General features: G+C 34.9%; 1 protein-coding gene and 1 pseudogene across 5 annotated transcripts; one reads left to right on the forward strand and one right to left on the reverse strand.

The window, feature by feature from the left end:
* Nucleotides 1-4,782: 4,782 nt before the first annotated feature.
* Nucleotides 4,783-231,114, reverse strand: SPATS2L (spermatogenesis associated serine rich 2 like). Of its 5 annotated transcripts, none has more exons than XM_031960224.1 (12): nucleotides 105,812-105,978; nucleotides 104,671-104,732; nucleotides 75,504-75,612; nucleotides 70,634-70,683; nucleotides 65,538-65,778; nucleotides 47,239-47,442; nucleotides 46,015-46,150; nucleotides 19,283-19,341; nucleotides 12,773-12,882; nucleotides 11,125-11,227; nucleotides 7,265-7,482; nucleotides 4,783-5,690 (listed from the first exon to the last, which is right to left on the reverse strand). In XM_031960224.1, exons 2-12 carry the CDS (start codon nucleotides 104,707-104,709, stop codon nucleotides 5,295-5,297), a joined length of 1,665 nt encoding a protein of 554 aa, XP_031816084.1. In that variant the 5' UTR covers nucleotides 104,710-104,732; nucleotides 105,812-105,978; the 3' UTR covers nucleotides 4,783-5,294. The 5 variants fall into 5 exon arrangements, with proteins under 5 accessions (XP_031816084.1, XP_031816087.1, XP_031816085.1 ...); XM_031960227.1 differs by lacking the exon at nucleotides 105,812-105,978 and adding an exon at nucleotides 230,801-231,114 and having other exon boundaries at nucleotides 5,295-5,690; XM_031960225.1 differs by lacking the exon at nucleotides 105,812-105,978 and adding an exon at nucleotides 204,465-204,776 and having other exon boundaries at nucleotides 5,295-5,690.
* Nucleotides 201,567-202,454, forward strand: LOC111719778 (annotated as a pseudogene).
* Nucleotides 231,115-288,358: the final 57,244 nt, after the last annotated feature.

Consider the following 288,358-nt stretch of genomic DNA (forward strand, 5'->3'; position numbering starts at 1 on the left):
CTCTTTGAGAAGTTTTGGCCTTTGTATTCCTCTAACACCCCAGATGGTGACTTGAATGTAAATGCTTAACCTAAGTTGTTGAATTCAAATGTTCAGGACTGTCGTGATGTAGTTTAGTAGCACTAGCAGACTTTGGTACCTGCCTTTCCTTTGACCCATACAACTTACATGACCTTGGGCTAGGCCCTCAACCTCTCTTAGCTTCCATCATCATATATTTCATCATATATAAGATTAAGAAGACTGGACTACTCAGCTTCTAAGAACCCTTCCTGTTATAAATCTGACATGTGGCCTTTTTCAATAGGTCAACAGGTTATGATTGAAAAATAACAAAGCAGAATTAGATTGTCATCTTGGTTACCTGTCCTGTTTGCTTGCCATTGTTCCCAGAGGCTGTTTCTGTTCCTGAAGGTTCTTATCCCTTTGTCCATCTCCTAGATTGTTCCCAATCAAATGTCCAAGGCTTGTTGGATAAAATTTTCTTAAGTAAAGCGATCTTAGTACCTTCCTCTCTCAACCACTGCTTCCTCTGGTTCAGTAAGTGAATGAGAGGGAAGAGACCTTATGGTTTCAGGTAAGGTTGGTATTTTAAAGATGAAAGTAGGAAAGAGTCATGTAAAAAGGGAGAGAAGGGAGTCTTGGAGCTTCAATATTGTTTGAGGCTGAACTTAACATTTCTGCCTTCACTAACACATTAGATATTATTTCATGAATATCTGTGGCACAGATGCTACACAGATGTGCTCTTCATCTGTATCACTTCATAAGTATGAGCTAGATAAGATTTAAAGTAATCTTTCTTCCTCTTCTTTCTCCCCTTGCCTTTTTAAAAGGCAGGTCCTATCAAAAACCTCTCCTCAACTTTCTCCTAGCGTTATGTTCTTTATCACAATCATACCTCATAGTTTTTTCTATATGTCATAATTTACTCAGATTGGGAAGGAACCGTTATCAAACTTCATTTTGAATCCCTGATTCATGGCACTCTTCATTAAACACAGAAGATGCTTAATATCTGTTGGATTGGATCAATGTAGGTGTCTCATCTCTGGAGTTTAACTTTGTACAAGTCTTCAAAGTCTTTCATAAAGGTTTTTTGAAAAGCCAGAATTTGAAAGTGGGCTAATTGAGTTCTTCCATTTGTGATTTTTGGCAAGAATTTTAAAATGTCAGAAATCCAAGAAAAAAGCCTTGTCTCATTGAGGCTTGCAAAACATTAATGTATACTCTGTTACCAAAAAGTGATTTTTGTGTTCTAATTTTCTGTAGAAAGTGATTTTGTTTAGTGTAGTAATCATCTACAATGAAATAAAATTTATTGCAGAAATGTATGTACTTGCTCTGTCAAACTAATTTATTTCAGTTCACTTAATTATTCCCAAGAGGTTGGTCTAGGCCATATACCCTTTCCAGTGATTATATGATTGGCCAGTTTCAAAATGGTGGCATTTTCTCTTTTGAAATTCACTTGATATTATTAAAATTTACTTCCTTTGGAATACTATTTTATCACATAAAAGGAAAATTCCTATGTTTTAATAAGGATTAGTGCTTACAATCCAAATTACAAAGCATGAATTGCTCATGAAAATGAATTTTTCAAAAAAATATGAAAATATGTTGTGAAAGAACTAATTTAAAAAATAAGTTGTTGTAATAAAATTTACGTGAAGGGTTTTCTCAGGAAAAAAAAATTCCAGGAGTCCTCTCAAAAGAGCCATTATCTGGAGTGTGGCTTCAGTAGAATGATCTAAGACCATAACTAAGATCTGTGAGTTCCTCATATTAAAGTAAAAAATAGAGAACTTCTTTAGTGTGTCAGTGAGATTAGTAGCTTGGTGAAGAAGATGGGGAAATGTCCTTATACTATATATATTATATTATGAAGAATGTTAAAATGTGAGTAATTTCAACCTATTGGTAAAGCAACAAGTGAGGGTTAATAGTTTACGAATTTAAGTCTTCATTTATTTAGATTGTAGTTAAGAGTGGAAGTTCCATCAGAACAGGGATTTTGTCTTATTCATATGTCTTATATCACATTTTATTCCTCTTTCCCCAGCACTTAGTAAGAGTATTACACATAGGAAGAGGTGTTTACTGTTTGTGAAACTGTATTTTCCCTTGTAGAAAATTTTAATTTTGGTTTACCTCTATTTAACACAATTTTCCTAACTTTTATGTTTGCTATCATAGTTCTTAGGTATATGCTTTTAGTACCAAAATTAAGCAATGAGATATAAAATCTGCTACTCTTGAGCCACATATGCCTTTTAAAAGCTCCATGTTGCTTTAGAAACAAGTGTAAAAGTAAAAAAAAAATATCTTCACAAATCATACTAACAATTTAACATTCTAGCATCAGAGGCATACAAATGGGACTCTAACTAGCATTCTATTCAGTAGAATTATTAAATTAATTATTAAAGTTTTAAAATTTTCATTTTTACAACATTTTATTGATGAATCCTAGCTGTTACCCTTGATAATCCATGATCTAGCTAAAAAAGCTGCCCAGGTGCCCACTTTCGACTTCTCATGATTTTACCTAGATTAAGATCAACTTTTGTATGGTCAAAAATCACGCAAATGACATCCTGGTCAAGATGTTTGATTACTTTTATTCTCTTATTTGGTAGCTTTGACTTAATCTCATTGGATCTTATTTACAGGCACCTCATGGACAAATGATTTTTTTCTGTTGGTATTAGTAGGGGTAATACTGACATGTAAATAATCTTTTACATATATTTTTGGATATATTTGCATTTTCTTCTCTACGCTATTGTCTTCTAAGGGCAATCAATCAGTGAATTTTGGATTAGTTTGTTGAAACTTAGTGTATTGAGGTGTTCAGGCTTTGGTTTACTAGGAACATGAGTGAAATTTTTGAGTCTCTAATTCATTGTAATTCCACTTTAAAAGGTAACTTGAAGTTCAAAAGACCCCTAAATTTCACAGGTGTAGCTTGGATTAAAAAAAAATCTGTTAAATTGCAGATGAATTATAATAAATATTTTGAAGGTTTCAGTTTGTTTTTCCTGTTCCTCTGTTCCAGATCTCAAACTACACTTTGTTTTATAACTCTCACATGCACTTATTATATAATATTGCATGTTTTAGCAATTAGTATTGGTTATTTAATTCTTCTAGACCATAAGTTCCATGAAAAATCTAGGCAACTGATTAGCTTAGTGCTAGTCCTGGAATCAGGATGAACTGGATATTAATCCTGCCTCATATACAAGGCATCTGATCCTAGGCAAGTCATTTAATGTGTCTGCCTCAGTTTCCATATGTAAAATGAAGGTAATAAAGCACTTAACATTTCCGACTTGTTATAAGGCTAAAGGTTATATAACACAAATTATGCAAAATTTAAAATGTCATTGTAATAATAATAGCTTAAAAGTTTGCAAAGCATTTGGCAAGTATTTGATCTTCACAACAATTCTTTGTTATCATTATCACCATTTTATTATTATCACCATTTTATGTCTGAGGAAATAATTGAGACAAAGGTGTTAAATGATTTGCCTCTGTGGTCATATGGCTACTAAAAGTGAGTCAGGATTTGGACTTAGAAGTCTTCCCAACTTTTTAAAGTCCAGCATTCTAGCTGATTATTATTTTCAAATGCCTAAGGTAGTATTCAGCTTACAAAAGGTATTTAATATGTATTTTTTTATCTTCATAGGTATTTTTGGAAGGACTTTTTAACCCTTAGTGAACTAGGAAAAAATTAAAATGTAAACAATCCTTAAACTGGTTGTTGTGGATGAAAGTTTCTAACAAACACAATGCAGAGGCTCCCGGAGTCATATTAATTATTTTTACTAGCTGATGTCATTTAATGACATTTTAATTAAGTAACTTTTGCATTAAATTATTGAAATTGATGTAAACAAATTAGCAAATATTTACAAGCTATCGATTAAGAAATCATATCTTAGAATAAATGTAATAAATTTTGCTACTTTTCAATATCTATATATGTGTATGCATAACCTATATACACATTTGTATGTGTATATCTGTGTATTTTATTACTGTTAGATTATAAGGAACAGTGGGCACTTGAGGTGTTGGCAGAGAACACTGATATACATTGCAACCTGTAAACATGAGTCTGGAAGTTAATATGGGAAAACACCAATTGAGGAGCTAGTTGTTTATTCTTCATTCCTTGAGTGTGTTCTGACATTCTGAATTTCTTTTAATTGCATGGGTGTCCCAGAGACTTCTCAAAACTTACTAGAGAGAACAAACATCTTGTGCTTAGCAAAGCAAGGGTACTGATGCTGTACTCAATGCAGGATGATTCTGCGAAGAGAAGAGCTGGTGAACTTGGAGTGCTAAAACACTTGTAGAACACCAGGAACTGAAAGCTAGCAATTGTGCAAGGGAGCTTCTGGTACATTGAAGCCTAACTGAAGCAGTATCACAAACAGCAGTCAGAGTTGGGGAATAATGAGAGGAAGGTCTAATTAAATGAACTTAATTAGGTTTGTTAAGACTACAGAAATCAATAAATCATTGAGCTTAGATCAGCTTCCCCTCTTCATACCTGATAGGGTGGCCAAGATAATACGCATAGATGATGTATTTCTATGTGTGAAGTTATCCTGGTATACTGAAAGAGGAGTTTATTTTGCAGAAACTAAGTGTACTTTCCCCAAACAATATCATATGTAACTGTGTGCTGTCTCAAATGATTAATAAGTTGCCAACAAAGCACAATGTATAGTGTATTCAATAAAAATTAAGCTCGAACTAAGAATATCCACATAAGACCCAAGCAAATGTCAAATGTAGCAATTTTAATAAAGCAATATATGTATATAATTTTTCAGAAAACACCAGATGTTCAATTCTACAAAAGCGCATATCATAGATCACTTTTGCCTGATCTTCAGGATTTGTTTTGCAACATTAACTTCTCTAAAAACAACCAACAGACTGATACAACTGCTACGACATAATAAAGTTGCTACTGGGCATTTGATCTTTAGTTTACATCTTGATTCGTCTAATGAATGAGTAAATACTGCTTGGCTAAAATGCAATGTCTTGATGAAAAGAAGCTTCAACGCATCAAGCAAAGCCATGAAAGGTATGAAGCAAGCTATAGCTGATTATTAGAATGGGTACAAATTATCAAGAGAAGATGTCTTGACGATATAGGATTTGCATACTCTGATCAACTCTCTTGGCAGCAATTAGATCAGCACCTTGGGCAGGGAACCAAAACTGGGTGAAAGCTGCTTTTCTCTTTTTTTAGGAATGATAGTTTAGGCCACCAAAGTCACAGCTGGCACAGAGAGAACTGCAGCATCTGCTGATACTTCAATTCTTGTGGGACAGAGATTACACTGAGTAACCCTAGCAACACTCCCACGGAAAGGCCTGGCCTCAGGGGTGTCTACTGTATGCTGCTTTCGCCTGGGCTTTTCTGAATGAGCCTGGTTTTCAGGGGCCTTGGTTGCCATGGGTGACTCTTGGTTTTTGGTGATGCCCTTATTTTTTGGCCGGAAGTTATTGTGCTGTTGTCTTCTATGATCATGTCTTGGATTGCCCTTTATGGGATAATCTGCTTCATTAATGTTGCCTTGTGACTTGGCAGCCCCATTCAGCCTGTTGTTATGATACTGTGGATTAAATCTTCGTCTCTGGTTTGAAGGGCCATTCTACCAAGAAGGAAAACAATTAGCTGTTAGACAGTTTTGACTTTGTATTAGCTTTAAGACTGCAGGGAAAAACCCAAACCAGAAATATTATTAGTCATTATGTCTCTTAAGTCAACACATGTTTCTCTCCCACCCCCAGAAGAATATGACAGCTTACAAAATTTTGGATCTCAAAGAATAAAACTTTTAGCTGTATTTAAAGCACAAATCAGACATTCAAATAAAGATTTGCATCAATTGAAATTAATAAATGAAATGTTCCAGGTCAATATGCTGGTTTAAAACTTGTAAAAGGATTTAAGAAAAAAAGGAACTGTTTTCAGTGTTAATAAGAATTCTGTAATTCTAGGTGCACTAAAAAGTCAATTTAGCAGAAGTAAGAGAGATACAGTGTTATGCAGCTATAAGAAGGCTTCTTTTGACTGAACTTGATTAACATCAATATTAAACTACATTTAATATTCTGTGAAAATAAGAGACACATCTTTTAAGGATGCATTAGAGGAACAGTAGGAAAGTTAAGAAAACAGCCCCTTGGAACCAGTATTTAAGGATTCTATGTTGTGTTGGAAAGGTATAGGAAGGGGGTGACCATTTGCTTATATATTGAAAAAGTAATCATAAGAACAGCTCATGCTGTTTTAATATGTGATCCTCCTTGAAAATTCATATCCAAGAAAAGGAAAAATGGATATGGCTTAGCTATAAACCAGACATAAATGATACAGTAAAATAAAATAAGGTGCATGTAGTCCTAGTTTCAATTCCATTCTGTATTTGCACAAGCCACTTTCATCTATGAAAAAGTTATTGGAAATAAAATTATGGTGGTAGGTGGCATAGTAGATAGAGCACCAGCCCTAAAGTCAGAAGGACCGGAGTTCAAATTTGCCCTCAGACACTTAACACTTCCTAGTTGTGTGACCCTGGGCAAGTCACTTAACCTCAATCGCCTCAGCAAAAACAACAACAAAAAAAGTGGTAACGGGGAATTAATTAAAATAGATTTGAATGGATTCTTTGCTAATAGTTTTTTTTCCAACTCTAAGCAGATTTTCTCTGCTCACCATCACTCTTTGTTAAAACACATGTAAAGTTAGAACTTTTGAATATAGGAAATCCCAGAAAATTCTCATGATGGTAACCAAAAGCATGAAACTTCAAGGAGACGGGAATAATGGGAATTGGTCATATTACTTAAAGGGTGAGTTAAAGAGGCAGGGAGAGATAGAATTTAGTGTTTTAACAGTCTCTTCTCCCCCTACAACTAGAAAAAAATGAGCTAGTCCCCTGGATATTAGGTAAATGACTAGATGATACTAGACTTGCAGTCCCTCATGACCTTGATAGAGCAATAGTAGAGTGCTAGACCTAATGTTTGGAAGAGCCGAGTTCAAATCTGACCTCAGATACATTCTGGCCATGTGACTCTCAGTCACTTAACCTTGTGTGCCTCAGTTTCCTTCTCTGTGAAGTGAGCTGGAGAAGGAGATGGCAAACCATTCCAGGATCTTTGCCAAGAAGAGCCAGACATGACTGAGCACCGCCCCTGACCTTGACTAGATTTGCCTTACCTGTTTAGTAGCTGGTATGACTTGGGGAGAGGTTTCATTGGTATTTGGAAGATTACTTGGCATTTTAGTGATAGCTGCTTTGTTGTCAGAGGTCTTATGATTTGGTGGTTTTCGGTTATAGGTGTTCTGTTTTCCAGATGTGGTGGTGTGTGAAGTCACCACAGGCAGGAGAGAGCTACAGGGTGTTCTTGAGGAATAATTGTTTTTTGGATGTGAAACTGAAAAACGACAACAACAACAACAACACATAACATTGTGTTAGAGGGTATGAAATTAACATTGGTACCTCAATAAATCACCACTCGATTATTTATTTTCTTTGCTTATTTTGTAGATGAGGAAACTTGTCAGTTGATGGGCTCATTTTCAACCTTCAATACCCCTTCCCTTTCTAGATGCTAAGGTTCAGACTGATCAGTATTTCTGAAATGTTTTATATTTATTAATGCTGGGTTATCTGGCACTTTATTAAAGAGAATCCCTTTTTTATGTACTTCTCACAATAAAGCTTCTGACCAGTAACCACAGGTGATTCCAAAGGTCACTTAAGTAGAAGAGAAACTAAGCTGGTACACTCTTTGGAGTTAAGTTGCTAGACAACTAATACTTGTAGTTCCTGTTGTTTTTCCAAAATGTAACTTTTCTGACAAATGATGACTTTTATTATAGGTCCTGGAAAAGAGAGCAAGAAAAGCAGGACTTGGCAGCTAGGTGGCACAGTGGATAGAGCACCAGCCCTAACGTCAGGAGGGCCTGAGTTCAAATCTGTTCTGATACCACTTAGCACATCCTAGCTGTGTGATCCTGGGCAACTCACTTAAATCCAATTGCCTCAAGGGAAAAAAAAAGAAAAAGAAAAGAAAAGCAGGACTTTACAATTCAGAATTCACTCGAGTTTTATTAACTATGCTGGATATTTTCTACTAGACCCTAAGACACCAGCTTTCTCTTTCATTCTTAGAAGAGAGCTCTTCTCTTGACTTCAATGAGGAATGGCAATGACTTAGGACTTTCCCATGGGATTGATAATCACCAGTTTGGATTGAATCCTGGTCATGGGCTGCGCTAATTATTCCATTCCATGTTGGTTACTTTTCTTTGCTTCCTTCTAAAACTGGCATTTCTTAGCGGTCCGTGTCATGTGCAACGTAAGAGCTTTACAATCCCACTGTTAGTCTGCTATTGCTGGGCTTTTTCTCATTAGTTCTGAGGAAAGAAAGGAACAATCCACTGAGGGCTGCTTCTTTCTTGTCTTGACTACTTGGCAAAGGTATGTATCTCCCCGCTAGATGGCACTGGAATGAAGACCATCCCTCAGGCAGAGCTGTGAATCATCTCAGGAGATTCAGAAGGCTGAAGACACAGTCACTGAGCATTCACTTTGTTTTTGTCCAGAAAGCCCAGGCAGAAACTATGACAAGGCAGTCAGGCTTTCTATTAGACATTATACTCTTTGCTCTCTCTTTCAAGAAAAAAAAAGCCAGGAAGAGAATGGAGAGGGCTGGGCAGATTTCTTCCGAAAGAAATTGAGAACGTAAAGAAAAGATAACCTCTTGAAGGTGCGATCAATTCTGTTATCCAAGTTTAAATCTACTTGTTTGTAGATCTTCCAGGCCACTGGCTTTCCCTTTTCCCTCCTTCTGCTCTTTGATCTATTGTATTGTTCATTCCCCACTTCCAACTGGAGAGTGGCTTGAAATTGGGAAAGTAGTGTATGAAGTTTGACTGTTAGGTTAAGTTAAAGATTTAATGAGGGATAAAATAGGCTAATTATCTGAAATGAAGTCTTTGGGCTATTTTTTATTAAGTCTTTATTTACAACCATGAAGTTGTACTTTGGCTTTGACCAAAGAAAAGAGTAGACTCTAAGCTCAAGGACACACTGAACAGATAGCAGCTGGAACACTTTAAAACACAAGTGACTATTATAAGATTTATTAGGAAGGCTAATGTAGAATCACAGCTGTTTTAACTCAGAAGAATAGTTTAGCTATTATCTACCATTGTGCCCTTCTAAAGCAGGTATCATGAACCCTTTTGGCAATCTGGCTTCAGAAACCTCAGAACTCTTGCTTAGAATAATCGAAATGTAGAAAATAAAATACATAAGATTTAAAGGATAGATTTAAATAAGTTATCAAAATACATGGATGTGTTTTTATATATTGTTTATACATATATATGTTTATAAATGTATATATGTATGTATATATATATATGATAGTATATATGTATTATACATATATGCACATATACATACATATGAAGCAGGTTCACAGACCCCAGGTCAAGATCCCCTGCTATGTAGGTAGTTCTTCCTTACTCCTGCTATATTACAGGATCAGCTTTTCTTGATTATACATTTTAAAAATCTTTTATATCATTTCTAGCACACAAATCATTGTTGGTAACATGGTAACTCTATATAAACTGACCATGTTTTTTTCTCTATTGTCTATTGGATCAGCTGCAGTTCAGTTCTGGACACTGTGGTAATCCATTTTTGGTAGCCATTTAGTATCACCAGGTTAAGTGTTTGTGCTTAAAAGACTGTGTGTGAGTATGTGTGTGTGTACACATGCGCAGCTAAAATCCTCAAAGTGATAATTTCCAAAATGCAGTCCAGCTAGCTTTCTTCATGTTATTCAATTATGGGCCTAACTCATCTATCTTCAGTAATTTACAGATATTTCCAGATGGAGTAACTCCTCGAACTACTTATCTAACTGCATGATGTGATTTGGGCAACACATATTTTTCTTCCACTTAATTTCTCCTATGTGCTTTATCAGGCTGATTCCTTCTGAGTATTTGTAGAAAGTCCCAATAAGTATTCTGGGGCTTAAAACAGTCAGCACATTATAAGTTAATAATAGGAGCATCTAAAGGACCTTACCAATTATAGAGTATCTTCTTTTCTATTTGGTGTTTGTGCAGGATATTCTCTTTGACAGCTACACAAGTTTTTGACCTATTTTATGCCTCACTTGATATTCAGAAACAGAGGCCTGTTGAACAGTTATGTGTGTTGTTATATCTATCAAGACATATTGTAGGTGTGTAATATATGCACGGGAGACACCTTGTGAAAGAAAGGATTAGTTGTATACTCTAGTGAACAGATATAAAAATCTACAAACAATAAATCCATTCAGATCTTGTATTATATTATATATATGTATGTATGTAAGTATATATGTATATGTCAATCCAGTGACTGAAGATGTAGCATGCAATGGGAAACCAAAACCTTCTCTTTTCCCTTTTCATATAGTCATCAACATGTATGTAGAACATTCTTATACAGATTGAATTCACAAGGGTGAGAAAATAGACACAACACTTAGTAGTTGCTAACGTCTTTTCAGTCACCTTTTTGGGGGCAACAGTCCATGATTTTTCCTCCCTTTTGTGGGAATTTAAAAAACTGATCCCTTCAGGAATGATTTCTTCTGTAAGTACATGATCAACCTGATGGTCCAGCAGCTGCTCCTCCTGACTTCATCTTCTTCTATGTAATTTTTACTTTATCATTTAATACCATGTATGTTAGGGATGTTTGAGACCAAATGTGATTGTGGGTTTCATTTACCTTAAGAGACTCCTATAGAAATACTCTTAAATCTATTCTACTTTGCATTTAGAGGATGGTCTGAATTAAATGAGTACTTAGAATGTAAGTTTCTTTATACATAGATAATCAAATGCAAATATTCCCTACCACCAACTACAATTTGATAAAAGGATGATTAAAATACTGATCTATGTTTTAGAGTTGGTACAAAGAGGACTGTGCATATTATAGATAACTGAAAATCCCAAAGTGTGTTCACAGAACTCATAAAGTGTGCAAGACTCACTTTCTCCACAGAGCATGATTTGGGTCTTTAGCTGTTCGATGTCACAGGAGAACCTGGCAGATCTTCCTAGTTCTTCATCATATTTGCGTTCACTGACAAAGTGCTTAACAGAAGGACAATTAGACATTAAGGTAAAAAAAAAAAAAAAAAAGTTAGTGGAAATATTCTTCAGTGTCTCTAAATACAGGAATAGTCAAGTCATCAATGATTAATCAGCTCTAACTCATTTGTAATAAAATGCCACAGAAACATTAGTTTTGAATTTCCTTGAGCTTGGTCCGGGTTCCCTGTCCCATGCCCCAACTTTATTCCTAATGCTTTCAGTTCCTTCTTGACTCCTGGTCCCTAACTAGCATTTTATGATGTTCTATCCACAGCTGAGATCAGCTGATCCTATGGGATTACTACCCATTCTAGGAGAACCTGCATTTTAATTAGGAACTTTGGAAGTTCTGAAAGCTTTCTGCACTCTGTGGGATGACTCTAACAGAAGACTTTCAAGAATTTTTACAGGCTCTAGGTGATATGTTTTTGGTGATGTTCTCTGCCTGATGCTCCCCCCAAATGACCTTATGTCAATAGGTCCTGACTCTCCTATTCATAAGGCCATACCCACCCAAAGAAGGAGGAAGAAAACTGTTACCTTCTTATTCCTCTCAGAGTCTCCTCTCAAACTAGGATTATGATAAACTAAGCAGAGATGAGCTCTTCTGAAGATGGCAACTCATCTGCCTTGCTTGAGCTTATTCCAATCCTGTACTCCTTCAGTCACTCTAGAAGACTACTCTGGAGATTTTTTGCATGGAGAGGGGGGAAGCATAAGCAGAGGTAAGGTAGAGAGGAGGATCATAGATTTAGGACTATATGGGACCTCAGTTCATTTGATTCCGTCATTTTAAAGATGACAACATTAAGATGTACACAAATTAGATTATTTGGTCAAAGTTGCCGAGTCAGAGCTGGGATTTAAACTTGAATCTGAGATTTGAACAACATTGACTCCAGGATGTTTAGACTATTTTCCTATTTTAAGAAAATATTCTGGACATGGGGCTGGGTAATGTATTAATAATTTATTTATAGGATAAACATGAATATACTAGAATTGCACATGTTTAGCACACAATGGACTGCTTGCTTTCTAGGGGATGGGTTGGGGAAAGAGAAGAAATCTGGAACACAAAGTTTTGCAAGGATGAATGTTTTGCGTATATTTTGAAAATAAAAAGCTATTAAAAAAAAAAAAAAACCCAAACCCTTCTACACCAATCCTTGCTCTGTTTAAACATCTGAATTTAAAATTCTCAGTCATAAAAAGTTCTGTTTCTGTTTCTGTCAGAATCTCTTTTGCCACAATAACACACACAGAGACACACACATACCCCTCTACTAGCCCACTTCCTCTGGTCATGTTCTCAGTAAATATAACAAAAAGTTTATTCCTTCTCCTTTATGATAATAAATCCTTCCAGACTTTCTTATACTTAAATACTGTTATTTAGTGACTTTTACCCCTCTCTAGTCTTCCATTTCAACCTAGCATATTATGTCAGATCCTTAGAAGAAAAACACTATATGAGTACAAAACAAAAATAATGGTGATCTTATCTCAGGCTCAGCATTCAGGCTTTGACATTTCACAACTTACCTTAATTTCTGCCCGGAGTTCAGCCAGCTGCGCCTCAGCCATCTGACTGGATAGATCAGTAAGTCTCTTTAATTCTTCAGCTTTTTTCTGACGAGCAGTCAGAATTTCCACTGCCAAAGAAGGAAAAATAATATATTAAGGATAGAAATTTAAACATCAAAGGACACATTTTAAAATCAATTTTCCTTTTTTATATTGACTTTTGAATACATAGTCATACTGTTTTCTGATCTGGTCACTGAAGCTGGTTCCCTATGCAAACTATTATTGATTACTATCTAAACTTCCCTATGTTTTAATCTCACAAACTATTCCTCCTCCTCCTCTTCTTCCTAATTAACAATTTCCCTCCCTACCTTTTTACCTTCTCCATTTTCTATCAAAAATTCAAAAAGGCATTTCACCTAATCTTTTCTGAAGATCTCAAATTTCAAATGAGAAAACAAACATTTTAAAAAAGAGAAACAAATATCTTAAAATAGAGATTGTGAAAAATTGCAAACTGTTTAAAAGCAACTTTAAATTCCATGTAAATCTAGATCACTGTGTGATGCATAGGAATTCATTGTGAAGAAGAAAATATTGTGTTCTATATTCTGAAAAATACCTAGAAAATATCTGGTATTCATGCTACTTATTAAATAAATGAAACATCAAATAATAAAATAGAATTGATTGATGGGTATATTCTATATTTCATCAATCCAGATTCACTTAGGACAATTAACTGCTATTTGAGTCACACACCCATATTTGACGTGATACCAAGTACTTTGAGGGAGCTAAAAGATTCCCAGATGCCTCTGCTGATGATATGCTTCCATTCCACAAAAGGAGTCAAGTTCCAAATCTAAGCATTTCATGTCTGTATTGTAAATGTCCCAGAAGGCACATTTGCTAGAGTAAGTCAATGCCAACTTGAACTGGAATGGTCCAAGAAGAGTATTCTTCAGCATCTGCACATGTGGAGAAGACACTAGGGAGTTCTTAGCCTTTATATTTTCATGCATCTGTCAGCTAAATTCCAGATCCAAATAGACTTAGTAGCCCACAGGCATTTCATATGAATTGTGACAGTTCCTAAAATATATTAGAGCCCATAAAACAGTGAATAAAAACACATACTGTAAGACTGCATTTTCAATATTATCTTTTAACAAACTCTTATATCTCATTTAAGTTCTACAATCACTGGGCCCCTTTCAATTAGACAAACACTATCATAAGAAAATATATAAATGAGAATGTATGTACAGTCAATCATTTTAAATTCTTAGGTTCACCCCTAGGACTACAGGATCAAATAACATAATATCTGATTGTAAGAGTGCTTAAAATAGAAACTATCAAAAAGAGGTATTTAAATGCTTGCATGAAACAAAGAAAAGAATGAATAAGGAGTTAAAATGCCTTATAAACCCATATGCCATATCATTAAGCTGTGACAGACATATCTTTTCATAAAACTTAACAGTGATAGTGATGTTGTGATATTAATAAAATAATCAAACCATAAATCATGTAGCCCAATTGAATGTCGTCGGGCTGCTAAATTCCTTTTTGATTACTTACCCTCCCTCCCCTGATTTACCAAAGCATATATCCAAGGAGGGATTGATCTGTGCTGTACAGCCTCTCAGAATATGTAGAAACCTGCTAAAATATTCAATTTTTTTTGGTACTTTTCCCTTTGTTTATGGGGATGATAAGAGTGGGGGTGATGGTAGTGGTAAACATTTATATGAAAGATGTGAGAAAGGATGATGTTTTGGGTGATTGGGTTATTACCAGGATGGAATTAGAGGAAAGTGATAGTTATTTTTGGGTGGGGTATTTTGTTGTTTTTAACCAAAGTGATCACTTGAAAGTTCTTGAGATTAGTGACTCTAGAAAACAATTTGGAATTAGGCTAAAAAAGATCTTTTTTCTAAAATGCCCCAATTCCTTTTACTCAGAGGTCAAAGCAATGATTATACATGTATCTCAAAAAGAACTTAAATGGAAAGAAAGGTTTACATGTGTATATATCTATGTGCACATATGCATATGTATTCATAGCAGTACTTTTTTCTTTTTTTTTTGCTGAGGCAATTGGGTTAAGTGACTTGCCCAAGGGTTACACAGCCAGGAAATGTTAAGTGTCTAAGACCAAATTTGAACTCGGGTCCTCTTTCAAAAAAGAAGCCAGAAGAATGCTCAATATAGAGAATCATTGTGGTACAGTGGATAGATAGGCACCTACTGATAAAAATCATTAACCACTCAGTCATTGACCTCCCTGCACCCTCTAACATTTCTGCCTGATGAAATTTTGGATTTGGGAGTCTGTCTAGTTATCCAAATCCTAACAGGCCTATTTCTCGCCATACACTTCAGGGCTGGTGCTCAATAGCAGCACTTTTATGGTGGAAAAGAACTAGGGACAAAATAGATGCCCATAAATTGATACATAAATGTCATGGGGTATTACTGAGTCATGAGAGAAGAGGGATTTGAAGTACAGTATTCAGAGAAACATGGAGGAGGGCAGGCGGGAGGTAATATGAACTGATTGATACAGGAAGGGTAAACAATTATTTACATCAACTACAACTATTTAAGTGGAGTGAAGAGCATTAAGTCAAAGGACTTGGGTTCAAATCCTGATGATAACATTTACTAGGTCTGTCATCTTTGACAAATTTCATTTTCTTATGCCAGTTTCCTAAGGTCTATGAAATGAGAGGATCAGAGAGGTAATATGAACTGATTGATACAGGAAGGGTAAACAATTATTTACATCAACTACAACTATTTAAGTGGAGTGAAGAGCATTAAGTCAAAGGACTTGGGTTCAAATCCTGATGATAACATTTACTAGGTCTGTCATCTTTGACAAATTTCATTTTCTTATGCCAGTTTCCTAAGGTCTATGAAATGAGAGGATCAGATAGGTGGCCTCTAATTTCTCTTCAGCTCTAAACCTACAATCCTATGGACAAATGAATGCCATGTATTTATAAAAATCAGACTTGGTTGACGAAAACATTGAGAAAATCCAGCTCCCTTTTTCTTTTGTAGAGGTGAAGGACTAAGGAAGACTTTGTGAAAGACAGAAAATTACATACATTTTAAGAATTTTGCTGAACTACTTCTCCCCTCCCCCTATCTTTCTCTTCTTTGTTACAAGGAATAATTCACTATGCAGTGACTGGAAATAAAAATAAATATAAAAACAAAAGCTATCAATACAAATTTTAAATTTTAAAAAGAAAAGTGTCTGGGATCCAAAATTTTCTTGCCAATTCAACTTGAAAAATGTAGGATTGGAAGTCCAGAGATCCAGAAGGCATATTGTCAAATAATAGTCGTTGAAGCAATTTTTTGCGAAATAAAAAGAATATTAAGATTAACTGAGGGGTTCTTTTTTTCAGAACCACAGAAGAGGAAAGAGATGGTCCTGAATATTCAAGATGAAACGAGGTATACTGCTAGAATAATAAAAACATAAAGTATTATCTGTAAAGCACATCAGAGTGTCTAGTCCACCCTCCTCACTTTCCAGATGAGGAAACTGAGACCTAGAGAAATTAAAACAGCTCATTCAGGGTCATGAAGCTTGATTTACAAGTGAAACATTCTTAATCCAAGCATTGTCAGTTCCCAAAGAGAACTAGTAATGCCTTCTGACTTTTTTTTAAATATGTGATTTTAGGGTAACTGACAATTAGATATCATTGCTCTTTTTTTTGAGGCAGTTTAGCATTCACAACAATGACAGTCAAAAACCAAAGACTCCATACAAAAGCACGTGAATGGGCCCCAAAATAAGATTGCAGGTGCAGAGTTTCCAGCCAATTCCTTCCACTCTCAAGTTAATGTAAATGTGCATGTAAATGAAGACATGAAGACATGCATCAGCAAGTCTTTGGAAGCATTTTACATATATTCTACATTAACATTTCAAAGATAGTCATTATGAAAAAGCCTTAAAACTTCAGATCTAAAGCAGTACTTCTTTTGGAGCCAGTATTATCACCTCAAAGACATCAGTCAAAGATTCAGGACTGAATCTGAGTTTCATTTGATCATGTCAGTATAAATAGAATTATAAGGAAGTTTTGAAACTATCATTTTCTCCCCAGAAATATGAAAGAGAAGAACTATTGAATGAGAAACCTTATATATCACTGTATTTAAGACCTGATATATTAATATTACATTATTATCTATATTTTTTAAAAGTATCTAGAATGCTGAAATGTATTTTCTCTGTTGGATAAAGTCCTTTAGAATTTTAGGAATACATTGGAATACAAGAATCATAGACTTCAAGAGATGAAAATTCATTTAGAAATCATTGAGTTCAACTTCCTTATGTTATAGATGAGAAAATAGGTCCAGAAAAGTTAAATTATTGTCCATAGTCATATAACTAGTCAATTTCAGAATTGGGACATGAATTGAGTATTTCCTTTTCTCAGTACTGTATTTGTTCCAATATACCACCTTCACTTCCACCTCTTAAAATCCCTAGTTAATTTTAAAACAATTCAAATACCACCTTTTATATGAAGCCTTTTCTTATCTCCCAAAGTGCTTGTATATCCCCCAATTCTGTGCCTGAAATTTACTTTGTTTATATTTATGTGGCGCTCTTGTTTTCTTTGATAGTGTACACTTTTTTTAGATCAAAGGCTTTTCTGTTTTTTTTTTTCTTTTTATGATTAGTGTCTAGTATTGTATGATGTGTATTAAAAGGCAGTTAATGCTTGTTGTTTATAAAATGAACCACACATTGAGTCAGGATTTCTTATAAAGATAAATTATTTTAAATCTCTTTTAGGGAAGTTAATTACCAGAAATACTAGAGAAACTTCGTTATGATATTTCGTGAGTTGAGATTTTCTCTTTTTTCTACCTACATTCAATATATTGAGAATGACTCCCCTTTAAAGGGTATTTTGCTTCTTCTTCTTCTTCTTCTTTTTTTTTTTTTGCAGGCATTTCTTCATTTATTTATTTGTATCAATGCCTTGGCACATGGTAGGTTTTATTATTTGTTGGTTGAGTGGATGATACTGATAAAAGTTTTAGGGAAAGGAAGAGGGGAAGAAAGATTTTGGAATCAGGAACCTAGTTAAGTTAGCAGAAGCTAAAGACTCACACTATTTTTATGATCAAAAACAAGTCACTTAAGCTCTCTATGCCCCAGGCAACTTTCTAAGGCAATAAATTGCTTATCTGCATGAGCAGAAAGTTTCCATGGGATAAAACTTTTGACTTCAAAAAAGAAGCCAGAAGAATGCTCAATATATAGAATCAGTGTGGTACAGTGGATAAAGAATTTAGCCTGAAGTCAGTAAAATGTGGGTTCAGCTCTTACATCTGGTAATCTGGTATTTATTTACTATGTGACTCTGAGCAAAATCCCTTCTCTATGTGTCCCAGACAACTTCCTAAAAATGGCAAAATGGTGTAATGGAAAGCATATTAGGTCACATTTCACTTCTGACAATTACTACCTAAGCAATCTTAAGCTAGTGACTTAATTTCTTTGGACCTCAGTTTCATCATCTGAAAAATGAGGGGATGGACTCTAAGGTTCCTTCCACCTCTGATTCTCAGATCCTATGATTAAGGATTTTATAGAAGAATCATGATGGAATTTCCACACCAGTATTTGTTTTCTCTTCTCTGCATATAGGCTCAACACTATGCTAGGTACTGTGTGGGAAGATACAATCTTTTTCCTGAAGAAGCAGAGGAAACAAGATGCACAAAACAACTGGAGAACAATTTGAAGATAATATCCAGGCGATTTCAAGATATTGTCTATTCACTCCATATGCAGGAGTGAAGCAGGAATTCGGAAAAAGGGAAAGATCAATTTGATGTTCTGTTACATGCATGGAGGATGGATTCAGTTGATATAACTGCTTCAATTATGTGAGAATGGACTGTGTTCACAGTCCCAAACTATTCTAGGAGAGAAATACTCTTCAGAAATCCTTCAAACATCAATACTTTTTGGCTTCTGGTATGATTGCATGGGGAAGAAAAGAAAGTCAGAATAGAACCCGAGGGCTTTTTTTTTTTCCCCTGTGAGAAAATGATGTGATATTGCCCTAGCATTGTGATGAGAAAGCATTGCCAGAGACTATATACAGTGAAATCCACTGTTACCACTCTTTCTGAAAGGTTATGAAAGTGACGAGGAAAACAAGCCAAGGTTGAGAAATGCAAAAAACTGTGCTCATCCACTTTTACTGAAGAAAGATGATGTTCCATGAAAATGCAACCATGTCATAACTACAGAGGCAGTGAAACCATGCTAACACGCCTCTACACTTGCTGGGGTGTGTCATCAGAACTGATGAAGAAAAAACATTTACAATTCTATTGGCACTTTCTCATGATCTGCCACACTGCTTTGTTTGGAGTAAGAAGGACCACTGTAATTCAATCTAGAAATTCCCCATCTGCCTTCCTAACCCAAAAGTCTACATTAGGCACTCATCCATTACTTACTTGCTTCTTCTTTAACTTTATCCATTTCTGCCATTAATGAAACTTCTTTGTCAATGATGCTGAAAGAAAAAGACAAATCAGTAATGAAAGACTGACCAAACGTTTTTCATCAGCTACTGTTGTCAGGCATTGTACTTGGTCCTGGGATCAAAAAGGGAAAATTCCATGCCCTCAAGAAGCTTATGTTACTCTGAGGGAAAGAAACAATTTGATGAACAATGAGTGAAAGAGAAATATGTTTTTAAAGAAAATTAAGGATTAACAAAAAAACTACTACAAATGCTTGTGTTAGGTTATCACGCTATTTATTTTACTTGCTCCAATGAAAGAAGGTAAGCTCTAAATGATATTTTATCAATACCACCAGAACTTAATTCAATAGGAATCACATACTATATACATAAGGCATTGTGTGTTAAGGGTTGAAGATACAAAGATGAATAATTGCACCCATTGAAAATCTGGTTTTTATTAAAAATACAACTGACACCTTGGTATCTGGCTTCCAGATCATCTAAGTCAGTTAGGGAATCCTCAACTTTCTTCAAGTTGCAGCCTTCTACGGTCTGATTAGGTGATATTTCATTTTTCTGAGACAAGTGCTACATGACCTATTTACTTTTGAAAATTAAAGTCAATTGAAATTAATTTTCTCTTGAGAATTTTGCAGAGCTCATTGCAGTAATTGATGCCTCTGTGGGATATCACAAAATCATGGCTGGGAATCATTGAGAATGATAACTGATTGATAGGGAAAACTAAACATGAACCACCTGGAGAATGAAGACATCTGTAGGGGCTTTGCAGCAAGTGACTTGGAAATGGTGTTTTGGAAGCTATTTCCACTTAAGAGTCCTAGAATTAATATGAATTGTGATGAATTCTCCTGGAAAGCTGTTAAAAGCTAGTCAGATACCTTGCATGACAACTATAGGATGTTATCAGAAATATAGCACAGCTTAATGTAAAAACATGATGGACTAGATACAATCATTGCTGTGACTGAAAGAATATGGAGAACAATGTTAACATTAACATGTTAATACTATGCTTATCTATCTCACAAGAAAACACTGACTCTATCCATTTTAGATATACATGATTGCCGTGAGATAGTCATATCTAAGATTGCCTAGTTATTAATAATATTTATTCATTTGATGATGATGATGATGAAAATGACAAAAGTACAGTGGCAAGAGATCTGGTTTTGCATTACATCTGAGCTCTGCCACTTACTTTCTGATGGTTTGGGGAATATATTAAACTTCTCTGATTCTGTTTCCTCATCTGTAAAATGAAGAGATTGGACTGGATGCTTTCTAAGTTCCATTCTAGCTTTAGAACTATTGTCCTAAGATCCTAGTAACAATATTTATATATCATTTTAAAGTCTGTAATGCATTTTGGATATACTTTCTACTGGAGTATCATACCTAACCTGTGAAGTAGTTACAAAAGGTATTATTATTTTTACTTTACATATGAGGGACCTGAGGCTGAGAGAATTAGCCATGCTAAGAATTAGCAGCTAAGAAGTGTCAGAGGTATGATTTAAATTTGGATCTTCACAAATATAATGTGAACCCTCTGAAGGCAGGATACTTTCATTTTTTTTTTTTTTATTTCCAATACCAGGGCAATTCCTGATGCACAGAGCTTAATAAACTCTTGTACATTGATACTTGACTCCAAAATGGGCAATCTACTTCCTACCCGCACAGAGTCTCTTGATAGTATTGCAAATCATGTTATAGTTGATGATGTGATATGTGACCCACTGCCTGTCATCAATAGAGTACAAGATGGCATTAGTTAGGGAAGTGTTGATATGTTTTATGCACACTTGAGGAAGCAAATGAAGTCATGGAACTTGGTGTTAAATTACACTTTTCCAGTCCTCTGGAAAATTCAACAGACCTTGAACAGTTTTAAAAGTTTTTGCAATCCAAGAGCTGTACATAGAGATAACTCTGTTTTCAAAGCTCTTGGGTAAGAAGGTATGATTTTGCTGAGTCAGTGGAGAGCTAGGAACTGATAAGCCCTAAAAAGATGAGCCTATAGCAAAGAAACCTTATAGCATCAGACTGAAGAGTTTCATTAGCAATATAGAACTGAAAGCTGTCACTGAATTTCACTATCTAAGCAGAATACTATCCAATTATAGGCCTGTACTCATTCTCCTCCCCCCCCCCCCCACACTCCTACTGGGTTTCCTCCCTACCCACTTTTCTTAATTCTTTTCAATCTTGGCTCCTGACTCCATCACCTGACTAAAAATCTCTCCAAGGTTACCAGTGATTCATTATTGTTCTGATCCTCTAAGTTCATAACCTCGCCATTATCTTTGACTCCTTAAACTTTCTCACCTCATTTATTCAATCAACTGCCAAATCTTGCTAATTCTACCTTCCTGATATTGCTCTCACCTGATCCCTTCTTTCTACTCCGAAAGCTAGTGTCTGACACCTCTTGCTTATGTGTGTAATAGCTTTCAGTTTGTCTCCTGGTCCCAAGTCTTTTCCTACTCCAGCTTACCCTCCATACTGCAACAAAGTGATTTTCATTAAACCTAGAGTGCCAGGCACTGTGCTAAGTGCCTCACAAACATCTCACTTTATCTTCACTACAACCTTGGGTTGTGTTATTTTTATTTGCATTTTATAGATGAAGAAACTGAGGAAAATGGATTAAGTGACTTGTCCAAGATCACACAGCTAGTAAATTTCTGAAACCAAAGTTGAATTCAGGTTTTCTTGACTATTTAATGAGTTTTATACAGCTTCATGAATCTGAAAGCCTGTCTCCTCTGTCTCAGGTTTCACAGCTACCTCTCATGTTTTCTTACCACCAAAATATAGGCTGGTTTTCTCTACAAGGTACATGAATTCCATCATCTAATTCTTTTAAATCCTTTAGCCAGAAATATTATTGCAGCTGTTTCTCAAAGCTTTGGGACTATTGGTCACATCTTCCATGGATGATATGAAAGCTATTCCTATTTCTTTATGCTTCCTGCTAACTGTAGGGTTTTATCCTCAACCACATGGCAATGAAAGAAGATGAGGAATTTATTTTTCTATGGATATAGAAATGATCATATAATTTGAAGCATTAACTTAACATTAAAAGATCTTCGAAGTTCAATAATGTTAAATATTCACCAACTATAGCACAAGGGTTCAAGATCAAAATACAAAGTTGATGATTTTGAGGGATATCCAATAACACATATTTTAATAAACAAAGCCTGTAGGGCTGATATATTGACTTTACTTTTCTGATGACTGCCCTTTTTACTTCCCAAACATAATCTTTAAAGTTTTATTTTGGTGCTGTAAAAAAAAAAGTGTTTATTACCAAAACAATAAGGCCTAAGGAAAAAAGGAATGCCATGCCATCTCTTCTGGGTCTTATATAGTTAAAACACTAGGAAAAGATCATTTTATAAAAATGGTTCTTTTTTTCTGGATAAGGATTTTTAAAAATCAATTGGGAGCTAGAAGAGAGCCCATCTAATCCTATGTCACATAAGATAATAGATCTGAAGTAGAAGGTGCTTTAGAATCATATAGTCCAACTTCCTCAAAGATGTGAAAATTGTGATCCAAGGAAATCAAATAATTTGCTTGGAATAACATAAGTTGTAAGTCATTTGAATCCAAGTCCTCTGCCTCCAGATCAGTGTTCTTTCCACTATACGATGCAGTCTGACTACTAAAGAGACACTTTGATGGAAAAAAAACAAACTCCCTCTGATGAAAGCCTTTAGCTACAACCTGAACATAATGGATACATATAATAAAACTGTGATGCACTAATAAGAATTGGTAATAGGTACTGGGTGGGCCCCCTGAAATCTGCTCTCCCAAAATATAAATGAGGATTGATTCCTTGAGACAGATGGACAATAAAGGTTACCAGTCTGAAGGACACATTACATTTATGGATTTGGGGTAGAGAAAGAGGAATTTAAAGGGGTGTTTAAAATAAAGAAGCACATCAACTACTATCTCCCTGTTAGAGCTAAACCAGGGCCACATTCTCTCCCAGATAGGTTTTTCTCAGGAAGTAGGTTTGTAGTGAGCGAAATTGTCTGAGATCATTCTGTCCCAAGCAATTTCATCAGTACCTTCCAGCGGAGAAAGTGACTTTTGTGTCAGCCTCCCTTAACTCATCACCTATCAAGTGGAAACAGAATGGGGAGATAATATCAGAAATCAGAAGGAAAACAGAAAGAAGGGGTGAGAATTGGCAGGGAGAAGAATCCAGGAAATGAAAGCACATCTCCTTCCCTGCAGTCACTGTACAGAATAAGAAAACGGGGAAGATAATAAGGGGGTGGGACTTCATGGGGAGAATGAATCCAAATGAATATAAATGCGGTTTTTGAGTCCTTCTGGCTCCCTCAAGTGGTATAAATCATTTAAATGAGTGAGAAGCTGCATAGTTAGGGTTCCCGGCATAAATAATTTCCATTTCCATCAGTGAAGACAACAGAGGTAATGAAAAAGCATTTTCCTTCACCTTGGGTCTTGCTCCTTATTATCACATTGAGATTAGGAGCTGTGCAAACACAGAGGAATGATGGTTTGATTTCTGACAGCTTTTGGTAAATGTATTTGTTCCTGTAAATGCATAAAAGTGAACCAGTGTGTGGCTATATAGTTTCCCTACTAGGGACCTACCTTGGATGAAGGCTGAGAGAGGATCCCCTCCTTAATTCCTGACATTGTCCCTACACCCTCCTTTTATCTTGACAGCTATCACTGGGAGACAGGAATGCAGCATGGCACATTAGTCAGTCTTGTGCAGACCTATGACATTGAATGTCTGACTCTGACCTGTAATTTCAGGGTGGACATCAAATATTAGTATGTATGACCAAGGGCTTTTTGATCCTCTTTTGCAGTATGATCAGTATGTCTACAATGCCAGGAATACTGAGGTTACTGTTCCAGTGGCTGTTCCTGTCCTTTACCCATTCGATTCCTTTTCTAAGACTGAAGATAGTAAAGAGCCCCTTTAAGAAGGCTATAAAAGTAATACAATTGGGAAGGAGCATCCCATTTCTCATATAGTCCAGGAAAATATCATGGTAGATATATTATTACTATTCTTCATTAGGAAGCTTAATTTAATTTCCCTGTTCTTCACTATTATCTCAAAGTTGCTGCCTCTTCCTATGGAGCCTGGTTCTTTTCCCACACAAGTTTTACCTTCCCTTTGATCTATTCTACACACAAAAAAATACTTAACCATTCTTTTGGGTAAAAGTTTTTACCCTGTCTTATTATACAACTAGGAATTACACAAGGGTCAAAAATAGAAAGAAAAGATAAACCTGTTTCCACCCTAGATGGAACACTTTTGTTGTACTGGTTTGATGGGAGGTATTGCTCCCAATTGGCTGAGAGAATGCTGACCATCATATTGCCTGCTTGTTTAACTAGTTTTAGAGATTCTCAGAAGAGACTTATTAAAGAAGGTTTTCCTAGGAGATGGGAGAGAAAGACACAAAGGCAGATTATAGTAGTCTGAGATGTGGAAATACATGGGAGCAACTCTGACATTTAAGAGTTTGAGAGACATAGTGTCTGGATAATTAATCATATATATTAATAAAGCTGACATTTTATTAATAAAAGAGGTCAGTGGCATTTTTGAATGCTAAAGACCCACAAGGAAGCTCACTCTTCAAAAAGTGGGTGTTCCAGAGGGCAGCAATTAATTCTGACTGGTTAACAAGTAATGGAAGAATGAATATTACAATGAAAAGTGTATACCCAGACCACTTCCAAATCCAAACAAAGGATCTACCTCCATGAAAACTTGCTTGAGTGAAACACAAAGTACATCTCCACCTTAGATTAAATTCCACGTAAGGTTGCAAAGAATCTGACCACAATTGAGGAGAAAATTAATTCAATCTTCAGAGATTGAGTTTAGAAAAAGTGAGAAGAACCATGGATCTCTCCAAATCATATATATATATATATATATATATATATATATATATATATATATATATATATATGTATATATTTCCCCCCCCCAAGACAATTGGGGCTAAGTGACTTGCCCAGTGTCATACAACTAGAAAGTATTAAGGGTCTGTGGCCAGATTTGAACTCAGGTCCTCCTGACTTCAAGGCTGGTGCTCTATCCACTACACCAACTACCTGCCCCCAAATCATTAGTTGTTAATAATTTCTCTTGCAGTCCTTTGCTTGAGTGGAAGTTACACTTATAGACAAGTGGGCCTTGTACCCTTCTTGTTCTTCCTCTTTGTTGGACTGATCGATCCTCTTGCTACCTTCTGCCAGCTCCCTCTCCATCCTGCAATTTCCTATTTTTTCTTCTAGGTTTTATTGTTAAGAGTCAATTGGTCTGATTCTGTCTAGGTTGGATATCACACAAAGTTTTAGGTTTTTAGTTAGTAAAGATGGTTTCTGAAAACTGTCGATATCTTAATCCTGTTAGGATATGCACTGATAATAACTCCGGCCATGGTCATTTTAGGCTTGCGATAGTCACTTTTTTTTTAACCCCACTTCCCTCAGATGAGACTCATCTTATCCTAGATTTCCTGTACATGGATCAGTGTGGGGAAGTGGGGAAGAGAAGCCTGTTCTAACTCTCTGGCTCCTTGGATAAGAATAATCCTTCCTAATATGTCCTTAAGATTTTTCCTCATTGTTGCACCAGGTTAATTAACAGTGGTAATTCCCAACTCTACCTTCCTACAGGTTTCAGAGTTCTGACAGTTCATCAGAATGGCTAGTTCTTATTGGTGAAACAGCATTTCTAAGTGACTGCCTTAGATGGGTAACTAGAGGCTGTTTTATATTATGGAATTTAGGCCAACAATGCCTCTTTCCTTGAGCTTCAAAGACTTGGGCTGCTTCATGTTTAAAACTCTCTTTATTCAGATATTCAAACCCACATGCTTTCTATTAATTCCTTTTTTTAAAACTCATTGACAGAAATGAGATTACAGACACATTCTGATGTCAGTCAACAATGGATGCTTTTTACTGGCTCTTCTGCTTGTTCTCCTTCACACACCACCCCTACTTTGTTCTCAAATCACTGAATTCCTGAGCTTCTTTTGAGGAGTTCCATTCTAGATCTCGGGGGAGGGGGAGTGTATTTGGGACATAGAATAAACAACATCAAACAACTCTTCCCACTAATAAGGGTAGGGCCTGGCATCATAAGGGAGGTAGCAATTACCTAAATTACTTCAAATGTAGGACTGAGATAGTGTGGTAGTTTGTAAGTAGAAAAGTGGGTTCCAAGTGTAGGCTGCCTTAGAGACAAGTCCTGGAAGTAATAACAGGATAAAAGAACAAAGATGGCATTGACCGGGTTTACCTGAGAAGCCCAATGGTGAGTTGTACAGTGATATCTTTTTGTTGTTGTTGTTCCAAAAACAATTCACAAAACACTAGAAGGAAGATGAGTGAGCTGTGCTAGGAAATAGTTGAGTGGACTAGTGAGCATAGATAAGGAGGTACAAAGGGGAAAATAAAAAGATCTGTATTCATGAAAAAGATGGGAGAGAAACTCAGAAAGTTTGGTTTAACATTTCATGTTTTAGAATTTCATTAACTTTAGAAAGGAAGTTCATCTGTTGCTAGTATAGAAAATGCACTCTGTCTTTCTTTGGCAGGTAAATCATCCAACCAAAAATATGTCAAGGAGCTTAACTTTTGCAAGCACATTGGAAGACCCTGTGTGATCAAGTTCTTTTGGATTCATTCCAAAATATTCATCACCTTCAGGAACACTCTGGTGATATCAAAGCCATATTCAGTACAACCAGATACAATAAAAGCTTATAAACTGACCAAAAAGTCATTTTCGCAGGGACTCAATCTGTTGAATAGCATTTTTTCAGATCAAATAATGACACCAGAGAAGCATGTGTTAGTAATACTGCATGACTCAGCCACACAGATTAAAAGCTTCAGCTTCTTTCTCTTCCAAATACAAACCCTCACAGAAATGAAACACTTGGTGTACTATATAAGTGGGTTATAGCTATAAAAGGAATCAACTTGATTTTAGAGACTTGTCAGAAATAAAAAGCCAGAATTTAGAGTTCATAATTAAAGGGACTTGTGTCTGTATGCATATATATATATACACACACATATATATACATTGAAAGAGAAGAAGGAAAAACTAGGAAACTAATTACAATGTTAAGACAAAGGCAGAGAAAATGGGCTAGATGACATTACCTATCAGAGGCAGCTAAATGACATAGTGGGTAGAATATAGGATCCAGAGTTAGAAAGACTGAAATTTAAATGCAGCTTTAGACTTTTTTTTTTTCCTGAGAAAATTAGGGTTAAGCGATTTGGGATAAATGTCTGAGGCCAGATTTGAACAAATGTCTGAGGTCCTGTTGACTTCAGGGCTGGTGCTCTATCCAGTGTACTACCTAGCTGTTCCTAGCTTTAGACTCTTACTAGCTATGTGACTCTGGACAAGTCATTCTATCTCAGTTGACCCTGATTTCTTCATCTGTGAAATAGGGATAATAATAGTAACTACCTCTGATGGTCTCTGAAGTACTATATAAATGATAGCTGTTTTAAGTTGTAAAATTATGTGGGTTTAAAACTGATTCTTTTTTTTTTTTCAGTAAATACCTGCAAAGTTGCAGATAAAAACTAATTAGTTTCCTGAGCTCCAGGATATTCTAGGGGAGGGGGGAATTAGGAGAAATATGTACACATTAAAGTAAATGAAAAATTATAATAAGTAGACATAATTTCCAGTGAGGATGGCATTAGTAGTGGGGATAATCAGGACTTATGTATGAGTTGGCACTCGAGATGAGCATAAGAGGGAGCCAGAAACTCTGTGAGGCAGAGAGATGAGCACAACTGAATGTTATTAACCAAGTAATTTGTTAGTGTTGACCTGGAATGTGGAAGGAGATCTCCATTGTGGAAGCTCTTTGGGGGCAGGAAGGAGTTTTTACTTTTTTGAGTTCTTATATCCTCTGCACATCTCTCAATTCTTTGCACAGAGTAGGCACTTAGGTGTTTGTTGAATTGGTTGCCTTAGTAGTGATTTGTGCTTGATCCTAGACTGTTCAAAATTTTAAAAATTAAAGATTTGGATGAATACATAGATCAAATATGACATCCTGGATATGTTTCTTACAAAGATGAAGATAGAAAGCTGAGAAAATATGAACATGTGGGTAAATAGAATCAAGGTCTCATTTTATCTTAGAATGATGAAATAAATCTCCTAAGATATAATAGGAACAGATACCAATTCCTCCACTGGAGTATATTTTTAAAAAGTCAATCCTCACAGGTACAGTCTGAAGGAGGCTTGACCACAGGGCAATTTCTACTACAAAATTGGGGGGTTTCACTGAACCTCAAACTTAATATGAACAGTCAGACAAAGAAGCCTGAAAAGCAAGTAAAGCTTTGTTGTTGAGTTGTTTCAGTCATATCTTCATGATTCTGTTTGGGGGGGTTTCTTGTCAGAGACATTGGACTGATTTGCCATTTCCTTCTCCAGCTCATTTTACAGATGAGGAAACTGAGGCAAACAGGATTAAGTGACTTGCCCGGTGTTCTACAGCTGATAAGTGTCTAAAGTCAGATTTGAACTTGGGAAGATGTCTTATTGACTCCAGGCATTCTATCCACTGTGCTTCCTCACTCTTTGGACAAGCTGAGGCTGCATTAACTGAAGCCTGGTGTTCAGAATGAGGGAGAGTCCTTCTGAACCCTGCCCTGCAGGTCCCTTCACAGCTAAGCTCTACTGTGTTCAGCTCTGGGTGGCTCAGTTTAGAAAGGACCTTGATCACTGGAGCAGAGGAGACTGGGAAAATAGGGGGGGTTTCTGTTTAGATTAGATGGCCTTTGAGACCTCTTTCATTTCTGATATTCTTGAAAACAGTTAAAGTGTGAGTAAAACTATATTTCTTTATGACTATAAGTTGTTAAACTGGTGTTCATCTTCATTGACAGATGTCCTCTCCAGGACTTCCCTACACTTAATGAACTCACAAGTCCAGATGGGAAAATAAAATCTGACTCCTTTATCGAGTGAATTAAGAGTATTTGGCAGGGAGGCATTTTCTGTTTAAACACATACTTTTTTCTGCATTGTGAGTTTCTTTTGAGGAAACTGAGCCCAGAAAAGTCAGATTACTGTTACAAAAGTTATATATTCTCATTCCAGATCATTGTCCATTACTACCTCTGTGCTCATGATGAGTCATTTCTGTCACTCAAGCAAATCACCTCCCAAGTGAGCATGTAGTGCACTCTGCCCTTCTTTGCCCAAGTGCCTCTGGGCAAGCTATTGCTTCCTCCCTTTAGCTGGAGGAATATCAACTATATTCTAGCACTTAACATTCTTCTGACTCTTAGGGAAACTAATCTCTATACAGCTCATGGCCTTTCATGCAAGGGAATAGTGTGAGTTGTTCAACATTTCATTTTTTTTCTCCCCAAACTAAAATCCCTTTCTCCTGGATAGGCTTGTTCCTCTATCCATCTCCCCTTGAAAGTCACAGTAGGCATTTATCCATATGATAAGGAGGCAAAGCTTTTTTTACTTTTAAATTATGTTGTTGTTCAGTTGTTTCAATTATGTCCAACTCTTAGTGACCCCATTTGGGGTTTTCTTGGCAATGATATTAGATGGGTTTTTTTTTTTTTTTTGGCTATTTATTTATCCAATTCATTTTGTAGCTAAGGAAACTGAGACAAATGGGATTAACTAACTTACTCAGGATCACACAGGTAGTATGTGTCTGAGGCCAAATTTGGGAAGATGAGTCCTTTTGATTCCAGGGCCAGTACTTTATCTATTTTGCACTTGCCACTTAGCTGTCCCCTATCTAATTAAACATGCAGTTAATTTAAGCACCAATTCCCTGCTAAAATGAAAATAGAGACTCAAAGAACTTAAAGAGTTGTAAAAGATCTTTAGGGGTAAATATGGTATGACTCTCTCTACCAATCCCTGACCACTTGGGTTCCTGGATTCTACTTAAGTATTTCCAGTGACACATATTCAGTCTTTATTTATGTTTCATTTTTAGAAGCTCTAATTGTTCATAGTGACAACAATAGCATTTTAAAAGGTGCTCTTTGGTAATAAAGTGCTTTCATATACTCAATCTCATTTGTTGTTCATAATAACCTTCTGAAGTGTTAATATTATGATGACCATTTTACAGATAAGAAAATTGAACCTTAGAGAAAAGAAATGTTCTAAGGGTCTTAGTTTTAATCTTTGAAGCCTCACAGAATCAAATCTCTTTTTAAAAATATTTGCTATTTCCCGTATACTCTTATCCAGGTTCAGTATTACAATTTCCTTTTATTTTTCCTTATTTGGAATGATTTCAAATTCCTTCACCATCCTGATTATGTCCATGTGCCTATTAATAAGACTGCTAAGTGGCCCAGTAGATAAATCCTTAAATCTAGAATTAAGAAATCCTGAGTTTAATCCGAATTAAGAAGATCTGAATTCAATCTGAATTCAATGTGGCTCTGGATAAATTACTTAATCTCATCTCAGTTTCAGTTGTCTTAATTACAAAATGGGTATATTAATTGCCCCAATCTCCTAAAATTGGTGAGAATTAAATAAAATATTTGTAAACTACTTTGCAAACTTTAAGGAGCTATATAAATGCTAGCTATTTGAACTCTTATATGCAATATTTCATTTGAGCATATGGACAATGGACAGACACTACAGATGTTATTATTTCCATTTTATAGATGAATGAATAAATGAGTGAAAACACATTATTAAGTACTTACTCTGTTTAAATACTGTACAAAATGATGGGGATACAAATACAAAAAGTAAGACAATCCCTTCTCTTAAGGAACTTATGTTCTAGTAAGACAATATGTATTAGGAAGGAGTACTTAGGTTGGGGAAATCACAGGGATAGTCAGTGGAGACATTAGAAAATTGATTAAAATGTCTTCTTCCAAATGGTGTTATATTGATTTGGTTGCTGTTCTAAGAGCTAGAGGTGGAAGGGGAGTGGAGCACAGACAGATTAAAAAACTGAAGCTCTGAGACTTACCCAGAGACATAATTAATATGTGTCAGAGGGAGAATCTGAATTCTGGTCTTCCTTACTCTAAATTGAGTATGCAACACACTGTAACAACCCCTCTGCCCCCCTTTTATATGACTATAGGTGCTTTGATTTCTTTTTTAATGTATTTTATTTTCTCCCAATACATGTAAAGATAGTTTTCAACATTAAATTTTGTAAAACTTTTGTGTTCCAAATTTTTCTCCCACTCTCCCCAAGACAATAAACAATGTGATAGAAGTTAAATATGTAGAATAGTTTAAAACATATTTCTATTTTTGTCATGTGCAAAAAAAAATAGATTGAGGGAAAAAAACATGAGAAAAAACCCCAAGCAAACCAACAACAACAAGTGAAAACAGTATTGGAATTGCCTTGAATTATCACTTTTTTGGGGAGGAAAAAAAAAACAAGTCTATCACAGTTTATCATCACATAATCTTGTTGTTACTGTGTACAATGTTCTCTTGGTTTTGTTCACTTTACAACTCGGCATCAGTTCACATAAATCTTTCCAAACTTCTCTGAAATCAGCCTCATGCCTCTCTTAATATATGATTCTCAGAGCTGAATGATATGTTTTTAGAACTTTAGCTGGCTATAATAAGGTCAGCAAAGAATACAGTGAAGTTGATACTATCTTTATGAAAGCCATTGTGGTTCGTTGTTAGACACAGAGTCATGAAGACTCAAATTTGAATCCTCTATCTTATGTTTATGAGTTATGCAACTTTGGGTAAGTTGTTCACTTTTTCTCAGCCTTAGTCTCCTAATCTGTAAAATGGAAATAATAACTATAGTACCAATATTGCAAGCTTTTGTGTGGCTTAAATGAGACAGTAAATGAAAAGTGTTTTGGAAACTTTAAAGCATTATAATAAATATTATATAAAATATAAATTATATAAATATATTCTGGATGCTGTATTTTTATAATATAACCTCAGATCACCCTAGCTTCTATGGTATCTCATGTTGGATTTGTGCTCAAATAAACCATTTTATTTGAACATTTATCTATTTATGCATTTTTATACATACACACACACACACACATTCATTCCTACAAATGGAATGAGGGGACAATGCATATGTAAACCCCATCAACTCCAGATGGAGTATGAGAGAGTTATCACTCTCTGCAGGCCATGGGGCATGAGTGGACATTTGCTAACTGATTGCTTGGAAAGTGGTTTTGGTTACACAGACAGAATTGCCAATGTCTTTGGCTATCTGTTTGTCTTACTTGTGTCTAGGGAGGGAGATCGGGGGAGACCATGTGATGAAGACAGCAGTCTCTAACCACATTAATTGGAGTCAGAATCCAGGCTGAGTTTTACAGCTAGTGAAGCTCCAACAAACAAGAAGCAGTCTTTAAGGCTGACTTCTAGGATTCCAGTCCACAGAAGTAGCCATCTGGTGGCACTCATTCAACATCTGGACATGAACTTGGGAGGATAAAATACTATGCAGGAAATGAGATAAATTTTCAGCCTATTATTCTAGGGACCAAGGTAGTATAAAGGAGAGTACCCTTGAGAACTATTGGGGAAAAATGCATGTATGTTTGTTCTTGCTACACCTTAGAAGCAAATATCTTTTTGTAAAAACTAAATAATGTTGAATAGTTAAATGAAAGTGCAGTATTAGTCACCAGCCCCTAACAAATAGAGAAACATGGCCAACAAGTGCTTGAGCAGATAGCAGGAAAAAGAGATATCCCACAAGCTTCTTTGGGTATTCTGTAGCCCTGAAGGGAAATGTAGTTTTCTTAGTTCTGAAACAGTTACAGCAATATACATGAGATAGGAAATTCAATAGACTCTTTCCAATTCCGTATTGTGTAAATGATTAAAAAACCAAAAACAAATGAAGGACTACACATAATTAAATATTAGTTTGGTTCATTTTTCCCCTAATTTCTACTGATTTTTTGAATCTTAATTTTGACAGCCAATGTCTTAGATATCACTGCCTGATTTATATCATCTGTTACTTGGATAATCCTGACATCTTTACCTTCATCTAAATTATTTATACAAATATTGAATGGGACAAGACTTTGGATCACCACAGGAGACTGCCTTTTAAATTAACATTGACCTATAATCAATACTCTGAGTATGTTTCAATCCACTATTGGCTCTATTCAACTGTACTACCATCTAGTCCTTATTTTGTTATTTTCTCTGGAAAAACATTATGAGAAACAACCCCCTAAAACTAAAAAGTACAATCCACAAGCTCCCTTCACAAGTGCTGATGATGTATATGGCCCAAATATATAAGGATTAAGTTTTTTTTAATGTATATGAGCCACATTTTTCTGATTCCTTGGATATTATGAAATATCCATTATCTAAAGGTTTAGATAGGAAACAATTAGCTTAAAACATATGAACTAAGAAAATGAAAAGCACTGTAAATAAATTTCAAATAGTCTCCTTTAAAGGACAGAAAAATAGGATATCCTTATCCTCACTAAGATTATAAATTCCTTGAGGACAAGGATTATCTTTCTTTTTTATCTCTAGCACTAAGCACAGTGACTGGCACATAGTAGGCCTTTAATAAATTTTTACTGACTATCCATACTGATAATTTGATTCTATTTGTTGTGTTACATATCCTTCAGGAAAAAATATTAAGAGTTAATAGTCAACAAGCATTTAAGTGTCACAACCTCTACAAAGGCCAAAAGAAAATAATTTGCTATACATGGCTAAGTTCTCCAGATGATCTTATTTGGAGATGATCCATCAATTTGCATTAGACATTACAGAGCCTACTAAAAATGAGATCCATGGCCACTCAAAAGAGACCAACAGTGTCATTCACAGAAGAATAGTTGAGTGGATGAAGAATGCACATTGTTCAGATGATCACACAGATTCAGATAAACAGTCCAAAGATTAAATCCATCAGTGAATATACCTCGAATGGGCCATAAAATTAAAAAAGTGAGCAGGTAGGATAAGCTGCAAGGGGAAATTGCATAGCTTCCTACCAGAAAACACCATACTTAGATTTTTTGTTTTGTTTTGTTTGTTTTAACACCAGTATTCTAAATGAATGTATGGGAAGACAAAATAGGCAGATATGGTGTAGTAATTACACTGTTGCAAGGAATATTCCCAATGATAAAAATTACTCAAGAATCAGGGATCATATATGGTTTTGAATCATAATCAGGTTGTCAGAAGACTCAAAATTGTAGGTAACCCAAATAACAGAAAGACCTATGGTGGATGCAAATAGACTTGTAAGCTTTTATCAAAGATAAAAGACACAATCTAATACATGTGACTGGAAAGAGTTGGGTCAGTTATGCTAAGAAGAGTGGACAACACCTGAACACCCTAGAGGACTGCTAGATGTTTCAGACCAGTTGATCTATGATTTTCAAGGACTTGTAGAAAGAAAGTCCTCAACTGGCACAAATGAAAACCTATCATATCTTAGTAGATAGACTCTGAATTGCTGAGAGCCTCTGGAATGGCTCATAATTATTTAGAACTAGAGATTTGGGATTTCCCTCTAGAAATATGATCATCTCTCTTCCCTTCACTCCTCCTTACCTTAAGCCTAAACATCTCTCTTTCTCTCCCCCTTTCCCTCTCTCTCTTCTGTGTGTCTGTCTCTGTCTCTCTCTTTCTTCTCTCTTTCTCCTGTCTCTAACTCTTTCTTTCTCTCTGTTTTTCTCTTTCTCTTTCTCTCTGCCCCTTCCTCCCCCAGATAGAAATTATTTTTTTCTGTTTTATCACTGAGACACAGTTGTTGTACTTGTCTAAATTTCATACAGTGAAAAAAGCTGGGAAACATAGAATCCTCAGAGTTACTGCCTTGATGTCTTTTATAATCATGATCATAGTAAATATAAATAACTTATTTTGGTAGAGCATTCCACAGTTACAAAATTATATATGTATATGTATATCTTACACATATACATAGATATCTTACTGTCGAGAGGCAGAATTTACTTAATGCTTTTCTGGTGCCATGAAGGGGTTAACAAACCCTTGAAAGCAGCTGTGTTTCCATTAGGATAAGGCTCAATTGGAGCAAAGTGGTTTACTGCCTTTGGAAGAAATGCAGCATAAATACAAGACACTTCTCTTATAATGACTTGCAGTGCTGTTCTGCCCTCTTATAGCTAAATTAGGATGACAGGCATCATCTTTTACTTTTTAGTATTGCCATCTATTTTGCATTTATATAAACATATGTAGGAGCAAATTTATCTCCCCCTCCTCCCAGTTTCCCACTAAAACTTTGGATAAGATAGACAAGAAAAATGATAGTACTTTCCTATGGGAGAATGAAAAAGAAAAACTGTAAAGTTATATTCTTTTATTCCCAAGATTCTTTTTCCTATCTTGAAAATTTCCAGTGCCCCCTCTAAAAACCCTGGTGTTAGGTGGGCTGTCTGGGAGCCTTCATTTACTAGTGAGATCTGGAAGACTCCAAGGTCCAGAGCTTATCAAAATCCACTCCCGATCCTATATCCATTATTGTTCTCCTAATATTCCCCAAAGCTTCTCAGTGAGGAAAAAGAAAAAGCTGACTTGCAATAGTAAGTGTGCTACTGACACAATGTGAGTTAATCCATGAATGTAGTTCAGGAAGGCTCTTAATACAAGGTGCTATTTATGATGGTTTCCTGGGAACTGTATCAACATGGAGGGGAGGAGAAGGGTATTTTTGTATTTTTGGTATTTATCAACCACTTCTTCCTTCATGTCAACTGATTTGTTGAGTCTTTACTATGCCCCCAGGGAAATGTTTGAAGTATTGAAAACCTCTGGGAGGAAAGGAAATAGCAAATGAGAAGTTCTCAACTCCAAAGAGCAAGCTGCTTCTAGCTTCAGAATGACACATTTTCACAAGTGAGACACTGTGTGGAGGCGGGATTTAAAATACACTATACCACAGGGAGCTGCCTTAGTCTCAAAGTCGTGGAAACCTTGAGCATCTCCATCTTTGTGGTATTTGCCTTTTTGCAATTCCAGAATGAATCTTGGAATTTACTTCTGTTTATTGGTCTGGTGGGAATGAGGCACTCTCAAAGCATCAATATTTATCAGTCCTTCTTTTGCTGGGGCATTATTCTGATGGCATTCTTTGCAACTGTGCATTGATAAGTATAGTTTCTTCTAGTGTACAACTAAGGAGAAAGTCAATTTTAGGGAGACAGAGATCTAGTTTGCTTAATGTGTTTTGTATAATGTTTACCACAAAATAATAAATAAATAGGCCCTTCATAAAACCAAGAATTGATAAGAAGAAATAGGATTAATTGGGAAAGGCTTATTTATACAGATTGTGTCTGCTGGAGAAAGAATGATAGGCTGTTAGAAATGAAGATTTTCTAGTTCAACAACCTAATTTTATACTTGAGAAATAGAAACCCAGAGCAGTTAAAGGACTTGCCTAAGGTCATAGAATGGCAGAGCTAGTCAAGACTTTTGTCTTTTCTGTAATTCTACCTTGTAGAACTGGCACAGTTCCTGAGCTGACTGGGATTGAGACTTCTTATTATATGTTTATTTTACATGGATTTTGTGTTTAATACCCATTTAATCCAAAGACCTAGTCTGATTTGGAAATAACTGAATGCAATCTTTTGATCTTAATGGATAATTTAATGTTTTACAACATCAGTCAGAAAAAAGAATACTTGTATGTGGACTACACTTATGCTAAATCCATTATAATTGCCCTTATGCTAAAGATGTTGAATTGTTCAGAGAAAAGCATTGTTTTATTTTTATTCCAACTCTATTGTTCCAAATATTCTGGCTCTTAATTTGTGTAAGATGCCAGCTGAGACACTCAGCTGTATATAGTAGTTACTATTCTGGGTTTTGAATGGAACCTTCCTAACTGGCCTGTTAACCTCTGTTATTAGAGATCAAATGCCATGCTTCTTGTTTCAGAATGGAACAATCTTTATAGCCATGAGACTGAACATTGACTGAATGCCATGCTTCCTGTCCAAGAATAGAATAACCTAGTATACATTTCTCATAGCAAATTTTTTTGAACACCTTTAATCAAAGTGCTGATAGGCACCTCAATTCCAATGGCTCTCTTTATGCATTGAAAAATGAGAATTTTTAAAAAAGAGAACGTAAAATCAGAAGGGCTAATTGTGAACAATAAGAGTTAGCAAAAAGTGGATTATGTCTCTGGTTTTTTATTTTTCCTTTTGGTTTTACAGCAGAATTGAGCTATAAAAATTGAAAAAATTCTCCATTTTTTCCTCATCAATAAAAATGTTTTTCTCTCAAGATAACCAGAATATAATTTGACCTTTAATATTTACAGATGGACCACTTAACATTTCATCTAATGGCAAAGTAGTTAATTTTGTGTAGTATTGACATAAAAAGACAAAGCATTTTCATATATCCCTTTTCATCACTCTAGTCAATGGCAAGGAATTCCCATTCTCCATTTTTCATCTCTGAGACTTAACACCAGAGGGAAATAGTCAGGAATACTACACTGAGGGTCCCTGCTGCTTCTCTGAGGTGTTCCAGTTGGGACAAAACAAGTCAGAGGGCATGGTTGTTGGTTTCGCTGTTTCTTCATATTAAGTTTGAAGTTCATGGAAACCCCAAAAATCTTTTTTTTAAACAGGAATTACACTATAGTCAAGCAGAAGAAGGAAATGACAAACCATTCCAATATCTGTGCTCAAGAAAACTTCAAGTCAAATGAATTCACATTGAGTTGGACACAACTGAAAATAACTCAACAATGTGACATAAGCTCTGCTATCTTGGCAAATTGTTTAACCTCTCTGGGCCAGCCTCAGGTCCTCTAGAGTTCCTTTTACCTCTAAAGCTCTCATTCTATGACTCTGATTTTCCTAGGGAGTCCAGATGACATTTAAGGCTTTTTTTTTTAATAGTTCTAAATCTAGGATCTTAATTCCCCCAAGTAATCTTAGATTTAGGACAACAGCTGGGTGGTGCAGTGGATAGAGTGCTACTCCTGAAGTCAGAAAAGTCCATATTCCTGAGTTCAAATCTGGCCTCAGAAATTGTGAGACGCTGGGCAAATCATTTAACTGTGTTTTCTTGTAAAATGAGAAGAAAACGGTCTTTTCCTGTAAAATGAGAAGAAAATGGTGCAATATTTTTGCTAAGAAAACCCCAAATGGGGTCATAAAGAGTTGGAATGACTGAAAAACAACTGAATCTTAAACCACCATGAACACGAAGATTTCTTAACAAGAAGGATGTTGGGGAGAGGAGGCAAGAGTTTATTTTTCGGCACCTAGCACAGACAAACTTTGAATGAGGGAAAAGAAGAACAGGAAAGGTCCAAAAGATGGTGACCCACTAGAAGAGAACACAAAAACTACAATATAGTTTGCAGCTGCAAAATGAAAAATGTGAGGCAAAATTACAAACCTCTATCTATAAAACAAACATCCTTCTCAACCCCAAATTATGAATAATTAAATCTGATGAAAAAAGGAAAATAATCTAATTTGAATCAAAACTAAAGTGATGATAGTTGCAAAAAAATTCATATACTACTTGAATTTCTGACTTATTTCAGCCATTACAGAATATTGCATGGGTTCTGAAGTCAATATCTCACTGACTAGTTCTCATTTGGGTTCCCTTAGAAGGAGGAATCAAAGGAGGTCAGTGTTTACTTTTGACTCACCCTTTGGTTTTTAACACTGTGTCTCCTTCCTTTCACAGCCCCCCGGTGCATATGAAGATTTCTTACCAAGAAAGATATTGGGGAGCCAGAGTTTATTTTCAAACAGCATAGACAAACTTTAGATGAGAGGAAAGAAGAAAAGGAGAGGTTCAAAAGATGGGGACACATCTTAATGGGCAACACAGAGAAAGGTTTGGGTTGCAGCAAGGAGTACATCAGGGAGAGGGGGCCATTAAAAAGACAAAGTTAGAACTATAGCAATGGCAGAGCTGGAAGGCTCCCTGCCTGTCAACTAATCTAAACCCTTCATTTTACAAATTTAAAAAAGGGAGGCCTGGTGCAGGTTCATAGTTCATAGAGCTCATTTTACTTATGAATAAACTGGTCTTAAAAAGATAAGATGGCCTATCCAAAATAACATAGCTAGTTATGGGAGAAAAATCTTACCTATTTATAATTTTTTGGGGGGGGCATTGGCCCTGACAGTGTTTTAATGAGAAGAAGGTACATAAATATTTCTAACATTTTAGACAGGAAATATTCTTTCAAGCCAATCTTCCTTTTCTCTCTGTAAGCAAAAGAGACTAAAAATGTGACATTACCAAATCTTACATACACAGGTTTATTATACCCTTACATCTCCTCCAAGACTGCTTTTAATTAGAAACCAAATTGACAATGGTACCAAACATAATCTTTCCATCTCTATATTGGAATACCTTTTCTCCCTCAGGATATGGCAGCGTTATCAAATATGTCCTTTCTTTACATTTTTTCAAATATAATGAATTTTTTTTTTGTTCATGTTAAGCCATTAGAATCAACTTGGACAAACCAAAAAATGTGGGATTGATTCAGCCAAGAAACATTTAAATCTGACAGTAATTATTTTCAAGGGATCATAGATTTAGAGCTTGGGGCATGTGGGCTGGAGGAAACAGTGGGGCAGTGGATAGAGCATCAGTCCTGGAGTCAAGAAGATTTGAGTTAAAAATCCTGCCTCACACATTTACTGCCTGTGTGCCTTTGGGCAAGTCCCTTAGGCTCTATTTGCTTCTGTTTCTTCATCTGCAAAATGGGAATAGCAACATCTTTCTCCCAGGATTGTTGTGAGGTTCCAATGATAAAATTGTGCTTGGTATACAGTAATCACTATATAAATGCTACCTATAATTATCTAATCGGATACTCTGATTTTACAGTTGATATAATTAAGGTCTAGAGAATTTCAGTATTGGAGTCAAAATTTGAACCCAACTCCTCCAGATCCAGAACTCTAAAAATAGCTAACATTTATCTAGTGCTTTAAGGTTTGCAAAATGCTTCACAAATAACAATAGTTAACATTTATATAAGTGCTTACTATGTGGCAGGCACTGTACTAAGCACTTTATAAATATTAGCCCAGCTGAGTCTTATAATAACTCTAGTCGGGGTGAAGGGGAAAGGTATTATCAATCCCATTTTACAGATGAAGAAACTGAAGCACACAAGAGTAAAGTGAAATACCCAATATCAACCAGTCAGTAAACATCTGAACCTAGATTTGAATTTAGGAATCCCTGACTCCGGGCTTAATACTCTATCCACTGTGCCACCAGCTGACTCTACTTATACCAAAGAACCAACTATTTCACTTTATTCATTCCTTTGTGACTTTTCACACAGATGCTCAAATTGTAAAATTTATTTTATAAATTAAAGAGATGTTAGAACATTATGCATTCTTTTGACTATCCAACCATCATGTCTCAATAACTTCCTGTTTCTTCCAGGAAAAATGAGAATATTCTATAGAAAGCTCTAATTGTCAGAACTATACCAAATTCCAGACTGGTTTTTTTTTTTATTCCAACTCCTTAAAATAATTCTGTTTATTTAATGATATATTCCTCATATGATTAATAGGTAAGAATGAAGAATAGATTCACTGCAAGCTGATGTAAGCATATTTCATTAGTATAAAAACACAACATGTTCCCCTCTCCCCACTAGATAAATTCTTAATTTCCATGGATTTAAGCTATATTATTTTAGAAAAACTGGACCAACAATAATCTTACCTTATTCCCACAACTAAAGAAACAATGAATTTCAGAATCTTGTAAGCAAAGTTTTCATTTATCTTTGAACAGGTTCCAAGTCTAGAGAGTGCTATGAGATCACAAAATTAATATGTCTTTATAAAAGGACTTGGGCAAATATTGCCCAAGGAGTTGATAACAGTATAAGAAAAGAAGATTGATTTAAACACCTACATATGTAACCAAGGTTGGAAAAGATCACAAACTGCAGGTATTCAATGGAAGAAAGAAAGAACAAGCATTTATTACAAAAATTACTATTTTCCAGGCACTGTGCTAAGTGATTTACAAATATTATTTCATTTACTCTTAAAAATAACCCTGCAGGGTAGGTGCTATTATTATTTTCATTTAACAGATAAGGAAACTGTGTCAGGCATAAGTGAAGTCGCTTATTCAGGGTCACATAAAAACTAAGTATCTGAGGCTAAATTTGAAATCCAATCATCCTGACAGTCTATCCACTGCACCACTTAGTTGCCCTTAAAAGAGGTTTATTAATGGGTATATAAAGAGCCAATGGAAATCTTTGCATTGTTTTTTTTCTGACGCACTTAGTTGGCAAATAGATTCCTCAGCATTTTCTCTCATTTTACCTTACTTGGTTTCTTTCTCATGAACTTAACACATATGATTTTGTATTATAACTATGTGAAGTCTAAAAGTTTCATGAAGGCAGAAAATATATTTCAAACTAAGCTTTTATTCCCCCAGGAACAAAGTATAATGCTTTATACCTAGTAGGTACACAACAAATGTTTATTGATTTGAGGTCCTGAAAGATAACACAGGCATTCAGGGATGGAAGAGGGCTAAGAAATTATCTAAGTCAAGCCTCTTAATTTACAAATGAGGAAACTGAGTCCCACAGAAATAGAGAAACATTTCTAGGGTCATACAGCGAATTAATTAGTGGCAGATATAGGACAAGGAGCCATAGTTGCTAACTTCTAATTGAATCCCATTTCTACTCTACTCCATGTGGAAAAATAGTACACAGATATTGAATAAAGATAGAAAGTCAACTACCGGAGGCCAGGGAGTATCATTTTTGTCTTTATACCCCCAGTGTCTAGCACAGTATCTTGCTTGTATTAGGCACTTAATAATAGAATTGAAATGAATTGCTGCAACCGCATGTATCCTGGCAGTTATAAATGTATTGCATTTAAGAAAGAATTATTTTTGGATGAGGTTGGTTAAAAGTTAAATCGGAAAAAAAAAAGTACTGTGCTTATTTCATAATTAACAGCATATAGTATATATCTGATCTTATCCCCACCTGATGAAGACTAAGTATCCCTTTGCCAAGTCCATGACTTTTTTGTCACTGTGTTAACAGCAGGGCTGCTGTGCAGAGCTCATTTAGAAGTTACACTTCTCTTCCATTAAAAATATTTTGTGATTTACAGCGAAAGCTCTCTTGAGCCACAGCTTCCTCGGATAACGGCCTTTTCTGGCTCTGTGCTTTCAGCTGCTAAGGACTGAAGAAAGATTCAAAGAATATGCTGTAAATCCCAAGGTATCTCATGACATATATGGTGTCTGTGTCATGTCCTGCAAAGGAAGAAAGGTACTCCCATGATCTAGGAGAAACTGAGGGGACTTGAGGTCATGGCTGAACTGCTTCATGAGTAGGGCATTGAGGAGGGAAAACAGAACAGGATCTTGTTTGGTACAAGGACTTCAAATTGACATCTCAAAAGCCTCCACTTTACCAAAGGCAGATCTGGAAGAGTGGAGAATTGAGCTATTCATTAGGCAAACTTGGTTTTAATCCTAGATCTCAACCACTAAACTATGAAACCTTGAGGGAGATCCTTCTTCTGGGTCTTGACCTTACAATAGACTCACAAGAGGAAGGATAAGGTCTCAGCAATGTCATTTAATACCTGTGTGACCTTGAACTTGGGTTAAATTGATTAACTTTCTGAGTTGTTTCCTCACCTAAAAATGAGAAGATGATACTTATTTTATAATACCTACCTCTCAGGTCTATTGGGGGACAAATGGGAATGTAATGTATTTAAAAAGCTTTATAAGTAGTAAGTACCCTGTAAATGTGAGATATTGTTATGCTAATCATAATGAAATGAAAACACTGAACTTTCATTGATTTAGAATCCAATCCCTTTTAGGACTAAAATTCTTTAATTTCCTCTCTAATACTTGCTCTAAGTAGTTGAATAATTCTAGCAGAAAACAGGGCTAAAAATTGTAAGGTTTTATTATTCAGCCACTCTCCATCAGTCTAGAGAGATCATACTGATGATAATAGCAATAATGAAACCACATTTCTAATGCTTCAGATTATTCAAAATTGCTAATCACATGCTGTCCAATGCATTCTTAAAATGTAAGGGTGTCTTCTTCATCTGATACTAATGGCACAACACAGGGGAAAATGTACTGCCTCTGAAGTCAGGAGAACTAAGTTTTTCCTACCTGTGGGAACTTGGATGAGTCACAGGCTTAAGTTCCTTGAGCCTCAGGAAAGTATTATTTTAATCTATACAATAAATGAGTTGAACTAGATATTCTCTGATACCAGTAACCACCATCAGTGGACAATTCTTCAGAGAAGACTATAGACAACAGAAAGGGTAATCTAGCTTGAAAAAGTTTGGAAGGAGGTTTGAGAGTGGTGCAAGAGCTCCTTATTTTTAAGGGATTGTTCTGCACTGAATCTTTCCTAATTCAATATGTTGTGTTCTCTTCTGCTTCTTAATTTAGCCTTTCTGTGAAATGAAATAATTGCTAGGTTCTAGAAGCCATCAGTCAGTGTTAGATTAATCCCAAATGGCATGTACCATTATTGTGGCTGAATAAAGTTGAACAAACATTTACTAAGCATCAACTATGTATAAAACATTAAGTTAGTTTGGGGCTACAAAGATGAAAATGACAACAATTTCTGTATTTAAGGCACTCACATTTTACTTCTTCCATAAGAATAGCAGTGTTATGTGTAAAATATATTGGATTATTTAAACCATCTCAGGGAAGGAGGAAAGGAGGTATAGAATTTGGAACTTAAAAAAGTTTAAGAATTATTTAAACATGTAATTGGGGAAAAAAATTTTTAAATATAAAAAAGAGTTGTGTTGAATTAGGAACTGAGTAGAGTTCAAGTTAGTTGTTCACATTCCAGAAGCAGATATAGAGATGACCCTGGGTATTAGCTGATATATAGGGAACATGAATTTTACTTTAGAATTGGAAAAGAATATAGAAATCATATCTTCCACTTTTCCTTATATTAAAAATGAGGAAACAAGCACCTCGAGAGTGACTATCGGTGATTTTTATTTATCACTTTAATTGATTTTATGAGTCACACAGCCACCTACATAGCAGAACCAGGGTGTGAAGAAACCACCTCCTTTGCGTTTGCCAAATCTCTTTCTGCTCTGCAGCTAGGAGGTGCAGTAAATAAAGTACAAGGCCACGAGTCTGTAAGACCAGTTTAAATTCTGTCTCAGATACTTATTAGCTGTGTAACTCAGGCTAAGTCACTTAACTTTTGCATCTGTAAAATGAGGATAATAATAATAGCACTTACCTTCTAGTGTTGTGAGAATCGAATGAGATCATAACTGTAAGGCCCCTAGCAGTGTGCCTGGCACATTTTAAGTGCTATATAATATTATTATTATTAATTACTTAACCTCTTACAGGGTCAGTTTTCTTATCTATAAATTGGGAATTATAAAAGAACCTGTTTCACAGGGTTGATATGAAGATCAAATGAGGTAACTACCAAATGCAAAGTAGTTTATAAACCATAAAATACTATATAAATGGTAGCTGTTGCTATTACAGTTGTTCTTTTTATACCACATTGCTCTTGGAGAAGTCTAAATAATAGTCAACAAACATGGTGAATGAGGTAGATAAAACTTAGTGGTTGAACCAAATGTTCAAATTACAAAACAAATATACAAATTACAGAAACATAATAGAGAAATGTTTCACAAAATAAATGAATATGATACAACATAGAAATTGTTAATTTGTGTTTTTCTAAGTTTATAAGTAAATACATGGACAATTAATTGATCATTTAATTAAAAAATAAAAATAATAGCTACCTCACAGAGTTGTATTGAGAATTAAAGGATATAATGCTTGGAAAATCACTTAGCACAGTATCTGGCATATAGTAGGTACAATATAAATGTTTATTTCCTTCCTGAACAGAAGCAGCATCAGATTATCTCTCTTACCAAAGTAGTATCTTGTTATCAATTGTACTTTGACCTTTACTAATAATAGACTTTTCAATCCAGATTTTGGCATTCATGGATTCAGAGGGGCTTAAGGAAAGTCCAGCTATTGTTAAATTCATTCCCTTTAAAAAGACTAACTTAAATCACCTAAAGCTAGCATTTGCTGATTTTGTTTTTAAAGGCTGCCAAAGAAAGGCATTTCAAGACCTTACTTAAATTCGTTACAAGAGGTTATTTCCTTATCTCAGATTGATATGGCTAGAAAAAAAAATTCTTTCTGATAGAATTCATGCTATTAAGCTTCTATGGATTGGTCAAAAATATCTCATCTATTTGTAATGTGTTTTGTTCCATCTTATTTGTATTCTTTTGTGCCAGCTTTCCAAACTTCAAAGAATTATGTGTTATCAGGTTTCCTTTCATTGAAATGTACTCTATTCCTTTTTTTCCCCAGATCTACTCTTCAACTTTGCTTAAAAGGTTGACTGGCAACTTTTTTTTTTTTTGTGATTTTTATGGAAAAAATAACAGAAATTTCCTCTCTGATGCTGGCACCTGCAGGAGTGTCCTATCTGCCATAAGTAACTTTCTAGTTCCTAAGTCAAATGAATGACTTACCAGCTGTGTAACTCAGCAAATGCAGCTTTGATCTTCTTCACCGAATTATCCACTTCCTCCTTGATCATTACTCGATATCTGGTCAGAGACACAGTGCAGCGCTGCAAGTCCTTCACTGATTTCTCAATATTAGGACCTAAAATTAATTGTCAAACAAAAGAAAAAAATGGTCAAAAGGTGACCAGGTAGCTAAAGGCCTTTTTTCATCTGTAAAAACAACATTCCTAAATAGAGTTTTGAGTCTTATTTTATAGCACAAAAAGAAAGCCAAGGCCCTGCCTTTCTTGGATGTTGGAAGCACACAACAAACTTCTCATTAAAGGACTTAAGCTAGGCAAGGAAGATGATTCCATAGGCTTCTTGGGGGCTCCCAGTAGAAAAGGATGGGAATGTCTCCAGTCTGTTACTAGCAAGCTTCTCTGCCAGGGTCATTTTGGCCTATTCAACTTCTGTGCCCTGTTATATGACATAATCTTTTATTTTTTTTTTTGGGTGGGGAGAAACTAAAACTAGAAGAATCAGAAAAAAAGGTTATATAGGAATTTATTTATACTTTATCTGCACATTGAATGAAAGGCAGAGGTGAAGGGACAGTTCATTCAAGTCAAGGGATGCTCTCTAAAATCCTGTGAACCTCTGAGATTCTGTGATTTTTATAGTCTCTTCTTTTTTGTATAATCATACATATACAGAAAAATAGCATAACATGGTTTAATATTAAAATATTATTATAGAGTGTGTTACCTACAATTCCTACTCATGAGTTATTTTTAAGTGGCATCTTAGAATTAAACATAAATGGATTAAAATGTTTTCTGATGTACACATAGCAGCATATCTAAAGTAGGGATTAGTTTCATTTCACATTTTTCAAATTTACTGCTTGAAAACCTATGATTTATAAGCTATTTGGATAAAGAAAATCTTAGTAAAGCACTATGTAAAATTGGACATTTAAGTTTAGGAAAATAATGGCCATATTGTTGGTGGGTTACTTAGGAAGAAGACTTGATCTACTCAAATGTAAAAAACTGTCAGAAGAAAGAACACTTAATATTTATGAACATTTATTGCAGAAAGAAATACAACTGCATCTTCTCTTTTCATTAAAAGATATTAGGTCACTTCTAGATAAACATTAATGCTGATGCCAAGGCCTGTAATCTAACTTCTTTAGTGGACACATAAAACATTGAATTGCTTGCAGGAAAGAAATCACTTTACCTCTCTTTTTCAGCAAATCATCTGCTGTTACTTCAGGATGAGTTGCAGGGGCACATGACTTGACAATAGGTGTTTTTGACTTGGGTCTGCTTGTGTTACAGTACTGCTGGGCTGAAGCTTGCAGGCCATCTGACCTCTCTGTTCCGGGCACAGGTTTTGGATTCACATCAGGAGATAGCCTCTGTCGCTGCAGCCTGCTGCCTTCTGTAAGAAAACACCAAGTGCTAATTGTAAAATGATAAGCTAAAAACATTGCCAATATTGCAATGAAGATGCAAGATTGTTTTGTTTAAATGTGGGCAATGATACCTGTCACTGCAAAAAAGAAAAGGAATAGTATCTCCCCAAATAACTAGCAAATGATTGTCATTAATGGACTAGTTGAGCATAGCCTCCTTTTCCCCAAATCAGTAAAAGCCTAAGAAGTTTTAAGCAGGATTTCTTCAAGATAAAGCTTTCAAAAATATCACTGACTTTTCAAAGCATCAAGTTCGTGATCATCATTCATCATCACTAACATATCCAAAACTGAATCCTTCATCTTTTTCTTAGTTTTCCAAACTACTCTTCCCTCTGAAGTGTCTATTTCTGTTTTTCAAAAAATAAAATATATTCCTTTTCAACAACAAAAAACCATTACTGTTTCTCCCTCCTACTTTTTCCTATTCCCCTCTGGAAAAAAATAAAACAAAACAAAACCTTTTTTTTTTTAACAAATTTATATAGTCAAGCAAAACAAATTGCCACAAATGACAATATCCAAAAAAAAATTATCTCAGTCTCTACCTTGAGTCAATCGTGTCTGTCAGGAGGTACATAGCATATAGATAGCATATGTATCCTCTGGAATTATATCTGGTCATTACACTGATCAGAGTTATTAAGTAATTTTAATTTATTTGTTTTTACATTGTTGTTATATAAATTATTTGACAGGCCTGACTTCATACAAATTTCTCCATATTTCTCTAAATCTCTATTTCTCTTGCTATTCTCTATATCATCTTAATCACCTATGCTGGAAACCTCACAATCATCTTTCATTTTTTCCTCCTTCACCCCTTTTTATCCATTCTGTCACTATATCCAACTGATTGCTCCATAGATGCATAAAGCTTTTGAATCTCCTTTTGTCATCTGGATTCATGCTACTACCTTCCTGATTGAGGCCATCACCAGTTATCTCCTGCCAGGATTATTATAAAACCCTCCTAAATGGCCGCTAGTCCCCTTCCCCCACCCTGTCAAAGCCATTTTCCTAAAGATGATCATGTTACATGCCGATCTAAGAACTTTTAAAAGACTTACCATTAACTGTAGAAAAAAATAACAGCAATTTAGCCTCGCATTCAATCCATCAAAAAGCATTGATTAAGATCTCATTATGTACCAGTCACTTAGGGAGATGTAAAATAAAAAACAAAAAGTCCTTGCTCTCCAGGAGCTTACATTCTATTGAAAGAAACAATGTATAAATATTGAGATTTTTTTGGATCAAACCTGAGAATTCATTGGGATAGAGAACTGTTCTTGAGGAAATTCTTGATATCACATTAGCTCATCCGGCAATTTATATTCTTTGGGTGAAACAGAGGTAAATTGACTTTCAAGTATCATACTAATCAGAACATGTTAAAAAAGACTTGAACCCTAGGTCTCCTGACTCCAACTTATGAACTCCTATGCTGTTTCTCATTTTCATATCAGTAAATTTAAAAGGAAACATAAAATACAATGGAATCACAATGAAATGGGGAACAAACAACACAACAAAGACAAGGGATGGTGGATACAGTGCTATTGTGAGCAAGTAAGCCCCATTTAGTTCAGGGGGACTAATAAATGTCTTGAAAGATAGGTTGGAGCCGAATTATGAAAGTCTTTAAAGGCCATAAAAAGGAGTTTATACTTTATTTGAAAGCCTCGGCAACTCTTTGAACACTCAAGTGCATCTGAGATGATTAGATGGCTGCAACCTACCTGGATAGCCTTACTTTATACAACTTCCCTTTCTGCACTCCCTGTTCCACTCTCCTAGCCTATTAGTTACTCATCTTTTAGTTACTAATCTTGTCTTGCCTTCACATAGCTCACATTGCAGATGTGGAATAGACTTCTTTCCCATCTCTACACTTGTTGCTATTGTTCAGTTTTCCAGTCACATCTATGTTGAAGATGGTGGAGTAGTTTTCTATTTCCTTTTCTAGCTCATTTTTCAGATGAGGAAACTGAGAAAAACAGATTTAAGTCACTTGCCTAGTATCAAACAGTATCCAAAGCCAGATTTGTACTGGTAGAGTAGTCATTCTGCTTCTAAGCCCAGTGTCCCATCCACTGTGTCACCTAGCTGTCTAGATGATTCTACTAGCTAGAAATAACCTCATCCATTCCAAATGTTTCATGCTTCTTTGGCCTCATCAATCAATCAAAAACTAACATTTTATTATTATGTGTGTGGCCCTACCACTACAAAGACAAAAAAAGGAAATAGTTTCTAACCTCTGGGAGTTTATTTTCTTAATCATTTACCTTATTATGACTTGTACTATAACTTTCCTGCCTCTGATAGTTACGAGACCTTAAGCAAGGTACTGATAGTCTCTGAGTAAATTGTTGAGATGAAATAATACATATCTCCATATATACACATATATATGTGTATATATACATGTATATAGTACATATATTATTATTATTATTATTATTATTTGGATATATGCTTCATACTCCATGTAAATTTCATGTGGAAAAAAAACTCAAAAAAATTTGATCATCTTTTTACCCCTAGAACTCAGCAAAATGCTTTGAATAAAGTACAAAACTAATATAAGTTAATAAAATTTTAATTTTAATTTTTTTTTCTTAAATAAAAAAGCATAAAGGGGGAAAGAAAAAAAACTAGTCAAACATAAGTTTTTTTCATTGGCATTAATAAGGGCCTAAATCTTGTGACTTAATCATTCTCTACAGTTTTCCTGTGATTTGCGCATTTTTGATTCATTAGAAGCCTGGAGACTTCAAACAAACCTTGCCACAGACATTTATTAGCTGTGTGATCCCAGGCAAATCACTTAACCTTTGTCTGCCTCAGTTACCTCATGTACAAAATACTGACAATAAAAACTTAACACCTACCTCCCAGGGCTGTTGAGAGGAATAAATGAAGGAATATTTGTAAAGTGATTTATAAACCATAAAGTACTATAAATATTAGAATTGCCAGGAATAGATTATCTTTAAAGCTTTGGGTTCTGGGGGTCTTTTTATATTAACAATTACATCTTTTAGATAGGCTTATTGGAATGAATGCTCCTTAAAGACAAGACTAAATCTTTTCCCATCTTTGAACATTGTACAATATTGGACGTATGATATCATTATACAGTATTGGACGTATGGTATCATGTTTACCAAATGCTTGTTGAGATTGAATTATATTGATACTGGGGTATATTAAATGAGTATCTTAGAGACCTGGATTATTATCTCTCACTAAACCTCTTACAGGCCCAGCATATTTTTTGGTCAGTAAAGTAGATATAAGTTGTGAAACTGGTTTTTAATGAGAGGCAGAACTACCTGGAGCCAGTATTATTCTGGAGCCCTCCCACTTTCATTTCTTCCTTATAACTGGTGTAATCCTCTCTCAACTGGCACTGACAAAGGAAGGTCTGTTATACTCAGAAAAAAAATTTAAAAAGAAAACTCCAAGCAATTCAAATCTGTACTTAAGTTATAATTAAGCACATCCTAAAAATAATCTGGTAATAAAGTATCAATAGTGAAATTGATGTATTTTCATAAAGGCAAGAGATGGACATCTTATATCCCTTAATTTTGAACAAGAGGAAACAAAAGGAAGGGGTACATAGTTCCTGACATCTAAGTCTTGGGCTGTAGTTCCAGTTAAATCACTGAATCTCAGTGTGACCTTCAGCAGATTCCTTGACCTCTCTGAGCCTGTTGTCCTCCTTTTTTTTTCCCCCTATTTTCAAGAATTAAAAGGAGTTTATTACAAGAAAATCAAGATAGCAACACACTGATGGGGCTCATCACTGAAGATCAGCCTGGGCCTGTTTGTTTTTTTTTTTATATGTCAAATAGATTTATAATACTTGTTCTGCCAAACTAACAGACTGGTTTTAAACATGAAATGTTCAATGAATCTAAAATGGAATTTCAGAGCAATACATTTACTCAGGAACTATTCCCCAAACTAATTTGTCCATGGGACATTCTTGATCTTGAAGTATATTAAAACACCCCACATGTGCTGATTTGATTAACTTTTTTGGAGGGGATGGCATGTCCCTAGGATTTAGGGAAATTTGGGACCACAAAAGAAATAATAAATGGTGGCTAGGTGGTCCAGCAACTAGAGTACTGGACTTAGAATCAGGGAGACCTGAGTTCATATCAAAACTCTGATACCTGCTAGCTGCGTGGCTCTGGGCAAGTCATTTAACCTCAAGGTGCCTCAATTTCTGTGTGCCCAGTTGTGAACAAGAAAGAAATCATAAAGTATTTAGAACAATCCTGGCATATAGTAGTCATGTATATAAATGCTAGTTGTTATTATTATTATACTTTCATGTAAATGATATATGTAATATTTTGATACATAATTTTATGTTAATTTAGAAGAGAAGCTACTATCAATGTTTTCTCCAAGAACTTCTAATTGTATTACATGAAACACTTGGATCATGCAATATTGTTTGAGAAATACTGATTTCGTCTAAGACCTTAACTTTATGGATGAACAGGTTCAGTCATATGCTAAATTAATAATACTAAAACCCATAATGCAATAGATAGACATTCTTTTTCTCTTCTTCCTTTCTATTAATAGTGTAGCAAGTGTTTTTCTTCTTCCTTTCTGTTAATAGTGTAGCAAGTATAAGAAACTCAGGAAAAAATATTTGTCTAATTGTACATGTTGAAAGACAGTGTATTTTGAGCAAAGTGTATTTTCTACTAATATTTTACTAAAAGCCAGATTTAGCTGAAGGGCTACAAATGGATTTATTCACTTAATTTCTATATTGCTAATAATAATAACTATTCCAATATTGTTGTTGCTATCATAACATGTCAAGTTATTCATTTTTTAGTACCATTTTCTTCAATTAATCTTCAACTAACATTTATGAGAAGTAAGGTATTGTAGTAAAAGGAGTCAGAAGCCTCAGTTTCCTTATTTATAAAACTGGGATAACACTTTCACTTTTTATATTACAGGTTTGTTGTCAGGAAAAAACATTTCAAACTACAATGTGTCCTATAATCTTGAGCTATTATGTGAATTACTCTTCCCTTTGCATGTACCATGGTCAAGGTACCATTTTCTTTTTTCTTACTGCTAAATGGACCCTGAACTTAAGTACCAGAAGTTCTGAGTTTTAAAGCTGTCCACCTCTGGCACTGACTCAGTTTTAAGTACAATGACAACCATACCACCTCAAGTTTATTGGTCTACAAAATGAGAGACAACAGAAAATTATCCTTTGGAAGATGTGAAAGGTTTAGAGTAATGGATATACAAACTCCTTTCATAACAAAATCACATAATAGGTTTTGTTAAAACACCTATCCTGAGCTTTCAAGTAGTTCAGGCCATTTATTCAGCGCATGTTCGTTAAAACATTCATTCTGAACTCCTAAGTAGTGTAGGTCATTTATTCTACACCTATTCTGCACATACTTTGGATATCTGTGTAAATTTCACAAGTATCTATGCTGAGTTTAAAAAAAAGGAAAGAAAGGTGAAAAATTAAGTAGGCTTTTAAACAAACTTTTAAATTAAAGCTGGGAAAAATTAAGGATAATTTTGACATTTACATCATTAAGAGATACTCTGTTTTAAATAGTATACTAATTCTGGATAACTAGTCAAAGGGGGCAACTAAGTATATGCCTGGAGACAGGAAAGTCATCTCTTTGGGTTTAAATCTGGCCTCAAACACTTATTAGCTATGTGATCCTGGGCAAGTCACTTACCCCTGTTTGTCTGAGTTTCCTTATCTGTAAAATGACCTGGAGAAGGAAACAGCAAATCACTCTAGTATCTTTGACAAGAAAACCCCAAATGGAATCCTGAAGAGTTGTGAATAAAATGACTGAACAATAAGTCAAAGGACCCAGATTCAAATCTTGCCTCTGGTACTCTGTGATTTTGACAAAAGCACTTAACCATCCTTGGCTCATTTTTCTCTTCTCTGTCTGAGAGCTTTAAAGTAGATTATCTCAGAGGACCCTTCCAGTTCTAAATATGATTCTATGACCTGTGAATTCTAAGCCCAGCCTGCTGAAAATACATGGCCCATCCTTTTTCATTATGGTCCACTTGAAATGTCTGCACACATAAAAACAGACAGATGAAAATGTCCTTTGCTTCAGCCTTACACTGCCATATACAGTAATGATCACAATATTCATGAAAGTAGTTTGGATAGGAAAATCTTACTGACTGTCTGACCTAACACTTACTTCATCAGTAAGGCCCCTCTTGGAGGTATCTAAATTTGATTCAAGCTAAATCCATCATTAAATTGCCTGAACATCAAAGAAAGTACAGTTTAGCTTGAACTTCTTATTGTGTACCCTTTAAAATTTAATTAAGAGAAAATTATAGCACACAATGAAATATTTGGTCAAGGGGTGTGAATAATGTAAATAAGCACTCTAAGCGTGTATATGTGGTGACTGATCAAAGCAGTGACCCCATAGTTTCAGTAAAGGGCAGATGCTACAATTACGGTTAAAATGTTCCCATTTAAATTTGCCATTCAGTGGTACAGGTTCTCCTGGACTTTTTCTTGTTCTATTCTCTCTCTTCAGATAAGCAGATGAGATTCTTTTTTTTTTAAATGAGAGGCATTGTTAAAATCAAAACTGTAAAGAAAACTTGTTTCTTTTGAGCTTCAAAGAACAGTCATTTTATTTTTGGAAAATAGAGGCTTAAAATTACAACCTAATACACTAGCTAACAGCTGTGGAATAAGAAAAGAATTACTTGGGCTTCAAAAACTGCTTAAATGTAACATAATGCTAATTAGCATGGGGGAGAGGGCGGGTGTTATCAGAGAATTAGGATGTGAACAAGCAGAAATATGTATAGATTCCCTGGCAGTTTTGTTTTTTTTCAGGTTTCTGACGTTTACCAATAGTTGCCTCATTGTGAGTAAAAACTTTTGAGGGTTAGGAAATTTGAATTCTAGAATGTTACTATATACTTAACAAATCTAATATTTTAGGAATCTTAGATGACTAGCTTTGGACTGACTTAAATTATAACATGCAATAAAATCCTGAAGTGTTATGTGGACTTCTTTTCCTTTAATGCTGACTACTGTCATGCTACTATTTCCTTTTCTGCTATATTGATCCTAGAATTAAATGGCAGAAAGATTGTAAGGATGTTCGCCTCAGGCACCATAGGGATAACTACCCAGTTCTTCTATCCCAGAATCACAAGAGAAAGAACTACTTGGTTACCATAAAATGGGAGGAAAGTCTTAACAGTCACTTCACTCATACTAAAAAAAAAAAAAAAAAAAAAAAAAAAAAAAAGCATCTTAGGAATTCTTGCTGTTCAGTTTTCTGCCTCCAACCTCAGTTAGAGGGATCCTCTGGAAGCTTCAAGAAGACGGGTCCTGCTTGTGGAGAAGAATTATTGGACGTATATTACAAGAGGCTACATCGACATTGCACGATTTGGGGGATACTTCCCCAGCAAGGGATGTCTGGGTCCTCCTTCTTCTTTCCTTTTCCAAAAAGATGTGGCTAGGAAGATTTTGAAAAGTAAGGGGAAGATCTAGTAGTTTCTAAAATTTCTCTGATATATCTGATGTAGTAGATAATATAATTCATTTTCAGGCTGCTGCCAACAACTTTTTTGTTGTTGTTGAATCAGGAGAGGGAAGAAGAAGAAGGAAGGAAGATGTAACTTCTATCACTTGTTAGCTGAGGCACAATATATCCCTCATTGATCCACCAGTTGGAAGAATGGGACAGAATTAATATCACCTTGAGACTCTGACTGTCTCTGTTTTTTCCAATTAAATGTAGCCAGAGTGTAGTATGGTTCACTTGCAGATGTGATTGTATCTTCTTTTAATATACAACAAATACTTAAGCAAAAGTGGTGACCTCATACATTCTCCCCATCCTTCCCAACCTCTCTAGCTTTGTGTCATGTGAATATTTGATAAGAATATCATCTAACTCTTCATATCCATGATAAAAACATTAAACAGTACCTATTCAAGTATAGATCTCAGGGATAATCTCTTGGAGACCATGTTCTAAATTGACTGGAAACTATTTAGTGACTATTCCTTGAGTCCAGGCAGTCACCTCATTTGAAATCAATCTAATTAAAAATATTTGATATACATCTCTGTTTTTCCTCCACAAAAAATGGCTTGTGATACTTGTGCTCTTTGATGATTCTGGTTAAGATTCTTCTACATATCCTACAAGTACCACAATGAATTCTGCCACCATTGACTTAAATGTCTCCAATTTTAAATGCCATGAGAAGGATTATGGCAGAAGCTTAACAATGTTCATGCTCTTTCATCCAAGTTTGATCCTTGAAGCAGTGACTTCAGAGAAACACATAGAATACATCCAATGCTTTTTTATTCACTTTTTCTCACACTGAATAATTATAGAGGTTGGTTTTTTTCTTAAACACATCTCATGAAAACAATTTTTTCTTGGAAGAACCATAAACGTACCTCTTGAGTTTGTATTTAAAAGAAAACAAACGTGTTTTCAAATCATGAACATTTGAAAATTTCCAAATGCCTTTTCCTTTTCTGCTCCTAATTTCCATCCCCCTCAAGTTTTGCATATTTACATGTATTTGAGGTTTACTGAAAGAAATTTTTTATGTCTACAAATAAGTTATTCAAACCTAACTTGAAGAGATTATACCAACTACATAGCAGTCCTGAAACTAATTCTTAGGTATTTATATGCTCACTTAAGATGGTGCCAATGACTACTTTTATGGATGTAATTTCAGAAAAGCACATCTGAGCAAAACATAGTATTATAAAGGTGCTCTATGTTAAATAAATAAATAAGTGCATTTCTAAATGGAACACTGATAAAGAGAACAGAAGTTTGCATGGCACTGCCTAGCAAAATTACTTACTGGGTTTAAATGTGTCTGCTTCTGAAATTCCTAATTTTCATATTGCTCAAAGCATACTTTAGTTATTCACTTAGAAGTAGATAAAAATGCATGAGATTCTAACCACTCCATGATACCTTTTAACTAATATAGCTACCAATCTTAAGCAACTGATCTCAAGATTACCAAACATTATATATTATGTTTTCTGTAGCAAATAAAGGCTTGACCACTTCAAATCAATATAACTCAGTTAATAAGTTCTTCCTTCTCTACCACTCTTAAATACTATAAATGATTATATCTCATATAACTTAGTTTAGGATATAGGAAAACAATTACAAAATGGCAGTTTACAACAGCCTGTCAAAAAAGCAGACATAACCAAAAATTCTTTATAATAATTTAAGATAATAATATTACACATTGGATCCAAAAGAATCAACATGTGTGATTCTTTCTGAAGATGTGGTCTATACATTATGGATCTCAGTAGACTATATATGGGGACAGCTAGGTAGTGCAAATGGATAGAGTGACAGTATGGAGTCAAAAAGACTCTTCCTGATTTTAAATCTGGCCTCAGATACTTCCTAGATGTCGGACCCTGGGTAAATCATTTAACCCTGTTTGCCTCAGTTTCCTCATCTGCAAAAGGCAATGACAAACCTCTCTAGTATCTTTGCCAAGAAAACACCAAATGAGGTCACAGGAGTCAAACACAATTGAAAAACTACTGAGCAGCAACAAAGAAGATATAAATTGAATACAAAGGACATGAAGAAACCATTAAAAACAAGTACATGGATCAGAAAGCATAGAAAGAATGCCATAGTGATTTGGAATACTTTACTGCCTGCATGACAGTTTTATTATCTCTAAGTCTCAATTTCCTCATCTTTAAAATGGAGGAGTTGGATTATTGCTAAAGTTCCTTCCAGCTATAAAGGTATAGTCATATACTAGACCTTCAAAGTTAAATTATCTTTATCTTTAAGAAAATGGACAGAGAAAGTCACACACACTCCAAAGTGACCATGGGTTTTTTTTTTAATTTTTAATTTTTCCCTGAGGCAGTTGGGGTTAAATGACTTGCCCAGGGTCACACAGCTAGGAAATGTTAAGTGTCTGGGGGCAGATTTGAAATCAGGTCCTCCTGATTTCTGGGCTACTGCTCTATCCACTGTACCCCATGGCCATGGAGCCATGTTTGCTTGAAGAACATGTTTCCTGAAGGCAGGGACAGTGTCATTCAATTCTATATCCCCATCACTGCTTAGCAGGTACCTTCTTGCATAAAGCAGGGGCTCCACATATTTGCTGAATTCTAGTAAAATTTGATTCACTCTCAGTTGGAGAATGTGATTATTGTTCTATGACAATGCACTGCTTTAAACATAAAATATACACTTCATAGGAAAAATAGCAATCTTTATGCTCTTTTAGACACAGATTAAATCGAAGAAAAGCTTGTAAAATGGAATCATGCATATATTAGCAAGCAGATTATGGCAGCTACTGATTGGAACAAATAATCCACCCTCCTCCCCGCAAAAAAAAAAATCAAACACCAAATCTGGATTTCTTTGGGTGCTTTGAGAAAAATAAATCTGTAGAAGACTTATCTCTGAGCTAACAGAGAGAAGCAGACATTGGGGTCCTACAATGGAGGGGATTTACTAGTCAGTTTGATTTAGATCCAGGAAAAGAGAGGAAAGGGAAAGAATTTGTTTTTTCTATTGGCCATATCTGATTCTCTCTCTTTGCCTCTCTCTCTGTCTCTCTCTAAGAAACATAATGCTTCTTGGCTTAGGTAATTGCTTTAGCTTGAGCTAATATATATTCTGTAATATACACACATACATGTATGTGTGTATATTGAGCTGGAATTGAGCTGGAAAAGAAAATGGCAAACTATTTTATCATTTTTGTATAGTGCCACAATGAGTCTGAAATGATTGAAAAACATCAACAACAAATATATACACATACATATACATACATTTATAACATATACATATGTGTGTATTTACATATCTATATACATATATACACAATACATGAATACAAAATACATACAAAGTAATTTCAAGATAAAGAGAGTTCAAATAGGAAAGTTGCTCTGAGCTGCACTTTCTGGGGAGCCACTAAGTCTGAGTACATTTCAGACATGGGGACCTTGGAAGCAGGCAGATGGAAAACTGGGTTCAGGAAAGAGCTGCTGAGCCAATTTGACTGAAGAGAAAGTGAGTGAAAGGGGATTAAAATGAAATAAGACTGGAGAGGTAGGTGGGAACCAGATTGTAAAGGGATTTAAATGTTCAGCTGAGGATTTTCAATTTTATCTGAGAAGTAATAGTAAGACACTGAAGATTTTTTTGAGTGAGTGACATGAACTTGTATTTTAGGAATGTCAATTTGGCAGCTTTGTGGAGTTTTCATTGTAATGCTCAATGACCACATAGGTATTTCTGAACTTAAATGACAGAGGATTAAAACAATAACCACCAAAATCAAAAACCAAACCCTTTAATTCTGGCCTCTGCTTTCTGTAGGTATTTTTCATTTAGCAAGTCACACTAACACCCCTGAACCACCTGCGCATCTCTTAAAGCTAGCTTAACTGGTTAAGGCTTTAGAAAAAAGGGAGATTCTGAATGTCAACGTGTTATAAAAAGAGAAAACATATGATTCACAGTCTGTTGCCCAAATGGGCTATCCAGAGCATGTTTCCTTGAGCCTGTTTCATTACTAGTAAGTTTGATAAATGAACATCCGTGAACAGATTGAAGATTGCCTTTTAGTCATGTTGAAAATCCCCCCATCTGCTTGGAATTTCACAAAGCTATTATGTTTTGTTTCTTAAGTTATTATTGGTAATTGCTAGTTATTATTAGTCATGTAATTTATTTTTTATGTTTTCAGGAGCTAAGATGCCCCTCTTTTTTTCCTGCAACTGATCTTTAGCAATAAAAACATATAAAAACACTTGAAACAAGACGGGGGCGGGGGGGTGGAGAGAGGACAGGCACACTGAAGTAGGAATCAGGTGAGACCTCAAGTCTAATCCTGTGTAACTTTAGACAAGTCACTTGACAAGTCAAGCTCTATGAAGTGGATATCTCTAACATCTACTAGTCAATGATTCCCTAAGTGCAATAATTTAGCTAGGGTGAAAAACTTTCTTGTGCATTGTTTTTCCAGGGAATATGCTGATTCATTTGCATCATGAAACCTAGTGAAAATTATAATCATGAAACAGTGAAAATTATATTAGCTTTCTTGTCAATTGTCTTGTCTCTAGAAATCTAGAGAGGGTGGGGAAAGAATAACACCTGTAAACCTGTTATTAGCTAAGACCAAATTTTTTTTACACTTATAATAGCATGATAGTAATGCAAAATGGGTATTTTTTCTGCTCTACAAAAACCCGTACATACAGCAGCTCCATGTTCATGTCTTGTTGTGAAGGCCTCAGTAAATGATAGATATTCTGAATGAACCACTGGCAAAAAGAAATAGCAGGAGTAAAAGGAAAAATGAAGACAGGAGCTACCAAAAGAGATAACTAGCAGAAATGCTGATTTATAGAATGATCGGCCTATAATAGGAGGGTGCTTAATCATTGTTTATGGGATTATAGAACGGTTTCTTTAAATTGGCAATTCCTCCAATACATTTCTTGAACATAACTGAATTTGTAAAATACATGTGAACACAAAATTTTTTTGGAAGGAATTATTTGAATGATTTCATCAGTGCAAGGGAATTCACAATGTGGAAGCTTCTTCCTTCAATCTAGTGTTGGGTTAATTTTTTTTTGTTTGTTTTTCCTTTTAAAAACTTATTTAAAAACAAATACAAAATAGAAAAAATTTGCCATATACACAGCAGAACATAAAAGATAATTCAAAATATAAAAAAATTTCTATTTCAAGAAAGCCTATATAATAAATACTACACATTGTATTCAGAGTTCTCCATCTTTGCTTTCTTGTAGGCTTTCTTTTGTTCCCTGCTATGTACTTTTTACTTTATTCTTTTTTCCTTCTTCCCCCCCTCACCTTCCCCAAGAACAATTAAGTGCAGATGCACATACACACACACATGCATACAAACACATACATAAAGATATCCTTAATTGTACATATATACTTTCATATACATCTATATAAGGTTCTATTATGCTTGTTTGTCTTGTTTTTCTAAAAATGGATAATATCATCTTTCATAAGCCTAAGTCTATATTTTTCTAAATTTATCAACTCATCATTTTCTATATCACAACATTATTTAATTTTCTATAGTTATTTTAAATAGTTGAAAACAATGCTGATTATTATGGCTGACATATACTTTCCCTAATTTTCTCTTTTGATTAATTCTATTTTAGCTTAAACTTTGTATGCTTGGTTTTCTTTCCTTAAAAATTATGCTTCTGATCATTATTGTTATTTTTGTGTGTATCATTTATTTCCTATCCCTGTTGACTCCCCTGCTTTACTTCTACCAAATACCTTGCCTTTCTTAACTTAGCCTACCTCTCTCTCCTCCAAGGATTCCTTCCTTATTTTCTCCCTTCATTCTTTCCCTCCCTTATTATCTCATTCTATTTAATCTACATACTTTATTCTACCCTTCTTCCACCCTTTTATTCTTCCCTCTTACCACAACTATTCCCTCCACTTCTTATTTCTTTATAAATTTAGAAGACTTTTATGCCCTTCTAGATATATTTGTATTTTCTCTCTCTAATCCATTCCCATGAGAGTAGGGGTCCAGCACTGAGTTTTCCTTCTCCATCTAATTTTTCTGTGTCAGTTCTTCCTCTCATTCATCATTTGTATAACATAATTACTTTTTATCTTTTCCTACAAGGTATACTTTTTAGAATCATATCATACTAAGGCCTACCCCATTCTTTCTTTCAAACTACCCAGTTATTAAAGGCAATCTTAAACATATGGATTATATTTCCATGTATACAAAATAAATTTGTCCTTATTTAGTCCCTTGTAATTAATCTTTGACGTTTACTTTATATTTCTCTTGGATCTTATATGTCAAATTTTCTATAAGTCCAAGTCTTTTTGCAACAAAATCCTCAATATCTGGCAATTCATTGAATGTTCATTTTGTTTTTCATTCAGGATTATGCTTAATTTTATTCAGTATGATATTTTTGACCACAATCCCAATTCTTTTGTGTCTTTACATATTTGCATATTATGTTCCGAGAACTATAATCTTTTAATGTAGCTGCTGCTAGATGCTATGCTATTCTGTGATTCTAACACATTTCAATTTTTTCCTTGTTGCTTGTAACATTTTTTCCCTATCATAGGGATTTCAGAATTTGACTACTATGTTCCTAGGTTTTCCTTATAGGATCTCTTTCAGGTGGTGATTGTTAGATCTTTTCTATTTCTACTTTCCCCTCTTCTTCTCACATTTCATGACAATTTTCTTTAATTATTTCTTGTATTACTGGATCAAGATTCTTTTTTCTAATCATAATTTTAAGGTAGTCTGTTTACTCTTGAGTTTTCTTTTCTTGATCTGTTCACCAGATCAGCTATTTTTCTTATAAGATATTTCATATTCTCTTCTATTTTTTTTTCATTTTTCTTATGAGATATTTCATATTCTCTTATATTTTTTCATTATTTATATTTTATTATTTTTGGTCTCATAACTTCACTGGCTTCCCCTTGCTCAATTCTAGTTTTCAAGGACTCATTTTTTCCCTTAAGATTCTGGATCTCCTTTTTTAGTTGGTTGACTTTCTTTCCATAATCTTTTTATTTTTCCACAATTTCTCTCATTTAATTTTAAAAATCTTTTTTGAATTTTTTTTGAGCACGTGACCATATGACATTACTCTTTAGGATAAGATATGAGAGGCCTTTTTGCTTTTCTATTCTCCTTTGAAGATGAATACCATCTTCTCTATTCTCATAATCACTTTCTGTGGTTGGATTCTGTCTCTTTTGATCATTAAAAAAATTATAGTAGATTATTAATGTAATCGCCTCTTATCCTGAGGTATGGAGGGATTGTGCCTCTGGCCTTGAGTAATACTTCAATTCTTCCCTCTGGAATGGAACCTGAGACCCAAAACCCTACCCTCCTGTAAGTGTTCAAAGCCAGCAATGTCCCTAGTGCAGAGACTGGATCCACTGTCAGTCAACCATTTATTCAGCATATTCAGCACTTATTCAGAATATTCCCTGTAAGGTCAAGTACTGAAGCTGAGGCTTAAATTCTTTAGGCATCTAATGAGAAAATGGGACTCACTGGAAAAGACCCTTGACATTGGGAAAGCTTGAAGGCAAAAGGAAAAGAAAATGGCAGAGGATATGGGTAGATATGAGATGGATAGATAGTATCATGGAAACAATGAACATGAACTTGGACTGATTTCAAGAGATAGTGGAGGACAGAAGGGCCTTTAATGATATGGTCCACAGGGTGATGAAAAATTAGACGTGGCTGACTGACTGAACAATAACAAAAATGTTCCAGGCACTGTGTTAATTGCCTAAGGAGTCTCTAATTAGACTTATGGAGATCAGTGAACTAGAATTTGAAGAAAATTAAAGCTTTATTTTCATTAACTTCTAACTGAAATTTATCTTTTCCTTTAATTATCAATATAAGCAACAAACTACAATGTTATTAACAGTACATGTGACTTTGTAATTAAAAGAAATCACAATTTCTTTTCTTATGTTAAGAGTTGTTAAAGATACTTTAAAATACCCTTTATTTTCATTATTCAAACTCACTATAGTTCATAGGTCTACCACAAGATATTTTACTATATTGTTTTTTGAATATTTTGATATTTGTTTTTCAAAATTAGGTTTCTTTTGAATCCAATATATTTTATTTAAGCATTTAAAAATATTCTTTTGAGAAAGGGTCCAAAAACTTTAAAAGACTGCCAAAGGGCTCCATGACACAGACCCTGCAAATGTCTCCCCGCAAATCACTTTGCATTATTCTGCATATGTTTTCAATACTTTTTTATAACCAGCCATTCCTGGAGACCTATGTCATGCTTCTTTACATGTGTACATGTTATTTAACCTCTAGGAATATGAGCTGCTTGAAAGCATTTTCCTTTTGCATTCCTGAAATATGGCAAAATAGACAGAAGATGCCAATTAATGTTCATTTGCTTTTCTTGATCCTCCAGTAACTTTTGTAACTTATGACATTGGAAGGTTTCCTGGAAGACTGAGGGGGTAAATGACTGGCCCAGGGTCAAATAGTATGGGTTAGAGTTAGAACTCAGCTCAGGTCTTCCTGACTCAGACCAGCCTTCTATTTACCTTGCCAAAAGGACTCCCACAGAGAACAATCAGTACACCTGGAATGCATTTCCTCTAATGTGTTATACTGATGGGCCTTTGGTTTGTGATTAATGTCAAAATGATAACTTGAGCAATTAGATTTTGAAAGTGATTCAAATGAAAATAATACCAAGGCAAGTTGGGATTCTGCCACTCCTAATTATTTAATTTCCTTCTTTTCAAGCTTAATAAATCAAAGCTGTGTAAAACTTATAGCATAATAAAACACTAAAGAAAAAGCAAACCAATTCCAGACTGATACTGGACAATGGTGATTTCTTTTGTAAAGTAGTCATTTTATGATAAAAGTTATATGTATAGTTCTTGATTCTGTCACAAAATTTTTATGTCAGAAAATTGGTGTTTTGAGCTCATATTTAGACTATAAAAACACTATGGGACAATAATGATAAATTTTAGCAATTTAATATAAATTCACCAATCACCACATTTTGTGAATTTTCTGCTTCTCTGCCTTTGTTTTTGTTATATTAAACGACGGTCATTCCTCTACCTTTGAAATGCTTCCTTTTTTTTTCAAGATGTAATCATAATCCTACCTTCTCCTTGACAGTTTCCTTGTCCACTCCAGTTTGATGTGATCTCTTCTTTCCTTTTGCTAATCTTTTTGTGTGTGTGTGTGTGTGTGTGTGTGTGTGTGTGTGTGTGTGATATTTCTACAATTTAATTTAGTCTTTGTGGTGTCATATGTCTTTGCATCCCCTGAGATAAAACCTTGTCAAATTAAATTAGACCCAATGAAGCCCAAGAGTTCAAAGGGCCCTTGATTATCTAATCCAACTTATTAATTTTACTTAAAAAGAAAAGGAGATCAACATAAAGGAAATAATTAGCTCAAAGACTTGTGAATAAGAAGAACTAAGACCACAAGGCAAAGAACACCAGAGTCAAAGAACCTGGGTTCAAAACCTAGTTTTTTCAAGTGCTACACTGTATGATCTTAGAGATAGGACACTTGACTGCTCTCAGCCTCAATTTCCTCACCTATATAATGGCATCTAGGTCCTTTCTGATTTCAAATCTGTGATCTCATCATCCAAATCCAATCTCCATATTTTACAGAGGATTTTTCCAAATAACATAGCAAGGTAGTATAGTTATTTGTTGAAATGATGACTACATTATTTAGGCATTTAGAAATTCGGTTAATTTGTGTGATTATGTTTATGATAAAGACTGTGCTTTGCCAGAAAATAAATTATGTCCAGAAGTTAAAAAAAAAAAACTATGCACATTATAGAGACATAAATTGTCTAATATGTCACGTTATATTCAAAGGAATATTTTCTTATAAAATAAGTATACTTCATTTTACAGAACTGGTAGGTTTTAGCAAAATACACCATAAAAATAATTTCTATAAACCAACAATCCTATTTCTTTTGACAATTTCCATGATTTACTCAGAAATCCATCTCTAAAATCTTCTATTGGATTTTTTTATGAGTTAAAAACTTTTACTGAGCAAGGGGTTAATATGACAGCTTGCCTCAAGGTATCCTAGTCACTTTGCCACAGCTACAATGCCACACCAGCTGCTGTTACAAGTCAGCAGCTAAGTGCATGTTCTATTTCTTGATAAATGGCCACTAGCACTTTCCTAACTTCCTTCAGAATTTCTGCTACAGGTTGGATATTCATTCTTTCTCTCAGGATGTCCACAGAAAGGTTTCCCTAATATTCAATTGGATCCCTCTCAGACACATGGCAAATCTTTTGTTTGTAACAGTCGTACTTGCTCTGGCTTGTATGTGGTCCTAGGGATGGACACTGACCTGTGACTTCTGCTTGCACTTGAAGTGGTTCCTCGGTAGCTGAGGGTTTCTTTTCCCGAGGGAGTCTTTCTGTTTTCTCCTGGGCAGACTCAGTGGAGGAACTGTCCTTGTCGCAGCCATTCACTTGGCAGTTGTACATTCCTGGTGGCACTAGGGAGGCTGCTTCTGTCTTGTCCACCTTATCCTTAGCATCTTTATTGCCTTGGTGCTGCTTGGACTTGCTCCGTTTTCTTTTATTGTTCTGGAAAAAGAAATAATGGAGAAAGAAACATTATTCCATGGAAACCCTTGAAATAAAAGAGAACAATTATATAATCTGAATGAAATGCGTTTTCACATTCATTTTCCAACTGTTCAAACAGAACCTGGGGGAGGTAGAGCTGCATTATTTAACAATTACCTGCCACAGCTAATTCACTGCCTATTAAAATTTTTGAGTAATAAGTGCATGTGTGTTAAAATGTTAGACCAAAAATATCCCCAACCCAACACCAAAAAATGAATGGTAGGTGATGCATCTGAGAAATCAATGGAGAAATATGTAGCATATAATTCAATGTTTATAAATAATGCTCCTGAAATGTTCAGAGGGACAAAAATATCATACTTCCAAATACAATATATGAAATGCAGTTTTAAAAAATATAATAAGCACCTACTGCATGCAAAGTGTCAGAGCAAGTAGTGAAAATTAAAAGGAAAAAAAATTAAATGATTTCTGTCCTTATAGAGCTTATATTTTACTAGGGACAGACAGGGTAGTAGTGGAGAGTTAATATGATGTGGATGATAGATAAGTGTTATATAAGGTAAGGAGTGTGGGGAGCAAAGGAAAGATCAAGCAAAGTATCATAAAACATTTGAGGAGGGAAAGAGAGGAGTTCAAAGAAAGTTAGGTAGAATAGGTATGACTGGTACCTTGAAGAAAAATAAGATATAAAAGTTGGAGGTGAGGAGAGTGCATTCTGGGTATGGGGAAATAGTCCATTGTAGAATATAGGGTTGAAAAAGTTACAGTGGAGACAGATTGCAGAAGGCTTTCTAAACCCGAGTTAGAATTTTATCCTTATAGACCCAAAGGATCCATGAATAGTTATTGTTCTGATCAAAGACAAAGTCATACTTGTGCAATAAGAAGATCATCTTAGTAGTTCAAACCATGGATTAGAGATGGGGGAACACTGAAAGCAATTGCACTAGCACAGGCAAAAGATGATCTATCTGACCCAAATGTATATGTATGTGAGGGAGTAGGAGAAGGCTGCCAGGAATGCTATGGAAGTCAAATTGATAAGAATCAGCAATTGATGAATTATGGGAATGAAGGAAATGAAAGAATCAAGTAAATTCCAAGAATCTGAAGCTAGAAGCTTGGAATGACTTTGTTGCCCTCAACAGAAATGAGGGGTTTTGAAGGAGAAGAGAAGGATTTAGAGGGGAAGAGGATGAATTCAGCTTTTGAATATGTTCAATTAGAGGTGATCTCAAGTGGGATATTAGATGGACTATTTACTAAGTGGTTGTAAATGTGGACAGGAATTAAGTAAAGGGCAGGAAATATAAATTAGGGAAACATTTGGATAGAAATAATAACTAAATTCATAGGAACTAAAGAAATCATCAAATAAGTGTAGAGAGAATTCCTAAAAAAAAATGTTGGAAAATAGATAACAAGCATGATATGAAGCCATGATGTAGGAGTGATGAATATTTTCAATTATTCAGATATTTGCTGAAGCTCTCAGACAAAAATGAAAAACTAGTAATTTCTTAATTTGTCATTTATAATTCCATCTTTTAAAAGCTAACGCAACCAAAGAAGGGAGGTGATTTGATCCTTGATCTTATTCTCACCAACACAGAGAGAGTAGAAATTATAGAAATCATGACAAAGTTCTAATAAAGAAGGAAAGGAAAACCAGGCATACATAGGCTAATATGAGCCTTATATTCTTTTATAAAAAATTCTGATGGATGAATTTTATTTTTCACCCGTTATTGCCAACATACTTCCATATAAAATATATCACAGACTTCAAATAAATAAGTAGCCCAACTGTGGACTAAAATAATATAGATGCAATCAGTCCTAGAGAAGAAAAGAGAATTCAGATGGGAAGAAAAAAGGACAGCAAAAAGAGATTATTTAAACAAAGGCAGGTAGAGGAGTGAACATGGAGTCAGTAAGATCCAATTTCAAATCCTACTAAGACATTTAGCAGCTTTATGACAGTGGAAAATTCACTTCTATCAACCTCAGTTCCTGAAATATAAAATGAGAATAATAATAGCATTTCTCCCAGGGTTGTTGTGAGGATCAAATAAGAACACACACACACATGTGCTATATATGTCACATACACACACGCGCACACACACACACACACATATATATATATATATATATTCAACATTTTGTAAACCTTAAAGCATTATGGAAATACTAGTTATTATTATTATTATTATTACTAAAAAGACTAATGTTCAGAGAAATTGTCAACTGAGTTAAATTTTTAAAAGACATGTACAAAAGATGTAGGCAAGAACAGGTAACAAAGAGTGAATTCAAAAGCCTTTCATGGTCCTTTAAGAATATTGTCAAGAGTGTTAATGTTCAGAATGAGCTAGACTGGCAAGTTAAATTTAGAACAACAGAAAGGGTTTTCATAAGGAAAAGAGAAAAATCAAAGGTGCTATCAGTCTTTGCTTAGGGTAGATGAGAGGATAAAAACCAACATTTAAAAAAGCTTTGCTGCTTGATTCGAATTTTGTTTTCTCTCTCAAGGAGAATGATCTTTGGCCTGGAAAGAACTGGAAAAAATAGCTAATAAAAATTGATACCCAAGATAAATAAGAAAATAGTAATAGAGTAACTAGTTGGCTTTGATAAGTTCAAGTTTCCAGACCCAGATGAACTACATCTTAGAGTAATGAAAGAACTGGCAACTGTTTGTGCTGATCACTATCAGTGATATTTGGAAGACTGTGGGACTAGGAAAGGGGTAAATGTTATCCTGTTGTTCAAATTATAGTCCAGGTAAGTCTATATTTGATTCCTGGAAAAATTCCAGAAAATATTAATAAAGGAATAGAAAATGAATATATATATATATATAAAAAGAAACAATGATCCTTAAGAACTAGCATGACTTTATCAAGAACAGTTCATACTAGATTAACCCAAGTGTTTCATTTCTTCCTCCTCCCCTCCCCCCATATAGAAGCAGCACAAAAGCCCTTTCTGTTGTCCTAAATTTTCTTTGCTAGACTCAGCTCATTTTGAACATTAACACTCCTGACACTATTCTTAAAGGACCATGCAAGGCTTTTTGTATTTCCAATTTGTTACCAATCTTTGCTTTCATCTTCTGTACATGTCCTTTAAAAATTTTACTCTGTCAATGATTTCTTTGAACATTAGTTTCTTTAATAATAATAATAATAGCTAGCATTTACATAGCATTTTAAAGTTTGCAATCAATGGCCTCTGAAGTACTTTTCAAGTCTCAATCTATGATCTTGTCATTTCAATTCCTTTTTTGATAGTGGTACCACACTAGAAGGAGGTAATAGTGCTGAAGATAGGATTTATTTAGATTTTTAGCAATGCATATGACAAAGTCTTTCATGCATTTCTCTGGAAAGTCGTTTAACCACTCCAAGTCAAATAAAAAGACTGACTAATGGCTTCTGCCTCAAAAACTTTAATCCTTTGAATTCTGTGATCATACACATTTCTCTGGATGTGGAGAGAATGGGAAATAAATTCTTTGTACATGGGCCTATAGTCTTGAAACAGGTCACCGTCTTTATTATAGAGTATACTCAACAGGGAAGGGCCCTCTGGATAGGCATGTGTGAGCAGATTAGAGAGATAAGGTACTTGTGTGAGGAATGACTTTCAATAAATTCAGTATATAATAGGAGGGTGCAGCTAGGTAGCACAGTGGATAGAGCACCAGCCCTTATCTGGTCTCAGACACTTAACACTTCCTAAGCTGTGTGACCCTGGGCAAGTCACTTAACTCCAATTGCCTCAGCAAATACACACACACACATATATATAAAGTAGGACAATTTCTTTGCCTTTCTGTTTTGTTTTGTTTTTTTTTGCTGAGGTAAGTGTGCGTATGTGTACATATATACATACATATACATTACATAATGTACAGGCATATGAGTATATAGATTGTATATAGATATACCTATATGTACATATACATAATGAACACAGTACATAATGAACACAGAACATATAGTACTGTATGCCATTAATGTACTTGTGCACATAGGCACATATACACATATTTTATATTATATGTATGTATTTAATGCATGTGTGTAGATATATGTTTCTATAAGATATCATTTATACATACATATGCATATACACACATATGTATACACCTAGATACATGTAACACACATGGTCTTACACAGTAATATACAATACACACGTGCATATAGATGTACACATAGATTGAAAAATAACATGTGTTCAATGTATTAATATAATATTCCTACAAATAGATACATTCATGTATATGATATAATATAAATGCAAGTATGTATATATGCATATATACATATATTATATATATATATGTAAATATATATACTTATACAAGTTGCACTCCCACATACTCACATATATTACAAGAATAGTTTCATAAAGCAACTCAGACCTAGTGCAGATTTCTTGTATTTGAGGAAGCTTGTGAAAGTTTCTTTAAAAATTTCTGGTCTATCTGAGTTGCTATATGATGCTTCTCATCTTTCTTACTCTAAATAATTTGAGATATATTTGGCCTGGAATCCTTTAAATTTCTGGATTAACTTGTCTTTACAATGTTTTTTTTTTAACTAGAAAGTTGTAAGGATACCTGAGGATAGACGATGTTTCCCTAAACTTAAGATCGTCAATGCACAAACAGTATAAGAGGCTAATAATGGGAAATACTCACTTTTTTTGATAAGTTTTGTGAATACAGATATAGATATGAATAAAATCAGCACAAAACATTATGCTAAAGCAGAAAAACAAAAGAATCTGGCTGAAGTTGCAACTGTTTTGAGATCAACATTGAATACTTTACCTTCTTCTTCCCCGTCATATTCCACTCTTTCAGTACCTGAATTGCACTGCCTAGACAAAGAAAAAGATCAGTCAACATACTGAGAAAATAAAACAACAATCAAAAAGATATCATCATTATACTATCTTAGGAGAAATTTTAAACTGCTTTAACAACTGAAATCTTTTCCCCCCCAACAAATCCAACATCTATTTTCTTGTAGTTCCTAAAATTCCATCTTCATGTCACTTATGATGGGACTTTTGCCTTGCTGAAATATTAATTCCTACTACTTTTCTATCACTATATTCTCTATATTTCTTTACTAAATTATCTCAGAGACAATGACTTATTTCTTCATAAATATGCTGTCAAAGGTAATATTAATAAACTTGTCACACTTGATGAATGGAAAAGTATATCTATAACCTCAGTGAAAAAAACCCAACAAACAAAATCATTCCAAATTTTGATAACTACAGAGGCCATATCATGCAACAGAAGATATAATCTTGATTTTTAGAATACAATGGTGTAATTGTTTATGAGACTGTCACTTTGAAGTAATGTAAATTTTAATTTCAGATATTATCACATTTCATTTACATACAGACAAATATATAATAACTCTCCTCCAACTCATGCTAATTGGGGAAAGGCTAACTTGAATGAATGGAAAGCCCTAGATTATGGAATACTTTTAAAGTACATTAAAATATTTTCCAGTATATAAATCTTCTGAATAAATCTAATAAAGTTAATCTATTCATTACTTTAAAGAGGCTGTTTTAATGACTGGACTAAATTGTAATTGGTCTAGCAATTGTTTACGAACTTAAAAATTGGGTCCCATTAGGTCAAAATTTTCAAGAGGATAAAATTGTCAGTACTCTGATTGTTTGGCTAGAAATGAAAATGGTGACCATAAGATAATCACTGTTCATATTTGGTTGTGGAAGACTTTGTTCATCAGGTCAAGTAGCTACGGATTGAATAAGTGGTTAATAATTGCTAATAGAAAACTGTTTTGTGTAAATTGTTGTTTTTCAATTGTTTCAGTCATGTTCAAGTGTTCATCGCACTTTTCAGGGTTTTCTTGGCCGAAATACTGGAGTGATTTGTCATTTCCTTCTGCAGCTCATTTTACAGATGAAGAAACAGAGGCAAACAGGTTGAAGTGACTTGCCCAAGATCACACACCTAGTATGTATCTGAAGCCAGGTTTGAACTAGGGGAGATGAATCTTCCTGACTGCAGGTTGGCACTCTGTGCACTATGGTGGCACCTAGCTGCCTTTTGTGTAAATTAATATTCTCCAAATCTTCCAGGCTACTTGAAAATTTTGTTATATTGCCTGCTTTCGATAATAACAACAATAATAACAATAGTAGTAGTGGTAGGATTAATAAAAACCTAGCACTTATACTTTAAAGTTTGCGAAGACTTTTACAAAATATTATGTCATTTTATTCTCACAGCATATTGAGGCCAAAAAATATTAAATGACTTGTCCAGTATCACACCACTACCAAGTATGTGAAGCTATATTTAAACTTGGTCTAGCACCCCGATGCCCAATATAATCTATATATTCCCAATATAATCTTTTTCCAGTAAAACTTTGTAATAGTTTGGCAGAAAAAGAACTATGTTTGAGTTCTGCCAACAGCTAACTGTAACCTTGGATGTGTCCTTTAAATTTTTTGGGCTTCAGTTTCCTCATCTATAAAGTGAGTCAACCTCAATGATTTTTTATAAGTCATTGCTTCCACTTGTAAATTCTAGAATTCTTATGAAGAAGAAATTTTGAAAACCAGAAAACTGTGTTTAAGGTAAATGAGTAGAATTCTAATTGCTCAGATGTCACTCTTTTTGTATTATAATATCATTAATATCATTGTCATTACTGCTTTGACTAGTGAGTTGACATACTAATTGTGCAATCCTTCTATTCATTAAGGCGGGGACTCTTATCAGTCAATATGTTGGCCTCAAATAAATTACTTAAGGACTTGACATAAAGAAATCTTATTTTAAAAAATATTCTGTAATTCAGACTTTATATGAACTTAGGCTACTTTTTCTTGAAACTTCCCAAAATTATTAAGATTGTCATGGTTAATCATTTTGAAGACCTCTGAAGAAGAAATTATGTCTTTTTTGGTAAACTCCTCAGAATGTTTTACAATCCTCCAAGAAGTTCTTAGAGCAAATCTGTAGTTCTCTTGAAATAATTTAAACCAATTTCCCTAATTTTGTATTTGCCATCTGCAAGAAAAGATCCTATTTTCTGCTTAGTTGTGCAACATTAAATTTTCTCCCAAACATTCAGATTTGGGTAGCTTTATGAGAATTAGAAGAAGGACTTGTGCTTGTTAAGAGAATACTGAGAGTGGGAATGATCAAGGTCTTCAAATATTTTTGTATATTTGTCATAAGGAAGAATTCAATGTGTTCTGCTTGATTCTAAACAGCATAAGGTTAAACATTAGCGCCATTTGCCCTAGTAACCAGAATTGTTCTATAATGGAAGAGGCCTTTGGAAAAGGGTAAATGAGCTCCCTGTCCCTGAAAAATCTTCAAGTGGAGTTTGGATGACCATTTTTTTGGTTTCATTTTACTGGGGATTCTTGTTCAGACACCTATTAAGCTAGGTGGTCTATGAGGCCTCTTGCAACTTGGTAGTTCTATGATTTTGTGGTCAAATAACAGTAATCTGGACAATGAATTTTAAAAGAGGAATTCCAAAGAAGAAAAAGAACTAATATCATAAATGAATGAAAAATGGATGAAATACCATTTGTTAAATGCTTATTTTGTGTCAAGTACCATGTCCCAAAACTCTTATAATTCAATTTAAACTCTACTCAGAATGTTTAAAGCTACTCGGACCACCCATAAATAACTTGTGCATGAATTCAAAAATGCTTGAAGCCTATTAAACTTCTACAAATTGAGTGCCTCTTAAAGGACTTGTACAAATGATCTTGGTTTTTTGTGGTTTTTAAGGGGATTTCTATTGGCCTACCAACCAGTGAATAGTGGTTTCTTAGCGATCAGAAGGCTTTATTAATGAGGTAACAACATTGGCAAGGTGAAATTTTCATGGGAGACAAATTTTCATGGAAGACTATTTAAATACAAATTGATTTGGTGACAGTCTATCAATTACTATGCTTTTCAGAAGGACCATTTTGTATTCAAAACATTTCCTGTAGGGAGCGTGGGAGTCCAATTGGTGAGGAACCACATCAATCCAAGGTATGGAAAGTGTTTTAACAGATCCTATTTGAAGCATCAATTTCTCTTGCAAAGAATACAGAAATGTAAAGCTAGATAAAAGTCACCAGAGTTAAAGATAAAGGGGAGGTGGGGTCAAGTTTGACCTAAAGTATAAAGAGGAACTTAAATAACAGCAATGATTTGAGTAGTATCAGATAGTACTCAAGACACACACTGTGCCTGTTCCACTGTGCCTGCCATCTGACTTGCATGTAATTGGTTACATCTATGCAACTATGAAAACTCAGGAATTTTCCTACTTCTGCTTCCAACTGGTGCTTCCTGGAATCATGCAAATTTTTTACTGTCTAAATATAAGTATAACGCACTACACGTTCAGTTGCCCCAGGTCACTTGGACCTTGCCTGGGAGACTGGTCCTGGTCATCTCATTCCAGGTCTGGACAATCGGGATCTAGAGGGATAAGAAACAGAACAAAGGTACCCTTTGTTCCTAAGAGCAATTTGTGAGGCTTTAAGGTGGCACAGTAGTTAAGACAGCTGGACTTGGAGTCTCAAAGAGCTTGGTTCAAATGTTTCCTTAGATACTAGTGGATGATGATGGACAAGTTACTTAACCTTTCTGGGTCTGAGTTTCCTCATCTGTAAATGTAAATCTGTAAAAAGCACATAATAATAGCATCCACTTTATAGGGTTGTTGAGAGGCATAAATGAGATAATATACATTAAGTGCTTTGCAAACCTTAAGACTACATAAATGTAAGCTTTTTTTTTTCAATGAAAAAGCCAAACTTACCAAAATTTTAAAATTTATAATCTTTCAAAGGTTTTCTATTCATTGCAGTAAAGTTAAAACTTGTTATTTTTGATTTGTTACCATTGGGGGAAAAAAGGCCTAGAGATATGAGTAGGGAACAGAGGTAGATATAAATAAGAGAAATTTTGCTTGAGTGGGGATAACAGGGTCATACTTCATGAATAAGAGAAATCAGAGACAAGCTTATGGAGTCCTTTAAATCCCAAGTGCAAGGGCTCTATTCATAAGGACAAATACAGATATGCTGGTTTGCTTTGGCTTTAAATTCCAAATGTGGTAAATGACCTTCATAGTCCAGAAAGAAGCATATGTCCCTCCCACAAAAAAAGCAAACCAATAAATTATTTAATGTCATTCATTTAATGTAATTAATTAAATCATTGTCATTCTCAACAGGACATCATGATCAATCAGTAAAGAATGGATTTGATTGTCAAAATATTAGTCAGGTCTGAATTTCAGGAAAGATGAATTGCCCATGATTAGTAGGATTATAATTTACTTTTTACTGTAAATATCTAAAGGTTTTTCCAGCAGAAAAAAGCAATTTTTAGCACTTCTCTTAATTTTTTTTAAGTGAGCCATGGACCCAAGGGAATTCATGAAAAATTTAGGCAACATTTGGTCTGCTTAGCATTTGTTAGAAGAAAAATTAAGAGAGTGAAAAACATTGAATATTCAACTTTCAATCATTCAACAAGCATTTATTAGGCAAGCATCCACTCTCTGGAAGGTTCAGTGATAGGTCTGCGGGAAGATATGGCATTGTCTTTCTGAAAAAGATAAAGGCTGTTTTTGATCTTTCTGGCTCAATGAAAAATTCAGGCTTACCATCCATGAAGGCTTGAACTGCTCTGTCTACATTATTATCAAATTGTTGTAGCACCAGCACTATTTCATTATTGCTTTTGTTGGGGACAACTGATCGAACTGCATAAATCTGAAGGGAAACAAAGAAGAAAACATTTATAATTTTTCCTCAATCTTAAAAAAATAAAAACACATTGAAAAGAAATGTAAAGAAGTCTTGAAGTATACATGGTAAATGTTTGCTAAATTGAATTAAACCATATATTGTAAATTATGTCTACATATGTATGTATATATACATATAATACCATATAGATATATATATATAATCACATACAAAGTAACATACACAGTAAATGTTTAATATGTTTGCTAAATTGAATTAAATTATGCTGTAAATTGTGTATATATGTATCTACATACATATATGTACAAAAAGTATATTTAATACACACACATATACACATAGTATATCGCATACACATACCCATTAAAGCACACATTAAAGGTTTAATATATCTTTTCTAAATTAAGTTAAATTGTAAATCAAAAGGGCAGAATTTTTTAAAAATTTTGAGTTTTATACATGTTCACTACCTGGATCTTACCCTAAAGACATTCTTATAATTGTCAAGAGATGTTTTCATATGATGCAAATGGCAGGAGAAACATAAACAAGTCTCATGAAATCAATGTAAGCCTTAACCACTGTGGAACCAATCTGTTATTATAATAAAGAAGGGGAGGGGACAGGAGAGAAGCAGCTGCTACCGATATCTCTGAAGACGAGCCAGCCTGCCCCCATTCTGGGGATGCTTGCAACTGGCATATAAAAGCAAGTGACATGTATTCAAAAGCTAACCACATCATACCATTGTTGTTAAAAGGAGGAAAAAGATAAAAAGGACGTGGTCAAACCGAAGCAAGGGAAGCATAGGGTGGCTGGAGGGCTTATTCTTTGTAGCTACATTCATGTTTCCTATTGTTGCCTATATTCCAGGAGAAGGGAGATTTGCTCCCAAATTGCTTAAGGTCTTGGGTGCAGAGATTATTGCCATAGGGTAATGTGGCGGTGAGTAATCGGTACCAGAGGGTCAGCTTCCTTGCTATCTCTTAGGTCATTTTTTCTTCCTTAGGGTAGTACAAAGTTGGAAGTCGTAAGATCCCAAAACAAGCAGCAAAGTGACAAGACAGAGAGCACATATCTAGTTGGACTAGCTTCCTACAGAGCAGTTCAATTGTGACTGCTTTCACTCACCACTTTTCTCTCACTCAACCAATTAATGTTAATAGTGGTAGAAGCTGGTGGAAGGAGAAAAAGAATTGAAGGGATTAGGACAGCCAGTGGTTAACTGTGGGAATTGGGTAAAACATACTGATTCCATCTTATGACAATTCTGGAGTTAGTTCAGTTCCCTTTCTATTCAATTATGTGCCTAGTCCAACTTTCATCTTGTGAGAAAACTATTAAATTGTGAGGATTTTTTCATTGTTTGAACCTAAGCTCTGCATGGCTAGGAAGCTGGATCAGTCCTGCTACTTGGAGTTCCTTAACTGAGGACCATGGTTATGCTGATCAGAAATTCAGTCAGATTCAAAGATGAATGCAAAGAGTTTTCTCACAGTTGTACACTTCAAGCTATCCATATGTATTATCTGAAAATTGACCCTATACTGATCAATCATTTATCATTTCCATGGTACTTTGTTTTTAGAAAATTTGGGGAAGTGGGGCATTCTTTTTTTCTTCAGGGATTGTCTGTTTACCAAATCTCCCAATTTGTAATATCTTTAATCTTATGTCTAAATAGAAATCATATTACCTAATGTTGTAATGTTTCCTTTAATGAATCGATCTTGCTTAATTTTTTTTTTTTTTGCTGAGGCAACTGGGGTTAAGTGACTTGCCCACAGTCACACAGTCAAGACGTATTAAGTGTCTGAGGTCAAATTTGAACTCAGTCCCTCCTCACTTCAAGGTGGCTGCTCTATCCACTGTGGCACTGCCCCCTTGTTTAATTACTTTTTAAAAATGTATATGCATCTGTCTCTTCCTATATTTGGGGTCCAAGCCTAAGTTAAGAAGGCCTGGTCCTGATTTGCCAGGCAATTGTCATGCATTGCTTAATAAACTGATATGCTCAAAAGATCAAACCTTTGTTTCCTTAGTCATTTAATTTTTCACTTGCCAGAGAAGGGATAAGAAAGAATAATTTCCATATGACAGCTATACTTGTAATAGATACAAGATTCATTCAGTCTTCATGAACCTGGCAACTATGATTACAGGTATACCTCAGAAATAGTGTGGAATCTGTTCCAGACCATCACAATAAAGGGAATATTACAATAAAATGAAACTATATAAGAGGGAAGGATGGTGATAGGGTGCAGAAAGCAATTAGTTGGAATTAAGACCAGTAAGTGGTTATAAGAAGTTAAATCTCACTTAGCAAAACAGAGAAATTTTCTAACAATTAGTATTGGCCCAAAGTGAAATAATTTGGTTTGGGAAATTGTGAGCTGTCCATCACTGTTGCTATTCAAATGGAGGCTTAAGCAAGTTGCTTAAATCCTTTGGCCTCAATTTTTCCATCTGTTAAAATAAAGGTGTTGATTTAGATAATTTCCAAGTTGCTTTACAGATCAGGAATTCTGTACTACTCCATCATATTCTTTCTGACTTGTCAGAAATGTTGTAGAAGGATTTGTGCTTCAAGTTATACTAAATTACCTCTGAGGTCCCTTCCAATTCTGAAATTCTGAGAACCAAACAAAAAAATCATTAGCTGAGTATGTTTCAAAATAACATTCATCTACTAGCTAATTACCAGCATTTTGAAGTTAATTTACACTTAGTAATAATAAGAGTTACAATTACACTTAGTAATAATAATAGACTTCTTTGTTAAAACTGATTCTGGTGTTTCAAGTCACTACCCTTTCGTTTGTATTATCTAAAGTTTTTAATAATTATCAACATTATGACCACATCTCTTCAGAATATCCCAGATGCTTTAAAATGCCATTGTTTTGGTTAATTTATTTGATTAATGTTAGTTTTCTTTTTAAAGTCTAGCCTATCCTCCTTTTTTCCACATCAGCAGTCAGATTTGCATATAGAACACATTTTTTCCACCCCTTTTGCTGTCTATTTCCTCATTGCTGTATTAGATACCTCCTTCTTTCAGAATTTGAGGTTATTAACTGAGTTTTGCTAGTCACACCTAACTGAGCATACTACACTCAATTCCCAGAGGAAGATATTTAATTAAAAGAGAAATTCCAAGCTCTAAAGAAACAAAACTAAACCTAGATGCTATATAACTTTGGATAATCCACAGAAGCTTTGAACTCTAATGAATTTCTCTGGAAAGATTTATTTCTATTTTAATCACCCAGGCTTGGCTGGAGTGAGAGAAGTAATACACTTTGTCAATCTTGATATTTAAAACTATGTATTTTTACTGTGAATATATAAAGGAAGAGTTCTTAACCTTTTTGATGGACTACTTTGGCAATTTGGTGAAGCCTAGGAACCCTTTCTGTGAATAAAATTTTTCATTGCATTGTATAAGGTAAAATACATAGAATTACAAAGAAAATTAGAGCAACTATGTGGCCTAGTGGATGCAGAGCTCAGGCCAGAACCAGGAACACATCTACTGAATTCAAAATCTGGCCTCAGACTGTGTGACTTTGGGAAAGTCATTTATTTAATCCCATTTACCTCAGTTTCTTCATCTATAAAAAGAATCAGAGAAGGAAATGGCAAACCATACCAGTATCTTTGCTAAGAAAACTTCAAATAGGGTCGCAAAGAGCCAGACATGACTGAAATGATAGATAACATTATACAAGTTAATATATATATACACAGTATATATACTAGTATTATACTTCTATATTCTTGTTGAATTTATCAATTTCCCAACTTGAACTTCAGTCTTCTTAATTCCAAAACAAGGAGTGTGGACAAAATGATAACCAGTTCTGCTCTTCTTTGTGGCAATCTTTACCTTTATGCATACACATACACACAGGAGTCTCACCACCTCACTATCTTCACTTAAGAGCAGAATTTCTGATAAAAAGGTTTAATTATTTAAGTCTTAAAGTGGTTTACTCACAAGGTGATTTTAGCTACCAAGGACAATGTTAGGGTGCGGCTGCAGGAAAAAGTCGTCTAGGATACTGCTGCTCAGACTAACTGCTTCATTCCGTCTCCCATTTCTCTCTCTGCCTCAGGACACACTTCCCCTTCCCACCTGTAACTTTTAGAATCCTTAGTTTCACTCACATTTCATCACAGGCTGCCATCTTTTACATAAGATCTTTCCTAGTCCTCTAAGCTGTTAATGTCCCCTGAAATTATCTCATATTTATTTTGTATTTATTTTTATATGCACATATTGTACCAATCGAATGTAAACTCCTTGACAGCAGGGATCGTTTTGTTTTCATTTCTGTAGTGTCAGTGATTAACTCAGTGCCCAGCACAAAGTAGGTAAATAAGAAATGTTTGTTGAATGAGTAGAAAGAAGGAAGGAAACAAGTTTTTAACAAGCTTCTACCATGTGCCAGGTATTGTGCTAAATGTTTTACAAGTATTATCTTATTTGATTTTTATGTCAACTCTGAGAGATAAGTGCCATTATTATTCTCATTTTACAATTGAGAAAACTGAGGAGGAGTTAAACTGACTTGCCCAGGTGATACTCTAAAAAAGTCATCAACAAGAAAAAAGTTCGTATATCCTCCAAAATATTCATAGCAATACTTTTGAGGAGAGTTAAAAACTGGAAACAGAGTAGATAGCCATCCGTTAGAGAATGGCTATAAGAATTGTAGATAGGGCACAGATATGATGTAATATTACTATGTTATAAGAAATAATATAAGTGATGAATACAGAGAAGCATGGGAAACTAGCTCTCCATGAACCTAATGCAGAGTGAAGTAAGCAGAGCCAAGAAAACAATACATACAGTAACTATGACAATGTAAATGAAAAGAATGTCACCAAAACATCAAAATCAAAATGTAACAGTGAAATTGAATAAAAAAGTACAAGAAGAAACTCCAACCTACTCTTTTGTGGAGGTGGGAAGTCCACAGGTATTAAACATTGGCTATGCTGTCAGACTTTTTCAATGTATTATTTAATTGTGCTAACTTTTTTTTCTTCTCTAAAAAAATATACTACCTGTCAAACAGAATGGCTTTTGGGGAGGGTGATATAAGGATCTATGATGATGTAAGAAAGAGAAAATATTAATAAAAACTAATTTTTTAAAAAGTGACTTGCTCACATTTACAAAGCTGGGAAATATCTCAAGTTGGATGCAATCTTAGGTCCTCCAGATGTCCAATGCTCTACCCATTATACCACTTAGCTGGCTATATAGCTTGAAAGTTTTAAAAAAGCTCCATGAATGAGAAATTGATAGACCTGAAATTTTTTTGGTGTGAAGAACTCCCAGTGAACAATTTTTTTCTACTAGTTCCACTTGTCAGCTTATGTGTGATTTATAATCTTAGAGAGTTGTCCACAGTTACTAGAAGGTTGTGACTCACTGGATCACAAAGACAATATATGCCAGGAGGATTTGACTTCTTATTTTTATGACTCTAAGACTAGCCTTTCAGACACTATAACACATAATAATGTGTAATAGTGTACATGTGTATAACATATAATAAAGCTTTTGAACTCATTGCTGTTCATTAAGCTTATTCCTGTTTTTGGCTCTGCCTCAAGTTTATATTGTAGTATAAGCCTTTAATCAAAAAGAATTATTCCATTCTTATTTGGTATATGTCAGACTGGTTTCATAATTATTTTATGTCAGGTTATTGGGAGCTGACTTTCAGCATGTTCCTAAAGAACTTGGGGGGTCGGAGAAAATCCAACTATAGATAAGCCCAAACAGATTAGGATCTTACTACTTCATTTATAATTTGTTTTTTCCTCCCAACTTAAATTTTTACCTTAAATTTCAGATTCCAAATGTTGATTTGTCTACTTTAAATTTTCACTTGCTCAATTTGGTCTGCTTTTTAAATAATTGCTTTTGAACCTGACATTGTCTAGACTTTATCTTTTGGTGTTTTAATCTCCAATTCCTTTCTACTTTTCTCCTGTTTTATTTATCATTATGTTCTTCCTATTGGTATTTATCCTATCTTGAACAATGAGATTTTTTGAGCTTTTTGGTAGTTCAATATCCTGAATGCATATCTGTATTTTGTACTTACCAATGTTATCTAGACCACTTATTTCACATCAACACTTGATTCACCAGCACATTCTAATCTACCTGAGGGCAGATTTTTTTATTTTTCTATCTACAGTACTTAAGTCACTTAACAAATATTGAATTGAAAGGAATCCTATTGTTAGGATGACTCACCTAAAAGCAATTCTTAGATTCCTTAAGATATTTTTTCCCCAACCATAATAGTTTTGTGGCATTTCTTTTAATAACTTTCAGTAGCTAATGAATTTTTAGTTTAATGATGCTTAAGTTTGAAATTCTAAAAGTCCAAGAACTGACCATGGCTTCTGTTCCATTGATTTTTTCAACCCATTTCTAATCTACTGGCTAATTGGCTGTGGTAGAGAAACGTGGAATGTTCAGCTGTCCTATTTTGTAGACCAACGATGTTGATTATTTTGAATCAAAGTATTTAGGAGTTTGTAGAACCTTTCCAACAACATGTATCTACAAATTGAAATGGTAACTACAATCCAACCTAAAAATTATAAACATTTTTTTTTTACTCTTTGCAATTCAATAGTAGGGTTTGAGGAATTTTTGCAAAATGTTAGATTTATTATTTTCACGGCCAAAAAATCTACTCATGGATTTTTATGGGATATTAAAATGGGCACATGAGAGGAAAGAGCATAATGAATAGAGAGCAGGTCTTAAGCCAGAAGATATGGGTTCAAATTCTGTTTCTGATAGTGAATTTGTGATCTCAGGAAAATGATTTATCTTAGTGTTGTAAAAGCAACTCTGTAAGACTGTAAGTTTCAGAGAAGGTGCTTACCTACATGAGTGGAGGGATTCCATATTTTTTTAAGACAAGGAAGACAAGTTGGAATCTAGCCTCAGATATTTATTAGCTTTTTGACTCTGGGCCACTTGATTAACCTGTGTCCAACCTAAAAATTATAAACATTTTTTTTTTACTCTTTGCAATTCAATAGTAGGGTTTGAGGAATTCTTGTGAAATGTTAGATTTATTATTTTCATTGCCAAAAAATCTACTCATGGATTTTTATGGGATATTAAAATGGGCACATGAGAGGAAAGAGCATAATGAATAGAGAGCAGGTCTTAAGCCAGAAGATATGGGTTCAAAATTCTGTTTCTGATAGTGAATTTGTGATCTCAGGAAAATGATTTATCTTAGTGTTGTAAAAGCAACTCTGTAAGACTGTAAGTTTCAGAGAAGGTGCTTACCTACATGAGTGGAGGGATTCCATATTTTTTTAAGACAAGGAAGACAAGTTGGAATCTAGCCTCAGATATTTATTAGCTTTTTGACTCTGGGCCACTTGATTAACCTGTGTCCAACCTAAAAATTATAAACATTTTTTTTTTACTCTTTGCAATTCAATAGTAGGGTTTGAGGAATTTTTGCAAAATGTTAGATTTATTATTTTCACGGCCAAAAAATCTACTCATGGATTTTTATGGGATATTAAAATGGGCACATGAGAGGAAAGAGCATAATGAATAGAGAGCAGGTCTTAAGCCAGAAGATATGGGTTCAAATTCTGTTTCTGATAGTGAATTTGTGATCTCAGGAAAATGATTTATCTTAGTGTTGTAAAAGCAACTCTGTAAGACTGTAAGTTTCAGAGAAGGTGCTTACCTACATGAGTGGAGGGATTCCATATTTTTTTAAGACAAGGAAGACAAGTTGAAATCTAGCCTCAGATATTTATTAGCTTTTTGACTCTGAGCCACTTGATTAACCTGTGTGCCTCCTCAACTATAAAATGGGAATAATAGTACTTACTGCACAGGGCTGTTGTGATGATCAAATGAGACTATATTTGTGAAAGTACTTAGCACAGTGCCAGACACATAGTAGGTGCTTTGTCTCTTCTCTTTCCCTTCTCGTATACAAATGAAATCTCAGATCTGGTTTCTATGCCTATAAAAATGGATGTCACTGTCTAACTCCCTTGGGTAGCCACTGAGCATATCTCTATCACTAAGTATACTCTATATTTCACATTATTAAATAGCTCCATCTTCAACAGTATCATCTAGAATAAGGAAAACAATTCACCATCCAGCAAGCCTACTTTTTCCACATCAATGAGAAATGTATCAAGTTATTTCTAGGGTTCCACTCTTTCTACCATTTTGAAAGGTAATTCGTAATCACCTTGGTTAGTTCAGCATTTCTAAAATGCTGAGCTATTTACGGATTCCTTAAAAGCAGCTCATCTGTGTATGTTTTGCTTCAGTTGCTCTTCCTCTAATATTATCTACACATTAATGAAGGCAGTCCTCCTCTGAATCTTTTTGGGGAAGAAAATGCTCTTTGCACTCCAATACTCTTGCACCAAGGATAATACTACAATTTAATTGCCTTTTCTGGGATCTACTCTCCACCAGCAAGCAGATGTGCATGAGGTGCTGTCATGTTCTACTTGGCTTGCATTTTTGGACTAAATTAAAACCGAGATGACAAACTAAACTTAACCTTTTCATTGCAGGAACTCAGATTTGCTAGGAAGAATGTACTGTGTGCTTGGACAAAGTAATGAAAAAGTAGTTTTCAGAGAATTGCCAAATGACATAGACATAATATAACTCAGTTTCAGTAATTGGCAAATTCTGTCAAGATATTCTTATGAATAAAACAGAAATATGGGGGCTAGAATATATCACTAAATAGATTTAGAACTGCATGTATGGAAAGTCATTAATGACTCAAAGTCATCCTGAAGGAAGAACCTCAGGATAAGGTACCCTGGAGAGTTTTCTTTGTCCTTTTCTTTTGTAGGTGTTGCTGTATTTTGTTTTATTTTAAAATTGATGGCCTTGATGATTTTTTTAGACATCATCCTTATGAAGTTTGCATAGCATGAACTTGGGTAAAGTAACTAATATATTAGATGAAAGACTTGGGATCTCGCAAAATCATTAAATTAGAATGATAAGCTGAATTTAATATGATGAATATCGATTCTGTAACAATGAGAGAAGTGTAGCTATGGTTTATACGAAAAAGACCTAGGTAATATAGTGGATTGTGAGCTTAATAGTAATCAGTGCTATGATAAGATCATCAAAGAAGGCTTCATTAATAGCAGCACAACATGAGGAATGAGAAACAAATCAACTAGCACTTTTAAAGTACCTATGTTAGGCACTAGGGATACAAAGACAAAAGCAAGATTATCCTCACCTTCAAAGAGATTACATTTTTCTTTTGGTGGTTTGGGGAAGTTTATGAAGGAGAAAGTTAGGATAAATACAATATGCACACAGAAAGGTAAATATTATTTGTGTGTAAATTTATAGAAACGCATGGATGTACATAATATGTATATGTGTGTATATGTACACACATATACATATATTTACATATATGTATATATATTATATCCTACTATCTACATGCATACAACATAAATACAAAGTTATATTTTTATGGGGCACTAAGAATTAGCAGAATCAAGAATTGGCTCTTGAAGAAGATGGCACTTGAGTTAATTCCTGAAGGGATCTAAGAAATAGAAGAGAAAAGGGAGAACATTCCAGGCATTTCAAATAGTCTGTACAGTTATGGGGAAATTAATGTCAGGTATAAGGAATGGGAAATAAGTCAATTTTGCTAGAATATAGATATGTGAAGGGGACTAATGTGTAATCTACCTAGAAAAATAGGCTGGATCCAGATATTGAATGATTCTCAATGACAAACAGGATTGCAATTGAAGCTTCTTGCGCAAGATAGTAACATGGTCCAAATATTTAAGAATATCATTTTGGGAGCTGTATGAATGATGTATTGAAAGGAGGAGCAGCTGGATACATGAACATTAATTAGGAAGTTATTTCAATAGTGCCCAAAAGATGATGAAGACCTGAATTAGGATGCATGCCATTATGGGAATGGAGAGAGGGTATAGAAACACGATGTATTATTGCAAGATGGAATTGACAAAATTTGAAAATTGATGTAGGGAGGTGAGAGGAAGGAAGTGTTGAGGATGATTCCCTAGCTGTGAATCTTGATGACTGAAAGAACTTTGTTGTCCTTGTCAGAATTAGGGAAGTTAGGAAGAGAAACAGATTTAAGGAGAAATAATGATGAGTACACTTTTGTATTTTGGGGGCTTGAGATGCTTATTAGACTTCCAGGTGGGCATGTCTAATAGGCAGTTGAAAAAGGAAAACATAGATCAGGAGTGTGGTGAAAGCTGGGAATATAAGTTTAAGAGTATTGTGCATAGAGATGACATTTGAAACATGGGAGCTGAGCTTACTAAAAGGAAGTATAGTAGGAGAACAAAACAATTCCCATGGTTGAACTGTGGGGTAGGAAGATATGGGTATCACACAAAGGCAGGTGATAATCTTACTGTAGTCTTCCCTAGCCAATTTAATTCAATAAACATTTTAAAGTGGTTCCTATATGCTAGATATAACTCTGATGGGTACTGACCAGATTAAATCCTGACAACTGTGTTCAAATCTGCTTGCCACGTTTTAGGAAAACCATCAACAAACTGGAGCTTTTCCAGAGAAAATCAAGTAGGTGATCAGGGTGGGGAAAGGACTGAAACCAAAGCCATATAAGGATTGGTTAAAGGAAATGTCACAGTGTTGTTTAGTTTGGAGAAGAAAAAGGTTGGAAGTTGGGAATCAGAGAGTTAGGACTGAATGATTCAAGTGTCTGAGGGTTTGTCATGGGGAAAAAAGGATTACATTTATTTTGTTTGGCTGAAAAGAACAAAAGTGGATGCAGTAGTAGAGGTTGTAGGGTGGCAGATCTGAACTCAACATAAGGAAAATTTTTCCTAATTATTGGAGTGGTCTAAAAGTGGAAATAAAGTTGCTTTAGTAAAAAGCTTGCTTACTACCACTGAAGATTTTTGTGAGGGGGAGAGGCAGAGATATTGTCTTTTCAGTTACCAGTTACCAAAAAAACTGGGCTAGATTAACTCTGAGATTCCTTCAAATGCTGAGATCCTGTGATTCTAAAACATTTCAGACCTAAATATGGATCTTAGGGAGAGGGAATCTAGTTTAACTTCCCACCCAATTCAGGACCTACTTCTAAAACATCTCTGAAAACTGGTCATACAAGTTTTGCTTGAACACTTTAGTGACAGAATTATCACAAAGTAATTCAATTTTACTGTTTTATTAAGACTATTGAATCTGCCTACTTGCAATAAGATCCATTAATTTAACAAATGTTTATTCTGTGTCTACACTATTAAAAAAAAGTACTCAGGTTGAGTGCAAGAATACAAAGCTTACTTGAATATAGAGTATAAAAATTAAAAAGACATATCTTTGGGCTATTTCATTAAATGTTTCTGAGCAGAGGCTGACATGATAAAAGCTTTGCTTCAGGAAAAATCATGTCATACTGGGATATGGAATAGATTACAGTGGAGAAAAGACTAGAGGCTGGGTGATGACCAGTAATTCAGACTAGAAATAATGAGGGCCTGTGTGGAGTACAAGAAACACTGGAGAGGTATAATTTACACGAGCTGAGAAGTGACTAGAATGAGACACAAAGGAATCAAAAATGGGTCCAAGGTTTGGAACCTAGGTGTCTGGGATAATACTAATGCCACCGATAGAGATAAAGAAATATTGAACACAATTTCAGGGTCGATGAGAACAAGTCTTAGAAACTATCTCCCAAAGCATATACTTTATCCATAAATCTATAAAATTTTGGTATGGTTGTCCAAATAGATATGAATCAATGTAGTTGGACCAAAGTCTGCAAATATGGTAGAACAAACATTAGACTAGAAGTGAAAAAACTGGGTTTAACTCCCAGCTTTATTACTACACATATGACTCCATATTATTATTGTAATTATTCAGTTATTTCAATCGTGGCTAACCCTTTGCGATCCATTTTGGGGTTTTCTTGGCAAAGATTCTGAAGTGATTTACCATTTCCTTTTCCAGGTCATTTTTAGATAAGGAAACTGAGGCAAACAGTGTTAAGTGACTTGTTCTAGCTATTAAGTATCTGAGGCCAAATTTTAACTCAGGAAAAGTGACTTCAATCCTCATACTTTATCCACTATGGCCACTTGATTGCCCCATATAACTTCACTGAAATTAGAATTGATCTTGTTTCATTTTCCTATTGATATTTATAGTTAATTGATTTTGTCCTATTATTGCCTAAATCATGGTTCTCTACCTCTGAACTTATTATAATCCAGCTGGCCTGCAATGGGTTAAGTTTAGAAATCCAGTTCTCTTGTTAATTATATTCTTGCCTCAAGAAATTCTGATAATCTTGGAGGATTCAGCAGAATTGAGCCTGCTATCATTACATCTCCAAGCCATTCTTCAAGGATGTCTGGTTTGCTACTCAAAGAAATCTGGACCACTAAATTACAGGTGGACTTAAAACAATGAACACTTCTTAATAACAGGAGGGAAGGAAGGGAATTATTGCTAGCACCCATTCCCAATTTTAATCATTTGTATTATTCCCCATGCTTCAGCTACGTAACCAGTTATGCTATCCTCAACCTTACAATGTCACTTACCTGTAGTGTTCTTTACTATGTACTCCTCAAAATCTATAAGAGAGGAGCTATTCTTTTGCTTGTGTCTTTGGCTAGAATCTGAGGCAGTCATCAGCCCATATTTTTTTTATTATAGCTTTTTATTTACAAGATATATGCATGGGTCATTTTTCAGCATTGACAATTGCAAAATCTTTTGTTCCAAGTCTTCCCCTCCTTCCCCCCAGCCCTTCCCCCAGATGGTAGGTTGACTAACACATGTTAAATATGTTAAAGTATAAGTTAAATACAATATATGTATACATGTCCATACAGTTATTTTGGTATACAAAAAGAATAGGACTTTGAAATAGTGTACAATTAGCCTGTGAAGGAAATAAAAAATGCAGGTGGACAAAAATAGAGGGATTGGGAATTCTATGTAGTGGTTCAGTCATCTCCCAGAGTTCTTTTGCTGGGTGTAGCTGGTTCGATTAATTACTGCTCTATTGGAACTGATTTGGTTCATCTCATTGCTGGAGATGGTCATGTTTATCAGAATTGATCATCTTAAAGTATTGTTGTTGAAGTATATAATGATCTCCTGGTCCTGCTCATTTCGCTCAGAATTAGTTCATGTAAGTCTCTCCAGGCCTTTCTGAAATCATCCTGCTGGTCATTTCTTACAGAACAATAATATTCCATAATGTTCATATTCTACAATTTATTCAGCTATTCTCCAATTGATGGGCATCCACTCAGTTTCCAGTTTCTAGCCACTACAAACAGGGCGGTCATAAACATTCTTGCATATATAGGTCCCTTTCCTTTTAAAATTTCTTTGGGGTATAAGCTCAGTAGAAACACTGCTGGATCAAAGGGTATGCACAGTTTGATAACTTTTTGAGCATAGTTCCAAATTGCTCTCCAGAATGGCTGGATGTATTCACAACTCCACCAACAATGTATTAGTGTCCCTGTTTTCCCACATCCCTTCCAACATTCCGCATTATCTTTCCCTGTCATTCTAGCCAATCTGCCAGGTGTGTAGTGGTATCTCAGAGTTGTCTTAATTTGCATTTCTCTGATTAATAATGACTTGAAGCATCTTTTCATATGGCTAGAAAGAGTTTCAATTTCTTCGTCTGAGAATTGTTTGTTCATATCCTTTGACCATTTATCAACTGGAGAAGGGCTTGATTTCTTATAAAGTCAATTCTCTATATATTTTGGAAGTGAGGCCTTTATCAGAACCTCTGACTATAAAAATGTTTTCCCAGTTTATTGCTTCCCTTCTAATCTTGTCTTTTGTTTCAATTTGGTATAATCAAAATTTTCTATTTTGTGATCAATAATGATCTCTAGTTCTTTTTTGATCATAAACTCCTTCCTCTTCCATAGATCTGAGAAGCAAACTATCCTATGTTCTTCTAATTTATTTATAATCTCATTCTTTATGCCTAGGTCATGAACCCATTTTGACCTTATCTTGGTATAGGGTGGTAAATGTGGGTAAATGCCTAGTTTCTGCCATATTAATTTCCAATTTTCCCAGCAATTTTTGTCAGTGAGTTCTTATCCCAAAAGCTGGGGTCTTTGGGTTTGTCAAACACTAGATTATTAAAGTTATTGACTGTTTTATCCTTTGAACCTAACCTATTCCACTGATCAACTAATCTATTTCTTAGCCAATACCAAATGGTTTTGGTTACTGCTGCTTTATAATATAGTTTTAAGACCAGGTACAGCTAAGCCACCTTCATTTGATTTCTTTTTCATTAATTCCCTTGAGATTCTTGACCTTTTGTTTTTCCATATGAACTTTGTTGTTATTTTTTTCTAGGTCATTAAAATAGTATTTTGGGAGTCTGACTGCTATAGCACTAAGTAAATAGATTAGTTTAGGTAGTATTGTCATCTTTATTATATTTGTTCGCCCTATCCAAGACCTTTTTCCAATTGGTTAGTTAGATATGACTTTATTTGTGTGTTGAGTGTTATGTAGTTTTGCTCATATAGTTCCTGATTTTCCATTGGCAGATAGATTCCTAAATATTTTATACTATCAATAGTTACTTTAAATGGAATTTCTCTTTGTAACTTTAACTGTTGGATTTTGTTAGTGATATATAAGAATGCTGATGACTTATGTGGGTTTATTTTGTATCCTGCAACGTTGCTAAAGATGTGGATTATTTCTAATAGTTTTTTAGTAGAATCTCTGGGGTTCTCTAAGTATACCATCATATCATCTGCAAAGAGTGACAATTTGGTTTCCTTATTACCTACTCTAATTCCTTTAATCTCTTTCTCAGCTCTTATTGCTAAAGCTAGCATTTCTAATACAATATTAAATAGTAACGGTGATAGTGGGCAACCTTGTTTCACTCCTGACCTTACGGGGAATGGTTCCAATTTATCCCCATTACATATGGTGCTTACTAGATGGTTTTAAATAGATGCTATTGATTATTTCAAGAAAAAGTCCATTTATTCCTACTCAAGTGTTTTTCATAGAAATAGAATTTTATCAAATGCTTTTTCTGCATCTATTGAGATGATCATATGATTTTTGTTAATTTGGTAATAACCAAATAGTTTTCCTAATACTGAATTAGTCCTGCATTCCTGATATAAATCCTACTTTATCATGATGTATTATTCTGGGGATGATTTTTTGTAATCTTTTTGCTAAATATCTTACTTATTTTAGCATCAATATTCATTAGGGAGATTGGTCTATAATTTTCTTTCTCTGTTTTCAACCTACCTAGTTTAGGTATCAGTACCATGTCTGTGTCATAAAAGGAATTTGGTAGGACTTCTTCATTCCCTATTTTTTCAAATAGTTTATATAGTATTGGGGCTAATTGTTCTTTAAATGTTTGGTAGAATTCACATGTAAATCCATCTGGTCCTGGGGATTTTTTCGTAGGGAGTTGAGTAATGGCTTGTTCTATTTCTTTTTCTGAAATGGGGCTATTTAACCAATTTACTTCCTCCTCTGTTAATCTGGGAAGCCTATATTTTTGGAAGTAGTCATCCATTTCACTTAGGTTATCAAATTTATTGGCATAAAGTTGGGCAAAGTAACTCCTTATTATTGCTCTAATTTCCTCTTCATTCATGCCATGTTCTCCCTTTTCATTTTTAAGACTAACAGTTTGATTTTCCTCTTTTCTTTTTCTAAACAGATTTATCTATTTTATTGGTTTTTTCATAAAAACCATCTCTTAGTTTTATTTATTAATTCAATAGTTTTTTTACTTTCAATATTATTAATTTCTCCTTTAATTTTAGAATTTCAAGTTTAGTATTTGATTGGGTGTTTTTAATTTGGTCTTTTTCTAGCTTTTTAAATTGCAAGCCCAATTCATTGATCTTCTCTTTCTCTATTTTATTCAAGTAAGCTTCTAAAGATATAAAATTTCCCCTTATTGCCACTTTGGCTACATCCCACAAATTTTGGTATGATGTCTCATCGTTGTCATTATCTTGAGTGAAATTATTAATTGTGTCTATAATTTGCTGTTTCACCCAATCATTCTTTAAGATGAGATTATTTAATTTCCAATTACTTTTTGATCTATTTACCCCTAACTTTTTGTTGAATGCAGCTTTTATTGCATTGTGATCTGAAAAGAAAGCATTTACTATTTCTGCCTTCCTGCATTTAATTTTGAGGTCTTTATGTTCTATCTACTACATGGTCAATTTTTGTATAGGTTCCATGAAGTTTGAAATGGAAGGATATAGTGGCAAGAATTCTTTACCTAGAGTCAACAGAGACCTAAATTTATCTCCTAAATCAGACACTGCTTGCTTGATTCCCTATTCCTGATATAGGTACAATATTTACAATAAGTTTTTTTTACAGTATTATTTGTAGAAAATGCTCTGTAAAATTAAAGTACAATGTAAATACAAGTTGTTATTACCAAAGTACTACATAGAGATAAGCTATTTTTATCAGATTCCCATGTCCCCATCTTGCCCATAAAACTATGATGAGCTTTTAATATGGATTTCACTGAAATTTCAAGGAAAAAAACATCTAGTCTAAACCAGTTAACTTTAAAAATGGTAGGCCTTTTATCAGCCTGTGAACTACTCTTAACTATGTCAAATATTTCAACATTTTGTGGGACAATCAATTTTGTAGAGGTGGTTATCATAATACTAAACAAAAACTGACAGTATACTTTAGAAATAAGTTCTTTAATGGACCTAGAAATAAGATTAAATTCTTGACTTGCTGTAGTATATGACATGATAAAACAGACTTTCTCTCTATTAAAATGATTAATAAAATTCTACAAGGTAACTTCAATCTTTTAAATTAGTTCATGAGTATTTTCTCATATCTAAAAACCTTGACCTTTAAATGATCACCTGTCAAGCCTTTTGTAATCTTCAAATGCTTGACAGTGCCATATACATTTTTAATCTGTACTGAGACAAATAGGACTTAGGCACTTCAGATTTTGACAGTGCAGGCAGTCCCTCTACAGGTGCAAAATACACTTCCCCCATGAGTGGGCAGTTTCCAGATAGGGACAAAGACAAAAATCACCAATCTCCTGCTGTTGAGCCTTACAGAATGTAGCTGGGCTCGTCCTTGGAGCACACACTCCCTTCTGCACTACATAATCAACTTTTTCAGCTAGGCGGGACCTGAGATAACTTGTTTTCCCCCGGCATAGAATCCAAGGTCACCTCTGTTACACTGAGACATCAAAGAAGAGCTTTATGTGGAGAAAAATCCTTCTAGACGATTTTAATTGTTGCACCTGCAGAGTTTCCATAATTGTGTCTGCTTTTTCACCCATGGTTTCTCAGGACTAATAGTTAGCCTACACATAATGGCAAGGCAAGATGAAACTTTAGGTCCATTAAATACATACACACACATATATTTTGAAATCTATGGTGGGGTTTCAAAAAAAATAAGACTTAAATGAATTGATGTTACATGACCTAATGAAGTGAGCAGCACCAAGGTAACAATTTAAGCAATAAATAACCTTACAAATAAAATAAAATTGTAGAACTCTGATCAGTACAAATGATATACTATGATTTTAGATGACTGAAGACAAAGCTGCTAACCTCCTGACAAGGAGCTGATGGGTCCAAATGTATACATTCACTATGGAAATGGTGACTGAGGAAATATGGTTTGTTTGTGTAGGCATATTGTTGTTTTATGTTTTTTTTTTAATGTTATCTTTTTAAATTTTCATTAGTATTTTATTTTTAAATTATATGTAAAGAAAATTTTAGCATTTATTTTTTACAAAATGTTGAGTTCTGAATTTCTCTCCCTGTCTCCCACTCTTTCCTTTCTTTCCTAAATAGAAAGTAATTTTATATAAGTAATATACACATATAATTTATATATAAGTAATAAATATGTAATTTTATATAAGTAATACATATGTAATCACATAAAACCATATTGGTCATAGTTGTGAAAGAAGAAAGACTAAAAGGGAAAAAAACAAACAATATGAGTTTTCTTTTTCTTTTTTTTTTTGTTTTTGTTTACATTGTGAATATTTGAATTCACAGGTATTAATCTTTATAGCTTTCTGCCTCATTCTAATCAGTCAGTTGACAAGCACATTTATTAAATACCCACTATGTGCTAAGAACTATGCTATGTGCTGGGGAAACAAGGAAAGGCAAAAAACAAAACCTGCTCTCAAGGAGCTCACAGTCTGATATGGGAGAAACATACAACTAACTATGTGCAAGTAAGATAGTAGTATTAATTAGTATTAAAGGACAGTAAGAAATTAGTATTTGTATTAAGGACATTTTAAAAAGATTCCTGTAGAATTTTAAATTATTTTTTAAATTTAAATTTTAAAAAAATTAAATTTTAATTTAAAAAATTTTAAATTAAAAAAAAAATCAAACAAATTTAAAATTCTATGGGATTTTAGCTTTAAAGGAATCCAGGGAAGCCAAAAGATGGAAATGAGAAAGTAGAGAATTCCAGGACTGGAGGACAGTCAATGAAAATGCCTAAATTCTGGAAATAGAGTGTCTAAATGTAAAGAACAGTAAGGAGGCCAGTGTTTATGGATCACAAAGTGCATGGGGAAGAAGGTGTAAGAAGACAATAAAAATATAGGGGCAGAGGTAATGGAGGGGAGAAAAGGAGGCAAGTTGTGAATGGTTCTGAATAGGAAACAGAAGATTTTATGTTCTATAAGTCACAGGAATTCACTTGAGTTTATTGAATAGGAGGGTAACATGGTTAGATCTGCTCTTTAGAAAGATCAATTTAACAGCTGAGTGGAGAATAGAACTTGAGGCTGGGAGATCAACAAAAAGCCTGTAGCAATAGTTCATGCATGGGGTTATAAAGATCTACACCTGGGTGATGGTAATGTCAGCAGACAAAAAAAGAGCATATACAAGAGACACTGCAAAGGTAAAATGCATAGAACTTGGCAACTAATTAAATATGAGGGAGAGTGTGTGTGTGTGAAAAAATGAGAAGTTTAGAATAATACCTGGATTGTAAGTCTGAGGGACTGAGGATGGTACCCTTGACAATAATAGGGAAAAAAAGGAAGAGAGAAGGAAAAAAAAAAAACTTAGTTTAGGTAATGGTTTGTGAACAAACAAAAATCTATTTGACAGAACTCCCAAAGTAAAAGTTGATTAAAAAAAAAACCCAAGCTATTTTATTAACCATATTGTGATTCTCTAATGACTTAACTTATGATTTCATTTGTATATAGAATTAGAGACATAGTGCCATATTTGACATTGTAGTTACATGATTTTTAAAATGGATTGCTATTATCAGTCATTACCTGGAATCTTGATTCTCCTACTTTATTATCTGTGATCTCACTACGCCACATCTCTGGGTCTTAGGAGGAAATATAATGATTGTTTTGGACATGTTGTGTTTAAAATGTTTATGATACATTCAATATGAAGCGCCCAATAGAAAGTTGGATATACAATACTGGAGGTCTAGAGAGAGGTTATAAGTAGAACCGGAATTCAACAACATAAGGATGTTAATTGAATCCATGGGAGCTTATGAGATCACCAAATAAATTAGTATAAAGGAAGAAAAGAAAAAGGTGCCTTGGGTGATACCTACAATTAGCAAGTATTGCCTGGATGAAGATTGAACAAAAAGAGAGTGTTAATGTTGGCCATCCACTAGACTTTTTTTTGCTAAAAGTACAATAAAGTTGAGACATTATTTATTCTATTTTATCTTTAAATAAATAAAATTAAATTTAACACTAAATTATGCTAAAGCTGACTCTTCCTCCAGTGTGGTATAAAGTTAAGAAGATACCATTTTTTAAAATGTGGAAACCATATTTAGTTTTGAAAAAGACCAGGAAAAAACTTACTTGGTTTAGGTACAACCAAAAATCTATTTGACTGGACCTCCAAAGTAAAAGTTTATAAAAGGTCAAACTATTTGATTAATGGTTCTGTGATTCTTTAATGATTTAACTTATGACTTCATTTGTACATAGAATTAAAAGACTTAGTACCATATCTGATATTGTAGCTACATGATTTTCTTTTTAAAAATGGATTATTATTATTATTATTATCACCCATTACATAGAATCTTGATTCTCCTACTTTATTAACTATGATCTCACTAAGCTACTTAAACTCTCTTGACTCTTTTCTCCAATTGATAAATGGTTAAAGGATATGAACAATTTTCAGATGATGAAATTGAAACTATTACCACTCATATGAAAAGGTGTTCCAAATCATTATTAATCAGAGAAATGAAAATTAAGACAACTCTGAGATACCACTACACACCTGTCAGATTGGCTAAGATAACAGGAAAAAAATAATGACGAAGGTTGGAGGGGATGTGGAAAAACTGAGACACTGGTGCATTGTTGGTGGAGTTGTGAACGGATCCAACCATCTGAAGAGCAATTTGGAACTATGCTCAAAAAGTTATCAAACTGTGCATACTCTTTGATCTAACAGGTTTACTACTGGGCTTATATCTCAAAGAGATATTAAAGAAAGGAAAGGGACCTATATGTGCAAAAATGTTTGTGGCAGGGCTTTTCATAGTGCCTAGAAACTGGAAATTGAAGGGATGCCCATCAATTGGAGAATGGCTGAGCAAATTGTGGTATATGAATGTTATGGAATATTATTGTTCTATAAGAAATGACCAGCAGCAGGATGATTTCAGAAAGGCCTGAAGAGACTTACATGAACTGATGCTAATTGAAATGAGCAGAACCAGGAGATCATTATACACTTCAACAACAATACTACATGATGATCAATTCTGATGGAAATGACTCTCTTCAATGAGGATCCAAATCAGTTCCAATTGATCAGTAATGAACAGAATCAGCTACACCCAGTGAAAGAACTCTGGGAGATGAGTGTGGACCACAACATGGCATTTACACTCTTTCTGTTATTGTTTGCTTGTATTTTTGTTTTTCTTCCCAGGTTATTTTTTCTAAATCCAATTTTTCTTGTGTAGTAAGACAACTATGTAAATATGTATACATATATTGCATCTAACATTTAACATGTATGGGACTACCTCCCATCTAGGGGAAGGAGTGGAGGGAAGGAGGGGAAAAGTTGGAACAGAATCTTTTTGCAAGGGTCAATGTTGGAAAATTACCCATGCATATTTTTTGTCAATAAAAAGCTATATAAAAACAGAAAAAAATCTCTTACCTCTCAAAATTGTTTTGGGACTAAATAATCTACAGATTATATCCAATTCTTATTCTGTTCTCCCACAACTCTATGAACTTATTTGCTCTCTTTTCTTCCATAAGAATCCTGACGTGTTTAACTAAAAGATTGGAAATATGAAAAACTCTTTAACTGCATATTCTAGGAAACATAGTCTTATACCTGAAAGGGAGCTTAGAGAACAGATTATCCAATCCTTTCCTTTCAAAGATTAAAGAAACCAAGGCCCAGAAAACTTATTTGGGTCATTCAGGATTGCATAGGATTATGTTGGAACTAGTACCTAGATCTCATGACTATCAGTCAAGTTTTCCAGATGAACTAATTCTTTTATCTCTCTTCTATATCTATATATCTATATCTATATCTATATCCCTCCTTCATACATATGAGTTGCAATAGTTGTTTAAGAAAATGGAGTTTCTAAATATTCTTATTCTTCCAGAAACCTTTGACAAAGTCTACATTTCTGATGACTCATTTTCCTTTGAGATTAGACCTTGTGATGGTCAGAATTGCCATGTTTTTAGTAGCCTTAGAGGGAGATAAGGAAGATAGGGCCCAATCACATTAAGATGCAACCATCTGGGCAGCACATGGGACAAAGAATATATATAAACCAAGTGCAAGAAAGAATAGAGAGAATAAACATAGCAATAAAAGTTGTCTTTTTTTGTTTTTTAATAGTAAAAACACGAATGACTTATTTAGGGGGTCATTTATTTACCTATGTGTCTATTTATTTATTTACTATTTAGTACATGTGAAGCATTTACCAAAATGGGTGTGAAATACTTGTGATTTCTGAATGATAAGCTCTTCTGCATTCATATCGATTTCTTCCCATTCTCCTTAGTGTTAACCATAAGGATGAAGGGTCGCCAGGAGAAAACAATCAGAGAGCCTCTGACTCCCAATCAAACAACTTGAAAGAAAAGTTGAAACTTGTGGTAAGTTTCTTCTTTTCTACCTGAAACTGATTTTGACATTTCCATTTGTTCATTTATTTCCTTAAGACTTTCCCTTAAATCTCTGCTGGTTGCCAAGCAACACCAGCAATATTCTATGCATAGGCATTCGGTACTAACCTCTGTCAGTGTTTCTCTCTTTCTGATAAAAAGCAAAGAAAATTTAATGACCATTTCCTAAGAGAGGATGATGATGATGAATTTTTAAAAAAAAAAGTATTTCTGGAATGAAATCTGGAAGCTTGTGTTCTCTGCTAACTGGACCTGGATATGTGTTAATTTTATTTAAATGTATCTGAAAATGATACATTAGGGTTCTTCATAGAAAATACAAATGTCTTTGTCATTAGAAACAACTGTACATGATCTTAACAATCTCTCTGAATCCAATTATTTAACTAATTTATCTCTCTCTGGTAATATCTAGTACAATTAGAATATAGGTTCTCCAAATAAGAGAATCATTATTTCCAATTTTTGTCTGTAGTCCATGGCATCTGGCTTGTAAGTCAGCCCATCCATCTATTTTTTATCATTCTTGCTACACCGACCTTGCTATTAGTAAAACCAATTAGTTCTTTACTGGATGAAGATATATTTTTTAAAATGTTATTAGGGCAATTTCATGCTAAGCTCTTAAGTTTATCTGAGGATTTTAATTAGGTATTGGGCATTTTCTCTTTTCACAATCTGTACTTTATTTAAGAATTTGGTAAATATAAATCAAAATGCTACAGAAAATAATCATAAAATTATATTATCATTACTCATAAAATGAAGCATGTGTTGTCATATTGTGTTATATTGTGTAATAATTGCAGTAATAGGCAGCTAGGTGACACACTGGGGGGCAATAGATAGAGCACTGAACCTAGATTCAGGAATACATTAATTCACATATGGTTGTAGGCATTTACTCACTGTGTGACTTAGGTAAATGACATAATCTCTATTTGCCTCAGTTCCTCATCTATAAAATAGGAACATCCTAGAGAAGGAAATGACAAACTACTCACTGTCTTAGTCAAGAAAATCACATGGATAAATCACATGCAGAGTTGGATGCCCTCGAATCACTAAACAATAATGAGGTGATATATTGAACAGAGGGATGGGTTTGAAGTCAGGAAATCCTGGATTCAAATCCCGGCTGTAGATATTAGCTATTTTTATGCTGTGTAACTCTGGGCAAGTCACTTAATCTGTGTTTGCCTCAATATGTTGATCTGTAAAATGGGAATAATAATAACACTTACCTCTTAGGGTCATTGTGAGGATCAAATAATATAACTAAAAAATTCTTAACATAATGCCCAGGACATATATAAATATATATAAATGCTAAATATTATCATTATTGAGAAACTTCTCTTAAAAGTAGTTGCTATCACACCTTTACTACCCACTTGGTCTTCAACTCCCTGACATCTGGCTTTCATGCCTATCTTTCCAATGAAACAAAGTCAATTTTTAGGTGGCAAATACAAAGGTTTACACACACATACACACACACACACACACACACACACACACACACTCACACACACACTCAAGTCCCCTGTTAACTTTCTGCAGCACTGGATACTATTAACCATTACCTATTTCTTGATAATTTTTGAGCATCTACAACATTTCTGAACCTGTCTTATTGTTCCTTCTTCATCTCTAAAGCTTTATCTTTAGTTTTCTTTGTTCATTTTCATTTCTCTATTTTTTATCTGGTTAATGCGATCCATTGACATTAACTGCTTCCATGATTAACTTTATGCAAATGACCCCCAAGTGTATATATTCAGACCCAATCTTTCTCCTGAACTCCATTCTTGAATTTTCAAAGTGCCTTCTGGTTCTTCATTTGCTTACCTTTCAAAATACAAAATCCCTCATATGACTAAATGGACACTCCTCAAAAATCTACCATTGTTATCTATGTCAATTCAGATTTTTCTTAGGAGTCTCCCAAACAAAATACTATCAAAAAGACTACCAAACTGAAGGAATACAGAGCTGTGCTGACGCCATTGTCCTATACCTGTGAAACCTGGACAGCACACAGGTGCCATGCAAGGAAACCGAATCACTTCCATTTGAATTGTTATAGGAAGATTCTGAAGATTATCTGGCAGGACAAAATAAAAATAGCAAAAAGAGAGGAAGAAGGAACAATAAGACAGGTTCAGAAATGTTGTGGATGCTCAAAAATGATCAAGAAATAGGGAATGGTTAATAGTATCCAAGGCTGCAGAAAGTTAACAGGGGACTTGAGTGGGGGGGGGGGAGGGGGAACCTTTGTATTTGCCACTTAAAAATTGACTTTGTTTCATTGGAAAGATAGGCATGAAAGCCAGATGTCAGGGAGTTGAAGACCAACTGGGTAGTAAAGATGTGATAGCAACTACTTTTAAAAACAAAAAATACCAGATACTGAGGGCCTTTCTCAAACTAGACTGCCAAGGATTCCAACTCTCTGCAGAGAGCACAACTCCACCGGGCTGGCCACATTGTTTGGATGTCAAATGTGTGCTTGCAAAAAATTTTATTTTATGGAGAACTCACAGAGGTCAAGCACTCACAAGGTGGTCAGAAAAAGCAATACAAGGTCTCTCTTAAGAATTTCAGAATCGATTGTATGACATGGGAGACGCTGGCAGGACTGCCTAGCATGGCTTGCTCTTCAAAGTGCTGTGCTCTATGAGCAAAGCAGAACTGAATTAGCCCGAAAGAAATGTGAGATGCACAAAATTAGAGAAGCCGCCCCAAATGTTCATGGGGACCGTCTGTGTCCGACCTGTGCCAAGAGCACTCTAAGCTCATGTTGGTCTGAGCAGCCAGCTGCACACACTGTAACAGAACTCTAACATAGTGATGTCATTTTGGTGCTCTTTGAGAACGAAGACAACAACCAACCATGCCAACCGTCCTTGAAATCGGAGGTTCCCCTTTGATTCATTCTCTCACCATATCTAATCAATTTCAAAGTCCTGTGGATGTTAAAATTTTGACTTCACACATATCATTGACATCCTTCCTTTCTATCCCATGTAAACTGCTACTGATCTAATTCATGCGCTTATCACCTGTAACCTGGACGACTGAATGAAACTCATAATTGATTATTTCCCTTCTTGTTTCTCCCTTTTCCAGTTCTTAACTCACAAAATGCTAAAAAAAATAATCATTTTAATGTACAGGCATAAACTTTTCATTTTTCAGCTCAAAAGCCTTCAGTGTCTTCTTTCTTCAAAAAGAATAAAATACAATTTTTTTAGGCTTCAATTAAGTGCTTCCACAATACTCACTGTAAAATGGGGTATTATAATAATAGCACTTAAAATCTCAGAGAATTATTGTGAGGATCAAACAAAATAAAATTTGTAAAATGTTTTGCAAAACTTAAAGCACGATATAAACATTAGCCGGTATTATTATTTCATTTAATTATTAAATTAAAGTGGGTGTTATTACTATTTTGTATATGGGGAGACAGACAGAAATGTGTCTTGTTCAAGATCAACTCAGTTATCACAAACACTTCTCTAGACTTATTTTACACTCTTCTTTCTTTTGTGTACTGTACTTGCCTACCAGACTCAACTACTTACTAGTTGTTGGTCTACACTATCTTGCCCTCTTCTAACTCCATGCATTGACATACAAAGTATTAGAATCAGAATTTCAGACTTGGAAAAGGGGCAACTGAAACCCTCTAAGCTATGTCTGAAAAATAATAATCTCCAAGACATACCTGACAAGAGTTCATCCAGCCTTTCAAGTGCCAGAGAACCCACTACTGCTTGAAGGATATTATCCTTAATTTTCAAAGGAAGGAAGCAGGAAGAAGTGGCAAAACAGATCAGTGAGCATGATTTTAAAGCTTAGCGAAATTCTAAAACATATTATTAAAGGAATAATTTCTGAACATTTCAAAAGGAAAGTACTGAAAACTAAAAGACAGCATGGCTTCATCAAGTATAGGTCATGTTAGACTAATCTTGTTACTTTTCACAAGAGGGTACCTGAACCAATAGGTCAGGGAAATGTTTCGAATGTATTACTAGAGTTCAGCAAAGAATTTGAAAAACTCCCATAGTATCCTTGTGGAAAAATGGATTGATGAGAGCTAGATGACAATGTTTGTAGGGGATTTCAAAATTAGTTGAATTATTGGACCCCAGTACAAATAAATAAAGAACTGTTAGATATGAACCCAGAGGGAGGTTTCTAATCAAAAGCTTTAGGGATGTGGAGTTGGTCTTTTCCTGTTTGTTTTATCAGAGAATTGGTAGAAGGCATACTTATCAAATTATCAGATGGCATAAAACTAGAAAGCATAATTGGCACTTTGGAAGACAAATAGAATCCAAAAAATCTTGCCAGGCTAGAAAAAATGAGCTCAATATAACAAGGTGAAATTTACCAAGAGGCAAGGACATATACTGGATAGTTTAAGTAAGAAAGTTAGAAAGAACTCTGCTCAAATTCTACCTCAGACATTTAACAGTTTTAAATGATTCTGGTTAAGTCAATTAACCTTACTTATGTTTGATTTTATCATCTGTAAAATGGGGACAATAATAGTATCTGTTTCATAGAGTAGTTATAAGGAACAAATGAGATCTTTACATAAGTGATTTATAAATCTTAAAACCATAATCATCATCATCATTATCACTTTCATCTTCATCATCATTCTCAGCTAAGATCAATACAAAATTCTCTACTTGGGTTTAAATAATCAATTTCACAAGTCCAAAACTGTGACTAAATAGTTCCTATGAAAAAGATTTGGGTCTTTTAGCACATTCCAACTCAATATTAGTGCTTAGCATGATCTAGCAGCATGGCTCTTTGAGACTACAATGAAAATAGCATAGCATCCAGAATACGGGAGAGAGGGGGAACAAGAATGTATTAATTATCTATGTTGTACCATGGATTGTGCCAAATGCTTTACAAAATATTGTTTCATCTGTTTTGTGATTTTACAATCAAAGAAACTAAGGCAGATTCAGGTTAAGTGACTTGCCCAGGATCACACATTGTCTAAGGTTGTAACTCATGTCTTCCTGAGTCCAAGCCAATCAGACTCTGTTCATTGCATCACCTTGCTGCTAATGTGAATTTTCCCTTTGTGAAATGATATTTAGAGAACTGTATAAGAATGCAATGACAGGCTGAAGTACATCCAAGAGAGTGATCAGAATGATACCTAACAGAGCCCATTGTTCGGATGATGGAAATGAGAATGCTCAGTTTGGAAAAAAGAAAATTAGGGGAAGGGCACAGGAAGGCACACTAGCTTTTTCAGATGTTTTAAGGGTCTTTGTATGAAGAGCTATTCGATTTGTTTTGCTTGGACCTAGAAGGTAAACTACTGATTTTAGAAAAAAAGTTTCCTCCTAACATTTCTGAGGAAAGCTAAAATGAAATGGTCTGCCTCAGAATATAAGAGGTTTCTTACTTGAGGTCTTCAAGTGAAGAGTATATGAGGACTTGCCAGGAACACTTGTTGTTCGTGGGATTCTTGTTTGAGAACAGGTTGGACCAGATGGACTCTGTATTCCCTAGCACTTTAAGAATCTGTGACAACATAATCAGATCTCAGTGGTATGGCCTGGTATGTGATAAAAACCAAAAGAACAGCACTTGCAAAGATGATAAAAGAGAGATTCAGAGAAAATGAAGGGTATTGTGGGTTGGAGTACATAGCAAAGACTTTACACAAAAGATAAGATCTAATGTAGGTTTTAAAGGACATACAATTAAAAATCAACAGTAAGGAGGGAAGAATGGAAAAAACAAATAGAGTACAGTCATAGAATTCATTTCTCATAAATGAAGGCTTGGGGCCAAAAAAGTCTCATTCACAGGGGAAGACTTTTGATTACATTTAATTTATTTAATATTATTAAATACAATATAATTTTAAATTATTTGAATTTAATTACATTTCCCAGGCTAAACATGATCACATGGTATGGCGCAAACAACTTTTGCATATTTGAATGGGTAAGAAGGTTCTGTCATTTGAGAAAACTAAGATGCACAGGTGCAGCTATGCTGGTACTTGGACACAGCCACATCCCATTCTGGGGCATGTGGGGCTCTAGCCTGCTTAACATGCTCGATATTCAGTTGGAATTTTTTCCCAGATTACTCTGCAGTTCATTACTTTTTTTTTTTTTTTAATGTCCACCTTAACTTTTGGACCTCCTAATGCCTAATTCCTGGTTATCTCTATGAATAACTATTTCTTAGTAAGCCACTCATTTTCTAAGACCAAATCAAAGAAAGGCTGCAAGCTAGAGGGCAGCAATTTGCTTGGATGAAACCAATGGTAAGAGGAGAAGTGAAGAATTTGCTTCTTTTTCAACACTTGGAATTTGTGGGAGCTATAGAAATTTGAAAATGATGGTAAAAAGTGCCTCATAAATGTCAGGAAATAAGATATTTGTATTTTTCCCCATAGCATGCAGTAATGAAAAAAGCACAAGACAAGGATGCAGCAAAAATGATTTCAAATACTGGCTCTGACTTGGAGAAATCATTTAATATTTTGCCTTTCAGTTTTCTCAGCCACTATAGCACATTCATTTGTATACATACATATATACATACATACTTACACACACATGTATATGCATGTTATACATTGGGCACATGTATATATGAAAGGATATATATACAATGGGATTCTTGAAAAAAATACATTATTATTCCTTTATCCTACCTTTTCCTTGATATTCACATGAGTGTTGAGTTCAGCCATTTTTCTCTTATTATAAATAAGACCTATAAAGAAGAAAATAGAAGAAAGTTTAACTTTACAATGTTAATTTCTACATGTTATACTTGTATTTTCCCCTCATACCATGGTATAAAATTTCCTTCTGCTCAAGGAATAAATATTTCTTAATTTTTTTAGATTAAAAATGCTTCAGAATTAAAGCTTTACTTCAGATATGCTCTATAAACATGTTGCAATAACTCTTATAGAGGACATAGTCACTTTTATTCAGATTGTATGGAAATGAAACTAATAAAGATAGATGGACATAGATCAAAATCTATTTCTTCATATTCTAAACATAAAAAAGAGCAGAAGTGAGAGGAAAATGAGTATGGAGCTAAGATTTTACATATTTATACTGGCTCAAAAGAAAATTAAATTCATATTTGTCATGACGAAAATGTTTTTTATTAAGTACCTAATTCATTTAATAATCATTCCATGTGTATTTGTGGGCTATGTAAGACTATTCTAACATTACAGAAAGAGGTGGTCTCTGAACACAAGGAACCTAGTTACAGTGCTACACAATCGTTACAATGCTAGTGCTAGAATTTGAATAATAAATACAATGTGAAAACCAGGTAAACACAAAAGTTTCTTACGCAGGATGCTTTTCTTCCAAACCTCCCAATATGAGAGGTCTAGCTCACATTACTAATAGTGAACTATTTTTTAATGTAAGGGGTATAGTTCTATTTTCCCTCTGCTTAATTATCCAAATTCTCTCTGCCCTGATATCTTTATCAGGCAAGAACACCTCTTTGGTTGAGCTACAGAATCAATTGACTGATCAATGAGCATGATATATGATAAGACTCTTTATCCTGAAGTATGAATCTCTGAATCAAGGAAAAAAGAGCAAGTGGCAAATCACACAGGTTAGACAACTTTAAAGAGTTTTATAATGTGAATGATTTCTAAGTTCCCTAGTCAAGAGACATCCAACCCAGGGGTGGAAAATCTAATCTTGAGACCAGAGGATTCTAGTTTGAATCAAACCCCTGAGAAGAAATTGCTCTTAGGAGGTGTGGAGGCAGAGGTGGAGTTTCACACGATTTCTCCTCTCCTTTCCACTGACCATATCCCTGGAGGAGAGCACAGAGGAAATAGCGTTCCCAACTGAGAGTAGAGAGACACACTGGTAACACATGGGCACAGGCAGGTATAGGAGCACAATCACCAAGAGAGGAAGCAGCTTCAGGGAGTGTGACTCGTGTGGCAGGGAGACTGTTGGATTTGGAACTTTGAAAGGCACTGAACCTCAGAGCCCAGAACCTTAAGGAAAACTTTATGAGGACTCTACAAAGGAAGGAAAGATGACTAGTGTAGGAGTTAGGCAGTTTTTCACAGATTCACGTAGTCTTTGCCTGTGTGTCTATTAATTGCATTTTAATTTGAGGCCACTTTTTCCAAGGACCATGTGTGTGTCCAAAGGGACAGCCTGCTCCGCTCCAGATTTTTTTTTTGGCAGGATTTTTTGTGCCAACTGTTATTCCTATATCATCTTATTAAATATCTCTGATAAGAATTAATTAAGTCTATTGTTTGTTAATCAATAGGAAGTACATCTATCGGAGATCATGAGCAACTGTACTAGAAAGCTTGATTTCTCAGGGTTACCTCTAAAATTCTAAATACATAATCAAGTTAGTACACAAGCTAGTCCACTGATCAAATAGAAGTTGTGGAAGAAGCACCTGGGGAAGTACTCTATGAATATCTAATCTAAATTTGTCACAGATATGGAAAATCACTGCTAAGCTTTTTTTTTTTTTAATGGTTTTGAGCTCCTTTAAGCAAGGACTAACAGACTTAAAATGGAGAAACATGATTTATAATGCAGGGGAAAGATAACTAGAGAGGTCAAAATAGTTGTCCACTAGACATATTTAACATTTTATCAAACAACAATTAAGTAATGGCTTTGATACCCATTTCTGTAATTTTTTGCAAGCTTTTTCTATACATGGTTTTCTTAGGGAGTACAAGAATACACTTTAAGCAACAGATAAATATTCTCAAGTGATCATAGAATGTAATTTCAAATCCAGTTTTTTTGCCCCTACGATGAGATATGGAATATACAACTTTTTAATTCTGTTACCACTCAATAAACACTTTCCAAAACAAGAATTTAAAGAGGAATTTTACTTCATAATGTTATCTACCAGATATAGTGGGCCTAAAAACATTGTAGGGTTTTTTTTTTAGCATCTTATTTCCCCTTTTTTCACTCCTTTGTTTCTTTCACTGCAGAGACAGAAATAGATCTTATAAATTTGTAGTAGATATGGGATTTTCTTTGTTATATTCATTGCCACAGAAAAAAAGTCATCACTAAGTAGTCTGCCTGTTGGTAATAAGATAGTCCATATTTATCTATATTGGTCTTTAGAAAGCAGGATTATTCATTAGTGGTCTATCAACCAATGAATGGATATCTTGTTGAAAGGAATAAAATACTCCACTCTTAACACTCTCACTATAAATGAAACCAGAAAAAAATTAGAAATTACAGCTAAACATAAAGATGCTCACAGGTTCTCCTATGAAAGGCAAGAATAATCCATAATATTATGGGACACTTGTTCATCATGTATACCATACTCATGAAAAGCAGTTGCAAAAAGATTACCCTGAAAATTTATTTATTATTATTAAAATTTATGCAGCAACATCTGTTGCTAGGGATAAAGAAGTAGATAAATTCTACAACGAATTTGATAAGAACATCTAAATTGTCAATATTTAATATTCATTGATTTCAATGAAAAGGCAGGCCATGGTTAAAGTTAGTTAAAATGTTAGAAGATGTGATTCAGAAAGTAATAAACAAGAGAAGTCAAAACTATACAAAAGTTTCACACATATTCATGAATTTTTTTTTCTGAGAAAAGAGTTGAGAGACTTGAACACGGTAAGCACCAAATAGCATTACAAAAAATTTAAAGGGTTATATTCTAATGTTCAATCAGCTAATGAGTACTTATTATGTATCTTGTATGTATCAGATATTGTGTTGAGGATGAAGAGAAATAGTAAATAGCAGTAGGAGTAATTTGTGAACCAGCTTTTTATATATATTGTCAGACTATTTATATTAAAGAATAAAATTAAAACCAAACTAGAAGATTACAAACAGGAAGCTACTGTGCACAAATGAGGTGAAAATAGGAAGTAGGATAAAAGAACAATTATTTAAACCAACAACATTCAAACAACTAGGTGGTGCCTTAAGTAGCATGTCAGGCCTGGAGTCAGGAAAACATCATTCTGAGTTCAAATCTTGAAGTGAACTCAGATGCACTTACCAGCTGTGTGACCCTGGGCAAGTAATTTAATCCTATTTGACTGAACTTACTCAACTATAAAATGAACTAGAGAAGAAAATGGCAAACCACTCCAGGATTTTTGTCAAGAAAACTCCAAAAAGGAGTCATGAAGACCCCCAAACGACTGAAAAACAACTAAACAATGACATTTTCTGAAGGAAGTTTAATTGATATGAATTAATTGCCACAATAAAGGGACCAAAAGGGCTTAGAAAGCTCCTTGGCCAACAAGCTCTCCCTTCTTGACACACAAAAAGATAGGGAGTTAAGGAAATTACTGTTTTAGAATATAGACTCATTTATAAAATTTTATAAAAGAACATAGTGGAAAGTCATGAGCAATATTGCTTCACAAAATAGAGAGAAAAAATGGAAATAGCTTTATATGAAGCTTGGTAAGCTACTAGGCTAAGCAAAATGATCACAAGAGCACTTTAAGATTGATAGAAGAGAGAATAATGAAAGGAGGAAAATTTTCAAATTCCTTGAGCAAAGATTTTTTGAGCAAAGATCTTTACCAATGACAGAAGAACTACTGCAACTTAGACTACCATCATATCTTCAATATTCTGCATGAAGAAGGAATGGCACTGAAGAAAATCAGGATGAGAAAAGCTGTTAGACGAGATCAATTATTTGCAGAAGTCATCCCTCATGCAGTTGATGCAGTTTTGAGAGCACTGAGGGTCAACTATTTATTGGCAATACACAGAGTATTGGCAAAGAATAGGCTATGAAAAGCTTGGGGGAAAACTCATATGTTAATATTGCCAAAAATATGTCAACTGAAAAAATACCATTAACTGTGCTCAATCTTCTTTCCCATCTCTATAAAATTTTATTAGACTTCCTGCACATACATAAAGAACATTCATAAGAGATAAGAGAAGCTAACAGGGCAGGCTTTTGCAAACAATATTCTATAGTGATACAAAATCATGGTTTTAATTTTTTATATTAAAAAGGTTTTTATTTGGTAGAACAAATGACCACTTTAAAGCCTTTTTCCAGAAAAAATTCAAGTATATGTCAAAATCATAGATGAATTCTTGAAAGATATAACAGAGATAACTGGTGAGCAATCCTCTGATTATTAATATCCAGTGTGTCATAAAACTCTTGTCAAAGATTTTTTGCCACTATCATGGAGGATGTCCAGCACAGGGTCTAAAGGAAATAAATTTCTTATAGATGTGTGAGCTTCCATAGATAACTTTGTTGGCAGATAACTATATGCTATTTTAGTAAGCCTAGAACATTTTAGAATTGCTGAAATGAAACCCATAATTATTTCAAAGATTTTAGCCCAACTATACAATATGAAAGAACCAAGTAAGTGAAGAATCCCTATTGTCCAGACCGATACATGGCTGAATAGACAGATGGTTCACCAGTAGATATATTTTGGGCAGATAATTCATCTGAAATGGGCCTAAAATTGAACAGGAGTAAGACTGGGCTAGATTGAATTTGGAAAATTATACAGTGCTTTTAATGATCACAATATTCTCCCTGAAACAAAACCCATTTTAAAAAACATCAATAGACCATTTTAAAAACATCAATAGGCCATTAAAAAAAAAACATCAATAGTCTTTTAGTAATGCCCAATATGGCTGTGAGTCAAGGAATCCTGAAGAACTAAAGTTGAAGCTTACTTAAATGGCAAAGGAAAGACATTTAATGGCTATAAATAGGATGAAGAATATTGCTAATTAAAATTTTTACACAATAAATGACATAAAAGATTAAAAGATTTGATTTTGAAAAAAGTCAGAAATATATCATCAGAAAAGGAAGTGGGTATAGGTCACGTAGTAAGAAGCAAGGATAACAGCTGGGCTGCCCATTTGATCCATTGGTACCTACATACTTTTAAGAAATCTTGAAGAAGGGCCCTAGCATGTTTGGTGGACCCCCTGTGGAGGACTGAGGGGAGAACGTGGACAAATGTGGCACTTGATGAGAAGGCATAGATAAGTTGTAATCTGTACCACCACAGGGAATATCCACTTCAATGAGGATAGATTCCCTCCAAGTATCAAAGCAAGGTAACTCTCAGAGGCAGAAATAATTTATTTTTAGAGTCTTCAAAGTGGTCTACATACATCCTGCCTCCCTGGAGATAGAAACTCTGTATATTCCCTACCCATACAGTCAGCTCTTTTTACACACTCCATAAATAATCCTCTTCTATTTAGTAGACGTTCTGCAAATAACTCCTTCCTAAAAGGAAATTCCATATCTTCTACCTTGGCAGGTGGGAAAAAACAACCAACTTAGCTATTAAATAGCAGTTGGCATTTATCCTCATCTACTTCTACACTTGATATTCAAAATGGATTCTACTTACTTTCTGATATCTTTTATAGTCATTAATGGTGTATAATATGAAAAAAAGTAGGGAGAGAGAAATAGGAGTGGGAGGAGAAAAAATATAAAGAATATCTTAGTAGATGTTTCTAGAGAATAAAATAAAAAAAAACAGAATCAATCTTATGGATATTTTGCCTACATATTGCCAAAGATCTAGACATTTCACAACATGTAGGTGATTTTTTTTTCTTTTTTACTTTTTATCTTGAAATTTTAGGATCATGAAAAAATAATCTGAATTTCTCTATACATAGCATAAAGAAAGGTATAAAGGCTGCTCCCCCCTGTGTGCTATCACATATAACCAAAAACATCTGAAAAGCTTGGTCACCTTGTTAAAAAGACCTTGTGAACTCCAGGGCCTTGTCCTTCATAGGATTGCATAGACAGGTCAAAGGGAGTTGGACTAACTGAATCTGCAGCAGTCTAATTTAGCTGTTACTACACTAGCTGTTATAAGGACATTTCAAAAAAAATTTTAGGTGGCACTTTTGATGGGCAAGATTTAATAGGGCCAGTGTGTTCCTTGAAATGGGATGTCCCAACCCACGGGAAAATCATGGAAAGATTTTCAAGAGACACAGGGATTAGAGGTCAGAAAGAACTGTTCTGTCTATGTATGGATCCAAATGCTGAAAACCACTCCTGTGGCTGGGGATTAGAAGTCTTGGAGGGAAAGAGGACAAAAGGGGTTCTACCTGTTGTTCATAAAATCACCTTAACATAGAGGGTACAGATGACACCTGCTGCATTGTTCCTAAGGTGAAGACTATATATGAAAAACTCAAATATTTGGGAAAGTGAACCGGTCAGTAAGTTGGGAAAGGCACTAATTTCCCCATGTATATAGCATGCTATAATAGAAAGACCCTTGTGCACTTGAAATCATAAGACTTGATTTTCAGTCTTGGTTATGCTATTAACCTGCTGAATGACCTTGAAAAAGTCACTTAACTCTCCAAAGTTGTTTCTTTAGTTATAATATGAGAATGTGATGGGCTACATGATCTCTAAGTCTCCTTCCAGTTTTGCAATTCCGTCATTCAATTGTTTAGGGTTTCCCCTCCTCAAATGCTTGGAGAAGAATGCATCTGACATATAATGTTATCTCATCATACATGGCTTTAAGTGCTGTATTTAATTTCTCACAATGCATCTCTGCTGTCCTGACAAACCTATTTCCATAAATAGTCTCAAACTCAGATATCTAGTCTTTTTCTTTTGAAGAGAAACAAAAGGGGTAGAAAATTCAGTATTACAGTATGTATTCAGCATCTATGTATATGTCCAGGCAAGGGAGGAGGAAGGAAGAAATGCCCCTTTCCTTTTTAATTTTATGCTTACCTTTTTTTTTTTAAACAATGGGCAAATTTTTACACTACAAACTCAGCACTTTTACCTCCTACTCTATAAATATGCCTACCTCATTTAGTAAACATTTTGCAAATGATTGAGTCTCAACAGGAAACTCCATTTTCTCTTCTCTGACAGGTGGAGAAAGAGGTGTGGAAAGGAGAGGATTATAGAAAAGTGGTCAAAGAATACTAACAGTTTTCTGAAGAATAAATGAAAATGACCAAAGGGAAAAAATGTGTCCCAAATCACTGATAATTCATAATGAAAATCACATCTCTGTGGTTTCACTCCTCACTCAGGAGACTAGTAGACAATAAAATCCCCGAGTAATTAAGGTTGAGTAATTAATGTTGCAGGGATTATCAAACAATAGACAATTATACAATATTGGTTGAGCTTCAAATTGGTTCCACACTTCTGCAAAGAATCAGAAACAAGTGAGAAAGGCAACTAGAGTGATAATATTCAGATACCATGAAAAATTTACCCCAAAAGAGTCAAAGACAAAAGAAAATCTACCATTTATATGAAATTACTTGTAGCAGAATCTTTCTGTTTGCAAACAACTGGAAATAAAGTGAATACCCAATATTTGGGGAATCAAATTATGGTATGTGAATGTAAAGAAATATTACTATCATCAGAAAATATGAATATGAAGAATTCATAGAAACTTGGAAAGATGTGTATGAATTGATCATAGCTAAATAGAACTAAGGGAATAAAATAATAATACCTAGCCTTTATATAGTGCCTTAAAATTTGCAAAGTGCATGATATGTAATCTCATTTAATCCTTAAAACAACCTTAGGAGGTAGGTGTTATTATTCCTGTTTTACAGAAGAAATTGAAGCTGACAGAAGTTAAATAGTTTCCCAGGATCACACAGGCAGAATTTGAATTAAGGTCTATTTGAGGGGCAGCTTGGTGGCCTAGTGGATAGAGCACCAGCCCTGAAGTCAGGAGGACCTAAATTCAAATGTGGCCTCAGACATTTAACAATTCCTAACTGTGTGACCCTGGGAAAGTCATTTAACCCCAATTGCCTTGGGGGGCGGGCGGAGGAGGGGGGAATAGACCTGTTTGACTCCAAGTCTGGAGTTCTATTTCCTATGCCACCTAACTTTCAGTCACCACAGTAGAAAATAACCACAAAAGATAAAACATAACATTAAAAGATCTCAGGATTCAGATTACTGCAATGTTTTGCAAAAATCTCCAAAGAAATGATAAAAAACAAAACAAAACAAAACCACACCTCTCCTCTCAGTAAATATATATAGTACTATAGGCAAGAGTGTGATGGCAAATACCTAACAACCTGGATCTACAAAAAAATTAGATACAACATAATTTTAAGCTTAATGGGGTGAGGAGGGGGAGGGGGCAACCAGGTAGCACAGTGGATAAGAGCACCAGCTCTAGAATTAAGAGAGCCTCGGGTAGTTTCAGGTACAGCGTCAGCCATTTACTAGCTCTATAACTCTGGGAAAGTAATTTAATGCTAATTAAGTGTAAGTATGTATGTATATACATGCTAATTGCCTCAAAAAAAGTTTAATTTGTATTATTATTAATATTTTTCTGTCACTTTCTTAAGTCTAAGCAATAAACAAAACAATAAATCAAATCTTGATTTGTAGTATTTGCCATTTTTTGAGGTATAAATGCTTACACGAAAAATTTATTGGCTCTGAGCCATTTGAGCTAGTTCCAGCATACCCTTGCCGATTGGCATATGCTGTCAGACAGACATCAGCAAACATGAGAGGGAACTGCCTCTGCAGAGGACCTCAATACAAGTTCCTGAGTGATCTTAGATAAATTAGTTAAGTCGTGTAGATCTCAGTTTATTCATTTGTGAAAATGATAGAGCTGGACAAGATCATCTTTGATGCATATCTTGGTTTGTTTTTCCTAATTGCATTTCTCTGTTATTAGGCAGATTTCTATTGTGGGGATGGTATTGGCCAGTAAGCCAGCGAGGTGGCATCTGGGGCACTGGACTTGGAGTTAGAAAGATCTGAAATCCAAATCCTTCCTCAGATACTCTTTAGCTCTAGTCTGGCAACGCTTTAATTTCTCTCAGCCTCAGTTTCCTCAGTTGTAAAATGCTAATAATAATAGCATCTACTTCACAGAGTTGTTTTAAAAATTAAATGAGATGGTATGTGTGTACACATAGAAACACACAAATATCTTCCAACAATGCCCTATATACGTTAGTTATTATTTGTTACTAATTCAAATCAAATGAAATATAAGAAATCAAGTATTTAAGTGACTTTATTGGGTCAATACAAGGGACTTGTCTTGGCAAAAATGTGAATTAGCAGAAGCATTATGTTCCCTGCTAGCCACTCAAAAGGATTCCAAAGTTCCCTTTGGGTACTGATCCACATTTCAGATTATTTTTCCTCCATTAACATTTCTCTGTTACATCAGGGCCTAGGGCTACTCCCTCAGGTAATCTCATTACTTCTCTCCCTAAATTACTAGAAACAGGTAAACAGCTGGGCATACCATTTCTGAAAGGATGCCAACTCCTAAACGAGATATGAATGTTGTGAATTTCAGGAATGGTGGCAAGTGAATAGGAATGAGGCATGGGGAGGGAGTGCAGAGAGCCCTTCCAGGGCTTCACAATGTGGAGGTGGCTGGCCATGGCTGCCTAAAAGAGGTGCTTGCTTCACTGTTACTGTTGAACATTCAGATCTGACCTCATAACAACCATGAAAGATGTCTGATTTCTGGTGAAAATGACTATTATTGGAATGTTTGAAACCTTCTCAATTAACCAACAAAGGATAAATTGAATGTATTCAACTACAACTACAAAAAGTCCTTATCTATTAATTTAAACAAAATTGAGATGTCTAAAATAAAAATCAAATCATGTTCTCAATGTAATTTTAATGAGTCAAGATGATTTAAAATATTTTTAAACTATAATTTATTTTTCAGTAATGACATCATAATGTAATTCACATCTGATTTTCACATATATTCTTGGGGGAAAAAAATCTTAAAAATCAGCAAAAAACCTCTTGGTTCTTAATTCATATGTCTTGAGATTTCATTTCATTTTAGAAATATGTATTCTGTAATCATAAAAATCTATTTTTATAAAAATATAGCAAAACTTAAATAAAATCAACCTTATTGTTTTGGTAAATCATCAAAATGGTTCTCCCTATTCCCCTTTTCTGTATTTGTCAAGTTATTAAATGAATAATCCATAAATGTGGATATATTTCATATACCCACAAGCTCAATTTATAAAAGTGAATGATGTCCTAATTCTTACTCAATTCAAATCAACAAATGTTTATTGAATAACAATTATGTTCAAGGTAGTATTTTAGAAAGAAGATACAAAAATAAATAAAGCCTAGTATCTTGTCCTTGAGAAGCTTACAATCCAGTGAGAGAGACACAATGTAGATACAAATGACTGTTATTGAGGTAGGGTGGTATAAGTCTTAGAATCAGAAGACCTAAGTTTCAATCATGACCCCAACACTCAATTGTGTGACCCTGGACAAACTAATTACCTTCCCTGAGTTTCTGTTTTCTTATCTGCAAGATGGGGAAAAAACTACTTTCGCTGCCTAGCTCAATTGTTCTTTATAATCACCAAAGTGCTGCATAAATGGGAGCTATTATTACCATGAGGTTTTGTGTGCAATGCTTGGTAATGTTACCTGGCACATAATAGGTATTTAATAAATATTTGGTGAGTTTAACTAACTTACCTTATTAAGAGCTTAGTCTTTCTAAACTGGTATTCTTTTTGTTACAGAGGCTATACCAGGCAGAGAGTAAGCTAACAATGTGTGCAAAGCTACAGAAAGGGGAATATATGCAAGATCAGCTCAAAGTAAAAATCCAAACTGAAGTGTTTTCTATTCAAAGATTTTATTTAATATAAGTTAACCCTTAAACTTCAAGGATGTATGATTTTGCCTAGGTACCTAGGAAGTCCTTCCACACTAATGCAGATCATAGACTCATTAGGGCTTAATAAAAGATCTTCATGAGGTAATATGATTATCCTGCAGCTAAACTGGTGATGAGCCTCTTCCAAACTCTGCTAGGCAGATCCTTGGGTGAAAGACATACAGCCTATGATCAAGCCCCTACCTGGGGTCTTTTCAATTTCCTGACATCTTTCTGAGCTTATACTCCTTTCTCATGACCTTTAAGAACCTAAGGTTTTTTCATGCCATGATAAAGCATCAAAATAGAACTTTATGAAAGTATCTTAGCTAACGGCAATCAAAAGTTTTGTTGGCTTATTTCAAAAAGAAAAAAAATTTAACTTAAAATATAAATTTATATAACTATGTAAGGGAGAAATGATGGAATTTTCAGACATTCAATTAATAAATCCAGGGAAAGATAATAAGGCAACACAATTCAAAAATATGAGTTTTCATTTGCTTTCATTGTTTCCATAGAGGACTATTTTGAGTGGGACTTTTGAAGGCATATTTAGAGATTTCTAGATTTCAGCTGTAACTTTTGGCATCTCTCTTCTTCTATTCAAGCACTATCTCCCTTTCCCTTCCTCTTTTACTAAAGATGTATTCGGTTGGTAGTGTCTAATACCTATTCAGTGTTTCTGAAACTACCCTCTTAGTTTATAGTTCATCCCCAAACTGCTGTCTGAAACCTTCTTGTATTAAAACAGTGGAAGGATATAAATGGAGATTGAATGAAAACCTTCCTGTCATTGACCAACTAGATATCATTCAGACTCAGATCAGTCAGCAAAGGTCTTACTTGGTGGTATGTACAGGTTTTTTTTTTAAATGTGGTATAAGAACTAGTGAAAATTATTAACAACTTAGCCAGGTAGGGACATTTGTGGGGAGAGGAAAAAAGATTATTTTCTTTCCCTTAAGAGAACCCTCAAAATCATGTGATGATAGTGAAAGACAGGGAGGAAGATATAATAGTCATTCACAGATTCCTTCTTTTTAACTTGGTGCTGGTTCAACTGCTTGACTTGGTCCTCAGAAATTATTTTTATGACTTTGTATTCTTTTGGTATAAAAGAAAATATTTATTTTCAGTTCAATTTTTTAAAGTACTTTTTTTCTGAATTGTGCTGTGTGACTTGCAAAGGGAAAAAAAACCTAATAAGTATGAAATACTGATATTGAGCACTTTAAAATTCTTGGTCAACTGGCCAACTTTTCTTTTTAAGCAGATCCACCAGCCATATATCACTTTTGAACAAGTTTTGATGTAAAGTAATATATAATATTTTTGTGAAAGAATTATGAGATAAAAGGCTATGAAAAAAAAATGTTGGAATCTCTTTTGTTTAAGCTTTGGAGGCTTTTTTTTTTTTTGCTGAATTTGACAATTAACTTAAATACTGGGGAGAGCTGAGAGCTTTCCAAGCTGATTCTTTTTAAAGTTAATGGGAAGAAGTAGGGGGAGAAGGTAATAAGCATTTATCTGTGTCTATGATATGCCAGGAAACCATACTAAGCATCTTTCAAATATTATCTCATTTGAACTTCATAACAAGGAGGTATTCCTACTATCTGTATTTTACAGTTGAAGAAACTAAGAGACACACAAATAGATTTAAAATTAGGTTGTCCTGACTCCAGAGCTCTTTCCACTGCATTACCTAGCCACCTTTAGTGATTATTTGATCCAACCTATTCATTTTATAGATGAAGAAATTAAAGTCCAAAGAGACCATTACAAACTTTTCACCAGGAGAGAATGGTTGTTCACACCTATAATCCTTTCTATGAGAGAGTCTGAAGTTGGTGGATAACTTGAGCTCAGGGATTGAGCTGCAGCTCATTAAGCCAGTTGGGTACCCAACTAGCCAAGTGGAGTTAACCAAGATGGTAAGCTTCTAGCAGTGAGGACCATGAGGCTGCCTCAGGAGGAAAAGCCCAAAGCCCAGATTGGAAATGAAATATTGTCTTTATAATACTAGGATGAGTCAGATTCACAGGATCAGAGAATTTCAGATATGGAAAAACCCTCAGGGTCACTTAGTCTTTTTTTTTTTTTTTAACCAGGCTTTTCTTTTTTAGATTTATGGCAAGTTTTGAGTATTTTTTAAAAGAAGAATCAGCTCATTAAGGACACTGGTTAATACAAAGAAACAAAAACAAGAAAAAAAACAAAACAAACCCATTTCTCACAGCATTCTCCAAACAGATTTTCTTTATGCTTACTAGCTTCAGAGAAGAAGAGGAAGTAGTAAGTTTCAGATTTAAAATTAGCAAAGTGATCCCGGGAGTATTTCCAACCCAGTGGTTAAAAAATTGAATGTGATCATGTCTACATGCTGAAGAGCAGAATAATGGAGGATATGTATTATGTTAAGGTAAGCAGTTAGTAAAGAGAGTGCCAGGCCCATAATCAGGAAGGCTCATCTTCCTCGATTTACATCTGAGTTCAGATACTTAATAGCTCTTTAAAGCTGAGCAAGTCACTTAATCCTATTTGCCTCAGTTTCCTTATCTGTCAAATGAGATGGAGAAGGAAAAAAACAAATCACTCCAGTATCTTTCCCAAGAAAACTATAAATGGAGTCATTAAGAGCCAGACATGACTGGAAAATAAAAAGACTAGTGAGCCAGAATAGTCACACACACACACACACACACACACACACACACACACACACACGTTAATCAGAAGATATTCCAAATCATCAAGCATACTTCTGCTCTATAATTCTTTCAGTCCCATCAGCACAAATACAATTTCTACGAATGGCCTACGATGGAAGGGATTTGAGAAATCGTTTCCTTCCTAATTTCACAATTGAAAAAAAAACTGATGACTCAATGTCAATAACAATTTTTTTTAAGCACAATCTGTTTTACTTTCATTTCTCTAAAAAGAGAGTGCTTAGTTTTACTTTCTGGTTTTCCTATATTAGGTCACTCCTCCAGCCCTACCTATGACCTCTGTGATCCTCAGCAATTCATTTACCATTTCAGAGTTCTAGATAACTCTCTAAGCCTGTAAATTACAAAGAACATGTCACTTGCCCATGGAAAATTGCCAGCCCCATTATCCTCATCAGAGAATTTCTTTTCACTGAGAAACCAATGATCCTGTCCCAATCGTTATATATTTTTTAAGACTGGTGGTATAGCACAGTGAAATTTCTAGTCAGGAACTCCTACTTTCAAATATTGCTAATGTTAATTAGCTGTGCACCAATGGGCAAATTATCTGACTTTTCTGAGCCTTGTTTCTTCAGCTATGAAGTAGGGATAAATAATATAACAATATCAATTTCAAATTATTATTAGGCTAAAATGAGACCATTCATATACTTAAAGCATTTAGATTTACAAGTTTAGTAGCTTAATTTAATGTTCTTTAACTAATATCTTAATTTAAAATGTAATACCATGACACTTTTGGATTACTCTAAATAAATTTGATTATTCAGTCATTTTAGTCATGTTCAACTCTTCACCCCATTTAGATTTTTCTTGGCAAAGAAGATATTAGAGTAGTTTTCATTTCTTTCTCCAGTTCATTTTAGAGATGAGGAAACTGAAGCAGTTAAGTGACTTACCCAGGGTCACATAGCTAGTACGTGTCTGAGATCACATTTGAATTCAAAGGTCTTCTTGACTTAATAATGGCGTGCTATCCACTGATTATTATTTATAAGACTACTCTCCAACAACTGTTCTGAAATGGAGTAAACTAGCATAATTAGAATATGATTATGTGATGTTATTAACTGTGAGTTTTCCTTTATCCAAAAAACAGCTTGAGGCTGCATGTTAATTTAAAAGTACCAGGATGTTATAAGCTTGTAGTTCTAGCAAATTCAGTATATAACTTCTAAGGACAAATGTTAGGAAAATCCGTGGTTTAAAATCCTTCCTCTTTATGTTTTGGGTTCAAAGTATCTATGGGAAGAAAAAGGGAAAAATGATATTTTATTTAAATGGGTGTTTAATTGTCAATTCTTGTTTGAAAAGTCCAGCACCCATGGATAGATAAAAACATCCATTCCTTTAGGATATTACCTGAAGAAATCTGGGGCAAGAAATGCAATATCATGACAGTGACCTTTTGAGTAGAACTTTTCAGTCACCAGCCTCTGATGACCTTCACTGTAGAGGCTGCTGCATAGGAATATCTGGGCAGAACAGTGCAGTAGCGGTAGTAGTAGCATCAGCAGCACAGAACTAATTTTATTGCCTACCCAACTTTGAGCTTCTCATTTGAGTCTTGGCAACCGATTATGAATTGAAGTTCATATTACCTTTTCATAAAGTACCAAACCAACCGTGGTTCAGGATGCAAATGGAGGAAGAGAGCAAAGGACACTGAAGATAAATAAAACAGAATTTAATGGCTGGAAGCCAAGAAAAGGGAGAGAGAGTGAAAAAAGAAAATGGAAAGCTTTATTTGCATTGATCTTTGTCATGATTTTTTCCATTTAATATAAAATTATTTCATTTTGAGGTTTCTGACATCATAAGAATATAAAGAAATACCTTAAAAGAAAACATAATCTAATATAAGCTAATACCTGACTAGGCTTTTTATTGCTTTGTAGACAGGAAGTATTTTTCTTTAAAGAAAATATGTAATCCCACAGAGATGTGAGTGTCCCAGACCAAGCTGCAAGTATCCACCTGTACTAGTAATTCTATTATGCCTGTTTCTTCAGGCTACAAGAACGACTTTGAAGTATGTCCATCTCAAAGAGGTTTTGTATCAGGAAAAGTGCCCTAAACTATGTAAAAATTAAAAATGCATAAGAAGGAACTCTGCACTTCTTAGATAAATAGATTAATTGTTGTTGTTCAGTCATTTCAGTCATGTCCAACTCTTAGCAAGTGCATTTGAGGTTTTCTTTGCAAAGACAGTAGAGTGTTTTGCCTTTTTTTTCTCCAGGGTTAAATGAATTGCCCAGGGTCCTATAGCCAGTAAGTATCTAAATCCAGATTTGAATTCAGTCTTCCTGAATCCAAGTTGGGTGCTCTCTCCATTGCACCACAGTTGCCTTATAAACAAATTAGTAGCTTTCAATATAACCTGTGTGACTTAAGTAAATCATTTAACATTTCTGGGTCTCAGTTTCCTCATGTGTACAATGAAATACATTGTACAGACTGAAAATAGATGAATCAGAAAGTTCTCCTACCTACAAATCTATGGTTTGCAATCTATATAGTAAACAAAAAGACCATAATTAGGTGCTTATCATATGTTACTACTCTTGTGGAATTTGCATGTAGAATTTCCTCAGTGGGAATTTCAACAAAATTCCACACATAAGTTTATCTCACATGAGAAACAATCAAAAGTCTCTTCCTTAAACCTCCCAGGACTCACTACCTCTTCCCCTTTTCTGCCACCACCTCCCTGTGGGAATCACTGCAGAACAAATGGGCAGTTTTTATTAATACTACTAACTTAATAAAATATAAAGTTAGGCATCTTAGAATACAATTGGGACACTTTTTTTTAATCTTACTTCCTTACAATGTCCATTTTATTTTATATAAATACAAAAGTATTTATTGATTTTTGAAAAGATTAAATAGAATTTTGCACTGATATAAATGATAAACTCTAAGCCTGGCAAAGATAAGCCCTTTTTTGCATTGTTGATAGAAAGTTATTCATTCATCACAGAGTAAAAACCTAAAGAAACGAACTACAGTATGGCCTGCTACATCTTTGGGTCACATTTCCTTTGCAAAGTGCTTCTAAATTTATAATATGGGAGATATGGGAGAGAACTCTTCCTTATTACATGAAACATTGGGTGAATTTCTTAAGAGTGAGAATGAAAGTCAGTGCTTCCCCCCAAAACCACAATTGTCTTAAGTGTAAGAAACACTGAATTCTTTCAAATTGTAGAAACACTGACATGTAATAAAGGAAAGTAATAATAATAGTTCACATTGAATATTTTCCTTACAATAATTCTGAGAGTAGTGGTATGCATTATTTCATCTCTGTTTTATAATGAAAAAACAGGTCCAGAAATGTTAAACCCACAGAATTCTACCTCAGATCTTATCATTTCAAGTCCAATCCTCATTTTTCTTCACCACTCTGCTTCTCAATGTAAACAGAGGAAAGTTTTGGCATTAGTTACAATTGGGCCTTATTATCTACACCGACCCTTCTCATGATGACAAATTTCTTCCTCCTTTCCCTTGATCTTTCATTATTTTCCTGTTCTGGGAGGAAGGTGGCAGGGGAGGGGGGAACAAACCTAAAATAGTCCACCCCTTTTAGAATTGAAATAGAAGTCCCAACTTACGTTTTGTAAGTCTCCTTGTTTTCAAAGCAGAGTTCACAGGATGTGAGCTTGGCTAATAGGGTCCTTCGTGGGGAGCTGGCTCCTTGTCTCTGTTTCAGTCCCTGAATCACTCACAACCCAACGGTGTGTAATCAGAGAGTAAGTGGAGCAGGTGGGGCCAGAGAATGAGGTAGGTGGCAGGGCCCAGGAGGGGCGGAGGCACCAGCTGTTTGCCAGCAGCCAAACCACCTGAGGCTCAAATGTACCTGCCACCTCCTGAGATGCTGCTGTGTGCTCTGTGGGTAATAAGTTCACAAGGTCCTTGCCTTGGGTACCTGGCACCCAGGTTTAATGGAGGCAGAAGCACTCTGGCCCCTGAGAATGCCTGAGTTCCACACACTCTCTCAGAGATAGCAAAGGCGGAGATACACACTGCAGCTTGTAGTTTGTCATAGTTCCAAAGGTCAGCCTATAAAAGGCTCCTAATCACATGGCTGACTTATCACCCACATCACCACGATAAAGCACTTCATTCCTTAAGGAGGTATCATTTTGTAGATGTGGGTACTTCCTCCTCAATGCAGATTACAACCATTCCATAACTTTGTCTATGTTTTATATTTATGAACTATATATTTTTGTAGGCTGCATAGAGGGAGGAAAAAAATCCTGGATTCAGAGCCTGAAAACAAAGGTTCAAATTTCTGTTCTGCTATTTACTATAGGTAAAGCTTGGACAAGTCATATAACCCCCTTAGGCCTCAATTTCCCCATATGTTAATTAAATAAGGAGGTTGAGCTAGATGATTCTCAGGTGTCCTCCAATACTAAATTTATGACATGTGTACATGTTTTCTGTCAATAGAATGAAAATTCTTTGAAGAACATAAATTCTCACTTTCATATTTGTAATCCTAGCACCGAATTTGCCTTTATTAAGTAATTTCAGTCATGTCCAACTTTGTGTGACCCCATTTAGGGTTTTCTTGGCAAAGACACTGGAGTGGTTTGCCATTTCCATTGGGGTTTTCTTGGCAAAGATACCTCTTCAGCTCATTTTACAGATGAGGAAACTGAGGTAAACAGGATTAAATGACTTGCTGAGGATCACAAAGCTAGTAAGCGTGTGAGGTCCGATTTGAATTCAGGAAGGTGAGTCTTCCTGACTCCAAGCCTAGCACTTTATCTGATGTGCTACCTAGCTGCACCTAGCACTAAATATAGTGCCTCTTTCATAAAAGGTTCTTTAAAAAAATACAAGTGAAACTACAAGCATCATTAAATGCCTACTATCTACCAGGCACTGTACTGGATGCTGTGCATAAAAATACAAAAGTGAGATGGTCTTTGCTCTTATTCCTACTGATAGGAATGAAATTGACTTAGAGATAAGTAGATACAAGACACACACCCATTCAGAAAGATAGATGGGTAGACAAATATACATCTATATATTCATAGTTATTGGGACAGTGGTGCTCACAAATAATGAGTTTTAATGAAATACCTCTTCAAGTCATTGATATTTGAGGTAGGCCCTTAATGGGAACCAGGGGCTCCCAGAGGGATTAGATAGAGTGTCAGTCCTGGAGTCAAGAAGATTTACCTTCCAGAGTTAAAATCCAGGCTAAGATGTGCTAATAGGACAAGTCATTTCATCCTGTTTGCCTCAGTTCCCTCATTTGAAAAAAAGTGAACAATAATTGCAGCTTCAATTTGTAGCATGGCATCTTACCAATCAGAAATTGGCTGCAGTCTACTAAGTGCAACAGATCTTCTAGCTATATCTTCTCATTCTATATTTATACAGTTGAATTTCTAAGCCTAAATGTGCCTTTACATGTATCTCAATTTAAATTTTATCATACTATATTCAGTCCATCATTCCAGCCTGCTGATACCATTTTAGATCCTGTTTTTATCATCCTTATATCTTTCAGTTTTGTGATTTCTGTAATGAGATGAACATTCAGTCTAAGACTGCAATCAAATCAATGATAAAAAATGTTAAACAGATCAGGGCCAAGAATAGCACTTGCGACATTTCACTAGAAATCTTCTGAGCTTACACCAAACCAGGAATGCACTACTCTTTGGACAAGGTCATTCAATTAATTCTTAAAAGCCTTAATTATACCATCTTCAATCCCACATCTCTCTATCTTGTACATAGAAGACATCATGAAACCCTTTTCAAATGTTTCACTATGTTTATTGTATCTTCAAAATTCTTTTGAATTATAAGTTATAGTTGGATCAAAATGACATCACTGTTTTAGAGCTAAATTATAGCGTCTGACTATGGGTGATCAAACCAGTACAAGCTTAGAATGTTCTATCACATGTTAGACACAACTAATCTATGTAAACATTGGCATAGATTCTTTGTATTTGTGGATCTTGTGTTTCTTTTGAGTCACTTCGATTTTGCTTTGCTCACAGAGCACAGCGCCTTCTCTGATGAGGACACACCATGCCGGGCAGTCCTATATCAGTTTCTCTCATGTCACACAATCAATTCCAAAGTTCTCAAGAGAGACCTTGAGAGTATCCTTATATCTCTTTTTCTCACTACCTTGTGAGCACTTGCCCTGTGTGAGTTCTCCATAAAATAGCCTTTTTGGCAAATAGAAATTTGACATTCAATCAATGTGGCCAGTCCAACAGAGTTGTGCTCTCTGCAGTAGAGTCTAAATGTTTGGCAGTTTAGTTCAAGATAGAACCTGAATGTCTGGTATCTTATCTTACCAGGTGATCTTTAGAATCTTCCTAAGACAATTCAAATGGTAGTGATTTTGTGGCTGTAATATATTGTCCAGGTTTTACAGGGATACAACAAAGAGATCAGCACAATAGTTCTGCAGTCCTTTAGTTTGGTAGTCAAGTCAGTCTAATACCTCTTCTCTCCCACACTTTCCTTCAGAGATTCCCAAACATTAATCTTGTATATGTCAACCTCATTATCAACATGAACATCCCTGGAAAATATACTGTCAAAGTAAGTGAACATATCCACAGAATTCAAATTTTCTCCATTTGCTATAATTGATGGTTCCATGTATGCATGGCAAGATTCTGGCTGATGGAGGCCGTGTTTTCTTAGTGTTAATTGTTAGGCCAAAATTAGCACAAGCAGCACAGAACCAATTGATCCATACCTTGTTGCATCTCAGTTTCACAGACTGCACTGAGTGTACAATCATCTGCAAACAAAAAAATTGTTTACTGGGGCTGCTAAGTGGTGCAGTGGATAGAGCTCCAGCTCTGAAGTCAGAAGGACTTGAATTCAAATGTGACCTCAAACACTTAACACTTCCTAGCTATATGACCCAGGGCAAGTCACTTAACCTCAATTGCTTCAGAAAAAAAAATCCAATACTCCTTCTATTTTAGTCGTGGCTTGTAGCCTTTTCAAGTTGAAGAATTCACCATCAGTGTAGTAGTAAACCTTGAGGTCATCCTCATTGAAAGCATTTGACAACATGGCTGAGAAAGCATGGGAGCAAGCACACAACCTTAATTTACTTCATTCGTGACTGAGAACGTAAGAGAGCATCATCCATTATCTGGAACCCAGGCAAGCATGCTATCATGAAACTAATATACAATACTGAACTTTTCCAGGCAGCAAATTTTGACATAATTTTTCATAAGTCTTCAGGACATCAAAGGCCTTGGTCAGGTCTACAATGTTAGGTATAAGTAAATGTATTTTTAAAAGAGGAAAACAAATTAGTATGGTATGACTTGTTCTTGATAAAGTCATAATGGCTTTTAGTGATTACTACTTTACTTTCTAAATGCTCACAAACCGTTCCTTTAATAGTACATTTTAGAAATTTACCAAGAAAGAAAGTCAAATTTCCTAGAAAATTTTGCTGTTTCTTTCTTTCTTTCTTTTTTTTTCTAAATAAGGACAGAAAAAAAGTGGAAAAAAATAGGGACAGTATTTGCATATCACCAGCCTTGTGGCACTTCCTCATTCTCTATGATTTTTCTAAGATCTGCAGCAATAGCTCAATAGTGATAGTCACTACTTCCTAGAATATACTCAGGATTGTGTTTCAGCTGGACCCAGTAATGAATTTAATGGGGGCTTAGTAAGATACTTTATTATCATTTGTTCATTAATTTTTCATTTCAATTCTGTTAACTATTTTAGTTCTACCTTTCCTAATCCCAAAGATAATTTTCTTTAGTGGTACAAAAGTTTAAAGAGTTCAGCTTCTCTCCAGTGTCTTTTATGATTCTCAAATCTGTTCTGAGCAGTGCCCCTATCTATTGCTTGATCCTAGTTTTATTCCCAACATAACTTTTTAGAAGTGTGTGCTCAGTTTTCTTTGCCAGATGCAGGTTATTTTGTGATTTAGCACTTATGACACCATTCTTATGTTGTGACACTCTTTGGTATTTATACTCCTTTACCTACCTTTGTTATCTTTTAGATATTAAAAAAAAATCAAAATTGGTTTTCACCCTCTTCTCCTTAAACAGGGAGTTCTACCCTTTTCTTCCTCATAGAATTTTTTTGCATTTGTTTCTTTAAAAATTCATTCTTGAATCTTTCACATATGTTTTGGGCTGATTTATTCCATACAATCTTAATTTACAGAATCTTAATCTGTCCTTTCTTTTTGAACCTTCTAAAGTTAACAAACTTACAAATTTAGTGTTCTCATCAAACTATAATTGTCATTTCTCTCCTTTTCTGGCCCAGATTCTTTTTTTTTTTTTTTTTTTTTTTTACCCTTTTTTTTTTTTTTTTTTTTTTATTTAATAGCCTTTAATTTACAGGATATATATACATGGGTAACTTTACAGCATTAACAATTGCCAAACCTCTTGTTCCAATTTTTCACCTCTTACCCCACCCCCCCACCCCCTCCCCTAAATGGCAGGATGACCAGTAGATGTTAAATATATTAAAATATAACTTAGATACACAATAAGTATACATGACCACAACATTATTTTGCTGTACAAAAAGAATCAGACTCTGAATTATTGTACAATTAGCTTGTGAAGGAAATCAAAGATGCAGGTGTGCATAAATATAGGGACTGGGAATTCAATGTAGTGGTTTTTAGTCATCTCCCAGAGTTCTTTTTCTGGGTATAGCTAGTTCAGTTCATTACTGCTCCATTAGAAATGATTTGGTTGATCTCGTTGCTGAGGATGGCCTGATCCATCAGGACTGGTCATCATCTAGTATTGTTGTTGAAGTATATAATGATCTCCTGGTCCTGCTCATTTCACTTAGCATCAGTTCGTGTAAGTCTCTCCAGGCCTTTCTGAAATCATCCTGTTGGTCATTTCTTACAGAACAGTAATATTCCATAATTTTCATATACCACAATTTATTCAGCCATTCTCCAACTGATGGACATCCATTCAGTTTTCTGGCCCAGATTCTTAATCTCTTCATTATGAACTTGTTGCAGCTCCCCAAGATTTCTATCATTGCTATTTATTTATCTACTTATGTTTCCTTCTTTGTCAGAATGAGATCCAGAATAATAGTTTATCTTATCACTTATTGAACCATTTGAATAATCAGGTTGTCAGGAATATGAGTCAAGAATTTAAGGCTCCTTTTCTTTGACAAGAAGAAATTTCTAGCAAATCTGGTAGACACCCAAAATAAAACTGAAGTCCTCTATCATTAATATATTTGGGTCTTCTTGCTAAGTTTGTAACCTGTTTCTCCATATCTTCACCCATTTATTCCTTTTGTCCTAGTAATCTAGTATATACCTATATTAATACTGCCTTTTTTTCTTCCTCCATTGATCACCACCTAAATATTCTGCTCTAATTCTTGTTAAAGTACTAATAACCAATAAGAAATACTGTGTGCTCCTCTCAGGAGCATGAAAATTTTCATTTTTATAGAGTATAAGACATTAACCCAAAGGGATGAAGCTGACAGAATTTCTGATCCTGATGGTAAACTGTGGGAATTCCATTTTGAGGTAGGAAGGCTTTCTTGGTATCTCCCAAATTATATTACATTTGCTAACATGGATGAAGGTTAGCTTTGGATGTATGAATATATTTTTGATCAGAAGTGTTGAAAACCTTTTTATAGAAAAACATTATTTTTCTATATTACTGAATTATTCTCTTGTCAGTGACATTCTAAGAAAACAAAATGATGGTTAGGAATGATGGAAAAATCTGTGACAGACCAGATAAAGGCTCTAATATACAGAGAACATCAGTACTACAGAAAGAGGTGTGCCCTGTTTTTTTTTTTTCCAGCTATTTTGATGCTAGTGTTGAACAAAAGTTGTTCCTTAGTATTCTTTCTTCTTCTTGTCCCTTCCTTTACAAAGCCAATAGAGAAGGGGATGTCAAAGGAGGGGGTCCTCTGATTATCTATGGTGCTAGTTTTTTAATGAAATTAATGAATTCAGACCTTAAGAGATGGCCTAAAAGACTGATTTTTCATTTTAAGGTGCATATAACTTGCCAGCAATACCATCATTTTTTCTCCATGGCCATGCAAGTGGAACAAAATATTTAGTTTTAGCAAAAATAAATGTGCTAGTCATATGACTAAGAAAGATTTATCAATTTAGGGTTCCCTTCCTTCATCACTACTAAAATTAATTCCCTAGGACCTAGTATCATAGTATAGATATATTTCTATGATAGGAAATAAATATTCGAATTACAGAAAGAATAAAGTGGAAAACTACTCAAAGAATATCTGAAATTCCATTTTAATGATGGTCTCATATAATTATATCAAAATGAATGAAGAGATTAAGAATACAATTTTGTGTCTCTTGAGGTTGATCTAATGTTATGAACAATAAAGACTTAGTCTGATCATTTTATATTGCTATTAAAATTTTAGGAATCATGTTGCTCAGGAATTAACCTCTCAATTTCCATTTGAAAATCCACATATGAAAAGATGCAGGGATTTATAATTTTTAAATCAACATTTTATAATAAAAAATTAATAAATTATCACATTGTTATTTATGATAGCTAATATATAATTAAAAATGAGTAAAGAATATTCAAGCCCCTAAAAGTTTCAATAAATTATTTAAAATTACCTCATAAAAACCTGTATTTCTGATTACTTCCCATAGATCTATTAAATATTATTTTATTCTTTTCTATTGACTGCTAGTCATTCATTATCTTTTATTATAATTTATATGTTCTCAACAGGAATTACAACATTTGCCATTCTGGTTTCATGTTAAAGATCACCTTAAAATATAATTTTTCAGTGCTTATCCAGTCATATATCCCTGCAATAACTTCCATTTCAACATCAGAGTCAAGGCATCAACTTATATTCAGCTTTATGTATCCCACCACTCTTGACTCCATTGCTAAAAATTTCTCTTTGGCCAGGTTCATCTTCTCACCATTCTTTATTCATCCTTTAGCTCAGCATAAGCTAGATCATTTGGAAAGCCTTTTACCTCTACATTAATATCTATCTTCACTGCCCATAACAGCAGTCTTTCCTCACTGATAATTATTTTCTAACTAACAGTTGATCCAAACCAGTGCTGAGGTTTACAAAGCTGTTTACAACTATATCATTTTATCCTTACAATAATCCTATCCTCCTTTTACAGATGGGGAAACTGTGGCACAAAGTCAGTGTCTGAGGCTAGAATTGAATTATGGACTTCTTGACTCCAGGTCTAGCTCTCTTCCCTATGTGCTACCTAGTGGCCCACTGTGCTAATGCTTCACTCATTTTGTGCTCATATGCTTGTGCATTTCTATGTATGTATTCTCCCTAGGCACTATGGCAATCTTTATACTATACAGTATTTGAGGAAAGCATCTGCATCTTTTCCATGCTGAGTAAACCACTACAGTAAGTCCTAAAGTAGCTGCCAGGTATATTATAGAGGCTCAGCTTGGACCAGCTGAATGAATTGTGTTTATCTAGAATTTTGAGCAATAGCAGTCTTATCATTCTTCTGGATCATTACTCAAGACATTAAATAAATGAGAAATTTTCTTCAGTAGCCCAACTACTATAAAAACCCTTTCCAGCTAAAAATAGCATCATTTATTATTTCCCTTGAAAGATTTTCTGCTAAATTTCACCCAATCCAATTTCAAGTCACTGAGATTTCAATGTATGAAATGCTGGATCACCTGCTTCACTTAGATAAATATACAGTGCTTCAAGCCTCAATTTTATTTATATCAAGTCTTATGGAATTGTACACACAAGGAATGGAATTTATCTGGTTTTAACTTGTGCTTATGGACATATTATAAAATGTTCAAAGTCAACCCACCTGGTGAGTATTCATGGTGTACTAAACAATGTAGTTAGATATCTAAGGAAGTTGTGCAAGAAATAAAACAGTTGCTTATTCTCAAAGTTCATTTTAGTAAAGGGGTATTTAGGAAAACCACAAATGACAACTTAATTCAGTTTTGTGATACTGTGGGAATATCCTTGAATTTAAATCCAAAGATCCTACGTTCAGATCCCAGGAGTGCTATTTATTACCCATGTGACATTTTAGACAAGTCAATGAATCTCTCTGGGTCTTAGTTTCCTCATCGGAAAAAAGAAAAGACAGAGATTGAGGATCTCTAAAGTTTTTTTGATGATTTGACTACATAGATCACCAGGATACAAGACAGGTTATTGTAAGTATAAAGGATCAGGGAGAAAAGTGCTATGAAACATTTGGAAAGGGTAGAGGTCTTTTAAGCTGGAGACTCTGGTTGTCCCTCTGAGTGGAAGACTGGGCCAAGAACTCCAAAACTTCCATTTAGGAGAGGAGTTCAGTTAGAATTGCTCATTTCTCATCTGGCTACATTACTTTGGGTCTTTGCTAACTTTTCCATCCTGCCCATGACTTCTGCTCAAGCCCTACTTTTTCCCTTCTTTTTGTATGCTGTTTGCCATCAGTAGAATACAAGGGCATGCCTGAGGGCAGAGACCATACGTTATAAAGTATATATCTCCAGCCCTTAGAAGAGTGCCTACTGACTGACATCTACAAAGGCTTAATGGAAGAAGTAGAACCTAAGTGAGCTTTGGAGGAAGAAAAAAAATTCAATAGGTACTGATAATGGAGTTTGTTCCATAGGTAGGGGACAAACAGTACATGCAAATACACACAGAAAAGAGGTGGGGAAATAAGAATGGTGGCTTCTGAGTAAGCCCGTTTTGGGTGAAACACATCTTTCTCTTTGGTCAGGAACAAAGTAATATGAGATAAATCTGGAAAGGTCAGATGGAGATAGTACTAGAATAATGGAATTATGTTAGAATAAGAAACTATTTAATAGACCTCAGAGAACCATGGAAGTATTGTGACTCAAAGTTTGATGTACTCAGTGGCGCACTGGGAAGATGATTATGGAAGGCAAACTAGAGAATGGAGAGAGTTAAAGCACCGAAAACAATTAGGAGGCTATGTGAGGATATGAACTAAAGGGAATGTGGTAGCAATAGAAAAATGTGATAGAAATTGAAGAGGTAGAAATTATAGGACTGGCAATTTACTGAATAGGGTGATAAAGAAGAAGAGAAAGGACAGAGAGAATGGTGGTCTCTATCATCAATGGAAATAAAGTAATAGACACCAAAAACATGAACATAACTTCAAGTCTAGGAGAATGGGAAAATGATGTCATTAACAGAAAGAGACTACCAGAAACTTAACATAAGCATAAACTCACTTCTTTAGAGAGGTAGGGAACTACAGAAGAGTCTGTATATACTGTCCCCATTCAGTTGATGTGTTGATTAGTTTTGCTGAACTACCTTCCTCCTGTTCCTCCTTTAATTTTTTTTTCTTTTTATTAAGTTGTTTTTTCTTTTCCTTTCTTTCTGGGTTTGTTCTTATTGTTATAAGGAATGCCCTGCTGAGTAGGGAAGAGGCAGAGACATTCAGGAATGAAGATGATTAAAAAATCAATAAATATTTAAATTTTTAAACAAAAGAAAAGGCACAGGTTTAATTAATTACAATTTACATAAACTGACATTATGAAATTTCTGGGTTCAGTAGAAAGACTAACTTGTTAGGGAAAGCTTCATGAAGATGACAACATGTTTTATTTTGTAAGAGAGGCAGAATAAAATATGATGGAATAAATAGGAGAGGATATTCCAATTAAAGGGAATAGTTGATATGAAAGTTTGAAGTCAGGAACATAAGATCTTAGAGATCATTTAATCTAAATCCTTCAGTTTACAAATGAAGGAACTGAAGAAGAGACCACCAATAGGAGTTGGAAACAAAAACCTTCCCTTGACTATAACAAATCTCTTTTCATTTTAGAAACTTTTGCTGTATTTTTCCCTCTATTATAACACTTTCACCATCTTATCTAATATCATAGACATATGTGTATATTTCTTATCCACCCATTAGATTATGTGCTCCATAAGAAAAGAGAACTCTGCATGGAGAAGAAATGTGAAAAATATTTATTGGAGTAAAAAAATATTGGATAGTCTGTAACTGCTTTAAGTTTGTAGTCATGATTGTTCTATCTCAGTTACCTACAAGATTTGCAACCTTTTTTTCTACACTTCCTTATGTTTTCAGGACTGGAACAAAGAGACATAGTTTTTCTGAATTCATTTTCTGAATTCATTCATTCTGAAGGTTATGAAGCTCCTAGATTTGTGGCCTTTCCAGTTTTCCATTACCCTTTTTAGAATAGTGGGCCAAGATTTGGATTTTTAGCAAGGATATTTAATGCACTCAATTCTCCCCCTCTCCCATTTTGATATTATTATGACTTAAATGTTTTATCCACCCCCAAATAAAGAACTGCAGAGCAAATTCAAGTTGAATTTCATTTAGCTCTACTGGAGCAATTAATGAAATCCTATTTGTGGTTTCCTCCTTTTTTATTTCTACCTAGTTTCACATATTATAAGATGACCAATGGCCAACAGAACTTAATTAACTATATCCAGTCTTGAAAAAAAAATGCTCAGCCAAATGGAAACCCCAAAGCAAGCTTTTGTTTTATTAACAAAAGCCTGAAAAAGGCTGAGGAAGTAAGCATTGATTAAGAAGAAAAGCCCCAACAATGTATTTGCTTTGGTTTCTTGAAAGGGATATTAGTTGACTTTAGCATAATTTCATTTTTCATTTCAAGCATGATCACAAAGGACTATACAAAATAAACCACTTCCATGTTTCACAGAAGACTTGGAATGAGCCAGAGATTGAGGAAAGGCAACAGAAATGCATCTCTCAAGATCTTGCTCTATTTTCTTTAAAAATTGAACTACTATCCTATATGATGGGGAAAAAATAAATTTAACCATGACAGAAGCTCTCCATTTTCTCAAATCTCTGAATAATCAGCCCACAGTATTTCTCTTGTCTCATGGCACTGTCACACTCTCAGGAACCCCTATTTTGTCATTTTTGTAGTTTTCCTCCTTATTCAAGGGTTTCACTCTAGTTTCCAAATAGTAATATGTACAGCAACAGAAATAAAAAAGTGCTTGGTATGGAAGGAGGGGTGCAAAGGAGATCCAGGAAAAAGGTGCTCCAGTTCTTCTCTTAAAAGTTATATTTCTGGCTCTTCCAGCTGTAAATGTATGCAACATCTTTCTGGCTTTGTTTTCCTTTTTTTCTCTTCTTTTCTTGGTCCTCATTCTTTTCTATTTCATTTCAACAAATATTTATTAAACCTTTTATGTATAAGGTAGTGCCCCAAGTGTTGAAAATATGAAGTTTGGTGTTTTGGTTTTTTTAATCATAGTTTCTGCCCTCAAGGAATTTATAATCTACGATATTTTTTTTGAAGTGAAAAGGAAAGAAATAACACGTACTTGATAAGTATAATTCAAGTAGATAGGTTATGATGGAAACAAAATAGAAATCTACACAGAAAGTTTTAAAAAAAACTTTGAGAAGAAAAAAATGCTTTTTCCTTTTTCCTTTTTTCTTCTTGTAATTTTTGCCTTTGAGTGTGGCATAACATAAATAAACCCGGATTTGCAGTTAAAACATTCAAATAACATCTGTGCTATTTACTACCTGTGTGACTTTGGGCAAGTCCCTTAGCCTTTATGTTTTAATTTCTGAATCTATGAGATGAAATGTGAAGATTGGACTCAATGATCTCTAATGTTCTTTCCAACTCTAAATTTTGTGTTCTGGATGGCATCACAAGGCACTGCCTCCCCACTCTTGCTTCCATTCCCTCACCCCTTTTCAATACCCCACCACCACTATCACCACCATCTTGTTCTCAGAGGCTAGTTACTTTATACTTTGGCTCTGGAGATGGTCAACAGGTGGTAGTGATGATGGTATTAGAGAAAGTCAGATATATAACAGGTATACAGAACCACCTGTTCCATAGCTGAGGTCAGCCTGAAAACTTGCAGAAGAGTTAATGATTCCTAAAACACAAGTCACATTTTGATAATATGAAGAGAATCTCTGAAGGACAATCAAATAAATCATAGAGACTATTATTAAGAAAAAATTGTCTAAAGTAAATCAAGTCTGCCATGTCAGGTTCTGAGGTCAAATTGACGAATGGATCACATAAACATCATCAACAAGCTTTTTCACCCACTTTCTTTTATTTTTTAAATTTAGAAATGCTATTAAGAGATGAGCATGATTTTTTATTAAAGTACTATTTACCTTCATTTACAAGTTAGAACTGAAAAAATACTATTTGAAGCAAAATATAAATGAAATGATTACCACCTATATATACATGAATGTATCAGTAATGGGATCATAGAATTTCAATTCAATAAATAACAATTATTAAGTACTGACTGTGTAAAGAGCCTTGAGGAAGGTGCTCTAAGGAAAGAAAATTTAGGAAACCTCCATTGAGTTTACAATCTAGTTTCCAAGCTATCTTTCCTACAGTGATAGAACTTATATATTGAAAGAGATTTCAGAGGACATATCTTAACTCACACTTAAACAAAAATCCTTTCAATAGGAATCCATTAGCCATCCTTTGCTTGAAGACTACCAGTAAGAAAGAATCCATTACCCTTCTATTGCCTTCCCATTTTACTTTTGAAAAAATTTAATTGGAAATTATACTGTTTTACTTGATGTCAAGAAAAACAATCTACAGTTCTACTTATTACTCTTAATTTTTGGCCACAGAGCCAAGCAGAACAAGTCTGTCTTCTCTTCTACCTGTTAATTTCATATATTTTAAAAATGAAGCCAGTGATCAAGTCCTCACTAAATTATATTTTTGCAAGACTTTAAACAACCCACATTTCTTCATCTGATCATCATATGGAATGATCATAAGACCTTTCACCATGCTGGTCACCTGAACCTGGACATTCTCTGGTTGATGAAGATCCTTCCCAAACTTTGGCACCTAAAACTAACCCCAAGATTTCTGATGTAATTTAATGAAATTAGACGTGGGAATTACTGTGGCTGAAGCATCAACTACTGTTAAGCCTTCTGATGTTAAGCCTTCCAAACAACTGAGCCAGTCTACACAGGTGAGATGCACAGTCCATTGCAAATCTTGTACTACTAATCTTTTCAGATGGCTAGAACTTTCTACTTAATTTTTTTGGAATATTTAAATTTGGAATATTATTTTTGGAATATTATGGAAAAAAATAAGAGAAATTATTTTTGAAGGCATCAAGGGTCAAGATGAGTCATCAAAACAGGGCTATAGTGACAGATCATTATTATCAGTAGAAAATAAAAATAATGATAGATTTCATCATGTGGTCCAATTTAACTAGCTTGGTCCTTGGAATATGGGTACATTCTATCAATGGCCCATACCTGAAGTTCCACTAAGTTAGTAGAACTTGGTAAGGTATGTATTCTTCAGACATAGACCTTTGGAAAACAGGGTCATATCCACATAAAATTAAGGTCATTATTGAAATCAAACATCAGTGAAAGGAAATTAATAATAATAATAATATGCAGAATGTTCTCCAGTTTTCAAAGCACTTTCACATACCTTGCTTCTTTTGATCCTGTTGATTAAAGAGAAATTCTCCAAAGTAGTCTCAGGTCTCAGCTTGTCTTTAGTTCTTAAAGTTCTGGGCAGCTCAGGCCTACTCTCTCTCCCTCTCAGTCCATAGCCTCTTAACTCTAACTTCCTTCTTTGTTTTAGAGAGAGGTATGTTAATTGCCTCTTGCTGCAAGGACTAAATTACTTCTCCAGTACCTTGCCAAACGGAAACCTGGCCTGCAGCTCCCTTGGCTCAAATCCTCATACTTCCTCTACACTCTGCGCCCCCCCCCCTTTTTTTCCCTGCTAAGGTTTTAAAATTCCCCTTCAGCCTTTTTCTTTTTGTCCAAAGGAAAAGAGAGAACATTTTCCTATCTAGTAACTTCTGAGTATTTTCCACACCTTAGTCCCAATGCCTTCCGTTTTCAATCAAGGATTACTTGGGTTACTTAATTATTATCTTAGTTAGAAGTCACTACTCATTTTTCTATGAATCTTACTTTGTCCATTAATTTAATAAACATTCATTTACTTTTAAAGTAAATGGTTTTGTATTACCTCTTTTTCCAAGTGACTTTTTGCCCCTTCCATCACTTTTAGCAATAATTTTAGACAAAGAACAACAAAAAGAGCTTAAAAAATCAATTTAGCAAAACTAACCAACGTATTGAAAAAAGTTTGACATATAATGTTTTATACACACATACACAGATGTATGTGTATGTACACATATATGTGTGTATACATATACACACACACTCTCATGCATGCATGCATGTATGTATGAGTGTGGTTCCATACCCATGGTCCCCACTTCTGCAAAGAAGTGGAGGGAAGTGGTCCTTTCCCATTTCTCTTCTTTCCAATCAAGTTTATTCATTGTAATTTTACTTTATTTCCTTTAGAATTTTTTTCAACAAACATTCATTATGGGCCAACTGTGTACTCTATGGTAGCTAGATGGTATAGTAGAGTACTGGGCCTGGAGTCAGGCAAGATTTATCTTCTTGAGTTCAAATCTGAACTAGGATACCAACTAGATGTGGGATTCTGAACTTAATCCTGTTTGCCTCAGTTTCCTCATTTGCAAAGTGAACTGGAGAAGGAAATGGCAAACCACTCTACTATCTTTGATGAGAAAACCCCAAATGAGGTCAGAAAGCCTGAAAATGACTAAACATCAAGTGTGCTCACTATGCTAGATTCTGGGGGAGCTACATAGTTCTAAATAAGATAAAATCATGCCCTCAAGAATTTTATAGTCTAGTATACTCATCTACTGCTCTTTCCCTTTATTCCCCTATTTTTTTCCAAGAAAGAATTAAGGAAGTCCTGTTTTTTCTTCCCCTTGGTTAATATTTTATGCAATATTAAGCAAAATATTTTCACAAGCCTTTCAATAATTTTCTTCTATTTCCTCTACACTGCTACCCTAAGGGGTCTAAGAATGAGGAGAGGTATAAATTTACAGTTAAATTTATCAACAAGATATTAGTGCAGGAAGAAATCTTAGATGAGATCATCTTCTAGTTCACTCCTTTCCATTTATAATTGAAGCTTAGAGAGGAGATGTGACTTTTCTAAGATCATGTAGGTAGTGCAATGATAGGATTTAAGTTAGCTGCTCTCTACCACAGCTTCTTAAACTGTGGTTCATGACCCTATATATGGAGTCTTAAAACTGAATAACTGAATGAATAACAAAATTATGATCTGCTATCACTAAATGTTTGATCTGCATACCTATTTTATATACTGATATACCTGGGACCATGTAAAATTTCTCAGGTGAAAAGGAGTCAGTAATGGAAAAAGTTTAAGAAGCTCTGCTTTACACCACCGACAAGACTGGGTGATCTCAGGAGGTTCCATGGAACTTTAGTTCTTAGAAAATGATGATTAATTAGGACTACTGAGATGTGTCTCACACTTTCCTACAGGAAAAGAAGTCTTTCTCAATTGAGACAAGGCTTTTAGTGAGCATGTGTTTATAAACTATTACTCCAACCCATTACTGTCACTTAATTCACATCTCCTTTACATTTTTTAAAAGAGACTTGACCATTGAGCATGAACCTGACTTGGGGACTTTTTCCAAATAACAAGAAATCATCTAAACATTTGATCATGTGGTCCCTGTATAGACCTCTCCTCCCCCCCAAAAAAGGCTACCACATTCCAAGTCACTGTAATGCCTCCACATTGAAATATGGAGATTGGCAAAAAAAAGACCTACACTGGTCTAATTCCAAGGGGCTCCTTTGACTTCAGGCTAAGATTAGAATTTTAGATATAAATAGGACAATATTCCAGTTTCAAAGTGAATTGTGCATATGCCTAAGCTATATGGAAAAAAATTCCTACATGCAGAACTGTTCTTCTGCTTATACAACTGAAAAAGTACCTAAATAAACTAATCTCTGATGAATTAATACTATCTGACAGTTATATAGATCTTTAAGGTTTCCAAGTCATTTTCCATATTAGTAGCTCAGGAGAGCTTCATGAAAAAAATAAACAAAACTAACCTTGTAAAGTCCATAATATTGGTATTATTACAGTCTGCCAACCCCAGTCACCTCTCTCAGTTCCTAAATGAAGAGGCCAAAGTAAAGCCAGTAATAATTGCCAAAAGCCCATTTTCTCACTGACAAGGAGTTTGATCATTAACAAGCCATCAATTCCCCAGGTGCTCCCCCCCCCATTCCTTCAGTATGTATCAACACCTGTCCTCAAAGCTTAACCTTCCTACTAGGTTCAGGCTTCCTCTCGCCTCCCCAATAATGTCTTGTCCTGCTTGACCCAAATAAGACTTAGAAAAATTCCACCAGGCTTTACAGACTTCAGAGTCCTATTTTGCCAGGACCCCAGCTAACCTGACTGATTTCCATCTTCCCTCACTGCCGTCCCTATTGTATTTTCGCTCAATAAAGCTACTCTTCCTTTTGGGAGTATTTCCCCTCAATAATGCTGGCTTTACTTCTTTCTGGGCTGATTCCCATCTTGAGCTATGTCCTATCTCATGTTGCTCTGTGCCCTCCTTGTTCTTAAATCCCAAATCTCATTCAGATTACACTAACATGCCTTTAAAAAAAGGTAAGAAAAGAAAAAAAGAAAGAAAAGACACGCCTATTTTGCAAGAAATTGAGATTTAGAAACATCACACAGCCAGGGTCTGATTTGGAACTGGAATCCAGGAAGAACCCTTCTTGGGTTTTTTTGTTTTGTTTTTGTTTTGTTTTTTGGGGTTTTTTTTTGTTTTTTTTTTGTTTTTTTTTTTTTTTTACAAAATATAGCACAAAGGTTCTTAACTTTCTATGTGCCATGGGCTTTTTAGTAGTCTGGTGAAATCTAAGGATAACTTATAAAAATAATGTTTTTAAATGCATAAAACAGAATTTAGGATTACAAAGGAAATCAATTATAATGTTTTAAAAGTTAATTCATGAAATGTGTGTAGTATTTGTTTTTTCTCTGTTAAAGTCATGTTCCAATGGAAAAATATATTGCTCTTTTGAGTTAAAAAAATTGTGGAGCTCAAATGAAAAATAAAGAATTTTGCAAACTATTAAAAAAAGTTCATGGACTTTCTAGTCTATAATCACAAACCAAACTAATTAATTTTCATCAACCAATAATAATTAATATTTCACTAATATTTAAATAATAATATTTAATAATATGCTAGGTGGCATAGAGAATAGAGTGCTAGAGTTAAAATCAGGAATATGAGTTCAAATCTAGCATCAGATTCTTATGAGTTGTGTGAATCTTAGCAAGTCATTTAACTTGTACTTCAGTTTCCCCATCTTTAAAATGAGAATAATTATAGTACTTAGCTCCTAGGATTATTGTGAGATAAAATAAGATAAAATTTGTAAAATGTTCTGCTCACCTAATTATATTGCTATTGAAATTCTAGCTATTTATTATTATTAAAAGAATAGAGGCTAACCTATATTCAGCTAATCATTGGCATGAGTTGTTACGCCTAGGATTTGTCATAAGATTTTCATCTTTGAAGTATATAGGAAAGATAAAACATAAATTTATAGCCAGAAGGAATTTCAGAGTCTATTCTGTCCAAACTGCTCTCTTTACAAATAAGTAAGGGAAGTCCAGAGAGGGAAGCAATCGATCCACTTTAACAGAGTTGCAGAGCCAAGACATGCCATAGTCTCTTTAACTTCAAATCTGTAAGTTTTTCTATTATAATATGCTGCCTCCAAAACACAATATGAATATTAAAATTCGCTTTCAACCCTAGGACATGTAACTAAAAACATTACATGCTCTATGTATTTGATACACCTTAAAGAGGCATGCCAAGGAGTTAGATAAATTTCAACAAAATGTGTTAGTCTCTACCCAAGAAAACACTCTGCACAAATTTGTTCTTATTATACCAAAAGAGTGAGTTCTTATTTTCTTTAAAATGTGCATGTACCTCTAGACATTCATACCAAATACTTGAGTCATTCAAAATCATTTACACTGGCTCTGATTTCTGCCCAGAATAACTTGCCAATAGAGAAACTGTAAATCAATTTGTCTCTGCCACTGTCCAGATGTGCTCTGCCAACAGATTGTGTTATATGTTCAATGATGTCATGAATTTCTGAATTGGTTATGGACTTTGTCCTATTCTGGGCCAAAGCTAACAAATATGACTCTGAGGCCCCATGGTTTGCAAAGCCCTTTATAGACATTTCATTAGAGCTTTAAAGCAAAATTCAATAAAACCAAGCATGTATTAAATCCCTACATCTACAAAACTTTAGTTTAAGCAATGGAGACAGAAAAACAGAAATATGACTTGTTTCCACACTGAACAAACATAATAGGAGCGAGATTGGAAAAGTACACAGATAATTATAATGTAAGTTAGCTTGAATAGAGTAAAAGATAAATGATGATCTGAACCCAAAATCAAGCAAGAAGAGGGGAATGAAATTGCTTACCATTGGGAAAGTACTTGGTATATAGTAAGTGCTATATAAATGTTTATTTCCTATGATTAAAAAAGAAGGCAACTATGTAGTATAGTGAATAGAGAATTGGATTTGACAGAAGACCTCAATTCAGATCCTGCTTCAGGGAGAAAAGCCATGTAACCACTGGCAAGTCGTTTAGCTTACCTCTTCCTCAATTTCCTCATCTGCAAAATGAGGATAATAAAATCACCTACTTCATTCAACAGGGCTACCTTGAGAATCAAATAAGAAAACATATCTAAAGTGGTTTGTAAATCCAATTGCACCATAAAAATGCTAGATATTTTTATTGTTAAAAAAGATAGGTCAGGTATATTGTAAGAGAGATGGAGAACAGTGGAAAATCAGCTGCTCTTACAATAGTATGCATGACACAGAAGAAAATCTTGAGGAAGCCCCTCAGGATGTTGAATGAGTAAATTATGGAGAATGTATGGGAGCATAAAGGCCAGAGAGCCTCACAGGATGAGAAGATTTGGAAGGGTTGTGATCTACATTGATAAAAGGAGGGAATGTTTGCTATCACCAGAAGCAAATAAGAATGTACTAAAGGCAAAGTCCAGCAAGGAAGCACACAAATATATATAGAGTCCTTACTTTGGGTCAATCACTCTATCAAGCACTTTCCAAATATTATCTCATTTAATGCTCAAAACCACCCTGGAAGCTAAGTGCTATTATTGTACTCACTTTATAGCAAGGACGACCAGGAAACCGAGTCACACAGATTAATTGTCTGAGCCTCGATTTGAACTATAGTCCTCTGACCCAGAGCCTTTGACAGGCAATAAATTATGGAAGACTAGGAAGAAAGGGAGTGTGTTCAGCTTTAAAAATTTATAATCTTTAACGGAATGAGGTGCTGATTAAAGGAATATGAAGGAAGAAAATTTCAACAGGTAAAGATGCTCCTGGAAAGGAGCTGGGATGAGGCACAGATAAACAAATGTACAGAACTAGCTAGAATATGATGACTAATTGTCTACTTTGCCTGAATTGCAGGAGGAGGGGATCCATTTAAACTAATTAGAAAATAAGGATAGGTCAGTGATAAATTTAGATAAAACCAAGATTTTTTCTTGTTCAGGGCCAGATTTCTTTTAATCTGGCCCTGAACAAGAAAAAAATCTTGGTTTTAGAGATTTACTTTAAATTTATGTATTATCTCACCCAGCAAAATAAGATGACTTGTTATTTTTTACACAAAGCAAAGTCACACTATTTGTTGGTCCCCTTGTAATCAAAAGTATATATTTCAATTGCAGTCAATTCAGCAAAGTTTTTTTTTTTTTTTTTTTAAGTGCCAGGAATTGGGGAAGATATAAAAGTTTAGATAAGGCAAAGTTTTATCTAAAAAGCTCTTGTGGAGCTAACAACCTAATGGGGGATAAGACACAATCAAAGATAATTATAATGTACAGGGTGTCTGTCATAATTTAACAAAGTGGGATGAAGCTCCCTGATACACATGTGGAAAGAGTTTGTGACTTAAGCCTGCTGAGAACAGAGCGGTAACCAACTGAGCTCATGAATCACAAGTAAGCCAGACAATCACAGAATCTCAGAGTAAAGTAATTGGGTGAGGGAGGTTAGGGGATTAAGATAGGCTCTGGGTAGGATGTGGACTTTGAGCTGAGCCTTGATGGGAGTTACAGCTTCTTCAAGGGGGACATAAAGAGAGTGCTTTGCAGGCATGAAGGCCTGGGTGCGCATGGGTGTGGGTGTGTATTCAATGATCCTATAGTCTCTGATCTGATAAAAAGAAGCCCTAGGGAAACTCAAAAACCCTGACAAGGGACACTAAGTCCCCTAGTTACAAATGACCCAAAGTCTCTTTGATCTCTTTATGAAGTCTGAATATCAACTAGTCACCAATTTACCCAGAAGTTTTTGCTCCAGCACTACCACGAATCACCACCAATCCTCATGTCCGGGCCCTCCTCTCCTTTTGGATGTCTGATCCTATTTGACCCCCCCAAAAAACCTTTTAAAACCTACCACACTTTACTGGTTGGAGAGGGTGCCCTTTTCCTTTTGGATCCCCAGAGGAACTTCATCCAGAACCCCAGTAGACTGCTTTTTTGTCCATTATTCCGGATACCCCTTTGTTTTATGAATGTATCTCCTCCATGAAACTGGATTGTTTTACTGTTCAAGCTCCATGTTTTTTCTGTACTGAGAGTTTAGTATTCTAAACCTTTCCGCTTTAAAACAGGAAGACCATGTCAGAGATAGGTATATAGAATGTTGTGAAGGGGCAATAGCACGTGGGCAAGATTGGCCAGGAAGGAGGATAATAATGATAATAAAAGAGGGTGCAAATCAATAAGTAAGTAAAAGTAGGCTGAAATTAGACTCTGGAAGCCTTTAAATACCAAACAGAGAAGTCTTTTTTTTCCTAACTTGAGACAATAGGGAGTCAAGAGAATTTCTTGAGCAAGTTAGTAGCATAATCACATGATACATGTGGTATAGATGTCAAATGTGGGCAGCACTGAGGCCTACAGTACTTTGTAGTACCTGGATCAGGTTAAAATATAATTGAGAAATACTTAAAATAAAAATACAGCAGTACAAAAATAATATTGATGTGTGGTTTTCTAGCCTTATATGTGGTCTATAGGGATCTTTACCTACAGTTTAGTGGCTCCTATGTATACCTGAGTTTGACATTACTGGTATAGAGAATAGACTGGATATAGGAGAGACTGGAGGCAGAGATCAATTAGGAAGCTCTTGACTGACTATTAAGAATAATCAGAAAGAAAGGTTAGCAATACCTGAACTAAGTCTGGGACTTTGTGGCCAATGCTGAGCAATTCAATTCCTTTCTCAAGCAGCCCATTCTACTCTGGAGCACTGCAGTACTCTGAAATAATTTTAATTGGTAGGAAGTTTTTCTTTACAGGAAGCAGAAATTTGCCTTTATTCAACATCGACCCATTGTTCCTAGTTTTTCCCTGTAGGCCAAGAAGCACAAGTCAAATCTTTTTTGATGAAAAGCTTTAAAACATTTATAAGCAGCTATCTCATTTTTTCCTCATCACCCACTCAACCTTTCCCTTTCCAGGATAAATATCACACTTCCTTGTGATCTACAGTGTTCACCATCTGATCAAGGAAACAACAAATAATTCTTAGTGTTGAAATTAGACCACTGTATAATTTTCAATGGAAAGAGTGAAATTGTTGGGAAAAAATTTTATCTAATCCAGTGAATTTTATAAAATGTATTTTCCATTCATTAGCTATCTCTCTTAAAATACAGACCTGAGGTAATCATTTCCAAACCAAATGTGACACTAATAGTCAAAGGACTTGGTGATTGCCCTGGATTTCCTTTCTTTATTTCTTCCTTGCTTTTCTTCCCTCCTCAGCATAATACCTATTGCACTATTCATTTCACTGTTTTAGTAAAAGATACCATGTCTTATGCTTTTACTTTGTAAATAATTATACCTTTTTTGTGACTTAGTGATTAAGAAATGCTTTCTTTGAAACAAACTGGGGCCGTTGTTGTTCAGTCATTTCATTTATGTCCAACTTTTCATGACCCCATTTTTTTGTTTGTTTGTTTGTTTTGGCAAAGATACTAGAATGGTTTGTCATTTTCTTCTCCAGTTCATTTTATAAATGAGGAAACTGAGGCAAAAAAGAATGAGTGACATGTTGAGGAACACTTGTAAGTGTCTGAGACTATATTTGAACTCAAGAAGATGAATCTTAGCAACTCCTGGCCGGGTGCTCTATCCACTGTACCACCTAGCTGCCCTTGAAACAACTAAACAAGATAAAAATGTAGTGCAGTGAAAAGTCTACTGGATTTGGAGGCAAAGAGGAAGGGAAATAGGAAAAAATCTTCTGCCTAAGCATATACTCTTCTATTACAACTTCACAACTTTTATTTCCTGCCCTAGTCTTTAATTTCTTATGCCAGCATTCAAATCCTTTCCTTTATATTCCCACTCCCTACCCACCTATCCCCAGCTCTATTTCCTGGGAAGAAGGCTAGTAGTTTTGAGTGGGAGAGTCTCACCCTCATTACTGAGGGTTCAAATAGAGAGGCAGGAAATGTGTTCCCAGAATCTCACATGGGAACTTTGAATGTATTTTTTCCATAGAAACATTGTTGAACATAGAATTAAGTTGTCTTGCCAGTAATACCAGAGTTTAGCTATATCAAGGACTAAATTGTCTTTGAGGGGCTGATATGGAAAAATAATCATTACATATGAAAATTTCTATAAGAAAAAAATCTTATAAGGTTTCGAGTAATTCATTTACAAATAAATTTCTGGAAACCAACTTATTTTTACAAGATGGGGACTGCCCATAATCTTTGATTAAAATACAATATAAGTCAAGCAACAGCAATGCAAGCTACACTAATAGAAATTGTAACATTTTAAATGAAAAACAAATTCTCTATCTGTTTATCATATGAAAAGATTAAAAAATTTAAAAATACAATTTTAAAAATCCCATTTGATTTATTTTCTGTTTTAAAGTGAATTCACACACACACACACACACACATACACACACACATCAGATATAAGTATCTTTTCTGGTGAAAATGATGCATTAATACTAAATTTGTAATCTTTTGGGGGCCTCTGTTCTAATTTACTCATTCTTGTTATTGCTGTTTCCAATATCAAAAACTAGAAAGAAAAGCAGATTTTACTTCTAGAGTTTTAAAAGTGGGTAAAAAGCAGCCTGACTATTCAAATACAGGTTATTTTTGAAGTCCAGGTTTATAAGAAAACTAAGCGAATAAAGGCACTAAAAGGGGGGGGGGAGGGGGAATGCTTAAGTAATAAAGTAAATAAACATGAATTTGTATTTAAGTTCCAGGTGGGATATATACATATACATACAAACATATATGTGCATGCATGCATGTTTGTATATATGTATATACATCGAGAGATGAGGAAACTAAAGTGGAAAGAAGTTTCAAGATTTGACCATATAACTATAATGAGTCAGGATTTGAATTCAGAGCTTCTGGATTTCAAATTCAATACATTTCCTTCTCACTAAAGATTTGGATGTCATCTCTGAAGCTTTAATTTTTTAAAGCTTTGGCTTTAAATGTGAGATTTCACCTTATATTTTGCCAGAACCAAGTCTTCAGTCACTTCTAGCCATCATCATACCATGCTACCTGTAATTTAGCCAACATCTTTATCCCTTTCCCATTAGAAACTGGGATGCTGCCTCTGGATCACCAAGCTTTGGCAGGTAAGTTTTTGCCTTATCATGCCTGGAATTATGTCTCCATGTCATTTCCCATCCATATCCACATCATGACACTATGCATGTACCTCTGTGCCCCTCCCCCATTACTCTCTAGTTCCCTTTTATGTGTTCCCTCCAATTAGAATGTAAACTCCTTGAGGGCAGAGAATGGTTTAATTTCTTTCTTGTATATATATCCCCAATGCTTCAGCACAATTCCTATCACAATGTAAATACATAATAAATGCTGTCTGCTTGTCCATCTCTGTCTACCTGTTTTTTGTTGGCTTAAAAATGGTCAAATAAATTATGAAATGTGAATATATAAGAATGTTATTCAAATATAACAAATGATAAATATGGAAAAAATTTTTAATCCCGTTAAAGTTACTGGATTCTGAAAATATAGCATCAAATAAATAGGATCTGGAAAGCAATATGCATGATAACTACAACAATGTAAATGGAAAGACCAAAAAATGAAAATGAACAATGTACTTATAATGATCAAGTTTGGCTTCAGATAAAACATTTAAAAATGCACCTTTCTGCTCACTTTTTTTTTTTTTTGCAAAGTTAGAAGACTATGGGTGTGAAATGTTGTATACACCATCAGATAGTTAATGTATAGGGGAGTTTTGTTGAACTCTTCCCTTTCTCTTTTAAAATCTTTTTTCTACAAGGGATATCTTAGGGAGGGGAGGGCAACATGATTGAAAACAAATGTGATACAAAAACATATCAATAAAATAATTTTAAAAAATCTTTTAGAGGAAGATGGTTGAAAATTATGAATGAGTGCCTCATAAAACAATATAAAGCAGTGGAAGAAAAATAGAATTTAAACATAAAAAGACATTAGAATTTTCATTAAGTTCAAATCTTGGTTCCAGCAAACTTATGGTCAAACATACACTTTCTTGCCCTCAGTAGAGGACTGATAAGTGTGTAATTTTGTATGTGGTTTTAGTTATCATCACTGTATTTTAATTTTTTCCTCTTGTTACAAGAATGTTTCAGTAAATATGGGGGGAGGCTAGTAATAAGAAGTGAAGGTGTAAAAACAAAAAGAATCAATAAAACATTGTAACAACAAAGGAAAAATAAATTCCCAGAAAGTTTGATAAGAGCCCTCTTTGTCAGTGACCATGATGCCACTATATTTAGATAGATTCAAATATCACAGTTCCTAATGTGTCACATAAGGAAGTAAAAGATGGCAACAAAGAAAATGAAAATAGGAAGAGAGATGGATTTGATCAAATGTCAATGATCAAAAAAAGGAAGTTCATGTTGGAATCATATTTTTTTAGGGTGCTGAGAGTTTGATGTTAAGATATCTTAAGGAGAAGATCTGAAATTCTTGGAAGAAATCATACTTTTTTTACTGCTGAAAAAGTAAAGCAGGAAAATAATCTTTGTTTCCTTTAAAACCATCACTATAAAATCTTTCTGAGAATAATCTACAAATGAATTGGGGGCATCTTTGTTGAAAGCATGAGAAAAACAGACACTTGGATAACAAGACCAAATATTTACAATCATACAATTGACAAAGGGTACAAAAATTTAAGATTTCACCACATTTGCTATTAACAACAAGTATTTGATATCATAGAGCAGCTTGATAACCTTAAGCTTTAAAATCATGCAACAGATAATACTAAGTTAGACATGAGTCAACGATTCATATTTGCCAAAGGTGGTAACCACTGTCAAGGAAGATACAGTCCAACTATAAGAGGGATTATAAAAGATGAAGTTTTCCAAGTGCCCCAGTTTATGAATGCCATTTTATTGACTACATCAGTGCTTAGAATACCGTAGAACTTTCTCAATTGTATCTGTAATAACTCAAAAGATTATTCAATAAGAAAAAGCCAAGTAGATAGAAAATATGGCTATACCATAGACCATAATTTGCACTTGGAGAGACACACAATCCATGTTATTTTGGACAGTGTGTTGAACAGGTACTGCAAATGGTTAATGAACTAGATCCAGAGTTGATTAGGAGGGAGGAGAAAGGCTCATTGGATGGCATTTGGGAACATAGACAATGCTCTTATCTTAAACATTTCTCATAAACAAAGGTTCAACTTTGTAACATCAATATTCTTGCAGTGATGTTGCCTGAGTGTGAGTCATAGAATACCAGAACCTTCAAAAAATGAAAGTTGTGGGTCATCCAAAGGGCAGTGGAGAGACGTGATGGGGATGAAAAAGCTGCACAATATTACCAACTAAGAAATAACTTGAAAAGGTACTATAAAGGAAGTCATCAGAAAGGTGCATGATATATATTTTAACATATCTAACATATATTAGATTGCTTGCCATCTAGGAGAGGGGGTGGAGGGAAGGGGGAGAAAATCTGAAATACAAGACTATGCCAGGGTCAATGTTGACAAATTATCCATGCATATGTTTTGAAAATAAAAAGCTTTAAAATTTAAAATAAATTATATATATATATATATATATATATATATATATATATATATATATATATTTCCTACCTTTATATATATCCTTACTGCATGATAGGTATCAAGAGCTGGGAATGACTGACAATCATGCCCCACATCCTCGCAATGTCAGGAAGTCAAGTCACCTAAGCACCTAGACCTTGTGCTAAGCACTAAGGATATAGGATATGAGCCAAAAAAAAAAAAAAAAAAAAAAAAAAAGAGCAAGAAAATGATCCTTGTTTTTAAAGAGCTCACAATTGAATGGAGGAGATAAGAAAATTACTATATATATGAATAAGATATGTACAATACGATTGGAGATAATCAACATAGACAAAGTATTTGTATTCAGGGGTATTAGGAAAGATTTCTTGAAGAATGTAGGCTTTTAGTTGAGACTTGAAGGAAACTAGTTAAGTCAGGAGGTAGAAATAAAGAGATCAGGCATTCCAGACATGGAGGACAGCAGTGAAAATGCTCATAATTGGGAGATGGAGTATCTCATGAGAGAAACAGCCAGAAGACCACTGCCACTACAGAGTATATTACATGGAAGAAAGTAAAATGTAAAAAGACTGGAAAGGTAGGAAAGATTCAAGTTAATAAAGGTTTTGAAGATTATTTTATATTTATATTTAGTCCCAGAGAAAAATGGAAGCCACTAGAGTTTATTGAATGAAAAGAGATGACATGGTCAGACTTGCTCTTTGAGAAGGTCATTTTGACAGCTGAGTGGAGGATGCAGTGCAGGAAGGACAAGGCTTGAAGTAAGGAAACCAGCAGGTAAGTTATTGCAATAACCCAGGTCTGAGGTACGAGGATCTGCACCAAAGTGGTGGCAGTGTCAGAAAAGAAAAGGGAATATGAGAAATGTTGCAAAAATATAATTCACAAGATGTAGCAACAGATTGGATAACTTGTTAGGTGACATCTTTTAGAGGATTTAATGGAAATATATCCATAAAAGGATGGAAAGATGTGGGTGTTTGGTCATTTTATGCAGTCTCTAGTAATATTCACATCAATGAGATCCCTGTTCTATTGCATTATGAAGGACTCCCAGTGTCTGCAGAATATATTCCATGCATCCTGTTATTCAGGTTTTTAACAGCTGAGTCATTTATATATATACTAGTTAGAAAAGACAAGGTCCTGTTGAGCTTACTGTCTGGTAGATCACCTCTCTAATTTGTAATGAACCCCTACTAATCTTACCTGACCATACATCATTTATAGACCTAATACTCCCTCTTGTATTATTCAGACCACTTAAGATATTTTTTTAAAGTACTGAGTGCTGAGGATACCATTATATCACTCCATCAGCAAATATACATGGAGCTCAGCATGATGTTAGGGGCATGGGAAATGTTGAAATGTTCCTGTATTCAAGGAATTTCATAAAGTGGTTGGGGGGGCTAAGCAAACAAGTTCATTACATTTCTATGGCCATTATTCTAGTTTAGTTTTTCACTACTTCTTACCTGTTATACATAAGATCCCTAACTTGCTTCCAGTTTTTTTCTGTATGAGGTTGCTAGAGTAATATTCCAAATCACACCTCTGACTTTGTCACTCCCATTCAAAAACCTTCAATGGATGAGTAAGCCTTACCCCCAATATTGTCTTGTATGTGTTTATCAGAGTGCATGTTTCCCACCAAGAGAATGTAAGATCCTTGAAGGAAGATTTGTTTTCATTTATGTTTCTGCATTCCCAGTGTCTAGCACAGTTCCTGACAAATGGCATTTAATAAATGTTTTTAATTAATAAATGAATAATCCTCCAGTTTATTGGCATATGGACTTGGGGTTCAATTTGTAGTTTGAATGTCTATACACATAAGAATAAAATAAATTTTCTAAGCACCAGATTAGCAAAGAATTTGTTGGAGGAATGCATTTAAGAGTTGTTTACTGCTCTCAAAGAAGCAAAATTCATTACTGTCGTTAAGCAATTAAGTTCTGACAGCTGATTTCACAAGGATGAATGGTCAATTTAACTAAATCATGGCATGAAGACCAAAAGAATCAACTATATTATTCAGCCAGACTTTCTCAGCACATGAAGGCCCCGCAACATTGCATAAGAAATAAAGTTTATCATCAGGAGAGCTTTGTCAATTGAGTAATAGAGGCAGCCTTGAACAGTAGGACAGATAATGAATTTGACAAGGAAGCCTCATTCTATGATCATCCAGTCATCAGCTATGGAGAATATCACACAGTATTTGTGCCATTATACTGCTGTTCACTTGATCTCTTTGCAATTTTGATCATCCAATATGAATCATCACTTTTGTGTCATCTGAATATTTGATAATCATATCAATAGTGTCTTTAATAATACTTGTTGCCATCCTAGTATAGTATAACCATAATATCTAGTATAGCATCTAAAAAGTGCTTTGAAATAAATGCATAGAATAAAGAATATTTATATTAATTTAAAATCAAATACAAAAAACCATGAAATCCTTTTCTTGAATTAACTGAACCTTGGTTTATGTGTAGGCATCCCTCAAGGTTCTGTTCTGTTCTTAGACTTCTCTCTAGATTTTCTCCTGTGGTAACCTTATCCAATTTTCATATTATTTTCATGTCATTTCTATGCAACAGATCCACACAGATCTGACCTCTCCTTAAGCCCAAATGCCCATGAGGTCCATTGACACAAAAAACTCAGCATGTCCCCAAACAAATTTATCTTCACATTATCCAAAATTTTCTTTTTCCTGAATTTTTTATTTTTGTCAGACACCATCAATAACCTTTCTAATCAGGTAGATTCAAAATCGTGGGGTAATTTTTACCACAAATCCAGCCTTCTTTATACTTAACCAATAATATGTAGATTGGTTTCACCAAAACTATCTTAGAAAAACAACCAAATACAAAAGCTAGTCACTGAAGAAATCTCATATTATATCCTAATTGAAAAAACTGGGAGTGCAGGTAAAGTGGGAAAGATAAGTGATAGGTAGAGCTCAGTATTAAAATCTCCAATCAACTGCCAGGCTGCACTGGCTAACAGCTAAAGAAGTATTCCTGGGATAATCTTTTATACTGCAGCAGCAATTAATCTATTTATTAGTAACTCTAACTTTGCAATTCCTAAATTATTTTGAAAACAGAGAGAATATAAGTGTGCAGTTATGAATACAAATAGTCCTTACTTACTAGTAATAGTGAGCTTCTCTCTTGGTGGTGATTCACAATATAGACACATTGATCTACTATTTGTTTTTCTTCCTCTTTTTTTTTCTTTCTTTTCTTTTTTCTTTTTTTTTCAATTGGGTTAAATGATTTGCTCAAGGTCATCAGCTATGAGGTGTTAAGTGTCTGAGGTCACATTTGAATTCAGGTCCTCCTGACTTCAAGGCTGGTGCGTTCTAACCATTATGCAACCTACCTGCCCTGATTTATTACTTTTTTTTAAATTACTAACTTAATACAGGCAAAAAAAAATCAGGGATTGAAAGTGTTCAATGGAAGATGAACAAACAAACATTTGTGAAGATAACGGGGAGATAGTGTTCCAAGAATCCATGTAGCATACAACATATTTTCAGGCTAAACAAAGCTTACTTTGGTCCTAGATAACAACAGTTCTAGGAACTTTGGCCCTTTTATTAGGCATTTGCCAAATCATATGAAAATGTTTAGTTTTTTGACTTTCAAGTGGATACTTAATTCACTGAAACCCATTTATTTTGTGGCTTGCAATTTGCCACTCTCTAAGCTGGTTCTCATTTCAAATATTCCATTCAAAACATGGAAAATAGGAACAATGATACTCCCCCAAATGAGCAATATCTTATTTTGGGGGCTTGTTTTTTTTTCTTAAACACAGTTGTGAGGATAACCTATTTTTTCAATAAGGAATCAGCTTTTTTCTAAGATAATTGGACTTAAAAAAAATTTTAATGTATGTTTTTAACCCTTGGAAACTTTTTTTTGTTTTGCAACTTATATCAAATATAACAATTTCCCAAATCTCACAAAATTACATTTCATTTTTAATGTAGAAAATTGGATTCTTATAGCTAGCAAAAGTACCTACATCAAAATAATTGCACAACCATGTTATTGCTATAAACAGATTTGTGATGTGATTTTGTGTGCCCTTAAAATTTTCAGGAACAGTATTTTGTTGTGTTTGTTGTTTAATAAAAAATACAGCAAAGCCTTCAGGCTTTAATCAAAGATGACACTCCAGAGAAATATTTGATGAGTTTGACTTCCTGGTGTGAAATTCAAACACAGTTGTGAAATACAAATCCTTTTCATCTATTAAAATCCTGAAATAAGAAACCTTTATGAACCAGTGTGCTTAGGGAATAGAAATGTACAAGGAAATATAACTCATGGACTTTTACTAGGTCCTTTTTTTTTCCTGATCTTTCTTCTCTTCTATACTATTTCTCTCAATGACTTCAGCTTTAAAAAGTTCGATTATTATCTCTATACAGGTTTCCCAGATCTTAATATCCACGCCTAGTTTCCTTCCTGAATTTCAGTCTCAAGTCAGAAACTGTCTAATGAATATTCTGAACTGAAAGTTCTGTACAAATCTCTGTCAATACAGAATGTCTCACATAGAACCCATCTTTTGCCCCAAAGCCCATTTTTCTTCCAGGTTTTACTATTTTTGTTGAGTATACCACAATCTTTTCAGCCATTCACATCAGCAGTCTTGAAGTCTCCCTTTCCTCCTGGCTCTCAATTCTCATATCTAATCAATTGTCAGGTCTTATTGATTATACCTTCTTGATGTCTTTTAAATGCATTCCTTTATTTACACCAGTCCCACAATTTCTCTGGTTCAAGTCCTCATCTTCTCTTTGCCTTGACTATTGAAATAGCCCTCTAATTGGTAGCTTAGCCCCAAGTCTTTCCCCTTCCCAATCTATTCTCCATACAAGGGCCAAAGTAATATTCTTAAAGCAAACTATTTCATTCCCCTATTTGACAGTGGTTCCCCAGGATCAAATACAAACTCCACTGGTTTGGTATTTGAGGCTCTTCATAACCTGGTTCCGATCTACCTTTGACTCTTATCCATGTCCTTTTTTGCATTTAATTTTTATTTTTTTTAATTAATGTAAACAAAATTCTTGAACATTATTAGCTTTTTGAAAAAAAAATTGAGTTCCATATTCTCTCCAGGAGAAGCTAAACAATTTGATGTAATTACGCAGGTGCAGTAATGTAAAACATTTCTATATTAACCATGTTGCCAAAAAATGAAGACCAAAGAAAAATCCATAAAGAAAACCAAGAAAAATAAAGTTCAGTCTGTATTTTTATGCCATCTTCTTTCTCTGGAGGTAGATAACATTTTCCACCATAACTCCTTTGGAACTACCTAGAGTCACTGTATTCCTGAGAATAGAAAAGTCATTCACAGTTGATCATCATACAAATTTTCTGTTAGTATGTTCCATGCTCTCCTGATTCTGCTCATTTCACTTTGCTTCAGTTCATGTAAGTCCTTCCAGGTTTTGCTTGAAGGTATCCTGCTTTTCATTTCTTGTAATACAGTATTATTCCATCATAATTATATACTGCAACTTGTTCAGCCATTCACTAAGCATCCCTCAACTTTCAATTCTTTGCTACCACATAACTATTTTTGCACATGTAGAATTTTTTCCTTTTCCTTTTATTCCTTTGGAGTATAGACCTAGTAGTGCTATTTCTGGATCAAAGAGCACAGTTTTATAGTTCTTTGAGCATAATTCCAAATTGTCCTCCAGAATGGTTGGATCAGTACACAACTCCACCAACATTAGTGTCTCTATTTTTTTATATCCTCTATAACATTTGTCATTTTCCTTTTCTGTTACATTAGTCAATCTGATAGCAGTAAGGTAGTACTCTGCAATAGTTTTAATATTCATTTCTCTAATCAAGAGTAATTTTTTCCCATATGCCTATAGATAGTTTTGATTTCTTCATCTGAAAACTGCCTGTTCAAATCCTTTGACCATTTATCAACTGAGGAATGATTTTTGTTCTTAAAAATTTTACTCAGCTCTCTATTTATCTGAGAAATGAGGATCTGATCATAGAGACCTATATAAAAGTTTTTTTTTCAGGTTTCTGCTTTCCTTCTAATTTTGGCTAAATTAGTTTTATTTGTTCAAAAACTTTTAAATTTGATGTCATTGAAATTAACTATTTTACATTTTGTAATGCTTTATTTGGTCATAAATTCCCCTTTTACACATAAATCTGGCAGGTAAGATATTCCATTATCCTCTAATTTGCTTATATCACCATTTATAGCTAAACCATGTACTGTTTTGGCTTTATATCAATATATGGTGTGAGATATTATTCTATACTTCATTTCTGCCAAATTGCTTTTCAGTTTTCCCAGCAATTTTTGTCCAAGAATAATATCTTGGATCATTGGGTTTGTTAAACGGTAGATTACTATGGTCATTGACTAATGTGTATTGTGTACCTAAGTGGTACTAAAAGTTAAGTAACTAATTAGTGTAGTGAGTAGTGTAACAGGCTCAAAATGAGGAAGATCTGAATTCAAATCTAACCTCAGATATTTACCAGGTTTGTGATCCTGGGCAAATCATTTCATCTCTATTTACTTCAGTTCCTCATATATGAAATGTGGACACACTGGAGAAAATATCTTTGCCAAGAAAACCCAATGGACATTTGTCCATAGGGTCACATAAAGTCAGACATGATTGAACAACAAATACATACATAATCTACTCCATGATCCACAACTCTATTTCTTAAGGCATTACCAGCTTGTTTTGATGATTATTACTTTGTAATACAGTTTGAAATCTAGTACTGTTAAGCCACCTACTTTCAACTCTTTTCATTGATTCCCTTGATATTCTTGGGTTTTTGGGTTGTTATTGTTGTTCCAGATTAATTATGTTTATTTTTTTTCTAGCTCAATGAAATAATATTTTTGAGTAATTTGATTGGTATGACACTGAATAAGCAATAAGTAGAATTGTCATTTTTATTATTTTGGCTTGACCTACTTATGAACAATTAACATTTCTTCAATTGCTTAGAACTGATTTTATTTATGTGAAAAGTGTTTTATAGTTGTGTTTATATAGTTCCTGGGTTTGTCTTTAAGTCTAACCACACTAGCCTTCTTGTAGGTCCGCATGGCCACATAGTTCCCATATTCCATTTGTCATCTCTATGTCCTCTTGCACTACTGGCTTTCTCTTTTTTGTCCTAGTAATCTTTATCTCTTAGTATTCCTAATTCCCTTCAAAATTGAACTCAAATGCCATTCTCTAGCAGTTCTTTCCTTTTCAACCCTCCAGCTGCGAGGGTCTCTCCCTATTCCCATTATTTTGTATTTCTTTTGTATAATCCTGTATATGTCTAGGCTGAATCTCTGTAGAAAATAAGCTCCTTGAAGTCAGGGCCTTGTCAAATTTTTATTTTTTACCCTTAGCACCTAGCAGAATGCACCTGGCATATTGTATGTCTTACTAAATATTTTTTATTAACAAATTATTACATTTTGACTAAAACATAATTGTGAACAAGCTAATAGTTTTGAAATTTAAAAAAATTATACGAATTCTAGATTTCAATTTTTATGTTATAATGCTATTCCATTTTTTTATGTTTTAATAATATAGGGAATGATGGGGTTGTATATACAATGGTGGAAGGGACTTCAGAGGTCATTATTGCAATCTTTATTCTTTTTTACAAAGGAAGTACCTGAGGTCTGGGAGAGGTAAATGAAATGCCCAAAGTTGCAGGTAATCAGTAGCATAATCAAAATTTGAATCTAGCGTCTCTAAATTTAAAGTACTCAATTTATTATACCACATAGTCCCGAACTTACAAGTAGCTTATTTTCCAAACTTCATTTTTTTTCCCAATCACAATAATGATAAAATTGGAAGCTGAATTTCTAGGCCAATCCTGAAAAACCCGATTTAGCCTACATTTTAGCCTTAGCTTTGAGTTCAATGAATTAGGAATAAATAAGTAAAATATAGGTGAGAAGGTTGTCTTTCTAATCTTAGGCCCAAGGTCAGTGTTATTTGACTTTGAAACAAGTGAAGCTTGTCATTGGCATTTTCTTACCTCCCTTTCAGAACTTTTCTGGCACTTTCTAGTGCTCCCCTCCTGACGTCTGTCTCTAGGATGTTCATGCCATCTCTAAGACCCCATGGCATTTCTGTAGTAAGGCTGTGCACCACATTAAGAGAACTGTAAACTCAAAAATTACTTTGCTCCTTTCTCCTGAAAACACATAATCAAACCCTGACAAAGCCAAGTAGAACAAAACTGATCCTTTTTCTAAAGGACAGGTCTTCCAAGGATTGAAAGACAATTACCATTTATTTACTATGTCCTCATTCTGTGTAGCCAGGGGTGGGCTAGAGCTACCTCAAAAGATTCTTGAAAGTCAGTTGCTAAATTTATAAATTGGCAAAAGCAACAAATCAGAGGTGAATTTATTGTTTTGTAAATTATCTAGACTTAACAAAGCAATGGAGAATATGTCAAAAATTCCAATTAAATTCAAAAATACATGTAATGTAAAAAAATTCAGAGATCTGGTTGTAGTAGTATACTGGTAAGTGTTTCTAAAGAAGCTCTCAGAAAAAAAGTGTATGCACCACCTTTTTCTTAACTTTTTTGATTCTGACTGTCATACAGCATGACAGAAGTACCTTCTGGCTTTCTCTTTTTTTTGCATTTCTACACCCTGTTCCTGGTTCAGTCCTCTGGGAGTCAACAAGACTAGGCTTATCTCTCCTCCACATGACAGACCTTTTAAAAAAATGATTTATTTTTAATTCATGGAATAAAACAAGCATTTCTATATCAAAGCATAATAAAAAGATGATTTTTCACATGAAACTGCAAATACTTAGAGACAGCTGTCATGCTTCACTCCACCTCCCCAAAACTGACTCTTCTCTTCTCCAGAACTAAAAGGGACCTTAGCAATCTTCTAATTAAGTTCCTTTACTTGTCAAAGGAGGAAGCAAAGGGCCCCCAAATCAAAGTGGACTTGCTTAAGATCACACAACTATTTAAGGGGTTTGTAAGCAAGCATTTATTAAACAATTATTCTTTGACTAGCACAATGCTAAGTTCTGGAGATAAAAACAAATGAAAAAAGTCTTCTGGTACTGATTGCAGACTGTTTCTACTGTAACATATTACCTTCCAGAGAAATTTACCTTATTCAAAGAAAGATGCCTATTAATTCAAGGCAATCTTTAGTCACAAAACGTTCAGAAAGAATATCAAAGTGAAGTGAAAAAAAATCTATGCAAGGTATGGGAAGATGTTTTTGAGGAAGACTTCCACATAGATGGGTCAGTCAGTGATCTGATTCCCACAATCAGAGCTTGTCAGTTGTTTCTTTTTTTTAAATAGTTTCTTGCCTGCCTTCTTTTCTGAAGCCACAGGTTCATTAGCAATTCCAAGTTTTGCTTTTGTTTTTTAATAAGCCAAGTTCCCATGTCAGTGGCATTAGGAGCTCTATTTGAGAGGTGAGGAAGTCTTTTCCCAAGAGGGCCTGTTTGTCAAAACTGAATGCTATGAAAGTATGAAGACAAATCTTGCCCCTAAAGAAAAAAAAATAAGGAAATGGATCTCACATTCTGCAGAAGTAGGAAATGATGGTTGTGGAATATTGCATTTTAAGAACAAGAAAAATAAAACTTTTAAAGCACTTTAAGGTTTGCGAAGTACTTTACATGTATTATCTCTTTGGATCTTAGCAATAATCTTGTAAGGTAGGGGACTATTTGAAAGACTGGAAAACTAAGCCGAAGCAATGTTAAATAGGTTGCTTAGGGTTGGTGATAAAGCACTAAAGTAAGCATTTGAGATAGAATTAGAATTTAGGTCTTTCTCACTTCAGTGACTCCCGAGGTGAAGAGGGGATGAATCAATTAATTCAGATATAAATAAAACATAAACAAAACCCATTCAAAAAATTAGAAGAGAAGCAGGCAAATGGGAAAATCTTTGTAATGAAAAATTATAAACCGGTTCAAATTCATAAGAGTAAGAGCCATTACCCAACTAACAAATGGTCAAAGTTTAAGAACAAGAAATTTTCAAAGGAAGAATTCAAGCTATCAATAGCCACATGAAGAAATTCTCCAAGTAGTTTGGAACTATGCTCAAAAAGTTATCAAACTGTGCATACCCTTTGATCCAGCAATGTTACTACTGGGCTTATATCCCAAAGAAATTATAAAGAAGGGAAAGGGACCTGTATGTGCACGAATGTTTGTGGCAGCCCTTTTTGTAGTGGCTAAAAACTGGAAACTGAATGGATGCCCATCAGTTGGAGAATGGCTGAATAAATTGTGGTATATGAATATTATGGAATATTACTGTTCTGTAAGAAATGACCAACAGGATGATTTCAGAAAGGCCTGGAGAGACTTACACGAACTGATGCTGAGTGAAATGAGCAGGGCCAGGAGATCATTATATACTTCAACAACAATACTATATGATGACCAGTTCTGATGGACCTGGCCATCCTCAGCAACGAGATCAACCAAATCATTTCCAGTGGAGCAGTAATGAACTGAACCAGCTACGCCCAGAGAAAGAACTCTGGGAGATAACTAAAAACCATTACATTGAATTTCCAATCCCTATATTTATGCCCACATGCATTTTTGATTTCCTTCACAAGCCAACTGTACAATATTTCAGAGTCTGATTCTTTTTGTACAGCAAAATAACGTTTTGGTCACGTATACTTATTGTGTATCTAATTTATATTTTAATGTATTTAATATCTACTGGTCATCCTGCCATCTAGGGGAGGGGGTGGGGGGTAAGAGGTGAAAAATTGGAACAAGAGGTTTGGCAATTATTAATGCTGTAAAGTTACCCATGCATATAACCTGTAAATAAAAGGCTATTAAAAAAAAGATATAGAAAAAAAGAAGAAATTCTCCAAATCATTAATAATTAAAGAAATTCTAGTTAAAACTACTAAGAGATTCTAACACACACTCACCAGGATGGCAAAGTTGACAAAAAACGGAAAATGACAAATGCTGAAGGGGCCAAAGGAAAATAGGCATCTTAATAAACTGTTGGTAGAACTGTGAATTTAGTCTAGTGATTCTGGAAAGCAATTTGGAACTACGCCCAAAAAGCTATTAAACTGCATACCCTTTGACCCACTAACACCACAACTAAGTCTTTGCCCCAAAGTGATTGAAGAAAGAGGAAAAGAACCATATGTACAAAATTATTTATAGCATCATTTTGTGATGTCAAAGAATTGGAAATGTATAGCCATTCCCTATTAATGAGAATGGCTGAATGAGTTATGGCATATGAAAGTGATGGAATACTATTGTGCTATAAGAAATGATGAAGGGGATGGCTTCAGAGAAATCTGGAAAGACTTGTAAGTCTGTAATGGGAAGAGAACGCAGCTAGATGGTTCAGTGGATAGAGTGCCTTAGGCTGAAATCAGGAAGACCCGAGTTCAAGTTTGACCTCTGACACTCACTAGATGTATCACTCTGAGCAAGTCATTTGCCCCGTTTGCCTTAATCCACTGGCAAAGGAAATAACAATGAGCTTCAAGATCTTTGTCAAGAAAACCTCATATAGGGTCACCAAGGACATGACTAAATGACTGAACTGCAACCAAGGGAAGTGAGCTGAAACAGGAGAACAATTTATATAATAACAATGATATTGTAAAAACAAACAACTTTGAAAGACTGAAGAATTCTGATCAAAATAATAACCAACCACACACAATTCCGGAAGACTCAAAATTCAGAGTGAATAATTTTTCCAGGCATGCCCAATGAAGGATTTTTTTTGGGGGGTGGGGAGGGCTTGACTATGTACTTGTAATAGGAGTTACTCTTTCTATGGGAAGGAGTAGGAGGAGGAAAAAAAAAGGTGGAACTGTTAAAAAATATTTTAATGAAAAAAAAAAGAAATGAATGTGATACACAAATGAAAGTTGTTAATAAACATTAGATAAATTTTAAAAGGTATTTATTTGTATATACACTTTTATGTATAAGTATAGTGTTTCTGAGGCAAGAAACCACTTTATATTGTATTTTTTAAAATGTAATCCAAAGATGACATTTCTGAATGTCATGGCTGGCTATGGAACACAATTCTGGCAATGTGTCAAAGGGACTGACTGCCTCTGTCACTAAAATCTGGTTTGGTCAGCCACAGCAAATAGCTAAACCATTTGCACAAATCCTATGGTATTTTCTCCTAAACTGCAAAGCACTTTCTCATGTTCTCTTTCTGAGTCCTAAGGAAGCATTTGAAATGGAATTAGTTTAAAATGAATCCCTGTAGTAAGTTGAAAGCTATTTGTGTGTGCCACAGGATGCTGCCAAAATGAAAGGATAGGCTGCTGAAAGGAAATCTCTTGATAACAGCAAGCACCCCGACTTCTGAGATAGAACAGGTAAAACAGAGCTTACTATTTGAGAGTGATTATTTTCTTCCAGCTGGCAACACTAGACAAATCCTGTTATTCTGTGCTGATTGTGAAGCTAATATATTTTTAAAATTAATCTTTTTAGAGGCATGTATGATAGTAAATTTTTTTTCTTTTGAAAACATACACCCTCTTCTCCCAACACAGGCTTGGGTAGCTTCAATGCATTTTCTTCCTGTTAGGTGGGGAAAAAAAAAGGTTTGAACACATGATTCATTATGATAAAGTAATGGACAGAGGCAAATAATTGCTTATGATTAGCTAAGCATATATTTGCTACAATATGTCATCCTGAAGACTCTCCTCTCCAAAAGATAATTCACTCCACAAATGTTTCACTTAATTAATCTGTGGGAACAACAAGAAGGACACATTTTCAAAGGAAGTCACCAGACAAAGCTTAGTAAGGGATCTTTACTAAAGGCCCTCTTTGGTATTTGCAGAATGTTCTCCTTGGAGTCAAGAAAGAACAAATAGATTGCTGTCCAGGAAGTTAAGAAAAGTTATAATTATCAACAATAGTTTAATATTCTTTAGACTGGGAATACTGGATTTACTTTAAAAAACACAAAAAACATTGATTAAATATAAAATGGTTATATCTCTACTCTCACAGAAAAAAAAAAATAATCTGAGTGATAGTTCAGATTTTGCTTTCCAAACAAACCAAGGAAAACAGGGAAGAAGAAAAGAAAGGAGGATCATGGACAATAGTACTCATGTTAATTAAATTTTCTCTTGTTCTCTTTATTTCTGTGTCTGTAACCCTTCAATCACAGGATCTATGTTTGTTACTTGCTATATGTTACTTAACTTTCTTGGAGATAAGATTTTTCATTTTTAAAATGAAGGAACTGGAGTGGTTGATTTCTGAGATCCCTTCCAGTTACAATCTTATGAAAAAAAAGGATGGAGTTTTTTTTTTTTGCACGATGGTGAAGGTGAGAAAGATATCAGCAGAGAGTTTAGAAAAATAATGTATAAATCATTATAATCAATCTTACAATATAAGTATTGAAGAGAGAATATAAGATAACTAATAGGAAGAAGAAAATAAATTGCGAGCCAGAAGGAATAATGCCAACCTTTAAGTATATGAAGGGCTATTAAATGGAAGATGGATAAAATGTATTCTGCTTAGCATCAGAGAGTAGAATGAGGGGTCACTGTTGAAAGATGTGGAATCAAATATTTAGACTTGACATAACAAAAGCCTTCCTACCAACTAGAGTTATCCCAAAATGGAGTAGAGACGACTTTGTTAGTGTTGGGTTTAGCTAAGTGGAAATGTCCATTGTTCAAAGTTCAAGTGTTTTATATGTTTTATATGATGCAGAAGGGATTTTTCCCAGGGACAAAATGGCCTTGACAATGTTTACTGACTCTGAGATCCTATGGTTTAGATTTGAAAACACTGCATCACAGGAATCCTGAAAAATATTGTGATGGGGATACAATGACTGACTCAATCAAGTCTATTTTATTGTGTTGGGGACAGTGATTTCTGTGAAAAGTGTACAGTTTATTTTCATGGCAGGCAGTTTGAAAGGTAGTTAGACACATATGTCTGGATATTTCTAGCCCCCAATTAGCAAAAAAGAAATGATATTCTTTTTACATTTCAACAAATCCATTATTCAAGGATATATGAGGGACTTCCACTTAGGTTGTGCAATCAAAACCCCACATTTCGTTCCATGCTGCTTTGGACAAGTTTATAAGTGGGCAAATTTTCATTTCCAGAATTGTTCTCAGATGTGGTTAAACAATTACATGGATTTTTTCATCCACATGGCCTTTGCCACCCACTCCTTTGCCCCTCTAGGCTGAAATGTCAGAAATAAAGGTGGCTTGCAACAGCCTTGATCATAAAGTACTTGATGAACGCCAGATGTGACCCTTAAGGCAAAACAAATGCTATCCCAAACAGTCCCTTCTTCCCTGTATTCAAGAACAGTAATATCCCCAAACATCTTACAGAATGTAGTCATGTATATTTCTCAGACATATTTTGCCAGAGGCCTTATTCCCTTACACACACACATACACACACACACACACACACACACACACACACACACACACTTCTGTTGAAGAATTATGTTATTTTTGACAGTTAAGATCCATTGTTTTCTTTAGAGCATACACAAGAAAAATCACTATGTTGTTATATTTGTGTGGCAGTATTTTTTTCTGGAAGGTCCAGGTTTTTAATGTTGTTAATCCCTTTGGAATGCTGCACTTATCACCACCTACCAGGGATTAGTTACCCTTTCACCTTTTCTGCTCACAAGGCCAAAGAGAGGAGGGAAACAAGGGAGGAATTGTCCAGGGAGTTTCATTCTGGTGCTGTGGGCAGTGAAGAAATATATTTCCACTTTTTCTAATAGTCAAAAGGGAAGGAAGGGTGTTAATAAGCTCCCCCTTACCTAGAAAGTTGGATTGGGAGGAAAAGTTACACAAATATTATTTACCCTGAGACTCTATTTAATGATTTCTTTCTCCCTTCCTCTTCAAGGTGATGATGGAGAATGAAGATCGGTAGTTTTCTGAGGTTCTATCTGTATAGCAAACCAACCAACTTTTAAAATTCATTCTGTATGTTGGGAAGGGAAGAGACAAAACTGGCTAAACCAAACCAACAATTTGAAGTAGGATAATAAAAGAAGGGGGGAAGGCATTCATTTTCTTCATCCTCCACTCTCCCTTTTCAACTGGCTGTGTTGGCAGTTTGTAGACTTAGTGGTTTAAAAACTGAGATGTCAAGCATTTTGTATATAGACTGTGATAACTCATTTTATGTTTCTAAGTAGCTGCCCTTTTCTATCTTCCTTATGAAATCATTTTGTACATGCTACTGAATGGACCTTGAATACAAATGACTCACTATATACTTATCTTTGGGCTGCAAACTGTGGGGCTCTCTCCCACTATCTCACATTAATGTGAAAGGAAAGGATGTCATGCAGTAACAGAGATCAGTTCTCAGTTCTTTCTTCAATAAACATAAAGTTAAGAGGTACAGAAGCCAAAAATTAACAAAACTGTTGAAGACTTACCAAGATAGGTGATATCACTATTCTTGAAGGACATTTAAAAATAACAAAAAAAATTTCTTAAATACTCATTCTGTGTATTACAGTAGGAAGTCCAAGAATATAAGAGAATTAAAATGTACAGTTTCTTTTTAAGGAGGATGATTATGGGTGAAAAAGTGTTTATAAGCACATCCCTCATTGTGGTAACTAAACCCCCTTAAATTGGGCAAATAAAAGAGCTATATTATGCCAAGTACTTCAATACATTGGGTTAAGGTTCCACTGTAAATATTTCAGGAAAAGATTTTTAAGATAATCATCTGTCATTACTTTTCTATGTGCGCAAATTTTTCACCTCATCCAGGATTATGTAAATCTGCCATCAATCCTGATGAGTGCATGGGATAAATCCCTCTGGTAATAATTACACTTACTACAATCCTAGGAACGAGACTAAACCAGGCAAACAACATCATATATGAAAGTTTCCACATTCATAAATTAATTTAAAACAGTTTATTTGTTCTTTGGTAAAATAAAATATGGACCATGCATTTTTTAAATCAATTTTAAAGATTTGAGGATTGTGAGAAAAAAAATTTAGTTTATTTTTGGTTTGCAAATATGCCACTATTTGGTCAAAACTTTAATTCCATATCTATTTTTCATCCTTTAATTCGTGGGGGGAACATCCTAACCATGGTTAGCTCACCTGAAAACACAAAATGCTCAGATGTTGCACACTTTCTACAGCAGATATGTAGCTGTTAAAGCAATTTACAGATGTGCCTCTCACACAGAGCTCCCATTGATTTCACTTATTGATTTCACTTACTGTAGTACTTTCCTTTTTTTAAAAAACCTTCTTCTAAACATGACTGTGAACCATGCTGGGATGTTGATTTTTGTAGACTCAAGTAGATTTGCTCTTCAGGAGCCTCTTTGGGAGTGACTGAGCTCAGGGTGAGCATGCCCTACTTGAGTTTTTTATAGTCTCACTTCTAACATTTAAGTATGAGGGTTTCCTTCACTACTCTGAGGTTCATTTAATGCCTGAATCCTGAGAACTTAATATATCCATGTCATAACTATAAGGAAATCCTCTTTAAAAAGAAATATAGTTTTATAAAGATATCTTTATGAATATCTATCTATCATTTCTGAGAGAGAATGATACAATGAACACAGAGAAAACCCTTAGAGCCAGGGAGAAGTAGGTTACAATCTTGCCCTCAACAACATACTGGCTATATGACTATGGATATGACTCTAATCTCCTGGGGGTCCTGATAATTATCTGAGATGGTAAATTTCAAAGAAGGTGATAAATTGCTCCTTATGTCAATTAAAGGTCCAGCTTCTATTCATTGACAGAAATAATGTGAAATATGTGTAAACACGCATACATATATAAATTCAACCACTTGCAAAAACTAGAGGAATTCTCTCCACATTATAAGAAATGTGAAGAGTTCTTAGAAAGGATGAAAAAATGATACTAGAAGATTAGTATATAGCACTAATCCTCACATATAATATAAACTGAACAAAGACTGCTGAAAGTCCACTAAACAAAGACTCCGAGAAGGCAGAGGAAAAGCAGAAATAGAAATCTGCAGAGTTAGAAGAAAGGAAAGAACCATTAAATATTGGAATAATGTGATATGAATGTAAATCTTACTGTAGAAAATCAAATGTTTTTTTCAAGGAAGGATCATAGGAGCACAGACTTAGAGCTGAAAGGGACCACAAGAAGAAGTATCTAGTACTTGTTGAAATCCTTGGGAGGATCCAGACCTATCAAAAAGGTGGAAGTTCTCAACTGGACCCATACACTGTGTGGTTGGTGACTACTGAGGCAGTCATATATAGACCTGACATTGAAAACCAGAAGGCATGCTTTTTCTTACATCTCTCATGTAGGGCTCGACAGAGAACTTCATAACACTTGTCAAAATTAATTACATATCCTTCTGTTGTTTCTTGTGGTGATAAATAATACCAGCAGAAAGAATCTGGGGGGAAATCTCACAGGGATTATAAAGGACTGGACAGGAGCTTCAGAGATTATGAACACAAGTGGTATTTTCATCATTATTTCAGACTGAAGGCAGGACTTCAAAAGAAAAAACATACAGGAGCAAAAAATGAATTCCTAGTTAAGAAAATGATGTCAGAGAATGGGATTTGGCTTTCTGAACCACAGCTTTAGATACAGGAATGACAAGCCTTTGCTCATGGATGAATTGCATCTAAGTGAGCACTAGGAAGAAATTATTTGCCCGGAAACTTGTTAATCTGACCGAGAAGAATTTAAACTTCCAATGAAGGTAACAGAAGGAAATGACAATATGAAATTACCCAGATACAATTATAAACAAGATCCACATAAGGAAACACTATATATAGTAATACAGAAAGAAGAATGGCAAAGAGATCTAGTGGTTTATTGGCAAAAAAAAAAACTTAAAAGAAAAGCAGAAATTATACTTAAGGTCTCTTAAAAATACTTACGGATGTCTATGGCAACATGCCAATGAACAAAACATGGGGATTTAAGTATACTTGCACTATACTAAATTAAAACAAGGACCTCAAAAACACTTTGTAAAATAGTACTATATAAAGTGAATAGTGAAGCAGACTTGGAATCAAGAAGACTTGGGTACAAATTCTACCTCTGACAAATATTGGCCCCGTTATCATTGGAAAAGTCTAAATTTAAGCTCTCCATGCCTTAATCAACTCTCTAAGACTATAATTAAAGATGAGTCCCAATTAGCAATGATGGAGAGAATTTCCACACTTGCAGATTCCTAAAAAGATGAAATAAAAAGTACCTATCATAAATAGTGTTGATAACTGGCAGAATAGAACACAATGGAGTTATTTGTTAAGTAACCAAATGATATGTAAATTATTTGCCACAATAAAGAGATACTAAAAGTCCAGAAAGTGCCTTGTTTAGCGAATACCTGACTTACTTGCTAAATGTAGAGAGAAGGCTTCCAAAGGCAAAATAGGTTAAAATACAAAACTGTCTGCAAAATCTCAAAAAGGATGACAGACAGTTATAAACATTATGATCTCATAAAGCAGAACTTCAGCAGAAAGTAAAGCCAATTTGAAGAAGTCCCAGGATATTGCTGATCTTCCTAGAAGAAATCTGTAATTGTTTGAAGGAATTTGTCCTGTACATCAACATAGGAAAGATCATGAGGATGAAGAATGTCTATCACTCAGATTTCAATAAGCATTTGGATGGATACTCTTATTAACCTTATTTAAATGTATGTATATCTGGGACAGAAAGTACAGCTGAACAGTTGATTTGGAGAGTTAGAAAGGAGATGAATTGGGGACTGGATTGTTTTTGGGAAACTGCAAGAGGATTCTAAACTTCTCATGAAAGCAAAGGTCTATCTTTTTAATGATAACATTTTATTAGTGTTGGTATATAGCAGTGAGTTGTAGAATGTCGTGGTCTCTAAAGAACTAAAGATAAATATCACACAAAGGGCAATGGAGAGGCACAATATGGAAGGCTGCAATATATAACAACTTAGGAACTCTGAAGAATAGAAATATAGGATGTTATCAGTGAATTATATAATGGGAGAAAATGGACTGGTTATATGTTAAAGAGTGATGAGTAGAAGATTATACAGAATGTTCTATTGATAATCTCTTAATTTTGGAGGAAAGTAAGGAAAAACTCTAGCACATTGGGTAAATATCATTTTTGAGGAGAGAAAAAAAGGATGAGTCACACAGGTTGATCAGGCATGAATAAATTAAGATCTGAACTATTGGCAGTAACTAACAAACCAATGAAATAGCAGATTCATTTGTGTATTTGACTAAAAAAATAATACAATTGAGAGAACAAGAGTGAGCCTGAGAGAAAGAGAGTGGTAGAGAGAAGGAGGGTAGAAACAAGAAAACAAGAAAGGAGAGAAAGATAGAGTAAGAAAGATTAAGAAACAGAGCAGGAACAAGGCTGATATGGAGAGACAGGAGAGAAAAGGAGAAAAGAGGAGAGAAGAAGACTAAAGATGGTCACATATTGTTCCATTTCAAGGATTATGGGAAGGTAGATTCTATAAACTACAGGCCAGTGGATAAAAATAATATAAATTTCCAAAAACAATCTAGTCTTATTAAAATATGGTTTGAGGGAGTTAATCCCTAGGAATTAATCTGAATTTATTAAAAACATATCACATCAGACTATCTTTATATTCTTTTTTGAGAGTGTCACTAGACTGGTAGACAAAGGAAATGTCATGGAATCAGTATATCTGGATTTCAGCAAGGTATTTAAAGCAAGCCTTTATAGCTCTGTAAGGAGAAAGTTGAAAAATAGGGACTAAATCTTATGGATTAAAAGAATGTAGAATTATATTTAAGCAATAATAATTCCTTAAATTAATTAATTTTAATTTAATTAAATCAATATTAATTAATAAATCAAAGTTAGCCTAGAGGAAATACTAAATTGGTTTGATCCTGTGATCTCTTCTTGGTTCTATGTATTTAATATTTTTAATAATCAATGAAAATGGAATTCTTATTAAATTTTCAGGTGATACAAAATATGAAGAGATGATGAATGAAACCATCAGAGTCCAAAAAGATCTCAATAGGCTGTAACAATAGTTCAGTTTTAAGATAGAGAAAATCAATAAGGAAAAATGTAAAGTCTTGCATTGAGGCTCAAAAATTCAGTACAACTGAATAGCAGTGGTTTGACTAAATACCAGTTAAGAAATAAAAGACCTGGAGATTTTAATGGCTGAAAGCTTAATATGAAACCAGAGTTTGATTTGATTTTCCCCTAAAATTGTTTATGATTATAGACTACATTAACAGAAGTGCCATGTCCAGAATGATATCTGGAGTTTTTAAAATTCGGTTTGGGGCGCCAAATTTAAGGAGAGACACTGATCAACTAAAATATAACCAAAAGTTGAATGGGATAGCAAAAATACTTGAGTATATGTTCTACAAACATTCACTGGAAGAAGTATTTGTATTAAAGAAACTGAGAGTCAGAAGACTCGAATTTGCCCCTTAGTAACCATATGAGTTTGGGCAAATCAATTAATTTCTCTGAGCCTTCATTTTTTATCTTTAAAGTTTGAGCTTTAAATAACATAACCTTTCAAAGTTCTTTCCATTATCACAATTCCTCTGACTGCCATTTGTCACATGTAATGAAATAGCATCTTCTTTCCAAATGTATTTGTAATGTCCTTAGGTTCCTTTCAAAGATGTCTCTTTGACCTGCAGAAGTGACTAATTGCAGCAAAGAGTAAAGGCAGTATTAGCATTTTCCTTTCTCAATAGCCAACTAAATTGTTGCAGGAAGGTGAAGCCAAAACAAAAAATTATATTTTCAGATATTATGAAAACAAAACAAAATAAGACGAGGCAAGACATGGGTTTTGGACTCAAAGGGCCCTTGATTCAAATTCCACTTCTAAAGTTGTCTATGTATGTAACTTTGGACAAGGAAGAAAGGAAGGAAACAAACATTTAATATGTAAAGTACAAAGTACTGTATATATATCTCATTTGATCCTCATTACAATACTGTGAGGTAGCTACTATCATCCTAACTTTACAACTGAGGAAACTGAGGAAGACAGAGCTCATGTGACTTGCCCAGATTTATACCACAAATAAGTGTAAGAAATTAGATTTGAATTCAAGCCTTCCTGATTATTTCAATGTTCAATATACTTTGTCACCTAGCTTCTTCAACTTCTTCATCTGCAAAATAAAGACCGCTGAGGTTCCTTTTCCTGACCCTACATCCTTGATCCTTCAACCTCCATTCTTCCATTTCAGTTCCTTTGTATCCAGAAGAAATGAGAAGAGTGACTTATAGCCTCTTCCTGATAAGGATAAGGATTGCTGCATTACCCTCACCTCAGTTCCTCCTTGATTCCTTTAGCTCCATCCCAGAACCCCAGGTTCACCCAACCTGTGCTAGATTGTTTGCTGAAGTCAATTTTCTTTGACTTCAAATGATTGACAAGATGGTGTCACTTCTTCAGAGAGGCTGGAAGGCATCTTGAAAAATCAATACTGGCTCCTGCTAGAAGCTGCCTAGCCCAAAGTTAATTGAAGGCCATCTGAACACTGTCAGAACTGTGTCTACTAATCATTAGTTTTGCTGGTAATGGTGTTTCTATATATGAGAGTAGAAAATCACTTTGAAATCAGTTTTCCATGTTCCCCTATTCAAAAAGAAAGCCAACAATAATGGTACCTAATAAGCTGGTCAGCATATTCCTAAACCTCTCTTATCTAAATGCTGAACCTGTGTCTTATTACATAATGTTACATAATGAAAGACTGCTGCCTTTCTATTTTAAACTACTTTTCAGGATTTATAGCAAGATGTTTTCAATTTTATTCAGCTTTAACTTCTGACACAAGTTTATGTTTAAGTGCAAATTTTTTTTCTTTCAAGAAGCAAAATTTTGGAAAAAAAATTATTTAAACAAGCTTTTCATCCTGATTAAAAAAAAACAAATTATATTCAGTTATCTTAGCTAGCAAGGTATGGTTTAGGGGGAAGTGTACTGGGGTTTGAAGTCAAGATATGTATTCAAATTCTGATTTCCTATTAGGATCTCTTTCACTACTTATGTGACGTTAGGCAAATCACAACATCTTTGGGTCTTAATTTCACTATCTGTAAAATCAAAGGGTTGAGTTAAATCCCTTCTGGCTCTAAATCTATGATCCTATGAAGTGAAAAGCTATATATTCTAACATCTGAACTCTTAATTGCTAAGTCTAATGATGTTTCCTTAGTCTTTCTCTTGCTACTTTTGATAGTTGACCATCCTTTCCTTCTGAATGCTCTCTTTTCTCTATATTTTCACGGCACTAGTCTATTTTGTCCTCTTCTTACCTGTCTAATCACTCCTCAGTCTTCTTTCTTGGATTTTCATCTGTATTACACTTACTATTCACAGGTATCTCTCAAGTGTCTACCTCCAGCCCTCTTCTCTTCTTTCTATGTATTATTTCATCTGGTGATCTCATTAGTTCCCATAGATTTTACTGTCATTATTATCCCAAGCTCCAATTTCTCTCCTAACCTTTAGTCTTGCATCACCAGCAGCTTCTCAGACACCTCAAACTAGATGTCCCATCTCCAACTTAACATGCCCCAGGGTACATTCTATTTCTTCCCAAAACTGCCCTTTTCCTAAAACTCACAATTATTGATGAGGGCACCACCATCCTCCCAGTTACCTAAAACCACAATCTCAGTGCCATTCTTGACTTCTAACTCGCACCCCACATATCATCTCTATTGTCAGTCTTGTTTCTAACTTCACAATTCTCATTCTCTTCATATGTATGGATACATCTCTCTATCTAATAAAATATATCTCATATTTTCATGTTTTCTCATATTTTCTTCTATCCAATCACAAAGCCATGTCATCCTAGTATAGCTCCGTATCACTTCATAACTGTAATTACTATTGCAATCGCCATCTGGTTGGTCTCTTTGCCTCAAGTTCACTCAAGTTCCTGCCTCCAACCCTCTCTAATCTATTCTTCATTCCCCTCCCAAAAGGATCTTTCTAAATCACAGATCTGTCACCCTCCTACTCAATAATCTCAAGTGGCTCCCTGTTACCTCCAGAATCAAATAGAAAACCTTGGGTTTGGTTTTAGAAACTTTTAAAACTTCCAGTTTCCTTATACTTTTACTACTTCCTGGATTCTATGACCAGTTTCATTTCCTTCTTATTTTTTGCACTCCACACTTGGTTTCCTGATAGCCTCTTCATTGACTGTCTCTCATGCTAAGAACTCTCTCCTTCCTTTCCTCCTCACCTCCATCTCTTGGCTTCCCTAGCTTCCTTCAAGTCCCAACCCAAATCCCACCTTTTGCAAATGACCTTTCTGGAACATCAGCCACCTCCTTTGCACTTTCCCATAGAGATTACCTTGCATTTGTGCTGTGCATATCTCTTGTGTGTGTAATTTTCTGCATCTATCTCTTCTCTTAGAATGTAATTTTTTTTAAGGGCATAGACTTCATTTTTGCCTTTCTGTTTCTCAAACACTCAGCATAGTGCCTGGCACATATTAAGTTCTGGATAAATCCTTTTTGGTTTGATCTGATCTAATTTTATAGTGTGGAAGGGAGTCTTCAGTTTTATTAACAATAAAGTATTGTGTTTATAAAAGTCTAATAAAGTATTGATACTCAAAACTGAGTGGTAAACTTAGCTTTCATATTTTTTAAATGAGTAATGTATTCAGAGAGGCAGTCGTTAAATTTTATAATTGTTTCAATTATGTTACAAATCCCAACAACTTAAGGAGTAACTCTTCAATACAAAGATATTTAGTCCACAATCAATGGATTGTAAACACCTCATTTTTATTTGTCCAGGAAAATGGACAAGTAAACTTGAAATCTCCACTCCATCAAAGAAACTCATTTTCCAATTTAAAAGGTAGAGTCTATATATGCAGGAATCCAATTTTGCATAATCAGTTTAGATACTGAAAATGTGATCCTAAAAATGTTAAATCATATTTTCTTTTTAAATTACAGTGATAAATCATACTGCATGTTCCTGAGCTTAGTTTTCTCCAATAAAGGAATCTTTGTGTTTCAAATTATGTGTTAAACTTCTGTAGGTTAGGTTACAATCTATAACAAATGTGAGAATCTTTGAGCTGACATTTCATTCCCTCAGGGATATCTTTAGAAACTGGAGTATAATGAAAGATGTTGCATTTTTAAAAAAATTCCCTGCTGATCACAAAGGCATATGCAGTTGTATTTGAGGATGAAGAGAATAAAATGAAATATATTAGTTAAAATTATTTAGTTTGGCTAAAAACTTGAAAATAAATAAGAAAAAAGTTTATTATGAGTAACAAGTGGCAAGGAGAACAATGAAGATGTATTGATGGATATTTTGTGCTGTTTTTTAGTTGTTAATATATTAGTATAAAACAGTGCTAGAAGGAACCTCAAGGGTCATTGAGGACAATCCTCCCATTTTACATCTGAAGAAACTGAAGCCCAGGAAGGGAAAGTGTTTGGTCTAGAAAGCATCATAAGGAACATAGGAAGATACTACATGATCTTTATTATTCAGTTACACGAAGCTAAAGATGAGAAGAATTTTAGAACCATCTAGTCCAGCCCCCTCATTCAGAGATGAGATGTAATCATTTACTCAGAATATGATTTTATCAGCAGTGGTGCTTTTTCCACTAATGCAGATTAAAATTCCCTTACAATTTGGTAGATTATCCTCGAAAATTGTCTCTGCAGAAAATGTCATCACCCTTCAGCTAACCTAGTGAAAATCTTCTCTGAACCTAACTAGGGTGATCCTGAAGTGACAGATTTATAATCTCTTCGCTAGATTTATTTGGGAAGGCAATCTAACTGGATGAGATCTGAGAAAGCCTGCAAAGACTTTGAGAACTCCAGAGTCCTCCTTTCAGTATCAGAGTAGGATATTAGTAGAAATTATACCCAAGTGGTAGTAGCAGCAGTAATAGTAATAAGAGTAAAACTAGTAGTAGTAGTAGTAGTAGTAGTAATAATAGCAGCAGCAGCAGCAGCAGCAAACTATTACTACAATTCTATTAATAACACTGGAAATAGCGAGGTAACATAGTAGCTATAGTAATAGATCTGGAGTCAAGAAGACCAGAGGTCAAATCCTGCCTCAGCCATTTATTAGTTTTCTGACTCTTGGCAGTCTTTTTCAGTTTGTTCATCTACAAAATGGGAAGAATGATGGAAACCCCTACCTCCCAGGGTTGCTGTGAGAATCAAATCAAATAAAAAATATTAATTATAAAATTTTATATTTACTATTTTATAATTATGCACAATAAAAATGATTTGTAATAAATATAATTATTTATAATTTGCAAACCTTAAAGTGCCATACAAATGCTAGTTGTGCTTTATCATTATCAATATTATCATCATCATCATCTTTGAATATCAATGTTCAGAAGTCATGGAATCCTACTCATACCTGACAAAGTATCTTTTCTATAACATTCCCAAAATCTGGTCACTGGGCCTTTGCTAGATGATCTCCACTGAGAGGGCAACTGACTAGTAGCTGAAGCTTTCTTCTTTTGGCTAACTTTAATTAATAGGAAGGTTTACTTTAGGAAAAACCCGAATCTTCTCTAACTTCCACCATTTACTCCTAGTTTTAGGACTCTGAGGTCAAGCAGAATATGTTTAATCCACTAACTTCATGACAGAACCAATTCAAAAACCTGAAGACAGTTCTGATGTTCTCTCCTTCAAAGAACAGCAATTTTCAGATGAATAAATTAAAGTTATCTGTAGTCATATGAAAAAAGTCACTATTGATTAGCACTTTGTACATTAAAACAACTCTGAGGTATCACTTCACACTTATTTGATTGGCTAAGATGACAAAAATGATAATGATAAATGTTGGAGGAAATGTGGAAAAACTGGGACACTAATGCATTCATTGTTGGTGAAGTAGTGAAATGATCCAACTATTTTGGAGAGCAATTTGGAGCTATGCTCAAAGGACTATCAAGCTGTGCATACCCTTTGACCCAGCAGTGCCACTACTGGCACTATATCCCAAAGAAATCATTAAAAAGGGAAAGGACACACATATGCAAAAATATTTGTAGCAACTCTTTTTGTGGTGACAAAGAATTAAAAAATTAGTGGATGGATGCTCATCAATTGGGGAATGACTGAATAAGTTACGGTATAAAAATGTAATAAAATATTGTTCTATTAAAAATGACAGACTGATTTTAGACAGGCCTGAAAAATTTACATGAACTGATGCTGAGTGAAACAAATCAGAATCAGGAAAACAGCAAAATTGTGCAATAATCAACTCAGCCCTTCTCAACGGTTCAGTGATTCAACGCAAACCCAATAAACAATGGATGGAAAACACCATCTGCATCCAGAGAGGACAATGGAGACTGAATGTAAATCAACATGGTATATTTGCTTCTTTTTTCTTGTTTTTTTCTCATGGTTTTCCCTTTTTGTTCAGATTTTTCTCTTCTAACATGATTCATATTAAAACATGTAAAAAATGAATATACATGTATAACCAAAAAAAGTTTTACATGTAACTTGTGAAAATTAATAAAAATATTCTAGAAAGCAAAAAAAAATTAAAAATTATGTTCTCTCCTTTATGTTTCTCCTCTTCAGACTGCACATTCCCAGTTCCTTCATTCAATGATCTGGTATAATTGATATTTCTAGAATGTTTTATGTTTAGCTCATCTCACACAGCAGATAGTATCAGAGTCAAGAATGGAACTCTGGTCTCAGTATAATACTCATTCCACTATATCACATTCAGAAAGGACATAGGAGTCTGCTCCCTAATGCAGGCTGTAACCCTCAAATGAATAGCTTTCAAAGGAAAACTATATACACAAATAGACCAAAAAATAACATAGAATGTAAGCTATGTTATAGTTTTAAACAAGTGACATCTGAGCGAAAATCTCTTGGAATCAATTCAACGATAAAATTAGAGAAAACTGAGATACTACAAATAAATGTTTCAGTTTAAAACCACATTTATTATGGAGAGATAATTCTGACTTTGTTAAAGAAGAAAATGAAAGAAAAGTTATTTATAAGACCAGATTTGTTAAATGATTAGGAAGGGACAATGTGTACTATCTCCTAACACTAAAATGTACTGGTTTCTTTTTTTCTTTCTGTTAAGCCTATTCAGATTACACACACACACATACACGTGTATGTGTGATGCATGTGCACATACAGAAAAATATATACATATACATAAACAAGCACACTCACATAGGGATAAAGGTACGATCTTACCCTCTAGAAACTTATTCTTAGGTAGTAAGACTGGCATGGGCTTAAGTCTTTATTATTATTTAATATGTATTTGTTTTCAAAAGTCATCAAGTTATTCTGTTGAGACATGTTTAGAAATACTGGAAATCCATTTTGTACTTTTCTTTATTCTGGATAGATTTCTTGTTAAGAAAAACATATTAAAGGAATTTAAATATTTAGTACACGTGGACTGGGCAATTATTTTAGTTATGGTAAGGAAATATGGAAGGTATGGAATTGGAGAGTAAGTATAGCAAAGGCATGTACTTCCCACCAGGTCAGCACAATAGTCTTGGAAGAAAGGGATAATTCTACCTCCAGGTCCCAAGCAACAACAGGTGTAATCACTAGCAGCAGCAGTTCAGCAGTAGTAGGTAGGCTTGGACACAATGATATTAGAATGTAGAGAATGATATGAAGCAAGTGTGGGATCTTAGTCAGATGCCCAAGGACAGTTGTTTCTAGTCATTTTCTGGCAGCAGCAAAAGCCAATCTACATGAGATACTATCAGAAAGCTCATTGGCACTAGTGATCTTGAGGCTGCCCATCTCATTTTGCGGGAGCCAAAGTGAAATATGCTATATTATCCAGGTATATTATTTGTACAGACTAAAAGGAAGAAGTTATCATACTGGAGAACTCCTGCACTCAAGTAGTTCTTGGGTTTCCACTCTAGCTTTACATACAGTTTCCTAAAGTTTCCTGACCTTGGGGTTTATGCTAGCTCTGTGTGCCCCAAAAGAATAATTATCCATAGCAGGTGACTTTTTTGGCTTTGTACATAATGAGAAGGTTTTTAGACCCCATGCTGGTCCTAAGACCTGCATTAAGATAGAGAAATGGATTTAATGAGGCAAATAAAAAAAACCTTTTAATAAAAATACATTCTCAAAAAAGATATACTGACAGATGCAACTCTTCAGGTTATTTCCTACAGAGAATTCCTGGTCAAGTACAGCAACAGCTCTCCTGAGCAAAAAATCTCAGGATTTAAGAGCAACAATTCCTTTTCTATGCCAGTTTCTGTAGGATTCATTTAAGAGGATACCTTAATGAATTTAGTCTATCTCAGTTGAGATCTCCATGATTAATGCCTCCTCATGTGCTTTAAATTATCAAAGCTTGTGACCCAAGGCAGATTCTCTGCACACAAGGCCTGGGAAAAATGATAAATCCTAAGATAGTTAGTGTGCCAGGTGCACAATACAACGTGATCAGAGCAGTGTGGGAAACGACGTTTGATAACAGACTGTCCTTGATTCTACTGACCTACTGTGTTCCTTAAAGTGTGAGGCTTTTTCTTCTCTTATGTAGTACTATTAGAAAATAGAAAAAGTTGTAGGGATCAGATTTAGTCAGAGAACAAGAGTTCAATCCTATATCTGTCATTTTTATTTGATTTTGGCAAAGTAATTTCATGTCTAAGGGCCTCAGTTTCCTCATCTATAAAATGAAAACACTAGATTTGATGATCTCCAAACCCAAAATCTATAACCCATGTCTAGATAAGATGTTAAGAAAATATGAAAAAGATTATGCCTTGAAACTTGCTTGCATGTGTAAATTAAATAGCTCTCTCAGAGAGAAGGAAAGAATTCAGTGCATTTCAGTGTGGTAAGATACTACACATTTTCCTCCCCAATCATCATTCTTGGCAAATTCCCCATTATAATAAATTATTTTTGTCTCTTTTTCTTGACTTGACTTCTTTTTTCTGGGCTAATATATGTAATGTATTCAGGAAAGTCAATGGAAGTTTTAAGGCAGAGGGGAAATATGGCTGAATGAAACATTATTTTAGTTGAAACATTTTACCCTGATCAGTAAAAAGAACAGCAACAGTCGGCAGAGAGGAGTGTCATCAAAAACCACCAACCAAGAGTGACAGTGAAATGAAGAGAACGTTCAATTTTAACAGAGTAGAAAACTTCATTAAAATTTCATATTAACTACTTGATGATCTCTCTGAGCCTCCATTTCCTTAACCATAAAAATAGGTATACAATACCTATAGTAACTATCTCACCTGATCATTGTGATCATTAAATAAGAGAGTATTTGTAATATTCTTTAGGAATCTTAATTCATTATCTAAAATGTCAACTAGCAGTTTTGTTGTTGAGTCACTTTTTTCAATAGTTTCTGATTCTTCGTGACCCTTTTGGGGGTTTTCTTGGCAAAGATACTGGAGAGACTTGTCATTTTCTTCTCCAGCTAATTTTACAGATGAGTAAACTGAGGCAAATAGGATTAAATGACTTGTCTTGGCTTATAGAGCTAGTAAGTATTTGAAGCTATATGTTTTCTTGACTTCAAGCCCAGTGATCTAGCCACTGAGTGAACTAACTCTCCTTAACTATCAGTAGAACCAGCAATTAAAGAAGACCAAGTTTGAAGAAGTGGTTTGGCTTGAGAAATGTGGGGGAAATGAAAAACATATAAAATAGGCCAAGGAGAATTATGTGGCCAAGATGTAAAGGAAGATGGAAAAAGAATAAGAAACTGAAAATGGCACTAAGATGCCATACCTGAAAAATAGCAATGTAATCCTGATTTCCATGATCTTAAGTTGGTTTGGAAGGAAGCAAATTAGAAGACATAGCTCATCCGGAAAGAATGCATTTTTTCAGTGAAAGTTCTTTGAGAGAAAAGTCAAAGTAGTAGAATGTAGTGGAAAACTATGGCAATGGGATGGAAATGAGAAGGGGCTGCCTGTGCTGCATTGGTAAGGATAAATAATGAAGGAGGAATTGACTTGATGTTTCTTGTATTCTATTGTACAGATACTATTTCCTCTTGGTCCTTCCCACTACCTTGAAACCTGAGGCCTTCCAAGTATATAATGGGATAATATACCAGGGAGGGCCCTAAGCAAAGTTATAGGGAAGACTATCTCTTTTATTAAATTGGAGGGAGTAAAAAGAAGGTAGGTGCCTTTTCTAAGCCTTTACATTAATGATGCATTTTGAAAAGAGTTAGAAAGCTGACTTTATGCAATATCTTTTAGTATTTAGATTCTATTTAATTTACATTGAGGTCTGCAGGAATGTTTAGAGCATTGCCTCCTATTGATGAGTGCTTTTCAGTCTTTAAGAGTTTTGATTCTTAGAAATTCACTGGCAACACATTAGTGTTGCTTTTCTGAATGGTTCTAATCAGTGTTTGCTGAATTAAAGTGAATTTTAAGAAAAGGGACAAAGAAGAAAGCAAACAAACATATTTTCTATAACTTAAGGATAGGGAAACCCTAGTGGATTTTTAATAGTTATTTTAGAGCTTTATAACTCCAAGGACCCATCTGGTTTAAATATTCCTTTTTGTATATTAGGAAACTTAGACTCTGAGACACTAAATGATATGCTTATGAACACAGAAATAATAACTATCAGTGGCAGGATTTGAAGTCAAGTCCTCTGACTCCAGAGACAATACTCTTACCACTGTGCCTCCTAAAATATTCTTAATTCTTCATCTATCCATTATGTTAAACAACAGATATAATTATCTGTGAAGTTCACTGCAGTTACTTTCAGACATCTCATGTACCAGCTGCTGTTCTAATAGTATTCAAATTTGTCTGGCAATCCAGTTGTCTAATTAGAACCCAAATTCTGAATCCAAAAGATATCCATAGCTACCTATATCTACCTCTCTATCTGTAGTGTGTGTGTGTATGTGTGTATGTGTGTGTGTGTGTGTGCTATAAAATCATATCCAGCTAATTCTTTCTTTTAAGAGTTAGAATAGTACATTTCTTCCTCCAGGGCAGAAAGTAATAATATACTACCATAGTTTTTAAGACATTCTAAGTAGAGGTTCTGAAACTTTTGTCAAAAGTACTTTTAGCAGTCTGGTGAAGTGATGGACCTTTTCTAAGAACAATGTGTTTTTAGAAGTTCAAAATAGAATCCATAAGATTACAAGCAAAATCAATCATATTGTAATAGGTACCAAAACATTTAAAAATCCCAAGGTTTAAGAAACCTTGTATGGGGATAGAACACCTAGGAAATCATGGAATAGCTCAGTGTCTTCATATCTATGGTTGAAATGCAAAAAAGTTGTTTACTAAGATGGGATTTCAAAAGATTACCCTGGAAACTTAGGCAATGTCACAAAGCACTTAGTGAACACTGAAGAAAACAAAAAGGAGAACAACAGAGCTAGACTAAATAATATATAATTTTAGTCTGTTGCCTAAAAATAAGTATCTTTATGTCACTGAAACTGGTCTGACTTATTAGGGACCTTCTAACAATCTGGGAGATCAGGGCAATGCACATAGTCTCATTAATGTCATGATCTTGAATAGGAAATCATGGAAATAGATTATTGTTCTGAAGGCTCAACAGAAGTATCATATGAAACATGGAAGATGCAACTCTGGCAACACACCAAAAACTGGTAGACATCCTGACACTCTCCCATGGCCTGGGATTGTTCCTTCTTCTGACTGTGAGAATGTCTGATCCTCAGTATCCCATTGGAGTTACCTGAAGCAGGAGGAAAGAGCACTTGCAACTGCTGGAAGAAACAGCAGTATGGCATTATGTAAAGAACAAGACTGTACGGAAAATAAAAAAAGCCTTAATTTTGCTCTGACAGTGGTAAAGCAACATGGAACCTCCCATCTTTGCCTAAAGTTCTCAAACATTCCAATGTTGCCATTTCGTTTATTCCTACTCCTCTTCTACTGCTTTTCTGTTCCTTCTAGGTCCCTCCTGGTTCTCCTGAAAGTTCTCCTAGATTCCAGTCAGATTCTTAGAATTTTGGTTCTCTGAGAGCAATGGTTCTTATTTTGGGATTCATGGAGTGAATTTCATAAGACCTGTGAACTGGAGCGAGGGTGGGGAGTGGGGGGGGGGTGCAGAGAGGACTTCTTTATTTTCACCAACTTCCAACTAAAATTAAGCATTTTCTTCAATTAATTTTTTAAACAGAATGTTAAAAGGATCTATGACCAAAAAAAAAAATGTGAAGAACTTTTGACTTATAGTTTGTCTTAATGGACCCTGTTCCTATAATCTAACCTTTCACCTCAGATCAACTAACCTGTACTTTGATTTTTCTTGTTCCTTGTCTTACAGCCCTTGTCTTTATTCAAACACAGGTCTGGGACCAGCATTAAAATTCTAAAGAAACACTTAATTAGACTTCATTAGATTAGATTTTATAAATATTTGGATAGTCTTGGAGGAATTTACTTTGGTGAAATTTAGATATCTCCACTAAAACCTCAATTCAACGTCCTATTACATATGGAGGTGACCTTGGGTTCTGAAAATTTGTTATACTCAAGGGCAAGCTGTGTAAGGTTCTGTTAAACAGGAAAGAATTTGATAATAGGTCCTAGTGAAAGTCTCTATGCCTGCTACCTGAGAAATAGGCTAATTACATATGAGGAGGTACACTACCAGGTTGGTTGCTGGATGTTGAATCTTTTGGACACAATAATTCTTAAAAGATAATTAATCAACCACTGAAACTTGTTGGGGTTGGCAGAAAAAACTTGAATCAATAAAATCATGTATCCTTTCATTATTAAAACAATGTTTGTGAAAAGGGCTTTACAAAAAAAAATTTGCAAAGGGGATTATTTTATCTTCCTGTTTATTGAGCTTGTTTATAATGAAAATATCATTAGGTATGAAGAATTTTTTCAGTCTTTCCCTGGGCTAAATATTATTATATTCACAAACTTTACAATATGTCCCAGAAGCTACTATTCTAGAAGAAAAAGGCCACTTCATTGTTTGGAAGTTCAAAATTTTCTTTATCAAATTTAAAGTCAGTTTCAAGTGCAAGATTTCTTATAAGTCCATTCTCTAGGATAAAAAAAAATCATAGATAAAAACAGTTTAACTAAATATGCAAAATGAAGTGATCTTTAAGAAGACATGAGCCTCTGTTCTTACAATTTAGTTGATGACATGAAAACTTAGTAAACAACGCTTTTATAAAAAAAATGATTATATAAATATATACTAAAGGCAATATAATTATTAAGATGAGAAAGACAGAAAATTTAAGTAGGGCCTCTTTAAATAAACAGAACCAAGAGAACATTATTCTAAGAATGACAATAAATAAGTCATTTTGACTATTTTAAATACACAAATTAACTATAAAGAAAATAAGGAAAGACACCATCTGCATCCAGAGAAAGAACTAATACAAGTATGTATAGAATTATGTGTGTGTGTGTGTGTGTGTGTATCTAATGGTAGCCATCTCCAGGGTGAGATGGGTAGAAGGAGAAAAAAAAAGAAAATGAAATTACACAACTATTATATATTTAAACAAAATAGCAGGCCAAACATAATAGATTTGCAGTTTCATGTGCAATCATCTTTAATTATTACTATGTTCTGCTTGTTTTATTCAACAAATTAAAAATAAAATAAAATTGTAAAAATAGTTAATTTGTAAAAATTAAAAAGAAACTAATTTTTCTACTTTAAAAATGTCCAATCTTCTAAAAAATTAATTTTAATAAATGGTCAAAGTTTAATGAAAATCATATTTTTTTAAAAATTGCTCTAACTTTTCTAAGCCTTAGTTTCTTTACATGCAAAGTAGGAAGGCTGAATTTCAATTATCTTCAAATTTTATTCCAGTTTAAAACCTATAAGCTATATAACATATTCTGTGTAAAAAACATTGTGGTAAAGTTTTTTTTATATATTCCTTTTGTTGATTGTCATTGATTTTATATATGTCACTTTTGTAGAAAAGACAGGCCCTTAAGAATACTCACAGATCTTTCTTAAAATTGGCTAAATGTTAAATATATGTGTGTGTGTGTTCTTAAATATACAAATTAGAAAGAAAAACAAAAGGCTTTTGCTTATAGAAAATTTTATAAAAGGTAAGTGATAATTTTTAGGCCCTGAATCTATAATCATTCCAGGAGATCTATTCTTAATCCACAAGAACTAATTAAATCTAGGAGTAAAATAAATAAGAAGCAAACACTGGAGGATTTTCAGCAGACTATTAGATATATCTCAGAATGATGTCCCTTTTTTTCTGCACTCTTAGACATTCTTTAGGAGTACTATCAATAAATCAGTACTTTGAAGATTAGTTTATTATAGTAATGTTCTCAAGGGTCTAAAAACAGTTTAAGAAGCATAATTAGCGACTATATTATAAAGTTATAGAGAATTGTTGGAATGCTAATGATTATGGTCTATTTACATACTGTAGCTTAGGGGAAAAACAAGTTGAAATTATTTCATGTTCCTCAGTTACAATGAATTATTATTTCTTTAGGAAAGTAAATCTCTATATAGGAACTTCTTCCTAAGGAAATATAGATATACATTGTGCTATATGTTTGTGCATGTGTATATGTGTGTGTATGTGGAATTGAATAGTACATGTTAACAAAATTGGACAATAGAGAAACTGTAAATTTTGGGGGGTAATATTTGAAACTTGTTGATAAAATAATAACAGAGGAGAAAATAGAAGGGGAGAAGGAAAAAGAGGAGGATGAGAGAAGGAGAAAAGAAAGAGAAGGAAGAGGAGAAAAAGAAGAGGAAGAGAAAGGGAAAGAGAAGGGAGGAGAAAAAAGGTAGAAGAAGGAAAAAGAAAAGGACTAGAATGAGAGGAAGGAGGAGAAGGAGGCAGAGGAGGAGAAAAAGTCAGCAATCATGTGTTCAGTGTTAACTTGGTACTAGGCAATGCACTAAACATCAGGCACAGAAATACAAGCCTTTACTTGGTCTCTGCCTCAGGGATGCATTTTAATGGGACAAGGCAATATATAAAAGGGAGCTGAAAAGTAGAGAGAAGAGATATCCTCACAGGGAAATGCTGATCAAGTCTGAGCAATGAAAGATATCTGGTCTAGGTCATTGCTCAAAATGGAAGCTCCAAGAGGAACTCATCAATAGTAGAAGGTGGGCTTATCAGAAAATGGAGAAGTTGTATAATTCTTAAATGTAAAGTAAATAAAAATGATATGCATATGGATGATATGTACATGTATATATATATATTTATATATAAATAATATGAAACAATAATAGGATTTTATAAAGTACATTAAGAGTCACAAAATGTTTTTTATACATTATCTTAATTGAGTATTATAACAACCTTAGGAGATAGGTACTTAGGTCTGAGATAAAATGACTTGCCTTTGGTCACACAACTGAAGAATCACAGATGAAATTCAAACCCTGGACATCTTGGACATCGAGTACAGCAGTCTTTCCACTACCAAATACCACAAGTCTTCAGAGTAATATAATGTGGACCAACCAATGCCATCTGTGGTATTACTCATTAAATGATAGGTCTTCTTTATATGAAAATAATAGTCTAACAATCTATTAACAGGATATCTGCCTTTGGGGTTTTTTTTGTTTCCAGTAGTGGCAATCAATTAATGCTGATCCACTCACTATCTGTCATATGGTTCCCTTTGTGATCAATCACATAAATCTATGAATCAAGAGGCCAACATAAGGAAAGGGAGATGATTTTAGCCCTCGGCTTTAACCAAAAGAATTAACATTTATACTTATGTTAAATCTAATCTGTAAAATAATAATGTTATATAGGTATTTAGGCAGACAGTATAGTAAATAGGCTTAGAGTCAAAAACCTAAGGCCCAGCTCCTGGCTCTGCCACGTAATAATGATGTGATTGTGGGCAAGTCACTCCATTTCTATGGACCTTGCTTTTCTCAACTATAAATTAAGGTGATTAGGCTAGCTATATTAAAAAAGGTTCCTTTCATCTATAAATCTATACTCCTGATCCCCAGGTCTCTGTTTCCTCATTCATAAAATAAAAGAGATAATGCTTCTATTACCTACTTCAAGAACCATAAAACACTGCATAAATGTGAGTTAACATTGTTTTTTAGTACCAAAGAGCTAAAACTTCAGAGCTTTCTGTTATATGAGCTATCCTCTGGAATAAATTAAGCATTTTGGGAAGCTGCATGAACACCTTTTGTCTGCTAGTATGCCATTTACTTAGTACAATTTGATCTCTCAACTTTTTCTCTTAGGTTTCATGGATAACCAGTTCCTCTTAATATCTTCCACCTCACTTTTCTTTGTACTTTATTTTATTAGTATACAATTTGTATTACTTTAATAGACTGCAAGCTCCTTGAGGGGAGAGATTATTTATTTGTGTCTTTGTAGTCTAGTGTGTAGCAAAGTGCCTTCTATATAGTAGGTATTTAATAAAAATTTATTGAATTTAAATGAATCTATCAGATAATATTTTAAGAATCGCATTCATTCATAGTTGTCTTGTTCAATGAGGTGAGGGCACAGATGTACTAGCTATAAAAATTGATGATCCTGTGTCATTTCTATTTTTGACCATAAATGGGTCTAGTCAGTCATCCCACTAAGTATGTTTTTGGCTCTTGGTCAGTTATTTGTGTTCCTGTAGAATTTGGTCTATAAATCACACAGTTCATCTGTCTCTTGTACACTCCAGTGCATCTCTCATACAACAACCTGCAACATTTTCTGTTTGTTATATAATCATGCAAGAACATTCCATACTTGTTTTTGTTGTTGTTGTTGTTGTTGTTGCAAACAGTGCAATCCTAAGTTTCTACTCATTCCTTTTTATGGTAGACTAGCATTTTACTGCATAAATACTAAGGACAGCACTGGGGAATCCAACATTTGTGTGCCCAGATCTTCATAGGCACCTCATCAGCAGTTAATATCGTGTCAATGCAGATGAAACCAGTCCGGCACACTTTGCATATTCTGATCCATTATCCGTTATCCTGACAAGGATGGTGACCTGCATGAACAACTCAAATATTCTTTGATCTCTAAGCTATTTCCATGTACTGTGCCTTCTGGGAAGTTTTTTGTGTGTATCTCTTATTTTAAGGAGGCTTATTTCTAAATTTGCCATCTTAAACTCTATCTACTGATCTATCAATAGATACAAGTCTAAATAATAGGAACCCCTTTTCCAAAAGATAATTTATATACTCAAAACATCTAGTTCAATATTGATAGTTCTAGAGAGATCTGACAGAATATGATATAACAAAAAGGTTTCTTTTTTGATAGGACAATAATCCATGGTTTCACCACCAGTGTGAGTACTTTCACTCACCAATACAGTTCATCACCCTTCCTTGAGTTAGTAAATCATCTTAAAAACTTGCTGTGTCCCTAAAAAGCTTATGACTTTGTACCATGAACTGGTGATAGGTCTCTCCAACCTTAGTAAGGCTGCTTCTCAGATGACTCATGGATAGTCCATCACTAGAACCACACTCAAAAAAAGTATTTTAACCCTGCATGTTTTGCCACAGCTTGCCTTTTACTGGCCCTGTGTTCAAGAACCCAAGGTTACCTCCATGAAAGATAATGTTGGAAAAAAAATTTTAGTGTAACTAAAGAGAAGATACTTTGTAATTATTTTCAGGGAGAGTGGAAACTAAATTTACCACCTTGCTAAAATTTTAAATTCTATAAATAATAATTTTAACATAATGCACTCATATAGTAGTGCATTTTCCTCATACTAATCTTGTAGGGGATAGACTTTAGAGGCCACTAAGTCCAATCCATCCATCTTGCAGATGAAGGAAAATGAGGCACACAGAGATGAAGTGACATGTTCAAGATAATATACTTGAGTGGCAAGTTTGATATCAGGACTTCCTGGCTTTAGGTACAGGCACTATGCAAAATACTTTACAGTTACCAATTCATTTGACTTTTCAAAACAACTGTGGGAAGTGCTTATTTTAAGGAGACTGAGGCAAATGGGGGTTAAATGACTTTCCCAAAATCACGCAGCTAATAATGTCCAGGGTTGAATTTGAATTCAGGTTTATCCTGACTCCAGGTGGAGTGCACCACAGTGCTCCATTGCACCACCTAGCTGCCCCTACTCACCATATCATATGGCTTCTTGGCTTATAAGCTCTATAGCTGGACTGTAAGCTTCTAAAGGCAGAGACCATGTCTTTTTTTTTTTTTTTTTCTTTTATAACTCTTTATGTGCTCACTAAGGACTCAAGCACTGGTGCAGACTGGCTGACAAGGTACATACACTTCAGTTCTCTTTGCAGATATCTCTGAAGAGGTCTTACAAACAATGGCTGTTGTAGCAAGAATTAACATTCAAGGTACTTCCATTGAAAGAATGAAATATTTTTGAGAAAGTTCTTTGAGCACAAAAACGTATGTAATTAGACATACAGTTGGTACTGATTCACTTTTCAGAGCCAAAAAATCTCAGGGTCAGGAAAACAAAGATACCATAATGCTTTTATATTGGATGCAGCTTTTTCTAAGTCCAAGTGTTCAAGCTTGAGAATCACACTAGTTTTCTATTTTGCTTTCCCATGTAAAGAATTTCTAAGTACTACGGCTTATCAAGTCTTGAGTACACAATCTTTCCCATTATTTCATAGCAACATTTTTTAAACTGTAATTTATTGTGGTGCTAGTTTTCTCAGCGAATTAGTCAAAACACCTATAAGCCTTAGAACAGCTGCCAATAGAAACAACATTTCAGGGGTCAGCACTTAAAATCTGACTAATAATAATAAATAATCAATCATCACTGAAGTCAGTATAAGGTCATGGGTTGATAACATATTGAGGACAGGGTTTAAAAAAAGTGTGAACTACAGAATCTGTTATAGCAGGGCCCTGTTGAAATAGACATTAGATAAAGGTCTGATACTTGTTACTTCAACAGTTCCTTCTTCAACGCACTGGAACCCTGAAAGAATTTTTCTTAGCAGAGCAAAACAGTTTTAAAATGTACGTAATATAAAAGACTGGTTATGGCATACATATGTATGTTTCTTCCTGATTATGAGGATTTTGGCATTCATTACAAGTGATAATGATAAATTATTCTAATGGGACAGACCCATCTCCATCTGTTCTGGCTACATCAATGTGAAACTCTAAAGCTTGCTCCCCACTTTTTTCCTTAAAAAAAAAGATAAACACACAATATGTTATAGATACATATGCACTTTTTGCTTATGCTTGCTTCCTTATTGCAGAAATACAAATGACTAAGAGCCAATATAGAATCATTCATTCAATAAACATTCATTCAACAAGCATTGTTCTGGACACTATTGACATTTAAAAAAAAACCTAGAAAAATGCTCTTGAGTCCATTGGCTCTTATGCTTCTTTTTGTCATAGACTCCTTTGGCAGTATGGTGAAACTTACAAAACCCTTCTGGGAATGTTATGGTGTTTGTTTTATTTTTTTAATACATAATTTAAGAAAATGCTAAATTTCAGAGTATAGTTTTAGAAAGGTACATATTTTCCCCTCTAATTTCACAGTTCACCTGAAAATTATCCATTAACTCTTTGGGGAGTTTGTAGATCCCAGATTAGGAACCCCTAATCTAATTCGAATACTTTATTTTACTGGTGAGGAAGCAGAGGAACAAAGAAGTGAAATGTTTCACCCTAATTCACACAGCAAATCAGTGGAGTGAACGCAGCACAATCACATTCTCCTGATTTCAAATCCAATACATTTTCTGCCCCATCAGACCATTTCTCTTACACAGCTGATTCTTGTCAGTTATTGTTCACAATTAACATCAGTGAGCAGACTAGTGATGAAAAAAAAAAACTTAGCATATATCTTTCTAAAAACTGTTCTGTTTAAATGTGTTTCAAAATGTTCATAGATGGGGGGGGGGGGAAGTGGAAATGTTGGTTTGAAAGGTCTTAAGAATGCTGGAGTAGATAATAGGTGTAGCGAATTTAAGAACTTGAATGCTCTTTCCCAGGGAGTATAACTCCCAGAAGGCTTTGGGGTATAGAGTAAATAAATCCTGGAACTGATTTCCCAAAGGTTTGAGTGGGGATATCACTGGGGTAAAAGACTTTTAAAGCAAGGAAATTAAGGCGTAGAGAAGGGGAAAGTTTGCTGCCACAGGCACAACCTTTTCTCAGAATCAAGAAAGGACATTTCATAGCCCCTCCTATAGTAATAGTGTTGAGATAATTTGAGCCAGATTCACAGTGATCACACCATGTCAGATCAGTTTCTTCCCAGTCATTCCAATAACAGAACAGTAAATGCAGCCTGCATATGCACCAGGTAAAATTTCTACAGCTGTTTGAGCCAGGAAAAAACTATAGTTCCCAGACGTTGCTGACTGTCATGAGTAACTTGTCAACCCTTTCCATGCCCATTGGGAGACAGGGGAACTGCACTAAGTATATAAACTTTCTTTCTATTTCTTTTACCCTGTAGGGTCAGGCATGAAGATTCTGTGAGGTAAGGGAGAGATAAGATATGAGGACTTATATGTTGATTGCTTGCACTTTATCAAACTTTAATTTAATTAAACAGCTTACTAAGGTTATGACTTGTACAGAGGTTTTCAATGGCAGTTGGCTGACAAGAGATGGGAAGTAGAGTAGCTAGTCAGACAGGTCTATAAATCATAAATAGAATAATCATACCTTTAGATGAGAAAAATCTAAGAACACAATCTAAGGAAGCAAAGCCGGAGAGAGGGATTGACTACTAACCGCCATCTTATCTAAATTTCTGGCTGATTGTGAAGGATAATTTTGACACTGCCACCACAGCATCCTATTTCATGGACATTCTTTAATATTCTTTAACAAAGTAATTTTCTCATAAATGCTGAGCTTCAAAGATTGGTTGGGAGCCAGGAGTTAGCTGGAGAGACTTAGAAGCAGGCTTAAATATGAGAGATTATTCTCTGCATACACACTACATATTATAAAAGCTGAAATAATTTCTTTCTGAAATCACATGGAGAAAGAGCAAAGCAGAAAGTGCTCAGCATTAATAGTGTTAAGAAATAGCATTGGATATGGTTGGAATCAGAAGCACAGGTGTGCACAGAGCATGGGACAGCACAGCCAACATACTCCAATACACCCATCTCATGTTCTAGGTGTATGCACCTGGTCTTAGCACTGACATGTAACTAATTTTTTATCTTGGGCAGGTATGTTATACCAGATGACGTTCATCTCGCCACACTATAATCTTATTGTTTCAGTGCATTCTGGAATGAAGAATGAAGGGTGTGACCCAAAAAAGGAGATGAAAAAAGAAGGTATTTATTCCATTGTGTCATTTTAGGTCTTTCTATTTATAAGCTTTTTGTCCCTTTCTCTAAAATGGAGTTGCTAGATGAACTGACTTCTAAAGATCCTTCTAGCTCTAACATTCTATATGTGCCCTAAGAAAAAGACAAGATTTGATTAAGGGGTAATTTTTTTAAGTTAAAATTTAGTGGAAAGGGATAATTAGGACCTGAATGATTAACTTTCCTTATATCTCACATTTAGAAAAAAGATAATAGCTTCTATAAGATAGGTTTTTCCAACCCAAACATATAAATTGAAGTCAAATATAATTATCCCTTTCACACTGTGAGAGGTAGTGGGGTAGTGCTCTTGCAATCTGAAAAATACGTATAAAATTTTTGGCCCTCCCTTCATATCAGACAAGAAGTCTGAATTATTATGGTATTAAAAGATAAAATATGTTAATATTATACAATACAATACACATATTTACACATTTCTAAGTTTCTATACTTTTTTCTGTGATACCTGCTGATCATTATATGTTGTCCTGGAGCTTCTACAAAACTTCCAAGAAATTCCCATTTAATTTCTTATGCTGACCCATGATACATTGCAATTGTGATTGGGAAAGTTACAATGTGGAAGGGATAACTACACCACATTTACTAATTAAATTACTTGGTCTCTCCTCTTCTTTTGGCAGTTTACTCACTGTTAGCCTTCTTCCTGTTATGTGCCTTCTTAGACATTTACTTCCAAGTAGCTTTGTGAGTAGTAGTATTATTATTTTGCCTAAAAGACTTTTTTTTTTTTTGCTATGATAAGAACTTCACCATTCAGGATTTCAAAAAGTGTAGTTACATTTTTTTTTCTTCTCATTTTAATTCTGATACTCCTACTTTTGCCTAAGTTCCAATATGCTTCTGTTTACTTAGGGAATATTTTAAAATCACAACATTCATATATTGGTTCCTGCTATTTTGGCAACAATACATCAATTTCAATAATAAACAACATTAGTTCCTTGTAATTCCTTTCAACTTTTCAGTAATTTGTGTTACTTACAGGTTACAACTAGCTTTTAGAAAGGCAAGGTTTTAACAATATATCATCAACAATATTGGTACAGTCTTGTGAAGTTATATACCATAAACACATAACAATTTAGCATTAAAATGCATCTTTGCTGTCTATATCCTTGTACCGCCCAAACAACTGCCAATCAATGGCTGTGGATTCTACCTGCACAACATCTTTTACAACCATCCCCTTTCTCTCCATCTCATTCAGCCCTACACCATTCTCTTGTCTAGAATATTGCAATAATTTCTTCATTCATCTCCCTGCCTCTAGGCTCTCCAATCCATTGGTTACAAAGCTGACAAATTAATATTCCTAAAGCACATGTTTGACCATGAACTCTACTGTTCCAGAAGCTTCAGTTATGCTTTATTGCCTCTAGGATAAACCTCTTCTGTGTGCATCCAAAGACCTTCATAACATGTCCCCAATCTATCTTTCCAAACTGGCCTTATGCTAACTCCCCTGTCCTCTGTAAATGGTTGTTCCTCTCCTGCTTTCATGTCTTTGCACAAGCTCTCTCCCATTAATGGATTGCTCTTTTTCCTTATTTGTCTTACAAAATCTCCAGCTTCCTTCAAAGCTCAGATCATATGCCATCTCGTAAAGAAGGCCTTTTCTGATGAAACTCCCTCCCATTTATTAGTGATCTCTCAACCCCTTCAAATTATTTTAAATTTGCACTGCATATATGCTGCATATATTTGTCCGTGTACATGTTTTATTATTTTGGGTTTTTTTGCTTAGTAGAATGTAAGATACTTGAATATAGGTAGTGATTTATTTTTGTCATTGCATCATTAGCACACTGCAGTGCCCAGCACAATTAGTCATTAATAGATTGAATTGGCTGAAAAAGTGAATTTAGTCATCATATAAACAAAAATGACCAGCTATCTAACTGGCTATTTAATTAAAAGCCAGTATTGGCTTATTTATATTTTTATAAATATTTATGTTTTCTTAAAGCAAAATATATAATAAAATAAAATACATAAATCAATATATATTTACATTTTAATTACATAAAAATTATATTTTTACTTGTTTTTATTTAACATTTAACAATTTGAATTTACAGGTCAATTCAAAGAGAAAAGTAAACTGTTTTGGAGGTTCCAAAGTTGTTTTACTGTGAGTCACTATCTAGTTAACATCTAAAATTTACAGAGAATTCTCAAGGTTTATTAAATGCTTAACATGTTATCTCATTTAATTCTGACAACAATACTGTGAAGAAGGTGCTATTATTAGTCCCATTTTACAGATGAAGGTACTTGAGTCTGAGAATTATTAAGTGAATTGCACAGAATCACACAGCTCATTAAATGTCTGTGGCAGGGTTTAAAAGCCAAACATTCTGATTCTGAATCCAGCAATGACCCTCTCCACTTGGCCACCTAAAGTGGCCAACAGTTTCAAAATGCAATTCATACTGTCTTAAATTTCATACATACTGCTGAGAAGGTATATGTTGCTCATAAGCCTTTCAAAAAACCTTTGGTTGCTAACCAAATGAACATCATATTACCGGGATTTCTTCTGTCTCATATTCTTTATGTATTTTCTCCTCTCTCCCCCTCCCCATATAATTAATATCACATATCCATGTGATATTTGGCTCCACTCTTGGAGCCAAAAATGGTGTTTTCCTATAAGCATATATGTGGGTGTGTATGTATGTGTACAGACATTTATCTATACATACACACATATAGGTATGGGGGTGCATACATGCAAATATATAAACACATGAAATATATATGCATATATATGATAAATATATGTGTGTAGACACATATATTTCACATATATGTATATGTGTCTATAAGTATGACTGCAAATAAGATAAATAGTTCTTGGAATAAGAGACATATAGTGGAAAAGAAAGAAGACTGGATTCCATATCAAAAGATCTGGGGTCTAATCACAATTTCAGTTTGATGTGATGTTAGGCAAATTACTATACTTCCTAGTGTTTGTTTTCTCCTCTGTGAAAGAAGGAACTTAGAACCATACAATCTCTGAACTTTCTTCCAATTCTAGATCAATAATTCCATATTTTTCCAGCTAAGGCAGGACATGTACTAAATTTGAGAACTGCAGTTTTCAGTGTGAAAAAGGTCAAGACTGAAGAGATATTAAATCAGTCATTTAAATACAAATTATATTAGGCCTTCTTTTTGGTAGGTAGGAAGTAAAGGCAGAATGTATACAGGCAGTGTGCAAAAGGCAAAACCTTCTTCTGGGGTCAAAGGAGATCGGAAAAAGGTCTTTTGTGCTAACTCTGGAGATAGTGGAATGGGATCTAGATCAACATGTACCTTACACTGATACACATAACTGTTTTGTCATCCATAACCTGTGGCTCATTTCAAATTCACAAAGTGAGGTGGTAACTTCATTCTTCCTAGTCACAAAAATAATCAAAGAAACTTCAGATAATCATGTAATCCGGATAAATCAAACTAGCTATCTTGGATTCCAGGGCCTTGAAAGTATTTATTAAGCAGTCCCTTTGTCCAGAGTAATCTGTAATCAGATTAGCTAGTTTGTGTCAAGGGGAAAAAAACTACAGTTCTTCTTACCTGTCATCAAAGTTTTAGAGCTGCCCCTCCTCTTTTCATTTTACAGATTAAACATTTTGTAACTAGTGCAAGGTCATAAACAGTTAAGTTGCTGAACTAGGGAATGAACCCAGAATCCTCTCATTGCCAAGCCATATCACTCATGAGGATAAACACAATCAGATTAGGGAATGGGAATAGATCTACAATTTTATTGATATAGAGGACTCCCAGATAAAGAAAAATTCTACTATGAATATAGACTGGTATTTTCTTTAAAATTTATAGTTTTAAAGACTTTCTTAGAACACTAAGTTTAAATGACTTGATCAGAGTCACACAGCGTATGTATAGGAAATGAGACTTGAAACTAGTGTTCCTAGCTCTGATGTGAACAGCAAAAATTTAATCCCAAAATTATAGTAAGAGGCTGTTCATCTAGTCTCTACCTTTAGGCTGGCCCACATCCAAAGTGGTTAAGAGATAAGCTTTTTTTTTTTTTAACTGCCAAGGAAGAAGATTACACAGCAACTCTTAGTAATATATTGTGAGATTACATAACCTGAATTCAGCCAGCATGGTAATATATAGTTAAAAGATTAGGCTGCAGTAGCCTTAAAGTTTTCATTTCTGAATATTCATGAAATGGGAACTCTGAAGAAATGCACTTGAATTTATCAATAGAATTGATCATTGAGCATAGTCAACATTAAAGCTGAATCACTTTCTATTCTCCTTATCTAGCACATGCACAATAAGGATAAATATTTTACTATGTGATAGGCTAAATTTTTTAAAAATTGTTTTTATTCTTGGATAACAAAAATAATGCATCTTAATCATACTTGTCCATTAACCTGGCCCAGTGTTATGTAGCTTGAGAGAATAAAATATTAATTCAAGATTTTAAAAGAATTTTTTTTACATATTTCCCCTTAGATAAATCAAGGAAAGTCTAAGGACATTAGCAATGTAATCATATTATAAATTCTGGTAAAAAAAATTAACAGAAAAAAATGCTATGTTTAGAGTATAGAGTCAGTCATTTTTTTAATCTGTCTTCTTTCCCCACAGAAGTTTTCAAAATCCTCATTAGTTCTCCCATTGTCTTCCCAATAAAGTATAAACTCTTGATGCAGGAGCATATAAAGACTTCCACAATTTGGCTCCAACTTACACTTCCAGACTTATCATACTATTCCTCTTCATGTATTCCACCTTCCAGTGAAATTGAACTATTCTTTATTCTGTCATCTTCTATCCCCATATTTTTGAACACTTCCATTATCCCTGATGCTTATAATATTTCCTAACCTCTCTCTCTGACTTGTGAAATCCTTCCTCTCTCCACTCTCTTCACTCTGCCTTCTTTTAATCCTAACTCAGTCTCCTCTCACATCATTAACTCCTGGATACAAATACTACCTGCTTCCTCAAATTTGCCAAAGTGCTTTGCCTGTAACTCTCCTTTTCATGCATCACACTCTTTTCTGTATTATAATTATCTATACAGATGTCTTCTCCCTCCTGCTAAACTAGTTGTTTCTCATGAGAAAACTATTTTACAAGGTGTTATATAAATGTGAATTCTATTATTAGAGTTAACATAGAGTAATGGAAAGGTACTTGAACTTTGACTTTAAACGTGGGTTTAAGTCCTACTTCTGTGAGATGTTGGGCAACTAATTTTTGTTTTCTGACCTTCAGTATACCTATTTGGAAAATGGGAATAATAATTCATATCTTTCCTATCATTCTTATAGAAGTACTTGCTTTTAGAAGGAAAAGTACTATATAAATTTTAAAGAGTTATATAAGTATAATATATAAGTATTATATAACTTCTATGTACATGTTATATATTATAAGTATTATATATATGTAAGTTATATATTTTATAAGTATTATATAACTTATATGTATGCAAGATATATATTATATAAGTGTTATATAGCATATAAATATTATAATTATTATAATCTGCTCACAGGTTCAATGTAAGTAAAGGAGGGTGTTTTGAAGACTTATTCAAATGACAACCCCGATCCCATCTAATGCTACCATTGTCTCTTATGAGAACATGTAAGTGACACAAAAATCCAATAGCAAAAGCATTTAATTAAGACATAAAACAATATAAATAACAAGGAAAGTCACCAAAAAGTGGAACATTCTATGTACCTGTATACAAGAGTTCAATCTTCTACCCTTTCAGGGGAATTATAAGCTAATTCCTCTTTGATTCCCTCTCATCCCTTGGGATAATGGGAAAAGCACAGCATCACTTCAGAATTCACAGCCCCAGTGATGAACACTTAGAATACATTAAAATCTGCCTTTTAGATTTTCTTTCCCAAGAATCTCTTGTAGAAAAATGGAGGATGGTCTAAATCTTTTATTTTACCTCTGAGGTCTCATGGCTGCTATGACCAGAAATGCCATGGCCAGACCATTCCAGGTCACTTACCTGACCACAGCTCAGTATTGTCTTTTTTGTGGCAGGCTCTATTTCTAACTCCTTACAGCCCCATTAAAAAAAAACTTCCTGCCTTGTAGTGCCTTCTCTACCACCGGAGTCCTTACCACATGCAGCACACCAAGCTGTGATCAAGCATAATATTCTCAGAAGCATATACTATAGAATCTCTACTAAGGAAGCAAGGCTCTCTTCACCCAAAATACTGAAGGAAATGACATTCTGCAAACATGTCTACTATATTATTTTTGAAAACTCAATTGTGAGTCACATTTATTTTTGTATCCCTAGCACACGGTACAAAATAGTTATTTGAAAAAATTAGATGACTTAAACTTGTTGAATTGAACTCCTAGTGTAATAAATAAGACAGGGGGAACAAAGAAAATATTTTGGCCATACTCAAATCCCAGCAATCTTTTTTTATCTGGTGTGAATTTTTAATGGTAGTTCAGTTCAATTCAATATTTGTTATATGTAAAGCACCTTGCTATATTTACAGAATCTTCAAAGCAGATAACATGCTACGGGGAGAAAGCTCATCTACACAGATACAAAGTAATCTGAGTAAGGAGGAGCAATAACAACCATAGGAAATTAAGGGAAACTTCCTAGAGGAAGAGATAGATATTTGAACACAGCCTTGAAAAATGATAAAGTTTCTGAGATAAAGATAAGGAAGGAATGTAGCCCAGGCATTGAGAACCACTACTACCAAGGCAAGGTTAGGAGGTTGAGCCAGCAGCCATTTACTAGCTGTGTAACCCTAGGCAAGTCACTTAACCCTGTTTGCCTTAGTTTCCTCCTCTCTAAAAATGGACTGGAGAAGGAAATGGCAAACCACTCCAGTATCTCTGCCAAAAAAAAAAAAAACTGCAAATAGGATCATGAAGCAATGAACATGACTAATTCATTAAACAGAAAAGAGTATCAACAATATAATTGGAAAGGCAATTTGGGACTTTGGGGTATCTTTAATTCTAGACTAAAGACACAAAATTTCAAAATAAAATGTTTACATATGTCCTACCTTTATAAGAAAGATTTTCAGAACTGTAAACAGGGAACCCTGGAGTTCTGAGAGACCTAATTAAGAAATGAATTAAGGGATTCATTGGATACCTGGATTAATCATTAGATCTATAGAGCTTGAGTTCTGGATCCAACTCCAACTTTGGCACCAACATTCAAAATAAACACGACCAGATAAGTGTCATAGCTCACAATTAAAATAGATTTATATGGCTTATGTTTCCATATGGGATTTGACTGTTTTTTAATTGAATTTGGCCCTTACTCCAAATTATTGTGGATTTCAGTTGCCATTTTCTTATTCTGATGAAACTATTTGGCAATAGAATCATACTGAGGGGAAAATAATTTCAATCAATGATGTCTCAGGAAAGAGTTTTAAAATGAGAATAAGTCCTTTGAGCTTCAATTAGAAAATTCTTTAAGTTTGCCCTTGAAGCCATATGTTTGAGATTAATACAAACAGACAAGGCTAATCTCAGTAGAGTGGTTTCCAGCTGCATCCCTCTGGTGTGAGCAGCCAAGAAAGTCATGATTCCTACATATAACCATGGTCAATTATTGTATGTGTTCTATAATTATAATGATCAATAACAGCTGTACTAATTCATTTCTGTGTTCACAAATTGATCACAACAGTTGTCAATTGCTACTGTCTTCCATAAAGTTTTGTATTGACTTCCAACAGAACAATTAGGATTTCTGATTATTGGGTGAATATTCCTTCCAGGGAATAGCTTTAGTTGTGCCCCTCTTTGTCTGATGAGAAAAGCATGCCAGAAGTTAACATGTTAATTCTTTTTTTGGAGCATTTCCTTGACAATATTAACAAAAGTAACCTTGAGAAAGAATGAGCATCCCCTCTACTTGAACAACTATGGGAAATGTGTCTTGTGGGAATTTGACTTGAGATATCTCAGAAGTATTGCACGAGGTCGAGTTGTGAGAAAATAAAATACGTATTTTTACACAGAAATCTAACCCAACAACTCACAGTTATCACCCCCTCTTTGTGATTTAGAATTGACTTGTAAATGAATTCAGGTTCAGTAGAAAAAGAAAACAATTTAAGCTGTATAGGAATTCTAAGACGAAGATATTGAACAAAACATTAAGGGAGAGTTAGGATCCTGGATTCTTGCACAAGGACTAGACTAAATTTACCTTTTCTTTAAGAAGAAAGGTTTTTGCTAAATAAGTTAAGCAAACAAGATTGCAGAGAGCTATAGGGAATGGCTTAATAAAGCAAAATGTTTTCTAGTACCTGTAGCAGCATCTATTCACATATAAATCAAAAACATGCTAATTACAAACCATTCTTGTCTACTCTTTAAATAATGTCTCTCTAAAGGACCTCTATTAAGCAACCTTTTTATCAAGCTGGTTCAAGTTACTATATGTAGTTAAGAGGAATAAAATTATATTTCTTTAAGGGTATACCCATAAAAAAGGAGCTTATTTATATTAAGATGAGAGTAAGCAGGGCAGTTATAGCTGGCTTGTGGGAAGCAAGATCTGTTAAATTTGACATTATGGCTCTATTACTACCAGTATTTACCCAGAGGAGTTGCATTTGAGTATGAATTATAAAATGTCTTTTTATTTTTTTTTTTAGTCCAGATTCTTAATGGCCTTAACTTGGTCCTCTGCCTTCCTATGATATAGGTTCCTCGACCCATCATCCAAGTTGCACGTATCCAACAACAGACTCTGGCTTGCACCACTCCCTGAGGTGGCCAGATCACTTACAACCCTCCTAAGTCTCAGGTATAGCTTGGAAGGCTACGTCAAGGTATCCTCCCCATCCCTAAGCATCCTCCCAACCTACTAAGTCTTTTTTTTATGGATTTGAGTGGCAGCAGAGGATTGGTGCAGAATCTTATTCAGACTTACGCTTCCCTACTTTACCTTCCTTCCCAACCATATACAATATATATTCATTTTTTTTCTTCTTCCTACGATTGTCTAGTGATAGATTATCCTATCAGGAGCTGTGAAAAGCAAGATCTCCACCCTACGCTACAGAAAATTCACTTACTCAACTTCTACCTAATTGGAATACTGAAATTGCTGCCAAACTAGGTCTTAAGCAAATCAACATGTTTATTTATTATAATACTATATTAGGCACTGTGAGGGAAAAGAAACAAGTGAGACACAATTCTCACTTATAAGCTAGGAATTCTTAACCTAGGGTCTGTGAAGTTGTGATATATAGAATCTATCTATACCTGTAATTATATCTATGCATACCTACATTTATATCTATACTATATATCTATCTCTATGCATAAATATAGATCCATGATTTCATACATCCACACAAAGGAAATGAATTACCTTTGTAACTCTATGTGTTTTTTCCCATGCATTGAAAAACATTATTCTAAAAAAAGGACCCACAAGTTTCACTAGAATGACAAAGAGGTCTATAGCACAAAAAAGACATGAGAACTCCAGCCCCAAGCAATTAGGAGACCAACACTCATAAAATAATGTAAGAGCAATTAGAAGAAGGAGCCTGATTACAGTGGAAAGAGCATTGATCACAGTAAAAACAAAATTGAGGTTCTACTTTCAATTCTGCTTCTGTGATTAACTTCTTTAGACTTCAGTTTTTACATCTATAAAATGAGAAAAAGTAGCTCAGATGATCTCAAAGGTCCCTTCCAACTCTAATATTCATATTCCATAGGTCGTAATTTATTAAATTATCATTATCATTTACTTATGTATTAATTAAAACCAGATAGCATCTAAATTTCAGAGATTTTCCTATATTGTGCAATCACTATGTTAGTGAGTTTGCCATGTATCATGAAAGAGCATAAATTTAGATATGGAAGAGATCTCTTAAAAGTCATTGAGTCTAAGCCCTTCATATTTCAGATGAGGAAACTGGGGCCTCAGATAAGTTAAATGACTTGCCTTAGGCGACAAGGAAAGTGTAAATACAGCAAAACTAGATCTAAACTGAGATCCTTTCAGTCAAAATCAATGCTCATGGTATTCAGATGACAATTGAGAGAGGTCTGTCAGGATTTTTGTAAATTGCCCTGATGTTGAACTTTAATGTTGACTCCTAAGTCACTTTATATAGAATATTATATATAGAATATATACATATGTATATATACATACACACACATATAATAAAGAATTCCAGAGACATAAACTGCAAAAGGAAAAGTCATGGACCAGTTTTAGGGGATATCTACTATTCTTGTCTGTGCTTATATGAATCAGAAATGGAGGCCAAAGAAAACTTTGCTTTTTACTTTTTTAAGTATTCCCTTTTCTTTAGCACAGTTTTATGAAAGATTCTTTACATTATAAATACATATATTAAATAAATATATATTACAACCCAAAGAAATATTCTCTGCTCTGGTGCTTAACTAAACTTCACTTTAGTACTTTGTGGCCAGTTTCCATCTTCACATAAAATCTGTTTTAGCAAAGCTACTTGTGTGAGAAACATTTATTTCTGTCCCCAAATACTGCTGATTTAAAGATCAGTTCAATACCTTTCAGATACATTTAATTTTTCATAAATGAGAGCTTTTCAGAAGGAATAGCTTAGTGATTATAATACTTCATTAAAGAGATTTAAAATTTTTTTTCAAACTTGATAAAGTTCAAAACTTTCTGTGTTTCTTTGTGAAACATAAAATTAAATTTTCTTTTTATTTTTACTTAAAAAACTCAACTTTACTGACTATATATTCTTTGTAAATTGAGAGGATTAAACTGAATAATCTCCATAGTCCTGGTTTGACTCTAAATCTTATGATCTCAAATAGTTACTAATATAAATGTAATCATATACATTAACATAAAGAGTTAGTTGTGTATCTGACATGTTATGGGTCTTTTAAACACAACCCAAAATGTTTACTCACAATAATTATGTACATTCATAGAATGTTATACCTTTCTAGATGTAACTAGAAAAAAAACTATCAGATAAATCTGGAAGCCAAGCTTGTTTTCTTTTTGTCTTATGATCTTCAGTGTTCACCATAGCACCTCACATATGCTTTAATAAAGCTTGTTGATTGATTGGCAGAAAAGGTAGTGATAACTTTCACAAATTCCATCTTTTCATAAGATAGGTAACTGTAGCATCTAGAATCATCAGAAGGCACTTGGGCTGCATTAAGAAAGGCATGATATGCTTTTTTGCCTTCTCTCAAGATGGAAGACAAAAAAATCCAAAAGGAATCCAAAGAAAAGAAGATCAAAAAGTAAAAGAAGAACAAAAAGGAAGATGCAACTGAAAAGGTGATGAAAATAGCCTTAAAAGCATTGTAGATGGAACCCAATCCTGACCTGAGGGAGTGGTAAATATTTAAGGTCTGCAATGTATTCCAAGAGAGCCAAGTACAAGGAGAAATGAAATGCACTGCACCAAAAACGTGAATTAAAAGGAAGGAGAGAGAGAAGGTGCCTACTACTATTTCAAAGCCAGCAAGGGGTGACAAGAATGTAAGAACCCATGTGGTAAGGATCTGCAAAATGCCTGGGTATTACCCTGTGGAGAATGTGCCTAGAAAGCTGCTAAGTCCTGGCAAAAAACACCTCCAGCCAGCATGTGAGGAACCTTGGAACGAGCATCTCCCAAGCATGGCTATGATCCTGTTCATCACAGGAGCAAGTGAGTGCTTGTCCTGAAGCAAGCTGGCTAGTGGCTTGCTCCTGACCATCAACCCTATTCCTCTGTGAAGGACCAGCCAGAAATTTGTCACTGTGACCTCGACCAGGATTAATCTTTTGGATGTAAAATTCCCAATCATCCTACTGAAGCTTACTTCAAGAAGAGGCTCTGCAAACCTGGACATCCAGAAGGAGAGATTTTTGGCAGAGAAAAAGAGAAATGTAAGATTACAGAGCAGTCCAAGGCTGATAAGAAAACAGTGAACTCTCAGATCTTGCCCCAAATGAAGAAAATGCATTAGCCCCATGGCTACCTGTATTCTGTATTCTCTCTCTCCAATTGAATTCATTCTCACAAACGGGTGTTTCAAATGCCTTGAAGAAAACTCTTATTAAATTATTTGGAATAGGAAAAAAAATAAAAAAAGGAAAGGTATATATTGTTCATAATAAGGTGGGTGATAGCATGCAGAATAATATTCATTTGTAGGCATATTTTAAGAACAACATGTATTTTATACAGCTAGTTTACACACACACACACATTTTCAGGAGCACACATATACATAGATAGCTTACAAAGAACTTTCCTCACCAAAACAATGTGAACTGAATAGTCTGATTATAATAATTTAAAGGCATTTTCAGACATGCCTTAAAGTGTACCTACAGGAAGAAAAGCAGAGGTTAGATGCAAGTTCACCTAGAACCTTGGGAAATCGACTATGATTTCTTGACAGATTTCATATTCTGAGATCTTTATGTTTATCTGGTGAGTGCAATAAATATTGGGTTTGCTGTGGAAACATGAGAGAATTAATCAAGGAGGTAAAATATGGGGTTATAAATGTTCCAGGTTTTTTCTCTCATTACAATTGTGTTCATGGCATTGTGTTGGTGATATACATTTGAGGGCATTTCAAATAGTTACATTTATGATAAAATATATGTGGTCAGAATTTATTGTTGCTGTTGCTTTATTACAGCAAAAAATATTGATTTCACCGGCTTTACTATCAAGGCATATTTATTGACCTGTAGAAATGAAAAATAGCAAAACTGTGGCAGGCCTAATATATAGATTGAATCCTATTTCAATACATTCCAAAAGACTAACCAAATTATTCTGTTATACAGGAATTTTGTTGTATGAGTACTTGAAATAAATGACTACCTGCAATCAAAAACAACAATATTATAATAGTTCATATTTGGGTAATATTTGTCACATATATATATATATATTCATTTTGATGGGGTTTTCTATATAATATATAATAATAATATAATATATAATATAATTTCTATATATTTTGTATATTCTATATACAAAATATTTTGTATAATAATATAATATAATTTATATATAATATTTTATGTAATAATATAATTTATAGTATATAATATTTTATATAATAATATAATATAATTTCTATATAATAAATATAATATTCTATATGATAATATAATATATAACATAATTTCTATATAATATAATATTTTATATAATAATATAATATAATATATAATATAGTTTATATATAATATAATATTTTGTATAAATATATATATTTTATATAATAATATATTTATATAATAATATAATATATAATATAATATAATTTCTATATAATATTCTATATGATAATATAATATATAACATAATTTCTATATAATATAATATTTTACATAATAAAATATAATATAGTTTATATATAAAATTTTGTATAATAATATAATATAATATGATATATAATATAATATAATTTCTATATGATAATATAATATATAATTTCTATATAATATAATATAATTTCTATATAATAATATAATATAATATATAATATAATTTCTATATAATATAATACAATATAATGTTCTATATAATAATATAATATAATACATAATATAGTTTATATATAATATAATATTTTGTATAATAATATAATATAATACATAATATAGTTTGTGTATAATATAATATTTTGTATAATAAAATATAACACATAATATAGTTTATATATAATATAATATTTTGTATAATAATATAATATAAAATATAATTTCTATATAATATAATATAATTTCTATATGACAATATAATATATAATATAATTTCTATATAATAATATAATATAATATATAATATAATTTCCATATAATATAATATTCTATATAATAATATAATATAATATATGATTTACCAAGAGAAAAGCAGAAAACATCATTGCATCAAAGTGCAGAGAATAAAAGATTGAACCAAACAAAAATGTGGAGACATCCGTGTAACCCCCCGCCCAGAGATTACTGGTTATCAGTCATGCCTAATGCCCAGGCCTTCAGACGACCCCTGACCACTGCCTCGCCCGGTGGTTCTTTCCCAATCTTACCCAGTCCGAGGTCTTCAGAGCTCTCTGGCCACCGCCTCACTGAGCGGTTCCCCAGAGCCCACGAGGCCTGTCTTGGCCCGCAAGCGCAAGGTAACTTTATTCCGCGTGTTCACATGCAGCCCTTTCCTGCACTTACTGACCTCCTGCTTACTCCTCTCCAACTCCCTTGAACTCCATCTACTTCCTGGCCCCCACTGCTTATATGGGGTCTATGAGGTCACACCCACGGCCAGTTAGAGAAGGGGAGGCCTCCCGCTGATGATGCGATCTCAATGGGACCAGAGCTTCTGCTCACCAAGTGGGCCGCACTGCCCACAGGTGTCTCGGGCTTCAAGGCCTCTGTACTTCCTGACTGTGCTGGGCGAGCTTCCTCTCGGAGCCTTACACATTCAACACAGCTTCCCATGTTCGGAAGCATTTATATTTTTATAAATTCACCAAAATCACGCCATTCATTAAGCAATCATCCAATAAGTACCTAATCTGTATGTAAATTTTAAATAAAACACAGTTCTTGCCCCATAGATCTTACAGTCTAGTGGAAGACTAAGGCAAATAGAACTGAATCAACAGCTCCAGGAGCTCACCCTGTAGTTTCTAGGGCCATATTCCCTGAAGTCTCATAGCCCATTTGTGGAGCCAATTGATTTGTCCAGTAGAAAATAAAGAGAATTCCTGATTCCTAGTCCAGCGCGCTTTTTTGTACTACCCCAAGATGCTTCTTATCTCTTCCTTTCTCTTTCCTTCCCCAGACAGAAATATAATTGTTTTTATAATCAATTAATTTTCCATAGTATAGGAGTCGGCATAGTATAGTGAAAGGAACTTATAATTTTTGTGGTCAGAAGGCCTGGGTTCTCTATTAGAAACTGTGATCCTGGGAAATTATTTCAACTATCTAAGGTGCAGTTGTGTCATCCATAGATCATTGCATTACTGACTTTACAGAGCCATTGTGAGGAAAGTAAAATCTGAAAAGTTATCACTTAAATGTGGTTTATCATTATTGAACAATCTACAATGAGAAAACAGAGTAGTTAAAAAGTAAGCTTGGCAGCAGTACATTGAGTTGGTCCATATACATGCTCTCACTTTATATATATATATATATATATATATATATATATATATATATGTTGTATATATGCATAAAAATATGTATAGCTTTCCATATATATATATATATATATATATATACATATACATATACATATATACACACACATACACACATAGTACTATAGATAAAAATTAGAATACACTCATAGGGAACTACTGAGCTAGATCCAAAACTGAGTAAAAGGAACTACATAAGAAAAAACTACATGGTGCTTTGAATGATATAAAAAGCTGCTGCCACAAAGTCTCTTTTTAAAATCAGTGTTCTCCCAGTGACACTAAATGATTGAGAACACCTCAAAAAACACAGAACCTCAAAAAAATCAAAATGTCTAGAAACAGCATGGCATAGTGCATAGCATGCTAGATATGGAGTCAGAAAGAAATAGAATAAAATACTGCTCCAGAGACTGTGTGTGTATGTGTATGTGTAAATAATTTACTTCTCTGAGTCTGTTTTGTATAAAAGAAGGATAATAATACTTGTAGTACATACAACATAGAGTTGTTGTAGACCTTAAATGAAGTAAAGTTTATAAAGAGATTTACAAATCTTGAAATGTATTTTTAAACATGTAGTTATAGTGATTCAAAGAAGTATAAGGTTCAGACGGAGATACAAACCAGAGAATAGCTTTGGAACCAATGTGTTCAATTTCCTACATTCTTTTAAAATTCAATATAAATACATACATATATAAATATAGATATGGAGAGACACAGACAGAGAGACAGACGCAGAGAGAGAATGAATTCCTGGATTAAATTAAATTCTCTTTTTCTGTTCTGAACATATTGAAATATAATGTTTTCTGATAATTAAAGCTCAGAATAAGTTTTTTAAAAAACAAAGTAACTTAGAGGTAATAAAATAGCACATGATAGCTCTAAGACAATGCCAACATTGGCTTTTGTGTGAAAAGTGGTACGAGGACCTTAAGGATACGTGATGACCAGAAAAAGAAATAGTCTGGTTATGTGTTAAGAATGAGAGCTCTGTGGTGAACAGATCAAATTGTACAATGGCATCCTCCTCTAAGTACACAGTGGGGGGTGGGGGGAGAAACAGGAGAAAAATGTTAATCTGGGATCCATGATTTTTAAAAATTTTGAAAACTATATTTCAATATAATTAGTTTCCTTTATAATATAGCATGTTTCTTTCTAAAACACTATTTTGAGAAAAAGCCCATCAGCTTTACCATACTGCTGAAGGGTACATGACTACAAACCCCTGAACTAGAGGGAAAGCTCTACCTTCTATGAAAAACTTTAGAAAAGGAAAAGAGGTCTTCCTACACAAGTTTAAAGCACATAGTATATATTTGAGCTCTTATCAGTGGAGCTACATTATGTAAACAACACAATTATTTGGGGGGGAGTTGTGGTTTCCCACTCCCTGGAATTCTTCAATGAGAAACTAGATGGATTACCTGTCAGGGATAGCTGTAGAAAGGATTATTGCTTGGAAATTGGCTAGATTAGAAGCCTTCTCAGGTGACTTCAAATGAGGAAATTTTGTTGCTTTCCTATCTTGGAACAGTACACTGTATATATGCTTAGTCCACAAGAATACACTAGGGCCTTGGTCACAATAAATAGCAACTGGCTGCCCCGGGAGTTTTTATTAGGTTGTAGGAACCCCATCTGTGTGTCCAGGCCTGAGCTTTTCCCATCAAAGGAATTAGAGAATGAGGCATGAAGCTTTAAAAAAAAAAAAGCAACGTGCCAGGATTTAAAGCTTTAATAGACAGATGGGAGAGGAAGGAGCTACAGCAATCAGCAGTACCAGTAAGGGCTTATAACCAAAGGAGTTTAGCACTGCTATGGGCACAGGCGGCTCAGTGCTGACAAGACTGAGTGGAGTTTGCCACAAGTGGATTTTGAAATTTGTCCAAGAATTTATTTATTTATCTCTCCATTCATTCATTCATTGGTTACTTTGTCCTACCCTCACTTGAAATCATTTTAAAATGCCTTCAGATCTAGCAGTAGGAACATGGGATGAGGAAACAGAGAACGCTCAGGACTTTTCTTAGATCAGGCTATCTAAATGTGGATCTGAGAAGAGAGAATCTATGGAAATTATAAAATGGAAGGACCACTGGGTTCAGTCAGGAGACTCCAATTTAAGCAGAGCTAATGATTACACGACCCTGGAAACAAGCAATATATGATCTTAAAAGTCTACTTTTTCTTTTTAGTTGATAACATGTTGTCTATCTCATGTTTCAGGCATTCAAGCCTCATTTACCATATGACCTTCTTTTCAAGGCAATCCCAGGAGAAATATTAACAAACAGTATTGAGCTTGGGACTAAATTTGCCGATTCCTACAAGATGCTCCCTCCAAATCTCAAACCTCATAAAAAAACAGGCAATGTATGTTTTCCAAAAGGCCAAAAATGGCTGAAAGGAAGCCAATGCTTATGGATGGGGAAGTCAAGTCCAGTCAAACTATTCTCTGGGATGTAATCTGGGGATTAGAATTCAGAAGCCCAAGAGTCTTAGAAATTCCTATGAACTAGAAAAGAAAAATACAGCCTTCATTGCCTAGAAGCAGGTTATAAAATATAATACAAGGTGCTGCTTTGTTATGAGAGATTTTCTTTACTACTAGGCTCTAATTCATGTTTTTTCATTATAAGCTGAAACTGACAAAATGCCAAATCCCCATCCTCCGGCTTAAAAGAAGCTTCAGTTGTTTCTTTGTTCTAAGAAACTGTGCAGTAAGTGCTGACTGGCAAGGCCTGCAACACTGCAAAAGTCTATAAGCTATCCTTGGTCTTCATATTAATTATACCTTTCTCATAGAAAACTGACTGTCACTCTAACGCACCAGAGGTTAGGTTTGAGAGCTACAAAGATGACTGTTCAAAGTGACCAACATTTTGGGTAGCCTGTCACTTTTTCTATTTGAACAATCATTTAGGGGTTCATTCCATCTTAATGTGTCCTCCCCATGGAGTTCACACCAGGGAGTAATTGTATTCTGGTGTTAGCTTATTTCTAGTGTGCCGTGTCATAAATAATGATCAATCAGTGACTTCTTGTTAGATTCTTATTCTCACTCAAGCATTAATTAATTCTGATGACTGTGAAACTATATTATTTTCTTTTCAGGGTCAACATACTTTATTTTTGTTCCTTATGGGCAGAGGAAAAACTACTGGATTTGGAGTTAAAGGATCTGGATTCAAATACTAACTTTAACACAACTCTACCTATGCAACTCTTGTCATTTAAATCCCCTAGGTCTGAGTCTCCCCATCTATAAAATGAGGGTCTGAGACCAAATGACCTCTGTTTTGTTTTATTTCTAAATCTAGGTTCTTGTTATTAAAACTCTTTTAATTACTCAATATGGATTATTCTGAGTGTTTCAGAGAAAAAAGAATCCATGGTTTGATCCATATGACTAAAATGAAATGGAACAAGAGGAAAGGAGTAGCTAAAATATTCTAAGATCTAGCTAAATTTTCTTTGTAATCTTTCAAAACCTCTGACTTATGTCACCCCACCGCTTTGTTTAAAGCATCATAGATATTGAACTAAAAGTGTGATTGGAGCAATTTACCCAAATGTGATGTCACACAGACAACAAATAAAATAGCACCTGGGATTTGCACCCAGCTCCTCAAACTCCAAAACGGGTTGCCTTTCCACTGTACCTACACTGGCTTATTATGGAGTTTTATTCTGCTATATATGAGAACATAAGAGAAATCATATACTAAGCTAGAGCAATGCATTAATTCAAGTATCCTATCAAGGAAGCACAGAATATGAGATTTGTAAGGGAACCCAGGGATTTTCTACTCAGTATTCTAATATAATAGATGAGGCAAGTAAGGCTCAGAGATAGAGAGCGACATGTTTAAGGACATAGAGATAGTTCATGGCAGAAACCAGCAAGGCTCTAGTTTTCTTGACTCATTCTATTATACTCTATTATATCTCTCACAGTGGTATTAAGTGGCACTTTGTAGAATGCTCCATACTAACTCTAATTTATAAGGTGCTTTGAGGTTTATAAAGTGCTTTTTTCATAACAATTCATGATAGGTTGATGCAGTTACTATTAAGCTGATTTAACTGATAAGGAAACTGAGGCTCAGTATTTAAGTGACCTAGTCAGTCATATGAATACTAAACTTCAGAGTCAGGATGTTAATGCAAGTATCCTGAAACTGAGTCCAGCACTCTCTTCTACTAACAGTATTTGCTCTCCATAAAAATGACTTCTAAGTAGGTAGAGATATATTCTACAACCACTTATGTGCCTTTAAAACATCATTGTGATCAATCCTTCATTGTTTTATCAAAATCCTTCATGACTATTTTCAGCTGATATTACCTCTTGTGGGAGTGGGAATGAAGAGATCCTAAATTTATTACTGAGAATATAAAGTAAAATGGTATTTCTTTTTATTTGTTCTAACCTTCATTCTTTGTGGCATGCCCTCTAGTTTCAGCATTTTGGTTCTAGTGGGAAAAAATAATGATTTTAAACTAGACACCTCTCCCTCAGTTTTTCTCTTCTGATGTGAAGATCCATAATCTGTTCAGACTGTTTTTATGAGGTCCCTCTTTTCCATTCCTCTTGACAACTGAAATGTCTCCAGCTTTCTTGAGATGAGGTCACCAGGATTATGCTTATTATGCCAATTGTTGACATACATGAATAAGTCACTCCATGAGCAATGAGCTACTGAACTTTAAAACTATTTTGATGTGAATCCAATTGTTCAGGCCATTAACATCCTAGAAAAGGTAACTTACAAAATAATGGTGCTAATATCTGTCCTGAGAGCTTTGAGGTTTATATCACTCTTTGTATCTAATTTGTCATTTAAATCTTATAATAATTTGGTGAGTTAAGGAACTGTAGGTTTTATATAGATGAGAAAAATGAAAACACAAAAAGGCTCTATGTGTTGGAGGGGGAATTCAAATTGAGGGCTCTTCAAATGTCCTCAAATGGAGGACTCCAACATGGGTATACTTTTGATAACACTCCCCTGCCTGTCGAAATCATACTGTGGTTTCTTGGGAGAATAATTTAACCATAAAAGAGAATAACTTACATTCAAGATAACATACTATTCTTTGGCTTACGATGGGATTAGGCTCATTAATGTTATTCAGAGAGTATTTAGGTGATATAGTCCCAGTTTCTTAAATTGTGGGTAGTGACTCCATACAGAGACTTGTAACTGAATGTAAGAGTTGTGAAATTATGATTTACTATAGTAAATGTTTGTTTTGTATACTTAATTTATATACCTATCTACCTGGGATGCTGTAAAAATTACTCAGGTGAAAAGGAATCATAAGTAAAAAAAAAGTTTAAGAAATCTTAAAGTAGATAAAGCACTACACTTGGAGACTACAAGACCTGAGTTCAAATTCTGCCTCAGCTGTGTGGCCCTGGACTAATCACTCAATCTCTCTCAGCCTCAATTTCCTCATTCTCAAAATGAAGATAATAGTGCTTCTCTCATAAGGTTATTAAGAGTATCAAATGAGATGTGAAATTACTTGTAAAATTAAGGAACAATATCATGCTAGCTGTCATTATTTTAATTTTTTTTCTAACCTGGCACAAATTGAAAAGTAATCCTGTTTAGCATATTGATTAAAAATATTCAAGATAGGAATTATACATTTGGCATAGCTTAGTACAGAATAGAGCACACTAGATCCAGGTCCGCTGACTAAGACCTGATTTCAAGTCCTGAAACTGATGTTACCCATGGAATCATGGCCAAAATTATAGAAACAAAGGAATATTTGAGCTAGGAGGGATCCTAAGAGATTATTTAGGTCAACCTGTTCATTTTATAGATGAGAAACCTAAGGATCAGAGGTTATTTGCCCAATTTCACATAGATAATAAGTGACAAAATTGGGATTCAAAGAAAGAATTTCAGAATTTTAAAATTTTAATATTTAGAGTTAGGACCTCAGAGCTTATGACAACTCATACCTCAAAAAGAATCCCTACCCTAAGATACCTGATACCAAGCAGTCTCTAGCAGAAGGTTTTCCTGAGGGAAACCATTCCACTTATCAACAACTAATTATAAAGTTAAACTCTTCAACTTTTATTTATTGCTCCTGATTCTGTAATCTATGGCCAAAAACACAAATATAAATCATCTTCCACATGATAGGCCTTCAAACATTTGAGGACAATTCTTTCCTTCTTCCAGCTTCCCTTCTCCTCATTTCCTTCCCCTTATCATCATATGACAATAACTTAAGACCCTTCAGCATCTGGTTGCCTTTATAGATAATTCCAGTTTATCAATGCGCTTTCTTGACTGGGCCACCAGACACTGAACACCATGAGCCATATATGGTCAAGGAAAGAGTACATTGGGATTCTTTCCTTATTTCTTTAAGCCAGTTCTTGTCAAAGGATGTGCTATAGAATATTAATATTCTGTGACTTCCACCAGGTGTATTGTAAACTTTTAGATGTTATTGTAGACAAAAGAAAATTGGTACATAACTGTCTGAAATCAATGTTACCTACTTGGCATATATAAAGAAGCCACAAAATAAATAAACCGTGTCTATGAAATGTATATACTAACATCATAACAGGTCTGTCCTTGAATCTCAAAGTACTTAACAAAAATGGCTGCTCTTGTTGAAAGGTTTGTGTATATGGCTGAGTGTTCCCTGGAGAGTTGGGGGGAGAGAGAGAGAGACAGACAGACAGAACTCTATTTTTCTAATTTTATGCCTGTGAAGTTGATTTTTTTTCCAAATGGAAATATAAGACAACATTTATTCCTACTAAATTTCAGGTGTGAACTTTATTGAATCTTGTTTTCTTCACTTATAAAATGAAAATAAAAATGCTTGAACTACCAACCCAATAGGTTGATTTTGAATAACACACTGTATACATTGTATTATTACATAAATGTCCATTATTAATAATATACATGACATGTAAAAACCTCAATAGTACCATAGAGTAAGAAATTTTTTAAAATAATGCTGAATTTTCAAGTTGGTAAAAATTAATTGTACTAAAGTATACAAATCAATTGCACTAAAATATTATTACAGCTACACCAATAACACTTTCACATTAGTCACATAAAGGATCATATATTCTTTAGATCTGACCCAGACTAATTCATTGTTTATATTTATAAGGCAATAAACATGGATGCTAATGAGTTACATCTGTGCATGTTACCTCCTTAACATCCCTGGACCTCACTCTCATTTGTCAATTTAATTTTCCCAAGAAAAAAATTTTAAAAAGGTAGCTGAAGTTTAGAAATAAAGGGAAACCCTCTTGAATATTAATACATTAATAAATATGATTGATTCATAGGTAAGTAAAAATTTCCCAAATAACTTTTTTTCCCAAAACAGTTTTTAAAGAATTAAAAAAGAGTAATGTTAAATTAAACTTTTTTTTTCTTCACTATGTTACAGGACCAACAAACTGAGAAATAACACAGCCCAGGGATTTTCAATTTGGGAACTAAGAGGATAATTGGTGGACAGATTGCAGGTGAGCACACAAACTTGTGTGCTCTTTATGTTCACTAACCTCCAATAAAAACTTAGATCATTTAAAAAAATAAATCAACAGGTTTCACCACATTGTCAAAGGGGACAAAATTTTTTTTTTAAAATTCAATGTAAACAAAGTATATTTGAAGGCTAATTAAGGCACTTGACAAAATCACATGGAGCAACTTATCCACAAATAAGAATTCCTGCAGGCCACATATTGGCTTAGCTTTTAATGTTTTTGTTTTATTGTACTTTTATTTATTTTGTTAAAGATTTCTCGATTCCATTTTAGTCTGGTTTGGGCTGTACTCAGACATGTTATAGGTGATGTATTTGATACCCCTGGAGTTGGAAAGATTCATATATGGGTGAATGACAATGCCAAAAGACCACTGAAATACAAACTGATGTCAACCTGAGGAAATGCTTTAGTGACATGTCAGAGGGCTTAGTTCTCAAACTTATCTTGTTTGTTTGTTTTTTTAATCTGTTCCCAGATTAAAAGTAATTTATCAGGCTAATAGATTTATATATGATTAAATCTGGAGGTGTTAGATTTGGAGGCAAAGAACCTGGATTCGAATCTTGGATCTACCTCTATATGCTCTTGGGCAAAGCATTTAATCTCTGTTTCCTCATTTATGAAATTATAGGCTTGGATTAGCTGGTGTTTAACATCCTTTAGGTCCTATGATGGGCTTATAATTATTAATGTAAAATGTATTAGGGATAAAAATTATGGATATGTACAAGATGGAGAATATAAGCTTAACTGTGTTTAAAAAATACTTTTTTTTTTTTTTTTTTTTTGCGCTAACTGCAAGCTCACCAAAGTGATATGGCTGCTACAAAAGTTTTAGGTTACAGTAATAGAACCACTTTTCTCTGTTTTGGTCATTCCAGAGCTGGAATTGTGCATTTAATTCTGTGACTATGGGCAAGTGACAACTTCTCTAAGCCTCAGGTTCCTTATCTGTAAAATGGGACAATAGTGCTTCTACCAGCTGTAAACCATGCTGGCTGGTACCTGGCCATCATCCCCACTTCCCTCCCAGAAATCCTGGAAGCACTCCTGCTCCTGATCTGTGACATCTCCTTCTCCTTACTTTTCACTCCCATATTCTGGCCACTGTTTCCAAATCATATGTTTCCAAATTTATATGAGAACCTCCTCTTGTTAGCTCTTCTTTATATATTCTCTTTCCCATCAGAATGTAAATTCCATATAGCCAGGGTCTTGCATGCTTTCTTGGATTTGTTATCTCTAGTACTTGGCACATTGAGACTGATAAATGTTATCTCTCTGTTCTATTATCTCACATTAATTAATTAATCAATCTGTTAATTATCTTACAGGATCATTGTGAGATTCAAATAAGAAAATGTACAGTTTGTGTGTGTGTGTGTATATGCAAAATTTAAAGCCTTATAAATATAATTTAGTAGCAGTAACAGTAGTGGTAATAGTAGCAACAATACAATGAGTATTCAGACAACCAGTAGCCAGGTAACCAGTAGCATAGGAGAACTAAAAATCATGTTTTTTGTGGCACATTTGAAGAAATGAGGATGGTTAACCTAGAAAAAAAAGACTTATACAGAAAACTAGCACATTGTCCCAGTAGCATACTTTAGAAATCACCATCTTACCCTGAGAAGAAATATAAACATTTCACCAAATTTATTATTCAGCCATATGGAGCAGCTTTCCCCCCAATAAACTAGTTAATTAGTGTTTACTGAGGCAGCCAAAATACTATGTTCCTCCCCTTCCTCTTTTCCTGGCCTCTTACCCCAGTATTCATGAAAATCTCTCTTATACCAGCAGGCGGTTCCTGTGGATGCCTCAAAGACAGCTGCCAATGGTCTAGGAAATAGAAAAAGACTCAGACAGAAAACTATTACAAAGAAAATAGTATTTGAGTGGATGGCAGGAGTCCTTGAAGGAGGACACATCTTTGATAAGGATCTGGAGGGCAGGATTTTTATACATTATGAGCAAAATAAACCAATGACGATAATAGAAGAGAAGGATGGTCTGAGTCGCTGAATAGCTCCAAAAAGCAGAAAAATTTAATTTTTTTTGTTATTCTAAACTTAATAAACATCATTGTGAACACTTCCATATACAAAAATAAAAGAGGGTTATATGCAACAGTGTCTGTTACATACAGTTGTATTTTTAAAATCATACAATAAATTCAACCTGTGAGTTTCAAAGCTGTCCTGCTAGTCTGCATCTCCTTCTGAAATTCCTTCTGATCTCTGTCCATTTTTTGTAAATGCTTCAAAAACAATCTTGCCTTAACTTTTTCTGGCAGCATTCTCACTATAACCATCTCCTCATCATTCCCTCCCTCATTTCCCCAAATAAAGTTCCTTGTGACAAACAGACATAGTTAAATAAAAAAAATCTTTGCAATGGTCAGGTCCAAAAAGACCTATTTCTTTCTGCCCCCTGAATTAGGACACACTGGCAGTCATTTCACTGATCCTAGTTCTTAGGTCTTTCAATGCTGTTTTTCTTTATGGTGATGCAGTTATTATATGTACTTATTCTCATGCTTCTGTTCATTTTACCATGCATTAGTTCATGTAAGTTTTCACAAATTTCTCTGAGAAAATTCTTTTTCATGTTTAATAGTTATATTCATATATTATTAATACATACTAACATACTATTAATGCATATTTGCAAACTATTAATACATATTAACATACTATTAATTTTTCTAGCCACCCTCCAATTCTCTTTGTTCCTAGTTCTTTGTTATAGTCCAAAGTGCTATTATAAATATTTTTGTACCTATAAGTCTTTTCTTTCTTTATTTGCTCTCTTTGGGTGGTTTTTATAAGCCTTGTAGTGGTATTTCTGAGTCAAAGAGTATGCACAATAAAATGACGGGGTATAATTCCAAATTTCTTTCCAAAAGGCTGGACAAATTCACAGTTCCACCAATAATATATTAGGCGTGTTTGTACTCTTGTAACCCCTATAAAGTCAGTTTGGTATTATTGTGTACCAAGTCCATGGATTCCCTGTTCTCACTGTGACCTGAAGACCATTAGGCCTGATGCACTAGCAGTATTCTTAATTGTATCCCTTCCCTGTACTTTCCTATGCTAGTTTGAACTAGTCAGCCACTGCCTAATTTGGGGAGGGGGAGTAAATGTGAGATGCTGTATCAAACCTGACAATAATGACAGCTGTTTAGGTTGGACATGAGCCTTCCTGTGTTGTCCCTACCTGCCTTCCCTTCCTTCCCTATGATCTCAAGCTTTGGGTGCCTCTTATTAAGTTACATACTACAGATCTTTCCTAAATATTAAAGACTCTTGCCTTCAAAATAGTATGGCTAGTCTAATTCTTCCACAAAACTCTATTTAAGTGCCCAAAGGACTAGCTCCATTGCAAACATTCAATATAGCAGTGGAAAATAATGCTGAATATGTTTTTTTTTTGTTTTTTTGCTTCACCTCTTGATATGAGACTTACAGTTAACACTTAATATCATGGTTCCTTCCTCTAGCATCTCTTTACCTTACCCTTGTCCTAATCTGATACGTAGAATGTTCAGTGGACTGAGAAACCAGAAAACTAATTGGTTAAGCACTGTGCAACATTAGTGTCAATAAAGCTTTGAGTGAAGCACTGCCATGCTTGGCTTCTGTGACAGCTGTCTTGGGTGCTCCAGGTATTTCCATGTACTTCAGGGTTGAAGGCTGTGCTTTAGAGAGCTGAGGCTGTCAGAAGATTGACCTTGATATAAAAGCATGGTCTATACACTGAAATGGTTGCTCCCTGAATAATGTCATAATAGCCCAAAAGAAGTAATTCAGTTTTTTAAAGTAACTTACAATCAGGCCCTAGCCTGGGTACTAAAAAAAACCCACACAATACCTTATATTTAGTCAAATGGATATGAAGAATCTTCCTTTCATTTGAATCAATGAGGGGTAAAAAACACAATAAATTTAAATACACCCCCTCCCAACGGCCCAGTCTGCTACAAAAGTATGGAAATTATAAATTAATGCTGCCATGGCAACCCTCGCTGATTATATCAAAGAATTCACTGCAGCACATAAGTTCTCTCTGAAGGGGCTGTTAGAACAACACACGAATTTATTTCTCCTCTGCTGCAATTCTGGCAATGAGAGAGAGAGAGGGTTAAAAGTGCCTCCAATCTGAATTTTCCTTATGGAAGTGGGTTTACTTCTGTTAAATAATTTGTAGTTTGGGTATTAAATTATAGTGTCACTTGCGTCTTTCATGGCTATGATATGACCAGCTGCATTCAAATAGATATTAGGCAAGATTATGAGTTATGAATAGGCCAATATATCTTTTAAGAGTCAGACTTCATTGGGGGTGGGATGCACCTCCAACATTAGTGAAGTCACAGTAGCTAGGATTCTGTTTTCTGATTTCCCATTTGAACATTCCAAACTGTACACAATCCACAGAAAACACCTGCCTATCATAAATGGCATTATGTCAAATGGAATTTTCATCACTGCAGAAGGCACACCTCAGTAAACATCCTCGGTTGATTATGTTTTAGCAATCACTATAATGCAAGGAAGGCAGCCCACCCTGGGAACTCTACTGCTTCCATTTAAAATTATGTCTTCTCCATTTAGTTTATCTCCTCCCACCATCCCCCATCCTATCAACAATAAAGGATGCAACAAAAGAACTTTTAAAGCACCCACCGTTTGGAGAAGAATGGTACTAACAAATGAGTGTGAATCTGTCCCTGGTCTCTAATTTGTATACAGTTCTTTCTTATTCAGACAATTCCTCCCTGGATTTCCCCCCTTTTTTTCTTTTCTATAGAAAGTAAGCATTTTAACAGTAAAGGATAAAAATAAAACATTACTTTGATGGTGGATTAAAATCAGAATATCCAGGGATGCTAAAACTATCATTATGTATTCATACATTATGCCCACACAGGTCAGTTCTCTTTAGGTTATTCAGTGGCTCTATGCTGCCCTAGTCATAGCTCCAGCTGGCAGCCTCACAAATGGCCACCTATAGTCAGGTCTGGCCTTTGCCAAAATTGTGAAGCAAAGAAAAGAGTTCCAGGTGTTCTCAGTCACCTTTATGTTCCCTTTCTTTCCCTCTTCCCTTAATCAAATACATCAGCAAACCAAGATCAAAGCAATGTCACCAGAGTCCTCAAGCATCACCATGTATCTCTCCTAGCAAGTAATTTTCGTATTCTTATCATCAAACTCTTCCCATCGAGACCATGTGTTGAACAAACTGAAATATAATGGAAAAGACCGAGAAGTCTCAATGTATTAGCCTTCTTAGGGTTGCTTGAATTTTAACAGAGAAAAAGAAGCACACAGATATTCCATAGAAGCTATGTAAATACTGGCTATAGAAGCAGTCCAGAAGACCCAAATCTGTATCCTGCCTCAGGTCCTGACTACCTTTGGGGACTTGACTTTAACCTTTCTGAGTTTCAGTTTCCTAACTGAAAAGTATAGATAATAAGACCAGTCTTGTGGAGTATATATAACCTCTGTTATAACACTTTGCAAACCTTAAAGCACTATATAAATAATAGCTGTTATTATTAGAAACCCTTTGATCAAAGGAACAAAGAACCCAAATTTTGTGATACTTCAGGCATCAGTGAGTGAAAGGGGTACCTTTTTCGGAGAGTAAGGCAGAGAAAGTCCTGCAATCATATCACAAAGCCAATTATATCCTCTGTCTATATAAAAGTGTGGCTCTGCTAATTATTCACAAAAGGCGGGGGTGGGGGGGGTGGGAGGGAGAGAGATTGTAAATAATTCAAACCTTAAGAAAATCATCCCTGTTTTCTTTGTTGTTTTTTTCTATTTTTCTATTTTTGTTATTGGTGAGTTGTTCAACTCTTAATGACCCTATTTGGGGTTTCCTTGGCAATGATACTAGAGTGCTTTGCCATATCCTTCTCTAGTCATTTTACAGATGAGAAAACTGAGGCAAACATGGTGAAGTGACTTGCCCAGTATCACACAGCTACTACATGTGTGAGGCCAGATTTGAACTCAGGAAGATGAGTCTTTATCCCTGTCCCTCACCCTATCCACTGTGCTACCTCCTGACCACCTCTTTACAGTTACAATGTATAATTCATGTTTCCGTCTATTTCAAGGGACTCTAAATCCTAATTTTCTTTTTATAATCCATGGTTTTGCCCCAATTTATCAAAGCTGTTCCCACTTAATTTTAACTCTACATCCCCAGTAAACTATATCTTCTACTTGATTGCCACTTTCCATTCTGGAGAAGCATCCTGGAGTTAGGAAAAGGTTACTTAAATTTAAAAGCCTAGAATACTTGAGTTCAAATACCATTTCAAAAACAAAAGCAGTGTGACTATAATCAAGACACTCAACTTCTATGAACCTTAATTTTCTTGTCTATAAAATGAGAATAAGGACAACTTATTTCAGAAGACTAGCTTGAGGAGAAAATATTTAAAGCTTTATAAAAATATGAGTTGTTTTAAGAAATTAATGGGATGTCACCAATCAAGGGCAAGTGGTTTTCAAAGTGTGAGCCAGAGAAATCTGGGGGGAGGTCTCTGAAACCTTTTCAGAAGATATACAAATTCAAAATTCATTTTTACTTCTAATATGGTAAATATCTATAAATATAACTCATATAAACAAAAAACCTTTGGACAGATCTTCGATAATTTTAATGGGATAAAGATACTGAGAACTAAAGTTTGAGAACAACTGATCTAGGAAACTATTTTCTGGGGCTATCTAAATGCCTATAAATTGTTCTTTTAAGTCCTTTGGAGACTTAGTTTTTAGAGTGTCTACTACTTTTAATATTTTGGACTGACTACTGTTGTCCTCAGTATCTGTGTGATATGAATAAGAGTATGAGGAATGAATACTTGATGGATAGTCCTTTCTAAGATTCTAGAGCTGGAAGGAACCTTAGTGGGAATCTAGTCCAGCTCCTCATTTTATGGGTAAGGAAACTGAGGTCCAGAAAGACTAAATGAATTCTCCAAGATTACACAGACAAATGGAACAAGTCAAAAATCTAAACTCAGGCCTTTTGACTCTAAATTCATCTGAGCTCAGCACCTTTCCACTATACCAAGTCTTTCATTTTGGGCTTACCTAAAACACTGTATTTCAATTTTGTGTAACTGTTAAGCTTTTGAACAGAAGCAATATGGTGGCCCACACAATGGATAGAGTACCCTATCTGGAGTCAGGAAGATTCATTCATCTTTGTGAATTCAAATCTGGCCTTGGACACAAGTTGATAAATCACTTAGACCCATTTGTCTCAATTCCCTCATCTGTGGAATGAACTAGAGAAGGAAACATCAAACCATTCCAGAATCATTGTCAAAATAACTCCAAATGGAGTCACGAAGGTCAGATATGACTGAACAAAACAATCACACCAAACAACAGCTACCACAACATGTTCATCAGCAGAGCTAATGTAACTATTCAAATTACAAATGGATGGCAGATGTTACAAAAGGCAAGAGCCCTCTCTAATTGAAACACTATGAGTGACAATTATGCAGAATGGTCAACCTTTGTTTCCTCCCTCCCCACCTCTTTCAAAGAAATTATTTCTTGCCATTCTTCATTCTCCAGGGTTCTTTATTTAGCAGGTTTCAATGCCATCCCTAAAACAGTTCTTGCCTTGCTGATTCCATTGCCACAGTGGTAGTAGCCTGAGCCCTGATTTGTGATGTCAGAATGAAGCAATTACTAACTGAAGTTTCTGTTTCCATTAGAGTTTCTGCAAGATAGATCTTCGGTGATACCACAAACGAACTACTCACAGTATATCTTTGACATTGAAAAGAAGTCTCCAGTTGGGTGGGAAAATGTCCAGCTCTAGACCTCTCCAGTTTGAGTATTCCAGTGTGTCACATACTTAACTTGAGCTACAGGATGTTGAATTCCACAAAGTAGTACTTTGTTCCAAACTATGGTGAGTTGGCAATGTTGACAATGAATTATTATATTGACTCTGCTACAAATCATTTCTTGCTTCCTCAGTATTTCCCATTCAAAGACAACTATTAGCGTTAGGTTACTGTTCATTCATGCATGCATTCATTCATTTAACAAATATTTGTTGAGAATATAGTGTGTTCAAGGCACAACACTACCAGTGATGGTGGCTATCTAGTAAGCAAAGTCTTAGAGAATTTTGTTTTTTATTTGGAGCTATGATTTGATCAGTGTAATGAGCTTCAAGTGTGGAAACTTCCCTCTCCGATGCAGATCACCAACACTGCTCTAGCGAGTCTTACTTGCTTAAGGTACCGAAAGGTTAAAGTGAGTGACTTGCTTATGGTTACATAACTGGCATGTGTAAAGGCCACAAGAAGACTAACCTTCTATTCTTTGGATATTTACTCATTAATAACATTGATATGTAAATCTGATTTTACCTCTTAGATTCTAGAATCTTGAGGGTTAGCATGGAATGATCAAAGTATTTTAACAAGAGACCTTTACTTTCTAAAAGTCTTATCAAAAAATTAACTCAATGACACTGGTTCTATTTGTGAGATGATTATTGTTTTAGTCAATTAGGTGATAGATGGTAAAGTGCAACACCTAGCTGCAGCAATCTGAAGACCTTTCATATGTGTTCATATGACTCTGTAAGATCCCTAATGACTTTCCCACGTTAGTTAGGCAGTGGATAAAATTGGTCACTGATTCTTAGATCTGATATACTCACTGAACAAATAACATGGTTTTTAGTCCAAAGTCCGAAGAATGACCATCTTGTTAATTTTGGGAAACATATGGACCACATGAGTATTTGATGGAGCTTCTTTTGGGACTATGCATACCGATGATTACATTGACATAGGAAACGATAGTAAACCTTCATGAGGAAGCTCTCTCTACTAATGCAGCCAGCATCTAAAAATTAATGTTCGACTGGGACACTAATACATTATTGGTGTTGTGAAATGATCCAGTGGATTCTGAAGAGCAATCTGGAACTATGCCCAAAGGACTATCAAACTCTGCATACCCTTTAACCCAGCAGGACCACTACTGGGTCTGTATCCCAAGGAAATCATAAAGGAGGGAAAAGGACCCACATGTGCAAAAATGTTTGCAGTAGCTCTCTTTATGGCAGCAAAGATGCCCATTAATCAGGGAATAGCTGAACGAATTGCAGTATGTGAAGGTAATGGAATATCATTATTCTACAAACATGATGAACAAGCTGATTTTAGAAAGGCCTGGGAAGATTTACATGAACTGATGCTGAGTGAAACAAGCAGAGCCAAGAATACATTATACACAATAATAGCAAGAATGAAAGACTTGGTTTTCTTCAGTGGTTCAGTGATCCAAGGCAATCCCAATAGACTTTGGACTGAAAATGCCATCTACATCCAGAAAAAGAACTAAGGAGACTGAATTATAAATCAACACATGCTGTTTTCAGTTCTTTTCTCTGTTTTTTATCTCTACCATGGTTTAAAAGAAACATTTTTCTCTCTCCACATGGTTCATAAAACAATATGTATTAAAATTAAATAAATTTACTAGAAAAAAAAATAAAAAATTAGTATTGGAGAGTTGCCTGGGCACTGAGAAATTAGATGATGAAGCAAGGAAGTTATCTTTTTTACTATGCAGTAGGATGATTTCACTTTAAGAAAACAGGGAAATTATCTCCATGGGACCAGGTTGATTCAGAGGGTTAAGGGCATAAAAAGTCGTCCACCTGGAGTCACCCTTCAGAAGTTCTAGCAAAATTGTTGTCTTCCTGACAGTATCATTGACTGCTGTGGTGAATATGGATATTAAAGGGAATATTGGTTTATTTGAATTGAAATAGAAATTAGGTCCTTTTAAAACTTATTCCGGGTTGTTTCAATTACATACTATGGTTCATGAAGACAACATCGCCTATTAAACTCAAATCTGACTCTCTACTACTGGCCTGAGTTAAGATTTGGATCATAATAAAGGTGTTACATAGGGCCACTCAGCAAATATGTCAGAGGCAGACCTGAAACCAGATTTACCTGATTCCAAGGCTAGCTCTCTCCGATCACCATGCTGCCTCTCATAGATTTAAGCCACTCTATATAAAGTTGAGAGAGTTATATTTATGAAAAATATGTAAAAAAGGAAAACTATGGATAACATCTAAACTTTTAGAACTCGCTTTGATGCAGCAAACTCCTTGAAAGTTAGTAAAAACAATTTCCAGGATACCCAAGCCATGGTCTGCACCTTCTTGTTGTTTTGTCCTTTGTTTTCAAAGAGCAACATGACACGAGGGAGGGGATGCCATGACATGTGAGTGAATTGGATTTAAGTGAGGGAAGGTTGGACAAGATCACTAGTCTCACTTTCCCTTCAGAGCCACCTGGGTCCAGTGACAAGTTACAAATCAAGATGATTGGAGATGGTCATGGATGGAATGAGAGACCTTAGGCCAAATGTTCAGGGTGACTGAGGCCATACTCATTAAGTGATTGGTAGCAACTGAGGCAAAGATTCTTCACCTCTAGACAAGTTGCAAGTCATGTCTTTATTGAAGGGATGCTAAAACTCTGAGATCTTTGCCTAAGGTTTACATTTACATATATAGTTAATATCTGTCCTCAGAGTGTGTTTTTCAGCATGCAGGGACTGATTTTTTGCATGACAAAGGCTTCAGAGGAATTTCTCTCCAGGTTAAACTTCTTTTCACAACCTATGTTTCCCATATTAGAATAAAATTTGAGGCTCTCATGGGCATAGATGGTCTACATTAATTTTCCTTTATTTTCTGTATCGTTTTCTAAAACATGCCCATTTTGTTCACCTCTCATACCTGTTTTGACTAATAGCTTAATCAGAATGGTCCCTTTATTCTAAATACAGTATTGGTATTTTGAGATTTTCTCCTTAATCTCAAAAAGCCAGATGTTCAACAGAGGCTTTGGACATGTTAGTTACAGAATGAAGAAAGTTGAAATAAAGTCTGAAAGATTATAAGTGGCTGGATGAATTTTTATACAGATCATAGTTTAATAAGCACAAAGTTGTTATTATTGTTGGGTCCTTTCAGTTGTGTTCAACTCTTTGGGATCTTTCTTGGGAAAAATAATGGACTGGTTTGCCAATTCCTTCCCCATATCATTGTGGAAATGAAGAAACTGAGGCTAATAGGGTTAAGTGACTTGATCAGGATCATACAGCTAATAAGTCTCTAAGGCTGGATTTGAACTTGAAGATGAGTTTTCTGATTCCAAGTCCAGTGCTCTATTCACTGTGGCACCTAGAGGCCCCAGTGGTATGAATTTTTATATGGTTGACAGTTTAATTAGCAGTATGGTACATAGTAAGCATTTAATAAATGTTTGGTATAATTTGATTTTTTAAATGTTGATATAAAGCTTAAATACTCAGTTCTTGTTCAATGTTAAGACTCCTAACTCTGATCTTAAAATAATGAAAACTATTGCTAGTGCAAAGACGCCATAGCTCTACCACAGTCCATCATTATCTCTTAACTTTGGAAAACACAAAGTTCTCAAAATTCTCAGCTGGTTATCACAGAGATTGATTGAAGCCATTGAAAAGAAATTTTAAAAAGCTTCCTACCATACCATTTCATGTTTCATCATTCCCATGTAATATTTGGCAATCAACATTGCCAGAATACATCTCCCTTTATAGTTCTCTTATTCAAAATTTCTTAAATATTTACTGTGCCAGATACAGTATACAAAAAATTATCAGGCACAGTCTATTCCCTCAAGGAGATTGCAATCTAGAAGGAAAAAGCATCAGTACATGAAATATTAACATAATATTAACATGGGAAAGTATATGATCATGACAAAATAGGAGCTAGAAATCATAACATAACGCAAAGAATACTGGATTTGGAACCAAAAAATCTGGATTCAAATGCTAGCTCTTCCACTGATACCTTGTGATTTGGGGCAAGTTATTTAATTTCAGAGCTTAAGTTTCCTGATTGTAAAATAAGATTGAACAAGAGCACTGCTGAGGTTTCTTGCAGTGCTAAGGTTAAATGTCACATGCTGTGACATTTTTTTTCAGATTTAGAGCTAAGCCAAGCCCTTCATTTTATAAAAAGTGAAAATTTTAGATCCAGAGAGGTTGAGTGATCTGTTGCTTATTTGGATCCAGGATTTAAGTTTAGATTTTTTTTAATACTAAACCTAATGCTCCATTCATAATAATAATAACAATAATAAAAAGAAGCTGTAGGGATTTAGAGAAGGGAGAGATCAATGTGAGCTAGAATGATCAGAGATTTGGAAGTGAAGTAACAAATGAGGTGGAAGGATTTGACCAGGTAGAAAGGAGGGAAGAAACATTCGCAGTAGAGGCACAGTATTAGCAAAGGATGAAAATGTGTTTATCATTTTGGGGACTTAGTGAAGAAAGTCACTGATGTGGTTAGGTTAAAGTATTTAATCTGGAAAGTAGTAGGAGGTAAGATTGGAAAGACATGTTGAGGCCAGAATGTGGTGAGCCTAAAGTGCTAGGCTGGAGAGTTTCATTTGATACTATAGGCAATATAGAACCACAGAAGGGTTTTGGTCAAAGAAGTGATATGGTAAAATAAGCATTTTAGTAATGTTAAACTTCTAAGTGCATACAGAATGAATCAGAATGATGGGAAAGGAAGGGCAAAGACTGACCAGTCATTCTCTTGAATATGTTGTAGCAATCCTCACTTGAGATAATGAGCATTCATGTAGGGTGGAAATAAAAAGGAAACAACAAATTATAGAAGAAAAGAACGCTTGAGCTAGAAGGAAGGGAAAAAAATAAATAGGATTATAAACCATGTGTGAAAGGAGAGAGGAGTGAAAGACGACTTGGTTTCTGAGTCTGGTTGACCAGGGGAATAATAGTTGCTAAACAGAAAAGAAATAGGGAAATTATAAAAAAAGGAAAAGGATTTTATTAAAGATGAGTTTGTTTCAGATGTTGAATTTGCGATGTTAGCAAGACATTTACATGGAAATATCAATTAGTGAGGTGGAGATATGGAATTGAAGTCTGGGTGAGATCAGTGTCCAAGACACATTTACATAGACAACCTTTCTTATGGACATCTTGATGGGCAAGTATCATAAAGTTTCAAATAGTAATAATGAAAAACAATGACCATTCAATTAATCTAGAATTATGAAAATGACTAACAGAAAATTATAATGTGTATGTTATTGTGATACATCATAAAGTAATTTTCCTACCTACACTACTCATGAGATGTTATTCCACAATATAACACTGACAATATAAACTTCTTTGGAAACTAAACATATGGTATATTTACATAACAACATAAGAAAACAAAATTAACCACTTTGAGGTGTCAAAGAAATAACACTTCCATAAAATCCCATTTCACAAAAGGAGAGAAAGGAGGGAAAAGGTGATATTCCTATTTTCCACAGTATAGAATTTCCTATATTTTAACCAATATAAAACCTGCGTATTTTTTACTATGTTGTTACCCTAGATGATGATATATCAAAAGTACATTTTAGAGTTGTGCACAATTAGAAATACGTACACATAACCTTGAACAGACCGCTCAAATCTCTGAATACACTAAGTTTCATAAAGGCTACTATTTGTAAATTTATCAAAACAACCATGAGAGTCAGCAGCTTCTTGCCTACAAGAATAATTTGCATTCGTTCATTCAAAAAACATTTCTTATGCTCCTACTATGTGCTATATACTGTGCCTGGTGCTGGGGATAGGAAAGAAAATTAATATAAACTCTGTTCTTAAGGGGCTTGTAATCTTAAAAATTTCTTGTCCAAAACTCATTCTGAGAGTAGTGTGGAACAATGACTAAGCAAGACTTCTCTGCTTTGAATCAAACACAATTAATTTTTCATATGGTGAGAAGGATGGTACTGGCATAGATCTTTCTGAACATTAGTTCAATTTTTATCAGACACAACTCCAACATTATTGTCCTGGGTCACTTTCTTCTAAAACTTGTTTGCTCTATGAGGAAGAAGAAACTGCTATAGCCCGAACACATAATAACATTTCATATCCATATGGTACTTTATAGTTTACCAAGTTCCTTATTTACAATACTGTGAGACAGGCAGTGCAATGAAACAGTTGGAAAAAATTGAGGCTTCAAGAGGTTAAATCAGAAGACAGGGTTATACAATAGAAAAGGAACTGTATTTACAGCTAAAGAAGCTGGATGAAAATCCAGTCCTGCCACTTACTACAGTGTAACTTTGGGTAAGTTATCTATCCCTCATTGAGCCTCAGTAACCTCATCTGTAAATAAAAGGGTTAGATTTTAGATCACCAGTAAGGGCTCCTTATATCTTTAAATCTATTAGGGCACAAATCCAGGCTTCCTCCTTCCCAAGAGTTTTTCTTCTTCTATACTACTTAACTCTTCTAAATATTAATTGTGATGGTGGCCAAATGATCTCTTCATGTAATACTTTGTTTTAGTACAAAATTTTAAATGCCTAAGGCTCAACTCCTCCATCAAAAAATAGGCTAAATAGAGTTGCTTTTACATATGGTATCTCATACCATTGTGCACTATGATATCAAGGGTAAGATAATTATAATAATAATTCACTAAGAATTTCCAGAGAGTAATGCTACTTATTATTACTTGTGGATACTTAGAGAGCTCACTGGAAAAACCTCAAAAGGCCATCAATACTCTTCCCTGAATGACCACTTGAAAAAAAATCAGTGACTGCACAATACTAAACTGAATAGACTTTTTATCAAGAAGCTCAGTAAAATAAAATTAGCCTTAAAGAATTATTGATGCTTTTGTCCATCAAAATTAATGCAATCAACTAAGTAGATACTTAGAAAGTCATTTAATGTTTTCATCGGAAGCAGGAATCAGAAGAAACAGCATTTTCAAAAACACATCCTCCTATTGGGTTTATGTTTTCTTACTTACAAATAAAAGTAGCATTTCTTACATTCTAAAGATGTCTATCTTTAATTTCTCCCCCCCCCCCCTCATCACACATTCAGGCAAAAATCTTGATATGTTTTCTGGTACTTTGTTCCCAAAAAAAGGATTCAACAAATGATGGAGACTTGAGTTTATTCCAAAACTTTGATTAGGGATTGCAGGACTATTTGTTTTGTCCAAATAGACAATCATTACAAAGGTTTACTGAAGATCCAGCAAAAAAACAATCACACATAGATAATACTTTTAGTCATTTTGGTGGCCGGGGTTGGTACAGTGGTTTCACTGTAATTGCTTTTATCCATGTAACTTATTGCTATTCTTGAAATCAATTGAGATCAGAAATCACAGGGGGTTGATGATTTGTCCTGATTACAATGTGAGATCTTTATTTTAGAATTGTCTTTTGAAAATCATTGAATTTGCCATTTTACTTTTCTTTTCACAACTAGGATTCATTCTATCTTTTGTGTCTTTTCTCAGCCACGAATTACATACTTGATGTAATGCGTTAGGGGAAAAAAAATAAATCAAGAGTTTTAATAAATTCTTCATTAAAGACTAACTGGCAAAATGATCTTTAAATTCCTAAAGTAATACCTGAATCCACCAGAAACAGGTCCCAAACTCTTCTTGCAGAACACTCACTATTTTATGAAAGCAAAAAACAAACAAAAAAACCCCAGTAAAACCCCACATTTTCTAAAATTAAAGGGGACAATGTATATTTTTCTTTATATTTTACTATGATGATAAGCCTGCAGGAGAGGTTGTAATTATTAGATAAGATGATAATTTTATTATTTTTTTTTAATGTTGGGATGGTGATCTCTTTATATACCACATTCAATTTGATGCAGTGCAAGAAAAGGATGCCTTATCTAAAGTTTAAGACTGTTTCACTAATTCTCATATTGGAGATTCAGAAACAAGTCTCAGGTGCGATCTACATAGGACCTTTAATCCAAGTGCTTCAAGGTCTTCAAAACCTTGACATCTGCTAGAATTAAGATCCCTTAATAACTAAAATCTCTTGAAGCTTAAAAAAAAAGTCAGCAATGTGAATCCTTCATTTACAGTTCTCTCAAGAGGGAAACCACAGTGCTCTTTTACACCTGAAACCAACAAATAAGTGTGTGTGAGGTACTTTTTATTCCTTCTTCCCAGGCTGCCTCAGTGACTGTTAGTGTTTGTTTTGCTTTAAACATTACAGAGCCCAGTATTGGGCAGTGCAGCTTGTTAGCTATTCAGTCAATTTCAGCAATAATTACTTAAATACTCGGTGGCAAATTTTGCCATAAGCAAAGCAATAAAGACTGCTACTTAACAGAGCTGTGAGAATACAATATTGATCTCCAAATAATCATACTCCAAATTTTACGCATCAAAGTCCAGTCCTGTTTGGTTTATTACCAGCTTAGTAAGCCAACCTCATACACATACATTTACAACATTTGACATGTTTTTTTGTTTTTATTTTATTTTTTTTGCCTAAGCTGTCTCACAAAATACTGTAGAAAAATGCACTAAACATTTAGCTTCTATCCTTGCCCAGTAATCACAGTATATATGTGAACATATGGCAACTCAGACAAACTGTAATGCAACATTTGATGAAAATATGGTGCTGTTTCAGCATTTTCTCCCCTGCAATCACAACTGTATGGGCATCATTCAAGGGAGCAGACTCCAGGAATAGTCTTATAATTTGCTGAGTATCATTTGTTTTCAAGTAATAATATCGACCAGAGCTGTAAAATGCAATCCAACTTCCTTTCGGGTCTCACTTGGAAAGAAATAAAATACTGAATACAGCATGTTAAGAAGAATAATTTCGGTTGATGTTTACAGCTCCCAATGGCTCCACTAAATCATCGGAGCAGGAGGAAGGTGGCGGCGAGAGGGTTTTACCTTTGACTTCGGAATGTAAAATCTCATTTAAAACGGGGGATTGAGCGGGAGGATACGCTAGTCCCGGGAGTAAGTAAAGGCAAGACTGGGCTGGGCTAGGCTAGGCTATTCAGCGTATTGAAACGGAGGAGCCAACCTCAGCCGTGGGTGAAGTTGCATTTTCGAGATGGGGGTGGATGAAAGGCGGGCTGCTTGCTCCACGTTGGATCGCAGCCGGCCAACATTTTCATCCTGTAAAATGAACTGGACTAAGAGTCAAAGTGGCTCTCCGCCATCCCCCTCCGCAACCTCTCCTTTGTAAGGGGAAGGGGGAGGGCTGAAGGAGGAAGGGAAAAATGGGATCACAATCCTCACGTCAAGTCCAGCCTACGGAGCGTTCCCCAAACCATGAATCTCCAGGCGTGTTTTAACACCACACCCCAACGTTCAGAGGGTTTCTGTGTAGCCCCAGAAAGGGGCAGGGAGGGGGCGGCGGAATACCTCTCTAACTAAGGTGCAAAATGCCCTTTTAAGCTTCGAAACCAGCAAGCACGTCCCTCTTCTTGTCCTTCACCCTTACAGCCCCCTCTTCTCTTTTCATCTTTCCCCCCGTTATGCAAACCCCTGGCGGCTGCAGGGAGGAGGGCACAGCTTGAGCAAGGAGAGAGACGGAGAAGGTGGAGAAGAGGACAGTGGTGGGGGTGGGGGCTAGGGAACTGCACCCGCAGCACTGCCTCAAGCCCTGGGCTAAAGCACCGCATCAAGTGCTCCCCCAGTTGCTTACCTCTCTGCCCCTGGACGGTTTCTGCTCGGCCCGGGCCGTGTAGAGGAAGGGAGTGAGGGTGGAGAGAAGACGCCGCAGCTGCTAGCCCCCAGAGCCAACGGGAGGAGGAGGAGGAGGAGGAAGAGGAGGAGGAGGAGGAGAAAGAGGGCTGGGCACCGAGCTGCTTCTCCGCGGGTTTCCTCTTCGTCCCTACTTCGTCCTGCTCTGCTGGCGCTAAAAACTGAGAGCATAGCCCTAGCTCAGCCCCCTCACTGGATTCCTTCACTGACACAACTCCCCGTCCCTCTTCTCCACGTATAGACACTCCCCCCTCTCACTCACTCAGGCTTTTCCTCCCTCCTTCCCTCCCTCTCAATGTCACTCACACATACAGGCACACAAACACTCTCTCCTTTTCTCTCCCTGCTCCCCCAACCCCCGCCCTCTCTCTCCTTCAGCCCTCCCCCTTCCCCTTACAAACCCCTTCTTTATTTTTCACATATACTTTTCTTACAACCTCTCAGTAACCAGAACATTAAGAAAAATCTGGTGTCTTGCTTTAAAAATCTCCCTTCTATCTACTTTCTTGACCATTGGATTTTCTCATACCTTCTGTCCCTTTAGCTTGGGACTGCTTTCTTTGCTGTTTGCACAAACCATTTCATATCCCCCCATCATGTTCTCTCCCCCTTGCCACTTACTTACTCAGCGATTTTATTACACAACCCACACACGTTTCTAATGGCTAACATTTTCACCCTTTCTCTGTCTTGGGTAAATGAACTTCGTTTCCTTCAACATGGTTTATAAGTTAAAAGGGGGTAAATGGCAATAACAGCACTTTCATTTTTAGAATAGGGGGTCTTCACCTGGGATTTCTGAGAGTATTTGGGGAAAAAATTAATAATTATAACCCAGTTTCCTTAATTTTATGCATTTAAAAACATTATTTGTAAAAGTGGTCCATAGACTTCTTTAGACTGCCAAAGAGCTTTTTATCACACACACACACACGAATAAGAACCCCTGTTTTAGAGGATGCTGATACTTTCAGGGTATCAGTTAAACAAATAATATAAACAATTTGCAGATAAAGAACCAAAGCAGAAGCTAAACAAATAATATAAACAATTTGCAGATAAAAAACCAAAGTAAAAGCTAAACAAATAATATAAACAATTTGCAGATAAAGAACCAAAGTAAGAAATTTGCCTTAAGTTTTCAGTCAAATCTTAGAAAGTTGACTAATTAGAAGAATAAATTCCTCCTCCATTCCTTTATACTGTATTGTTTTTATTCTGTATTTACATTCTTTTCCATGAAGATGCTGAACATAAACATTTCTCTGATGGAACAGGAGTAAATAAGGTGATTTACTTCTAAACTCTACAAGAGCTATAATTTCATCATTATGGACATTTTCTACATCATGAATGCTTCCTAGTCTTGGGAGGTGATTTCTATGAATTGTATGAATAAAAAATCCTTGGTTTTGTGGTCAATCTTTTGTGCAAACCTTCTCCGAATTTACTTAGACAAGAGGACAAATATATGTGTGTATGTGTATATATATATGTGTATGTGTATATATATATGTGTGTGTGTATATATATATGTATGTGTATATACATATATATATAAAGATATATATATATATCTTTATATATATATATATATATATATATATGTATGTATCAACTCTATTTGGTAGAATTTGCTAGTGGTTATGCTCATTTAATAGTCTTCGGGTATCAAGTTCTTTTCTACACCATTATCCATCTTCTACTTCCTCTTTTTAAAACCCTCTACAATCTAGCTTCCTATATTCTAACCGCAGAGTTCATGGAGGGGATGGGAAAGTTAGGAAGGTTCAGGTGGTAATGGCTTTAAATGTCAAACAGAGAAGTTTATATTTGACCTTAGTTGTAATAGGGAGCCACTGACATTTACTGAATGAAGGTGGGGTGATTTGACATTGTCAAACACTTGAGAAAAATAACCTTGGAAGCTGAAGCGGGAATGGATAAAGGTAGGGAGGGATTTGAAATTGGGAGACAAGTTAGAAGGCACTTACTGTACTTTAGGCAAGAGGTAATGAGGGTTGTGAGTGAAATGACTAGAGAAGGGAAGAATATAGGAGAAATGTCTTGAGGGAAAAAAAATAAGATTTGGTAGTTGGATGTGTGGGGCAAGTGACAATAGGGAGAGAATGACACAAGTTTCTAACCTGGGAAGATTAGTGCCCTCAAGAATGATAAGGAACTCTTGAGGGGGACATATTTTGGATGAAATAGAATTTGTTCAGTTTTAGATACAAGATCATTGGCTTGGAGAAGTAGAACTAGTTCAACTACCTCATTTTACAATTGAGGAAACTGAGACTCAGGGAGGTTAAGTGATTTTTCTAATGTTTCATTTGAGTTGCTTATGGGAAATCCAGTTTGAAATGTCTACTAGAAAGTTGATGATTTGGGTACTGGAAGTCATGAAAGAAACTAGACTGAATATCTACCTCTGTGAGTAATCTAAGCAGAGATAATTGAACCTAGTGACTTCTCTCTAAGATGTTGAAAGAGGACTTCCAGTTGAATGCTGCAGTAACTATATATTATAAAGAAAGAGGTCTAGACTTCTATTTTTCAGCATGAGGCTGTGTGGAATGCTGATCCTGCATGAGGATCAAATCTGGTTACCTAGTAATTGGATCCTGCCTCGGAAGTTTTGTGATAGTGAGCAAGTGGCCTCAATCTGCAAAATCTCATTAAATCAATTAAGAGAATATTGTACAGAGTAATAGAAATATTGTTTTAAGAACATTGATGTAAGCTTGGGTGAGTGATTTTGATCATTATAAATATCCAAATTAACTACAAAAGACATATGAAGCAAGATGCTCTCTGCATCTAGAGAGAGAACTGATAAATAAAAGTATGTAAAGAATGATTTTGTGTGTGTGTGTGTGTGTGTGTGCGTGCATTCGTGTGTATCTAATGAAGCCATCTTTAGGGTGGGGTGAAAGAAAAAAAGAAATTTACATAACTATTATATATTTAAAAGGAACAGCAGGTTTCCATAATAGATTTGCAGTTTCGTATGCAATCAAAAATTTTTTTATTCTACTATGTTATGGAGATGCTTGTTTTATTCCATAAATTATAAATGAAATAAATAAACTTTTAAAAGCCTCATTAATCCATTTCATCGATCAAGAAACATTTGTGAAGTGCTTCCTTCACCAGTTATTTGACCATCTGGCTTTCTTGCCTTCTTCAGTCACCTCCCATTTGGACTACTTTCTGTGGTATTCACAGAAACCATTCTGCTCAATAGGGTAATATGGCATAATGGGTAGAAAACTGGCCTCAAAGCCAAGAACACTTGGGTTTCACTCTTACCTATTATTCTTTGCAAGTGTAAGTTTCAGAAAAGGGATAGAACTGCATTAGCAGAGGGAATATCCATCACCAGGAATTCCTTTATAAAAATCATAAATTCGTTCTCTACTTTCCATTATGCTTTAGTCTCTCATCAGGGTTCTATGACTAGAAAGGAGGAAAAATTGAAATAACCCCTGACCTCAAGAAATTTTCTTTCTATTGGGGACAGCAGCAGAATACCTTATATAAGAGGCGACTGGAACTGAACTTTACACTTGCCAAAAAGACTATTTTATGGAAACTCACACAGGGCAAGTTCTCATGATTATCTCAAGGTATCTCAAGACCTTTAACTCTAACTATACAATATAGGAGATACTGACACAGGAGCACCCAGCATGACGTGCCCCCATCAAAGAAGGTGCTGTGCTCTAGGAGTAAATGAGAATTAAATTAGCTCAGAAGAAATGTGATATGTTCAAAGTTAGAGTCTGCCCCAAATGTTCATAGGGACTATTGTGTCCAACCTGTGGCAGAGCATTCGGAGCTCATGGTAGTCTGATCAGCCACAGTTGGACACACTAACTTTGTTCTAACATAATGATGTCATTTTGGTCCTCTTTAAGAACAAAGAGCAATAACCAACCAACCAAGAGAATTAGGAATTGAAGGAGGCAGAACGGAGGAGGGAGCACATGGAGGTGGGATGGGAGACTTTGTGGGAGAATTCAATTGTACAAAGGCAAAGGCACAGGAGATAGGAGATCATCTAGGGAAAACAAGTAGACTAGTTTAAATATCAAACAGTTGAGTTTACTTTTGTTTCTAGAGGTAATAGGAAGCCATTGGAGCTTACCAGATAGGGGAGTCACATATTTAGATCTATATCTCTTTGGGAGCCTAGAAACTAATTTAAGGAAAGGAGTAAATAGAGCAGGGGATTCTTAACCTGGGGGGGGGGCATGAACTTTTAAAAAAAATTTAATAATTGAATTTCAATATCATTAGTTTTCTTTGCAATACCAGGCATTTTATTTTATGAATTTAAATACCTCCAATTCAATAATTCAATCCAGTAAACATTTAATAAGTGCTTACTATGTGCCATGAATTGTGTTAAGTGCCAGGGAAACGGCTAATAAATAGGCGGACCATCAGTGCTTTCAAGGAGATTATAATGTAAAGGGGAGACCACACAAAAATGACACAGGAAAGGAGACACAGTGAAGTACATGGTATGAGAGCTTCTTGTTCCATGTATTTGAAACGAAGCAGTACAGCTGAAGCAAAGTGAAGGAAAAAAAATATTCCAAGAAAAGGTCCATTGACTTCACCAGATTGTCACAGGTATCTATGACACAAAAATGTTAAGAACTCCTGGTGGAGGAATAGAGAGCAATAGGAAGCTGTTTTAAGAGTTCAGACAAGCAATAATCTCTGATTGCAAAAAAAAAAAGAGAGAGAGAGAGAGAGAGAGAGAGAGAGAGAGAGAGAGAGAGAGAGAGAAAGTAAGTACCCATTGGTTTGGGCACGATTGAAAAAAACTATCATGTGTGCACATAATGAAATATTATTGTGGAGTAAGAAATAATGAATATCAGAAATTCAGGAAAACACAGACAGATTTTTATTAACTCAATGCAAAGAGAAGCCATCAGAACCAGGACAATGCATACAATGCTTACAATGATGCAAAAGAAGAGTTCACTAAAAGGAAGTTGAAGTGTAATGGAGATTCTGGAGAAAAGATAATAAAAGATATTCTTCCACATGGCAGGGTGGAACAAAATATGATATAAATTATCGAATACAATCTCTGTTTTAGGACATTTTCATTCAATTGTTTTTCTTTGTCACAAGGGAGACTGAAATAAATGAAAAGGCATCAATAAAGTGTATTTTTTTAAATTCAAAAGAGATGTAATAAGTGCCTGAATTGGTGGTAGAGCAGGTACAACTGTGTGAGTGGAAAGAATGGGAAAGCTGTGAAGGATATTATAGGAATAGAATTGTTAAGACTTTAATAGACATTTATCCTCATCTGCAAAATGGGAATATCACCTTTATATTATCTACTTCACAGAGTTAAGAGATGTACACTTTGAAAGTTTTCAAGTGCTTATATGCTAAGCATATAAACATATATGTGTGTGTGTGTGTGTGTGTATATATATATATACATATATATATATATATATATATATATGTACTCTTATGAGGTACAAATGGGTATTATGAGAAGTGTGGATTCTTAATAATTATGCATGATCAAGGCATTGTAGGTGACAATATTCCAGAAACAAGAGGGTGGAGGACACATACTTCTCTTGTGTAATGGGGTATTAAAATTTCCAAATCCTTAACCTTCCTCCTCACTAGTCTTAGGAGATCTCAGTAACTGCATAGATTATACACTTCTGAGGTCTTCAGTAGCCTACTTGTGCTTATGCTAATCACATGCCAGGATCTAATATAATGGGTCCCTGTGTGTACAAAGAATCATAAATCACACATCATCAATAAACCCAGACTCTGACAAAATACAAACACCTTTCTGGCAAAGTTCAAATGTGCTGACATAATGGACCCCTGCTGTCCAAGCCAGCTGTGATAAGAGATTGATGAAGTATGACCATGGAAGAGTGAGACAGCTTTTCTCATACAGGGTTTAGAGCAAAGCATTTCTTCAGTTGCTTTAGTGTGAGAATCCCATCACTTCATCTGCCTTGTGCAAAGTTTGCTTGTAGAAGATGAGTTGCCCACCAGTGGAAAAGACAAATACAACTTCAAATATCTGTTTCAGGAGGAATTTTAAGTTGTTGTTCATTTGTTTCAGTCCGGTCTGACTCCTGATCCCATTTGAGGGTTTTTTTTGTTTTTTTGACAAAGATCCTGGAGCAGTTTGCTGTTTCCTTCTCCAGGTCATTTTCCAGAGTAGGAAATTGAGGCAAAGAGGGTTAAGTGACTTGCCCAAGATCACAAAGCTAGTAAGTGTGTGAAGTCTGATTTGAACACAGATCTTTCAGACTCCATTCCCTGCATTCTATCTATCGCACCACCTAAATGCCCTTGAAATTTTAAGTATCAGAAGCAACTAAATCATTCATGTTGAAATCTGTGCTGACCTGTAAGTTATGCTCCTTATTCTCGGAAAAGGACCAATTTCAGCCTTAAACATTTCCAACTCAAGAATAACTATAATTTTAAAATACATAGAACATTATGATTTTCCTTCAAAGGGCTTTAAAAAGATGTCCTAATTAAATCCATTAAGCTATCCTCATTCTTTTCTGCTGCAGCTAACCGTAATCTGTGAGACTATACTTACATAGCCAAGTCAGACTCACAGAGTACTCCAACTCTTGTCCCTCTGCTTATATATTGGCTGTTAGCCAAGCCTAGAATGAACTCCCTGTTCACTCATCTTTGCATTGTAGAATCCTTCTTTTCCTTCAAATTTAGTTCAAACACCATTTTCTACTTGAAGCCTTTCTTGATGTTACTGTTTGCTAGTGTCCTTCCTCTCTAGTACTTTATATTTAGTTACTTTGCATTTTTTGCTATTTTCTTTCCATTTATCTATCTATATCTATATCTAGACATATAAATATCTCCTTAATGTGTTTAATAGAATGTAAGTACTTTGTCAGTAGGTATTGAGTTATGTCCAGTGCCTAGCATAGTGTCTGGTGCATATTGAGCATTTGTGCTTGTTGGTGGATTGATCAGTCAATTAACAATACATGGTTGAATATATCAAAGGCAATTTTATATTGCAATTAAGCATGAAGGAAGAGATGATTTTTTTAAAAATCCATGTTTTTTTTTCTTGAGGCTATTTACCAGTAAATTGTGACTATGAAGAAAGACTAGTGAATAACACCAAAGAATTTCCATGAAGCAAGGAAATTAGGCATGGAATTTCTTTTTAAGGTTGCTATGGTATAGCCCAGATTGTACAGCCCAGACTGGTACAGTAATACCTAAAGAACCTAAAGAATTGGATTCACATCCTTATCTCACCACTTAATCTTTGTGAGACCTTAGGCCCATTATTTAAACCATCTATGTGTCAGCTTCTTTGATCTTGTAAAATAATAAAGGAGTTAGATAAGATGATCTCAAAGATCTTTTCTAACTCAAATCTATGAGCCTATAAGAATTCAAGTAAGCTTTATATAAGGTACTGTATTTGATTCAGAAAGAAAAATCCCAATTTCACTTCCCCAAATGCCCAAACTTAAAAAAGTCTTGCCCTCGAATAGCTTACATTTTATCTGCAGAAGACATAATGTATAAAACCAAAGCAATTTGAGGAAGGAAAGAACAATGACAACTGGGGAAATTGAGGGGACCAAGAAAATCTTCATGAATATTGGTACCTGGAAGGAGATAAATATTCTAAGAGATAGAGATGAAGACAGAATATAGAAATATGAAATGTTTCAGTACAAATAAGCCTTTCACCACTTAGTGCCCCAAAAGGTAGTTGAAAAAAAACTTAGAAAGATGTTTGTCAAGTTGAGAATAGCAATAAAGATACTTTTAAAAGGTATCTTAGAGAAAATTAATTAAATTTTCTTAACTTGGCTTAGATATTAAATGCCAGTGCAAGGTACTTTATTAATATTTTTAAAATCAGACTTTTACAATTCTAATAACTGAGATAACTGAATTTAAAAGCAAACACAAAACATTTGGTGTCCAAATTAATTTACCTATGGCAAAAAAAGAGTTCTGTTTCAAAGAAAAAAAATTTAATGCTTATTAAAAGGTTCATAAAAAGCTTCATGCACATCAAATAACTTAACAAAGCAATATTTTGGTGAGCTAAGCATAAATGAATAAGAAATAAGTGGATTACCATTTCTGTATACACATTTATAGGTACAAAAATCTGGGAAATTAGATATGAAAGAGATATTTTTGTTCTTTAGCCAAACATTAAAAAATAGATGGAAATTTTGGATGTACCTATAATGAGGTCTACATGACCATCTATTGCTGATATAACTATACTGTTCAAAATTATTCCCTATGCTTATAATGCATAAATCATAATCCATAAAGGTAATTAAAAATTTTCACTACATAAACATACTAGGATTTTTTGGTGATTTTAAGAATGAATAAAATTATGTAATTTTTATGATTTATTTACATTAAATTAAGACAACTCTGAGGTACTATTATTCACCTCTCAGATTGGCTAAGATGACAGGAAAAGATAATTACAATATTGGAAGGGATGTGGCTAAACTGGGACACTAATACATTGTTGGTGGAGTTGTAAACGAATTCAACCATTTTGAAGAGCAATTTGGAACTATGTCCAAAGGGTTATCAAACTGTGCATACCCTTTGACCCAGAAGTATTACTACTGGGCTTATATCCCAAAGAGATCTTAAAGGAAGGAAAGGGACTCACGTGTGCAAAAATGTTTGTGGCAGTCCTTTTTTGTGGCAAGAAACTGGAAACTGAATGGATGCCCATCAATTGGGGAATGGCTGAATAAAATTATGGTATATGAATGTTATGAAATATTATTGTTCCATAAGAAACGACCAGCAGGATAATTTCAGAGAGGCTTGGAAAGACTTACATGAACTGATGCAAAATGAAATGAGCAGGGCCAGGAGATCCTTGTACAGGATAACAAGAAGATTTTACAATGATCAATTCTGATGGATGCAGCTCTCTTCAACAATGAGATGAGTACAGTTCCAATGGTCTTGTGATATAGAGAGCCATCTACACCTAGAGAGAGGACTGTGGGGACTGAGTGTGGATCACAACATAGTATTTTCACTCTTTTTGTTGTTATTTGGTTCTATTTTGCTTTCTTTCTCATTTTTTTCCCTTTTTGATCTGATTTTTCTTGTGCAGCATAATTGTGGAAATCTATATAGAAGAATTGCACATGTTTAACATGTATTGAATTACTTGCTGTCTAAGACAGAGGGAGGAAGGGAAAAAATTTGGAACACAAAGTTTTGCAAGGGTGAATGTTGAAAATTATTCATGCATATGTTTTGAAAATAAAAAATCTTTACTAAAAAATAATATATTTTCATTGTTTAATTATTTTTAAATGCTTAGCTTTTTTTTTTACTGAACCCATAAAAAGCATAAACATAAGAGAAGGATTGCAACATAAAATGTTAAAACTGGAAGGGGGCTTAATGATAATTCCATTTCTTCATTTTGTTAATGAGGAAACTTAAGCCCACAAAGAGAAACTAACTTGTTCAAGGTCAACTCAAACAGTAGTGATGAAAGAACAAAACAAAGAAAGGTAAGAGAGAAGCCTATGGTGGAAATTGAACTAGGCAGAGACTGTGTAGGAACAGTAGGGAAGACTAGAAAAGGAGATTTAGGAAAATGAGATTTAGGAAAGTAACTAACTAGTTTAAAATTCAAATGATGAGAGAGGATAGATAGACAGACAGACAGACAGAGATAGAAAAAGACAGAACCAAGGAAAGACAAAGAGATGGGGAAACAGAAAAAAAAAAGAGACAAGGAAAGACAGAGGGACAGAGAGAGATAGTAAGACAGTGACAAAAATGGGGGTGGGGTGGGCTTCAACTTACCTAGAGCTCAGCTAAAAAGATTCTGTGTCTCCAAGAACTAAGGAGGAAAAGGTTAACCTGTCTTGGAAAGGAATAGGTCAATTTTTATATTAACAGTACCAAATGAAATCTGAGTGCAGATGAGAATAATATTCATTTTTCTTCACTAATTATTCTTGGTAAATATCAGGGTCTTATAAGAATTTTTTTTGCATTTTTCTGTATTCTAAGAAAGTTGAAACTGTCTTTCCAGAATAAATGTAGTTAATATTAAGCTGAAGCATACCCACAACATCTTGACTTCTTTCTTTGTTTTTTTAATTTATTATTTATTTTAAACTTTTTTTTCTCTTTAAATTTTGAACTCCAAATTCTCTCTCCCTTCTATTTCTCCTCTATCCATTAAGGTAAGTAAATGATATCAATTATACCTGTGAAATTATTCAAAATGTGTTCTTATAGTAGCTATATTTCTACAAAAGCAAAAAAAAACAAAATTATATTTCAATTTGCACTCAGAGTTCAACACTTCTTTTTCTGAATGTGAAAAGGTTTCTATTCATCTTGGATTCTTTGGAATTGTCTTGGATTATTATACCTATTAGGTTAGCCAAGTCTTTCACAGTTGACCATCGTTAAAACATTACTGTTACTAAGAACAATGATCTCCCAGTTCTTCTCACTTCATTTTGCATCACTTCTTATAGACCTTTTCATTTTTCTCTGAAACCACATCCCTCATCATTTTATAACATTATTGTACTCTATCACAACTGTATGTTACATACATTTGGTTCAGCCATTCCCCCAGTTGATGAGCATCCCCTGAATTTCCAATTCTTTGCCACCATAAAAAAATAGCTGCTATAAACATTTTTGTACATTTTGATCCTTTTTCTTTTATCTCGTTGAGATAGACACAATAGTAGTATTTTTAGATGACAGGATATAGATGCAGTTTAATAGCTTTTGGGGCATAATTTTAAATTGCTCTCCAGAATAGTTGAACCAGTTCACTATTGCAGCAACAATTCATCAAGTGTACCTATTTTTCCATATCTCCTTCACTGATCATTTCTGATATGGATGAGATAGTAATTTACATATGACTACAGGCAGCTTTAATTTCTTCCTCTGAAAACTGTCTGTTCATACCCTTTGACCATCTATCAATGGGAATGACTTATATTCTTATAAATTTGACTCGATTCTATCTGAGAGTCTGAGGCCATTATCAGAGAAATTGGCTATAAACATTTTCGATGTTATTTCATTGTCTATGATACCTTTTAGCATAATGCAATTTTCCTGACAATCTCTTCCAACTTAGATCTATTTTCCTATAAATGAAATCATGATTGTCACAAGTGCCTTTTTTTTTTTTTACTTTAGCTGAAGGATATTAAAATTCTGCTCTGGTCCTTTATTTTAGTTCTGTCTTTTCATTTCAAGTGTCTCATAAATAACATATTGTTGGATTCTGGTTTTTATCCATTCTGCTGTTTCCTTTTATGGGTGAGTTAATTCCATTTACATTCACAATTATGATTTTTAACTATGCATTTCCCTCCATCCCATTTTCTTCTTTTTCTTCTTTTCTCTCTCTTTTAATCCTATTTTCCCTGAGTCTATTTTGCTTCTAATCACTGCCTGTCCTAATCTCTCCTACACTTTACCATCTCCTCCCAACACTCCCTTTTCCTATTCCTTTTTCTTCTTATTTTCCTATAATACAAAATAGTTTTCTGTATACAACTGAGTATGTATGTATATTCTTCTCTTTTTGAACCAATTCTGATTGGAATGGGGTTCAAAAATTGTTCATGATTCCATCCTCCCATTTTTTCCTCCATTGTAAAAACTGTTTCTTGCATGCCTTTTTCATGTGAGAAACTTTTTTTCTCATTCTATCTCTTTTTCCTCATCTTTTCCCTCTCATTCCCTAGAGTTTTTTTGAGAGATAATTCAAACTTAATTTACCTACACCTATGCCCTCTCTTTATGTAGATGGCTTCTAAATGTCCTAATAATGATAAAATTATTAGGAGTTATATGTTTCACCTTCCCTTGTAGGAATGTAAAAGTTTAATTTTATTTAGTTTCTGTGATTTCTTTCTATTTAACTCTGTTCTTTTCCTTGGGTATGCTTGAAAGTTTTCTATTTCATTAAATGCCCATTTTCCACTGTACTCAGTTTTGCTTAGTAAATTATTCTTGATTGTAATCCCAGCTTCTTTGTCTTCCAGAATATCGTATTCTAAGCTGTCTACTCCTTTAACATAGAAGTTACTAAATCTTGTGTGAATCTGATGGTAGTTCCATAATATTTGAAATTCTCTTCCTGGCTCCTTGAAATATTTTCTCCTTGATTTGAGAGTTCTGAGATTTGATTATGAGATTTTTAGGAGGCTTTCCTTTGGGATTTCTTTTAGGAGTTAACCAGTGGATTCTTTCAATTTCTATTTTATCTTCTGGATTGAAGATATTGAGGCAGTTTCCTTGATGATTTCTTGAAATATGATCTCTCCTCTCCTCTTCCTTCTCTTTTTTTTGACAATGACTTTCCAATACAATAATAATTCTGAAATTATTTTCCTAGATCTGTTTTCTAAGTTCATTGTTTTCCCCATGAGATATTTCACATTTTCTTCTATATTCTCATTCTTTTGATTTTGTCTTATGGTTTCTTAATATCTCATGAAGGCATTAGCTTCCACTTGCCTAATTCTAATTTTTTTAGGAATTATTTTCATCAGTGACCTTTTGTAATTTTTTTTCCACTTGGCCAATTCTTTTTAAGGAGTTTTTTTTTCTTCAGTAAATTTTCTACCTTTTTTCCTATTTGGTCTATACTGCTTTTTTAAAGGAGTTCTTTCATTCAGTGAATTTTAATTTCTTGTTCACTATTTGGCCAATTTTGTTTTTTTAAATGTTATTTTTCTTTAGTATTTTTTTGTCTTTTACCAAGCTCTTCATTCTCTTCAAAATTTTCTTGCATCACTCTCATTTCTTCTGCCATTTTTTTCCTCTACCACTCTTACCTCTTTTTTCAACTCTTCTACAAATTCTTGTTTGGCTTGGACTCAATTAGTATTTGTCTTTGAGACATTACTTGTAGCTGTTTTCACATCGTTGTCTTTTTCTGAATTTGTGTCTTTGTTGACTGTCACTGTAATAGCTTTTTATGGTCAAATTCTTATTTTTTTCCTCTCATTTTACCAGTCTATCTCTTGACTGGGCTTTATATTACATTTGTTCTCTATTTTCCTGAGTATGGAAAAGAACTGGCACAAGCTTTAGACTTTTTATATCTGAATTGACTATTTTCACCACTATTCTTTCCCCAGAAATAGCTTCTGCACCATTGTAGCTGGAAGGGCTGCACTCCTCTCTTCCTAGGAACTGAGAGCAGCACACCTGCTCTCTTGTGACCCACAACAAGCTCTTCTCTCTACTGGGTCCCAGAATGGCCCATAAGTAATAGAGTTACCAGTCAACATTAGCTGTATCTAGTGGCAGCAAAAGGTCCCCTATAGTCTCTTTCTGAACAGTTGTCTGACCTCCTTATCATCTCTGAACTGAGAACTTCCAAAGCTGTTTTTGCCATCTCTGTTGCTGTATTTCAGACCAGGTCATAGATTTCTCCTTCTGCTCCACTGACCTCCTAAATTTTCTCAGGCTGGGAAAATATCTCACCCTAAACTTTTTGTCGGCTCTATTGATCCAAAATTTTATTTAAGACACCATAGACAAAACAACATAACAATTACTTGGAAAATCTGGGGGTGTTTAGAATGGAGAATAAAGAACCCAAGGAATTATGATAGCTGTTTTGAAGGGCTATTCCGTGGAAAAGGAATAGCCTGTATGTCCCTAAATAGAAAAACTAAGAGTGGTACATAAAAGTTACTGAAGAAGGTTTTCAATTTACTGCTAACATAAGATGAGCCCCTATCACTAGAAAACTTCTAACAGAGCTTGGATAGCTAATTCTGAGGAATTTTTAAAGATATGATTTTTCTTAAATATAGGATGAACTAACTGATCTGTGAACTCACATCTTAGAGATTTGATGGTTCTGTGATTTGTACTGTCACCTTGTCTGTAAGTCCATACTCTGATGGGCAGCTAAGTGGTGTGGTGGATAGAGGGCCAGATCTGGAGTCAGGAAGACCCCTGTTCTTGAATTCAAATCTGGCCTCTGACACTGTGTGATCTTGCACAGATCATTTAACCCTATTTGCCTCAGTTCTCTCATCTGTAAAATGAGCTGGAGAAAGAAACAGCAAACTCCTCCAGTGTTTTTGCCAAGAAAACCCCAAATGGTGTCAGAAAGATCAGACATAACTGAAAAATGACCCATCAACTGTGCTTTTAATTTTCTCATACTAAAAGTAAAATAGGGAATGAATGTATCAGGGCACATTCCAGGAGCCTTAGGATAGAGTGTTTTCATAGACTCCATAGTACCAGGATATTTTCCAGCTGGTTTTAGTGCCAACATGTATATCATTGGTTTGATTGTCACCTGAGAAAAGAGAAAGAGAGGAGAAAGCAGCAGCAGCTGGAGGCTTAATGCAGCCCCATTTGTCCCCCTGTTCTTTGTTGTTATTAGAATTATGACAGGCAAGCAGCAGTCCTGAGCATTAGTTTTTTTTAGCCCTGGGATTTCAAGGATAGACAGGTGCACAAACCATACAAATACAACCTGGACTTCATAAAACCCAGAACTGTAGGACTATGGACCCAGGTATCTGTTTTATCCAGGCACCTGCACCTACAACAAGAAAATTACTAAAAGTATCTGTACTACTCTATAATCCTGCAAGGACAACCTGTTGTGAGTTAACTGCCTGGATCCTGGTCTCATTTTACCAGAAGGTGAGAAATTCATTATAAGCCACTGAACATCTGAGTTGTCTCTCTTTCTCACAGCTGGGAAGACAGAAGAAAGTAAAAAGTTCAGGTTGAATCCAGTCTGAAAGTAGGGTTGGAGATAAGAAGTGATTGACATGTTGCAACATTAAAATAACACATCCTGTGAGAGTTACCGCTCCAATTTACCATTCTCCCATTTTCAGGTGAGGTTCCTAGGGAGCAAATATACTCACAGGTTCAAAGGATATTTGATGGGTCAATTGTGAGATTCCACAGTAAATGGTAGCAGTTTCGAACATGTTGGTCTCTGTTAAAGACATATGGTTTACACTCCAAAAAGCTGTTCCCTATCAAAAAGGCCTTGATATTTCTTACTAGTCAGCTTCTTCAAGGACTGACAGACTCATCTATTTAAAGGATATTGCTATGTGATCAATTTACCCCCAGTCAATAACCAGTTGCCTTTTCAGTTCATATAAGGGGAGCCCCTTCACACTTCATAAAGGAATAACAAAGTAAACTAGTCTTTTTACTTCATTAACTTCTTAATATATTATTACTTCTGGTGCCTACCCCTGCTGATCTTGGGAAGGAACTAAATCTCACTCCCATTATGTGTGATAAATATGTCTAATGTTTCTTAATTTTATCATACTTTAATTAAACTCATTTAAGTAGGAACTTGATGTTGAGGTGATTCATAAGTAGAATATAGTGTTGTGCAATCATTTTCAGTCATGTTTGACTTTTTGTGACCCTATTTGGAGTTTTTTTTGGTAGAGATATTGGCCTGGTTTGCCATTTTAGCTCATTTTACATATAAGGAAACTGAGGCTAACAGGATTAAGTGACTTTCAGAGTTACATAGCTAGTAAATGTCTGACTCCACAATTGAACTAAAAAGGATGAGATTTCCTGATTGCAGACCTGGCACTCTATCCACTTGTATCAACTATTTTTCTATGCTACCTACCATGTAGTATCTAAGAAGAAATGGTGATTTTTCAATAAGATGGGGTTATAGAAGCCAAAAGAATAGTCTGTAAGTAAAAGGATCTGCATTTCTCACCAAATTTGAGGAATAGTTAATTGACTTGCCCACCATCAAAGATATATTAAGTTTCAAAGGCAAGATTTAAATCCAGGTATTCTAGATTGCAAAGCAAATAGTCTATAGAATATGGGAAAGGAAATAATATAGAACAGATAATATGTGTCATAGAGTAGATAGAGTGATAGATTCAGAGTCAGGAAAGTTGAATTCAAATCCATCTTCTTCCACTTACCATGTGACCCTTGACAAGTCAAAACCTATGAGATTTTCTTTACCTTTAAAAGGAATATAATAATACTTTAAATTTCTACCTCATAGGGTTGTAATGAGACTAAAATGAAATAATATAAGTACTTTGAAAACTTTAGAGCTTTGTATAAACATCAGTATTATTATAAAACCACATTGCTTACTTGACACAACAGGGTTGGCATATATTGCTATTTTTCTATCAAAAATAAAGATAGCTTATTTGTACAACTACATAGAAACTTGCATTTCCTCTGGGAAATACAGTGGCTTTTAAGATGTAATACCACAGAATCTTTACAAATTATATTTAGATGTTGAATAGGAGGTTTAGAATTGAGGGGCAAGAGAATAGATAGCATAAGAACAAGAAAGAATTCTTATGTTTATGACTATGTAAATATGTCCAATCAATTGATGCTCATTATTTTCAAAAATTGAAACAGAAAATGATTTTGAAAATTTCAATCACAGAATATGAAAATAGTTCAGAAAGGATTACTTTAGGGTTAAAAAGTAGGACCAACTGGCAAAGCCTGTGGGACCTTAGCTGAATTAACCTAGAGCAAAGAAGATTGAGAAGTGACTTAATAATTCTTTTCAAGTTATACAGAGATGTTGACCAGCTGTTCCCTCTCTCTCCTGGGGACAGAACAGATTGGCTTATGCTGCAGCATGCAGGGTTTAGGTTCTACAAGAAGGAAGAATTTCCCCAAAGAACCATTATATATTGGGGTGAATTATCAATAGAAAATTTCAATCCTCCTCCTTGTCCATGATTCTTTTAAAAATGAAGTGGATTCTTCTCTATCTGGCACTGTTATTTATGATCTTGAAGTTAATTCTTCGTAAAATATCCAAAACACAAAGCATACCAAAATGTCTTCTGAGCATATTATTTTTAAAAACCCAATTTTTTTCAATATCACTCTCATTTTCCAATAACTGTGATTCTCTTCCTGTAGAGCCCTGTCTTTTAACAAAGAAGTATGTGTAAGTAAAACAAAGACACTGACATCCTATCAACATATGCCCATTTTTTCCACATATACATTAGCATTTCTTTTCCTAAAGGAGAGAAGTATGCTTATCACAGAGTCAGGACTGGAGGACTGGTCATTGCATTAATCTGAGTCCTGATGTCTGCTTTCCTTTTTTATTCTTGTGATCTTTTTAGATATTGTTCTCTTGATTTTGTGTCTTTTGATCTGTATAATTTCATACAAATCTTCCAGTTTTTCTGAATTTCTCTTACTTGTCCTTTCCAATAGTGTAACCATTTTCTATTAATTCTTATATCATAATTTGTTTAGCTACTTCCTAACTGATGAGCACTCATTTTTCTCTCCAGTATGTTGCCAGCATGAAATGTGATGCTATTAACATTTTGCTTTTTATGGGGCCTTTCCCTCTGCTTTTGACTTTCTTAGGGGTAAATACCCAGTAGTAGTATTTCTAGGCTAAAGGCTATGAATTTTAAGTCACTTTTCTATCATAGTTTCAAACTATTTTCCAGAAGGGTTGGACCAATTCGAAGCTCTAACAGTATATTGATGTGCCTGTCTTCCCACAGCACCTCCAACATTACTTCTACCTTTTGTTGTCTTAAATATATTTTCCAGTGCAGAATTAAAGCTACATTTTAGGACACAAAAACTTTAAAGGTATAGCTGTGATAATATTTATCAATTATCAAATAAATATATAAAATTAACTCAATAGTGAGCAGATAGGGTAGAAAGGAGAGCATGGGTTTTTTTTTTAATTGTTTATTTTACATTTTAAAATGGTAAGAAATCTTTAGAAAAACTTGTGGTTGAGGGTCCTGAATTTAAAGTTTTCTGAACTGTAACTTGACTTTCTTCGCCTGGAGCAATTACCATAAACTACACCCAAGGGAAGCGGCAAAAAACAAGCCTTCAGGATAAGGGAAATGTGGGGAAGAGGAAGGGAGAGGGATAATCTTGGGAGGGTAAGTAAAAGTGACGGAGTGGAGAAGTAGAGGAGTTCACCATCTAGGACTCTTTTTTTGTTTTGTTTTTTGTTTTAGCCAATTACCTTTCTTAGTGAGGTGTTAAACTCCATCTTCTTTCTGTAGCTAAGAATTGAAAAGCACTGTTAGCACCCTCTAAAATTGTCACCCTTTAAATATGTCCCCATCCGAGTTATAGTGCAATGTGTTGGTCTTCATAGGATATAGGTTGTTTTACAGTGGAAAATGGGATGGATCGTGGAGATAATCCTTTATGTCTTTTGACTCTGACAAAATAGCTTGTAAATCAAAACAATTTGTAAATCACTGAACTAAAATCATCTTTCTAAAACTGTTCCAGTCTTAAGAGCACTGACTCAGAACTTGATTCTGTCACACTCTGATACCTATGTGATATTGGGCAAATCACTCATATCTCTAGGTCACAGTTTTTTTCAACTGTAAAATGCAGATATTGGAATAGATCATCATTTCCTAAACTTTTTGGTCCCAAGGCCTTTTTATTCTCTGAAAAATGATTGAGGGTCACTCAAAGAGCTTTTGTGTGTGTGGATTACTAATGATAATTCATCTTATTATTATAACATACTTTTGACATTTGCAGATATCCTAAAAGAGTTACACTTTGAGAACTACTGGATAAAATTATCTCTAAGGTGCTTTCTAGCCCTTGAGATATGAGCTTGTGGGCCTCTGAAATTATCAGAGTGGTAACATATGGCAGACAAATTCACTTTTTAAATATCTATTTTTCATAGATTTGGCCAAGAAACATCTAAAAAGGCATTTGGGAGGAACTGGTTTTCATTAAAAATTAGTTGAGTCATTTCTGAGTTATCAAAATGCAAGAGTTAAAAGAAGAATTGTCATATAGCAAGCAAGCTTGGCACTTTGGAGAGTTTTCATAAAGTCGGCAAGTCCAAACTGCCACATTTTAAATGGCAAACTTATCTTATCTTCTGCAGTTTAAATCAATAAAGCTGTTCTGATTCCTGTCAGCATGAGGCCTTGCAAGCCAACTAAGCCGTCTACTCCTAGATCTCATTCTGTGCACACTGAGCAAGGTTAGAAAAAGCACACTTACTCATTCAGCTCCCCAGTATTTATGAAGCACCTACTGTGTTCCAGTCACTGTTTGTGACATTTAGGATATAAAGATATGCTAAAATGGAATCTGTTGGTAGGGTCTTCTAGTAGGGGAAAATGATAATGAATCAGCAAATTTAGAACAATCATCTGCAGTGTATATGAGGTAACAAAAAAGAGAAGGGGGACGAGTAGCTGGAGGATTCGGAAAGATGTAGGAAGTGAGATTTCACTTGAATTTCGATGGAAGTGAAAGATGCTAAGAGGCGGGAGTGAGGGGAGAGTGTTTTCCAGCCACAGAGATAGGAAATAAAAAGTTGTCTCTAGGATCAATTTGTCTGTTATCCATAGGGTGCCTGGTACAATTGGTCCTGAAAGGTAGCCCAGAATTGAATTTCAAAGGCCTCTAAATGCCAAGTAGAAGAGTTTGTATTTGATCCCAGAGGCAAGAGGGAGCCACTAAAGCCTTTGGAGCCTAGGGGAATATGGTCACCTTCGGGTCTTAAGAATATCAGGGGTAACTCTATGAAGGAAGCTATTACAATAGTGATGAGGGAGGTTTAAGGTGATTGCAGTATGAGGGAAAAGAAGGAAACTGGTGTGAGAGATATGGAAGTAGAATCAATGATTCTTGGCCTCTGATTCAATAAGAAAATTGAAGCAGGGTGAGGAATTAAAGATTACTTCAAAGGAGTAAACAAAATCCATAAGGTTTCAGAGCTGGATAGTGCTTTACTGCTTATCTTATCCAACCTCCCAGCAGCTGCAGGAATGGTTTCTATAGCATTCCTGATAGGTGGTTACTTATATCAGATGACAAGAAACTCACGACCTCACAAGACAGTTCATATTGGTTTTGGAAAGCTCAGATTTTTCCTTTTATTGAACAAAACCTGTCTCCCTCTAACTTTCATCTATTGTTATTAGAGTCCATTGCTGGAATTGTGAAAAAAAATAAGTTTAATCTCTCTTCTACATGACAATTCTTCAAGAAAGGAAAGATGGATTTTATGTCTCACTTATATTTTCTTTTCTCCATACTCAACACCCCCCATTCTTTAAAATTTACCATTATGACATGATCTTGAGTTTGTACACTACCCTAGATACCTTCTGTTTTGTCAGGTACCTAACATTTATTAAGCACAAATTATGTACCAGGTGTTGTGCTCAACAGTGCTGGTCAGATCTTTCCTAATTTATGGTACCTAAGACTTGAAGAGAAGCAAGAGGTATAGCCAAATGGATTCAATCCAGCCACTAATTCTAATTTCTGAATACTGAAACATCACTGATTTCAGCTATAACTGATTGTCCTTGATTTGATGTTCTCATCAGTTTGGTGTTGGTATTCTGGGATTGTGACATGAAAGTAGTGGCTGATTATGAAGCATCTCATCTTCCAGTAAATAGCAAATTAGCTGCTGGTCAAAAGAATTACAAACTGTAGGAATTATCTGGAAATATAGGGCTGTTCCCAGAGAATAACCAATATTATTGCATATATATATATGCATATATACCAATAACCAATATTATGGCACTAGAATGTAGATTGGATCCATAGTTCCCTCCCTTTCCACAGTGACTGACTCCTCTATATATTGATTGAAAATCCTGAAAGGAAACCAGGACAGAGTTGTTCAATGATAGCTTCATTCATTCATTATTCATCAAAGGTCTCATCTATGTAATAGCACTGTGCAAGGAGTAAAGGAGGAAATAAAAGAAATATCACTTCTCTACAAGAGGAAGCTATGGTGATAAAATGAAGAGAGCACTGGCTCTGAAATTAGAAGTCCTGGGTTCAGATTTTGTCTTGATACTTGCTACTTGTGTCACTTTGGGCAAATTAATTAATATCTCTAGGTCTTAGTTTCTATATCTGTAAAATGAGAGGGAAGGAACACTCAGGTTCCTACTAACCCTGTATCTAAGACTAGTTGGGAAGATGAAGAATACACATAAAAAAAGTCCTTGAGTAACAGTACAAAATAGTATATAATTCAGGGTCAAAACTGGCTCCACAAATATTGTATTTTAGAATAGACATATTAGTGTAGACTAGAGCCTACAGGGAAGAGACCACCAGGATTGGAGTAGAGATGTAGTATTGAAAATAATAGAAGATAAAGTAGATGGTAATGTTATCTGACTTTCCCCTTACTCCCCAACCAGTCCCTGGACTTTATTGTTCTTTTGTATGTTTTGTGAGGCAATTGGGGTTAGATGATTTTCCTCGGATCACACAGCTAGGAAGTGTTAAGTATCTGAGGGCAGATTTGAACTCAGGTCCTCCTGACCCCAAGGCCTGACTTTAGCCACTGTGCTATCTAGCTACCTGACTTTATTATTCTTATTCTATATACTTATCCTTAGAAAAACATATACATTTGTTGGCTTATTTTCTTTTTTAATAATATTTTTTCCAAATACATATAAAGATTTCAACATTCATCTTTGCAAAACTTCTTGTTCCAAATTTTTCTCCCTCTCTCCTCCTTTTCCTCTCCCCAAGACAGAAAGCAATTCAACAATTCTTCTAAACATATTCCCATATTTGTCTACTGGGCAAGAAAAATCAGATGAAGAAGGAAGAAAACATAAGAAAAGAAAAAACCAAGCAAACCAAGCAACAACAAAAGGTGAAAATACTACTATCCATATTCAGTCTCCATAGTTTTCTTTCTGGATGCAGACAGCACTTTCCATCACAAATCTATTAGAATTGCCTTTAATCATCTCATTCTTGAAAAAGAACCATGTTCATCACAGCTGACCACAGCATGACAAGAACATAACCTTGTTCTTACTGTGTACAATGTTCTCTTGATTCTGCTCACTCCACTCAGCATCAGTTCATCCAAGTTTTTTCAGGCTTTTCTGAAATCAGCCTGCTCATTATTTTTTTTTAAATTTTTATTTATTTATTTATTTTGCTCATTATTTCTTATAGAAAATAATTTTCCATTCCAATATTCATATATCTTGACTTATTCAGCCATTCTCCAATTGACAGGTATCTATTCAATTTCCAGTTCCTTGCCACTACAAAAAAGGGGTGCTACAAACATTTTTTGCACATGTAAGTCCTTTTCTCTCCGACTTTTTTTTGTCACACTTTTTCATGCCTTGGATTGGCCTGTATTGATGGTTTCACCAGCACAGGGTCTTTCCTCCATTAAAGCTGGCAACTCATTATCTTATAAGACCACACAATATGTGTCAGAGACAGGACTTGAACTTGAGACTTCCTGACCATGAGTTGGTCTCTCTACTCACAATATTAAGCTGCCTTGTAACTGGACTTTCATCCTTATCAATTTATTAAAACTTGACTCTTAAGAATTGCCAGAGACACTAATACATTGTTGGTGGAGCTGTGAAGTGATCCAACTATTCTGAAGAGCAATTTGGAATTATGTCCAAAGTGCTATTAAAATGTGCATACCCTTTGAGCCAGCAGTGATTCTACTGGGCTGTATTCCAAAGAGATCACAAAAGAGGGAAAGGGACCCACATGTGCAAAAATGTTTGTGGCAGCCTTTTATGTAGTGGCAAAAAACTGGAAACTGGATGCCCATCAATTGGAGAATGGTTGAATAAATTGTGGTATATGAATGTTATGGAATATTATTGTTCTGTAAGAAATGATCAGGAGGATGATTTTAGAGAGGCCTGGAGAGACTTCCATGAACTGATGCTGAGTGAAATGAGCAGAACCAGGAGATTATTGTACATGGTAACAAGAAAATTATATGGAGATCAATTCTGTTGGAAATGGCTCTTCTCGACAATGAGATGATACAGGCCAGTTTTTTGAGATGAAGAGAGCCATCTGCACCCAGAGAGAGGATTAGAAGGGACTGAGTATGGACCACAATAAGTATTTTTTACTTTTTTTGTTGTTTGCTTGCTTTTTGTTTTCTTTCTCATTTTTTTTCCTTTTTGATCTGATATTTCTTCTGCAATACGATAATTGTGGAAATATATATAGAATCACATATGTTTAACATATATTAAATTACTTCCTATCTAGGGGAGAGGATGAGGGGAAAAGAGAAAAAATTTACAACACAAAGTTTTGCAAGGGTGAATGTTGAAAATTATCCATCCATATTTTTGAAAATCAAAAACTTTAACTAAAAAAATTTAAAAATAATTTCCAGGCATCTCTTAATATCTTCAGATCCAGATCTAATGCTTGTACTTTCCCCCTTTTCCCTCTGAGGGACAATATGGTGGAGTAGATAGAGAATTAGGATTAAAGTCAGGAAGACCAGAGTATAAATCTCACCTCAGACACATACTAGCTGTATGACCTCAGAGCAGTCATTGAATCTCTCTGCTTTATTTTCCTCATCTATAAAATGAGAACATTAAACTCGAGTTTTATTGTCCCTTCTGTCTGCAAATTTGATTTTGTGATCTTTACTGCTGATGCAGCATCTAACACAGTTGATTGGTCACCCTTCTTCCATTCTTTCCTATCTTGGCTTCCATGTCACTACATGATTTTGAGTCTTTACCTACTTTTTGCTCCTTTTCCATTTCTTCCAATGGCTTGTCTTCTTTTTCCTACTTCCTTAGGGGTAACCCCTAAGGTTCAGTCCTTAGCTCTCTGCCCTTTTCTTTCTTTTCTTTCTCTTCCTCAAGGAGTTCTTCTACTATCATAGTTTTCCATCATTTTGCTGATGATAACTAAATGTATGTTTCCAGCCCTGACCCCTCTTTCCTGAGTTCCAGTTCCCAAAGTCCAGTTTCTTGGATTGTATGTATCACTGGAACTTTAGACTCATCTGAAATCATTATCTTCCCCACCAAAACTGTTCCATCTTTTTTTTTGGGGGGGTTGAAAGTATTGTCCCAGTAAACTAAGTCTAAGACTTATGATTATCATTGCTTTCTCTCTCAGGCTTATTCCCTATATCCAATTAGTCCCCCCTTTCTTTTAGGAAGGAGTCAGTGGAAACTTTTGAGCAGATTTTGTTGTCATTTAATCATTTAGTTATATCTTACTACTCATGGAAAAGATAAAATTGTCATTTTAGGAAGGTTAATATAGTAAACAAGTGCATGATGCTGCAGAGGAGTATTGGTAAACCAGGTAGGAGCTGTTATGACAGCCCACACACATATGGGGCAATTAAGGGTTTGAATTGAGATGATGGCTATACAAAAGATGAAGAGAAAAAAAGATGAATTAGAGATATTCCAAAAGGATTATGTGGCCTAAAAATAAATTTGTGCTTAGTTCCTTGTACCCCAGAGATTGCAGCTTTGAAACAGTTTGATCTCACACTCTGGAGGCAGCTCAGTACCCGACCTCTGGATAACCCAGAGTTCTTACTCCAGATATATTCTTGTTCTTTGCTTTTTTCTTTTTGGCCATGGCAATAACAACAGAGAAGAAGCTGCCAAACTTGCCTCAGCCATGTACTCCTAGGATAATTTTCCAAACCATCTGCTACACACAACATACCATTTTACCTAAAAGCTGTTGATCATCTTTTCATTTTACAGTTGAGAAAACTGAAGCCCAGAGGTGAAGTCAAATGCTCAAATCTAGATTTGAGCCTAGGTTTTCTTGACTCCAAATTCAGCCTTCTTTCTACCATTTCATATCGTCGTTAGTATCCCTTTAATATATCTCTTCCTCTTACACCAAAACATTTGACCCTGTCCCCATCAATTTTTGTTATTGATAATGTGTATTACTTTTTTTTCTCCTTTTCTCCTTGTCCCCACCCAGAGAATTTTGCTTCTTTATAGATCTGTAAACATGACATGAAATCAAAGAATCCCTAAGCTATCTGGGGGGGTGAGAGAAATGGTTGGTTAGTTGTTGTCCTTTGTTCCTGAGGACCAAAATGACATTGCTGTCTTAAAGCCGGGTTACAGGTGTTTGACTGTGGCTGATCAGACCACTCTGAGCTCAGAATGCTCAGACACAAATAGGCCCTAGGGTGTGTTCAGGGAAGACTAGCATCTCTGAATCACCTAATTCTCACCCGTGGCTCCAAGAAACTAATATGCACAATGGCTGCACTCTAGTAAACTATTTTGGCAGATGGGCTACACCAAATAGAGAATGACCAAGCAGTCTCAAATCTTAGGATGAGTTAGCAGGGTGATGGAAATGGGGAGAGTGCAGGAACTACAACATTACCTGAAAATAAAACACCATGAGCCCAGGCCAGCTCAACTGCAACCCATCTTGCGACAAATTGACAAGTATATTGGAATTGGAGACAGAGGACCGGAGTTCAAGTTGTAAACTTAAAACTGTATGACTTTATCACTTCATCTTCTCAGAGCTCATTTTCCTCATCTGTAAAATGAAGGAACTTCAGTGACCATCAGTTTTCTTATTTGTACAATTAAAAGGTTGGACTAGATTATTTCCAGTGTCCCTTCCAGTTCCAAGTCTGACACTATGACCCTAAGAAGGAGAACCACTCTTCTGCCTGTGTCCTGCCTCTTCTCTGCCCCCAATAAGATAAGGAGACCTAAGACTTCTAAGGGATTTATAGCCATTTTAGGGTTAAGGCTGCTTCTTGCAGATCAGAGTTTTCCTAAGTATATCATCAGTTGGTGTTTAAAATGAACCTGCAGAAAGGAGTGGTCTGGATCATACAGTCTTAGTGCAACTCTAGATCAGAGTGATTAATATCCATTAATTTATGTCATTAAAAAAAACTTTGAGGAAGTCTTGGAATAAAAAGAAGTTTGGGGCTTCTTCTGGTTAGGAATTCCCCAGTGGAAAATACCAACCACTTTCCTGGTAAGTATGGCTGATACAAAGATCCCAAAAAAAGAAGGGGTTCTACTATTTTATTAGGAATGCTGAGAAGCCAGTCTTGCTGTCCCAGGTTGTTGAGATAGTTAAATCTCCATAAATTTGTACCTTTTACTGTCTCAACAACTTATTAACTATCCCTGGAGGGCAATAAGATTCAGAGTTTGAAAGGGCCTTAGGGATCATTTTAGCCCAACCCCCTCACTTTACAGAGGAGGAGGAGACAACTGGCAAAGCTGGGATTTGGCTGACTTGATAATTTGATCTCTTTACAATCATGTTTTAGCTGTGAGGTAATGTCTTTATTTTAAAAAAAAATTTTTTTCAAAAAGATGAGCTTTGTTTTTACATCATAGTCTATTCTGACTGGATATAAACATCTCCCATTTCCTGTTCCACATTGAACTTTCTCTGGTACCAAAGGAAAAAAAAAATCATCTGAACAAAACCAATTAATGTCAACTATCTGGAAATGTATATAAATATTCTTCCCCCCTCTCCCACAAAAAGGACATGGTGTATTTCCTTATCACCTTCTCTAAAAATCGGTCATTATAATTATCGTTCAGTTTGGTTTTATTTGTTCCCATTTATTTTATTGTAGTTTATTTTTATTGTAGTTGTTTTGTATATTGTTTTCCCGATTATGATAACTTCATATAATTGATATATTGTTAGTTCCTATAGAATTCAATATTACTCTCTAAAATCCTCATATTTGTTGTTCCTTATGACTCAGTAATATTTCATTATTTTAGTGTTATAATTTGATTAGTAATTTTCCAAATTTGTTTTGTAATTTTCTGCTTTCTTTCAATGCTGCTATGAATATTTTGGTGTACTTTATGGCTTTCCTTTCTGTCTTAGAGCTCATATCTTTCTGATCTGTCCTTTCGGGTTTATTTTCAATGCTATCTTCCTTGTCTAAGCCTTCACTATCTAACACCTGGCATCCAGCAATATTTTGTTCATTAAATTCTCTATCTCCTGTCTCACTCTGGCCCAATCTGGCTCACACAATCTTTCTAAAATAACACTTTGAACACATTAACCCCTTATTCAAAAGGCTTTAATAGCTTTTCATTATCCATAGGACAGTACTCAAATTTCTTTGTCATTCAGTGCCCTCCAGTTCAACTCAACAAATATTTATTATTTACTATGTGTAAAACATTATTTTTAGATTCTGCAGGCATAAAAATAAAAGCAGAATTGTCCTTGTTCTCTATTATACATGTTCTAGCTCTTGCCTAATTCTTAAAAATTACCTTTTTCCATATGCTATAGGGCAAGTGGTTCTATGCAATTTTCCTCAGACAAATCACTTGCATTCTACCTTACATTTCTTTGCTCACATAGTCTCCCTGTCTAACATTTTTTTTCTTTCTCTTCTTCCGTTTGCCTCAGTTCTAGTATACTTCCAGACCTAGCTCAAATCTAACCTGCTCCGGGAAATATCCTACTTGTAAAATGACAAGATTGGTATAAATAGGTTTCTTAATCTTTTTGTATCATGGCCCTTTTAGCACAATGATGAAGCCTACATTTTTCTCCTTAGAATAATGTTCTTTAAATTGCACATTGGATTGCTTGCTGTCTTGGGAAGGGGTAGGAGAGAGACAGGGAGAAAAAAATTGGAACATAAGGTTTTGCAAAGGTGAAATGTTGCAAACTATCTTTTCATGTATTTGGAAAAATAAAATACTATTCAATGTGAAAAAAGTAAGAAATGCTACTCTTCACAAAAGAATAATGTTCTTTAAATGAATACAATTCCAAGATAAAGAAAACAATTATAGCAAAATATAGCTATAAAAATATTTTAATAACCTTATAGATCCAGGTTAAAAACCCCAGTCTAGATGTCTGTCTGAACACTTCCAGATTCAAAGGTCTAAGACTCCTGAAAAATATCCCAGATATTGGTAATCATTCTTTCTTTTGTACTTTCTAAAACTTAGCACTTAATTGTTAATACTTATTTAGCCTTAACATATCCTATATTATATTGTTATTTATCTTTTCATACCTAAATCTTACATCCTCAACTAAAGTATAGGTTTTGAAGACAGAATTGTATTTTATAGTTCTATGTTATATATAGTTAGCAACTAGCTCAGTAGGTCCCACACAGGATATGCGCAGTATATGTGTAGTAATGCTAATCACTTGCTTCTTTTTCCTATTTTCTCATTAATTTCCCTCTTTCCCATTCCTTTTCCAATAAGATCTCATCTGTGAATTTAGAGCCCTAAACTGTTTAAAAGGCTAATAAGGAAGTTAAATTCTAGGTCTTGGAGAAGTTATGGAAAAGCCTCAGGTTGCTTATTCAGGTACTTTTGTGAAATTAAATTTAAAGATCAATAAACTGAAAGTACAACCATGCTGAATAAAAAACAACACTTTAAAAAAAGGAATTTCAGATTACCATAGACCTGAAAACTTGAGTCTTATTCTCCAAAGACTCCTAGTCTCAGAGATTTCTTGAATAGGGGCTTCCAGGCTCCCCAGCAATCAAAAATGGTTGGCTCTTCTGATCACAAGTGGGTATTCAGACTTGTGAGCTCATTATATTGAGGCAAGTTCCATTATAAAGCATATTTTATCAGTTCTTCATTCGTACTATACTTTTCTGTGCAGACTTATGTGTTGCTTGAACACAAAAATGTAGCACAATAAGTTTGTATCATATGTTGGACACAGTTCCCCAGAAGATTCCTTATGTAGGTGTTCAAATTATTAACTGGCTTGATTTTTTTTTTCAACAAAATTACAGGAAATTAGATTTGCTCTGTGGGAGTATCCATTACCAGTCTTCATGTGATATAAGTTGTACATTTAGGAAACTTAGAAGCAATATAGTCCAATTTCTCTCATTCTACAAATAAGGAAATGGAAGCCTAGTTGTCTAGTGGTTTACCCAAGTATAGACAGTAAATAGCATTATTTGAACCCAGATTTTCTGATTCTAAATCCAGTGTTATTTCTGCTTTTGCCAGTAGAAAATCATAATTTTGTCTGTTTAGAGATTTAAAGACTAACACCAACTGTTTTTATCTCTTTGGATTTGTTGTAATTTTAGCATGTTGCTATTTACTTTTCTAGCAAAGTAAAAAAATCAGTATTATTTGGCTGTTTGCCATGTTGCTCATTAATTTTGTTAAGCATAAAAGTTGACTTGCTTTGATCCAGATCCCTGCAAGGGCCTTCAGAGTTGGCAGAAGGACAAGGGAAACTGAGGTAGAAAGAGAGTATTGTCTAATTACCATTTTAAAAAAATGTTTTGAGTAAAGCAACTAAAATGTCTATGTGCTTTGAGCCAGAGATTCTACCACTGGACTGATAACCCTAAAAAATCATTAATAAGGAAAAAGTCTTTCATACAAAAATAATTATAGTAAAACTTTTTTGTGATAGCAAAAAAATAAAAACAAAGTAGATAGATGCCCAACAGATGTGATGGAATATTGTTACATCATAAGAAATTATGAACATGAGGAATACAGAGAAGCATGGAAAAACCTATATGAATTGATACAGAATGAAATAAGCAGAGCCATGAAAACAGTATATATTGATTACAATGATATAGATAGGAAGGCTAACTACAAAACAATCGAAAGTCATCATTAAAAAATTACTAAGAATACAAATTGCTTCAAAGAAGAATGATCACCCACCCCCACTTACTTCTTTGAAGAAGTGGGAGGCTCATGGATATGATACATTGCATATATTGTCAGATTTTTTGATATACTGATCAGTTTTACTGATGTTTTTGGTCTCTTCCTCTTTTTTTTTTCTTTTTTCCTTAAGGGAGTTCTCTGGGAGAAGGAGGGGAAGCAATACTGGGAGAAATTCTTGTGATATAAAATACCAAGAAAACATTATTCTGTATTTTTAAAAGTCATGTGGAGAGGAACACATTATTAACATCCTGAAACCTGGGATATTTCTGAGCTTCTTGGGTCTATGTTGGGTTTCCAGGCCTAGGTGACTGATTTGTCTCTGTCCAAAGAAACTTAAAGGGATAAATGCCAGCTATCAGTGCATGTATGTATTTGTGTTTGGGGATAATACTAGTTGATTTCAGGCTCCCATTTTGAGAATAACATTTATTCCTTCGTAGAAAACTTGAAGAGTTACTCTCAAAGGTGAGTAATCTAATAAATCTACCTTCCCCAAATGGGGATCTTTTGGATTGTAATGACTGCAAGCTGGAACTAAACCAATCTTGACTCGGGCTGCTTCAGGCTTCTGACACTATTGCAGGGGATTGTGTACCTAGTATTTCTAGGCTGCTAAATGCTTTGAAATGCTAGTCATCTTGTATTAGTTGTCAGAATTGTGAAAGAGAAAGATAATCGGGATATATTTACCTTCCTTTAATATTTCTTTCCTCTGTGGACATTTCCTCGTAAGGAGCTTTTATGTTGTTTTGCCCCTCCCTCTTCCCCATTTTGTCTTTCGATTGGAAATAAAAACTTGCTTTCAGAAAAGAGTGTGACAAGGCTAAAGAAGAAGTCCCTGATTAGGTTAAAACAAGCAATAGAATCAGTCAGAATATTGACTACTGAACTTGACTTCAATTCCTAGAAAAAATTCCAGAACATAATATTATTAAAGGGATAGTGAGGATCTAGAAAATGAAACAAGGATTACAAAGAGTCTATATGGTCTCATCAAGAACAAGTCGTGTCCTCCCAGTAGATAAATACTCAAAAAAGATGAACAAACAATTCTTAAAAACAAGAGCAACATTTTAACAACTATATGGAAAATTGCTCTTAACCACACAAATAATGAGAGAAATGAAAATCAAAACAATTCTGAATTTTTACTCCATTGCTAGAAAATTAACCAAGATGACACAAGATGACCTCATTCAATTATGGAGGGGCTTCATATAAACAAATCCATTGCTGACAAAGCTATTAATTGCTCTAATCTTTCTGGAAAACAATGTGAAATTATGCTTTTAAAATGACTAACATTATCTCTGAGGGCAGCTAGGTGGCACAAAGGGCTTGAAATCAAGAAGACTTACTTTATTGAGTTAAAATCTGGCCTCAAACATTTACTAGCTATGTGACTAAGTGCAAGTCACTTAACTGAGGCTGCTTGCCTCAGTTTCCTCATCTATCAAATGAGCTGGAAAAAGAAATGGTGAATCCCTTCAGAATTTTTGTCAAGCAAACTCCAAAAGGGGTAATGAAGAGATGGACTTGTCCAAACACCAAACACCAAAAATATTCCTTATAATTTTCATGTTAGGCATATACCTGCAAGGATGTTAAAGTCAGAAAGGTTCTTTACAGATCAAAATATTTATTATGTGAATTAGAAATTCATATAAATTGGAAACAAACCAATTGGTCAACAACTGGACACTAATCAAATTGTAATACATGAATGTGATAAAATATTGCAATACAATAAGAAACAATGAACATTAAGAGATATTTGGGAAGACTTATATGTAATAATGAAGAATGAAGTAACTAGAGCCAGGAATATAATGTACTCTATAACAATGTAAATGGAATGAACAAATAAAGTGAATATTGTGTTGTTTTAGTGACCTAGTTTATATCAGAGGAAAAATAACAAAATACCCCTTTTCCCCTTCTTTATGGAGATGGGCAACGCTGGGTTTTTAAAATAATACCTGATTTTTTAAATCAGTGAATTCTTATCTTTTTTGTTTCATACCTCTGTCACTTCCCTTTCTTCCCTCCAACTGAAGTTATATGCTTGTCAAATTTTCACATAAATGAAACACAAGTTTTATGGGCATAATACTAATAAATGACATTTATAAGATTTTATTGTGTTACAGATTCCATGAAAGATCTTGCAAAGATGTAATTGATATCCATCGCAATGAATTGGTTAGAAAGTGGTGAGAGACAGTGAATAGTCAAGGAGGACACATTGTGAGTCTGGAAGGATTAGAAGGATGGTGCTGCTCTCCATAATAATAGGAAAATTTGAAGGAAGAGAGTTTAGAGAGAAAGATAATGATTTCAATTGAACTATATTCACATGATGAATTTAAGATATTTAGTGGACATCCAGTTTGAGATAGCTGAAAGGCAGTTGGAGATGTGATACTGGAGATCAGCAGAAAAGTTGGAGCAGGAGAGGTAGACTTAAAAAATGATCACCATAAAAATAATAATTTAATCCATGGGAGCTGATGAAACCACCAAGGGAAGTAATATAGAGGGAATAGATAAGAAGACTCAAGAGGATGCTGATGGTTAAACTGGATGAGGTCCAGAAAAGGACACTGAGACAGAACAGCCTGGTGAGTAGGATGAGAATCAGGAGAGAGTAATGACCCAAAAACCTACAGAGAAGATATTGAGAAGATATTCATAAATGGCATCAATAGATGTAGAAAGGTTAAGAAAAATGGGGATTGGATTTGGCAATTAAGAGATAATTAGTAACTTTGGAGAAAGCAATTTTAGTGGAATGATAAAATTGAAAAATAAATTGTTGGGGATTGATAAGAGAGTAAGAACAGAGAAAGTAAAGGCACCTATGATATACAGTCTTCTCAAAGAGTTTAGTCATAAAAGGAAGAAGAGAGATGAGATTATAGTGGAAAAAATCAAGTGACAATTATTTGAAGATGAGAGATGATGTGGGAATGTTTACAGGCAGTAGGAAAGAAGCCAATAGTCAGGGAATACTTAATACATGTGAGAGAGAAGGATATAACAGAGAAGAAAGTCTGATGGAGAAGCAGGGACAGAATGGGATTGTTTGTGCTCATTAAGTTGTTTACTTTGGTAAGAAGTAGGACCACCTCTTTATGTGAGATGGGTGAAGGATGAGATCATAATAAAACACACAGAAGTGATTTGAGATGAAGAAGAGGAGAAAAAAGAGAGCTCATGTCGAATGGCCTAAATATTTTTTTGGGTAAAATATGAGACAAGGTTCTCAGATGAGCATGGTAGAGAAAGAGGGGTAAGCCATGGGATATTTGAGGAGGGATGAAAACATTTGGAATGCCTACTGTGGAGAGTGGGATAATGACTAAATAAGGGAAGTAAAGAAGGGCAACTTAGCTAGAGAATCGGCCCAATGGATGTTGTAAAATTTAAATTGTTAATGGACCCTGTTTCAATGATTGCACGATTTTCTTCATTTTTCATTCAGCTTCATATGTGTGGAAAGGCAGCAGATAATAGGAGGGATCCAAGGTTAAGGATTGATGGGGTAGATTCAGCAATGTAAGGGGGTCAGAGACTTAAGAGAAGGGGACAATGTAGTGTTGAAGTGGCTCACCAAGGAGTCAAGATGGGGGAAAAAACAAGAAAGTAGTTTGTATAGGGGTGATGGCCTGAGAGAAAACTGAGAATTCAAGGGATTGGAGGTCACAGCACAGACAAAGAGTAGGGGTTGGTAAGAAAAAGGAAAGAGAGAGGTGGAAATACAATGGAATGTGGTCTGATAAGGGAATTTTGGAATTCCTTGACAAGGAAGTGCATTTAAAGGTAATAGAAAGATATTTGTGGGTGGGATCATCCCACCTGGTGGGATGGAGGAATAAATCATGGGAAATGAGTAGACTGAGGAATAGGGTGGTGAGAGTATTTGGTAGAAAATCAATATCTATGCTGAAATCTACTAGTATGAGGGCAGGAGTTGGTGAGTACAGAAGGATTTTGAGCTGTGTATTGAATTTTGTTAAGGAAATAAGGGGAGTCATTTAGGGGGTATATAGAGAATACCAGGATTTTGATTAAGTGGTAGATATGGATGGCAACAACTCAAAGGGGAAGAGATAAGGGAAGCAGGCAATAGTTTGCTGACCTTGAATATTGGGCTGTATTTAAGAAAAATAAAATTTAATTAGGATAAACATAAGTGGAGAAGCAGTTTGACATAATGTACAGAAAAGTAACTTCAGAGTAAGGAAGGCCTGGGTTCAAGTTGCACCTTTGATAAAATATTAAGTGTAACTAGACAAATCCCATTTGATTTCTCAGTGTCCAAGTCACTTTTCTAAGACTATAAGTTATACAATAGGTAAAATTTTGCATTGGTAAAGGGATTTTTCTCACTGGATGTACCTGACAGTTATGAAATTACAGGGATGCCTTTCCAGTTTCCTTAATCTCCAAAATAAAGTTTTACAGTTGGATTCAAAATGCAACTTCATTAATGAAAGATGAGGAAGGTGAACTATACAGAGTTTATCTGAGAAAAATCTGGAGTATTTGCTGAACTGCAAATTTAATAGAAGTTAGTAGTTAAGGAAGTTAATGTGATTCTGAATTCATTTAAGAAAGGGTTAGTGTCCAATACAGGGGAGATGATAATCTTGCTGTTCTCTGACTTCATCAGATCCCATTTAATGTAGTTAATAGTTCAGTTCCAGATACCATATTTTGCATAGGTTATTTGATCAGGTGAAGAGTACACAAAGTAATGTCACTAGCATTGTGTAAGTCAGTTGTTTAACTAATAAACATTTATTAAGCCTTTTTACTTGTTGGCCACTGTGCTAAGCAATAAAGATACCAAGAAAAGCAAATGACCGTATCTATTCAAAAAGAATTCACAATCTAGTGGGGGAAATGCTTGAAGATCACACCATGTTAGAACTGTCTGAAGGAACTGGCAAAACTTGGAGAGGGCAGTAGTCAAGGGATACATGATACCTGTCTTTGAATATATAAGGAATTCTCCTGTGGAAAAGGATTTAGCTGAATTCCTCTTGGTCTTAGGGGTCAGAACTAGGAGTAAGAAATAGCAATTTTAAAGAGACAAATTTAGACTTTGTATGGGAAAACTTGCTAACTTTAGAATTACCTAAAGTAAAATGTAATACCTTCAAAGGTAGCTATGTCTATTGGAGGTCATTGAACAAAGGATGTGTGGGCCACTTGTTGGGTCATTTCTTGGAGAGATTATAGAAGTAATCCTTAATCTGTAATGCATTAAATTAGCTCTACGAGATGGACTCTGATTTCCAACTCTGCAATTCTACAATTTTGCAATGTGTCAAATCTCTGGAAGTCTAGTATGTTTATTTTTTTTTAATAAGAATTGAGTCAAACCAAAAGAATGAATTGGTACAGATTCAGTTATCAGATAAACAATTAGAGAAGCTCTATTTTTGAACAAAGGACTTCATTCCTAAATTCTTTCAAGTGATTTCAGGTGAGTGGTTGCTTATTGTATGTATGGTTATTCTTTCCACATTTTGAGTTTGCCAATCATGGTTTTGATATATCAGTAAGCATAAAAAATTAAATGGGAATTTTGGAGGAATTTTATTGAAGCTTCACATGACATGTGAAGGACAGGAAACAACACAAAAAATTAGAAACTCAAAAATAGATGAAATATATATAATATTATATAACATCAACAAATTTTATTTTTTAATACCATAATAATGCAAACTTTTTTCTGATACAAAGGGAGGGCCAAAAAATTTTAAGTGGATTTTCCAGATTGCTTTGAGGGTGTTGCTCTCCTAACCCCCATGATGTGTTAGGGATAATTATACTTAAAAAATTCAGTTATAGCCTTCAGTGATTAGAAAGCTGGTTTACATATATTGTTACATAGGTTTATTGGCTTTCAGAGCTGAAAAAGAGATAAAAATATAATGCAATTAAACCCTTCATTTTACATTTAAAAAAATGAAGTGTGGTCATTTGCTTAAAGACAGAAAAGACAGAACTCAGGTCTTCTAATTCTCCATCCACTTTTTTTTTTCCATTTCTGGCCACCTTTCCATTTCTGACTCAGGTGTTTGACTAAAATCTTTCCTGTATTAATTATTTTTAAAGGGTAAAGTTTTATTGTAATTTTTCTAATGTCAAATTGGCCCTGAACTGAAAGTGAAAGCTTTGTGACTTTCAATACAATTATAGGATTTAGTATTATATAAGACTAGTAAGAATAATTGAGCTGATCTACTTGGTGCTTTTTCCCATCTTCTCATTTAATTAAAAATGTTTGTTAAAAGGTGATTTTGATTAGTATTGGATTCATATCTACTCAAAATTACAATGTCTCAATATAGTATATGCAGATAGCAAATCAGAGTTCAAATATGGAAATAAGGCATATTCAATGTATAATGGTACACTAAAGAAATCTGTTACCGATGAGTTAATTGTACTATTGATCAAAAAGTTAATTGCTTGCTTTTCAAACATGCATTAATTCTGTTGAGCCAGTTCATTTAATAAATTGTCTTTTCTAGTACATCTATCATAGGACCCTAAAAGATTTCTTATATTTCAAAATTATGAAACTTTTTTTCTTCTCATCAAGAATCAGATGATGATGTCTACTAAACATATATTTATAATCAATTGATTTGTACTTATGATGATCAAAATATGGTAAGAGGCAGTTAATTTTTTCATGGAATTGAATGTTAAATATTAAAAATAGAAAAAATGTTGAAAAAATTAAATCTTCTAACATTTGTGTGATAGAGGAGAAGTAGTATTTATTACATAGTTATATAAGGAAACTCTCAAGGTCTTTCTGAAGAACTTTGGAATTGATTCCAAGACATGGGAGACACTGGGACAGGGCCACCCAGCATGGAATGCTTGCATCAAAGAAGTGCTCTGTAAGCAAATTAGAAGTGAAGTAGCTCAAAGGAAAAGTGAGATGCTTGAATTTAGAGACATTCCCACTCTAAATGTTCATATGGATTATCTGCAGCTGACCTGTGGAGAGCCTTCTGAAACCATACAGGTTTGATCAGCCACAGTCAGACACATGTTGCCTTGACCCCAATATAGTGATGTCATTTTGATCTTATTTGAGAACAAAGGACAATAACCTCAATGTAATCTTTGTGCTTACTCAATGCAAGTTAGTGTGTTAAATTCTGGGGATACAAACAAAAACAAAACTACATATCCTTAAAGGGTCTTTTATCTTTCTCAACAGCATTTTAAAGTAGGTGATAAAATATTGTTATCTCTGCCTTATGGATAAGGAAACTGAGGTAGAAGTGCTGATGTAAGAGGTTAGGTTATCTGGCTTCCTTTTCTCATACATAGCCCTAGATTCAGTTCTAACCTGATGGGTTAGCCACTTTACCCCATTAGTTAGGCAATTTTGAAATGCATTAGCTCTTTCAAGTCAGTATCATTTGTGAAATTGCTATGCTAGGGCACTAAAATGGTAACCGGCGCCTCCCCAAAGTGAAGCCTTTCACCCAACCAATAAAAACACCATTACCATGAACACCGTAGATTACTTGTCATTTTCTAAAAATTCTGTTCCTCCTTTATATATGACTTCTTATACACACACAATTGAATAATTTCCTGAAATAGAGGTAGCACAAGATTTTCTCAGGAAAGAAAATACATTCTATTCCAAATGTTATTTTGCTCCACCGTAACTGCAAGAGGTCACCGCCAATCAGGAGGCTCAATCTCTGTGTCTTCAAATGCTTCCCATATTATGATGTGTGAAATAGCCCACTCTGACAATTTCAGTACAATATTGGAGGTGGAAATGTCTCTTTTCCAGCTCTGAAAAGTAAAATAAAAACCCAACCCACAACACTGCTTTTTATTGCTTTAGAATCATTAACAATTCAAAATCTGAGTGAGAACTAGCTTAAAAATGTCTTATTTTATGTCAATGGAGGCTATTAAGTAGGAACAAAATCCATTTTGCAACCTTCAGCTGGAAGTGTATTTGCAAGTAATTGTAAATACTGTGCTCAGGTTTCTTAGAAAATAAGCAGAACAAAGGAGGAATATATAAAATGTAATTCTCAAGCTTCCTGATTAGGGCAGAAATCTGAGAGCCAAAAGGGTTGAGCTAATGAGTTCATTTTTAGATTACCTAAGCAAGTCAAAAAGCTTTCACATACCAGGTGATGTTCGTGGTGAGATCAACGAAATACTCATTAACCTTAACCTTAGGTAGTCATGGAAAGATATGGGGAACTCTATAAAGAGATCTGACTCCTATCAATTTACTTCACTGTTACCTGCCCTACGTTTTCCTCTTCCTAACCCTCTTATAATACATTTAAAGGAATGAACAAACTTGTGTTTGGACATTTGTCTGGTCTTTGTCAGGCTAAACATTTGAAGATGACTAAGTAAAAGAAGTTGGGAAAAATTATTCAAAATGGCCCAAAGAAAATAGAGATCTATAAAGACAAAAATGATCTTAAGAGGTGTTAAGTGTATGAAATATTGCTCTAAGCATTAATTCTGATACTGCTGTAACTGTTTTGTTTTATATCAAGACTTGTGTTTTCAGGGGTTAATAACTTAGTCACAAAATTAAGTTCTGGGGGAAACTAGGTGCCCCAGATCACAGATTAACAAGAGGAGCTTGCATGGAACTTAAAAAATGAAAACCTATTTAAGTATTTTTAGGTCATAGGAGGCATTTGAAACCAAAAGTACATTAAAAATGAATTATTCTTAATCCATTTTCCTAGTCTTTAATTCTATATTTCTTTTCATTTTGACAGTTTTCTTCCATTATTTCAGACCTCCATTTGAAATGATATAAACATTTCATTATATTGATATATGTTACTATTGACAGATTTTTCATGATCAGAGTGCTGATACTTTCTTTGGTAAATATGATCACAATATAAGTGAATCTCTAGACTGCTGGTGTTCCAGAAGTTCTTTAGCACAGTGCTGTTTTATATTTGCTCCAAACTTGAAATTAGTGCTGGCAAAAAATACAAGACATGTACAGGAAATGAAAATCCACAATCTACCCACAGAATGGGTACCATATGGGTAGCAGGGTAACTCAGTATTTGGGGGGCAAAAACAGCTTAGATAATTACATCTTAGGGAATGCCAGAATGAAAATCAGTAGGCCATTCAGAACATGCTGTAGCTTATCATAAAGCATAATATTTCCTTTCCTTCTCTTCCAAACTTCCAGTATGTAGTCATCCATGTGAGAGCCAAATGTGCCTCAGAGCCATTGACATGCAATACATGGGATGATTTGACATGGGCTTCAAGTGGTTCATGTCATTAAAAAAATCTCTTCCATGGGTAGAATATGAAGCATTAAAGGTACCTTCCAAATCAAATGGCTTCTTGAAGGTCCTCTTTAATAAAATTCTGGATTTAGTTTCAGAAGAATCTAGTGCTAATCACAGCCCAATTATCTGCTTACCAATATGGTGAATATTTCATTTTTTTCATCTTCAAAAAGAGGGGACTTGGACTACATGGCAAGGGGTCAGCCAATATAACTTGCATTTGTCTACTGCTTATTTTTGTATGGCCTGCTACTAAGAATGGTTTTTGCACTGTATTTTGAAATGTAAAAATAAATCTTTAGCTCACCAAGCTGTACAAAAACAGACAGTGGCTGAATTTGGCCCTCTAGCTCTAGAGTGTCTATCCTCTTCTGTTCCTTCCAGTTCTGAATGTTATAAGAAAGTGGAATAATGGAAAGAACATTGGATTGGGGAGAAAATTTGGATTTGAAACCCAGTTGGCTCTCTTCACAGTTGTATAAGTATGGATTAGACACAAGTTATCTGAGCCTCAGTTTTCTTCATCTGTAAAAACGGGGACCACAATACTAGTACTACCTAATAGTGTTGGTGAAGGAGAAAGTGCTTTGTTATTAGGAAGTCTTGGTCTCAAGTCTTTCCTCTGATGCATGATGCTTGTGTAAGTCATTTACCAAAATTACAAATCCTGTCCAAAAAGCAAAACCAAATTCCAAACTTCAAAGCACCATGTAAATGTCTTGGTACAGAGGAAGAAAAGCTAACTTTGTTGTGAAAGAACTTTGGTTCAAATTGTCTGTGTTGCTTATGTTACCTGTATGAGCTTGGTCATTAAACTCTCTCTGTTTCAGTTTCTTCAGGAAAATGAGGGTGATTTCTAGATACCTTCTGAGATACCTGTCAATTCTAAATCTATGATTCCATAATTCTAAACTATCTCTTATTACCCAAAGACACCGGACTAAGATAGACTCAGGATCTTAGGAAAAGCCAGAGAAACATGACTTCCTGACAATTTCTTTGTGTATGGTACCAATAACAATTCCTACATGTATCCCACCAACAGACAATTAAAGGGAAATCTTTCTTATCTTTTCTAATAGAATGAAAACTCCCGTGAGACTTATTCCCTTTTTTTGTTTTGGTTTTGGTTTATGGCCACAACAGCTATCATTATATCTGGCACCTTGTAGTTGCTTTATAAAAAATTTTTGAGTAAGTGAGCTAAAGATACCACTACAAATCCAGTTTTAAGAAACTCAGACCTAAGATCTCGTACTCAAAGGTTTTCCCTCAACACGATCACATGTACAGCAGAGCATGCAGGTCCACTGTGGTCCTCAAGTGTGAAAATTGCCAATATGCCTCTACATGCATCATAATGCCTGATGACATTCACAAACTGGTAAGCTCCCTGCTCGTTGCCCTGGTGATGTGCTCAGACTCTCTCCTGGTATGGGAACCCTCTCAGAAGGAAAGGGCATAATTTAGCTTTTATGCTCATTATATTTTTGACCTATCTGTTAGGAAAAAAAAAGAAAACAAGTCAATGTGGTGTTGGCTGGGTTTCCCCCGCCCTTTTTAAATCACATGGCATTTAAACATTGAGAATCTGGATTTGAGGGACTCAAAAATTATTTGTTGGAATGAAAGAGATCAGATTCTAAACATAGGACTATATTGGAGATTTGAGAAAGATGCATTGCAGTAGTTCTGTTCTGCAGGGTATGTGTAATATTTGCACATGACCTCTTAAAGTAACTGAGTTTTTCTATTGTAAGACAGTGATATGTATTGTTCACAGAAATATCTGTGCCCTTATCAGATCTACTGAGTAGCATCTGTTATGTTTTCATGATTGCTGAAGCTTAATGCAATTCATAGTATCATAGATTTGGAATTGGAAGAGACCTTGGAGACCATCTGTTCCAGCATTATTATATATTTTATAAATCAAGAAACTAAAAATCAGAGAGGTTAAGTTACTTATTCAAGGTCAATTGGTAAGCATTTATTAAGTACCAGGCAGGGCAGCAAGGTGGCACAGTGGATAGAATGCTGGGTATGGAATTAAGAAGGCATCTTAATGAGCACAAATACAGACTCAGATACTAGCTGTATGACCCTGAGCAGTCACTCAACCCTGTTTGCCTCAGTTTCCTTATTTGTAAGATGAATTGGAGAAGGAAATGGCAAAACACTGTAGTATCTTTGCCAAGGAAATCCCAAATGGGGTCATGAAGAGTTAGACACCATTGAACAATGACTAACAACATGTATCAGGCATGTTATGCTGGGTGAAAATGGGTGAAAAAATGCAAGAACAAAGAAAGACTGTTTCTTCCATTACGGAACTTACTTCTAATTGGGAAAATAACACATAAAAGGGAATTTTTATGTGTAAAAGAGGAGTAAAGTAGGTAAAAGTGATTGCCATAAGGGCAGAAGGTACTTCTAATAATGTGTGATGTCCTAGGGATTGTGGAAGCTTGCAGAATGAAAAGGTTTCTGGGGATATTGTAAAGAAAGATTTGGAGAATCAAGAGTGTAGGCTGGAGAGAAATAAAAGCACCAAATGCTGCCACATTTTTCATTTTCCGTTTGTCACAGTGAAATTCAATCCAACAAGCATTTTAAAGTGCTTACTATGTGCAAGACACTATCTATCCAGGAGGGGAAAATGAATTAATGGCTGACTATAAGAAATTTATGTGATGGTAATGGTGGTGTGAGATTTAAATTTTGTTTGTTTGTTTTGTTTTCTGGCTGTTTGCAATATTTTCTCCTTGATTTGAAAGTGCTTGAATTTGGTTATAATATTCCTGAATGTTTTCATTTGCAGATCTTTCAGGAGGTGATCAAGTGATTCTTTCCATTTCTATTTTACCTTCTGGATCTATGATAATGGCACAGTTTTTCTTAGTAATTTTTTGAAATATGAACTCTAGGCTCTTTTTTTTTAATGACTCTCAGGGGACAGTCCATTAATTCTTAAATTATCATTCTTTGATTTATTTTCCAGGGTAGTTTTTTTTTCTGATATTTTACATTTTCTTTTCTTTTTCATTTTTCTGACTTTATTGTTTTTTGGTACTAAGTTTAATTTTTTTTTCCTGAAGTAATTGGGGTTAAGTGACTTGCTCAGGGGCACACAGCTAGGAAATGCTAAGTGACTGAGGTCAGATTTGAACCCAAGTCCTCCTGACTTCAGGACTCTATTTACTGCACCACTTAGCTACCCTTCCACAAATTCCGATTTTAAGGAATTACTTTATTTAATGAGCTTTTATACATTTTTTCCACTTGACCAATTCTCTGTGTGTTTTTTTATTAGTTCTTTTCTTCAGAAAATTTTTGCGTTTCTTTTACCATTAGAATAATTCTGTTTTTAAGGTATTGTTTACTTTAATATTTGTATTTTTTTAACCACACTGTCAATTCTCTTCTCATAATTGTTTTGCAACACTCTTATTTCTTTTCCCAATTTCTTCTGTATTACCCTCTGGCAAAAGCCTCACTTTTCAAATATAGAGGGAAATTAATCAAATTTATAAAAATAAGAATCATTACCTAGTTAATACATTTTCATGGTTTATGAACAAGTAGTTTTTAGCAGAAGTCAGAGTTATCTACGGTCATAGTCTTCTTTGAATTTGTGTTTTGGTCTTTTCTGCCCTTGTATGTCTTTTTTATGATCAAATTCTTTTTTTGTTGTTGTTTGTTCATTTTCCCCACCTATTTCTTGACTTTGAATTTTAGATTAAAGTTGTGTTCTGCATCCTTGGAGGGATGAAGGCACTGTTACAAGTTTTAGGATTTTCTATATTGCCATGTTCAAATCTAGTTTTGAAAGTTTTTGGTGCTTCCAAGGCGATGTTATCGTTGCTCTCTTGGTCTGCACTCTGTTCTTTCTCCAAGAAGGAATCCTGCTCCCCTGAAGATGCTACTGCTAGCCCTCCTCTTAGCTGTGACCAGGATCCCTGATCTCCTGTGATTGCAAATGCTAGTTCTCCTTAGAAATGTGTCTAGGTCACCTGCTCACTTGTGACAGATCGTAAACCCTCCTCTCTGCCCTGGAACTGCAGTCCAGAAATGTGTATAGCAAAAGAGTTATTAATCAGTACCAGTGGCATTCAATATCAGCAAAGGGCCCCCTAAAATCTCTTGCTAACTAGTTTTTCAACCCCTTTACTGCCCCTGGGATAAGAGCTGCCAAAAATGCTACCATTGTTGGTTCTACCACCAATTGCATGTGTTCTGGAATCAGACTTCCTAAGTTTTCCTGGTCAGGAAAAATGTCTCACCTTAAGTACTTGTTAGTTCTGTCACTCCAAAATTCAATTTGAGGCACTATTTTAAAATTGTTTGGAGGTGAATGTTGAAAGAGTTTGGCTCTAGAGCTTCATCTTAGTTCAGCCTTCAAAACTTTTTTAAAAATTAGAAATACATAATCATCTGCCTTATTTAGAATATAAATGCGAATTAATTAGAGAAACCAAAGTGAAACTAACATCAGACAAAAGATAGGACATTCAATTGCATATAACTGAATTTATTTTCCCTTTTCTTGATTCTTTTAGTTTGTCATTACTACTATCATGTGAAATATACAAAAGAACATATTTTGAGGAATAATTCTGAAAGAGATCATACTGAGTGAAAAGACCATTCCAGATGATTGTAGCAATGCTGGCCAACATAAATTTGTGGAGAGATAAGATTTTAAGAATGAATGTTTTAAGATAAGGCTTCTTTGGGATAAAAAGTTCCATAATTTTATGAAAACAATGGTTAGGATAAGGAAAAAACAAATAAAATGGGAAGGAAGTAAAGGGGAGAAAGAATTAGGATTTTAATCATGAAAGATATTATATAATAAATAATTTCTTTTATAGGGCAAGAGAAGAAAATGAATTAATCAGCTTTGAGCAGTGGAAGAAGCAATAGATGTATAGTCAAGAGAGACCTGGGTTTATAATCCTTTAATGCTTAGTGGATATGTTATCTTGGGCAAATTATTTAAACTTTTTGAGCCTCAGTTTTGTCATTATAAAATGGGAGTAATAATAACATCACTATCTCTCACAAATGTTTTTAAGGATTAAATGAAATGATACAGTAAAAGCAAAGATGAAGTGCTCAATTATTATATGGTTGGGGAAATAAGAAAGGAAAGTACTAGAGAAAAGGAAAATAGAAAAAACAGGACATCACAAATACCAGACTAAACTAAATACAATGATGTAAATATGCATTCACTGTTTAGGACTTTTCCAAAATATGGGTTGTGATCCTTCAGAGACTGTTATATAGCTAGGACTTTGTGTTAATTTTAAATATCATACACATATATGTGTGTGCTTACGTATATATATATATACACATATATATATTATATATATAATTAATGATTTGGGCAAAGTCATAGGTGCCATGATGAGAAGCTGGAAAGGTTAGATAGCATGCTAGGTGAGAGAGACAGTTTGCAAAAAGGTTACTAGAATGATACAGTAAGTTTAAAATAAATGAAAATTAATAGGGTTAAATATAAAGTCCTACACTTGGTCCAAGAAATCAACTTCACAAAGTAAAGCATGACTAAATATTAGTTATTAAATATAAAAAAGCCATCTGGAGATAGATTTGGACAGTACTCATTATGTCAACTGTGTGATATAACAGCTAAATTAAGTGACCTAATGCTCCATTAAGAGTCATAGTAGGGGCATCTAAATGGCGCAGTGGATAGAGCACCAGCCCTGAAGTCAGGAGGACCTAAGTTCAAATCTGGTCTCAGACACTTAACACTTCCTAGCTGTGTGACCCTGGGCAAGTCACTTAATCCCAACTGCCTCAAAAAAAGAAAGAAAGAAAGTTCTGAAAAATCGAAACACATCTAAAAGATGATATCCAACATCGTAAGGGCCTTAAGACTGTGCCATATGAAAATTAATTCAAAGAACTGGGGTCATTTAACCTGGAGAAGAGAAGACTGACCAAAGTACATAATTAAATGTCTTTAATTATTTGGAAAGCCATCATTTTAACTTCACAAATTAAGGAAAAATTCAATCCATTAATCTATAAGCATTTATTAAGTACCTACTATGTGCTAATGGCTGGGCTAAACACTGAGTTAGATTAAACTTTTTCTTTTGGGATCCAAGTATAGAACCTATAACAAGGCAGAAAAGATTGATTTAGGGGAAATTTTTCTAACAATTAGAATTAACCAAAAGTGAAATGTCAGGACTGTTCCTATTGGTGCTCTGACATGCTGGCACTTCCTTCCTCCCTGGCATTCTTTTTTCTGATGCCAAGTTTCTATAGCACATAAATGCTCCATTCAGCTTTAGCATCCATCAACATCCTGTCATCCCTGTTGTCACATGCTGGATTTTATTCCATGGAGATGACACAAAGTCTAGTAGACGTTTAATCTTGTATAATGGGTATTCCACCCAACTATTGGATCATTATGTTATTTGAATTCAATGTGAAGGCAATATTTGTCCTGAGCCTTCTTCCAGTGAACTTTCTACCAAATGACAGGGTAGGAATTATAAATAAATTATAAATGATCAAATTATTTATATGAGTTTTAAAAAAAAAAGCAAAGTAAATTTCAGGAAAAAAGCAAGCAATAGAATCATTCTCAGCACTTCCACCCTTTCTATTCACAAATAGACACAATCTTCATGTTTCCCTATAGAACTCTGATTGGTAAGAGCACAATTCCCAGGGAAACTCATAATTTGAAATAAAGAGTTTCTGAGAGGTTTGGAGCCAGAGGACATGTGTTTTAAACTCATTTCTGCCACTAACTAAAATTATGAATTTGTGCGAGCAATTTAATTTTTCTAGGCTTCACTTTTGTCATCTGTAAATGTAGGGGGTTGGACTAGACTACCTCAAAGATCCCTTTTAGCTCTAAATCAATGATTCTAAATAATTCAATAGTAACTGCCTTGGGTTATAGCTAGAAAACTTTTGTTAGCGTCTGCTTGTCTCTGAGACCTGCTGTAGCTTTTTGGTGTGGTCCAGGAACTCAGCTGAAGCTCTGCCCCAAATCCATTCTCTCCTGGGCTAGGAAATGGCCCTCAACTGCTGTCACTGGCCCCGAAGCTGTCATCTGCTGAGCTTTATCCTCAGCTGTGCTGTTATAGTTGTCATCTGCTAAAGCTACACAGCTTGACTTACGTCCTCTGCCCTCACTGTACCTTGCTGGTGCTCTATGAGCTGTCATTTGCTGAGACTTCACTGACTTGGTTCCTGACACTGCTGCAACCTCGAACAATTGTTATTTCCAGGAACCACCCAGGCCATATACTTCTGCTAGTCAACAACTCTTCAGTTCTGTTTAAAATAGCCCCACAATCTTTGTTCAACTAGAATAAAAGGGCCACCCAGGTAGCTCTAAGATTTTACTGACTTCCCCTTTTCAAAGGTATGCCCCTAGACCTTAGTCCAGCTAAGTGAGGGCCTGTGAATTCTTTTTACCTCTACCCTATCTCAGAATTTAGGTAGCCTGGGGCAACACATCCATCCACCCCCACCACTACCACCACTCATCCTTTTATTTGGCCTTTCAGTTCCCTTGCATAATAGAACTTAAAAAAGACACTAGAAACACTGAGAGACTGGGCGCAAATTGGCAATCTCTGCTGGAAAAACCCTTTCTCCAATTATTCTTTCCAATCATCAGGCCTGGCTGGAGGTGGGTTGGAGGAGTTGCTTAAATAATATCCCCTAATTCTCACCCACTCACAAATCAAAGTTCACTTTAAGAGTGACCTTATCATTCTGTTGTTCAGAATCTGGACATCCCTCCGAAATTTCTAGGAATAAATATCAGGACAACTTTGAGCCAGCCAAATGCTGAGAACTGACACCCAGACACATGTTCAAATAGATGACCCATTGGACTTGTTTATCTGAAAGAAGGAAAGTCATCAAACTCTTGGGGAAAAGAAATCATGGCCCTTATTATTATTATATATATATATTTATATATATATATATAAAGTTGTCTGATAGACACATTTGCTTTTTTCAATAAATTTAACTACTTTTATTTGCTACCTGAGAGTTCATGTGTGTGCTATGTATGCCAGTCAAAAAAAGAAATGGTTAAAAAAAAAAGAAATAAAATATATATTACTTGCTGAGGCAATTGGGGTTAAGTAACTTGCCCAGGGTCACACAGCCAGGAAATGTGAAGTGTCTGAGGTCAAATTTGAACTCAGATCCTCCTGAGTTCAGGGTTGGTACTCTATCCACTGTGCCATCTAACTGCCTCAAGAAAAAGTATTTTAAAGAAAAAAGAAAGAGGAACTATATTTGAAATAATCTTCTAAAATATAGATTTTTGATAATTATTTCCTTGTTCAAAGAATATTATGTGGTTCCCTATTGCCTGTAGGATACATTACAAACTCCTTGCCTTGGCAATTAAAATCTTTTACTAATTGAATACAATCTACCTTTCCATACTAATTTCTAAGTTACTCCCCTTCGTATCCTCTACATTTCACCCACTTCTCTGGGCATGATATTCTGTGCCCTATCCGTGTGTCTTTGCAGAGGGCACTGTCCATGAATAGGATGAGCTTCCTCTTCTTGAATTCAATTAATCAACATTTATTAAACACCTCTTATATACCAGGTACTGTGCAAGACCTGGACTCAGTCAGAATCTTGAATTCAAATCTCAAGTATCACCTCAAACACTTTCTAGTTATCACTCTATTTGCCTCAGTTTCTTTATCTGTAAATTGGGGATAATAATAGAAACCAACAAATGGGAGCCCTGCCTTGATAGTCAGGCTTCTGGATATGTGGTCATGTACAAAGGAGGAGGTCTGACTCTCTACTACATGTGTCCCAAAAGTCTTAGTGCAGCTTTAAGTTAGTAATTAAAGCTTAAAGCTGTATTGAGACTTTTGGGATTTCTACACTTCACAGCATGTATAAGTATTCTTTTCTTGTTTCCTATCTATTTATCATGTTTGGAAGAATAAAGGCCTTTTTGGTTGGCTACTAAGCAGGAACTGATAATACAATCAAGAGTCCCCATTGCAAAAACTTCTTGCTGGCCAGAGGACATGTCTGAACTCCAGAGAACCAGCACTAGGTATTCAATAAACCTGTCCAGAAATGCAGGCTGGAGGCAGATGATGAAGAGCTTTAAAAGCCAAATAGAAGAGCTCATATTTTATCTGAGAGACAATATAAAGCTACTGGAACTTCTTGAGCTAGGGAGTGAAATAGTCAGACCTGGGGCTTAGGGGTATCAATTTGAAGGGTAGATTTGAAAGGTGAGAAACTTTTGTCAAGGAAACTAGTGAAGAGACCATTGTAGTAATAGGTAATGATAATTTGAATTAGTCCTGTGGCCAATCCCAGAGTCATGAGGGGAGAAAAGGAAAAGTATTTAAAATATTTTATAGAGATAGATCAACAAAAATTGTCAACTTATTCAATATGGGGGTGCTAAAGAAAAGACTTGAGAATGCTTATGAAGCTCTAAACCCGGGTGTCTTAAAGGAGGATGCTTCTCTTTGAGAGGAAAATAAAGGCTGATTATATGATGTGAAGCATCACTGAAGGATAGCCCAGGTGCTCCACTGATACATATATGGTTTCAGGAAATCCAGAGAAAGGCTCCAAGTATATTGATGGGTCCTCAATGGAAGATTTTCAAGAAAATATGAAAGTTGGAATAGGTTGTAAGCTGTACCAATTGAGGGAACTCTTTCATGAATGAAATCATAAACGTATGGAAGTAAATACTCTCTACACATACTCCAATTACTGCATTATTTATTCAAGAAGTCAACCCACAGTTTAAGATTTCTTGCTGGCATTTCTACCAGCAATGTATGAAGATAATTGTTTCTTCCCAATGGCCTTACTATTGAGATGGCACTTTAAAATCAACATGATTTTCATTTATTTTATTTAGGTGACTTTTTTGGGGTAGATTTTTCTGCTCATATCCTTTGAATGCTTAACCATTGGGTTGAGTCCCTTGGAAAAAAATATGGTTTGAATAGATGGTCTGGAGTCTGAGTCATTAAAAGAACTAAGTTCAACAGAGTAACACAAGAAGAGATGATCTTGCATCTAGCAAGATCTAGTGATCTAGCAACAGAGTCAGGGTTGGTAACATAGACTATCTGGGAAATAGTTGTTGGTGTCTGGGAAATCAGGCAGTGGGTATCAGAGATCCAAGAGAAGAGCCATGTGAAGATAGAGAGGCAGGAATCCAGGCATATATGTCCACAAGGTATGAGAAGAACCATAGAATAAATGGGTAGTAGCAGGACAGATCTTAGCTGCTCAAAAATGGCATAAAAAATGTGTATGTCCTCTCAGATAGACTAAGATGGCAGAAAGACATAAAGATAAGTGTTGAAAGGGATGTTTGGAAAACTGGCTCAGTAATAATTGTTGGTGTGCTGATCCAACCATTCCGGAGAACAATTTGGGATTTTGCCCAAAGGACTATAAAACTTATTATTATTATTTATTATTATTATTATTACCCACGTGTGCAAAAAATGTTTCTAGCAGCTCTTTTTTGTAGTGGTAAGGAACTGGAAATTGAGTGGATGCCCATCAGTTAGGAAATGGTTGAATAAGTTATGATATATGAATATTATGGAATATTATTGTTCTATAAGAAATGTTAAGCAGGCTGATTTCAGAAAAATCGGGAATGACTTGCACGAACTGATGCTGACTTAAGTGAGCAGAGCCAATAAAAGCAAGGGACTGCTACCAACATTTGTGTCTTGATTCCTGCCTTTTTATCTTCACTTGGATCTCTGATCGACTGCCTGATTTCCCAGAAAAAATAAAAAGCTATTATAAAAAAAATTCCATAAAAAATAAGTGTGTGTGCATGTGTATATATGTATGTACATGAATGGCAAAAATGATCTTGAAACTGAGTCAACTTATTCTGAGAAAGGTGTTTAAGTCTCAGGCTTAGTGTGTTGGTAGAACCATACTCAGGACTAAATGAGATCAAGCAGGTAATCTTAGAAGAGAGGGGAAAGAGTCATGGAAGGAGAGACAGCATGGTATAGTCTGGATCTGGAATCTGTAACAGTTGAGTTTAAATCCTGCCTCATGTTAGATAAGTTATGTGATCTTAGATAAATCATTTAACCCCTTATCTGTAAAATGCAACAGATAGATTTGATAGCCTATAAGATCCCTTCCCACTCTAAATCTTTGAACCATGGACTTCAGCAATTTCACTTCAACAAAATACCTACTTTTCACTAAAAATGTTTAATTTCACGCTGAAGCACCCTTTACTTGTTTGGAGCCACATAACTATAACTAACTGCTTTCATTTTAATAGATAACATTTATCTAGCCTTTAAAGTTGACAAAGTACTTTGTATGATTTATCTCATCTGATCCTTAAAACAACTGTGAAACGAATTTTTAAGGGTTTCAGAATAAGGATGGGTATAAGGAGGGCCATTAGTAGAGGAAATTCTTTTCACCTTCCTTGCAATTTGTAGTTTTAAGGAGGAGTGATCTGGGGTTCTCAGAACTTAAGTGACTTGTTCAGGGTCACGCATCTATTCATTGGGAATTGAATTCAGGTTTTCTTGGCCTAGAGGCTGGCTCTCAATCCATTACACTATGGTGATTCTTTTCATACCAGTATTACAAGTTCTATGTTACAAATAAGAAAATTGAAGCCTAGAGAGATTAAATAACTTGTTTATGATCTCACACTAGCAAATATCAGAGGTGAGATTCAAAATCTGATCTCTCACACAGTGTCAGAAATCTAAATTTGGGAGGAATGTTACAGATCATCTAATCCAATCTCCTCATTTAAAATTGAAAAAAAGTGAATTCCAGATTAAGTGACTTGACAAGTCCACATAAAAGAAATGAAACTATTAAGACTCTTAAGGATGTGACCTTTCCATGATGCTACATTCTCTTTATTATTATTATTTTTTGCTATTATAACCTCAATATTCAAGTTAAATGGTTGTTTAATATGTAGTCTGATTTAGTAGAAGGAAAAGTATTTGGCTAATAAAAAAAAAAATGCCAGAAACCTAGTAAACAATGAATGCAGGAGGCAATATATCAACATAATTGTCAGGTAAGTAGACATGAAAAAAGCAATATTCCTTAGTCAATGTAATGGATAAAATCCTAAAAGAAAACAACTTTCATATGGCTGGATTAAAAGGGCAAAGACTGTTAATACTAATAATACTTTTCATCTATTCTATACAATACTCCATAGTTTGTCATTAACATAATGTGATGTAGTACCCAGAAAGCTGGGTTTGAGTCAGGAAAACCCAAGTTCAAGTTTTCTCTTCGGCTCACTTCTGCTATCCAACCTCTCTAATTCTAAGTTTTCTAATCTATAAAATTGCAGTCATACTTTTTTACAGAGGCTTGTAAAGTGCTACATAACTTATAGCCTTCAGTATACAAGATAATATCTGTATAAGTGAGGGTGGGGATTTTTCCCTTGTCTTCTGGGTGATTGACATCATGGAGAAACAGTCAAAGCCAAAGACAAGGACATCAGCAATTTCTTATTGAGCACATACCATGTATTTAACTCCTTCAAAAAGGAAAGAGGAAATGAGTGTATAATAGTCATCAAAGGAAGTAAGTTTAGCAATTCACACAAAAGAAAAGAAAAGTAAATAGCCAAAAAAGAAATAGAAAGTCGGCCAGTCAGGAAAGGAAGGGAAACAGCTGTTCTTCTAAATATAATTACAACAAGTTACAACAGTTAAAGATATTGCTTTATTGTCATTGCATTGGTTCTGAACCATAGTTACATGTTTTCTGAGTCATGTGGTCAGTCTCACTCACTCATTCTCTCCATTTCTCTTCCTTACTCACTCCTTCCTTGCCAGGGTCTATACTGAAGTACAAGGGCCATAGCCATTCATAAGGAGTTAATTTTATAACTGCTGCAAATTAAAGGGTGGGGGGAGGAGGGAAAGAGAAGAAAACTGTAAAATGCTCGTCCTTACTCTTTTCCAATCCCATTGATTTCAGAGCCCCTGTGGGGCTAAGGAAGAGGATATAGGGAGACATTCATTCTCCTCCCTTCTTTCCTGCCTTCTAAACCCCAAAAGCACATGAAAATACAACATAGCATCACAGAGGTAGAGATGCAAAAGACCATAGAAGCATCTACTCTACCTCCATCTGATAAAGAAACTAAGGTCCAGGGAGACAGAAGGACACAGACATAGTAAATGTTAAATGTGGAATTTGAATGCAGATCTTCTCACTCCATTCTCCTCTGTATCATGCGGGCTCTCCTTTTTCCCTTTCCCCAGCAAGACAAGGGGAAGGAATTGTATGGGAAAGCATTGCATTGATGCTTTTCTGGTGTGAACTAGGGGAATCCAAGTGAGTAATTCAGTTTTATAAACTAAGAGTACAAAAAAAAAGTCCCACCCCATTTGCCTCTGAGACCTTTCCCTCAGCCAAAAGCTCTGCAATTCATAGGGTTTAGTCAGTCTAAGGCATCTTCTTGGTTAGGTGGTATTTTGAATAATAAGAATAATTAACATCAGTTCAGACCCTCTTTGACTCTCACCTGAACTATTGTTGCAACAGCTGCTTAAATGGTCTCCCTTTGCCTAGTTTCTCTCTAGCCAGATTGGCTTTCCTAAGGCACAGCTTCAATCATATTGCACTCTGCTCTTGTTCAAAAACCTTTATAGTTTTCCCATTGCCTTTGAATAAGGTCCAAATGTTTGATCCTCACATTTAAGGCTCTCCACAATTGCCTCCTAATCTGTCTCTAATTTCATCTGCTACTTTTTTCTATTCACTTACTGCCCACCCACCCCCGCCGCCCAGACTAACTTTTCTAGCTTTCTTTCTCTGTTCATGCATTTGATTCCTTATGGAATGTTTTCTCTCCTCTAACTCCAGGGATGGATCAAGAAAAAGAGATTTGGACCTGGATTTAGCTGGGACCTGAGATGTATGATTTGAATCCTGGCTTGAAGTCTTCCTTGTTAATGATTGGTAGGTGAATCATTTCGCTCTGGACCTATAAAATTGATATAATATTTCATAATTTACTCATCTTGCAAGTTTGTTGAGTAAAGTTGAGTTATGTATAGTTTTTCTTTAAGATTTTGTGTACTATATAAATAGGAACAATTATTTTTTCCTCCCCAAACTCTGCCCTCCACCTAAAAATTTGATTAAGTATCATTCCTCCCATGAAGCCTTTCTTGATCTCTCAAACTTCAGACTATATCTACTTAACCTATCATAATCCTAACATAATCATTACAGTACTTTGTTGATGCTGAACTTGAATCTTCCTCTTGTCCACAACTTCCTTTTGTATATTGGGAACCAAAGCCCACATTTTTTGGTCTTTATGTGATCCAACCCTGCTAGAGGTAATCTGATTAATCTCTCGAATGGCAAGGAGAGTTTAGGAGTGACCACCTAGAAAGTAAAAGAATCAAATTAAAGACACCACCAGAAAATAGAAAGCAGTACACTGACTGGATGATCATTTGTTAAATATGTTACACCACTGATTCTTTTGGGGTATGAACTGGACTTAGTGACTCTACTTCTCAGAGATTGTGAAATTCTGAGATTTTGATATTTTAGTCAGTAGACAAATGTTGACTTTGCCTTTACTGTGGTCATTTACTGGTGAGGCAGGCATTGGCAGTTAGCCTAGAAACCTATCTATGTGTATAGTGCCTTGTTTCTTTGATAAAATACTTTGACTTCTAAAGAAACTCATTTACAAATTATCTTTTGGAAGTGAGTAGATCAACAATGCCAGGTGCTGACCAGAGGTAATCAATGAAGATAGAAAGAAAGGCAAAAACATTCTCATTGTTCTCCAAAAGCCCACATTCTAATGAGGGAAATAATATACAAATGACTAGATCCAGACAATATATAATACAGTGTTAATAAGAGGAAATCTCAAGGGGGAAAAACTAGGACTGGGAGTCCATGAAACACTTTTTGTAGATTATATTCAAAGAAGTCAGGAAAGCCAGGAGATTGAGGTGAGGAACAAGAGCACCACAGGCCATTGAAAATGATAGCCATGGGAAAGAATCTAGGAGTTTCTAAATTGAAGGACTGTCTACAATCTTTTCCCAATTGCCTATGGTAATGGAGAACAGTTTACATTGACATCAGAAAACTACAGATTACTTCAAACTTCCAAAATCGGCCTAATAATTTTTTTTAAAATTTCTTTTCCACTAAGCAACTGTCCTCTGAGTCCATTCTTCCTCTATCACATTTTGGTGCAATATGGAGGTTGTTGACACAAATTCCTGTGGATATTGTTCACCAAACTACAGAGCTGGGCCTTGTTTTACAGAATAAATATGTTCCTGAAGGGCTAGGTGTAAACTGAATCACATTTTTAAGGCACTAGAGGAATTGGTCATTTAAAGACCTCCAGAGGGGAATCTTTTTGTAAAGTAAAAAGTCCTTTTCTAATGAGAAGAATCCCTAAATGGTTTTGTTAAATCTCCACTTTTAAAAGCTGTTTTCTTAAAGCTGGGGCACACCTGTATAGACTTGGTTATCTGGGGCTTAGGGAGTGAGAAAGAGTGAGCCAATCCACTGAGAACAAAAGATTGCATTTTTCACTTACACAGTGAGTATGTAGTTTGGAGCCTGCACTCAATACTAAAATATAGGTGTATGTTGGAGCCGCAAAGAAAAAGCAAGCTCAAATATTTAGCCCAATTTTGGAGTAGTGAGTGTGCAACTATTCAGGAGAGAACAATGAGTCACGTTGCGTTTCCAGGCTGGAAGCAGAGATGCTCCTGCTTTGTCCTGCGTTTCCTTGAGGCTCGGCAGATGCCAGCTCCCCCAGAGATAAAGCATTCTCTTTGTGCCATGTACTCTGCATCTCCCCATGCAGTACAACGGCTTCTCTCCCCAGATGCTAAGAAGGTTTTGGAGAGTACGTGCCCCACTGCAGCCTGCCTGCTTATAAGGGCTGCCTCTTGAGCACACATTTATTTTTAGTGGTAAATTATCAGGACTTGTTCGACTGAAACCTCAACGACTTTTTGTATGTGTTTAACATAGCTAAATTTCAGAGTTTTGGAAGAGAGCAGGGGCACAACATGAGGAAAAATCACAATATTCTTGCTCTAACCTCTCATTAAAAAAAAAAAAACCAAACAAAACATAATGTCAGGTTATTGAAGTTGATTAATGAGTTAGCATTTGAACAATTTTTCAGTGATAAGTTCATATTTGGAGGATTATTCTCTTTTGAGACTTACTCTTTTCTTAAACGATGAAGAATAATGAAATAAACTTGCTGTTTATTACATAGATGTAACCTAGCATCAGTGATTTCCTTAAGAGCAACCACCATCTATGGTCTCCAGAATCAGGAAGAATGAAGAATTGGGGAAAATAAATATTTAAGGAGAGAACTTAATTCACTGCATTTCAATAAGCATTTATTAAAAGCCTTATCAAGTGATATTCTAGGTACACTAAGCCTGTGACTCTAAAGGGAGAAAGAAAATGAAATAATCCCTACCTGCAGAAATTGTATTTTCATTAGGAATGAAGGGCTGGGGCTGTTTGGACTGGGCTTTCCATTTATGCTTATAGCATAAAGGGATTGACTCCAGTTTGAAGGATAGTTTTGTGAAACTACTAGTCTAGCTTAAACCCATCTAGACAGGACCAAGAACAACATAGTCAATTTTTTTTAACAGTTAAATCAGTTTGGCAACCCATAGACGCTAGGTTTTCCTCTTCCCTGTTGAAAAATGTACAGACTTTGAGAAGCATCATGATGCAGGAGTCCTCAAGCTATGGCCTGCAGGTCAGATGCAGCAGCTGAGGACGTTTATCCCCCTCACTCAGGGCTATGAAGTTTCTTTATTTAAAGGCCCACAAAACAAAGGTTTTGTTTTTACTATAGTCCGGCCCTCCAACAGTCTGAGGGACAGTGAACTGGCCCCCTATTTAAAAAGTTTGAGGACCCCTGAGAGAATATAAAAGAACTTGGAGTAAAAATAACCTACACAAATCCTCAACCTTTCTGTCCTATAGTTTATAAATTTGGAAGTTTAAACTCATTTATTCTCAGGTTTTGATCCTGTGGTCCTATTGTAACCTGGCTTCTATTCAGGGCTGGATTAGTTTTGCTGAAACATGGCCCTGTATATTGTGTATTTGGAAGGAGACTGACTGGTCCCCCATATTGCTGACTCAGAGATCCCTATTCCTTCATTTAACAGTCTTTCTATTACCCCATCTTTGTCCACATGTCTCTTGGAAAGAGTGTCTGGAATCCACTGAAGTAAGTCCCCCATGCAATGTTGCATTCATCATCCTAACCCCAAAGGAGAATCACATGTCCTTCCAAGTAAGCAGTACATAACATAGGGCTTTCCCTTCATGAAACTATCTCAGACTTCAGTAAAAGACAGATTAGTCTATGAAAAAGTAATTTTACCATCTGGCGATAAACAAAGCCAGAGCTGATGTCTATAGTGGAAGGAATCAGCAACTATAAAGTATTCATTCCAGGCTGTTGAAAAAGTTAGTATGTTTAAGAATAAGGTCAGTACTACTGTAGGGGATTGGTAGCATTTAAAGTCTTCAGATTCTGGCTCCAGAGCACAGTCTCAGACTTATTAGCCCCTGTGTATCTTTTCTGATACTACCTGTATAATCCTGGGCAAGTCACAACCTTTTAGGGCTACAGAGTTCTCTCTCAGCTGCCAAGTGGGGATCATATTTTAAATTTAAATCCCTCCTTTGATATTTGTTACCTGTTGTAATTATAAGCAAAAATGAACCAGCTGGTGGTTCAATGGATAGAGTGCAAGAGCTTAGAATCAGGAAGACCTGAGTTCAAATATGATCTCAGATACTGAAATATTTTTAAATATAGGCTGGATGCCATTTTGAAAGCCTAAACTTGGCAGTTAAATGAGTAACTTTGGTCATACAGGCTTTATGAAAATCCTGAGGTTTTTCTTGAATGGGATTCCCAGTCACAGGGAATCTGAAGGAATCTGGCCTAATCCATATCTCACAGAATTTCAGAATTGGAGACGCTCTCGGATGTAAACAATTGTCATTTAATAAAACCGTTTATACAATAGGCTTGATTTTAATCAACTTCTTTTATCATTCATTCATTTACTCATGCAACAATAGACTAGCAAATTTTGCACTTAGAGCAAGGTGGAGTTGGAATAGGGGGATTCACTTGGGACATGGCAATATGGGGAGGGAGCTTGAGCCAAGATGTTAGAAGTTCCTGTAAACTGAAAGGCCTTTCTAATACTGGGGATGGAGAGTCATTAAGAGTTGTGTGTCTGTCAGGGACAGGACGCAAACCCTGGGATAGTTTGAGGTTTCTAGGCTTCTGAAAGGGAAGAAATTCAATGGGTTCTGAAATTGCCCCTCCCCCCTTATATCCTTAAAAAGGGGGTGGAGGGTAGGAAAGGACTCAGAGAAGGCGTCCGGGCCCTGGATGATCTCCGAAGG

Source organism: Sarcophilus harrisii, chromosome 3 (genome assembly GCF_902635505.1).
Source record: "Sarcophilus harrisii chromosome 3, mSarHar1.11, whole genome shotgun sequence".
NCBI lineage: Eukaryota > Metazoa > Chordata > Mammalia > Dasyuromorphia > Dasyuridae > Sarcophilus > Sarcophilus harrisii.

What these genes read in the sequence shown, in the direction of transcription:
- SPATS2L (XM_031960224.1), bottom strand. Translation starts at nt 104,709, where the DNA reads ATGGCTGAACTCAACACTCATGTGAATATCAAGGAAAAG. An exon ending in AGTTCAAGCCTTCATGGATG is followed by an intron (nt 70,684 to 75,503) that starts GTAAGCCTGAAT and finishes TTCTTTGTCTAG; the next exon opens with GCAGTGCAATTCAGGTACTG. An exon ending in TGATTTGCTGAAAAAGAGAG is followed by an intron (nt 46,151 to 47,238) that starts GTAAAGTGATTT and finishes AATTAATTTTAG; the next exon opens with GTCCTAATATTGAGAAATCA.